The sequence below is a fragment of the Protopterus annectens genome, chromosome 2.part1 (assembly GCF_019279795.1).
Source record: "Protopterus annectens isolate FY-2018-M chromosome 2.part1, PAN1.0, whole genome shotgun sequence".
NCBI lineage: Eukaryota > Metazoa > Chordata > Ceratodontiformes > Protopteridae > Protopterus > Protopterus annectens.
Genome location: NC_056729.1, coordinates 768,275,974 through 768,564,331, shown reverse-complemented (window position 1 = coordinate 768,564,331; position 288,358 = coordinate 768,275,974).

The window sequence follows — 288,358 nt, the reverse complement described above, 5'->3', positions numbered from 1 at the left end:
TGGAGGATGGCATGCATTATGCTAACAGTGAATCGTTCTTAATACCAAGGAGGAATATTTCAAATTTCTGGTATTTTAATTGTCCAATAAATTGCAATCAATAGTTCTAAAACATAAATCGTACAGTGTTATTTCTGTTATCTTCCATGAATTATAATTGATATGGACAGAATCTGAAGTGAATTCACATTTTTTTCAGACTGACAGCAATACGTTCTTTGTTATTATATCATAAAGACACCTGTGCAGTATTTACTGTTAGGCAAGACTGTAGCACTTAATGTCTGCATGTGGTAACAAGGGTAGTTGTGAATTAAACAGAGAGGACATTCAAGGAGGTGGGCTGCAGCAAATGTTAGGCACTCGATCAGCAGCCCATGCATGTGGAAAAGTATCAGACTGGTTAGTGGCCATCCCACAGGTCCAACTTGCCAATACTGCAACTATATTATATTCAGTAGTAATAGGGTGAATCTCCTCTACCTAGCAAAGCTAAATGCTGAAGAAACTAGCTATGTGATGTTCCAGTACTACACCAATTAGTTCTGCTAGGAAAATAAGCTATATGAACTTTATGTACAGCATGTGTTTTTTCATAGTGTAGTGGATATCACATTTGCTTATAACAGCTGTGGCCATGTAGTTGCTTGATGACAGCTTGTCATACTGTTCTGAAAAGAGTTTGTCAGTTTACAAGTTGTCATTAAGTGATCTCAAGCTTACAGAGAGTTGGGTGTGTGTGTACCAAATGGGTGCAATGTCCAGGGTGTCAAATTCCCTTGAATGCCTTGTAAGTTATAGGCTCATATTAGACAATCAGTTTAACAGACCATTTGGAGCTTAGCCAGAGTAATCTCAACAATTAATCATCCCTGTCTGTAAGAGACTAGCTACATAGGCTGGGGTGAACATATGGATCCCCAACCACTCATCAAGACTGGTTTAATGAGCTATATTGCTTGATGGGTAGTAGAATGTTTTTCTGTAAGTGTGGAACTCATTTGGGACAGCTTTCTTTCTGACCAGCAGATTTGGTAGTACTGTCAGTTTTATTAAGGTGTAGGAGGGCAAGCACGACTGGGTCTTTCATTGTCTTTGAAGCTTAGTAATGGTCAAAATGTAGGATCTTGTAGAAGACAGTCTAGGATGACAGAGCCTTTAATCTCCCCCTGTATCTCAATGGGTTTGTGTTGGTGAGTTTCTTTTAGGAATATTTTGTGGCCTTTCCAGCTGGGCTAGATGTTTGGAAATGTACTTACCAAAGGGGTACTATATTCTATAATGACTTGACAAGGAAAGGAAAGGGGGGACAATAATCTCTTTGATCTGTAAGATATATCTTAAGTACTTAGTTGAGCAAGGCAGAAGGATACACGATTGATACATGATAGTCAAAATTCAGTTCATTGTCCATAATGTGTCAATGTCCCTAATAACAGTGTTGATCTTAAAGAGGGTATCAGATAGTCAGATGAGTGATGGTAGTCATATGGGCCATCTTGTGTACTTAAAAGTACTATGCTACATTTACATTGAGTTTAAGCCCATGGTTGCTACACCAGGTACACATATGGTTTAACCCTTTCTGTAAGATACAGGTATCAGCAGGAGAGTTTATAACAGAACCAAATTTGCAGTCACTAAACTGTTAGTTCATAGGTTCACAGGTGTATACTAGGCTAACGACCACTAGGGCCTTTATAAGCCTAGCTGTGCAACCAGATATGTCCCCAGGTTACATGTTTTAGAGTTTATATAGGGGTGATTGTTGGTTATGACATGATTTACTGACTGCCTCTGTCCATCACAGATGTCATAAACCACATATATCAAGTCTAACATCAGCAAAGTAAATATCAAAGACAAGAAGGCCCACTATGGAGCCACCACTAGTAATAACTCTTTAATGTACCACTGATTCTCAAAAAATGAGTTCTGTCCAGAATGAAATTTGCTATCCAGTGGGCAATATTTGGGTTAACATTCAGGCAAATTAGCTTATAATAATACAAGAGTGAGGAATAGTATCATAGGCTTTAGCCAGATCTAACTAAGCAATGTGGATATATTGACATCATCTAGGGCATTAGTAACCTTTTCAAAGATGTTTGGAAAGCTGACTTCTACCTTTTAGAAAGTCACATTGATTGGGGGTTGAGAGACTGCAAGTTACTGGTGGTGTTATTTTTGAGCTTGACTGTAATATGTTGATGTTATAAATAATACTGGTAAGAATGATGAAGCTATAGTTTCCAGGGTTTGTGGTGACACCACCCTAGATGAAGGATGCCTCAATGATTATTCTCAAGGACTCAAAAATGCATCAGAGAGGAGTCTGAGGCTTAATATGTTGAGGTAGGATTTGTGTAGTGCTGACTAGGACACAATCTGGTAAATTGTCATGAGCTTGCATTTTTTATTTTAGAAGGTACGGGTAAGACCTGTGTGCATGTAAGTACTGGAGAAGGTAGAGAATGTATAAAAGTAGAGGAAACATGGGGGAAGTTGGGAGAAATTGGAACTAAATTTGTCTGTGAGTATATTTGTAATATCCTCGCAGTCTTATTAAGTAGTGCCATAAGAGATCAGCTCTGTATAATACTGGCTTTTTCATTTGAGCTTTAACATGCTTAAATAAAGCCAGAGAAAGAAAGCCAAAAACAGACGCAAACTGTAAAAATCGAAACAAAATGCTAGTTGACGAAATTAAGGCTGACACTGCCTTGCCAGGTTCAAAACATTAAAATAATCTGTCCGTTTAAGCATGGCTTATTTTTGAACCTGGCAAGGCAGTGTCAGCCTTACTTTCAGGAACTAACATTTGTTATGCTTAAAGAAAGCATTACATTTAACCTTAGAGGGTGTGACAATATTTGCTTGATAGCTTGAGATCCTTTTATAATGGAATCATTTAAACTTATTATGGGATAGAGGCAGATGCTCCAGTGCAGGAATTTGATGGATTTGAACTTCTTATTTAGGGAAACATTTTTTTCTTTATTGTACAGCTTGTTTACTTTTCATTATCACATCATTCCAATCTATAGGATCCCCTTTATGCCCCCCCTTTGCCCATGCCTCCTACCTGACTAGTATGGAGTCCTTCTATACTAGGCCAAACACCAAGCACCATTCACCTAGGGGACTTTAACTACCCTTCCATCAAACAGGAGACTAATACATCCTCTAACATGTATGCCCAGAGATTTCTTTGCAAGATAGTCTGCATCCCAACTAGGGGAGTCAAAATCTAAGATGTAGTCCTCACCAATATGGAGCATCTCTGTTCCCCATAAATCAGTCGCATTCACCATAAGACTAAAGCCAGAAGCATCTTCAAATACTACAGTGGTCAGAGATTTCACGAATGCTAATCTACTAAAACTGAATGATGGCCTGGATAGATTCAACACCTCTCTCCAGTTTAATGTCTCCATTGCATATGTGGAATCCTTTACTTCCAAATTCTATGCATATGTGAATAGCTGCATGAATGCATCATTCCCCATCTGAAGTAAATACAATGCCAAATTTAAAAATCAACCCCTATGGTGGAACCCAAATATAAACAGGCACAACAACAACAGCAATAACAACAAAAAAAAAAAACTCATTGCATGCAATAATAAATGAAAATCTGAAGATGTCAAAATGCTCTTGGTAAACTTAAGAAGGAACTCCAGTCATTGATCAAATTAACCAAAGCTAGATACGAGGTAAAATAGTCTCCCAGACTAAAGGTAACCATAAAGTCTTCTTTAGCTATGTTAGACACCTCAGAAAAAAAATGCCCAGCACTCCACAGAGCTAATAGTAAATGATTTCACAGTATTAAACCCTGAGGACATAACCAATTTACTAGTGGATAAATTTAGCTGTAATTTCACCCCCTCTCCTCCCTGCATTCCCAGATCACATAACTGCATTTATACCCCCACAAATTTCCCAAGAATAAGTCCTCAAAGCACTTTGCTAGGATAAGAACATTACTTCTATTGAGTCAGATAACCTGCCAGCACTTTCCAAGGCCAAGAACATTGCTTCTATGGGGCCAGATACCATACCACATTAGCTACTGCCAAGTCTGAAAGAAGACTTGTCAAACCCTCTATACAAGATATTTAATATCATCCTCCAAATAAGCTTGAAGTATGGCAACAGTAACCCTGCACAAAGGTGGGGAGTCAATGGACCTGGGTAATTTTAGACCAGTAAATCTGGCCAGTCTCATCAGCAAGACTATGAAATGGATCATTATGGAATCAATAAAGGACATAGGTAACCTACAAACTCTTGAATGTAGCCAGTTTGGTTTTGTGAAGGGTAGATCCTGCCTGCTTAACCTAGTTAATGTTTTCAAAAAAGTTACTGAAGCAATGGATGCAGGAAATATCTACCTCCTCCAAAAGACCTGTCACCAGTGGTGTACCCTAGGATGTCAGGCTTGGGCCACTCCTCTTTCGTATTTATTTCTTAGAGGTCAAAGCTAATGTTGAGGGTTTATGGCTGATGAAGTTTGCAGATGAGTGTAAACTTGATGCCATCATGAACTCTCCAGAGTACACCAAAATTCTCAAAGAGGGCCTTTCCCAAACAAACAGCTGGTGTCATACCCATGAACTAAAATTAATTGCTAAAAATGTATAATTGATAAAAAACACTAAAAGAGAAAAGAGTATAGAAATGAAGAAATAACGTTGCAAAAATATTTTTGTGGAAAATAAAAATTGATGATATAGAACAAGAAAAGTATGGTATAAGAATGCAATGATAAAACATTACTATGTAAAACCATGAGTAAATCTACAGATGAAAAAGATTAAAGCTATAAAAGTAAGAAGCAAATGATGTAGTCAGAAAGTAGAATGTCATGATTTTTATTTTTGTAGAGACTGGTAATGGATAAATTACCAGTAAAAGGAGATATGCTATATACAAAGAAAAGTAGTTGTATTATGTTGACATTGCCAAGAAGAAGACACTAGGAACATGTGTTTTTGAAATCTAAAAGAGTAAAAAAGTTATGGGTAAAATTACATTATGTAAAGAACATTTTGAATATGTAAAAAAGTGGATAAAATAAACATGGATATGATTAACTATGGCTATTATAAGAACAGAAGTAAATAATATGCTAAAAGAATAGATAAAACATTATTTCATGTTATATGTGTTATATGGATTGAAAGAATAAATGAAATTGTCTTTAATAGTAAATGGATTTTAATAGCAATATAAAGTAACATCAGATGGTGGTTATGGAAAAAGGAGTGGGGCTCTAATTGGGATGAACATTTATCATGGTTATAAAGGAACTCATGAATATGTGTAAACAGATTTGCATATTTATATGTTTGTACATATATAAATATTTGTAAATCTGTAAATATTTTATAAATAAGAGTTATTTTTGTATATAAAGGACTCCTTTTCTTTTTCAAGAGGAGGAAGTGTGCTACAAATACAGCTCCTGCTCCTAGCATGGAGGCAGCTGGAAGGAGTGCCATAATGGCAGACAATGGATTAGAGTGTGTTGTGTTGGAGAATGAAGAGATTACATGCAGTGAGGGAAAAGAGTTAGACGTGGCATTAAAGATGCAGTTGCAGATTGAGGATGATTAGTTACATTCAAAAGATTTTGTGGAATTTATAAATGAACAGCATTTACCTATTCCTTGAGATGGACTGCTGCATCAGGGGCTTCTGATTACAAAGATTTCACAAGGGGGCCTGGAAGATGACCAGCTGGTGAATTTGTTCCAGCAAGATGAACCAAGGGAAGAAATAATGTTGTTGTGGGCAGAAGCAATGAATCATGTATTTAGAGAAGTGAAATGAAAGAGTCTTATGCAAAAGTGCTGGGCAGCATTCAGCTTAGAAATTAGACTTTCTGTGACATTAATTTTATAAATGATATGTTGATGAATAAATGTATTCAGTGATGTGAAACAGTGAAGGACATATATCAAGGGGACAAGTATATGATTTTAGGGTGACAACAATTTTTAAGAAAAAAGTGTTTTTGCTATTTAGATTTGTTGATGTAAATGAGATAGAAATAATGCAGTGTTTATTGACAGAATGTGATAAAAGCAAAAAAAAAAATAGAGGTTTATGGAATGGGGCAGCAAGTAGATAGTTTTTTGAAAGTCTAGAATGAAAGGATTGTCCATCTGCCTATTATTATGTATATTAATGGTGTAGGGAGAGGCATTGAGGTGTGAAGATCAACTTAAGACTTTTTTTTTGTGGTGAAACTTCTCACTTAATTAGTACTTGCATGAAAATAAGATGCATTAATGTGGGGGAAAGGACCATAAAGTGAAAAACTGTAAAATAAAATGTAGGTTATGTAAAAAGAGTGGACATTTTTGGTTAGATTACCATGAAAAAATAGAGAGTTTTGAGCAGGAAGAAAAAATGGTGGTTGATATAAACGGGTCATTGAAATATTAGAGGATAATGAAATATACATCAAATTAGGAAAAAGAAGGAAATTTATAGGAAGAAAGATGAACAGATTGCTGAAGAACAAAGAAAGGTTAACACTCATGGACATGTATTTGAAACTAGAAATTAATTTGAGATATTCAGAGAGAATTTAACAGAAAAGGGAGATGAGAAGGAAGAAACAAAGTAAAAAGTTTCCATAGGTCAACTGGTGAGAATATGAAAAAAAAAGTTTAAATATGTTTCATCCAAACTTAAAAAAGGAAAAAGAACAATGTAAGGTAACTGTCTGTGAATATAAATTGCATACGTAACAGAGTTAGAAGAATTACAGTATCAGAACAGTGCATAGATATCATAGCTATGTAAAATATAAGATTTTTATCTGAGCAAGATAGAATATGGTTTGGAAAAATATGGGAGTTGGATTGACTGGAACGTTAGCCATGAGGGATGTGGAGGGAATATGTTTCTGTGTAACTCTAAAGTGAAAATTTTGGATTTTTGCATAGTTAAAGCCACAGCAGTGAATGTGAGATAATAATGTTTATAGATAATTATGCATGAATGCTAGTGTTAAGAGAAGAGAAAGAGAAGACTTTTTGAATATATTAGGAAATGTGTAATTGTAAACATGAAAATAATAATAATACTAGGAAATATGAATAATTTAAGAAGTAGAAAGGGAACATTAGACAAGATAGAAAACAGCTAAAAGAAGCAGTAAAGTTTTTGAAGATGTAACTACAGAAAAATGCACAATGGACATATAACAGAGAAAGCTTGAGAACAAAGACAGTTTACTTCATTTAATTTGAGAAAATCAAATTATGTGATGGGGGGAATTGGAATGGGATTTACAGATAATATGGCAATATGGATAGAACTGAGTGAGAATAAAAAAGCTATTAAACAAGGAAAACAAATTAAAAAAATAGTAGAAGGATATATAAATGAAGAATTGTGGGGGAGGGAAAGTAGAACATTTTGTAGGGATTATCTGACAATGAGAGTTTTTTTAAGCTTGTTGAGATTCAAATTGTTTCTTTAAAGAACAATAAAAACAGATCTAAGTGAAATTGGGAATAGAAGAGCTCAAATGTAAATGAAAGGGGTATCAAAAAGTTTTAAAAGAAATTTTAAATGCAATACAAATTAATAACAATGGGATATTTTTCATAACAGCAGGAATTATATTAATATAATACACAGAAGGTAGAAACGCTGTGAAAATTCATGAATACCTACACTTCACTCTAATTTTGTGTGCACGAAAAGCAGCAAGGAGAGTGCTGTTTGGTATTCATTAAACAGTTCTGCCTGTTGAGCCCAGCTGCAAGTTAAGGGTGAGCAGCAGAATATGCCACCAAAGGAAAAATAGGTGAATTACATGCTGATGAAGCAAATCAACATGCCAGAGTGATTCAGGAATCTATAGAGCACACTTGTACATGCCACTCTCCATTTTGACCTCAGTTGCAGTACTCTCTTTGGAATAAGCCACAAAGGCTATTAGCAAAAATATTAGGGGTTGCAGCTGCTATCATTAATCTGTATGAGCAACAGGCTTTAATACAAAGTGCTGTTGCTGACAGACCTCATTCAAGATGTAGAAGAATATTTAGACCTCATCAGAGATATCATTGAGTTCATGATACTGACAAATTAAACCACTGCAAGATAGACAGGGATACCTTGGAGCAAATAGTCAACATCTGCATTCCTCACCTGAGACCCTGAGTAAATCATGGAGAATCCATCCCAGTGGAAACCAAGGAATGAACAGCATTAAGTATTCTAGCTACAGGCACTTTTGAGAGACCCACAGGGGACATATTAGGGGTGTCAGAGGCCTCAGCCTCAAGAATATTGCAACAATATCTCACTGCAATGCTGCAACATGTAAAGGAGTATATTTGGTTTCTATATATCCCAGAAGAGAGGGCTACCACCATGTAAAATCTCTATGCCATAGCATAGTTCCCTGAGGTTTATGGGGGGGGGGGGTCATAGACTCTACACACATTACAATAAAAGCCCCACCTGGTAAACAGGGAAGGAGGTACATTAAAAGAAAAGAATATCCCAGGTAGTTCGCAATGCTCAAAGGATCATCTATAATGTGTGTGCAGGTAGCCCTGGCAAGTTTCCATGACTCCCACATAAGACACGACTGTGAGCTATATCTAAGGTTTTCTAGAGGTGACTTTCCACTAGTGTATCTAGTGGGGGATACAGACTGTGCACTAGAACCTTGGCTCGTGAAATGTATGAGAATACACATAATCCCATTAAGCAAGGTTATAATGATGAACAGACTGAAGCTGGAAATATTATAGAGCATGTTTTGGCTTGCTCAAGTCATGTTTCTGATGTTTACATGCATCAGTAGGTGCCCTGCAGTATGACCTAGCCACTTCAGTCAAAATACTGTCAATCTATGCTATCATTGTTGGGAAACAGCCGCAAATGGGACTACAAGGGCAAGGACCACAGTTCCCAGCACCCCCAGTAGGGCAGGGCCTGTAGACACTGATGAGGAGTCTGCTGAAGAACCAGCAGCTGGGGATGATCCTAACAATCAGTGGCATGCTCAATATGCTATGGCTCTGGCTAAGAGGCAGAGAATTGCACACACACACACACACACACACACACACACACACACACACACACACACACACACACACACACACACACACACACACACTACCTAAGAGAAATCTTAAGTACATACAAACAGTAACAGTGATGTATGTAAATTTATTATACTTTACTTATTCTGTCAACATCAGGCAGAATCCACCCCACAAGAGACAACTTGTGTCAGCAGCATTAACCGAGGTAAGTGATGAACCTGTAAAGAAGAGATGAAAATGATTACCTTCATATGTCATGTCCTTCACTAAGATAAAACATTGCTCAGCTATACAGGAATATCAACAGTAACTCATGAGGGATATGTGCAATATAAATATATAAAAACAATTAAGTTATTAAAACGTATATAAAATGACTGTTCAAAACACATTTATGCAGCCTGTATGTCAATCCAAAGCAGGTCCATGTCAAAACAACCACCTAAGTTTTAATTCAAATTTCACAATCATCCACATAGGTACATCAGTAAGCATACTACGCATCCCTAAAAAAATAGAAAATAAAGCATATGTATGTAAAACACAAATTAGGAATATTCCATCAAGCAGAGTAATAAAACAAATGTATATTGACCAAACACATATGCTTGGCCTGCTCAGTTCTGTGTATTATACATAAAAAATGTTGTCCGACTTTGACAGCCCAACAGTGACCAGAGTAATCTGAGGTGGTATGGCCAAGATGGTGTGTAGCTTCTGTGGGTCTGCAGCAACACAGACAAAGCAGTTGTGCTAGCACAACATCCTAGCATCCTAGACAGGTGCGAGATGTGCATGGTAGTGAATTCAGTACAACACCACTGACCCTGACTATGTAAACTACATCTTAAATGACTTGCATTGCTAGTTCCATGACCCTGGTGAGAAGTCAGTCTGCTACCTGCAAGTAAACAATATCTGCTGGGTGAGCTCTCATCATGACTACATACATGACCATGAATACATGGTCTATCACTTCTGGATGTGGACATCTCAATCACTGATGAAACAGTGGAAGTAGTACCACTACAGGAGGGGGATCTGGCACAGCCATGTTCACTAACATGTGATGATGTAATGGCTCTTCAGCCACATGGATGCTGACCCACCACAGAAGATATTCTATTACACATGCTGCATGATCTGGTGTGTCATTCATCTGGTACAAGGACTCACCCACACAATTCAATTAGTTTGGCATGTCATAAAACATAAATTAAGTACTCTGACTATCTCTTCCAAGGCCCTGGGGGAACTTTCTTGTGCCTCAATGACTGCCCTACATATACATTGAGTGGTACCTACTGACACACCAACATCAGGTGTAGGTTGGAAAGCATGCCTCCTCTGAGCAGCTACATTGACATAACTGTGTGGTACTTCACCCTCATGATGGCTAGCAGTAGACTCTGCCAGCTCTGCAGCTAGAGTAACCACACTACCCTGATCAACAATGTTGCCCTCAACTTGTCCTGAGTTAGAGGGCTCCATGTGATGGGTATAGGTAGCATACTGACTGTGTCCAAGCTCTGGGGAGGGGATGTGGAAGCCACAACCTCAGTGTCAGACTGGCCCTCTGTAACCCCAAACAGTACCTTTTCATCACTGCCATCATCAGAGGCTAGTGATACTCTGCCATCAGGCAGCAGGAGCTCCACAGTGCTGATGGCAGATTCAACTGTGATTATAGCAATAAAACAAAAAGAGAAATACAAGAAAAAAAATGATCAGACTTATGCTATGTTACCCTGAATAAAGCAAAACTGGATGCTATGAATATGGATGTACAGTGCTTTGTGAATGGCATACAGTAGGCTTCAGTGTCATCTGGGTTCAAAGGGCCTTGGAAATTTAATTAACTGTCACTTAGTTTGAGGTATCTGGCCTTAGCAAAGTTCCTAATGGCTTTGGAGCTTAATGGAGTTTCTAGGTTAGTTTTAATACTAAAGAAGATAATTTTTGATCAGGTCTTACCAGGGAGGAGTTAATGCATGGGAGGAAGCAGCATCCCCCAATGTTCATGAGTATTGGGTTTAGAATATTTGTGCCTCTAGTTGGGGAGCTAACTAGTTGCTCCAGGGTGTTTCATTGACAAAGTCCAAAAAACCTCTGAGCAATTGAATTATGGGTCATATAAGTCTCCCAGTTTATGGAGGGGTAGCTGAAGTCACCCATAAGTATGGTTTTAGGCTGAATGTTAAGGGATTCCGGTAGGTTTAGCTAGGAGATGTGGTTTTCTAGACTCATGTTATGAGATCTGTAGCTAGCAAAGAAACAATAGAGTGTTGCACCTACGGTTAGTTGAGCATGGAGCAGCTCAAGCAAAGTCATGTTTTTGGACCAGTCTAGCAGTGTACTTGTCCTTTATGAACGCTGAGACACCTCCTCCCTTTGTTTTATCCTGAGCTGAGGTGGATCAAAATGTATGAAAGGCATTGTAGCCTTTGACAGCCAGGGTGCTGTCAATGGTTCTGAACTATGTTTCCATTACTGCACATATGTTTGAGTTCTCCAGGGCGAGTTGTGCTTCCAGTGAGTGCATTTTTTTATTTAAACTCCTACCATTGAGGAGTACCTTTAGGTGGCAGTGATTGACGTTTATTATGTTGCAGGGTTTCACTTCTTGGCATGGCCTAAAACAGACACTGTGGGGATATAGAAAGTTTTTGCCACTAACCAGAAGCCAAGTGGTGACAAGTGCAAACCATCTCTGGCAAACATCATGGTTTGTCAGTCATGTCTCCCCAGGCTGACAGACATTGGACTGCCTTATTGTGACACCAGAAACTAAGCCAATTGTTGAAGTCTATCATTTTTGCTGGTACTGCAGCATCATCATTAGTGAAGGTAGGATGTTACTTTCAGCTAGATTCTTACCTGCCTGGGACATATATTCAGAGAGCTCCAGAATATCTCTCTTCATATAATCCAGTGAAGTACATCTGAGATTGTTTGCACCCACATGGACTATGACCATGTCATACTAGTACCTGTGATTTAAAGACCTAAGTGCATGCATGATCTGGTGGATCCTGATTCCAGACAGACAGCTCACCATGATCTTCTCCTTGTTTAGCCTGGTAAGGGGGGCATCAGTATGTCTTACCACGGAATCCTCAATAACCAGAATGTTTGGCTGTGTGGTGTGTTATATTTTGTGTGAGACACTATCTGAGTGTGTACGGGGCCATTGAGAGGTGCTTTTAGGAGATCTTGGAAGTTTTGGTAGATTACTTGTGAGTACCACCATGTTTGTGGGTGTTTGTATTTTTTTATCTTAGTGCTAGTAGTGAGTAGTTTGGGTGTAATGCTGACAATCTGGTTTGCATACTTTATGTGTGCCTGTGAGATATTTGCCTCCAATGACATTGTGTATCTCCATCTCTCGCATACTGTGTTCTAAAATTAAGTCATTGCCAGTAAACATGAGGCAGTTACTACACTAACTCAGGATGCCCATATTCACCAGGGTAGAAACAGAGAAGCACCTATCCATTATACCAGATCCTTATTAGATTGGAACGAGTAGGGGAGAGTTACTTAAAGGTTTAAGTGAGAGTGTGTAGTAGTGTACTATAGGATTACCTGCAGTGGTGCTGCCATCTGTGCAAACTGGTAACTCTTCAAGCAGCTATGAATAGTGGGTGACTATGGATAGCATTTCCTATAGAGTATTTTAAACTGGAGAAGTTTGCATATATACAAGGCATGGGTAAATGTGTTTATGTGATGCATAAATGCAAGGCTTTTATACCAGCAGGATGAAAGACTTTTACATAGTTAAGCCCTCAGGCCAATCAGATAAACACAAAGTAAGCTTTCTACCATCAGTTCCCTACTCAGATGGGTTGAATCAGCCCTCTGCTCCCACCAGAGTGTAGAATAAAACCCTCTTAATCTAAAATAAACTGGTTTTGAGCTGAAGTACAGTAACCAAAGCTTTACAACAAAAAGCATAAGTCTAGCAGTATTAGGAATCCCTGGAAAATAGTTCACAAACCCTGAGAAATATTCCCAAATACAGAAAAATGTGTGCAAATGTAGGAAACCTTTTACAAACACAGAAAAACTTTGCAAAACTCAGAAATATTTTGGCAAACTCAGTAGAAAGTTGGTAAACTCAGAACCGTTTTTGCAGTATCAGAGGAGGTTAGAAAATATTGGCATACTGTTAAAAAGTTATAAGAGCAGGGCAGTAACAAAGAGATGGTGTTTGTTTAACAAGTGCAGTCAGAACTGTTAAATAGCACTGGGGATGGAGCAAGTGGAAAAAAACTTATATCAGATTTGTAACTCCACAGATGGCTTTAGATACAATCTTTGTAGTCACATGAGTCCAAGCCAGGCACAGGGAAGCTCAGAATAAATGAGCAGAGTCCCACACAAATGTAAGGCTTTTATACCAGTAGGATGAAAGACTTTTACACAGATAAGCCCTCAGACCAATCAGATGAACACACAATAAGCCTTTCACCAGCAGTTCCCAACTCAGATGGGTTGAATCAACACTCACCTCCCACCAGAGTGCAGAATAAACCCCCCTTAATGTAAAATGAACTGGTTTTGAGCTCAACTGCAGTAACAAATTGTTCACAACCAAAAATACTTAGATCAGCTTTGTGGGTCCACTGATGGCTATAGATACAATCCTTGTAGTCACAGAAGTCCAAGCTAGGTACAGAAAAGCTCTGAATAAATGCATGTAGTGACTTTAGTAGCCAATGATGTGATGGAAACAAATACAATTGCATAATAAACAGTAACGTTTGACTTAAACATGTGGACAATCAGCAGATATGAGGACAGTGTAAGTATGCACATTATCCATAAAATAAATATTTTACTACAATGATCCTGACACACTTAAATGATGACAAGGATAACATTAACATGACACAAGTATGTTCTGACATGGCTCAGAATCCATACTGTCTATATGTCTGTATTCCTTATTTGTGTGAAGCTTGCCATGGATCACTATAGACCACTGTTAATTCCTGTTTTAAGTTCCAAGCTCAAGAAATAATTACACATGCACTAAAATTTTGCCATCATTCACACAAATGAGCTTGTCAGTGGTGTGCTTAATGAAGTGATTTTGACATTTAGTTGTGTCCTTGAGTTGACAACATTATGTCTATAGTTATCAATAATTATATTTAATGATGAATCACTAATGTTTGTACAGTCATGTGTACAAACATTACTGATTTATAATTACTGATAGTGCTTCCTTACTGTAGTTAAGCTTATTTACTCCCTGACCTGGGATTTGCTGGTGGAAATCTTATTGTGTGCTTACGTGACTGGCCTGTGGCTATGACTACTTTAAAACTTTGTATATTAGCCCCGCTTTTGTGCGAGTCTTTGCTCAGTTATTCAGAGCTGCTCATTGCTTGGTAATGATGCCGGAGAGTTTGAAAGATTTTACTTACATTTGAAGCCATTCTTGGCAAGAAAAATGAAATTAAGTATTATTTTTGCACTTGTTTTCATTGTATTCTCAAAGATTTCTGCACTATTTACTGTTTTTTTCCTGCACTTAGAGTTTTGAGTTGCATTTTTCCACTGCTGTAAGGGCTGCTATTCTGAAATTGTAGTACTCTAAATACATTGTATATGTAGGTTTCAGTACTTTTAAGGCATCTATTTTTATGGTTCCCTATCACTTGGGCTCCAAGTCAGTCATTTTACATTCAAAGTACTACATGCAAAGTACCTTGCTAAGGAAACAGCTCCTATACTTTACAAAGAAAAAAAAAAAGCCCCACACCAGGCATGTCCAAGGGTCAGCTTCTGGTGATTTCTCCTGTCCACCTGGTGAATCTGGGCATACAGGGGCAATGCAGCAATTGCCTCATGTACACAGACAACCCTCTCCTCCTACCACCCAACACTACAACCTGTGAGAGATGCACTTACATAGCCAAAATGGAAGCAAAGCTCTCTCCACCCAAGATTGTGCTAAACAGTCAAGAGGAGAAGGTTAACACCCACACTACACCTCAAGCAACACATAGCCCTTCTAAACCCGCACCACCAACACCCACATATAGCAACACTAAATCCACATATGCAGAGGCCCTTAACTGTAACCTGCCCAAGCAACAAAGACCTCTGAAGCTGAAACGCAAACAAACACCAATCACAACCAATGTGTCACTTAGTTCACAACACCAGTGTGCCACCCAGCAACAGCCCCTAAGGCAAGACAATGTACCTAACACTTTAGTCATAGGTGACTATAGTCCAGCACACTGATGTCCCTCTCACCAGGTTGAATAAGGAGAAAATTACAGTCAGCTGCCTGTCGGGTGCCAGGATCCGCCACATAACGCATGCACTCAAGTCACTCCACAACAAGTACAAATATGACTCTGTCATTGTCCATGTTGGAGTGAATGACTTGAGATGTACCTCCCTGGACTACATGAAAAGAGACATGGAAGAGCTCTCAGATCATGTGGCCCAGGCAGGTATGACCCTAACCCTGAGTAGCATCCTGCCTTCGCCCAGAATGATACCACAATATAAGGCTAAAATGATTGACTTCAACAATTGGCTAAGCTTATGGTATCATTCAAAGGGGATCCAGTATCTGTCTGCCTGGGATGACATGATTGACAGACCACGATGCTTTGCCAGAGATGGTCTGCACCTGTTGCCCCTGGGATTCAGGTTACTGACTAAGGCTCTTGCCACCCCTATAGTGCCTTTTTTAGGCAAACTTCAAAGGACAAAACCACCACCATAACAGGTACAAGCATGCAAAATCTGAAGGTAATGCTACTCAATGCTAGAAGTCTAAACCTCAAAATGCATTCTCTCAAGGCACTCCTAAAAATGGAGAACATCGATATCTGTGCAGTAACTGAGACCTGGTTCAAGGCTCCAGAGAGCACCCCTGCAATACCAGGCTACAACTCTTACCACACTTTTCGGCCACCAAACCAGGACCGAAACACTAAAGGTGGAGGAGTGTCAATATTCACCAAGGATATTCACACCACCAGGCTAGTTGGCCAACACAATGTGTCTGAAATTCTCCGAGTGCAACTAACACTAGGTAAGACTGCAATCCAAATTGTAGCTTGCTATAGATCCCCCACCATACCCCAAGATTCTCACTACACCTTTCTAAACATACTGGAAAATATTAAGATAGAACCAAACACCCTAATACTGGGTGATTTTAACTACCCTGCCATTAACTGGGAAAACTACTCATGTCCCAACACCTTTGCGTAACGGTTCTTGGAATTCATAAATTCCAATGCCCTGGATCAACTAATCCATAGTCCCACCAGGGGCTCCAATATCCTAGACCTGGTCATTACCAACATGGGAAATCAATGTTCCATACCTATGGTCACCCCCTCGTTAGACAGGTCTGACCATAAGCTAATCACCCTTAACATCCACATCCCACCCCACCCCCAGTAAAGAAACCACCATAAAAAAACTTCTCCAAAGCCAACTTCATGCTACTCAAGTCAGAAGTGACAAACTTCATGACACCCATGCAGACGGGAACTGAAAGTTCAACTGCTGAATCCTACACTAAGGCACTGTACGAGCACATCCACTCATGCATGAATCGTGCCATCCCAAATAGAACCAAAATGCTCTCATCCAAAAAAAGGAAGCCAATCTGGTGGTCCCCTGCCATAAACAAACTTTACAACAAAAGGAAGAAACTTTTGCAGAAAAGAGGAAAATCCCAGGATGCAAAAAACTCCCTTACTAGCCTCAGTAAGAAACTGAGATGCCTCATAAAATCCTCCAAAGCTAGTTACGAAAATAAAATTGCCAAAGATTCCAAAGACAACCACAAAGCATTCTATAACTATGTCAAGAATCTAAATGGCAATGCTCAGATCTGCTCTGAGCTAAAACAGAATGGCATTAAATATACTGATCCAAAGGATATTGCCAATATCCTGGCAGATCGATTCAGTGCCAACTTCACCCCCTCTCACCCCCTAAATGGCCCATCTCAATACCGGAAGATTGCCAAATTCCAGTAATAATGGCCACACAGGTACAAAACACACTCTCTAAAGCCAAGAATACAGCATCCATGGGACCAGATGACATCCCGGGCTGTGTACTACATGAACTACAATATGAACTGGCACCTCACCTAAGTGTCATGTTTAATCATAGCCTCACCTCAGGTTTCGTGCCCACTGAGTGGCGCAGAGCTACAGTTATCCCAATCCACAAGGGGGGATCCACCTTGGATCCCAGAAACTACCGTCCCATCAGTCTGACAAGCCTTATCTGCAAGGCCATGGAGTGTATTATCATGGAACTTATAAACAAAGACATTGGCAACCTTCAAACACTGGACCCCACCCAGTTTGGGTCTGTGAAGGGCCGATCTTGTCTCCTGAACCTGATTGACTTCTTTGAATCAGTCTCCAGAGCCATGGACAAGGGTAAGGTGGTCCACACAGCCTATCTAGACCTTGCCAAGGCCTTTGACACCATCCCCCACTCTGGAATCATTGATAAACTTACTAAGTTGGGCATTAATCCCTATGTCACCCAATGGGTTGCTAAATGGCTTACTGATAGAACCCACACTGTAAAAGTAGCCGACTCCAAATCCAGCTCCAGACAAGTGACAAGTGGAGTACCTCAGGGTTCAGTCCTGGGGCCGCTCTTGTTTGGCATCTACTTCTCTGAAGTACAGGTCAACACTAAGGGACTCTGGCTACCAAAGTTTGCAGATGACTGCAAACTGGGAGCCATTATTGAATCCCCAAATGATGTGGATACTCTGCAAAAGGGCCTTACAGAAACAGATACTTGGTGCCAGAGCCATGGGCTCAAGCTCAATGCCAAGAAATGTATTGTTATCCCCTCTGGGAAAAACATGTATCCATGAATTACCATATAGGTGGTAGTACACTAAACACAGAAAGTGTGATAAGAGACTTAGGGACACAGGTGGACAGTGGTCTCACCTTCGATAACCACATCGCCACAACAGTCAGGAAATCCTTCTATGTTGCACACCTCATCACGAAGGGCTTTTCATCCAGAAAAAAGGAGGTCATTGTCCCACTGTACTCATCCCTCATTAGACCCATTATAGAATACAACGCCCCATTTGGTATGTACCTCTCAAGACATCTGCAACAACTGGAAAGGCCTCAGAAATACCTCACTAAAAGAATCACAGGCCTAAAGCAGATGCCCTACGCTGACCGCCTTAAAAAACTCCAGCTATACTCTGTTGCATATCGTCTACTCAGAGGTGATCTCTGCTTAACATACAAGGCCATGTCAAACCCAGAGCTGTTGGATATGCTACACTTAAAGAAATCCCAATCCCTCAGAGCTACACGCTCCAGGGATCTAAACCTTGTCATCACAATAAACAAAACATGCTGGAGGGATAGGTTCCTGACCCAGAGACTCCCCAGACTCTGGAATAGATTGGCCATACATGTCAAGCAGAGTGCCTCTTTGGACCTCTTCAAGAGGAACCTTGACGATTGGATAGGAGAAAGGAAATTCACCCCAGGGATCACGTCAGTCGCCCTGCTAGACAGGGGTCCAGGAAAGTAAATAATGTGGGAAGAAATAGCCAGGGAATTGTTATGGCTAGGCTTGTATAGGCACTAGGGCTGATAGCCTAGTACCAACCTATGAACCTATGAACCTATGAACCTATGAACCAAAGGGTCAGTGACACTCTTGTGGCAGGACAGGGCTGATTTCACTTATCTGAGTTAGGAATTGTTGGTGAAAAGCTTATTGTGTGTTTACCTGATTGTCCTGTGGGCATACACACTTAAAAACTTGCTTTTCTCTGCTTGTATATAATTCTTACATTTGCACAAGTCTTGGTTCAGTTATTCAGAACTGTTTATTGCTTGGTGATGATGCCAGAGAATTTGAGAGATCTTGATTGCATCTGAAACCATCATTGTAAGAAAAATGAAATTAAGTATTATTTTGCAAGGACATTACTTGCTTTCATTGCATTTTCAAATATTTTTGTGCTATTTATTGTTTTTTTTTCTACACTTGGTTAGTTTTAAGTTACATTTTTCCACTACTAGAAGGGCTGCTGTTCTGCAATTGTAATACTCTGCATGCACTGTATCTGCTGTTTTCAGTGCTTTTAGGCATCTAATTTTGTGATTCTCTAATACCTGTGATAGAGCCAGATTATAGTGAAATGGGGCCATAGTCAGGGCAATGGATCAAGGCCCCCCCACAGCAGCCACCACCCACATCCCACCCCAGCCATTCCAATGTCCCATTACTTAGTTATTTCTCCCCAGTTACCATAAATACTGTTCAAAGCAAGCTGTCGGTGTACATGCTATTTTCTTCTTCTTTAATTCTACAATAATTAGAGATGTTTAAAACTTTTATTTCAACTTTTATAGCACGAACACTGATAGTCATTTTTGAAACAAAAAACAATACAGTCTCACAATGAAAACAGATTTAGCATGAGCAGTAAGCTTCTTTGCCCTTGAAACTCACATTCATTGACACAGCATTGAAACCAACATTCAAAGAAAATGCATCTGGCCAGTAGCAGATTAAGTTTACCTTTGGACTGTTTCCAAATCATAGATCCCTTGCACACATTTTTGGACCATGCATACATACATGTGTTCTTTGATGCATTATCCTGACTGCATTAAATTATATTCCTTGTAAAATACAGCACCACTTATCAGTGTGCTTTAAATTTGTGTGCTTGAACATTTTTCAGTAAGCAATGAAGCAAAATATATGGACCAATAATGACAAAACTACCCATTACAGAACATTTCAACCACTAAAGACTTCTCAAACTTCTGTTATTACAGTCCAACAATATCAGTCAATATATGCAATCACTGCAGAAGTAAAAGTCATCTGAATCATTCCACATTAAAGAGTGCTAATGAAGAGGTTGCTACTGGCAAACAATGTTGCATTTCAGCGTTTCTTGCACAAATTCAAGGCCTGTTGCCCTTGAATAAACTGCCCATGTTACATTTAAAAAAGCAAATTGGTAATATTGAAGAAGGGAATGGCTGTTAAACTGGCTACAAGTTCATAGTTATTAAACATCTCATCCAAAGGAGTGCAACACCCCATCTCTCCTAAATGGGGTATCGCAATATCAGCACTCCATCTACATGGTGTGGGAGTAGAACCCATAGCCTTCTGCATCAAATGTAAGTATGCTACCTGTTGTGCTACAAATACTGCTTTTAAATTTTATAGCACAGACACTGATGATAGCCATTTGCTAAACAAAGCAGTTACATATTGAAAACAGACTTAGTTTGAGCAATGGTAAACTTTTCTTCCAATGAAATTCAACATTCATTGAAAATGCACAGAAACTGAACATTCTTTGAAAATGTACAGAACCCCAACAGTCTTTCAAAATTTATAGAAACTCAGTACTCTTTTAAAATGCACTGGAACTCAACATTCTTTGAAACTGCATAAAAACACAACATTCTTTGAAAATGCACTGAAACCTAGCAGTGCTTGAAATGCACTCACTGATTACAGTTTGTCAGTTAGTTTACAGAATTCAGGGTTTAAGCCTGAATAAATTAACAAACCTGCCACCCCTAACTGGAGGTTACACACACACACACACACACACACACACACACACACACACACACACACACACACACACACACACACAAAACCTGTTTCACATTCATCTGGAATGGCAACAGTAATACTCAATGGTCATCTACGTCGGGAACTGCAAAAGCTTGTGTCTTAAAAATTCACACTCCACTCCAGAGTTTAAATGTGAATGCATTGTACTAAAGATGCATGCACAGATGCTATTAAGGATGTACTCTATGTGTGTCCTTAAAGAAGAAATGTAATGCATGAAGAGTGCATTCTTAAAGAAGAAATGTAAGTTTTGTTGCAGCCCACCAACTAGTGTTCCCTAGATAACTGCATAGGTCACTTAGTGCTGGATTTGACTCTAAATTGGGCTTCAAACCAGTCATTTTACATTAAGAGGGTCAAAGTCTGAACTGTTGTGTCAGGAGATGGCTGATTTCAGCTATCTGGGATAGGAATTGCTGGTGGAAAGCTTATTGTATGCTTCCTTGATTGGCCTTTGGCATACATATTTTAAAAATTACTTTTTGCTTCTGTATATAAGCTTCACATTTGCCCAATGCTGCTGTTCACATAGTGGTGGTTAGTGGTGCCCTGTATATATGCAATTACTAGAAGTTGTACGTTTTCCCTATGAAAACTAGTTCTGATAGTTCCCACAGTCCGTCACTATTCAAGGAACAAGTAGCTTGCACATTGAGGAGCATTACTGCATTTAGTTACCTCTTGATTACATTATTACAGCATTCAGAACTATTGCTGCTCAAAGATTTGTACACTGGGCAGTGTCCCTGCATAGGATAGCTATAGATTACACTATGTAAGGGTTGAATCGGCGAACGCTTAGAAAAGCAAATGCTGATTCACTGACCCCAATTCACCGAAAGCTCACAATCCTGAACACTCCGAACAATGATTTTTTTCCCAGGGAAAAAAAAAAATCACTGTTCCACAAAAAAAACAATCACACGTTAAGCAATATTTAATGTGGGGGGGGGGGCTTTGCCCCCCACCCCCCCTACTTAAATATGCCAGCTCTGAGATCACACCACAGTGAAGAAATGGCAAACTCCCAAAACCGGCCCAGCGATTTTTTTTTCCCTGGGAAAAAAAATCGCTGTTCTGGGTGTTCGGGGTTGTCAGCGTTCGCTCAAATAGGGTTGATGAATCAGCGTTCGCTTTTTTAAGCGTTCGCTGATTCAATATAGATCCTATGTAAGCACCCATCCCTCATCTTTGTTGGAAACAAGCCCCATTCCATTCCCTTGTAAAGCACGTATTAAGAACCTGCAACCATGGATAGGCACTTCCTTCTATCTCTGCATCTAGCTCAGTGGACATGGGCATCCTGAGGCAATGCAGCAATTACCTCATGTTCCCTGACAACCAGTTAATTCTGAAACAAACAAATATGGTATGTGAGAGATGTAGTCACACAATGTCACTGGAGGCTAGACTGTCACATGCAGACACAAAAAATGCCAAACAGGTTGTCAGTGACACACACAACACTCCCAGTGCTTACTAAGGACCAGACACTTTGACCCACATATGTTAGTTACCAAAACCTCAACCATCTCCCAGATGTAGTTCTCAGACACTCATCATATACAAAAGCAAGACAACTCCCACCACAACACACAAAACTATATCTCATATTGTCTCATGCACCAAGGCTGTAAGACGTAACACCCATAACCCAATATTTTGGTCTTGTGAAACTCTATTGTGAGACACAGTGACATCTGTCTCAGCAGGTTGGATAAAATGAAGGTGGCAGTTAGCTGCCTCTCAGGGGCCAGGATTTTCCAGATCATGCAAGGACTCAAATCAATAAACCCCAAAGCGCAAATATGACTCTGTCATAGTCCATGTCGGTGTAAATGACACAAAATGTATCTCCCTTGACTATATGAAGAGAGACATGATTGAGCTCTCAGAATATGTGTCACAGGCGGGTATGAGCCAAGCATTTAGCAGCATTCTACTGTCTCCGTGGGTGATGCCACAATACCAATAGAAAATGTTTGACTTTAATAATTGGCTTAGCTACTGGTGTCATTCCCAAAGGGGTCCAATATTGGAGAACATGATTGACAGGCCATGCTAATAAGCCAGGGAAAGTCTTCACCTGTCACCACTAGGCTTTTGGTTATTGCTCAAAACATTATCCACCCATATAGTGCCTTTTTAGGCATTGCCAAGCAGACAAAACTGCCAACACAGCAAAGTCTGCTTAGACTAAGATAAAGGTATTACTGCTCAGTGCTAGGGGTCTCAACAAGAAACTACACTCCCTGGAAGCACTCATCACCCTGCAGAATCCTGACATTTGTGCAGTTACTGACACATGGTTCACAGCCACAGAAAGCACCACAGCAGTGCAAGGCTATAGTGCCTTTCAAACATTCCAAACACCCACTGCAAATGAAAGGGCAAAAGGTGGATAAGCACATTTCAAGACTGGTCAAACAATATGACATGCTTGAGCTACTCCATGTCCAACTGACCATAGGAAAATCCCTTAGCATATCCTTGCTAGCAACAGGTCCCCTGACATGAACCAGGAAAACCATACCTGATGTCTGAATTTACTAGAATCACTTACCATTCAGCTCAGTACCATACACATGGGATATTTGAATTACTCCATCAACTGGGAAGCGTACATGATCACTAACATAAAGGGTCAAAGATTTCCAGACTTTGCAATGCAAATGCTCTGGAGCAGGTAGTCTGCACTCTAACTAAGGATACAAATATCCCAGACCTGGTACTCACAAATATAGCAGAATGTTGCACCCCCCCCACTCAAGTGTAATGTCCTCACTGGTTAGATCAGATCACAAAGTGGAGTCTATTAAAATAAATATAAAAGTAGAACCCTCATGTAAACCCAAAACCTTTAAGAACTTTTCTGAGGCAAACTACCTCCAAATAAGCAATGACATAGCTAATTTTAAGCTCCCTCAAACCCAGAAAATACAGAAGCCTATGCAGAGGTGTATACAAATGCCCTGTATAATCACATAAACAACTGCATATAAATGGCAATGCCAGACCAAAATAGGACAAACCACAAAAACAAGCCACACTAATGGACTCTGGTATAAGTAGGTTGTACAACAAAAGAAAGAAAATCCTATATAGGAGTATGAGAGAATGTGCTCAACATAGCAAAAACTTCCTCATTATTCTAAACAAGCTAATCAGGGGACTAGTCAAATCTTCAAAAGCAAATTTTGAGACAAAATAGCCTCCCAAACTAATTATAACCATAAGGCATTTTTCAGTTATGTCCACAGTTTTAAGGGTAACACTCAACAAATGTGCAGAGTTAGTGGCAGAGAGCACCCCCATACCCAGCCAGAAGATATGGCAAACCTGGTGGCCAATAAATTTAGTTTAAATTTCACCTCCCTATCACTTCTGGTCACCCCCAAGAAATACCCTTCACCATTCCTCTACCGGTCATCACAAAAGAACAGATCACCACTGCACTCTATAATGCTAAAAACATGGCTTTGATGAGTCCCAACAATAGGCCAGAATGCCTCTTAAATAACTTGAAATAAGACCTATCAGGCCCACAAAGATCTCTATTTAACCACAGCCCCTAGACTGGCTTTGTCCCCGAAGACTGGAGGACAGCAACAATCATCCCTCTGCATAATGGGCGACCTTCAGGTCCATATGTTTGACTAGTCTTATATGCAAGGCCATGGAAAGAATAATCATGAACCTGATAAATAATGACATAGGAAACATCTAAACACTGGACCCAACCCAGTTTGGCTTTGTCAAAGGCAGGTCATGCCTGTTCAATTTGGTGGACTTCTTTAAGAATGTCACTAGGGCCATGGATGAGGGTAAAACAGTGCAAGCTGCCTAACTTGACCTGGTAAGGTATTTGACACAATTCCCCACTTGGATATTATAGATACACGTTGGGTATAAATCCCTATATCACCAAATGTATAGCCAAATAGCTCATTGGCAGGGCACATTGTTAGAGTGGGAAAATATAGAAACAGTAAGAGACCAGTTACTAGTGGTGTACCACAGTGCTCAGTGCTGGGACCTTTCCTGTTTAGAATATAATTCTGTGAAGTCAAGGCTAATGTAGAAGGATTTATCTGACTAAGTTTGTGAACAACTGAAGGTTGGGAGCAATCAATGAATTCCTGAATGATATAGATATCATTCAGAAGGGTCTGACTCAGACCAATGATTGGTGCCAGAGATGTGGACTAAAACTAAATGCAAAAAAAAATGCATAATCATACCCAGTGAGAAGTCAAATACCCTTGCAAATTACAACATTAACAGCACGCCCCTAAGAGTGGACTCAGAGGACAGAGAGAGAGAGAGAGAGAGAGAGAGATATCTAGGTGCACAGATACATAGTAGCCTGAATCTTGATCACCATGTTTCCACAGTGCTGAGGAAGACCTTCTGTGTAGCACAGCTTATAAGTAAAGGCATGACATCCTGATCTATGGAAGTTATAGTCCCACTGTTCTTGGCCCTCATCTGACCAATAATCAAGTACACTGCACCTTTTGGCATGTGCTTGACCAGGCACTTGCAACAGCTGAAGTGGCCTCTGAGGCTTCTTATAAAAAATACAGGGTGTAAACAACATGTCCTATGTGGATCAACTAAAAGCCCTATATCTTTACTCTGTCTCATACCAACTATTAAGGGGGTATCTATGCTTAACCTACAAGGCACTCATAAATCTAGCTCTGATGGAACTGTTATACATTCACAAGATAAACTGCATGAGGGCCACCTTATCTAAGGATGTAAACTTGGTTTATGCCATGAACAAAACATGCTAAAAAGATAGATATCTATCTCAGAGATTACCTCTTCCCTTGAACAGGTTTTCTATTCATGTAAAGCAGAGCTCTTCCCTGACCCTCTTTGAACACAGCTTGGATGAAATTCACTCTTGTGGTAGTGTCCATGTCCTTTAAGGATGGGATATTCTATAAAATACTCAGTGGCATAGACACAAACCTAAACCATCCTCTAGCCCTTAGGGATTGAAAACAGGGTACAATTCAGGTAGTAGTAGTTAGGCTTGTAAGAGCTCTTGAGCCATTAATGTCATAATCTCCTATGAACCTATGCTTCCAGGTTGGGGAAAATATTTTAAAAGCTCTTATCTGTAGTATTTATAATTCTGATTTTATTATGCTTCATGTGCCGGATATTAATGATGAGTAGTACAAATTGCTGTAGGTACTAAGGAATTAAAGAGAATTATGGAATATGTATGCACATAAATGCACAGAGTAAGTGCTACCATTAAAACACTCAAGCTAATAAGAGTGTTTATTGCTTAATGTTCATTTTCCCTGCACCTCATGTCTATGCTACTAAGTTACTTCCCAGTGCAAATCTGAAGATACAGTAATCAGATAGTTATCTGAAGTACCAGGACTCAAATCTCTTACACCCACTTTTTTCATGTATTAAAAGAAAGAATGAATTAAAGAGGGAACTAGTAACACATATGGACACACTAAAATATTACTGGCAAAACATTACTAATGTCAAAACAGATTTCTGTATTTCAGGATTATTCCTAGGTAAGCTAAACCAGAAACAGTTCTAAAGCTGCATGTTGCAAGTTTAGATAGGAGAAACAACTCTGCCTTCTTATTGACAAAGGAGTATTATAGAACATTGCTTGGTTAGCAGAAATAGTTAGAAACATGGATAGTATGCAATTGTATTTTGCCCTTGCTTTTATTGCAAGTTCTGTAATGAATTTAATGTTGTTTGTGAAAAGGAAGATACCAGATGTGATCACGAGAAATAGCTCAGGCTTTGACAACATGATGACATGTAACAGTCTTAGCAGTTTCTGAATGATGATGGTTGCTTTATTCATCTGTCACTTTAAGAATATGAATTATGATTTGAAAAAATATTCATGAATGTGGCATGAGACCTGGTCAGGGCTTTGTTTCATGTACTTAAGTTAATGTCTGTAGTCTGTTATGTTACATTTGCATTATGTGTAATATTAATAGCTGACAAAGTCTATTCAGAACAATAAAATAACTTGACAGGAAATGCTATTATGTCTTGGTAGATTTACTGATGACATATCATAATAAGAAAGTCTTTAACATAATGAAAGCAATAGATACTGAATTCCTGATGGTAATGAAAGAAACTGAATATAGAATGCAAGATAAAAATGATATTCTTATTTTTTTCCTTGGTGAATGACATTGTTGTAATAGCAAAGAATAAAGTGTAGATGAAGGAAGTGTTAGTAATGAGTGGATTAGGTTAGGTGGGTTATTACATAATGTCAGATAAAAGTAACAGTTTTAATGAAACTATCAGGATAGATGATACCTACTTTAATGAATAAGAAGAGTCTCTGTTAGGAATTAAGCTAAAGAAAAATAAAATGATATGTAAATAGTGAAGGGCCATAATATATCAGGTGAAAGAGATATTTGATTTTTGGAAGACATTTAGAATACATTTTAAAAAGAAAGCTTAGTTAGTTAACTCAATTAAAATCGGTAAGCTTGATTGTTTAACAAATGCATATGTATTACCAGGGGAAGTAGAGAAAGAAACTTTAAGTTTGATATTTAGTGTAATATGGGGTCAAGACTGAATCTTGTAAAAAGTAGCATTATATTTAAATGAGAAGGAAGGAGGAGTGATGGCTAATAAATCCTATAATGTATGTAACATCTTTACACCTATATTAGGTTTTGAATATTAGAAAGGAAAATGGCATTACTGCTCAGGTATTTAGGCTAAAATACGAAATGTTTTTGGGGAAAAATTAGCCACTATAAAAGGATGAGGAGATATTGTAAGTAAAGATAAAAGGAGATATGACAAAAATGTTTTGAGGAAATAAGTATGGTAGATGCAAATAAATAGAAGAGAATGGTATGAGGATATTTTAATATTTTTTCTGACATGACTCCTGGGGATATTTACATAAAAGGGTAATAGAACAGATAAAGGGAAAACAGTATAGATGTACAGATATGATAGTATGCAATGATTTTCTGTGGAGGCTGTCTATTAAAAAATACTGTTAAAAGACAATATGTTATATAAGGTTGTGAGCTTCCTCCACCCTTGCTTCTAATGTTGTGGACCACTGCATACTATAGAGCATGAGGTTTGTGAACAAGTAATCAGGAAATCAGACCACAAATTACAGAAAATGATCAGTGACCACAGTAGAAACACAAAACCACACTTAAAACCACTGTGTTCCACAATGAAAATGATCCTTTAATGTAATGAAATAAAAGTAAAAAAAACACCCCAGACTAAATGTTTTCACCTGCTGTTATCCAGGCATCAAGTGGGTACTTCACTACATACAATTAAATAGGAAATAAAGGCAAACGTCATCTCTTCCTTAAGACCTTCCTTAGTAGCACAATAAATGACTAAATAACGAAAACCATTAAATCCATTAAAGTGAGAATGATAAAATTGAGCACATACAAGAGAGATTTTTGGATGACATACTGATCATATGGACAGGTACACAGACTGAAGTTGTTGAATTTTTGGAATATCTTAATGGCACCACACATTTCCTAAAATGTATCTATAGGGTTCAACCAAATGAAATAGGCTACCTTGATATTTTATTAATAAAAGACATTGCTACAGGGGAATTGTCCTCCAGCATTTTTAGAAAAAAGACATATGCCAATATGTTATTATACTTTGAAAGTTGTCATCCTGAATACCAACATAAGAGTGTAGTAAAGGGGCAGATGGTCAGTTTATCAAGACTGGTCAGTGATGACCTGAAATTTGTGGAGGAATTTTTTTTACCCTTATAGGGATGTTCAAATATAGGGGTTACCCTATCAATCTTCTTGTATCAACAAGGAATGAGGTAGTCAAGAAATGTACAACTAGGTTTATCCCCATTTTGAAAGGTGGCCAGAGTAGTGTAGTTAACAACCAACAAGATTTTGTTAAAAATTATGTTATGATCATGCCATTCAATCAAGATGTCCCACAATTGAAGTTGAGTATGAGGAAAATCTGGCGAGGATTGTTCGATGATGACCTTAAAGATAAACTTGGGTTGGAGCTTAAAATTGTTTATAGTAGAGGAAGAAATATTAAAGAGATTGTGGAGAAGAGTACAGATATAACTAAGAGTAGTTATGTATCTAGAATGAATAAATATGGATTTTGCACGACCTGCAGATTCATTAATGATGGACCATATGTCCAGATTCATTCATATGGAATGAATTTGGAGTGTCCCGGTCTTTGCAACTGCAACACTAAATGTGTTGTTTATATTGCCACATGCGTCTCATGCCCCACATATTATGTAGGCAAGACTGTCAGAAAATTGCATGACAGGATTATTGAGCACAACAGGGATATTAGAAATGCTAATCTGACAAGCACTTTCTATATGCACAGTAGGGAATGTGTTAATTTAAAAAAATGTATATTCTTTGTTATTTATAGAATTATGGCCAGAGCAAGAAGAGGAGACCCAGACCTGGAACTGCAGGTCAAGGAAACGGAATGGCAGCTGAGACTCAATGCCAGGGTCAAACCAAGGATTAATGACACCATTTCTGTTTCCAGCATCTTGAGAAAAAAGAATGTTTATTTGAATAGTGGTTATAGGCTCCAAATGATGTAAAAATCAATTATGGAGCATTTTATATATATGTTTTAAGTAACCATGTATTTTATGCATATTTAAATGTGCACATTTAAGCTCTCTTGTATGTGCTCAATTTTATCATTCTCACTTTAATGGATTTAATGGTTTTAGTTATTTAGTAATTTATTGTGCTACTAAGGAAGGTCTTAAGAAACAGTAGATGATGTTTGCTTTTATTTCCTGTTTAATTGTATGTAGTGAAGTACCCGCTTGATTCTGATGATGCCTGGATAACAGCAGGCGAAAGCGCTTAGTCTGGGGTGCTTTTTAATTTTATTTCATTACATTAAAGGATTGTTTTCTTTGTGAAACACATTGGTTGTAAGTGACATTTTGTGTTTCTACAAATGAATGAAAAGTAGCCACTTCAGGAGTAAAAAGAAGTAACAGACACTTAGAATGCTGTTCTGTGTAATTATCCCTGTTTGTCTTTTAAGTAGTCATTGAAAAGCAAAAAGTGGTAATTAAATCTGACTGACTAAAAGAAAGCAGGGTATTCGTGAAAACACAAGTAAAGTCAATGGATTGACAGGCTCTTATGGGGCTATGATGTAATATTTTAAAGCGAAACACTGCAATGAAGGATACCAATAGGTAGCCTCAAAATCAGGATGCTGGACCCCCATGTAGGCAGACCCTGGAATTACATCAGAAAATATAAAAAAGGTATCTAGAGTCCAAAAGTGGTGTTAAAATGTAGGAAACATCAAGACATGATGAAATAGACATGCTTTTTCAATCTGTGGGTGCTTTTCTCCTTTAAGATTGCACTGTAAATGTGTAATGCTGTCTTGGGTAAAAGCCAAGTTTTGCCACACCTTGATAAACTACATACTGCCCAGTTACAGATAGAGTTATAACCTGTGGTTCCCCAGCATGTTAACCACCACATACTGAGCCCATTGCCCTTCAGTTCAGCCTTCTAACAGTAGCTGAATTGTGACCAGAATCACACGCTCACCTAGGTGTGCATGCGCATGCTTGCGCACACTTACACACACACACACACACACACACACACACACACACACACACACACACACACACACACACACACACACACACACACACACATTACACACTATTTTCAGATTGGGAATAAGTGAATGGCAATGTTCCAGTACCAACTTCCTCCTTCCCAAGGTATAAAATATGCTGCTTACATTTAGTCAAAGCTAACAAAGCAAGAACAGACCTTACTGTTTACCCTTAAAATAAGCAACACTATTCAAATGGCAGCAATTAGTTCAAAGAAGTCATCTTTCCAAGGGTGGATGCCTCATAGTTTGGTACATAGGTGCAATTCATAAACTCTTTAATCAATACGTAAACCATAAGTTTAAGAGGGACAGATTTTATCTCCCAGAGGTTAACACACCTTTGCAACTGACTTCCACTTCATATCAAACAGAGCACCTCAATGGCCCTCTTCAAACACAATCTGGATGATTGGATTAGTAACTATAAATTTACCATGGGGATTCCACCTGTGTCCCTCTTGGACCCAGGCATTAGGTGCAAATTGTGTAAATAAGGGTAGAACTTGGCTAGGCTTGTAAGGATCCTAGGCCCATTAGCCTAGTAACTTCCTATGATCCTATGATAAGTCAGATGCATTTAGACATGAATAATAAAGAGTAAAGTTTTTGAAATAAGTAAGTCAAAACATTCCTTTTCCAGGCAAATATGTAAATAAATAAATATGTAAATATGCTCGTAAGTATCATTTTGCAAAGTCTCTCCCCTTAAACTACTCACGAGACTGAAAGACATTTGATAAAATTGTTTAATATTGAATGCTCTAATACTGCTTGCATTGATTGTGGTATCAAATTAGTGAGATATCTTGCTGTAATTAGTTTACTGTTCTTGCTGGTGGCAGACAAAGGTTTCCAGACTAGTTGTTTTGTATTGAAATGTAAATACTCAGCAGCAAATCCACTCAAACATTCTAAAACTGAACTCCAAAAAGTTATAGTTACTCGGCCCCCGAGTCATTCTTCTTGGTATCATGGACCAGCACTTCCCCACAACTTCTCTTGCCAGCCTGATTGAGATAGGCATCTTCAGACAGTGCAAGAATTGTCTCATGCTGTCTGATGATGATCTATTACTCAAACAACATAACACATTGAGTAAGAGATGAACACATAATATCCTTGGAAGCAAAAATATCTCACATTGTAAAATCAGACACCAAAATCATCAGTAGTACATAACACATCACACCTCTCCAAGGTCATTACAATACACATAATCTATCATATGCTAAGGTTCTAAAGATTAACTTGCCTAAACCTCAAAGCCATCCAAAACACAACACAGGCACAGAGTATACTCAGCATATTAGGCCTACTTCCTCACATAGCACAGGTAGTCCCAAAGTCACAGATGCTGAGCCTGTAAGGCAGGTATTGATCAAACTAAACGTTCTTGTTATAGCTGACTCCACTGTAAGACATACAGATGTGCCTCTTACCAGGCTGAGCAAGGAAAGAGTGATGGCTAGTTGCTTGTCAGGTGCCAGGCTCTATCAGATTACACATGCACTCATATCTTTGAACAAGCACCCATATGACTCTGTCATAGCTCATGCTGGTGACAGTGACTTGAGGTGTACCTCCCTGGATCAAATGAAGAGAGACATGATGGAGTTCTCAGACTATGTGTCCAAAGTAGCTATGAGCCTAGCATTGACCAGCATTCTATCTTCTCCAAGGATGATGCTGCAATATGAGCAAAAAATAATTGACTTCAATAATTGGCTTAGTTTTTGGGTTCCAATATTTGTCAGCCTGGGAGGATATGATTGACAGACCATGCTGCGTCTCCAGAGATGGCCTGCATCTGTCCCCTCTAGGGTTTTGATTATTGGCAAAGACATTGTCCCTCATATAGTGCCTTTCTTATGCAATGGTAACCAGATAAACCTACCAACAAAAATGAAACAAGCAAAGAAAAATATGAAGGTGTTACTGATCAATGCTAGGAGCCTGTACAAGAAAATCCACTCCGTACAAGCCCTTTTCTCCCCGGAAGACGTTGACATCTGTGCACTGAGTGAGATGTGCCTTAAATTAGCAGAGGGCAATCAGACTGTGTAGGACTATAACAACTTTCCACACTTTTAGACCAGCTAATGTATATAGGAGGGGGGAAAAAGTGGAGGTGTATCAATCTACATCCAGAAGAAGCTCTCATTGAGGCTGGTAAAGCAGCATAATGCACTAGAGCATCATGTCCAAATAACCATCAGAAAGGTCCCATACCATATATTGCTATATAATGCCCTCTATAGCAAAAGAAAGCCACAATATCTATCTACAGGGACTAGAATCATCAGTATTAAACTCAATGCCATCTTCCTAGGTGATGTAAACTAACTACAAACTGGGAAACCTACACCACCACTGGTGCAGAAGCACAGAGAATAATGGACTTTGTCAATACAAATGCCCTGGGACAATTAGTCAGACTACCCACTAGGGGGAATAACATCTTGGATCTTGTCCTTACTAATACTGGAGCATTTTGCACAATACCTTGTGTATCTTCATTACTTATTAGGTCTGACCATAAAACAGTCTCCTTTGAAATAAAACTGAAACCAGTGATCCCATCCAGCCAAGATACCTTTACAAAATTCTTTAAGACAAACTATCTATTCCTAAGGGATACATTGGCAACATAGAATTCCCACCAAAGCCAGATAACTCCACTGAATATGTAGAAATGGGCACCACCACACTATACCAGCATGTAAACAGCTGCATAGACGCAACTGTACTCCACAGCAACAAATGCAGGGTAAACCCTGGAAACAAACAAAAGTAAGAAAGGTAATTCCCAGAATGTTAGAGCCCTTGACACTGAAATAAACAAACAACTCAGGAGATTAATAAAATTCACCAAAGCCAAGTTGCAGGATAAAATAGCTATCGAAGCCAGAGACAAGCACTGGACATTTTTTAGTAATGTTTCTAATCTCAAAAGCACAATGCATCAATGCACTGAGCTTATTGTGAATAATGTTACCTACACTGAGGCTGAAGATATAGCAAACCTACTGGCCAATAAATTTAGCTCTAACTTTTCCCATTCTTCCCCTCAGTCTGTCCATCAAGATTTATCTTAAACAAGCTCACCTCCAGCTAGCACACAAGACCAGGTCCTAAAAGTACTATCAAAAGCTAATAATACTGTGATTGGTCATGTCAACATCCCTGGATGCATGTTGAATAGCAAGAAGCATGACTTAATGACATCCCTAACAACACTGTTCAATCTCAGCATCCATACAGATTTTGTACCAAATGAATGGCGAACAGCTACAGTCATTCCTCTGCATAAGGGAGGACCTTCCACAGACCCAAGCAATTACAGACCCTTAAATCTGACCAGCCTAATATGTAATGTCATGGAAAGACTTATCATGGAATTAATCAAGGGTTAGCACTCTAGGTAATATGTAACTGCAGTCCCACTTCATTTGTGTTTGTGAGTTCAAATCCCACGTAATACATTTAATAACTGTAATGCCCAATTTGTTGTTTGTTAGACATTTAGGCATATTTTTATACTCACGTTTTATGTAAGGTAATGTATGTGCTGTACTGTCTTATCCAATTATGCCAGTGATGTAAATTTTCTTCATCCATGTCTGCAATTTCTAGGATAATAATGATTTAATGAAGTTGAATGAGGTCAACATCTGTCCAACAGAGGGTAGCAGAGACCACTGATTTTTGCATGTCATAAATGCACATATTCACACTCATCCCAATGTGTCTGTAATCCTTATATATATATATATATATATATGTCCAGAGATACAAAATATACATATAGGCCTGTCTCTCTCCTTCTGTATACAGTATATATATATATATATATATATATATATATATATATATATATATATGTATATATATATGTATATATATATATATATATATATATGTTTGTGTGTTTGTGTCTGTGTGTGTGTGGGCGCATACATGTATATATAAGAATCTCACCCACCCCAAGCATCCTCTAATTTATACTTTCACCTCATTGTCTGGTCACTCCCACAGCCCCCTCCCACCATCATAACTTGTGCTCTCTCCCTTTCACACCTTCCACCTTGTCTCCAATCTTCATCTTTTCCCTGTCCACCTTGGGCTGCCTGCTCTGTGGCTTGCCTCTCTCACGCTTAACTTTTTCACTCCCTAGCACACCTACTATCTCCTCATATACTCACTATTTCCATCCCTCAGTACTGTTCCTTCCCTCACATTGCTTATTTTTAGCCACCACCCTTCCCTAATGTATTTCTTTATATTTTTCCCTATAACTCTTCCCCTCCTTTTTCCATCACACAATGCTATCCTTAGTGCTATTTCTCCCACTTCTAATCTCACTAGCCCTAAGCACTTCCTAACACACTGAGCTCCATATTTTCCTATATTCCCAAACATTTCCCTTTCCCAGAACTCTTCCAACATATAACCAAGCTCCACTGACTATTGCTCCCTCTCTTTTCTGTCTCTCCCCCTTTCAATGTCCTAAATTTAAACTCATGGCCTATCCCTCTCTTACTCCTAAGCCTAAACTCAAGTACCCCAGTCCCCTTCCTGACCACCCTTACCTTTTCCATCTTGTCTTTGCTCTTCTGGTTTCTGGTGACATCCATCCTAATCCTGGTCCCTCCCCTCTCTCCACTACCCCTCCACCTTCATCTGCTGTTCCCCCAAAAACATCCTCAAATATCTCCAGCCACAAACATCTCTCGATCTCTGCAATGAACATCCAAAGCCTAAATAACAAAACTTCTGAACTTCACGCATGGTTGGTCCAACACAAACCCCACATCCTGGCCATATTGGAAACCTGGCTAAAACCGCATATCAATTCCTCTGAATTTTTGTATTGAGGTGGCAGAAATTGCCTTTACCTATATCCCCCCAGGTAAAAACATTCCTATCCTTGAACATATACTGTATTGGATAAACACTTCCATCCCCTATGAAACCATCATTCTTGGAGATGTTAATATAGATTGGAATTCCTTTATTGGTCACTCACCCCAACATATCATAAACCTGTATTGAGTCTCACAACTGATCACTACTCCTACCCACTACAGTAAAAATGCTACCAGTTCCACAATTGACTGGATCTTGACCAACTCTCCTAACAACTACTGTAACCCTTCTACCTTCCCTGACTCTATTAGTGACCATCTCTATCTTAAGGCACTCTCTTCATCGCTCTAAGCCCCATCTCTACAGAGATTGTAGGAAACTGACTAACTTTTCCCCTGAAACTTTTAACTATAGACTCTCTGCCATCAACTGGTCTTTCCTAAAAACTCTCCCACTCAATGATGCTGTTACTAAATTCAACCACATTTTCCTTGATGTCCTAAACTCTCTTGCCCCAACTCGCAAAATCAGAATCAAATCTAATTTTGCACCCTGGCTCTCCAAAGCTACTCATGCTTTATGCATGAAGGAGATGCTCTATGGAAAAAAATGGCAAACCACTAAAACTCCCACCTTTCTCCAAGGTTATAAGCAACTCAGAAATTATGTAACAAAATGTATTATTTTGGATAAATGACAATATTTCACTAAATTTCAAAGCTCTCACCCAAATGACCCACCCAAAATTCTGGATCACTATCAACTCCCTGCACCACACTGGTTCTCTCCTACCATCCCTAACCCTTTCCCCTATCACTCTCCATCTGAAACTGCAGAGTTACTCAACAAACACTTCATAGACAGCATCTCTAAACTCCTACCCTCTGGTAACTCTGCTCATCACAACTCTTCTGTGTCACCCTCACCTTCCCCTAAACCTCTATGCTCCTCTGTCTCTCAGCCTTTTACCTTGTGAACTGTTTCTACTAAATATATCAAATCCCTGCTTCTTGAACTACAACCATGCTCTCCCTCCACTGATAAACTACCCCCTCAGTTTCTGAAAATTGCTGCTGACTCTATTGCATATCCTGTATCTATCTTAATCAACCTCTCCATTCAGGAATCTACTGTACTGGAAATATGGAAATCCTTCTGTACCACTCCTTTGCACAAAGGTGGCAACTCTGTTGAACCCTCTAACTATAGACCAATTGCTGTTCTCTCACCACTCTCTAAGATCCTTGAAAAATGTATACATACTCAATTACTGTCCTATCTCATTCACGAAAATCTCCTCATCCCCTCACAACATGGTTTCCATCCTAAACAGAGTACCTCGACTGCTTTACTATCCTTAACTCAAAAGGTTGCAGACACTAGGGACAACAACCTCCTCATCTCCTGTCTATTCCTTGATCTCTCTAAAGCCTTCGACACTGTGTCTCATCCCATCCTTCTTAACAAACTCTCAGACCTAAACCTCTGTCCTTCTACTCTTGGCTGGTTCCACTCCTACCTTACTGGCAGTAAACAAGCTGTTAGATGGCAGCAGGCTTTTTCACCCTTCCTTGCTGTTCAAACAGGAGTACCCCAAGGCTCCATATCTGGACCGCTCCTTTTCAACTTTTCAACATTTTTACCAACAACCTACATTCATCCTGCAGTCTCTCATCTGTAATCCAATAGGTAGATGACTCTACTCTTTTAACTATCTCCAATACTATCTCTGAACTGCACTCACTAATACAGACTTCCTTTATCTCTGTTGAAAAACGGATCAGAAACAATCAACTAATCCTTAACCCTAAGAAAACTCAACTCCTTCTCTTCCTACCTCAGATACTCTCTCACCTTAAATCCAACTTTTCTCTTTCCTCCCTAGGTGGCACCACTGTCTCAAAAACCAAACTCCTTGCGGTAATAATTGATGACCAATTACAATTTGACTTGCACATACAACAGGCCATCAAAAAACCCACAAAAAACGTGGACTACTTTATAGGAACAAAAAATTCCTCACTACTGCCACTAAATGCACTCTTGTGCAGGAATTTATCTTACCCAGTCTTCTGTATGCTTCCCCCTTCCTTACCAATATCCAAACTACCTCAGTGCAGAAACTGGAACAAAAGTACTACAAAATTGCCAGATTTATTCTAAACCAACCACTCTCTTCACATCACTGCCTCTCACTAAACAGATTTCAGTGGCTAGAATTTCCACACCTTCTCCTACAATCGCAACTCCATACTACCTTTTCCATACTCAACAACCCCCCTGCCTGTCCTGCTCTCGCTTCCCATGTTACTCCTTACTCTCCACCCCAGCCTCTCCAGAGTGCTGATCAGCATCTTCTCTCAGTTTATAAACCCAAAATGAATATTGAAAAGCTACTTTGCAAACACTTTGTCTCATTAAATCGGAACAAACTCCCTCTCCATATTAGATCCATCCTTTCCTTTCCCTGTTTTAAAAAGGAGTTTAAATCCCACCTACTAAACTTGAATATGCCATTCCATTGACCACACGTGTTGCATCTTCTAACTTTCTTTCTTTGTTAGTAACTTCTGCTTAAACTAACCTCCTAAACCATCAGCTCTACTACTATAGCCCTACTATAGCCCCCTCCCATTCTCCACACTATCCCCCCACTTTCTATCAATGTCTATACATTGTCCTTTTGAACAAAGACTATCTTTTTGTTTTTACTCTCGTATGTAGTCAAGTTTAGTCCACTACTATCAGTGCAACCCTTAATGTTCATAATTTTTTTTCTTTAGTTTTTCTCCTTATAATTATTTTCATATTTGCAGTGCTGTTTTAATAGTTTTTGCCCTGCATGTTTATCTTTGCTTATGTTTGCTGGGGCTTTTCCCCTCGGGTCTCCACTGAAAATGGGTTTGTTTGCAAACTCAGTTGGACTAACCTGGTTAACAAATGTGAAATAAATAAAAATAAAAAATCTCTCTCTCTCTCTCTCTCTCTCTCTCTCTCTCTGTCTGTATATATATATATATATATATATATATATATATATATATATATATATATATATATATATATATATATATATATCTATATGGTTCCACTTGAAAACATTGAAATTCTAAACCATTGAAATTCATATGGTCGAGACCATATCATCGAGTGTTTAGAACATCGATGTTGTCAAGGGGAAGAAAAAGGGTAAGTAAAAAAGGGAAAAAGCTAGTGTTTCTGCAGGGCAGCAAGGTGCCTTGCACACTGTGTCTGCGAATGTGCCATCTCTGTGATGGCACTGCAGACAGGGTATGGGAAATCTTCCCTTTACCCCACTGTAGTGCGATCTTGGAGTTGGTATATTAAAAGTGTGTGGGGTGGGTGGGGGGCGCAGCCCAACACATGAGGGGTACACGGGGGTGAAGCCCCACTGCATAAAATAGTTTTTAGAGGTTTCTTTCTTTTTTTTACTTTCCCTTTGAATCTTCGATGGTTTGAAACTTCATGTTCTGGTCTCGATGATCAGAATTTCGATGATTCAAAGTGGAACTATATATATATATATATATATATATATATATATATATATATATATATATATATATATATATATATATATATATATATATATATATATATATATATATATATATATATGGGAGAAGTTTGTTCAGTCCTTACTACAAAGGAAATGTCACTTTTTTCTTTAAGATTAAGTAGATGAGATGATCTTTGTTTCTTGGTTGAAAGGAGAGTGAAGACTTTATTGATTTTGAGAAATAAATATAATCACTAGTTGTACTTTATTAACTATGAATTGATTATTCCAAGTTACATCTCTTATTTAGATGTTAATATTATAAAACTTGCCAATGGAATTGTAAATACATCTATTCATAGACATCTTTGAAACATCATTAAGGACAAAGATCATCTCCGCTAACTAATCCCTCCTACTATCAAGAAGAAGAAATAGCAGGGATGAAACAGAAGTTTGCGGATAGACTATATAGAGAGGAGGACATAGTTAAGACCATAAATGAAGTGATAAGTAAACATAAACATTGTTTTAGGTTAGAGAAAGGAATAGGCTTGCACTGGAATATATACATTTAGATTTATAGAAGATAACAAAATATAAAGAAAAGAACATCATCATAATTATAACACCCATACACACACCACACAGTAAATACAACCTGTAATAACAGTAAACAATGTTGTTTTATCAACACTGATACACACAGTTTAATCACGACCACTGGGAAAGAATATAATTGAAGGCTAAACACTATACTATATAATATATGATAATGTCATTCATTAAGTGTAAGAAAAAGACAAGACCGAGATTATAGATTACTTAGTCTTTTGATCAGAAGATTAATGTACTGAGAGAGTATTTATTCACTAACAGGTGAGTACGCTGAGGAACATAGGACTAAATTGTGATTGTTTGTTTCTACACAGTTCAGGATTAATTTTTTATAAGCCTTATGAATTTGTTTTATATTATTATTTTATATTTTTATTTATTTTTTAATTTAAAATGAAATATAAGAACTCTCCATTTGAAAAAATAAATTACTGATCTGACATTGTTATTTATTACTGAGTTTTTAAGTTTAATTTGGTATTAACAACAGAGACTTGGTGTTAAATATAATGATAGAGTAAAGTCAAAAAAACTCTTCATCTTACCATCTGATATATGTGTATTGCCTTATTATAATTAGCCATCTACTGGTATGAAAATTAATTACCAGTAGAATAACTGATATTACTAATTTAGGAAGAGATGTTTTTAAACCATGTAAAAAAAATGTGAATTAATTCTAGGCATACAAACTTTGCTGTATGTATATATATATATATATATATATATATATATATATATATATATATATATATATAAATATATACACACACACACACACACACACACACATATATATATATATATATATTTATCTATCTATATAGATATATGCATATATATATATATATATATATATATATATATATATATATACAGATATATATATCTATATCTATATATATATATATATATATATATATATATATATATATATACAAGAGTCTATGTCAGAAGATTGAAAGTTCAGAAGACTGAAAATCAAAGTATCTAAAACTCTAAATATGGAGAATATTTTTAATACAGGGGGCAAGCCCCCCTGCACCCCCTGCTAATTATATTTAGCAAATCCAAGATAACACAACACTGGAGAAAGGGCAAATTCCATTTTTGATATTTTGAGTTTTAGATATTTTGATTTTTGTCATATATATATATATATATATATATATATATATATATATATATATGCACACACACACACACACACACACACACACACACACACACACACACACACACACACACACACACACACACACACGTCTCTAAACTGAAACTGTTGCTCAATACTAGGAGTATAAACAAAAAAAAAAAAACAAACACCACAACCTTCAAGGCCTCCTCACTCTGGAGAATGTAGAAATTTGTGCCATGACCAAGACTTATTAAAGTCATAGAAAGTACTCTAGCAGTGCAGGGCTACAGTGTCTTTCACACATTTCAACCATCAACAGGGCAGACTGTTTGCTAAAGGTGGAGGTGTCACGATCTACATTAACAGCAAGCCTACCTCCAGGATGGTTAAACAGAATAATACCCTGGAACTCATCCACATGCAAGTTGCCTTAGACAAGGTCTCTAACCATATCATGGCTAGCTACAGGTCACCATCTATGCCCCTAGATTCTCGTGATTCTTACCTAAACCTAGTAGTGGTGCTTATCATCTAACCAAACATCCTATTCATGGGTGACTTTAACTACCCTCTATAGATTGAGAAATTTACACTGCTCAAACTGGAAGGCACAATGCTTCCTAGACTTCTTTAACACAAACATCCTGGAACAGATAGTGTATGCTCCAACCAGGGATTAGTCATACTGGATATGGTACTCACCAACATGGGAGAGTGTTGCAACCCTCTTCCTCTGTCATGTCCTTAGCAGTGAGGTTAGATCACAAATAAGCTTCCTTTGAAGTAAAAGTCAACCTAGAAAAACAGCTAAACCAGTAACAGTTAGGAACTATTGTACAGCAAACTACATCCTGTTAAGTGACAGTTTGTCAAAATTCAAGGTTCCTCCTAACCCTAAGACCACAACTACCTATGGAGAATTATTCACAGTCCCTTTACAAGCAAGTGAATGTCTTCATAGAGGCTTCCATACCTACCAGAAGCAAACCCAAAACAAACACTAAAAACTAACCCCACTGGTAGAATTCTCACTTAAACAGGGTATATAATAAAAGAAAAACTCATGGACAAAATCAGGAAGAGCATCTACCTTAAAGACAAATGATCTGTTATACAACTAAACAGGAAACTAAGAAGGCTAATTAAGTTTAACAAGGGCAACTAAGAGGTCAGGGTAGCCTGGCAGGCTAAGGACAAGCACAAAACCTTCTTCAGCTATGCCCCAACCCTAAAGCTAACATTCAGCAGTGTGCTGAACTGGTGGTGAATGGTACCATCTTTGTCGATCAATGTGACATAGCAAATCTACTGGCTGATAAATTCAGCTCAGACTTCACCCCTCACTCCCTGTCAGCTTCTCCTGGTGAAATCTCCTCCAACATACTTCCTCTAACTATTATTCATAAATTCATAGATTGTAACTAGGCTAATGACCGGGGGGGGGGTCCTTTCTAAGCCTAGCCAAATTTTCCCGAAAGAATAATGATGTCTTGTATCAAAATAGGACATTGAGAGCCAGGCATTTACACGCTATCTCTGTTCATAAGGGACACGGGTTCTAGGCCCGGTGTAAATTTCCTATTCCCAACCACTGGTCTAAGTTGTGCTTTAACTGGGTAATAGATAAACTCAGCTTCACATGGATGGGAAGCCTGTTCCATAGGAGTGTCTTCCTTGGGACACATATCTGTCTCTCCATCATGTTCTGTTTGAGTCACACACAAATTTCAGGTTCTTAGACCTTGTTATTTCTGTTACTGTTTGACTTACAAATATGTAGGAAATTCATAAGTGTGGAGTTTACAGATGCCTTGAAAGCCAGGCATAGATCATTCCTCAGCAATCTACAGGGGACTGAGTAGAGGGAAAGGGCTTTAAGGAACTCTGCATAAGGCAGGTTTGCTATGCCTTGTATTATTTTTGTAAGGAGCCTCTGAGGTTGCTATAGTTGCTGCATATGCCTGGTCAGCTACATACCAAAAGGAGCATTGTACTCTATGGTTGGTTGGATAAGAGTAGAGTACAGTAGGATAATGACCTCTTTGGACCTATATGCAATACCCTTACTTATAAGTTGCACAGTATAAAACTATTTCCTCACCACTGAGGCCACATGGTGGTTGAAGGTAAAGCTACTGTCTACATGCATACCCAGATACTTGACCACTGGGTTAACTCTTTTGGTGTATTTTCAACATTGTAATTAGCTGGGATGGATAACTTCTCAAAAGGTACAATTATGAATTTCTTAGCATTGAGTTTAAGACCGTGGCTTTGGCACCATTTGTTAGTCAGAGATAGATCTTCTTGAAGAATGCTAGTGCCTGCAGGGGAGTTGATGATAACCCCCAGCTTTCAATCATCTGCAGACTTAGCCAGCCATAAACCTTCATCATTTGCTTTCATTTCATGGAAATAGATGCCAAAAAGGAGCAGACAAGTACCAAGCCCTGAGGACTCTACTAGTGTCTGGCCTCTTGCTGGAGGTGGCCTCACCTGTTTTGACCTCCTGGATCCTATTAGTGAGACAGTTAGCTATTCATCAGGTGATAAAAGGGTTTATACCTAAATTAGTGAGCTTTTCTATAATGCCTGACTATGGTATTGTATCAAAAGCCTTGGCCAGGTCATGGTAAGCTGTGTGCACAGTCTTACCTTAATGCAATGCTCTGGTGACCCTATCATAAAAAGTCTACAAGATTTAATAGGCATGACCCTCCTTTAACAAAAACAAATTGAGATGGGTCCAGTGTTTGCAGATTACCTACGTACTCATTTATCATGTCCATTATGATTCTTTCCATGGCCTTACATATGATTCTGTAAGACTTATGGGCCTGTCATTACCCAGATCAGTGGTTGGACCGATTTTGTGCAGGGCAATGACTGTAGCCATCTTACATTCCTTGGGCAGAAAACCTGACTGAAGGCTCCAGTTGAAAAATGACTCAGGTAGACCAGGGAGGTCATATTCCATGCTATTTATTAACCATCACAGGATGTTATCAGGGCCCATTGATGCAGTGCTTTTGGCCTTGGCAAGTGAATTGATGATCTGGTCCCTAGCAATGGTTGGGGTGGAATGTGGTATGTGGTATTTTCTTTGGACTGTCAGGTGGAGTGGTGGAGAGAGACATTTGAGCTGAACCTCTCAACTAAAAGGTTAAGTGTGGATGATGCCATTTACAATAAATTGTTTGCATTGTTGTCTATTTCCCCTGAGGTTATGTACTTAGCTGTAGAATGCTTTGTGGTTGTCCTTTGCCAGAGAAGATATTTTGTCTTCAAATTTAGCCTTTTAAGTATTAATTAACAATCTTAGATGCCTGTTCAGATTAGTCAGGTGACTTTTAATATGTATGGCTTTGTTCCTCCTATGCTTGACCCAAATTTTTTGTTGTTGTTTAACTGGTTGATTTCATAATTCCACCAGGGCTTTGAGTTTATCTAATTATTAATATGAGTGGGCACAACTCTCTCTATACAGCTATCACTATGGCTGTACAGATATTTTGTAAATAGCTCAGCATATGCTATGGTGTTTACTGGGTTTTGCAGTACTTGGAATTTATCCAAGGTATCCCTAGGTAGAGAGAGATTAACCTTGGAATTGTTCCTAAAGGTTTTTGATTTTTGCTGGATCCACAGATTTAATCTTTATTTCAAGTAATACTGCTTTATGGTCAGATATGACGAGCAAAGACATTACATTGAATGAGGAACATCGGTCCCCCATGTTTATGAGTGCAAGGTCAAGGATGATTGTACCTGCTCATTTGGTCAATATCCCACCGAACTGCCACCAATATTTGACGTCCCCTAGTATCCTGGGTCAGTAACTAAGGAACTTCAATCCTCACTACTGACTCCAATGTGAGACTGTCACTTAAACAGGAGTAGTATTTCACAATTACCTCTTACAGCACAACAGGAATATGCTCTATAACCCAGGACTGGACTGTATACTTCTATCCAACCCTAATGTAACTCCTTATAGGGTTATAAACTCAAATGCTATGGAACAACTTGTTACCACTCCCACAAGAGGGGAAAACATACTGGACCTGATCATCACCAACATGGGGACTCTATGCTCCAGACCAGAAGTGTATCCCTCACTGGTAAGATCAGACCATAAACTAATCTCACTGGATATTCACATCCCGACCCCACCCCCTGCCCAGAAAACCACAGTGAAAAACTTCTCTAAAGCAAATTTCACACTCCTCAAAACCGAGGTGGAATCCTTCACAGCCCCTGGGCCTGTGGAAAATACGTCCCAGACCGCAGAATCCTTTATAAACGCATTCTATGAACACCTTCAGGAATGCATGGATCATGCAATCCCAAATAAAACCAAGACCCAATCCTCCAAAGGCAGACGTCCTGTCTGGTGGACCCCAGCCAAAAACAAACTATACAATAGAAGGAGGAAGCTACTAAACGATAGAGCAAAATCCCAAAAAGGGAAGGCATCACTGATCAGTATTAGCAAAAAACTACAGGCACTCATAAAATTGTCTAAGGCCAGCTTTGAGAGAAAAATTGCACAGGACACTAAGGATAATCACAAGGCTTTATTTAGTTATGTTAGGAACCTGGGTGGTAATTCCCAGATATGCTCAGAATTAGTCCAAAATGACAAAAAATACACTGAACCCACAGACATTGCCAACATCCTAGCTGACAGGTTCAGCACAAACTTCTCCCCCCCCCCACCAAAAGGGCAAATATCTATCCCAGCAGAGTGCTGCCCCCCTGACATCTCAGATGCTCAGGTAAGAGCCGCCTTCTCCAAAGCAAAAAACACAGCATCAATGGGACCAGACGGTGTCCCGGGCTGCGTAATGCATGAACTCCAAGAAGAGCTAAACCCAAACATAAAACTACTGTTCAATCTCAGCCTTACTACAGGATATGTGCCCAAAGAGTGGCGTACAGCGACAGTGGTCCCTCTCCATAAAGGTGGTGCCTCAATGGATCCTGGAAACTATCACCCCATAAGCCTGACTAGCTTGGTCTGTAAAGCTATGGAAAGGATCATCATGGACCTCATAAATAAAGATATTGGGGACCTACAGACACTGGATCCTACCCAGTTCGGCTTTGTTAAGGGCAGATCCTACCTCTTAAACCTGGTTGATTTCTTTGAAACAGTCACCAAGGCCATTGACGAGGGGAAGGTGATCCACACAGCCTACCTGGATCTCGCAAAAGCCTTCGATACAATACCCCACTCGGGCATTATAGATAAGCTCACCAGCTTAAATATAAACCCCTATGTCACTAGATGGATTGCAAACTGGCTCAAGGACAGAACCCACATGGTTAGAATTGCTGGAGCCATGTCAGACTCCAAACCAGTTACAAGTGGTGTCCCACAAGGCTCAGTCCTAGGACCTCTCTTGTTCGGTATATATTTCTCAGAGGTACAGGCCAACACGGAAGGACTGTGGTTGACCAAGTTTGCAGATGACTGCAAACTGGGCGCCATAATCGACTCTCCAGCCAACACAAGCATCCTCCAAAAGGGCCTCATAGAAACAGACAACTGGTGCCAGAGCCATGGCCTCAAGCTAAATGCCAAAAAGTGTATAGTCATCCCTTTGGCAAAAACAAAGTGCCCACAAATTACCACATAGGTGGTAATCCATTAAGTACAGAAGAAGTAATTAGGGACCTGGGGACCCAAGTTGATAGCAATCTCTCATTTGACAACCACATGGCCAAAGTGGTTAGAAAAACATTTTATATAGCCCACCTAATCATGAAGGGATTCACATCTAGATCAGGGGAGGTCATCGTGCCTCTTTACTCATCCCTCATCAGGCCCATAATTGAGTACAATACCCCTTTTGGGATGTACCTTACCAGACACCTGCAGCAACTGGAAAGACCCCAAAAGTACCTCACCAAGAGGATCATAGGGCTCAAACAGATGCCATATGCTGCCCGGTTAAAGAAACTCCAGCTCTACTCAGTGGCATACCGCCTGTTCAGAGGCGATCTGTGCCTGATGTATAAAGCCATGTCCAACCCGGAATTAATGGACATGCTGCACCTTAGAAAATCCAAATCCCATCGAGCTATGCGCTCGAGAGACTTGAACCTCAGCACCGAAATAAATAGGACATGCTGGAGGGACAGATTCATAACCCAGAGGCTCCCTTCACTCTGGAATAAAATCCCAGTCCAGGTTAGGCAGAGTCCCTCATTGACTCTATTCAAGAGGAATCTTGATGAGTGGATGGGAGATCGTAGGTTTACCCCGGGTATCACTTCTGTGTCACTGTTAGACAGAGGCACAGTATACTAACCTCGAAAAAGGGCATAGCAAAATAAATTTAAAATGGGTGGCGAAAGCCAAACACATTCTGGCTAGGCTTATAAATGCCCTAGGGCAGATAGCCTAGTATGAACTTATGAACCTATGAACCTATTACACACTCCAGAGCAATGTGTCCCAGTTTAAGATCTCTGAAACACTCACATTTAAATAAATTGAATCTCACACATTCAAATATTTCTGGGAAAGCCTGACACAGATTTCCAGCTGTGTTCCTTTCCCCAAATGATATGGTAAAATGCTGCCACCAATCAGAGCATCTACATGCCCTTTCAAAGGGGTGTCCAATTATTAAAATTAGATATTGAAACAAATGGTAGTACATGACCTAAAGCATCCAGGTTTTCGGAGTGGCCCAGGAATTATCAAAGCAGATATAAGCACTCTCAAATCATTAAAGAATACGCAGACTGACCAGCCACAATGGAAAATGATAAAAATATTTAATAATGAACAAAATGATTAAAAAATGTAAACCAGTAATTTAAATAAACAAACATAATTCAATCACCAGGAAAATGAAATTAATACTTAAGGATAGAAATCCAACATTTAGAAAACTCTGACTAATTAGCTATAATTTTCAATCTAACTGAAGAACACTGTCCGTGATTTAAATTAAATATTACAACAGAGCAAAGGCATGCTTGCAGTTCTTTGTGAGTCCTTTGAATATCAGCTACTCAGTACAACTGTGAACTCAACTGAAAACTCAACTCAACTGAACTCAACAACTGTTTAAACTGTCTTCAGAAAGCTGTTTTATAAGCTAGGCTAACTGTCTCAACTGTTCCAGTTCTTATTTTTATTTCAGTCTTTGAAAATCAACAACAGCTGTTCCTTTAAAGTTCTTTCATGTCTTTCAGTGTCTGACAGTAAACACAGAGCATCTGAACACATTCTGGTGACATATCTGTAGATCAGTTGGCTCTGAGACAGTCTGCATTTGGAATCTCCTGTACAAGCATGTACAGGTAGAAATGTAAAAGAACACTGTTCAACTCTAAACATACTGTACATACAATCACTGATTAATTTTAAATTATGTACAAAACTTCAGCCAGGCATGCTAGCACAGATGAGAGGTGTCTAATTTCTTCACAGTACCCATGGTAGGAGAATGGTCCAAGTGTTCCAGGATGTTGCCATTAACAAAGTTTAGGAATCGTGGGGCTCAGTATAACTGTGAATTCAACTGAGAACTCAACCTGGGTGAGGTGTGGGATTCCCAGTCTATAGAGGGGTAGTTGAGATCCCCAATGAATATTGTAATGGGTCAAATAGTGAGGAACTCTTGTAAATTGAGATTGGTAGTATGGGTTTCCTGGGACATGGAGGAGGACCTACAGGTTGCAAGGATATGGTATGGTATGAGACCATGTTTATGGTGAATTGCACATGTTTGAGTTCAATGGATCATACATTTTAACTAGTCTGAATATGAGGTTTCTTTTAATGTAGACTGAAACTCCTCCAACTTTATTTTCCTCCTGTGCAGTAGCTGATTTAAAGGTGTGAAAAGCCATTATAAGCTTGCATTGCTGGGGTACTCTCTACAAATTTAAACCATATCTCAGTTACTAAACATATGTCTACTCTCTCTGGGGAGAGGAAGGCTTGCAGGGAGTGGAGTTTCTTGTTAAGATTTCTAGCATTGAGCAGTACCACCTTCAGATATTCCTTTGTAACTTCAGTTAAGTCAGTAGGTTTATCAGTTTTTCATTGCCTAAAAAGGCACTATGGGGGTGGAGAAGGTCTTTGCCAATATCTGAAAGCCTAGAGGAGATAAGAGCAGACCATCCCCAGCAAAGCAATGTGGCTGTCAACCATGTCCTCCAGGCCATCAAATATTGTACCCCCTTGGACTGACACCAGAAGCTAAGCCAATTGTTAAAATCAATTTTCTGTTGGTAATATGGCATCATCTTTGGAGAAGGTAGTGTGTTGCTCAGTGCTAGGCTTATACCTGCCTGAGATACATAATCAGCGAGCTCATTCATGTCTTGCTCCATATAATCAAGGGAGGTATGCCTTAGGTCATTAACACCAACATGGAGTATGACAAAGTCATACTGGTACCTATGGTGCAATGACCCGGGTGCCTGTGTGACTAGACTGATCCTAGCCTTGGAAGGCAGCTAACCATGACTCTCTCATTTCTCAGTCTGGTGAGTGGAAGAATGGTATGCCTCACTATAGAATCACCAATGACCAGAAAATTTGGCTGTGCTCTGGTTTGCCTTAAGCGATTAGCAGTAGTGGCACTGGCTATGGTGTTATTATGTGTAGCAGTGGGTGATGTTTTAACAGAGTGTTTACATGATGGATAAGGACCCTTTCTTTGATTATACTGTGCAGGAAGTCTTAGTGTTTTAGGAAGGTTACCTGTAAGTGCCTCAGCATAAGTAGTTTTATGTGTGGGGTCATTACCCTGTGCAGTAGGCGTGGTGCAAGTGTCACTGACAACTTGTATAGGATTCGTTTTGATAATATAACAGTTTTGCTTCCAGAGTTAAAGTATATTTATACTTCTTGCATTCTTTATATGTTTTATTAAGAATAAGTGGGTTGTCGGTGTACATGAGGTAATTGCTACAATGGCTCAGAATCCCCATCTCAACCAGAGTGGCCACAGAGAGAGAGAGTCAGGAAATGTGTATCCTTGGCTACAGATCTACTAGGGAGGAGTGAGGGAAATTTAAAATATTGAATAAATCAAAAGATGAGAAACTTGATGAGCAATGGTCAGCTATGCACAAACTAGATGCTCTAGTAGTTAAAAAATGTGTATAGACAGTAATGCCACAAGAGTATAGACCACAAATCAGTGTAATATAAAATAACTGGTTTGGAGCCCAAATACTTAAATCAGAACAAAAACACTTAGAATAACAGGCACAATAAATCTTCACCAGCAATTCTCAGCTCAGAAGGTAGGCCATGAAGCGTCTAAGTGTAAAATAACTATTTTCGAGCCCAAGTACTTAAACTAGAACAAAGACACTTTTAGAAGAATGACACAATAAGCCTTCAACCAACAATTCTCAACTCAGAAGGGTGTAAGCTACCTCTCCTGCCACAAGCTTGTAAACCACAAACCTTCCTTATGTAAGATGACTAGTCTGAAGCTCAAGTGCTTAAATCAAAACTAAGAGACTTAGAATGACAGTTACAGTGTAATTAGGCTATTAATAAGCTGTAATAAAGTAGCACTCACTAAAGCCAAGAACACTGCTTTTATGGGTCCTGAAAAAATCCCTAGTTGCCTCATGAACAGTCTAAAACATGACCTGTCAGAACCACTTGAAGAACTATTCAACTACAGCCTTAAAACAGGCTACTTTCCAAGTGAATGGAGGACTGCAACAATCTCTTCCACAAAGGCTGACCAACAACTGGCCCAGGGAACTACAGAATCATCAGACTAACAAGTTTAATATGCAAAGCCATGGAGCAAATTATCATGGAAATTATAAAAAAGGACCTTGGCAACCTACAGACAGTGGACCATTCCTAATTTGGCTTTGTTACGGGATGGCTGTGCCTACTTAACCTGGTAGACTTCTTTGAGAGGGTCACCAAGGCAATGGATGAGAGTGGAACAGCACATACTGCTTATCTTCATCTGGCCAAGGCATTCAATAAACTATCCAACTCAGGCATTGTTGACAAGCTCTCTGAGCAAGGTGTAAACCCTTTTTTAACTTCTCCAAGTCTCTGGGGTTTTTAATACCATGACAGGAATGGACCCTATTCCTAAGTCAAAGTACGATTAAAGTTCATGAAATTAGTATTGTTTCAATCTTTGATGTTAGCCAGAAGTGCTCTTTCCAGCACCCACGACATGTCCAGTAATGACTCTTTCTGCAATTCATATGGAGTTACATGTATTGGTTACATATGTAAGTACAACTGTAAATTCTTTTTTATAAGAACCATTGCTCCTACTACTATAGGAAATGTCGGGTCTATATTACCAAATCAAAAAACCCTTTACGCGAATACCTAAATGTCGACACCTATAACATGAACTGCAAAAATCCCAAATGCACTAAACAGCGAAAAATAAAATAACAAACTGTCATAGTCGGCCAACCCCACCACCTGCTACATATTACCTACCCAAACAAAAAAAATAAACCACATACATACACTAATTAAATCCTACTTCTAACCTAAAGTAAACACCAAAACCCTCCTTCTAACCCTACACTAAACCCCACATACACAACTAACTATGCACTATCCTTAACCCCTCCCTAACCCTAAGGTCATTAACTACTTCACACGTCCCCTACAGACATACACCCAAAAAAATAAATAATACTCATACATATATTTAACAAAACTCTACTTCCAACAGTACACTAAACCCCACATACACACCTATCTTAGCACTATCCTTAACCCCACCCTAACCCTAAGGTCCGTAACTACTGCATACTTCCCCTACAGACATACACCCAGAAAAAATAAATAATACACATACATACATACAGTTAAATAAATCCCTACTTCTAACACTACACTATATCTTACATACATTACCTATCTATTCACTTACCTTAACCCACATCCTTACCTTAAAATCCTATCTATCGCACACTTACCTTACGGAGCTATACCACAGATGGGCCAACCATTACACTTCGACATTTCATTTTTCGCTATTTTGGTCGTTCGGCATTTCTGTCTTTCGTGCAATCCATGCCGCTCTTTTCGTATTCACAATTACAGTCTTTCAATCTGGTAATAGGAACCCGAAATGTCTGGGTATCCTCCTTCCCCATTGCACTCATTTCTGCCTGCAAATTCTGGTATTTTATGACTTTGTGTCTCTCTATACATAAGACACTGTAGGCACTGGGTGTAACAATTTCAATGATCAGTGCTACTTTTGTCTTATTTTTATGGACTACTATATCTGGTTTTCTCGCATCTATTTTTGAACTGTTGGTAATGGGTGATCCCATGTGATATAAACTTCATCACTGTGTATAATGCTTGGTGGCTCATGTTTCCAATGTTTTTCAGCTACTTCAATATTATAATGTTTGCGCAATCACCAATGCAACAGTCTTGCCACATTATTATGTCTTTCAGTATACAGTCTTTCTGCCATTAGTATATCACAACTAGCAACAAGATGTGCAACTATTTCCAGGTCTGTTTTACAGAACCTATATTTGTCTGTTTATCCCATGTGCTCAATGGACATTGCAAACCAATGTGTATGTAGCCCACTCTCTTGGGCCGCCAATATTAACCTTTCATCTTTTGGTTTAAATTCATCTCTCCCTAACCATTCCTGTGTTCAATCCTGATTGACATGAAGTTTTTCTAAGTTTTCTGTACTTGCAACTATATTTATGCATTTCCACATTTCTTGCCTTCTCATCTGATCTTTCAGCTTATATTATTTATTTTGTTTTTTGGCACATTTATTTGCTGCCTCATTTTTATCTACTTCTGGTTTGATTTCCATTCCTGCTTGACACCAATGTGCTTCTGTTAAACTTAGCAGAGAAGTCGTCTTAGGTTATTCTCCTCATGTTTTAAAACTTTCACTACATTTGGGTCTTGTGAGGTCAGCAGATATGTGTGCAGTCCTATGATTGCAGATCTATGCATGTAATTAATTTTGAGAAGGCACATACCTCCTTCGGAATGGGGAATGTATAGTCTTGGTATACACTGATTTTTATAAATCATTTGATAAGCATGAATCATATTTCTTGTTTTCTTGTCTAATCAATCAAAATTTTTTTGGGGCAAGTCAGTCACTCAAAACTGTACGTTAAGACAGGAAGAGCAAATTGGTTTATAGCTTGGACTTTGTTCCTAGATGCTTTTCATTAATCTTAGTCTTCTAAAATATTCCTTACTAAGTTTTACTTGCATTTGTTCATGTTTTATTGTTGATCCTTCATCAATTCCCAGATATTTATACACCCCCTCTTGCTCAAGTTATTTTATACCTCATTCCTGTCCCAGGCTAATGTTTTCTTGGTGCTGCAGTTTTCCTGCTTTAACGGTTGCATTTGCACATTTATCAAGACCAAATAATATTCTTATATCATCTGAAAAAGTTTTGACCACTTGCACTTGTGCTTTCATTTCCTGATCTGATGAATTGTACAATTTTAAATCATCCGCAAAAAGAAGATGAGAAGTCTTTACACTTTGTTGTTTTTTGGGATCCAAATTGTATCTATAACCTAATCTGTTAAGTAGACAGATTAATGGGTTAAGGGCAAGACAAAAGAGCATTGGTGACAAAGAGTCACCTTGGAATATCCCCCTTTGAATTTTTATCCGTGGAATAATAATTTGTCCTTTATCATGGCTAAGCTGCAAAGTGGTTTGCCACTGTTTCACGTTCGCAGTAATGTAATCAATCAGTGTAGGGTTATTTTATACGTTTTAAGTCCTCTTTTATTTATGACTATGGAATACTAACTTTCTTTTTTGTAGTCTGTCCATCCCATACTTAGATTCTTCCCCTTTTTATACTTCTCCATTATGACGTTATTTAACAATAAATGATCCTTTGTTCCATTATGGCTTTCTTTTGTTACCCTGTTGTTCTATTGCCATGACTGAGTTTTTTTTTCTAAATGACTATAAACCCTGTTGACATCAATTCCAGTGTATAGTTTATACATCTCAGAAGGCAAATTATTGGTACAAAGTTTTTAGGATAGCTTGCAGGTTCACTCTTAAGCAAGAGTATTGTTTTCCCTGTTATTAACCAGGTTAGTGTCTGTTTAGGGTATGCATATAAATAGTTCTTACTCATGGCTAAATCTTCATGAAAATAAGTTAATACTTTTAGCCAAAAGTTAGATATTTCAACTGGGCCTGGGGTTTTCCAATTAGGACCTTTTCTTAACTTTGTTTCAATCTCTCTGGCCATTACTTTATCTCATATCCTGTACATTTAAACTTCTTATTATTTCTTTTGCTTCCTCTATCCATTAAGCATCTTTTTATATTCCACGGGATCTTCATAGATATTTCTGAAAAATGCATCTATTTCTTTTTTGTGGCATTCCAATGCCTTTTGCTTTTGTGGGTCATCAATAAATTGCTTATTTTGTACTTTTCCTTTATATTTATTTGCAAATCTTCAAAATATTTTTCTGACTGTGCTGATATTTTTAATTTATTTGTGATATAACACAATAGATACTGATCTGTTCTGATACTGCACATTGCTTTTATCTCATCTATCTTTCTGAGTATTTTTGTTGATCTGTACATTCTTCTATACTTTTCTAACAGTGACACTTCTTGTCTTAATTGCATTATAGTTTTCACTATTTGATACTTCCATGATGGTATTCGATTTCTCCCCTTCCTTTCTCTTACAGCCCTGTGTTTTTGTGGTAAGACTTTGTCTGCTATTAATTTAGTTGCACAGTAACATATCCTACTTACTTATTGCATGAACCTCTATGAACAATCCAAATTACTGTTTATTTGTTTTATCAAACTTCTAACATTTTGGGTTTTATTGACTTTCTGTAGTTTATTTCTTTCATTGCTCTTAATATGTCTGTCCATCTCTAGTAAATGAAGCAGCTCTTGTCTTAGATCATTTTCTTCTCAACTGAGAGTGCATTCTTTGTTCTCCATTTCTTGCAGGCGGTCTACAGAAAGTTCCAGAGCATCTTCCTATGCCACATTCTCTTCAGTTTCATCCTGTGTCATCCGTTGGTCTTTCATGTGGAAACCCACTGGTCTATCACTCCACAACATTGTCTGCATTAGAGTTGCCACAGTTTTGTGTTTCTTCCTTTGCTGTGCAACTCCAAATTAGCTTTTGTACTGTTTCCTGTGGTAGGCTCCAAGGTATCTTCGTATGGCAACTGATCAGATGTTTCATGCTCCACCTGTTTCTCCTTAATTTGAGAATTCATTGCTCTATTCTTCTGTGATGTTATCAGAGTTAGATTTTCTACACTAAATCCTTCACTTTGCAGGTATTCCATAACCTCAGTTTCTGTTTCTTTAACTTCTCCATTACTAATCCCTTGTTCTACTTTTCCTCTTTATTTTCTTATTTTTGTATTGTAATATTTTTCATAACTGGATGGACTTGGCTGTATTTTTCTTCAAGTGTCTTTGGTGCTGCTCTTTTTGTATTGATTACTTTTGTTTTCTCCTTTGCATAAATATTGCACAATATTAAATCTCTTTTTCTTTCCCATGTCCATACTTCTTCAGATGTCTCCTGCTCCTCCTTTTTCTCCTTACTTGGGGGACTCATTTCATCATGCTGTGATATAACCTGTTTTAACTTTTCTTCATTACATCCTTCATTTTGCAGGTATTCCATAACTTCAGGTTATTTTTTTAAATTCTGCTTTACTAATTTTCTGTTCTATCTTCCCTCTTTGTGATCTTATTATTTGTATTGTAAAATTTTTTCCATATCTTGGTGTCTTTGCCTGTATTTCTCTTTGAATATCTTTAGAGATGCTTTTTGTTTTGATTAATTTGGCTTTCTGCTTTGCATAAATATTGCACCATATCAGATTTCTTTTTCTTTCCCATGTCCATATTTCTTTTTTATACTTTTCAAAAATCTCTAGATTTTGTTCTATTTTCACACTTTCTCGATCGCTTCTTTTTCTAAACAGCATAGGGTTTCTTGATCTATATAATGTATTTCAGATATCTGTTGTATTAATGAACACAAATTTTATTTGAAGCTTCTCACAGTTTTTCTTGTGCAAGTATTTTTCTTTCATCTAATTGTTCTCTTAATCTTTTTGTATATCTTCTGTCTGGAAATTCTGGGCTTCTTGCATAATAGTAAAAATATATAATTTCCTCACTAGTCCACTTCATCATCTTTATGGCTCTTTTCAGTTGTTGTGATTTTTTCTGGACTACTACTTCCTTTTACAACAGCGGGGCCATCCTCCCCCTGAGCATGGCCTAGCCCCATTGTCAAAATGGTTTTGTTTTGTGTTTTTGAGGATTCCACACTGCCATTTTTTCTAGTCCTGGCACCAGTACACCTGCCAGGATTGGGCACTTTTTTTATCCTGTGTCTTGTGTACCCAGCTGTCTTTTTTATTTTTAACCTACTTCTGGCCATGATATATGCTATATAAAGTACAGTCTATATATCAGTGCCATCTTGGTGAAATTTTATGAAAAACAGCGTCCCCTAATGAAGGTACTCACCAACACTTGAGGATGAATTCAATTCCAGCAATGCTACTCTCCTTAGCGTGCTGATTTATCATCTCTCCATTTGGACCCAGTAGTATAAATCCCTATATAACTTACAGGATCATTGGTTAGCTCATAGACAGTCACAGAACTCAAGAAGTTAGGATCAGTGAGCCTTTGCCTCACCAACTTCACAGTTGACCATAAATTGGGAGCTATTATAGAGTCCACCAAGACACCAGCATCTTGCAAGAGGGTTTAACATAGACAAATTACTGGTACCAAAGCCATGGGCTAAAACTCAATGGCAAAAATGCATTATAATGCCCTTTGGGAAACTGTCTACCCAGATTAATTACTCCATTGATAAAATACTCCTGAGAGTCAATCCAGTAATAAGGGATTTGAGAAGATGTGTGGTCAGCAATCTGGCCTTTGCCCAACACTTAGTTGAGATAGTAAGAAAATCATTCTGTTTTGCCCAAGTTATAGATAAGGGTATGCCATCCAGGTACGAGGAATTTTCCACTCTACTCATCCCTATCAATGAGTACAATGTCCCCTTTGGCATATACCTAACCAGAGACTTAAAACAACTGGAATGGCCATAAAGGTTTCTTACCAGGAGAATTCAGGGCATGAATGCCCTCTTCTACACTGATCACCTGAAGGTGCTGTCTCCTATAGGCTGCTGAGATGGGATCTATGCCTGGCTTACAGGGTTTCTTCAAACCCAGCCATGATTGATCTGTTGCACATGCCCAAAACAAACAGAACCAAAAACACTAAATCTAAAGTTCTGAATTTCACTTGTGACATAAAAGGAACATACTGAAGAGACAGATATGTATCCCACAGGATTCCTGTGCTGTCGATTAGGCTCTCTATCCATGTAAAACAGAGTTCATCCCTGAAACTATTCAAATAAAACCTTAACAATTGGATGGGAAATCGTAAATTTTCCCCAGTCTAATCCCTATGTCCCTTATGGACAGAAGCTGTCAAAAAGAAAATTATCTTAACTTGTACCCCCGCTAAAAATCTCATATTTATCTCCTTACTAACATACTCCAAATGGCTTTAGGGTGTACTGCTAGGCATGTAAGGGCCTGAGTGGTTGTTAGCCTATGAACAACTTATGAACCTATAAATATGTATTTATAACCATTATATCTATGTCTATCTGTCTGTCAATCTCTCTCTCTATATATATATATATATATATATATATATATATATATATATATATATATATATATATATATATATATATATATATATATATATGGATTCCTATTATGAAATCGAAGTGGCAGAAGATCGAACGGCTTTAATATCAGAAATGTCATTCATCTATGTGCTTTTTGTGAGATTGAGGTCAGTGAAGATGGAAAAATTTGCCCTTCCCTCACTGTAGTGTGATCTTGGAGTTAGTATATATAATTAGCTGGGGGGCTCTCCCCACAAAAGGGACTTCGAGTTATGGCATTTTTGATTTTTAAGCCGTTCAAATGCCAGTCTTTTCGATAGGTTCACTATCAAAATGTGGAAAATCAAAACAATTTTCTACATTTTGATCATATTCATTTTCCAGTTTTGTAATACAGAATTAACAAAATGTTGAAAATGGTAACCATGGAATCGACATTCAAACACCAAAAGTTCCAATGTCAAAAATCCATGTTACCGGTAATGTTTTGCAGGGGGAGCCCCCTTGCACCCCTTGCATATTATCTATTCCAACTCCAAGACTGCATAACAGTGAGGAAAAGGGTAAATTTCACAATGCCCACTGTAATGCAATCTGTTATCAGAACATTGATCATATATTAGCGAATGCACACTACAATTCACTAATGAGGATTTGAACATTTCCTGATCGGAATTACAGAAACAGGAAAACACGCATTCAACCATCCCAGTTTCACGTAAGTGTTGTTCCACATTTTGAGTGTATATGTATCTCTATGCATATGTAAATATATATGATGAGAGAAATACATACAGATTTTATTATACATAGTTTTGCATTAAAAAACTCCTTCAGCCTGGCCAACAAACTACACCCACCTCATCAGTCTCTAACAATAATTATAGCATTGCCTCACAATTTAATACTTTCTTTACAAACTCTATTCTCTCCCTGTCGAAAAACTACTGTTATACCCCTCCAGCTATCCCAGCCCCACCCAATGAGAGCAATAACTTCTTCTCCTTCAAGTCTATCCAAAATCAACACCATAAAGAAATTACTCAGTAAACTTAAAACAATGACCCTTGCTGCTGATAAATTACCTACCGAATTCCTTAAACTAGCTACTGATGCAACCTCCTTCCCTATATCCATTCTCATTAATCACTCAATATCTGAAAACTACATTCCAGCACTTTGGAAGATAGCTTACATCATTCCACTGTATAAATGAGGGAACTGTACTGTGTTCTTCAGTTATAGACCTATAGCGATCTTGTCCTCTCTATCCAAAGTCCTGGAAAAATGTATTCATACCCAGCTAATGAACTACCTTCTATCTAACAATCTTTTAATACCCAACATGGCTTTCACCCAAATCATAGTACCACAATGGGTCTTCTAACCTTTATTAACACTATCAATCAATTCAGGAATTAAGGCAAACCTGTATCCTCCATCTTCTTAGACCTGTCAAAAGCCTTTGATACAGTGTCCCATCACAATCTCCTCACAGAGCTATCCACATACAAACTCAGTAACTCATCAGTTGCCTGGTTTCACAGTTACCTAACCAGTCATCAGCAGGTTGTTATATGGCACCAAGATCTGTCACCCCTCCTACCAGTTACCATGGGAGTACCACAGGGTTCAATCCTTGGATCTCTGCTCTTCACTATATTTACAAATAAACTTCACACTGCTACACATCCTGCCTCCATTATTCAGTGTGCTGATGACTCCACACTAATCTGTGCAGCTCCCACACTACAAGAACTCAAAGTTACTACACAACAGGCTTTCACTGCTGTTGAACCTTGGTTAACATACTCTCAACTAACTCTTAACCCAAGTAAAACAAAAATTATGGTCTTTTCCCTCAGCAAACTCCTGGACTCCTCATCTTGGTTCCAAATGTGTTCCTCCAACAGCATCCAAATAGCTACAGTAACTCAAACAAAATTACTAGGTGTCATCATAGATAATAAAATGAAATTTGATATATATCTAGTTCAGACAATCAAAAAGACACATAAGAAGCTTGGCTTACTTTACAGAATCAACCCATTCCTAACTAGAAATCCAAGACAGGCAACTGCCAGAACTCATCTGCTTTCTACCTTGCTATATTCTTCCCCGATTCGCAGCAACTTAAAGAAGACAGATTTAGCAAAACTTAAAACATGCTACAATAAAATAGCAAAATTCGCAACAAACTCCCCACATAGGACCCACGGTCACCCACCACTGCCTATCCTTAAAACAACTTAACTGGCTAGAATTACCCCACTACCTAACTTATACTCAACTTATCTCTACCCACAGACTGGTACACAAACCAGAAAAATCTCCAGCTCTCCAACAGCTGATTTAACTGTGCATCAATTTGTATGTTCCCCGCTCCTCAAATAAATCTCTTCTACAGATCTCCAAGTCTAACAATAGGGCCGGCGACTCATTATATTCCAATTGCATCTCCAAAAGTTGGAACAATATTCCTCAGTCTATTATCTGTACTACTTATCTTGTTCACTTCAAAAACACTTCTAATGATCCATCTGATTAACAGCTGGCTCTGCCCTTGCCCTGGCCCTGGTGAAGCCTACTGTCCTCCTCACTAGCTACTCATTTTATACTGCTGCCACGTTATTGTTAGCTGATGAAGTTTTACTTATTTATATTATAATAAATTCTACCACTTATTAATAACTTTTTGCATTCCTCCTATATCAAAACCCTCCCCTTCCCCCACATTTCTATAGCCATAAACCTACTGTAGCCACTTTCCCCTTGTGTTAACCCCCATATTTCCTCTCCCTCTACCTCTCTTATTTCTTAGCTTACCTTACCTTTCTACTAACTGTATTTATTTCCTCTTTCCTCCTCCTCCTTCACTAATTTCTCTTCTTTAGATTGCCTCTTTACCTTTGATTAGGCTTATATACTGGATATCATTGGTATGCTATGTACTGTGACATTTCCCATGATCCACTGCATGTATACATTTCCTTCCCTATTGTTCAATGTGATTTGATGACTTGCACTGTGTATTGAGGTATTATGTAAAACTCATTGTACGCTTCAATTTAAAATGTTGGTTGCTTGCTAATATTTGTCATGGAGCTTTTCTCCCCTGGCCTCCATTGAAAATTGATTAAAAGCCAATCGGACTTTCCTGGTAAACAAATGTAAAATAAATAAATAAATAAGTAAATAAATGTCTAAACAAATGTATATATAGCTATGTAATAACAAACACACTCACACGCATACATTTTGTGTATGTTTATATTTGATTGCATTGGTTTGTATATCTATCAAGATATCTAAATTCTTCAACAGTATACTTCTATGACAGCATTAATATGTTTGTTAGAGTCTAAAAGTATCTGCATATGCAGTGTTTGTTCTTTATGTGCTGTATCTTATGTGACAGTACTTACACATCTCATATATTAATGAGGAGAATAAGCTAACATTGTAAAGGTCATCATCCAATACTTCATGGGTCACTAACTGGCTAACTGATAGAAGCCATATAGTCAAAATAGGGGAATCCACCTCCAACAGTAGACGTGTTCCACAGGGATCAGTCCTGGGACTTCTACTGTTTGGAATCTATTTCTCCAAAATATAAGTTAAAACTAAAGGTCTGTGGCTAACAAAGTTTGCTGATGACTGCAAACTGGGAGCGGTCATTGAATCTCCAAAATATGTCAACATCCTACAAGAGGGTCTTACACAAACAAATGATTGCTGCCAAAGTCATTGCCTTAAACTCAGTGCAAAAAAAGTATTATCATCCCTTTTATCAAGGGCAATGTTCCTTCTAACTACCACATCAACAGCAACATCCTAAGTCAGTGGTGAGAGACCTGTGCGCACAGGTTGTCAGTAACCTTACCTTTGATCACTATGTCTCCACAGTGGTAAGAAGAGCATTCTATAGTGCTCACCTCAAACATAAGGGCATTTCCTCCAGAAAAAAAAGAAATTATAACCTCCCTGTACTCTTCCCTCCTCAAGCCAATAATTGATACAATGCCTCTTTGGTATGTACCTTTCTAAGCACCTGCAGCAATTGGAGAGACCACAAAGGTTCCTCACAAGGAAAATTCAAGGTCTTCAGCATCTGTCCCATGAGGATCATCTGAAATCACTGTCAGTTTATTCTGTTTCATAAAGACTACTCAAAGGTGATGTCTGCCTTGTCTATAAGGCAATCTTTGACCCTGCTTTATTGGAAATGCTGCATAGCCATAACCCAAATGGTACATGGGTTACTTGCTCTAAAGGCCTTAACCTGGTATGTGACATTAATAGAACCTGCTGAAGGGACAGATTTGTCACCCAGAGGTTACCATACCTTTGGAACAGACTCCCGTTTCATGTCAAGCAGAGTACCTCATTGGCCCTCTTCAAACACAATCTGGACAATCGGATGGGTAACCATAAATTCACCACAGTTGTTCCACCTGTGACTCTCTTGGACTTGGGTGATGGGTGCTGATCATGGAAATAAGGGTAAAACTTGGCTAGGCTTGTAAGGGCCCTAGGCTAATTAGCCTAGTAACCTCCTATGAGCCTATATGACATTAACATTGTTTAATATCACTGTAAAAGATGGACAATGCTGATCACATCATTCTTCTGTTGTTATAGTGGGCCTAAATCACATCGTATCCAAAGTCAACTTGTATATCAATACTCATGGGTAGACATGGACACAGGATAGTGTATGTCATGTGTTTACTGAATAGCGACAGATCAAACATGTTTGAATTCCATTAACTTATTCTTTCATAGTATTGAACAAGTATCTAGGCAGGTAGGGCTCTGGAGTTTGGTGTTTACATAGGCAAATGTTGTAGGTTTGAATCCAGTTTCCCCTATTTTGTAGTTAGCTTTCTTACTGTTTGTGATGCAGTTGTGCTCTCAAATAAATGTCTGTCTGTGCAAACTGTTACAGAGATTTGTATGGCACTACTTGACTATGTAACTTGTTTATTCTGACTACAGTTTGAACAGAGTTATTGAAACATTAACTGCAGTCTAACATCCAAAGACAGAATATTTTTGTCAGTTAATATTTCTTATGTTTATTCTTGAAAATTTTGAAGAATTAGCAAGAAACCACACCTCGTGCGAGAATGCACAGACTTTAGGAGTAGAAAACGTCGAGTGGTATGTGTTACTATCTTCAGACATATTTTCCCCTGTAAGATGTGTAATGTCTCTATCTCCAGTTTGAGATTTTTTATTCAGATGGCATCCATGCATGCAACTTTGATGGCAAGCTTCCCATAATGCATCCACAAGGTATATATTCTAAGTGTTAATTCAATGTATATAACTTGCTGTGCAAATTATTTTGTGTAAAATGTATTTGTACATATTAATTGGTTATGTTAGTTAGATGATGTTTTCTAACACAACCGAAACGATAGTCATTTGTTTTGTAGTTGTACAGTGATTTAGATGTAAATGTTTTACATGTACTTTTGTTGTATTGATATTTTTCATTGCTAGCACACAGTACTGGTTTTTATTGCATCTGTTATCTTAATAGCTTACATTGAGCATTTTTTATATGTGGTAGTGATTCTCAGTTCTTAGTTCATGGTGTGCATATCTTTCGTATTTGTTTATTAAATGGGTGTCTGCTGTCTCACACGGCCAGTGGTGCTGGTGGAGTTGTACTGCTGTATATTGCTTAAATTCCAGTCTTCTTCCACTGATGGTTAGGTGCAAAATATGGTTGTTAGAACACTGCATTACATACATATTTGCACCTTACTGATTCACGAGCCACTTTTTGTTGTGTTATTAGATCTGTACAACTTATGTCCACAATAAGCATATCCTTTTTCAGCATAGCAACTACACTGGTCAGTGCAACATTTCTTAGTTCAGTGACACTTATATGATTTGAGAACAGAGTTTATGTAAATCTGTTGCATACATACAACATAACAAAGCCATGCTGTCATTTGAATTGGCAATGTGTAAAGATGTAGCACATACTTTCAATTCTCATTCTGCCGTTAAGTATGTAGTGATGTTATCTGTTACCCATGAAGCAATGTTTAACTCATTTGAGTACATATTTCAGTACAATATTATACTTGCATGTGTATATAAGGTGATTTTCATAACATCACACATGTGATGCTGGTTATGTCCACATATATTAAAAGTTGCACATACTACTGTTTTATCATTTCATGTTACTGTTGTATTGATACATTAACATTTGTGACAGTAATGTTAGGTAGACAATCATTATACACATCCTTTAAAGGAACTGATGATGTAGTTAACTGCATATCATATATTTGTTTTTCTCTTTATTTGTGTGCACATGCCAACTAATTATAGGTTCATAGGTAGGTACTAGGCTATCGGCCCTAGGGCTTATACAAGCCCAGCCAAAAAGGTACCCTGGCTTTTACCACCCAAGAAAATTATTTTCCTGTGCCTCTGTCGAGCAGAGCCACAGAAGTGATCCCGGGGAGAATTTCCTATTTCCCATCCAATCATCAAGATTTTTCTTGAAGAGTGCTAATGAGGAGCTTTGTTTGATATAGATAGGTAGTTTATTCCAGAGTATGGGAAGTCTCTGGGACAGGAATCTATCCCTCTGGCATGTTCTGTTTATTGTGGTGACAAGGTTTAGGTCCCTAGAGCGTGTAGCTAGGAGGAATTGGGATTTCTTTAAGTGGAACATGTCCAACAGCTCTGGGTTTGACATAGCTTTGTATGTTAGGCAGAGATCACCTCTGAATAGGTGATATTTGATGGAGTAAAGCTGGATTTATTTGAGACGGTCTGCATAAGGCATCTGTTTGAGGTCAATAATCCTCTTTGTGAGGTATTTATGTGGCCTTTCCAGTTGTTGTAGATGTCTTGTGAGGTACATATAGGTTGTACTCTATAATGGGTCTAATGAGTGATTTGTAGAGGGGAGCAATGATCTCTTTTTTTCTGGATGAGAAACCTTTTGTGATGAGGTGTGCCATGTAGAATGATTTCCTGACTACTGTGGCAATGTGATTATCAAAGGAGAGACTACTGTCCACCTGTGTCCCAAGGTCTCTTATCACACTTTCGGTGTTACCTATGTTGTAGTTCATGGGTACAGAGTTTTTACCAAAGGGGATGACAATGCACTTTTTGGCATTGAGCTTGAGGCCATGGCTTTTACACTAGGCATCTGTCTCAGTGAGGCCCTTTTGTAGGATGTTCACATCTTCAGGTGTTTCGATTATGGCTCCAAGTTTACAGTCATCTGCAGACTTTGTTAGCCAAAGACCTTCTGTGTTAGCCTGTACTTCAGAGAAGTAGATACCAAACAGGAGAGGACCTAGGACTGAACCCTGTTGTACTCCACTTATCACTGGTTTGAAGTCAGATTTGGAGTCTGCTACTTTCACAGTGTGATTTCTGTCAGTGAGCTAGTTGGCAACCCATCTTGTGACACAGGGATTTATACCTAGTTTAGTAAGTTTATCTATAATTCCAGAGTGGGGGTTAGTGTTGAAAGCCTTGGCAAGATCTAGATAGACTGTGTGAACCACCTTACCCTCCTCTACGGCTTTGGCGACTGCTTCAAAGAAGTCTATCAGGTTTAGGAGACACGATCTGCATTTTACAAACCCGAACTGGGTGGGTTCCAGAGTTTGGAGATTACCAATGTCTTTGTTTATAAGTTCCATGATGATATATTCCATGGCCTTGCAGACTAGGCTTGTCAGGCTAATGAGGTGGTAGTTCTCGGGGTCCATGGTGGCTCCCCCCTTGTGGAGTGGGATAACTATCACTGTGTGCCATTCAGCGGGCACAAAGCCTGAGGTGAGGCTATGATTGAACACGGTACTTAGGTGGGGTACCAGTTCATTCTGTAGTTCGTGTAGAACACAGCCTGGGATGTTGTCTGGTCCCATGGATGCTGTGTTCTTGGCTTTGGAGAGTATGTTTTTCACCTGTGCAGCCGTGATAACAGGAACTTTGCATTCTTCCAGTATAGAGATGGGTCCTTTAGGGGGTGATAGGGGGGTAAAGTTAGCACTGAACCGATCTGCCAGGATGTTGGCAATATCAGTTGGGTCTGTATATTTAGTGCCATTGTGCTGTAATTCAGAGCAGATCTGAGTGTTGCCATTGAGATTCTTGACATAGCTATAGAATGCTTTGTGGTTGTCTTTAGAATCAGTGGCGATTTTGTTTTCATAACTAGCTTTGAAGGATTTTATCAGGGATCGCAGCTTCTTACTGAGGCTGACCAGGGAGCTCATCCACTCATGTGATTTTACTCTCCTTTGTAACGGTTTCTTCCTTCTGTTGTACAGTTTGTTTTTGGCTTCCTTTTTTTGGAGGATAGCATCTTGTTTCTGTTTGGGATAGCACGATCCATGCACTCGTGTAAGTGCTTATAAAGTGCAGTTGTGTAGGATTCAGTAGTCGTAACTGTATTGTCCATCTGCATGGGTGTCATGAAGTTCACCACTTCTGTCTTAAGACGCATGAAGTTGGCTTTGGAGAAATTTTTTACCATGGTTTCCTTAATGGGGGGTGGGGGCAGGATGTGGATATCTTGGGTGATTAGCTTATAGTTGGATTGGACCAATAAGGCATTGACTTCAGGTGTGGAACACTGGTCACTCATGCTGGTAATGACTAGATCTAGGATATTGTTGCCCCTGGTGGGGGTGTGGATAAGTTGATCTAGGGCATTGGAGTTTATGAATTCCAGAAAGCGTTGAGCAAAGGAGTACATGAGTAGTTTTCCCAGCTAATGGTGGGATAGTTGAAATCACCCATTATTAGGGTGTTTGGTTGAACCCTAATATTTTCCAATACATTAAGAAAAGAGGAGTGGGGATCCTAGGGCATGGTGGGGGATCTGTAGCAAGCTACAATTTGCATTGCAGTTTTGCCCAGAGTTAGTTGCACTGGGATAACCTCGGATGCATTATGCTAAGCAACTAGCCTGGAGGTGTGGATATCCTTAATGAATATGGACACACCTCCAACTTTGGTGTTCCGAACCAGGTTACATGGCCGAAAAGTGTGGTATGAGTTATAGCCTGGTTGTGCAGGGGTGTTCTCTGGAGCCTTGAACCAGGTCTCAGTCACTGCACAGATATCGATGTTCTTCATTTTAAGGAGTGCCTTGAGTGAGTGCATTTTGAGATTTAGACTTCTAGCATTGAGTAGCATCACCCTCAGTATTTGCTTGCCTGTTCCTGTTATGGTGGTGAATTTGTCATTTGAACCTTGCCTAAAAAAGGCACTATAGGGGCAGCAAGAACCTTAGCCAGTATCCAGAATCCTAGGGGTGACAGGTGCAGGCCATCTCTGTCAAAGCATCGTGGTCTGTCGACCATGTCATCCCAGGCAGACAGATACTGGATCCCTTTAGAATGACACCAGAAGCTTATCCAATTGTTGAAATCAATCAATTTGTCCTTGTACTGCGGTATCATACTGGGTGATGACAGAATGCTACTCAGGGCTAGGGTCATACCGGCCTGGGCTACAAGATCGGAGAGCTCTTCCATGTCTCTTTTCATGTAGTCCAGGGAGGTATGTCTCAGGTCATTCACACCAACATGGACAATGACAGAGTCATATTTGTACTTGTTGTGGAGTGACCTGAGTGCGTGGGTTATGTGGTGGATCCTGGCACCTTCTCCTTGTTTAGCCTGGTGAGTGGGACATCAGTGTGCCTGACTATAGAGTCACCCATGACTAGTGTGTTGGGTACGTTGTTTTGCCTTATTGGCTGTGGTTGTATATGCATATATGTATTAGATGGTGCCTCTTTCATTCTTCAGTGATGTTTGCATACTGTGATACATGAAAGTACTGATCTTAATGTAGTAGTTATGCCTTGGACTATAATAATCCTTGCCATTGAATTACATACAGTTAGATTACAATTTTGATGAGTGTGTCCTCCTTTACATGCCATTTTATATACTGCTGTAGCATGTACTCTGATGTCTCATAGCTCCATTCTGTTACACATCCAATATGCATATTATTACTGGCAGGCTTTCTTAAACAACTTCAGTAGTAGTAAACACCACACTGTCACATTACATGTGTTTCTATATAAGAGTATTATATTATTGGACAGATTTATTCAATTGTGTGAATGCATTACATATAACATGGATGTATTGCAAGTGTGTTTTCCATAACAATCTGACTAACACAACAGGGGAATTTGTAATATACTAGAGTTGGATACATTGCACATTTTGACAAAAGCAGTAAAGATGGATTAATTCTCAACTTAGTAACTCATCACATACATAATACTTAGGTACTTTACATAGTGGATGCATCATTTATATTGTTATACATATTGCTGCTTTTTTAAACAATGCTCCTTTCAAAGATTTAAGAATGTACAGTTATTGTCAAATTACAGAGTGCAGGACCCATGACAGTCCACCAATCCACCAATTTAGATGACAGCGCACTCAGTTGATTCTGACAGTGTTCTGACTGAGGACTAGGGTAGATACCACTACCAGGAGGAGGATGATGATGATGATGACTATGATGAGGGACCAGTACCAGTATACACCATCATTCCTAAGGACTGTCAGTGACAGTGACTTCCAGCATGCCAGCCAGAAGGCCTGAGGGAGCAGATCATTGATGTTGTCACTGATGTATTCCAGATGTAGATAAAAGACATGATGTGTATGTTCTACCAGGACATGGCAAGGGTCATGCACAACTCCTTCCAGGGGATCACACTGGAGATCATTCAAGGCATTCATTCCCATCGTGGAGGGCCCTCTGCAATGTAACTATTGTCTGTGTGATCTAATCATGTAATGCTGTCACCATGGTGTATTCCTACTTGACTTCTTTCAGTATTAAGCACAGATTTGTGCATTCATTCCTTACTGCAGTCATGCTTTTAAGATGTAGCTCATGTTATACACTTTGCAAGTCAGGTCATATGAAGCTGTATATATTATCACTGCATTATGACACATGTATAATATGTCACAAGCATTATCATCTTTGTGTCACATGATCAGATGCTGTTATTCCTACAGACAGTGCTGTGGCCAAGCATGAAAAGTATTCATGCGCTCTATATGTTCCTTGCCTCATCTGCATGCAGTGGACCATAACACTTTTATTTCATATCTAATCTGACCTTGCATGTGACAGATATGTTCGATGTATTTAGCAGTCTGCCACTGTCACACATTTGTCCTGCTGGCAGTGATCACGTGAATACATAGAAAGGTGATGACAAAAGTGAGTGTGCTACATTACACATGCTAAGTTTAAGAACATTTCACACACATACCATTGTAGGACCATTCTCCTGTGACTAAATGCACATGGGTGATATATAAGCATATTTTGCATACATTGGTATGTCAGTGTTTGTTTTTGTTATGCCTGTTTACATACATGATGTGTCAGCCCTGGTGTGTGATGTTTAATGCTAATCTGTGTACCATGTAGTACATAGTTTTCTTCTAATGTCTTAATTTATGCTTCTGGCATTAACATCTGCATGGCTGCCTCCTTGATTTATGGTGTTAATGAAAAGAACTGATGTTCCACATTTCCTTTTGGAAATTCATGCTGTATCATATGAATGGGACAAGTAATGACTACTTGTATTGTGCAGCCTTATTATTATTATTATGGCAAGCACGAATTATGCCTGTAGCTGATCTTCTTCTGACATTTGTACAGCATCGCTGTGTATTACATATGTTAACATACATGTCAGGTTTTCATTATTTATTTATTTTATTTTATTTTTATTTTACATTTGTTGACCGGGCTGGTCCAACTGGATATATGTCCATTTTCAGCAGAGGCCCGGGGAGAAAAGCTCCAAGTCAAAAACATTAATAAATATTAAAAAACATTAAAAAAACAGAGATACAAATTTAGGTCAGAGAAAAATAATAATAGCATTAGCATATTTTTACAGTAGCAACAATAAGTAATTAATTACAAATAGAGGGTGTTCAAATTGGGGATGAATGCAGAAAAGTAAGTTTAAGAAAGATTTTTATGCAGGATAAATGAAAGTACTAGGAGCAAGTAGCAGTTAGGGTTAGTACATGGGCAGAGCCAGGGAGTTATGAGGTGAGTTTTGAGTTGGGATTTGAAACAGGGAAAAGAGGAGATAGCAGTGAGGTTGGCAGGACGGGAGTTCCAGGCTTTTCCTATTGTGCTAGAGAACAAGGAATCACCTGCCAAGTTGTTGGATTTACAGGTTGATATAAAAAGTCTGTTAGAAGAATGTAGGCTTTTGAGGTTGCAATAAGGAGTAAGGGTAGAAAGTATGGGGGTATTGGTAGGTTTGTAGAGGATTTTATGGGCTAAGAAGAGCCGGTGAAATAAGATCAGATTTTGCAGCTCAAGCCATCCCAATTGTTTTAAGTTTAAGCAGTGGTGAGTTCTAAAGGTAGAGCCAGAGGCAAATCTGGCAATACTGTTGTAGGTGACAGCCAGTTTGGTGAGGTTAGTTTTGGACAAATATGTGTAAATAGGGGAGACGTAAAGGAGGCTAGAAATCAGATGGGAATGGGCAATGGTAGTTCTGGCAAGAGGTGTAAGACATGGTTTAATTCTAAACAGGGAGCCTAGTTTTCTGTTAACTAATTTTAGAGTGTTGTTAATGTGAGAATCAAAGCATAGGTTGTTGTCTATCTCTACTCTGAGAAGCCCGGTGGTAGGGTCAGGTGATATGTTGGTGCCATTACTAGACAAGACAGAGAAGTAGAGTGGTGGGGATTTATGGGTGGGGGAGAAAAGTAACAGTTTGGTTTTCTTTACGTTTAAGATTAAGCATCATGTTAGGAACCATGTTTCAATGTTTTGGAAAGTCTGTTGGGTGATAGAGTGCAGTTTGGAGGGGGATGAGGCAGAACAAATTAAAGTAGAATCATCCACATATTGTATGCAGGTTGCAGAGGAAATACTGGTATGAAGATCATTAATAAAAATAGAAAACAGAAGGGGGCCAAGATATTGAGCCTTAGGGGACTCCAAGGATAATGGGAAGGAGGTTGGATAAGTTTTTTTGCCAGCGCACTGCCTGTTGTCTGTTATGAAGATATGACTTGAACCACTTTATAGCACTAGGGTAGAGTGCGAAAGTTTTAAGTAAGTGTATCAGTATATGGTGATTGACCATATCAAATGCTTTGGATAGGTCAATAAAGAGAGCAGAGGTAAGTATGTTATTGTTCCAGTTTTTGTTGATGCAGTCAGTAAAGGAAAGGAGGGCTGAAGTGGTGCTATGGAAAGGCCTGAAGCCATGTTGACATTCGGCTAGTAGGTTGTAATTTAGCAGGTGTTTAAGAAGTTGTTTTTGGATGCATTTTTCCATGATTTTAGCTGTGAGGGAGAGTACGGCTAGGGACGGTAGTTAGAGAGTTCTGTTGAGATCCCACCTTTATACAGGGGAATGATATGTGAGATTTTCCAGACTGAAGGAATGTAGCTTTCAACAAAGATTTTGTTAATCAGAATGGAAATGGGATAGGCTAATGGTTTGGTTGCAATTTTTAGATACTGAGCAGGAAGAAGGTCAGCAGAAGGAGAGGAGGTTTTAAGCTTGTAAAGTGAACAGGTAAGTGCTGTGGGTACTTGTTGAAGTTGAAAAGTGGGAATAGAAGTGTAAGAGGAGGAGGACTGAGAGGAGATATTGGGGGCTAGCTGATTAGCTAGAGACTGGACAGTTTCAGAAAAGAAGGTATTGAAGGCATCAGCAGTTTGTTTTGGGTTGTTTTGGGAAGTGCCTAAGGGGCATGGGGTGTCAGAGTGGCCAGGCTTTAAGAGAGTATTTATACCTGCCCAGAATTTTTGAGGATTGTGTTAGTTAGCTTGTTGTAAATGGTAGAAGTATTTTATTTTATCTAGAAGTACAGCTTTTTTAGTGGAGTTTCTTATTTGACGGAAGTTAGGTTGGTCGGAAGGATCTTTAGTGATACGAAATTTGCTCCAGAGTTTATTTTTCAGGATCATTTTATGCCTTGTATCTTTTGATAGCCAGGGGGCAGGTTTTGAGTAAATTCTGATAGATCTTAAGGGAGCATGAGAGTCTAGAATAGAAAGGAACTTTGAGTTGAAGTATGCCACAGCATCATCCAGTGGCAGTTGTTTGAGAGGAGACCAATTGCAAGCTTTGAGTTCTGTTAGGAAGCTTTCAGGGTTAAAGCTTTTATTTGTTCTGACCATTTTGTATTTAGTTAGGTTGGGGGTTGCACTTTTATGTCTGATTAAGTAAGTAAGAGCATGGTCACTTAAGTCATCAGGTAGTGTCCCTACTGTATAAGAATGGTGCTGATTATTTATCAGAATCCAGTCCAATATGCTTTCTTTGTTGCTAGTTTTGCTAGTTCTGGTAGGGGCTTGAATGGTTTGTAAAAAAACATGAAGATTTAAGAGGGTGGGAGGATTTACTGAGGTACAGGTTTTCCAGTCGATATTGACATTGCCCAGTACTATGGTTTCTTGTGGGAATTGAATAGAAAGCCAGCTAAGGATCTCTTCAAAGAAACTGATATTATTTCCATGGGGAAGATAGGTGCAGATTAAATAGATGGATGCGTGTGTATTAAGCTGAAGTTTGGAAATAAGGATTTTGGCATTACTTATTGAGGGAGGTTTTTCATGTATGACAGTAATTTGCATACCTGTTTTGTAAGGAATTGCTATCCCTTCACTCTTTTTGGCTATACAGTCTAGTCTTTAGATGTTGTAGCCAGGGGGAGTAATCTCACTGTCTAGGGTTGCTGGTATGTATATTATGGATAGTACGCCTACATTGCTTTGTGTGGTTGTACATTTGTATCCCACTAAACTCAACAACACACAAATCATCCCTTGTAATACAATATTATCAATGAGCAATTCCCCTACAAGTGGTGTGCTATAGTAATGTATACACAACTGTCCTTTGATCAGTCATATACAGTTACATTTACTACTGTTATCACTTTTGGTGAGTGTGCTTTTTGTTGTTTTATGCTGCTGCTGGCATATATCTTTTTGTGATATTCAACCATACTTTCATTACATACCTATGCTAATTGTTATTTACCTGTTGCACATTACTATGTTGTTTGTGTCATCTGTACACAGACATGTTAATAGCCATCACCTATGTGCAATGCACATGTCAGATATTGTTCCTTTTCTCCATGTACCTTGCAGGGGATGTGCAGTCCATCTTGTGTTGGAAACACATGCGTGTGCAATGTTTTTACTTGGATATGCTTGTTCTATGCTTTTCTGTGCCTGCTTTTTCATGCATGCATTTCCTTACTACTGTAGACACATGCTGTCCATTCCCCCTCTTTCTCATAGCTGAGAAAGTGATGTAACTCTTATCCTCTGTTCCTACATTCTAATTACTTTTATTATTTACCATTCTCTCTCTCTTTTTTCACAGTGTATTATTATTGCAACTCCTAATGAGTACTACTTACCTGTGGCTGTAAAACAGGAAACACACAATGCTCACTGAGACTGTTCTTGACTTTCAACGCATCTCCAGCCAAAAAAAACCCTCACCCAAACCACTTTATTATTTTATTGAACTAATATAGGCAAGTTCAGTAATTTTGCATTTTGTAAGAACCTACTTCTCAGATTTATAAATGGCTTGCAGTCTGACTCGGTTGCTGTAGTCTCAGGCACCCCCCCCCACAACCCACTCTCTGAAATACCTTTGTCATCTAACCTGTTAGTTCTCAATAATATTCCTATTTTATTTCTGATAAGGTTACACAGCAAACTATTCCAGAGTACAGAGTTAACACCCTAATGTCATTCTCTTGGCTAGCTTAACAGTAAATGTCTAGGTCTCTGTACTTTTTGATTGCTTGTTTCTCTAAAAAAATTGCACTATCTACTCATGATTTAACCCACTCTGTGTGCCCTTGCTATGCTCGGGCTTACTTTGCTTCCCTACCCTACCCCCATTCCCCCCCTCTTTCATTACATTAATACTCTTCTTTCCACTCCCCCTCCACATTCAGCCAATAACCTCAACCCATACTCACCCCCTTCCTTCCAACTCTCTGATATCACTTCCTCTGTTTACTCCATAGTAGCACAAATATCTCACATTATGTATCACACTTTACTTCTTTTCCCTTTTACCCTACTCCTTATATCTCTTACAAATACCACAGCTCTAAATCCATATGTTCTACCTCCTAAACCAAATTCTTTAACCTGCTACACTTATATTCCACTCAATGCTTACTCTGACATTAGCCCTAGCCTTTACCACACTAATCATTTGCTCTGTGCTAAAACACACTTTCTTCTTTCTAACTGCTCCTTGCAGGACATACCTAACTCCCTTTTCAACTTCCTCCACTATATCATCTCTAAATTTCACTATATGATATCTAAACTTTCTTACCTCATTCCCCATTATTGTCATATCCTTTCCATTCTCATGTGCCCAGGTGACATCCACCCCAACCCAGGGCCCTCTAACTCTAACAACCCCACAAACACTAATTTCTCCAAATGCTGTAAATCACTACACATAACTACTCTTAATTTCCAAAGTACAGCCCCCACATAGTTTAGGTAAATATTGTTTTCTTCAAAGAGTTATTCATTACAGTTATAAATATCCATGTGTATGGTTTAAAATGTATAAAGTATGTGGGAGGCTATGCTCCCTGTCCCCCTATATATACTAACTCCAGGATTGCACTACAGTGGGGAAAACGGCCTATACCTTTTACTTTAAAGTGTCAGCGTCATGAGTTTCAGTCAAATGAGTTTTCAATCTTTTGAACTGTCAGTGTTTTGGTCTCAGTCAAAGGAATTTCAGTCAAATGAAATTTAGGTCATATAACGTAGACCAATATATAAATATCTATAGCTATGTATTTATATCTCTCTCTCTATCTTTCTCTCTCTCTCTCTCTCTATATATATATATATATATATATATATATATATAGACACATCTATGTTTTGTGGTTTTATGGGGCTATTGCTGATGCACATTTGTCTTCAGTGAGTGTTTTCCACATATTACTGTCATGTTCCATTGAGTTTGTCTACCTGCCACACACAAATACGTTTTAATGCTAATGTATCACTTTACAGACAATTTCTGTTTGGAAGATGATTTTGCAACACCTGACTGTAGTTGTGCTGACATTGCTGCTTACTTCTTTTGTCTGCATTGCTCTAAGATATGTTCATTAGACCAGGACAGATTTGCATATTACTTGTCATACCACAGGTCTTTTGTGGAACTCAGAGCAATCCGCCAAATTCTGCAGACTTTTTGGAATTCAGCCCAATATGTCTGCAGGATGTAAGATTTACTACAAAAGTAGATAGTTTCTAAATGGGAACATTATGGGGAAACAAGGTGGTGTAGAAACTAAAGCATGAAGTCTGTTCAGGCTTGATTTTATTTTCTTATTTAATAGTAAAATTAAAGTTTGGGGAATTTCTATTATAAAAGTAAGTAGAGGAATGGCAGCAGATGCTTGATGGGAAATGGAAGTATATAGACTGATAGGAATTTAAGCTTTTATTATTACTAAAGAAAAGGAAAAAAAACTTTTGGAAGGAATTAATAAATATGTAACCATTTACATGAAAAGTATATTAATGGGAGATTTTAGTTGTGATTTAAGGAATTAAAGAAAAAGAGAAACAGGATGTGAAACAATGAAAAAGGTGACAAAAATATGGAAATATAAAATTATGAAGTCAACAACACTGAACATATTGAAGAGGACAAATAAGGACAACATTTGATTATTTTATTTTGTGGGAATAAGTAAAAAGTGGGTGGAGAAATAATTATTAAAGAACATTCAAATCATGCAGCAGCTCGGATTGAATTAGAAGAAAGTAACAGTATTATTAAGGAGGGAAACGGAATTAAAAGATTAACTAGTAAGAATATTGAAAACATTCTTTTGGAACAGCTAATTAGACAACTGTGGTTAGAGCATGTAAAGGCTGATTTTTTAATCATAGTTAGAATGTTGGGGAATTATTATGGCAAAGAATATGGGGATATATTTGCAAACAGAGATAGAAACTAGAAGAAAAGAAAAAAAAAAAACAGGCGTATGAGAAACTATATAAAGTGATGTTAAATGACTTAAAAGTTAATACTATGATTTCAGAAAGTCTAACATAGTATACAGCAGTGAAACAGCCACACAGTAAATGGACCATAAAATAGTTTATTATGTTATAAAATGGTAAGCGCTTTCGCTATTAGCTTCTTCAGACCAAAAATAAACATGCAAATAAAACCAGGAGACAATTAAATACATTTAGTTAACCAAACAGGTTCAGAAAATGAATTTGAAAATGGAAGCCACTGTGTTTAAAGACATACACCATTAATGTCTCAGCATAAATATGAACACATAGATATATTCAGCATATTTTATAAACACAGAGAAAGCTCTATGTTTAAAAATAAACCATGCATTTCTCAACAATAAAAAATATCTACACTTAAATATTTCACTCTAAAACATATCTACTATGCATTCAATAAAAAAAAAAAAATATATATATATATATATATATATATATATATATATAGAGAGAGAGAGAGAGAGAGCAACCTAAAGGGATGTATATATTAAACTAACAATCACCTCACTTCATTTGCCAATAGCTATGCCAACATGTTTTTGGCCCTATGGGAAGAAGATAATTATTTCAGATGGAACCTTATAAAAGATATGTTCCATTTTATCGTTGTTTTGTAGAAGACTTCTTCCTTATATGGAAAACGGACATAAGAGGGTTGAATATATTTGTTCAACAACTCAGTGGAGCGACAGAGTACTTGAAGTTTACTATGGCCTCATCAAGAACTAGGATTGAGTACATGGATGTTTATATTGAAAGGTTGGATAATGGATTGGTCAACATAGGGTTCCATAGAAAAAGCTGTTACAGGAACAATTTACTTCATAGGCATAGCATGCACCCCCAGTATGTATTCAGAAATGTGAAAAAAAGGGCAAGGGATGAGAGTATCCAGACTGAATGTCTTGGATGATGGCTTTCAATCTGATTTACTGGACTTAAAGAAGAAATTTATTGACAGAGGATACTATTCTCTTGAGGTTGAAAAAGGGCTTCATAATTTACATAAGCTTAGAAAAGGAAGAGCACACCCATATTATTCACTTAGAGCTGACAATGATAGCTCCACTAAAGTCAATAGTGAAAAATGGGTGACAAAGGCACCTATGTTTTATACGAGTGATAGTAGTTCCATAATGGAGGTCATAAAGAAACACTGGGGATTTTTGACAGTGGATCCAGCAGTGAGAGAGATTGTGAGGGATGACCCTAAGATTAGATTTAAGTATAAACTAAACTTGAAGAGATTATTGTGACATCCTAAAAATAGACTGGGCCACCTATTGAATGGAAATCCATATACGTATCCATGTGGCTAATGTAACTTCTGTGGCTATTTAGACAGTAGTGGACATTTTGTTCACCCAAACACTGGTCAGATTTTTGAGTTTAACATCTCTACTATTTGGGATTTGGAAATTATAAAAAGTTCGAAGCATTGCAAAAAGACTTGTAAAGGTTTTAAAAGAATTGTTAGAAATGGACATGTGAAAAGAGAAATATGTCAAGGGAAAAATAAAATGTATCTGGAAAGAAAGGAAAAAACGTCTGAAATTAAAATATGGTGGCCAATCACACTGAATAATATGGATTAAATTTTTTAATGAAAAATTTGCAGTTACATTTTGAAAAGAAATGACAGGAAATACTGATATCAGAAATCTATGGTATTAAAAGACATAGTAGTGGGAACTGTTAGTGATAGTAAAATAGGTAGTGACAATATAATTAATAGAGGTGAGGAAGCACAGATTATAACTGGTGAAGTTAATAAAGCATTTGATAGTGTAGGGTACTGGAGCTTGTGGTGTGCTCTTGTGTAAAAGGTAAAGTTTTAGAAGCTAAGCCTGCATATAAAAATAATCATGTAACTTTGATAAATCAGTGGGCGGGGGGGGGGGTAAGTAAGGAAATCATATTGGGATGTGGGTGAGACAAAGATGTCCCATGAGTAGTGTGTTGTTTGCTCTAATTATGAATACTTTTGGGTGTGAGCAGCAAGGTTTAATGAAACATGCAAATTAGAAGGTGCAGAGGTACATTACTTTTCCAAGTGTTTCATCTTATGCAGATCATTTTGTGATGATTGCCAAAAAAAGATTATGGATGAGAGAAACCTTGGAGCTTTTAAATAAATTGTTAAAGAAAGTTCATAGGTTCATAGGTGTTTACTAGGCTAATGACCACACGAGCCTTTTTAAGCCTAGACATGCATCCCAAATCTTTGACAAGTTCTGATACCCTTGATAAGTGTAAGCATGAGCCTGGGAGATGAACCATTTACAGGTTACTTCTTTGCATCAGACATAGGTCCCAAGCCAGGGATTAATTTCCAGTTTCCCATCCAATTGTCCAATTGGATTAAGGAGGAACTCTGCTTCACATGGATGGGGAGCCTGTTCCATAGATGAAGTAGTATCTGGGATACATTCCTATCTCTCCAGTAGGTCCTATTTAGATCACAGGCAAGGTTAGTCTGGGATTAAGTAAAAAAAGGTAAAGCTTTGGGTGTCACTAAGAAAGAAAAGGTGTTTTTTTTAATGAGGTTAATTAATTTGTTAGGGGTAAGATTTGGGAGACAAGAAGTAATCAGAAAACAATGGCTTTGGGGTATGGGCAAGATGTCTAACTGAGAGCAGCAGCTGGTGAAAGCTTTGTGACAGAAAAGTTTTCTCTGACAGAAAATATAATCAAAAAATTAAACTTGTAAGATACTTGTTAATTCATTTTATTCATTTTTAGTCAGAGAAATGATTTATTATCTTCAAGTTTTTCAAAAGTTGTAATTTTCCTGTAGAATTTTGACTGCTTGGTTAAGAGAGAAGAGACTTCAACATGAACCACTCAAGAAATGGCACTTAGGGTTCTTGTGTTAAAAAATACTTTCAGACACTAATATATATAGTATGCAGGATGTATTACTTAAAATGGACAATGTGGATACCAAAATAGAAAGCTTCAAAGAAGAGACCAGAAAGAAAATGGAACATTTATAAATTCTTATGAAACGATAAAATGCACTAATCAGCAGTATGGAAGAAGCTTCGAATGACCATGAAGGGAGAATAAATGAAGGTGAGTCTCAGACTGAATTTCTTTTAACACAAAATAACTGGCTCATAGGTAAAGTGGATATCTAGAAAATAGACTGAGATGAAATAACAATACAATTTATGGTATACCTAAAAATTACGAGGCAGCCATTGTGATAAACTTAACAACCTGGCTACAGAATCCATTAAATCTACCTGAAACATCTTTTGAAATTGAAAGGGTGCATAGATCCCTGAGATCACCTTGAAAGAAGGAAAACTCACTACCATTTTCAATCATAGTTAAGTTTATATTTAGCTTAGAAAAAAGATCAAGTATTAAAAACAGCAACCCTGCCCACCTATTGAAATATGTAACATGTAGTCAGATTTGACAATGATTATTCCAGGAAAGTAATGAGCAAAAGACAATCCTAATTATCACTGTTCAAGGAACTTAAAAATAACAATATCGAAACCATATGCTGTTGCCTGCAAATATGAAATTATTTCTGAAGAAATGAAAATATTTGACACACTGGAGGAGGCATCCACTTTTGTTGACAAAAATAAAATCCTTAATAATACTGAAAAATGGATTGGAACAGTATATTCCTCAAGATACAGAGCTAGCTGAATTTCTAGAAAACTTCTTCTAAGATGAAAAAAGCTGCAAAACAAGTGACTTTTATTCTCTGATTGCAGGACTTTTATTTTCTGAAACAATAGATTTACCCTTTAAATAAGCAGTTTGTATTGGATGTTAAGCTTCAAAACATATGTTAAGCTAAAACTTTTCATGATAAGAATATAAATAGTTTTACTGTATTTACAGTGAAAGATAATATATTTCATTTAACAAAATGTCTAAATGTATTTATCAATGTTAAATATTTCCTGTAAGATAATCTCATTAAATTATAAGCAATAGATTTACTAATGTTAAGACTATATAAGTTAAGAATTTTATTTTTTTATCTTTGCTTAGTATGTGCATTGCTGATTAACTGAATATCAGATCTAAGTAATATGCTAATTAGAAGTGTTAATGTGCTGGTGATTTTATTTTTGTTGTTCATGTGTTACAGATTCCTTTCACATGTCATATTTGAACCAAGTAACACTTAAAAAGCTTGAGAACAAAAGCAATTTCTAGTTGTGTGAATGCTGAATTCTTGCTTGCCTTGCTTCCCACCTGCTTTTTGAGATGTTTTGAAGAAAAACTGGTCAAGGTTCATCACTGATGTCTGTGAAAACAGAAGGGAGCTTTCTTTTTCTTTCTATTTTTCAAGTATTTATATGAGATCTACTCAAAATAACACCTATTTTTCTTTTCTTAGATGTAAAGAATTGGTAAAACAAAAGATATAGTAATGTTTCATATTGAGCTATTGCTGACATATAATTTCCTTACATTTTGCTATTGTGTTATTACCTATAACTGTACATATTAATGGAAAGAAATAAAGTTAGATATTTGTTACTGATTAGAACAGTTTAAAAGAATTAAGAATGAAAAACTTATAGAGGAAATTAAAGGCTACTGTGTGCTGTGAATTGTCATTTTCACATGCAATCAAATTTTAATGTCAGGATGTGAATCTTAGATCTGGACAGTAGTTCACAAGGGCTAAAAATGCACAATCAAATTAATCAAGCAGGAATTATTTTATATATAGTCAAGATTGCTTATAATACTAGAATTAATAAGAAGAGTAAATATCTTATGAATAACATGCATCTGCACAACAAATGAAATATCTACTGTGTAAAATTAATAAAAGAGCAGTAGCAGAAAGTTAAGAAATATATACACATACTGTAATTTCTAATAGAGAGCTGATGATTAAATAGCGTTTGATGAGAGATTTTAGAAATACAAGTTATATAGAGTAAGGTAGAATTTTAGTGAGCAAATAAGACAGAAAACATATATTTAAATAACACATTGCTTATATGAAAGATATGTATTACATATGCCTGCATATAGCAGAAATGTGAACGTACAAGATCTCATATAATTTATATAGAAACTCATATAAAATAGCTGAAAATATCTTGAAAGCTAAAATTTGAACCTTGGTCATGTGAACTTTGAAGCTTTCTGCATAGTGTATGCTATTAGATTCATTAATACTTGCTAAAATAATATGTTTGAGCCTGGGAAGGGAGAATCAGATTTGAATTAAGCATATTATAACTTCTGAATACAAAAATTAGTAATATTTGCAAAAATACTAACTGTTCAAATGAAACAAAATAATTAAAATAAACAAACAGAAACAGCACATGACAAACAAGATAAAATTTAATAGATAAAATTCAAACATTTACAGTCTATATTGTATTCAAAAGTTAATTAAAATAATCAAACAGAAATAGCACTTGACAGAATAAAATGTAATAGATAAAGCACAAGCTTTTGTATAAGAATGCTTTCTCAGGTATGCGATATAAACATTAGTACTTTTAAATATTAATATTTAATATTAATTCAGAGCTTTTGTTAAATTTATAAAATATGTGTATATATTTTAACATGATACATATGTATGTGCATTGATTTTCCTTTTGTATAATAGTTCAGTATGAAAAGATTACCTGTCACATGTAAGTTTACATATATCTTTATCAGGTCCCAGTTTGTTCTACTTATTTATTTAGGGATTTACTTATAATAATGTTGAATGCATGAATAATGTGGGAATATTATACTACACTATTTGTTAAATTATTTAATGTTGGTGATTAATAAAAGAGGATTATTAAACCTTTGTGTAGTAATGGGGGGATAGTTTTAAATGGTAAAATATATAACTAAATTAATAGTTTCTTACTATTTTTAACTTATGTATGAGGTATGGGAACAAACTGATTTGTCCAGGGACATCTTTGGTTTAAGGGTTAGAGTGAGTTAAATGGGAGTGGGGTAGAGAGTTTGTTGGGGAAAGGGGTTAAGATAATAAAGCTAGGTTTGATTAGATTCTGTGAAGGGAAGGGTTAATTTATTAAGGGGATTTTAGGGGAAATGAAGTAGATGTAGGGTTGGACTCAGGTGTTTTATATGAGTGTAATTGGGAAGAGGAATACAATTTTGGTGTGATCTTGCTACTGCAGGGATTACATTTGTGATGACCAGTAGGTACCTTTGGACCAGTTAGGCCTTGGGTTAATTTTGGTAGGTATGATGGAAAGGAGTTAATGTTTTTTTTTTCCTCCTCTCTACCCTCTTTCCCCTTTTGTAACTACTTCAGTTTGTGGTTAGTTTACTAAGTGGGATTGGCTGGTGAGTTTGGTAAAGGTGGCAAAGGTAATTTATGATTGTATTTTTATGGCTGGCAGCTTGTCTTTTGGTGAGGAGTTGTGCTTAACCTTGTTGGTTGGATGGGAGATTGGGGCTAGTGTTGTTCGAGGATTCTTTTAATGTCTCAGGTGGTTTTATGTAAGGTCAGACTTTTTTTGGGTACCAGTTTGGTTTGGAGTTGTGTCAGCCCTCCTGGCCAGGACAGATCAATCAATCCTGTCCTGGTCATGGGTCCATTTCTTTTTTAGCTTGATGGTGGTAGTGGGTAAGTTTTAGAACTTTTTGTTCTCTCCAGACTGGGAGAGATGTTTCCAGTTGTAAGGTGCAGAGGATTAACAGTTGTTTGCCATGCGTGCACCGTGAATTCTTAACTGTTATGGTGGAGGGCATGGAGGTGGGCTGTTGCTAGGCAGATGATCAGTCCATTATAGGGCTGGTTCCTTAGCAGTTCTTCTGCTGCTGAGGTATACTCTGTCTCGATTGGTTGAGGCATTTACTTGCTGAGCTGCTTAGTTCAACCGTATGGTAAATGTGGGATTATTTGTAGGAAGGCGCACAAAGGGGTGAGGGATTGAGAATCAGTGCATCACTCTCAGCTGTCCAGATGTTTTCTGAATGATAAGAATTTGACTCCTGTTGGTCTGTTCTATTAACATTGCAGTTTGTTTGGCAAATCACTGTGAACATCATTTAGAAAATAATGGCAGACATTTGATTTATAGGCTTATTATCCTTCAGAAAAATTATGCTCGTGCAAAACCTCTTATTCTATCAACTTTCTAAGTTTGTAAGAGTGATTTTAAAGAAGTGTCCCTATTTTTGGCCTTCATTCTCCAATTGTGTCTTGTGCAGGTTTCTTGCTGTGAGAGGTTGATAGGTGTGATTCAGTACTATTTCCCAGGGATCAGTCAAGAAAAAAAAAATCCTAACACTAAATGGGTGTCAGACCCTTTCAGTGGGGAGCTTTGAAGGAATAAGGGCTTTTACAGACCCAAATGCGGAATGTTCCTTGTAATGTTGTATGCTTGAGAGTATGATGGGTTAACAGGTTAGATATACAAATGTTATTAATAAAAGGTAGGCAGCAAATGGGGGGGTGTCTAGTTTAGGAATGTGGGCATATTCTGGTCGGACTTTTTACCCTTCAGAGCTGTCATGTAATGTGTAATCGTCTATGCTTAAAGTGGGAGGGGGGTTGAGTCTGAGGTGGGGAGAGTAGAGTCCTGTGCATTCATTATGTTGCTAATGTGTGTGTGTGTGTGTGTGTGTGTTTTTCGCTTGAAGTCGCAATTTGTTTCTTTCTTTGTTGCAGATGGCAAATATACGGAGTCTGTGACTGAGTTGAAATGCTATTGTATCACAGGAGGAGGACCTGTCCCAAGAGGTTCCTCAGGCTGAGTTGGGGATAGCAAATGACCCAGGGGAATCCAGTGGAAAGAGGCAACATCTGGCAGGCAAAGACCAGGTTGGTGGCTCAAGGGAAGAGCAAAGCAGTATAGGGATGTTGTTGCAGTGGATTTTCCAGCTGCTGGAGTGATGCAGGGTGGAGCAGCAGCTAATGACATGTTGTTGAGAGGCCCGTTTGGCAGGGCAGTTTGGAGTGTATTGAGAATGGTTGCAGGATAGCAGGTGACCAGGTGTATTAGGGGTCGGGTGAAGTTATAGGAAACTGAGGGAAGCACAGAGGCCTAATGATCAAAGGCAGGGTAACAGTCAGTGGAGAGGATAGTGTATAATTGGGTCAGATTTTGGCATGCAGCCACGTGATTGATTATCTACACAGACTTTGGGGTGAGGGGTAGAGACAATTTTCTGACCCCCCCCCCCACATACCATTCTCAGTTAAAGAGAAGATTTAGAGGGGGAGTATGTGGCTGTCTTTGAATTGATTGATATGGCAGGAGTTCAGTGATTGGTGGAATTGGACACGACTAATGACAAAGAACTTTGGGCAACCTTACCAGCTTTGGGGAGGAGGAGATTAGGTAGCTTGCGGCCCAGGGTGTGAGATAATTGGGAGGTAGGCTTCATGTATTACATGGCAGTTTGGCTGGAGAAGTATACTGTGTTGGAATTACCACTCTTGGCCTACTTTCTTATGATTCGGGAGTCCAGAGGTTGCAGGCAGGGACTGCTTGGTTGTGCTATGATCAGAGGTTCCAGAAGCTGAAGGCAGTTGATCACTATCTCCATTATGAGGTTTGTCACCCAGACATATAGGATCATAGGAGACTACTAGGCTATTGACCCAGAGGTCATTTTAAGCCTAGCATTTTCATTCCAATGTAATACCATTGGAATGCTAGTCAGTACCCAAGATTGCACTTAGTGATGACTGCCCATGTCCAGTAGGGTTGTGAGTTCTATACCTGGTAAGAATTTATGGTGCCCCATCCACTTATCCAGGTTCCTCTTGAATGGTATCATAGAGGTATTCTATTTTACATGAAATGGTAGCCTGTTCCAAAGATGCAGCAATTGCTGGGAGATAAATATGTTCCTCCAGCATGTCCTATTTAAGTTGGAGGCCATATTTAGGTCCCTGGAATGGGTAGCCCTAGTCCCATTTCATTTATGGATATGCAGGAAGTTCATTAGGTTTGGGTCTTGGATTGCTCTGTAGGCCAGGCATAAGTGTCCCCAAGATGTCTATATGATACGGACTATAGTGACAGGGACTTTAGTCAGTCTGTGTAAGGCACATGCTGGTGCCCTTTGATCTTCTTTGTTAGAAACCTCTGCAGTCTTTCTAATTGTTGCAGGTGGTTACTATGGTTCATGCCAAATGGGGCATTATACTTAATTATGGGTTGGATAAGTGCTGAGTACAGGGGAAGTTATAACTTATTTGGCTCTTGAGGCAATGCCTTTACTAATCAAGTGTGCTATGTTGAAAACTTTTCTTATTACAGTAGGCACATGGTGGTCAAAGTTAAGGTCACAGTCAACTTGTGATCCCAGATCCCTTACCACTTCATGGGCACTTAGGCTATTGTTGTTGATTTGATATTGTGAGGGGACATTGTTTGTGTGAAGGGAATGATGATACATTAATTTGCATTCACTTTAAGACTGTGACTAATACACCAGTCTTTGGTCTGTGTGAGACCCTCCTGGAGTATACTGACATCATTTGGGTATTCAATGATTGCACCTAGTTTGCAGTCATCTGCAAATTTGGTTCATAGGTGTGTACTAGGCTAATGGCCCTGGAGCCTTTATAAGCCTTGCCCATAGGATTACCCTGGCATTATGTCACCCAACCTTAGTTCCCAATGCCTCTGTCAAGAAGAGCCACTGGAGTGATCCCCAGGCTGAATTTTCTATTTCCCATTCACTCATCAAGATTTCTCTTGAAGAGCGTCAGTGAGGTGCTCTGTTTGACATGTATGGGAATTCTATTCCATAGGTGAGTTATGAACCTGTCCCTCCAGCACATTCTGTTGATTATGGTAATGAGGCTGTGGTCTCTGGAGCATGTGGTGCAGAGAGATTGGGATTTCTTTAGATGTAGCATTTGTAACAGAGCTGGGTCAGACATGGCTTTGTAAGTCAAGCAGAAATCATCTCTAAGTAGGCGATATGAGACAGAGAATAGTTGGAATTTTTTGAGTCTGTCCATATAGGACAAGTGTTTAAGGCCTAGGATCTTCTTTGTGAGGTACTTTTGTGGCCTCTCCAGTTGTTGCAGGTGTCTAGTGAGGTATATGCCAAATGGGGCATTGAACTCAAAAATAATCAGCCTTGCCAAGTCTCAAACCCAGGGCCCTGTACACCATAGTCAAAGCAATGTACCACTACACCATTTGGGTTGTGTACCTTGTGGTCAGCCCCAACCCCTTAGTTTTGACCTGAGCTTTTGAGAAGTATATACTAAACAGTAGGGGGTCCAGCACCGACCTCTGCAGCACCTCACTAGTAACAGGTCTGACGGTTAATGTGGAGTCACCCACTTTGATAGTGTGTGTCCAGACTGTGAGCCAGGTGGCAACCCATCTTACAACAAAGGGGTTTACATACTGTTTGCTAAGTTTATCAGTAATGCCTGAATGTGGGATTTGCCCAGTTGAGGTATGCTGTGTGTACATATTTGCCCTTTTCAATGGCCTTGGTCACATTTTCAAAGAAATCCACCAGCTTTAACAGGCAGGATTTCTTCTTCACGAGCCAAATTTGGTAGGATCCAGGGTTTGGAGGTCACCTATGTCTTTATTTATGAGGTCCATAATGATACATTGCATGGCTTTACAGATGATTCTCATCAGGCTTATAGGTCTGCAGTTCCATGGGTCTGTTGCTAGGCCATCCTTATGGAGGGGAATAACTGTTGCTGTTTTCCATTCTGCAGGAACAAAGCCTGTGGTCAGGCCATGATTGAAAAGGGTACTCAGTGGTGATGATAGTTTGTTTTAGCCTGTTTAGAAGACAGCCTGGGATGTCATTTGATCCCCTAGAGGATGTGTTTTTTGCCTTGGACAAGGCTTTGAGGACCTGATCTTCAGATATGTAGAGTGGGAAGGGGGGGTTGGCGGGGGGTTGTTGTAAGTTAGGAGGGGATACGGGAGTGAAATTTTCACCAAACCGATCCGCTATCAGTTTTGCTATCTCTGTGGGGTCAGTGTTTGTGATACCATTGACCACTGATTCTGCACATGCTTGGGTCCTACCCTTTAGGTTATGCATGTAGCTATAAAAGGCCTTATGGTTATTCTTGGTTGTACTTACTAAGTGTCTCTCAAAGGAGCCCTTGGAGGATTTGACAAGTTGTCTTATTTGCTGGTTGAGGTTAAGGAGGGTACTCTTCCATTGTTGGGGCCTTGCCTTTGTTTTCTTCGACAGCAACATTTTATGCTTATTGTAAAGTTTATTGATGCTGGTATGGCTAAATTTATACACTTATGAAAGTGATTGTACAGGGCTTCAGTGTAAGCTTTGGCATAGTTACCACTTGCAGCTTGAAGTGGGGCTTGGAATGTATTTATATTTTCACCTAGGAGGGTATAGTTTGGCTAGGTGATGTTTTTAGTCTGATTTCACCCTTTGTGAGTTCTAGTGTTAGTGCCAGCTCAAAGGTGACTGATTTGTGATCAGTTTTAACTAATGAGGGTCTGACAGTTGGGGCAATGCATTTGTTTGACATGTTGATGAGGACCAGATCCAGAGTGTTTGTTCCCCTTTTCAGGGTATGGACAATTTGTTCCAGGGCATTTGAAATAACAAAGTCAAGAACTTTTGCACTAACAAGTTAGGGCTAGCATTGGTTTCCCAAGTTGATGATGGTATAATTGAAATCCCCCATAACCGGTGTGTTCGGTAAAATTTGGATTGTCTTGAGTTTGGGCAAATACGCTTCATGAGCATTGTCACCCATTGAGGGGGATCTATAACTGCCTTTGAATTGAATGGGGGTCTTACCCACCATAACCTGAACCTCGAGTAAGTCCATAAAGTTGTTCAGTCTAACTAGATGGGAGGTGAATCTACCTGTAATAGAGATTGAAACACTGCCTCCTTTGTTTTTCACATGTTCATTTTGTGGTCTAAAGGTGTGGAAGGCATTGTAACCTTGCAAGACTGGTGGTACTCTCTGAGGCCTTGAACCAGGTTTCTGCGACTGCACAGACATCTACCTCTTCTAGTGATAAGAAGTGCTTCCAGGGAATGCAGATTTTGGTTTAAGCTGATAGCATTTAGCAGCGTGATCCTTATTTTGTTCTGATTGGTTAATTTCACATCGGTAATGTTGTTTTCAAGACCTTTTCTAAAAAAGACACTATGGGGGAGGCAAGAGCCTTTGCCAATAGCCAAAAGCCAAAAGTGTAGAGGTGCCAGGTGCAAACTGTCTTTGGTAAAGCAACAAGGTTTGTTGACCATGGTTTGTCAGGCTGACAGGAACTGGATCCCCTTTGAATGACACCAAAAACTGAGCCAATTATTGAAATCAATCATTTTCTGTTTATACTGTGGCGTCATTCTAGGTGAGGGTAGTATGCTACTCAAGGCTATGGATATACTTGCCTGGGATGCAAACTCTGAGATCTCAACCATGTCTCTTTCCATATAGTCCAGTGAGATACATTTCAGGTCATTTCCACCAACATGAACTATGACAAAGTCATAATGGTACTTGTTGCTGAGAGACCTGAGACCATGTGTGATCTGAGGGTCTTGCCCAACTTGGCGAGTCAGACATCTGTGTGTTTCACTACTGAGTCTCTAATAACAAGAACATTTGTTTTTTGAATGTTATGCCTTACTAGCTTGGTGGGTGAGACACTGGTATTGCTATGTGTCATAGGTGCTGTGGGGACTGTGTTAGTTGTAGCAGGTTTGTGTTTTGGAGGTTTCTGGTGTTTTGATAAGTTTTTCAAAAGAACCTCCACTTATGTGGATTTACATGTTTGATGCATACTATGTGTGTGAGTAGTATCAGCAAAGAAAATCAACTGGAAACATGAACAATCTTAAACGCTGCTTTATTGAAGGTCACTGTGCTAGTGCATAGAAAAATTACACTTTAACCATCCAGGTGTCTTTAGGCTTAGAGTAGATTTCTAATATAAGGTTAGGCCTTATATACTTTAGCCAATCAGCTGACTTCAAATTCTGTCCCATGATCTGTTACATGATCTTATGCCTTCAAAATAACAGCTGATTTCAAATGTTGCCATATGACACATTGGGTGAAGCTATTTCATGGTAGGCAAAGTGATTAAGTAATACACAACATGCTTAAATCAAAAGTAATAAATACATAAACTATATAAAAATATATACAGAAAAATATGTGTGTGTGTGTGTGTGTGTGTGTGTGTGTGTGTGTGTGTGTGTATATATATATATATATATATATATATATATATATATATATATATATATATGATAAAACATTTTAAAAATAGTTACCTTATGTTTAAAACTTAAAGGTAAGTAAAAATACTTTATATATATATATATATATATATATATATATATATATATATATATATATATATATATATAAATTATATTGAGTGTAGACAGTGTATTTGTGCAAATAATTTAAGTGAGGTGTTAGTGTTACTATATAATTTAGTCCAGGATATATGTGAGATAGCCATTTGAGCTCTTCTTGCTCTGTTAGTAAAGTGATATTGCCACCTCTTAATGGTTTCTGTATTATAGTTAAAATTAAAAACTTTATGTTTTTCATTAGTGGATTGTATATGTTTATATAGGGCATTGGTTGGAATTTGTCTTTTAATTTCTGAAAGATGTTGCCTGTTCTTTCCTTCAGCTTTCTGTTCATTTTCCGTATATAAGATGCTGCACATTCTGTGCATGTAGCTAGATAAACTAGATTTTCAGAATTACAATTTCCATAAGTTTGTAATATAAATTTTTCACCTGTCACTGGATGTATGAAACTTTTTTCAGTATTGATTGAAATACAATGAACACAGTTACCACATTTGAAAGTACCTTTTTTTTACTTTTAAAAGTGACATGATATTTGGGTTGCTTGTTGTGGCATAACGCATTTTTCAGATTCTTTTACAACTATAAATAAGGGGAGAAGGGTGGGGGTATGTTTGACTTTTAATATGGCATGTTTGTTCAAAGTGTGTGGGGATGTACCCGGCAGTGCAACAGGGTAATTTTGTGACTTCAGGATCACTGACCACTGAGGTGAGTGGCTTATCTTCTTCTTTTCAGTGGGGGGATTTATAATCTACACGGTGGGGGAATTTCCAGGGTTTGCAGGGAGGGCTATCCCTTTGGGGGGCAAAGGGACATTTGGGGAATGCATTTTCCTGTAAAGGTACAAGTATTGCAGTGGATGCTCCAGCAATTTCCTCATTTACCTTTTAAAGAAGAAATAATTGATGGGTTTTCCTGAGGGTTTTCTATTAAATGAAGGGTGTTGGGGGATGGAGTAGTTTGTAAGGTTCTGCAGTCTGTATGGGGGAAGGAGGGTATCTTGAGTAGTTTGGCAGAGAAGAAACAGCAGTAGGTAGGTTGTTCAGGCCTTTTGATACCCCCTTTGATAGTTTTAATGTTTCACCTCTGGGTCTGTTTCCTAAGAAGGTGGTTGGGGATTTCCGGGTGATTCACCATTTGTTTTACCTGGAAGAGAATTACAGTAATGACTTTATCTCAGTGGAGGATGCTAAGGTCAGTTATGCATCTTTGGATGATGCTGTTAAGATTATTAGGGGGTTTAAGGATCCATGGACATCGAATCAGCATTTTGTCAGTATGGGAGGATGAGTGGCCATTGTTGGGTATGGTAGTTAGGAACAAGTTTTACTTTGACAAGGCTATGCCAATGAGATGTTCAGTAGCCTGCACTACTTTTGAGAAATTTAGTACTGTACTTCACTGGGTGTGTCTGCAGTGTGTGGGCATGCAGAGGTCGGTGCATTACCTGGATGATTTCTTGATATGAGGCAAGGGGTTTGGGGATGTGTGAAGAGTTGGGTATCCCATTGCTAGGCAGAAGATGGAAGGCCCAGCTAAGGCACTGGATTTTTTGGGGTTAGTAGTAGATTCAGAATGTGGGTTGGTGATTTGTTGGATTATGTTTTGTGGGTAACTTTGTGTTTATGGATGTATTTTGGAGCATTTCAGGTGTCAGAACTGTTGGGCTCATTAGTTTGGAGAGATGTCATGGTTTTTCTGGTGACAGTGTGCATTTGGTTATGTCAGTCTAAAATGGATCAGTTCAGGAAGGATGCTCAGACAGTTCCTGGGAAAAATAGGAGTGAGAGACAGTGTCTGGTGGTTTGGGCTGAGAGATTGATGCAGACTTATGTGTGTAGCCCTCTGGATTTGTTTTTTTGGTTGAGGGGTGGTAATGGGTAATCAATTTGTATATGTAATAAGAAGGGCTCTGCATTGTATGGATTTTTTATGCAAGAGATTTTCCACTCATTCTTTTCACTATTGGTAGGGCTTCACATTTGGCAAGGTTAGGCAGATCTGTTGATGTCATCCAGAGAGTGGAGAGGTGGTCTTTAAAAATCTTTTTATCTTATAATAGGCAATGGATTCAAATGATAATTAATATTTTTTTTGTCTTTCAGATAAGGAGATTATCATATTGGGCCATTTGTATCTTTATTGGGAAGTGAAGTGTGCTGCAGTTAGGATGCATGGAAAGGAATTGGGTTTGCATCGATTCAGGTGGACAGTTAGTTGGCATGGGATTAGAGGTCTTAGGTGGAATCAGCTTATGGATGAAGCTGCATTGATATGGTCATGGATGGGGCTTCCTCAAATATTGGTGATACATTTGACTGGTAGTGAGTTGGGAAAAATTCCTAAGAAGCAGTTGGTGAATAGGATAAGGGAGGATCTGGTTATGTTGCAGACATTATATCTAGGCATGTGCATTGTATGGTCTGAGACAGTACAGCATCTGTGCTGGAAGAATGCAATACGTTTATGGGATTGAAGAATGCACAGAGGTTTATTAATTGTAGACTGGTGTGACAGTTGGGTGATTTTGGTATGTATATGATAGACCATATGGATTTTGATGACAGGGACCCAGTTTGGTTTAGATATGATGGGGTACAATTGAATGAGTTTGGTCCAGATTTGTTTAATGTACATTTAAGTTTACTTTTGAAGGTTTGGTGAAAATGATTTTTTTGTAGGAGGGCAGACAGCCTGTGATTAGGCTGGTGGGTGGAGAAGAAGGGCAGGCTTGTTCCTCTTCTGTTCCCCCTCTTGGAGTCGGGTATTGATGTAAGGAGTTTGGGGGATGAAAGTGAGTGGTAGGATGATGCTTTGATTAATAAGAATAAGTGAGTGGAGGTATGGACACTGCTTATTCGGGCAGGGTGAGCAGGGTACACTACCCTGATGTATGCTACAAGGATTTTACATGTTGTGGTTATAAGGTTATGCATGTTATAATTAACATTTGAAATGATGCAATAATGTTATATTGGAAATTAATAAAGGTCATCAAATTTTATTTTGGTGTCAAGTGTTTTATTAAAGGCAACTGGGACAAGTGATATTATATTAATTATTTGTAGGTCACCATAGCTTTTGGCTAGTTTTTTCATGAGATTTTAGGTATTGCTAGGGAGAGAGCTAGTATAGTTGTTTGTCTATTTGACAAGTAAACTATGAACTTTGGTATCCATGGTAGGTTGTGTTTTATTAGTAATCTATACAATTACAGTTGTAGATTTGCTTCTGCTTTTATTTACAAGTTTTAGTAGTTTAGTTTGTAGAAAGGAAGAATTAAAAAATGTGGAATGTTAAGATAGTGTTGGAGGAATGCATTAGAGTCTTATATACAATCAAATTAATATTGTGAATAAATATGTCATGTTATCTTTTAAAAAATTCTTTTTAAATACACAGTATGGATATTTTAATCTACTGATGTTGTGTCTTTCACCTTTTCCGGGTTAGGGGTCGCCACAGAAGATCACCGGTCTGCTTATGATTGGCAGTGGATTTTTACAGTGTTGAGTTGCCAGCCCAGTGCTCAGCCTCCAAGAAAGGCACACCTACTCACTCACGCACCTACCTACATATCTGTAAAGTTCAGTCTACCATGGGAGGACATGCAGACTCCACACAGAAGGCGGTCCAGCTGAGAATTGAACTGGAGAACCTCTTACTGTGAGGCAACAGTGCTAACCACTGCACCACTGTAAATGGATTAAATAAAGCAACACAAGGAAATCATTAATGAAATATTTAAAGTTAAATAGAGGAGACATTATATTCTTGCAAGAGACTCACTTGATAGATAAATATATACAATATTTAAATATCTTCAGTTACAGAATGTTGTCATCCGCTTCTTTTTACAAAAAGAGGAGAGAAACTGCTACACTTTGGAGAAAATCTACTGTAATGCCTAAGGACATGGAATCCATTAATGATCCCAAAGGAATATATACATTTGTAATAATTAAATGTAATGGAAAACTTTATATACTAGCTAATTTTTACAGGATCCCTGGAATATATACAAGGGTGGCTAAAGATCACTTAAACTTACAAAGTCATTGAAAGGGTAGTTTAATTTTAGCAGGGGATTTTAACTGCATATATACTGTAGAAGATGCAAATAAACAGAATAAAGCACTAAAGAGATGGATTAGTAATAATCATTTAATTGATTTAATAGTAAAAGCAGAAGATAAGCTATTTTTCTTCAGTCATTATTTTTACATGCATGGGATGCAAACTAGAATTGATAGGATTTATCTCTCTAAAGATTTACTTAATAAAGTGAATTATTTTAAAACTATTCCTTATCCTTTATCTGATCATAATGCACTGAGTATTAATATATTAATGGATATAAGGAAATTTCAGATTATAGATAGAGTCCCATTATATATGATTCAATTAAAAGAATTTAAGTGTTATCTTAAGGATCAAATTGAGAATTTTTTTTATCTTTGAATGATAAGGGTCAGGTTAGTAAACTCATTCTATGGGACCCCTTAAAAATGCATATTAAAGATAGAATGGCAAGATGGGCTAGTAATAAAATGAAAGAATGGGATAAAGATGTGTTAAAAATACAAGATAAAATACACAAAGTGAGGTTTGAACAACAAAGAAATGAGATAATACTCAAGTCATTAAAAATTAATGACAAAATATCAAACAGTTTTAATGTATAAAGTGGAGCAAGCTTTAGAAAAAATAAAATTCCACAGTTATGTGATGACTTCAAAAAAACTACATAGATTAGTTAATAGAAGTAAGATGCTAAGCAAAAAGGCACAAATCAATAATTTCCAAAATCCTAACACTAATAAGCTTACTTCAGACTTAGAAGAAATGTTTCACATTTTAAAAAAAAATCCACGAGGATCATAATAAAGATAAAAATAATAATCCTGATGATTACAAAATTGACAAGTATTTCAAGATAAATGCTACTATAAAAACTCAACGACCAACAGATATCTCTGTTGAATAAACCCAATACCCTAATAGAAGTTAAAGACGCTTTAAAAAGTGAATACTGGTAAAGCTCCATGGTTAGATGGTTAAAGTATGGCATTATATAGTCTGTTTCTGTTTAGTATTTTAGAATTACTGAGTGACATTTTCATGATAATTCAGAGTGGCAAAATAATTCCTCCCTCGTGGAATTTTTTTTGTAATCTTACCTATACTTAAATAAGGAAGAAAATAATACATTCGTTTCCTTGCACAGGCCTATTTCATCATTAAGTATATACTATAAAATGTTTACTTCCATCTTCACTACAAGATTGAGAGGTATAGTAGATAAATTAATTAATAAAGATCAAACAAGATTTATAGTTAATAGTCTAACATATGATAATATAGAAAGGGTAGTAACTATTTTAGATTTAGCAAAAGGAATGAACAGGAAAGTGGTCCTAATTAGCTTAGCTATTGAGAGAGCTTTTTGATTCTGTTTATTAAAACTACTTGTTTAAAACTTTAGAAAAGGTTGCACTTCCAGAACAATTTATTGAAATATTAAAAACCTGTATAGAGACTCTAAAGCAGACCTTTAAATTTAATCTTACATTTCTCAAGGATTCATTTCAGACAATGCACAAATAAAAGATGTCCCTTGTTCCCCTCCACTGTTTGCATTAGTTATTGAACCCTTATGTAATAGTATAAGAAGCAATGAAAAAATGAATGGATTCTCAGTTAACAAGGACTATCAATCTAAAATATAGCTTTTTGCAGATAATATTTTACTAACTATATGAGAATTTAAATTATTCATTTGAAAAAATAGATGAGGAAATTGAAAAGTTTCAAGAACTGTCTCTGCTGAAATTTAATAATAATAACATTGAAACTTTAGTGTTAAGTCAACTACTAGATAGAAGTTTAAAGATAAATATAAATATAATTGGGAAGGAAAAGAGCCAAAATATTTAGGAGTAAAAATCTATCAAGATGTCAGTAAGATTATTAATAATACATATGAACAAATAATTGAAGAAGCGCTACTTCTTATTAAAAAATAGAATGAAGATTTGTTTACGTTTGAGGATTGGTTAGTACTTATTAAAATAATGATGTTACCCAAGATTATATAGATATTGCATTCAATAGCTTTAATACCTGACAAAAAAATTTAAAAAAAAAAGGAAAAATGTTAACTTCATTCTTATAGTATCCTAAAAAGCCAATAATTGCTTACAGAAGTCAAATAACATTCTAGAAGTATGGTAGTATTAGTTTCCCAGATGTAGAATCTTATTTTGTTGCTGCAAATTTTAATTCTATTATACCTCTGGATGGATTCAACTTACACTAGACAACAGAAAGCCATTCAGGAGCAGATTTTACTAAATTATTATAAGTTATCATATTTGATAAATTAGAAATATGTAAAAATCCTTCCATCTGGTTAATAAAATTTACCTTAGAAGGACATTTGTTTCAGTCTTTAGACTCTGCAGATATTAAATCAGTTCTTAAAACAGTTACAAAATATGTTTTTAAAGCTCTGTTAATATCAAAATGGAAATGTTTGTGCTTTCCCATTGCACACACCCCTAGATTTAAGGAAACTCAGAACAATGCTAAAATGAATTTACTAAAAAGGAATGAATTAGTATTATGCTCTGATTGTTTGAAAAATGAAAATCTGTATCACGAGAATATTTAATGAAGGATTATAAGTTGGATGAGTCTATTAACCAGTTAACACTATTCATCAGTAAGAAATTAAATGAATTTGTAGATAATATGAGTAAAGAGGAACATAGCACAATTCCCCCATTATATGAATATATGAATGCTATCATCAAAGGAAAATTGACATACAAAAGAAGCTTGTCCAAGTTATAGAAGGTAATCGATAAAAACCAAGTGACTTGAAACCAAAAGATGTCACCAACACGGCAAGTTCCCAACAGGAAATTTATTTAGCGCTTTCATCTTGTTTATATCAAAAGACTTCATCAGAATAAAAATACTAGTAAAATCATGCAATATAAAGCACCACAAGTAAATCACATGATAATAATCCACCTATTACATCAAAAATCTAATTAAACAATTAGTTGACTGCCTAGCAGCTAAATACAAGCATTAAATGCAGTAAGACCGCAATCTCAGGAAGCTACCTATACTAAAAGTATCATTTAATCCAGGAAAAACATGAGCATTTAACCTAATTTGCCAAAGAAGCTCTTTAAATTCCACCATGTCAGCCGATGGCCCTCCCTGGGGATCTTTCTTTACCCCTTCAACAACAAAAAAAAAATCAAAATAATGATTGGGGTAGCGTTCAATATGTCTGTACAAGGCATTATTAATATTCAAATTGCCCATATCCCTAACATGTTCATAAATTCTTTCCCTGAACTTGCGAACAGTTTTTCCAACGTAAAAACTTTTGCATTGGGAGTAGCTGGCCACAAAAATAATCCCTCCAGAATTACAATTAAAAGCTCCATTTAGCTTAATAAGTAAATGGTTAATCCTAACTTTTTTGGACTCCAAAATATATGTGTATTGTGTACAAAAAACACATTTCTGTCCCTACTTTCCCTTTACTTATGTTTACAAATTCCTTTCGTTCCAACATATTTTTATGGTGGACCCTCTCCTATAGACAATTGTGGGTTTTCCACCAAACTTCTCTAACAGCCCTTCATGTCCTGAAAATCATTGCCAATTCCTCATTAGGATGTCAGAAATACATTTATGATCCACTGTGAATCTATGAATCAAAGGAAAACTGATATTCTTTCCTTAGTATACTGTTATTACCACATGAAAATTCTACTCCATTGTGTTCTCTAGGTTTTAGCAATGGTAAAAACACACCATTCTTTCTTTTAATAATTACTTCACTCATAACCCTTTCAACTAATGACCAAGGGTATCTTCTAGAACACAACATATTACATAGTGTAAAAAGTGATGAAAATGAAGTGAAACAGGATAAGAATCTCAATAAAAATGTAGTTTATTCACAGGTGTCCAGACATGGATAAGCGCTTTTGTTTGAAAAGCATCATCAGATCATTAATAAATTTACCTTAAAAACCAAATGACTATATATATAACTTCTATGTGCATGTGACCCAATCAAAACTCACTGCCAATTAATACATTTAAAGAAATACTAAAAACAGAATAAAAAAATGCAAACTGTATATTGCAATGACCACAGATTTTATATATATATATATATATACACATATATATATATATATATATATATATATATATATATATATATATATATATATATATATATATGTAGAAATTAGAGCTATCATATCTAGACATTAGTCTATTTTACAAACAGATGATAATTTGAAAAAGATAGTTGGAGAGAAACCACACTTCCTGTATAGGAATAAGAAGAATTTAAGAAGGCTATTGTGTTATTCCAAAAATAAAGACTCGTCTGAAGTTGGACATACTGAAATCTGTGGTCGTTGCAATTTTTGCAGTTATATAGACACAAATAGTGAATTTTTTCACCCGGATTTACTTAAGATTTTTAAGACAACCGCTACAGCTAACTGTTTGACATCTCACTTGGTTTATTTAGCTGTATGCCAGACTTGTTCTTCGTTTTATCTTGGGAAAACCAAAAGGATTTTTAGAGACAGGATACATGAGCATATTTATCATATTAGAAAGGGCTCAGCACACAATTCATTGGCTAAACATATTACACAATATGGTGTGACACATAGATTTTTATTTAGAGCCTTGGAAGTTATTATTCCTAGTAACCGAGAAGGAGATATTAGGAATTACACAGAGTGTAGAGAGGGTACTTGGATTACAAAATTAAGTGCAGATAAAGGCAGGGGGCTCAATGAAAGGGCATCTATTAAACCAATTTTAAGAAGACGTAGGAATATTAGATGAGCACCATGTATTCCGATATTAGCAATGAGGCTGTGACAGTTTTGTTTAGGATAAATTTCACAGCTAATTTTTGTTTATTATTCGGTTATGTTTATGTTTCTTTATTTATTATTTTTTGAACAGACATATGTTTGTGTATAAATACAGTTATATACAATATATGGACATGTTTATATGTATGTATTTTTAAATCTTTGTATATTTTCATAATAATGCTATATGTGGAAGGGGTTTGATTTTAATATACAGTTTTCATTTTTTTATTGTTTTTAGTATTTCTTTAAATGTATTAATTGGCAGTGAGTTTTGATTGGGTCACATGCACATAGAAGTTATATATATAGTCATTTGGTTTTTAAGGTGAATTTATTAATGATCTGATGATGCTTTTCAAGCAAAAGCGCTTATCCATGTCTGGACATATGTGAATAAACTACATTTTTATTGAGATTCTTATCCTGTTTCACTTCGTTTTCATCACTTTTTTCATTTTGGTTTAATTTGTACTTGGCAACGGAGTGTTTATCAGGTTACTTGGCAGTTACCTTTTGAACAGTTTCATATTACATAGTGTGTCACATTGCTTAACAAAATCCATGCCACTAGTGGTCATCCGTGCTATCCTAACAAATTGTCCTTTAACTACACTTTTCTTAACGTGTTCCAGATGGCAACTATCATAGTGAAGCAAACTATTGTTATAAGTAGGTTTTCTATACACATCATTTGTATATTGCTCATGCTCCAAGTCATTTTGAATCTCAACATCCAAGTAATTAATCTTCCTGGAATCATAAGTGTTTGTAAACTTTAAAAAAAACTGGTTGTACTGTTGACGTAGGTAATAAAATCAAGGAAGCTGGATTCATTACCCTTCCACACAAAAAAAACATCCAAATATAAATATAGACCCCAATGGTCTTTAAATACAGATGGGAACAGGAACTTCCTTTCCCACATCAACATAATAATATTGGCAAAAATGGGGGCACAAACTTCCCCCATAGCTACCCCAGTTTTTTTGCAAAAGATATTGACCCTCAAAAGACACAAAATTATTGCAAAGAACAATGCCCATGAAATTCACCATAATGTAAACTTGATCGTTAGGGAATAATTTAGAATCAAATAAAAACTCTTCGAACTATTCTAGACCAAGGGAGTATGGTATGACATTAAACAAATTAACAACATCAACCTTCAAGGAAATAACATCTTCATTAAAAACAAAGTCATTCAATTTCATAAGAAAATGCCAATAATTAATGTAGATGTGTCCTTCATCCTTCAAAGCAGTTTTTAACTGCTGATCCAAATATTTGCATAAAGAGTGAACCTTGGAACCCTTAGCACTAACAATAGGTTTCATGGGGGGGTCCTGTATATTTTTATGAATTTTAGGGATGTCAAAAATACTAGGTACAGTAAGGTACCTTGTACTTAAGAAATCAGCATCATCAGGTTCAAGTTGCCCCTGGTCAACCATATCTTTTAAAAGCAAATCAATTTTATAATATGAAATGTAGACCAAATTAAGGCCGACTTCTTCATACATGTCATCATCAAGTAAAAATATATTCATTCGGTTCATGTAATCTTCCTTAAACAATAAAAGTACCCCATCATCCTTGTCGGGTTTTGTAACTCTTATCAATTTATCATTACAAAAATCAAATAACAATGCTCTTTCTTCATTTATAAGATTGTCAATAAAATCACCATAACTGACACTAGACATTGTTCTAAGATTGTATTCGCAAATTTTATCAAAGATAAGTAACTAGCTACTGGAGGGTCATAAGTACTTTCTTTCTTAAGTGCATTTCTATGCACATCATGTGGCCCATCCTCAAAAAGCAACTTGAAATTCAAATTTCTAATAAATAGCTTTAAGTTAATCACAAGTTCAGTTATTTTCGAATGACTATCAGGCACATAGTTAAAGCCTTTGCTAAAATGTTCAACTACGTTAGTACTCACTTTCCGGGGTAAAAATTTGTAAACACAAAAGTCACCTTTAGAATTATAAACACAGTTGGGATATAAAATGTCCATGTCCACTGCCTCAAAAGAAGCCTCATTTAAAGTCAATATCTCCCGCTCCGTGGCCTCCTTGATTTTTGGTTGGAATTGTAGTAATTCGTCCGAGAACGGGAGTTCTGCTGCTGCCTGTAGTTGACCATATGGCCCTGCTTCCGGATCCTCTCTGACCTCCTCGGCTGCTCGTGCCCTAAAGGGGCGTGGTTGCCAGAGATGTTTGAAAATTTGTCATCATGTGTAACAAGCCTATTATTGGCTTCTGCACCCACTGGGAGTGTCAAAGAAGAGGAGGGAGGTTTTGGATAGGCAGAACCTTCACTATAGGCTTTTCTATCTCTCTCGTATTTATTTTCTTTCCGTTTTTTGATGTTATTAACAATATTATCCACCTTAGTGAAAATCTCATTACATTTAAGCATAGACCTCTCAAAAAGAAGGTCTTTATGGATTTTTTTATCCATATCAGTAAGTTCACGCTATAATCCCTCAATAAATGTCTGATTGTGTTTAACTAAAACTTTCATAAGCTCACAGCGCTGTTATTAAACAGGATGATTAATTCACAATGTAGAACAGAGTCCAGTATTAAACCATTTGGGTATTTCCATGACCTTAGTCCCTTTGGGACCATCTGGGATTTAATACACAAGATAAAATACATTTAAGCAGTTTTTTGTTCAAATAACTGCAAGCTCTCATTGAGGGCATGTACCTCCCTTGAAACACTAATATTAAAGTTAAAGTCTCTGTTCAGCCAAGCTTGGAAGTTAAATGAATGTTCTTCATTGTCATTTATATTAGGTGCACTTACTGAAATATTGTTGGTTAAAGGTGCACCCCTCACCACAACATTACATTGTCCTAAATTGGAAGTTGAACCACCTGTAGACACATTTCTTTGGCTATTTAAATCAATAGCTTCCTGAGAAAGTTGTTGAATAAGTTGAGTAAGGAGACTGATATTCTCCACTGGATGCTCTCCAAGGGTAACAGTCTGCGCTGGGGCATTCATCAAGTCTCAAGGCACAAAAAACAAACCAGAAACCACAAAAAATCGATGAATGGATAAAAACCAAGTGACTTGAAACCAAAATATGTCACCAACATGGCAAGTTCCCAGCAGGAAATTTATTTAGTGCTTTTGTCTTGTTTATATCAAAAGACTTCATCAGAATAAAAATACTAGTAAAATCATGCAATATAAAACACCACAAATAAATCACATGATAATAATCCACCTATTACATCAAAAAGCTAATTAAACAATTAGTTGACTGCCTAGCAACTAAAAACAAGCATTAAATGCAGTGAGACCGCAACCTCAGGAAGCTAGCTATACTAAAAGTATAATTTAATCCAGGAAAAACATGAACATTTAACCTAATTTGCCAAAGAAGTTCTTTAAATTTCACCATGTCAACCCAAGGCCCTCCCTGGAGATCTTTTGTGATATTCATTTTTTATTAATATTAATAACACCTTGTACAGACATATTGAACACTACCCCAATCATTATTTTTGTTTTTTTGTTGTTGAAGGGGTCAAGAAAGATCCTCGGGGAGGGCCTTCGGCTGACATGGTGGAATTTAAAGAGCTTCTTTTGCAAATTAGGTTAAATGCTCATGTTTTTCCTGGATTAAATGATACTTTTAGTATAGCTAGCTTCCTGAGTTTGCGGTCTTGCTGCATTTAATGCTTGTGTTTAGTTGCTAGGCAGTTAACTAATTGTTTAATTAGATTTTTGATGTAATAGGTGGATTATTATCATGTGATTTATTTGTGGTGTTTTATATTTCATGATTTTACTAGTATTTGTATTCTGATGAAGTCTTTTGATATAAACAAGACAAAAGCACTAAATACATTTCCTGTTGGGACCTTGCCTTGTTGATGACATCTTTTGGTTTCATGTCACTTGGTTTTTATCAGTTTATCAAGTTTTTGAGGTTCTTGTTTTTTTTTTTTTTTTTTTGTGCCTTGGGACTTGATGGATGCCCCAGCATGGACTGTTACCCTTGGAGAGAATCTGGTGGAAAATATCGGTCTCCTTACTGAACTTATTCAACAACTTTCTCAGGAAGCTATTGATGTAAATAGTCAGAGAAACGTGTCTACAGGTGGTTCGACTTCCAATTTAGGACAATGTAATGTTGTGGCAAGGGGTGCCCCTTTAACCAACAATATTTCAGTAAGTGCACCTAATATAAATGACAATGAAGGACATTCCTTTAACTTCCAAGCTTGGCTGAAAAGATACTTTAATTTTAATACTAGTGCTTCAAGGGAGGTACATACCCTCAATGACAGCTTGCAGTTATTTGAACAAAAACTGCTTAAATGTATTAAACTTCAACTTGAGAACATGTATTTTATCTTGTGTATTAAATCCCAGATGGTCCAAAAGGGACTAAGGTTGTGGAAATACCCAAATGGTTTAATACTGGACTCTGTTCTACATCATGAATTAATTGCCCTGTTTAATAAACAGGGCTGTGAGCTTATGGAAGTTTTAGTTAAACTCAATGAGACATCTATTGAGGGATTACACAGTGAGCTGAGTGGAGGAGGGGCATTGACTACAACTCTGATCTGAGATATATAACAATAAGTATCCTGTTTTTTGTTGCTTATTTTTACTAGTTATTGCTTCTAGCAATTTATATATAGCATGTTTTATTGCCTGCTGCATACCTTTTACTGTATTTTATTGCTATTAACTAATCTGCATGGTTAAACTAAAATTGTCTGTCTTACAGGGCCTGATAAATAAGGTTTTTGCTGTCACACTGTTTGTAAAGCTTTTTAGCTATTTTCACCATGTGAAAGGTATTAACAGAAGTTTTTCTCTACTTGTTAAGCACCTGTTTGTTTGTTCTGATTTCCTACCAAGGAGTGTATCATATAACTGATTTGTTTGCATTTAAAAGCATTCTAAAGAGTCTCCTTGCTCCTTTATCTGTTTAAAAAATGTTCATTTTGTGGCTTACTGCTGTTCTTCTGCTGTGATAAACATTTCTGTAGTGTTTACTTTCTAAAAGAATGTAGGCTAGTAGCTGTAGTATTGTCCCAGTTCAGATTTGCTGTCTCTAGGCCTGTTTATTTTTGCAGTGGTTGTTCTGAGCACATGACCAGGCCATCTTGAATTAGCAGAAGCCCTTCTTTACCTTTGTGGCAGGATTGTGTTGATTGGCTGTTGGCTGGTGGAAGTTAGATGGTCTAGGGCTTGGAGTAAGCACTCATTGGTCTTTTGTGCTTTTTTTAAAAAAAGTTGTTTAAGGTTGTATCTTCTGGTATTTAAGCCCTAACTTTGAGAGGATTGCTGTCTATATACATTAAGCCGAGTGGAGGAGGAGCATTGACTACAACTCTGATCTGAGATATATAACAATAAGTATCCTATTTTTTGCTTATTTTTACTAGTTATTGCTTCTAACAATTTATATATAGCACTTTTTATTGCTTGCTGCATACTTTTTACTGTATTTTATTGCTAACTAATCTGCATGATTAAACTAAAATTGTCTGCCTTACATAGTCTGATAAATAAGGTTTTTACTGTCATACTGTTTGTAAAGCTTTTTAGCTAGTTTCACTGTGTGAAAGGTGTTGATGGGAAATTTTCTCTACTTGTTATGCACCTGTTTGTTTGTTCTGATTTTCTGCCAAGGAATTTTATCAAATAACTGATTTGTTTGCATTTAAAAACATTCTGTAGAGTCTCCTTGCTCCTTTATCTATTTACAAACTTTCATTTTGTGGCTCACTGCTGTTCTTCTGGTGTGATAAACATTTCTGTATTGTTTACTGTCTAAAAGAGTGTAGTCTAGTAGCTGTAGTATTGTTCCCCACCCTCCCTCCTTGTTGGTGTCTTTCTGTAATACTTGGTGACTTTGCAGTTGCCCACCCCTACTGTAAGTTTCATCTGGGACACTCCTCCCAGTCTAGTGTCATTAACTCATTCTACCAAACACAGAAAGAACATTTGAGAAGGCCAACCCTCTTAGTTTCCTAACCTTGAATTATCTTCTGCTTCTCCTCTCTCCCTTTCCTTTACAAAAAAAAAAAAAAAACAACTTTGCTGGAATCTCCCTGTGTTCTGCTTAACTGTAACAAAAAAAATGTATGCTTGTTTCCTGCCTTTCCTGTAACTAGTCTAGTCCAGATACAGATTTGCTACATCCAGGACTTTTGTAAGCTTCTGAGCCCCCCAAGCCTGTCTGTGTTGGATGGAAGCCTGCTAGCTTATAAGTGGGAGTGGTAAGCACTAGGTAACCTATCTACCACACAAGGAGTGGTTTCTGCCCCAGAAATTGTAGTTATTGGCCATTTGGGCAGTTTTCCCATCTCTCTCAACTTCCTGATCCAAAAGCCCGCATTTGCGCTTGTTTTTCCCCCTTCCTGTAACTAGTTTAGTCCAGATACAGATTTGCTGTATCCAGGACTATTTGTAAGCTCCTGAGCCCCCCCAAGCCTTCTGTGTTGGAGGGAAGCCTTCTAGCTTATCAGTGGGAGTGGTAAGCACTAGGTAACCTATCTACCACATAAGGAGTGGTTTCTGGCCCAGAAATTGTAGTTATTGGCCGTTTGGGCAATATTTCCATCTCTCTCAACTTTCTGATTTAAAAGCCCACATTTGCACTTGTTTCTTTTCTGTAACTAGTCTAGTTCAGATACAGATTCTTAGTTTTAGCACATGAATTTGCTTATTCGTGCTCAGCACTTGTTCAGAACTTTTGTAAGCAGTAAATAAGCTACAAATTACTACAGCACTTAACATTCCTCATTACCTAGAGGAAAACAATTTTTGTACTTACTTTCCTTGCTTAGAGAAAAATAGCTCTTGTACTCACTTTCCTCACTTGTCTAGAGGAAAATATGTTTTTATTCAGGCATGTCCAAGGGTCAGCTCCCAGTGTTCTTTCCTGTCTATTTGATAAATCTGGGCATCTTGGGGAAATGTAGCAATTGCCTCATGTACACAGGCAACCCTCTCCTCCTACCACCCAACACTACAACCTGTGAGAGATGCAGTTATCTAGCCAAACTGGAGGTAAAGTCTCTCCAACCAAGAGTGAACTTGACAGTCAAGAGGAGAAGGCAAACACTTTCACCACACCACACTCATCACATAGTCCCACTAAACCTACACCACCAAAATCCACACATAGAAACACAAAAACATTTGCGGAGGCTCTCGATAACAATCTGTTCAAGCAACAGAGACCTCCAAAGCAGAAACCCAAGCAACCTCCACCCCCAACACAACCCAAATGACACATAACCCACAGACTCAGTGTGCCACTCAACCACAGCCCATAAGGCAAAACAACTTACCCAACACTCTAGTCATAGGTGACTCTATAGTCAGGCACAGTGATGTCCCACTCAGCAGGTCAAACAAGGAGAAGGTCATTGTCAGCTGCTTGTCGGGTTCCAGGATCTGCCACATAACCCACGCACTCAGGTCACTCCACAACAAGTACAAATATGACTCTGTCATTGTCCATGTTGGTGTGAATGACCTGAGATGTACCTCCCTGGACTACATGAAAAGAGACATGGAAGAGATCTCTGATCTTGTAGCCAAGGCAGGTATGACCCTAGCCCTGAGTAGCATCCTGCCATCACCCAGAATGATACTGCAGTACAAGGACAAAATGATTGACTTCAACAATTGGCTAAGCTTTTGGTGTCATTCTAATGGGATCTAGTATCTGTCTGCTTGGGACAACATAGTCAACAGACCACGATGCTTTGCCAGAGATGGCCTGCACCTGTCACCCCTGGGATTCCAGATACTGGCTAAGGCTCTTGCCACCCTTATAGTGCCTTTTTTAGGCAAAGTTAAAGTGACAAATTCATCACCGTAACAGGAACAGGCAAGCAAAAACTGAGGGTAATGCTACTCAATGCTAGAAGTCTAAATCTCAAAATGCACTCCCTCAAGGGACTCCTTAAAATGGAGAACATCGATATCTGTGCAGTGGCTGAGACCTAGTTCAAGGCTCCAGAGAAAACCCCTGCATTAAACACCACAAAAGGATAAAATGGTGCTAAAATAAACTTATAACCAAGTAGAAAGCACCACAGTCGAGCTGGATATAGGCAACAGTTTATTCAGTTCCAAACTCCGAACACAAAGTGAAAAGACCCACACTTAACGCTGTAAAAGTACAAGTAACGTTTTCGTCATCAACTTCATCAGATACATTTCACAATCCCATAATTCCCTTTATATAGACACACTAATTACAATTAAACCAAATAAATCAATTAATCAATTGATGTAAACAACAGGATGTCATTAAAAACTGTCCTTATATGGTCATGTCAGTGTTATTTTAAAATCCATTTTACTTTAAGTTGATAAAAATCACTTTAATATATTAAAGAACACATCATATTCTTAAAATTGATTTTAAAAACATTTTTTTAAATTGTCATAAATAACTTACATTTAAATAAAATTTATTTAAACTATAAAATTCATTTAAAAATACAAAAGGTATATACAGAATAAATTTATGTTGTTGTCTTTGGCTGCATTACCAGGCTATAACTCATACCACTCCTTTTGGCCATCTAACCTGGACCAGAACAAGAAAGGTGGAGGTGTGTCCATATTCATTAAGGATATCCACACCTCCAGGCTAGTTGCTCAGCATAATGCTTCCGAGGTTATCCAAGTGCAAATGACTCTGGGCAAAACTGCAATCCAAACTGTAGCTTGCTACAGATCCCCCACCATGCCCCAGAATTCACACTCCTCTTTTCTTGATATACTGGAAAATATTAGGGTTCAACCAAACACACTAATAATGGGTGATTTCAACTACCCTACCATTAACTGGGAAAGCTACTCATGTACCAACTCCTCTCAATGCTTTCTGGAATTCAAAAATTCCAATGCCCCTGGATCAGCTTATCCACACCCCCACCAGGAGCAACAATATCCTAGACCTAGTCAATACCAACATGAGTCACCAGTGTTCCACAACTGAAGTCAACTCCTCGTTGGTCAGATCTGACCATAAGCTAATCACCCTAGATATCCACATCCCACCCCACCCCCTCCCCCATTAAGGAAACCACAGAAAAAAAATCTCCAAAGCCAACTTCATGCTTCTTAAGACAGAAGTGGTGAACTTCATGACACCCATGCAGATGGACAATACAGTTATGACTGCTGAATACTACACAAATGCACTCTATAAGCACTTACATGAGTGCATGTATTGTGCTATCCCAAACAGAACCCAGACGCTAGCCTCCAAAAATGGAAGCCAATCTGGTGGTCTCCTGCCATAAACAAACTCTACAACAGAAAGAATAAACTGTTGCAAAAGAGAGTAAAATCCCATGAGTGGAGGAGCTCCCCTGTCAGCTTCAGTAAGAATCTGAGATCCCTTATAAGATCCTACAAAGCTAGCTACGAAAACAAAATTGTCACTGATTCTAGGGACAACCACAAAGCATTCTATAGCTATGCCAAGAATCTCAATGGCAACACACAGATCTGCTCTGAGTTAGAGCACAATGGCATGAAAATTACAGAACCAACTGATATTGCCAACATCCTGGCAGATAGGTTCAGTGCTAACTTTACTTCCCTCTCACCCCTAAAGGGCCCATATCTATACAGGAAGAATGCAGAGTCCCTGTAATCACAACTATGCAGGTTAAAAGCTGCACTCTCTAAAGCCAAAAACACAGCATCCATGGGACAGGAAAACATCCCAGGCTGCATTTTACATGAACTTCAGAATGAACTGGCTCCCCACATAAGCACCATCTTTAATCATAGCCTCACATCAGGCTTTGTGCCCACTGAATGGTACACAGCAACAATTATCCCCCTTCACAAAGTGGGAGCCAACACTGATCCTGGGAACTATTGCCCTATTAGCCTGATGTGCCTGGTCTGTAAGGCCATGGAATGTATCATTATGGAACTCATAAACAAAGACATTAGTAACCTCCAAACACTGGACCCCACCCAGTTCAGGTTTCTGAAAGGCAGATCATGCCTCCTGAATTTGATCAACTTCTTTGAGGCAGTCACCAAAGCTGTAGACAAAGGTAAGGTGGTTCACACAGCCAATCCTGATCTCTCCAAGGCCTTCACCACCATCCCCCAATCCGGAATTATAGCTAAACTCACTAAACTCTGTATAAATCCCTATGTGACAAGATGGGTTGCCAGCTGGCTCACTGACAGAACCCACACTGTAAAAGTTGCAGACTCCAAATCTGACTTCAAACCAGTGACAAGTGAAGTACCACAGAGTTCACTCCTGGGACCTCTCCTGTTTAGTATCTACTTCTCTGAAGTACAGGCTAACACAGAAGGCCTTGGCTAACAAAGTTCACAGATGACTGCAAACTAGGAGCTATAGTCGAGTCCCCAAATTATGTGGACATCCTACAGAAGTGCTTCACTGAGACAGATGCTTGGTGTTAGAGCCATGGCCTCAAGCTCAATGCCAAAAAGTGCATTGTCATCCCCTTTGATAAAAACTCTGCACCCATGAACTACCACATAGATGGCAGTCTACTTAATGCCAAATGTGTGATAAGAGACCTTGGGACCCAGGTGGACAGTAGTCTCTCCTTTGATAATCACATCACCACAGTAGTCAGGAAATCCTTGTACATGGCACACCTCATCACAAAAGGGTTCTCATCCAGGAAAAAAGAGGTCATTGTCCCCTCTACTCGACACTCTTTAGACCCATTATAGAGTAAAACACCCCTTTTGGAATGTATGTCACAAGACATCTGCAGCAGCTGGTAAGGCCACATAAGTACCTCACAAAGAGGATTACTGGCTTCAAACAGATGCCCTACACTGACCGTCTCAAAAAACTCCAGCTTTACTCCGTTGCATATCGCCTACTCTGTCTTGATGAGTGGGTGGGAAATAGGAAATACACCCCGGGGATCATGTCTGTGGCTCTGCTCGACAGGGGCACAGGAAAATAACTTTCTTGGGTGGCATAAGCCAGGGAACCTTGTTGGCTAGGCTTACTTAGGCTCTTGGGCCAATAGCCTAGTTCCTACCTATGAACCTATGAACCTATTACAATGTGAGCATACTGATATGGATAAAAAAAGCCATGAAGACTTTCTTTTTGAGAAGTCTATGCTTAAATATAATGAGATTTTCACTAAGGTGGACAATATTGTTAATGACATCAAAAAATGGAAAGAAAAATATGAGAGAGATAGAAAAGCCTGTAGTGAAGGTTCTGCCTATCCAAAACCTCCCTCCTCTTCTTTGACACTCCCAGCAGGTGCAGAAGCCAATAATAGGCTTGTTACACATGATGACGAATTTTCAAACACCTCTGGCAACCACGTCCCTTTAGAGCACGACCAGCCAAGGAGGTCGGAGAGTATCCGGAATCAGAGCCGTATGATAAACTACAGGCAGCAGCAGAACGTCCATTCTCAGATGAATTACTACAGTTCCAACCAACAATCGAGGAGGCCATGGAGCGGGAGATATTGACTTTAAATAAGGCTTCTTTTGAGGCAGAGGATATGGACATTGTATATCCTAACTGCATTTATAATTCTAAAAGTGACTTTTGTGTTTACAATTTATTACCCTGGAAAGTGAGTACTAATGTAGCTGAACTTTTTAGCAAAGGCTTTAACTGTGTGCCTAATAGTCATTTGAAAATGACTGAACTTGTGATTGACTTAAAACTATTAGAAATTTGAATTTCAAATTGCTTTTTGAGGATGGGCCACATGATGTGCATAGAAACAAGCTTAAGAAAAAAAGTACGTATAACCCTCCAGTAACTAGTTGTTTATCTTTGTTTGATAAAATGTGCGAATACAATCTTAGAACAATGTGTAGTGAAAGTTATGGTGATTTTATTGACAATCTTACAAATGAAGAAAGAATATTATTTGATTTTTGTAATGGTAAACCGATAAGAGTTATGAAACCTGACAAGGGTGGGGGGGTACTTTTAATGTCTAAGGAAGATTACATTAACCAAATGAATATATTTTACTTGATCGTGACATGTATGAAGAAGTTGGCCTTAATTTGGTCAACATTTCATATTATAAAATTGATTTGCTTTTAAAAGATATGGTTGACCAGGTGCAACTTGAACCTGATGATGCTGATTTCTTAAGTACATGGTACCCTACTGTACCTAGTATTTTTGGCATCCCTAAAATTCATAAAAATATACAGGACCCCCTATGAGACTTATTGTTAGTGCTAGGGGTTCCAAGGTTCACTCTTTATGCAAATATTTGGATCAGCAGTTAAAATTTTTTTTGAAGGGCGAAGGACACATCTGCATTGATTCTTGGCATTTTCTTATGAAATTGAATGACTTAGTTTTTAATGAAGATGTTATTTTCTTGACGGTTGATGTTGTTAATTTATTTAATGTCATACCCCACTCCCTTGGTCTAGAATGGTTCAAAGAGTTTTTATTTGATTCTAAATTGTTCTCTAACGATCAAGTTTACATTATGATGAATTTCATGGACATTGTTCTTCGCAATAATTTTGTGCCTTTTTAGGCCCAATATTTTTTGCAAAAAACTGGGGTAGCTATGGTGGCAGTTTTTGGCCCCATTTTTGCCAATATTATTATGTTGATGTGGGAAAGGAAGTTCCTGTTCCCATCTGCATTTAAAGATCATTGGGGTCTATATTTACAATATTTGGATGATGTGTTTCTTTTTGTGGGAGGGTAATGAATCCATCCTCCTTGATTTTATTACCTACATCAGCAGTACAACCTGTTTTTTAAAGTTTACACACACTTACCTGGATGTTGAGATTCAAAAGGATTTGGAGCATAAGCAATATACAAGTGATGTGTGTAGAAAACCTGCTTATAGCAATAGTTTGCTTCACTGTGATAGTTGCCATTTGGAAGATGTTAAGAAAGGTGTAGTTAAAGGACAATTTGTTAGGATGGCAGGGATGACCACTAGTGACACGGATTTTGTTAAGCAATGTGACACACTATGCAATATGTTTTGTTCTAGAGGATACCCTTGGTCATTAGTTAAAAGGGTTATGAGTGAAGTAATTATTAAATAAAGAATGGTGTGTTTTTACCATTACTAAATCCTAGAGAGCACAATGGAGTACAATTTTCATGTGGTAATAACAGTATACTAAGCACTGGTATTGTTCCTTTGTGATTAGATTCACAGTGGATCATATATTTATTTCTGACATGCTAATTAGGAATTATTTTTGGACACTAAGGGCTGTTAGAGAAGTTTGGTGGAAAACCCATGATTGTCTATAGGAGAGGGTCCACCATAAAAATATGTTGGCATGAAAGGAATTTGGAAACATAAGTAAATGGAAAGTAGGAACAAAAAAAATGTGTTTTTGTACACAATGCACATATATTTTGGAGTCCGAAAAAGTTAAGATTAACCATTTACTTATTAAGCTGAATGGTGCTTTTAATTGTAATTCTGGAGGGATTATTTATGTGGCCATCTACTCCCAATGCAAAGGTTTTTCCATTGGGAGAACTGTTCGCAAGTTCAGGGAAAGAATTTATGAACATTTTAGGGACATGTGCAATTTGAATATTAATAATGCCTTGTACAGACATATTGAATGCTACCCCAATCATCATTTTTGCTTTTTTGTTGTTGGAGGGGTCAAGAAAGATCCCCAGGGAGGGCCTTGGGCTGACATGGTGGATTTTAAAGAGCTTCTTTGGCAAATTAGGTTAAATGCTCATGTTTTTCCTGGAAGAAATGATACTTTTAGTATTGCTAGCTTCCTAAAGTTGCGGTCTTACTGTATTTAATGCTTATTTTTAGTTGCTAGGCAGTAATTGTTTAATTAGATTTTTGATGTAATAGGTGGATTATTATCATGTGATTTGTTTGTGGTGTTTTATATTGCATGATTTTACTAGTATTTTTATTCTGATGAAGTCTTTTGATATAAACAAGATGAAAGAGCTAAATAAATTTCCTGTTGGGAACTTACCATGTTGGTGACATCTTTTCTTTTCAAGTCACTTGTTTTTTATCAGTTTTATGACTTTTTGTGATTCCAAGTAATAGAAATTAATTATAAATAATTTTGATGGAAAACTTGGGAACTTTCTAGACTGTAGTGAATTGAGTGATTCAATAGATGGTGAGAATAAAACTTTGTTACTTAAATCAGTCAAACTTCTTCAAGTTTATACTGGAAAGTTTTTATGTGGAAATATATGCATATAATGTTTCTTACTCCCTATAAAATCTCTAAGTTTAGTAAATGACTTATTCATTCTGTTGGAGATGTAATAAAAATGTAAAAGCTGACTGGATACACGTTGATGGATTTTCAAAATATTTAATGCATATTGGGAAGAGATAAGTATGTTTTTTAAGGGATTATAGCCTGATAATTGTTCTTTAATTAGATCAATAGCACTAATGAATGCTCCACTTTCTTTGCTTGTAAAAGCATAACAACAAAAATGTTCTGCAGTCTCCTGGCCATAGCTAGACAATTTATTATAAAAAATGTTGAAATTTTATTCAGTTCCTACATTCAAGAAATTGTTAAATCAAATGTCAGTACTATGTAAAACTAAAAAAAATAAGTGATTATAGTAATATTTATAAATCATACTAAGATGTTTAGTTTTTGGGATAGCCTTGAAATGTTGCTATTGAAATACCAAGACTCTTAATGTACTAATTGTATAAGATTACCTTGATAATTCAGTATATTCCTGACATTGTATAACAGTATGTGATGTTGCATTTCTTCCTTTCTATGTATATATTGAAAATATGTTAAACTAATAAAACATTTCTTAAAACAAAAAAAGGAAAACAGTGCCTGGATTTAATGCATTAATTGAGCGCGTTTTTTATTTTTCATTTTTTTGTTTATTTATTTATTTGTTTAGGGAACATTGGATGTCTTTTAGAAGTAATTTACTGATGTAACAAATATTTATATGATTCCTTTGGGGAAAGAAAACAAAAGTTTACAAATAATATTTGGAGTAATTTGTGGATCAAGACTGAAGCCGATTAAAAGGAAAGGTCTTTATTTAAGTTTTAATGAAGTATTTTTAGTTTGATTTAACCTATTATACATGGAGCATCATTGCACTTATTTTGCAAACAAAACAAAAACAGGGAAGCTGAAGAAAAATAAATTGTTGCAAATATTTTTAATTTTAAGTGCAATTTTATTTTGTGTGTCTGTGTGTGTGGGTTACAGAAAGAAAAGTCTAAAAATGAAATGAGACTATTGTTAATAGTTATTCTGTCTCAAATCCATGGCAAGATTTAAAAGAAGATATTGTGCAAACTATAACAAGAATGAAAACTAGATTTAAGAATGAGTTAATACGTTAGGAGTTTTTTTTTTTTTTGTAGAGAATAACCAAAAAGAAGTTGCCTGTGAAAGGAAGTATGCTGTATAACTCAGTAGATAGTGCTATTTTTGTACACAAATTGAAAGAGTGAGTCATCTATTTATGGAATGAAAAAATATGGAAGAAGTATGCAATGAAAAGACTTCGTAGAATTTTAAGAAGGTTGAAGATACAAACACAGATATAACTGTTTGGCGTCTTTAACAGACTATGACAGTGACAATGATTACCCTCAGTTGACCAAAGGGGGTAATCCTGGATATTTAAATAAAAGTTTTTTTGGGAGAAAGGTCCTTCCAAACTGAAAACTGAAAACAGCCAAGAAACAACCAGGAAAATGGACAAGAACATTATAGGTAACCAAACCATGGCTCCCGTTCGTACAAATGAGGCAAGTGGTATTAATATAATTTAACATTCAAGATTGTGTGGACAGACTGATTATTTAATAAACTTGTCAGGATGTTATTTAACAGAAGATGAGACACAAGTTCTAAATAGAGGCTTAAAATGGATTACCACTGTCTTACCTAGGGTGCATGAAGTGAAATGTGAAATTTTTTAATTAATTAGAAAATGACATCTAAGGGATTAATTTAAAGATGGTGTAGAGAATAATAAAAATGTGGTATTAACTGAAAGTGAAAATGATGAAAATGATATTAGTGAAGATAGTTTCTATTCTTGTGGGTCAGACTGTGAAGTCAGTGCTTATTGTTAAATTCATACTGAAGATATCTCATATAAAAGTGATTTTATACCACCTTTTAGGAATGAAACAATAAAACAGTTCTCGACTATGGTACATTAGAGCATGGAAAAGGAATTAAAATTGTTTTTTAAGAATAAGGCAAATATTGTGTATAATTTGAACAAAGATGAATGGCTTAGTTTACAAAAACTGTAATATAATATAGTTTTAGTATATGGCATTAAATCAATATGAGTTTATTAGAAAAAGGATATAGGTTGACATATTTTCAAATGATGATATACAGCATAAATTCAATGTAGACAAGTGCACTATGGCATACTTTTTTGTGTGCCCAAAATTCAGATGTACGGTAAATCCACCAGGGCGTCCCATAGTGTCTGCATGTGGGTATTTTACACACAATTTATCTTGCTTTTTGCATACATATTTATTAGAAGAAGTTAAAAAAACTACCCTCATTCATTAAAGACGTTTTTTGAATTTATAGACAAAATCAAGAACATAAAATGGGAAAGAGGCATGTACTTCGTGGTAATAGATGTAATTAGCTTATACACAAGTATCCAACATTCTTTTGGTATGGAGGCTATACTACATTTTTTGAAGGATTCTCCGGAAACAAGTTATATTATGGAGTTAATTAATTTTTGTTTAAATCATAATATTTTTGAATTTAATGGAGTCTTGTACAGACAACTGCAAGGTACAGCCATGGGGGCAGCATGTATGCAAACATGTTTATGGGATTGTATGAAGATCAATATATATATATATATATAACAAAAGTTTTTTTAGGAAGTATGTACTAAGCTACCATCGATACATAGATGATTTGATTTTTATATGTAAAGAGGGAGAAAATCAGATAGATGAGTTTATTTCTAGTTTACATCAGAATAGATTTAACATCCAATTTGATGGTTTGCAAGTAGTGGAAAAAGTAAATTATCTGATGTAACTTTACATGGTAAGGAGAGTAGTTACATACACACAAAGATGCATAGAAAATGTGAATATTTTCATCATGTTTTGCTTGGTGAAAGTTGGAGAATTTCTGAGAATAAAGAGACTATGTAACAATAAGGCAGAGTGTGAACAGGAGCTAGGAAAGGCTAAACAAATGTTCCTGTATAGAGGGTATGAAAATACATTAGTGGAGATGGGTATAAATAGGATAAAAAGAGAAATTAGAGGTTTTGAAAGAGAAGAAAGAGAAAAGAAGAGAAAAGTGAAATACAGGAACCAAAAACAATTTGCTATTAAATACACAATGTTCTCAAAAAAATTGAATAGTATAATAAGATATTATTGGGGGAACATGGAAAAAATGTATAAATTTGGGCTTCAATAAAGATATACAGCTATCATCCTCTTATACAAGGGGAAGAAGCATCTGTGATTTTGTAGTACATGGGAGATTTAGTTTAGCTGACATGGAGAGAAACAAAGAATTAATGTTTCAGGGGACTATTCCGTGTGGGAGATGTAAAAGTTACAAGTATGTGGGTGAATAGTTCTGAAAAAATAAATGGAAGGAAGTTTCAAGTAAAAGGCAGTTATGGTTGCCACAGTAAAAGGGTAATATATGGAATAAAATCTCCTGTAATAAGTACTATATAGGGGTGAGCAAAAGAAGTTTTGCTACCAGATTCAGGGAACATGTCAGGGACATTAAGAAAGGGAGCGTGGAAAATCCAGTAGCTCAACATTTCTTACACACACATAATAGTGACCCAAATGAAATAGAAGCTACAATTTTGGAACAGGTAAAAATGAGGGCATTAACATGAATAATATTAAGTGAAGGCTTTGTCAAAAAGAATCAATCTTTATTTTAAAATATGGGACTTTATACCCTAGTGGACTAAACAGGGAACTTAACTGGAAATGCTTGTTGCAAGTAATTAATCAAACAAATGTAATTGAATAATTGAATGTAGTATATATAAGGAATAAATGAGGAATGATAGGTATACTCTGTAAAGGCGTAATAGCCAAGGCGCTAGAGAGATTTTTTTGCTGTTCTGTGGTGTACTCAATTCTGAGCTGTTCTGACAAGTTCTTTTATATTTGGAGTTTTATTAAAAAAAGTTTTCATTGTGTGGATCTTGTGCTATTTTTAATATATATTTTTTTCATATGTTAGTGATGGCATAATATAACTGTATATGGTTATTGTGTGAATATGACTAGAGATAATGAAGACAGGAAGATGTTTTTGATAACATGCACTCTATATAATGCAAGAATAAATAAAATATTACTTAATAAGACATAGTTATTGCCAGAAATTCTTAAGAAGATTAGGTTTTGTTATAGCAAAAGGAATGGTGGTCAATTTCATTGTATAATTTTGAGAAATGTTAATAAGTCTGTAAATATGTAAAAATATGTTTTATTAATTTATATATCTGTAAATGTGCAAATATGTGAATCATGAAAGGTGTAAGTATAGGACCCCTGTGCTTTTCAATAAGTGCTGTAGGATCTTTTACATCCACCTAAGCTACCACTAGCTCAGGTTGATGGAGCCTTATTTTAATGTCTCATCTAAAGAGCTTAATACTCAGGAGTGTAACACCCCACTTGTGCATGCTACTCTACAGTGTCAGTAATTGAATATTAATCTAACTACCCAGTGTGAGAACAGAACCCATTATACTCAGTGTGTGTAAACTGTAAAAAGATGTAGGTGTAGGAGCTATACAATTTTCAGTAATTGCTGGTGGACCTTTAACATCTAGCTGAGGTACCCCTAAATTAGGCAGGTATCGCCTTGATTTAATGTCTCATCAGAAGGATTGCATACTCAGGAGTACAGCACCCCTTTGTGCTGCTCTGCTGTGTAAGTATATGAAAAATAATCCAAATACCTATTGTGAGAATAGAACTCATAGCCTTCTGATCTTGTCTGAGTAAATTTCTACATCGCTTCAGTGATCTCGTGAGGAAAACTGCATTAAACAAGATGAGAAAAGACATGACTCTGTCACATTTGATCTCTATGACAAAAGAAAGCCACAACACCTATTTACAGGAACTGGAATCTCTCAGTATAAAACCCAATATCATTTTCTAGGTGCTCTAAATTAAACAATATAGACTGGGAAACCTACACCACCACTACTACACAAGCACAGAGATTTCTTATCTTTGTTAATTCAAATGCCATGCAACAATTAGAGTACCCACTGGGGGAATAACAACTTAGATCTTGTCCTTACTAATATGGGAGCATCTTGCACCATCCCTCATGTATTTTCATCACATTATTAACTCTGACCATAAAGCAGTCTCATCTCCTTTTAATTAAAACTAAAACCAGAGATCTGTTCCACCCAAAGTACCTTTAGACAAACTACTTACTACTACTATGTGATACATTGGCAAGTTTTAAATCCCTACCAAATGAACTCCATTGAAGATGCAAAAATGTACACTACCACACTATACCAGCATGTAAACAGCTGTATAGATTCAGCTGTACAACATAGGATCAAGTGTAGCGCAAACCTCAGAAATAAACACACATGGTGGAACCATAATATCAACAAGCATTATAATGAAAGGGAAAGAATTTTGATCAAATATAAGAAGAGCAATTGTGGGAACAGTAAAACCCTTGTCACTGAAATAAACAAATAACTCAGGAGTTTAATAAAATCCACTGAAACCAAGTATGAGGCTAAAATAGCTACCCAAGCCAAAGACAAGCATTTTTTAGTTATGTTCGTAATCTGAAAAGCACAAAGTTGTAATGCATTGAGCTGATTGTGAATGATGGTACCTACATGGAGGTTGAAGATATAGCTAACCTACTGGCTGATAAATTTAGTTCTAACTTTTCCCATCTCTCCCTCCATCTGTCACTCAAGATATACCTGAAACTGGTTCACCTCCAGGTAACCCTTCAGCTATACCACAATCAAGGGACTACATATCCACATGTTCTATAAATGAAACGTGATTACAGTTCATACTCAAATGGAATGCATGATGCCTTGCAATATTGTCATATTTATCTAACCATACCAAAGGTAATGTATATGAATGGCTATTAATTAACATTTACGGGTGTACATACAAGATATATGATGAAGGAGGAAGGTCTGAGGAAGATTCAGAGGGGCATGGGTATATTTTTTGGTGGGAACTGGCCCCATTTTGTTTTTAGAAATAGAAGGAATATGAAAGACAGGGAAAGAGGAGAAGGTGGGCAAAGCATCAGGTGTAAACATATAAAAACTATCACAATAAGTTTGACAAAGGTTGGAAATAAACATAAATGAGAGGTAAAGTACATAGATGGCACACATTCAGACTATGCTACACTGGTGAAGGAAAATGGATAAACAGGGTAGGGATGCATACCAGCCATGGTGCAATGCATAAATACATATGTACCTATGCACAACTCACTGCTGAGATGTTGCAAAATGTGTGAGAGTCATACCAGAATGTGCATGGATGATGGTAGGTGTGTGTTGAAGAAAAATAAATGGCGGGTGCAGTCATTGCAGTATACAGTAGATATTGAATTCAATCATCAACTAGCCTGGCAGCAGTGGAAGTGTAAGCCAAGCAACAGCATGGATAAGGAAATCCAGACAAGGAAATGCAGCAGAGCACAACCAGAGGATAAACTATAACCTTCAACTCTGCCTGTGAAAAGCAAACAACCAAGCACAGTGCCAAACAGTATTACTACAACAAAGCAAAAAAGCAAAAATGTGGCTAATACTCAAATAAATGTACACATCCCAAGCATAGGCAAAATGTGTTTGTTGTGTCTGATAAAACACAGATGGGTTGTCAGGTATACAATGTACATGTGTGACATGCACTGGAATAACATGCTCTTTTTAGAAAGAACTGTCATCACACATACACATAGCAATGCTATGGAATATTATGCAGTGGCTGAGACATGGATAAGTAATAACAGTAAAGAAATGCCAGATTGTGCAGAGGAGGAAGAAAACGCCTTGCATGTGTATGATACCCAACACATTGGCACAAGGTACAATTGCAAGCATACAACTACATGACAGCGATGATGATGTTATGGAAGGTAAACATACAGGTAACATATACCATGTATATGTGCAATGTATAGGCCAAAGCTAAAAGTGGAAGGGAGATGGACAACACAGGCCCACATCAGGGAGGAAATGCCAGCAAAAGAAAGTAGGTACCCAAGAAAGCAGGGGAACTATATCTAAGGAGACACATTGCACATGCATGTGTTTACTACAGGGGTGTTGTGGAAGTTCTCCAAAGCAACATTGAAGCAAATGGCAAACATATGTCACAAATATGCATTGTGGATTATTGATGGCTATAAACATGTCTGTGTACAAATGAGAGGAACACAGTAATGTGCAACTATTAAGTAACATGATGCATAGGTACACAACAGAAGTACTTTTGATTATCACATACACATATATACTGTCATCCAAATGTAATACAACATGTGCCACAACCACCATTATTAATATAACTAGCACTATCCATGTGTAGGAATGATCAAAGGACAGTCCTGTGAGCAACAGTACAGAACAGGAAAATGGAAAAACTGTATGTCCACAGTCACATATTATAAGGGTGTTTATGTGTCAATCATCATATGTGCATACACATGTACATCTATGTAAATCATTGCATATGTATTACAAAAGCATACACATGGACATGTATGCAGATCTGTTTATGTATGTGCTAAATTAAGGTATTATCAAATAGACTGGCTATTGACATAAGAAATATAAGGACAAACAAGGCATTCAGGAATGATGCCAAATAAAGGATTACCTCCTCTGTATATTCACTAATGGACCAGTAAATATCTATGCAATATGTGAAGTATACCTGCTCATATTTACCAGTTACAGTAATTTGATATAACATGGCACAATATTCGCTACTACATGTCATACACAAACCCAGCAATGACACAACAATGGTATACAAATCACATAAACAAGGACCTGTCATGTTGTTGAACAGCAAAGAATAATCCACGACCTTGAAGAAAGGAACCAGAACTCTGTTAAAGTCCACAAGGCTGTATTTTATTTCTGAAGTGTTCCAAAAGTCACAGATAAAATCACACTGAAGTATTCCAAAAATCACAGATAAAATCACACAAAGCGCTAGCTCAGGCAGTCCTGAGCTTTATCAAGTGAAAACAAAATGCAGTATGCAGTAACCTCCATTAAATAGCCTAGCAATTATACAATTAATTAATTAGTAAGTCTAGTACTAAGGTGTGGTGCTTTGGAGTTGGATGTTAAAAAAGTTAGTCATTATACCAACTCAAAATGAAATGTTTGCAACAACATCTGCACTTAAAAATGACTAATCATAAAAAACATTTTAAAATACCAGTTTCCTAGGTTTCAGAACATAAAAGTCTGAAGTCTGGTTGGGGTTGTAGATTGTTAAGAAATATGCTTAAAGATGTGTTTGGATTGTCAGTGAATTGTTAAAACTTTTTCTTTTTATTATTACTTTGCACTGATAAAGACATGCAATAAAATGTGCGTGAGATATTTTTGATGCCCATCCATATACCATTTCATATAGAATTTGATTTATTAGTCAGAATCCTAAAACCGTGGATGTTCAGTAATTTAATATGCTGTGTGGGGATGCTGTAGTATGAAGGGGTCGAGTATGAGAGTTATAACCTAGCCCTCCTAAGCTTGAGGACCGGTTTAATGCTGATCATCCCATTCAGACCTGGTGGCTTCCCTGCATTCAGTCTCAACTGCCATAATAGTTCACGGTAGCCCAAGGTGGATTCCCAGTCACCACCTCTTGCATCTGGCTCAACCTGTTCCAGAACTAGAAACTGAATTTTGGGATCTGGGCAGGAGAGTGAGTGTTTATAGAAGGCATTGGTTTCCTTCTTCCTGGTCATGTCATAAAGATGTTCAGATACGCTTCCATAATTCCCTCTCAGTTTTGCCCACATAGAAACTTTGTCAGTTGGTGCACATCCCTAAGTATACGACCCTCTAGAGGCACAGGTGTAAAATCCAGTGGGGTGTATCTTGTAGTTCCTAGACGGGAGGTATGGTGCTGTTTCTTTAGATATGGCATGACATTGGGCACAGGCACCACATCTGAAAGTGCCCAGCCTTGGTTGTTTTACCTTCATCTTTTTCTTTGATTTCTTTCAAATAATTCCTTTAGATTGGCCCTCTTTACGAACAAAACTGGGTTTAGGTGGTATATAGTCTTTAGTTCTTCAAAGAGGGTTAAAACCGCCAGTGATGTAAGATTGTTTCTTCCAATTCATAGGAATTTGATGAGTATGTGTGTGCAAAACTGTTAGTGTGAACAGTATCCTTGTTTTGTGTATTGTTGGTCACTGGTACAAACCCCCCCCCTAGTATTGGTTTGTAGAGGGAATGTCGTGCAGATTTTACCTCTGCTGCTAGAGTTAGAAATAGTTCCAGAGGGTAACCTCTCTCCAAAAAAAGCTTTTTCAAAAATTCCACCTCAGAATCAAAATCTTTCTCCGTACTGCATATTCTACTTGCTCTGATGAGCTGCCCCTTAATGATCCCCCTCTTTTGATATGGTGGGTGGGCACTTTCAAAGTGTAGCAAGGAGTTGGAAAATGTTGCCTTGCGATGTAGTTTGGAATGGAAAGTTTTCTGATTGTAGTCCTTGTAAAGAGTAATGTCCAGATAATGAAGTTCGTGCTGATCCACTGTGTGTGTGAATTGTAGGAAATTCGTTGTTGAATTGATGTGTATAAGGAATTCAGATAGGTTCCCTTCAGAGCCAGACCATAAAATACAGATGTCATCCAAATAGCGCCCGTAGAACAGAATGTGATCTTTCCATGGGGTATTAGAACGAATGTATGCTCCCACATGTGCAATATTACATTTATGAGAAGGATGCACAAGATGCCCCATGGCAACCTTATGCTGCGGTATAATTCACCATTAAAAAGATGAAGTTGTTGGACAAAACCATCTCCATCATTTCGTGAGCAAGTTGGACATTTTGTTACTAAGGGTTGTCTTCTGGCCTAGAAATTGGGCAAACCATTCCAAACCTATTTGATGAGGGATGCTGGAAAACAGATCTTTGATGTCCACTGTGACCATTAAGGTGTCTGGGGAGTAGCAAGAGGTGGGAATGTCCCGGAGGAAGTGCCAAGAATCCTTGCAAACGTGGGACAATAGAGATGTGTATTCTTTAGTCATGTAATCAATAAATTTTCCCAGGGGCTCAGTCACTCCACCTGCTCCTGATACAATCGGCCGGAATTGTAGTGGATTTATTCCTTTATGGGTTTTAGGTATCCCAAAGATGACTGGTATTCTGGGCTTTTCCACATGTAAGTAGTTATAGACCTTTTCATTGATGGCCTGTTGTAATAGAAGGTCAGTAAGATAGTACTTAATCTCAGCAAAGGCTATATTGATCTCGTTTCGTGAAACCGTCTCGTATTGTTCGTCATTCTGCAACATAATGTGCATGTAGGCTTCGTAGAGACTTGTACGCGTTGGGCCTGCTGCATTAAGTGTTTGCCCTTTAAAAATCAAATTTAAATTTAAAGCTCTGGTAAACATTTTTAAATCTATCAGAGCTTGTGTTAAATTCATGGGTTTAGTTGGGACAAAATGTAACCCTCGGGTGAAAATATCAAAAGCATTTGTAGGAAGGTTCATGTCCGTGTAATTGTATATGGCAAAGTTGTTTCTCCTTAAAATAGTGCAGTTACCCTCAATATTAGTAGGGTTTTGGTTGTGTAAACCCAGATTTGGGGCTTGGTCAGTTGTAGGGTCATCCAGGGATGTTAGGGTAGTGGGTGTGTGGTGGTTTGTTAGTGAACAAAATTCCAAGACCTCTGTGCCTGTCTTTGTCTCTGTCCCCAAACCCCGGTCTGGCCGGGTTCTGCTGAAAATCCTGGTTGTTAGTACCCTTCTGTTCTTCTCTGCTAGCCTTTCACTTCTTCTAAGGGGTTCCTCTTGTCTGTCATATGTGTCACTAGCCCTATCTGTGTTTGTGGTGTTGTTTTTGGAAGAAGTTTTATTGTAACCATTGGGGCTAGGGTAGGCAAGGCCATCCCTGTATTCGATGAGATCACGTTCTAATTTTCTTAGTTTTCTGTTAAGAATCTTATCACAAAAAACATCAACATTATCAAAAACCTTGTCATAGTTTGATTTAAAAGCACTAAAATTAGTACTAGATGTTAACTCATTGTTTAAAGTGTCTAGCTCAGTCATTAATGCTTGTGCTTTCAGTTCATATTCCCCTACCATTAAATGCAACATCTCCAATCCAGCTTTATCAAAAATCTCACACAAGTTAAAATAATAATCAGTACCATACTGAACATTGTTTGGAAATTTAAAAAAGCGCAGCACTCTCCTGCCCAGATCCCAAAATTCAGTTTCTAGTTCTGGAACAGGTTGAGCCAGATGCAAGAGGTGGTGACTGGGAATCCACCTTGGGCTACCGTGAACTATTATGGCAGTTGAGACTGAATGCAGGGAAGCCACCAGGTCTGAATGGGATGATCAGCATTAAACCGGTCCTCAAGCTTAGGAGGGCTAGGTTATAACTCTCATACTTGACCCCCTTCATACTACAGCATCCCCACACAGCATATTAAATTACTGAACATCCACGGTTTTAGGATTCTGACTAATAAATCAAATTCTATATGAAATGGTATATGGATGGGCATCAAAAATATCTCACGACATTTTATTGCATGTCTTTATCAGTGCAAAGTAATAATAAAAAGAAAAAAGTTTTTAACAATTCACTGACAATCCAAACACATCTTTAAGCATATTTCTTAACAATCTACAACCCCAACCAGACTTCAGACTTTTATGTTCTGAAACCTAGGAAACTGGTATTTTAAAATTTTTTTTATGATTAGTCATTTTATTTAAGTGCAGATGTTGTTGCAAACATTTCATTTTTGAGTTGGTATAATGACTAACTTTTTTAACATCCAACTCCAAAGCACCACACCTTAGTACTAGACTTACTAATTAATTAATTGTATAATTGCTAGGCTATTTAATGGAGGTTACTGCATACTGCATTTTGTTTTCACTTGATAAAGCTCAGGACTGCCTGAGCGAAAGCGCTTGTGTGATTTTATCTGTGATTTTTGGAATACTTCAGTGTGATTTTATCTGTGACTTTTGGAACACTTCAGAAATAAAATACAGCCTTGTGGACTTTAACAGAGTTCTGGTTCCTTTCTTCAAGGTCGTGGATTATTCTTTGCTTGTCTTTGTTTTTTTGTGCATTACTTCACTTGATGTTGTTGAACAGACATAAGACAGCAACAACCAATAGAGAAATGGCTGCAATGCATACACATAGAGAACATATGCAAATAATCATAATGGACCCATATCATTGTGTTATTTGAGAACTATGGGAGTAATGTAGTATGTGAGTTGCTGTCAATCCACCTAAGTATACACTGGAAAGGCACAAGCACAATAATTGTCTCACTTGCATCACTTTAACTGCAACAGTCATATCTGTCACATACAGGGTCAGAGTGTATTGGACATAATATTATGCTGCACTGAATGTATAAAAGTACACATAAACACACACACACACACACACACACACACACACACACACACACACACACATACACACACACACACACACACACACACACACACACACACACACACACACACACACACACACACACACAGCAATGTATGCAGTAATTATAGCATATCCTGTGCATCAAATTGATTACTGAATGTGTAATTTGGTAATGTGGGTCATACTGCAGCAGAAATATAACTCTACATATGATATTTATTTTATTTTATTTTACATTTGTTGACCGGGCTAGTCTGGCTGGATACATGTCCATTTTCAGCAGAGGCCCGAGGAGAAAAGCTCCACTAAATACTAAGTACATCACATAAAAAACTATTACTCTAAGATATAGGAAAAAAATTGGAATTAATAAAAACACAAAGAAAGAAAGATAATTTCAAAAGAGGAACAAGTTTACAAAATGCAGTTAATGTCATGTTAGCAATTGTATATAAAATGTACATACTTAAATCAGAACAGTAAGAGGATGAGAAATGAAAAGGTGGAGATGACAAGAGGAGGAGAAACAGAGTAAGAGAAAATGGTTAGTCAGGTGTACTGCAGGAACAAAGCCAATGATTTTGGAAGTACAGTTTAATTTTTTGTTTGAATTGAGGCAGGGATGTAGTCAGAGTTAAGTCACTAGGTAAGAGATTCCAACTTCTGCCTATTGTGTTAGTGAATAGAGAACCACCTGCTGTGTTGTTTACCTTTATAGATTGTGTCATGAGTTTAGTAGAGGAGCGAAGTGAGTTAAGATTGTTGTAAGGGATTAGAAGTTGAGAGAGTATTGGGGTGTTGTCAGGTTGGTGTAATATGTTGTGGGCTATAGTGAGTTGAGTAATTAGTAGGTAGTTTTGAAATTCAAGCCAGCCAAGTTGTTTTAAGTTAATACAATGGTGGGTCCTGAAGGGGTTAGTAGTGGCGAAGCGAGCTATGTTGTTATAGCAATTAACAAGTTTGTTAAGATTGATTTTCTTAAGGTTTGTATAAATGGGGGAAGCATATAGGAGAGAAGATAGGAGATGAGATTGTGCAATTTTGGTTCTAGTTGCTGGGGTTAGAAAAGGTTTGATACGATATAGGGATCCAATTTTTCTATTAACAATCTTGATGGTGTTGTTAATGTACTGATCGAAGGAGAGATTATTGTCAATGGTTATTCCTAAGAGTTTTGTAGTTGGATCAGGTGAGATGATAGTGCCATTGTTTGAGGAAATGGTAAAGTTTAAAGGGGGGGATATATGTGGAGTGCACATTATGATATATGTAAGAAAATCAGGACAGCAATATGCAATACTTGCACAATTGTGCCTATACAGTTGGATATAGGAAACATCATGGGGGCAGCATTACATATGTGGATCGCACTGGCAACTGTTATATTCCTGAGGGGTTATCCTGATGGGGTTGAACATCATGAAAGATCTCTCTAGTGATCTGCCAGAAGGAGTCCTGCATGACCTGCACCACATCCTGTAAGAAGTTGCCCATCAGGTCCCTCCTCTATGTCTGGAAGATGTCTGCCATCTTCTCCTGGAGCTGGTCCAAAAAATCATCTCACTGACATGGTGGTGGGTGCCATCTATGATGAGCAGCAGGAATGATAACACGTGCAGGTCCCAATCTGTCATTGTCATCATTGACCCCATCATGGTCATCGTCCTGGTTCTTGGAATCTGAGCTGCATGGCACTGGTTTGGAACATTGCTGCCTTCTGCATATGATAGGAGAACCTCCACAGATCCCATGCCCTGTCAAGGTTCAACAAGTAAAAAAATCATACATACATAATACTTATTCCCTAAAAGATATGAGTACATAACATATCAGACAAATTGACAGAATCTACCTGTGGTAACTTTTTTTCTCTCAAAAATGTTTATTTTTCAAATACAGTTGAATAAATTCCATAGTATTTGTATATAACATCTTAAATAACTATGTACACTATTTACAGCAGCCTGACACTATAACAGAGCTCAATATATACGATTACTTTATAGGTATAACAATCTAGTTATCAGAGTGTATCTGTTCAGTGATTGTAAAGTGTCAATCAATGATAAGACTTTTTTCCATGGATTGTTAAATGTCTTAGGATGAATCCTTAATTCTTTAATTTTAATTTCCAACAATGCTGTGATCTTCGGTAGGCTATAGAAGTCTTCCATAAGCGGTATTATGTTTGTATTCCATCTTCTTGTTATACATTTCCTTGAGATTGCAAGTATTGCCCATACTAGATACATATTTGACACATTCAAATGAGGACCTTCGTACACATTTAATAATACTAGAGCTTTGGATAAGTCAAACAATTCATTAAATAAAGCTTGTAAAAAGTTTTTAATACCATTCCAAAATGGCTTAATTTTAACACTCGAAAAAAATGTGATTCCAATCTGCATTGTGTATTTGCACACACCTCCAAAATATTCCCTTTGTAGAAGAATTAATTTTAGTAATTCTATCTGGAGTTAAGAATGCTCTGTGCAAGCATTTCCAATTAAAAACTTTCCAGTATTGTGTAAAGGATGTATGTTTTATTGATAATAAAATATTTTATTTAATTTCTTCAGTTAGCTGTAATGAATGTCATTTTGTTATATAATTCCAATATGAGGATTTTGGTGTTGTTTTATAATTTATCAATATCTTGTAAAATTTCAAAATACTATTTCCCATGTCATAATCATGATATATGATTTCATATAGGTATTTCGTAAGTAGGTATTTCTTTAAATGAAGAAATACTAATTATTCTGCATAAATCTTGCTAATATGTCAGAATGCTTTGCATAGTTAGCCAATCTTATTGTGGAATTTTGTATGTTGTTTCTATTGTTTGCATATCCAGAACTTTTAGTTCTTTGATACATTGAAACCAACAAACAAATCCTTTCTGTTCCCAGGAATTAGTTATTTCTCTGTATATTTTATGTGGATAGCTCTTTGTAACTATGAATGGTGCTAAAAGATCAAACCAGATTTTTAAATCTATATTTGCATTAATAATTTTCCTAAATGAGTCAATGTAATGAATAATCATACGAGTTTTGGTGGGCTTAGTTATGTTATATTGCATACTAATACATAATATGTGTCACGGCAAATTGTTTTTATCTGTTATTTGAAATTTTTTTGTAAATCAAATTCATTTATTGATATTACAGTTAGTAATTCTATCCAATTTGCATAATAATTTGAATTTATCCAATCTGAGATTGTTTTAGATACTTATGCTTTTATATATGGTTCAATATCAGGAAATTTTAATCCTCCCTGTTTTCATGGTCTGATATGATGTATTAAACCTATTCTCTTTCATTCGGGAAACCATAAAAATTTTATTAGGCATGAGTTTATTTCTTTGAGTATATTCCTTTCTGGTAACAGTTGTATTGCCAAAGCTATATATAGAATATTGGGTAGTAAACCATTTTATTAACTGTAGTCTATCTTCAAATGTTAATATTATTGTGTTCCATCCACTTTTCTACAGAGATTTTAATTGTACTGATGATATTATTGCAGTTTTTTAAAACTAATTCATTATTATCCTTGCATAACTCAATTTCTAGATATTTTAAGGTAGATTCTTGTTTCCCTATAATGTGATTCCCCTTCATCTGCAGTTCTTTTTTATTTAAAAATAATAATTTTGATTTTGATTTATTGAAATAGAGCCCTGAAATCCTGTAAAATGTGTCAATTAAAATATCTAATTCTTCTAATGTCTCTTTTGTATTGGATAATGTTAATAATATGTCATCAGCAAAGAGCATTACTTTAGAATTGTTTTGTTCATAAACATTTAGTCCTTTGATTTTTGTATTGTTACGTATTGAATCTGCCAATATTTAAATAGCCAAAGCAAATAGAATCGGTGACATGAGACATCCTTGTTTAGTACTCTTTGTTATATGTATAGATTCAGAGGTGAAAGGACCTAGCTTAACATACACTAAAATATTTGTATATGTATTCTTTAGTAGATGAACAAAGGAAGGAGGAAATTCAATTAACACCAGAATTTTGAATAAATAGTCCCAATTTAGGGAATCAAAACTTTCTCTATACCTAAGCCAATTCTGAGTGTTTATTTTCTTTATTAACATAATCTATAAGAGAAATTATCCTTTTAATATTGCCATGTGTGTTTCTATGATATATAAATACAGTTTGATCATTATTTATTGTTTTGGATAGTGGTATTTTCATTCTGTTAGTTAATATTGTCATAAATATCTTATAGCCATTATTTAATAATGATATAGGTCTATATGAGGTACAGAGGTTTGAGGATTTGTTTTCTTTTAGGATTGGTGTGATTAAGGAATATCTCCAATAAGGTGGTATTAAAGCTTGTGACTTAATTTCTAACAGAATTTTATGGAAGAGGGATAGTTTATTTGAAGGAAAACGTTTATATATTTCCATAATTATGCCATCTATAACTGACGCTTTATTATTTTTACCCTCTTTAATTGTATCTGTAATTTCTTTGTAGGATATGGGTGCTTGCAGATCGAGTTTTAATTTGTCTGGTCTTTTTTTATATTAGAAATGTTTTCATCTTGATTTAATTAATAAATATGTATTATTTTCTTTCTGGAAATGTTTCATATAGTGATTTCTATAGGCATTGAGAATGTCACCTATATCCGAGACATGTTTCCCTTTCTTTTCATGGAAGATAATTTTAATGTTATTAGCTTTTGATTGTATTTTGATTCTTGTGGATAAATTATGTAGCTTTTTGGGAGAAGTGGCCAAGGTATTCATTTTTAGTTTTTCTAAAGCTAAACTAGTTTATGTGTTAGAATTACATTGTATTTATTGTTTAATACGTCTACTTTCTTTTTCATCTCCAAATGATTTTGATTTTTTTCAGCTTTTACTGACAAAAGTTTGGATCACAGATCTAATAATTCTGAATCCCATTCTCTGATTATTTTTATACCAAGTTAGGTTTTTACTATATATGTAAGCTTTTAATGAGTCCCATATCATTATTTTATCTGTGGTATAATTAATATCTAAGAAGAACTGTAATTCATATAATAACCAGGGTTTGAACTCTTTATTTTTAGCTATATATGCTGGAATTCTGGAGTTAAAGATTGATGGTTTGTACCTATTTTGAAGTTTTAGTGTCAATGAATTGTGGTCTGAAAAGGGGCAAGGAGTAATTGAGAAATTAATGATTTTAGAGTATAAATCATGGGCAGTAAATATTTTATCTATTCTAGTTTGGGTACCAAATCTGTGATCTTGATGGGAAAACAACAAAGATTTATCTTCTTTAAATTTGAAAGTATCTACAAGATGAAATGATTCTACCCACTTGTTTAAAGCCTTTGATACAGCAGATGTATGCAGTAGTCTTTTATTTGTAGTTTCAGAAATATCAAATATACAGTTAAAATCTCCTCCTAATGTTAAGTTGTCTTTATAATTATTGAAAATCCAAGTGTTTTTTTAACAGTTCCTGTTCCAATGCCTGAGAACCAGTATAGATTGGCTAGGGTACATATTCTGTTATTATATTTAACTATTACTAATGCCATAAGGCCTTCTTTACCTTTATACTTATAAATGATTTCTGGGTTAATCACATTTGTTTTCCATAAAATTGTTACCCCCTTTTGTCTTTGTCTTATAAGTGGATTGCACCAATATCATATATTCCTTAGGATTTCATTTGTAATTGCCATTTGTTTTGAAATTAGTTTCTTGAAGGAAGACAGTTTGTGCTTTGTTCAGTTTCAAATATTTCAGTAGATTTAATCTCTTGCTTGGATTGTTTAAGCCATTGGTATTTAAAGATAATCAAGAAACGACTAAGCCAGCAACAAGTGAGCCATGAAAAAATGTAGTTTATTGAAACTACTTAAGACTTCATGAAAAGCTTAATTTAACAGACCGGTTTCGGCCTGGATTTAACCTGGCCTTCTTCAGTGTATAACAGAAAAAAGCTTACCAAGTGAAAAAAGTCTTATATGGTAAAGCAAAACATTTGATTGGCTGACAAAACACATCCTAGTCATTAAACTCATGAATATTCATGTTACACTAAGTAATATTTATACATCACAAAAATTTGACTCATAAATATTCATTAAGCCCTGGATTGAATAGGGCACCAAGTTTGGTAATCCATTTCTTTTCATTTGCATCGAGTTTGTGATGCCAACCAGATTTATGGGTTCGATCACCAATGAGTTTGTCAATAATAATAAAATGAAACTGAGCTGTTTGATGTTTAAGTGTGTGTTTATATAAAGCATTGGAAGTCCTTTTACATTTAATGTTACTCAAGTGCTCTGACATACGTAACCTAAAAGGCCGAGAGGTCAGACCTATATAGAAAGAGTGGCAACTACAACAAGCCATATATATAGCCCAGTCAGTGTTACAGTTGGCAAAAAATCGAATGTCAAATACTGTGCTACTGTTTCTGCTACTGAATTCTTTAGATTTCAGAATATGTTTACAGTTAATGCAATGACCACAAGGGAAACAGCCAATAATTTTGTCACCCATAATAGTGGTCTGATATAACTGAGGTAGTACAGAATCAGAATGATGTTTGTAATGATTAAAATGTGCTGCTAAGTTTTTTCCTTTACGAAAAGAAAAAGAACATACATTGGGAATTATCGTGTTGATATTACCATCCGCCTTCAATATGTTCCAACTGTCCTTGATTATATCCATAAATCTGTTAGTGTTTCTACCAAATGTAGTAGTGAAACATAATATATTTTTTGACAAAGATTTCTTCTTATATGTCAATAGATCATGTCTATGTAGACCCGAAGCATGGTTTTGGGCCATGGTAACATACCCTGAACTGTAACCCCTATTCATGAATCTATGGTATAGATCCTGAGAATGATGTTTGAAACTGACATCATCCGAGCAATTACGTCTAATTCTGATAAACTGTGATTTTGGAATGTTTCTGGCTATATGTTTTGGATGATAGCTGGAGGCATGGAGTAAGGTGTTATATTGGGAAAACTTCCTATATACTTCAGTATTCAAGGTATTATCCTGATTTCTTGTGACCAAAACATCCAAAAACATTATGGAGTTCTGGTCATGAGTAATAGTAAATTGTATTCCCCATTTATTATCATTTAAATATTCCATAAATTCACGAAGATACTCAATGTCTGATCTCCACACCATCCAGCAATCATCCAAATACCTCCGCCAGATATCAATCTCAGGCAAAAACAGATTATGAGTATCATCATATATCATAATTTCCTCAATGTATGCCATAAATAGATCAGCATATATGGGGGCAAAAGATGCCCCCATCGCTGTACCTTTGATCTGTAAATAACATTCCTTATCATAAAAAAAGAAATTTTTCGTAAGTACGTGCTCGGTGAGATTAATCAAAAATGTGTTGAAACCAGGTTGATAAATATTTGTCTTATAAAGCCAATATTCAATGGCATCAAGACCAGCCCAATGAGGGATGTTGGTGTATAGTGAGCTTACATCTAGTGTACATAACCACCGATTCTCCTCTAACTGCATGTCATTAACAATGCTTAAAAATTGGGTGGTATCCTGTATCCTGGATCTAACCCATGAAAGTAATGGTTTTAAGTACCTGGTCAAAAATTCAGAAAGGGGCTCAGTAAGTGATCCTATACCTGATACAATGGGTCTACCTGGTGGATGTAACGGATCCTTATGTATCTTTGGCAAAAAATAAATATATTGTCTAGCAGGATCAGTGATAGTTAAATGTTTTAAAGTTTTGGTTGTTATAATCCCATTGTCAACCGCAGAATGCAAAAAATTATCAATTTGATGTTTAAACACAGAGGTGGGGTCAAGTGGCATTTTGGTATAATATCGAACATCACCCAATTGCTTGTGAGCCTCAATATCATAATCACTCCAATTCATCACCACCACCGCTCCACCTTTGTCTGCACGAAGAATAACAAGGTCTTTATTTTGTGCTAGTTCATTTAAACAAGATAACTCATTGTCAGTCATGTTATTCGGCATAGGTAGACAAGTATTAGACTCAAAATGTAAATCACTGAGTACACTGCGTAAAAAAAGATTTACAGAAGGATGCATAGGAGGTATAAATGAGGAGGCATGATATTTAAAGATATCCATTTGTTGCTGTTGTTCTTCCCCCTTATCCTGAAAAAAAAAACAATTTATTGTCGTTGGACATCAGACCTTGAACAGGGAATGTGACTACTGTGCTTGAACTCTATTAATATGTTTTTTCTGTAACCTTACTATATTCTTCATGAATATTATATGTCCATAATTTATGAGTAGGGATACTACTTTCTTTTTTTACTTTTGGATATTATTGGACATTACTTTAGTCTTCTATTTCAGTCTATATGTACATTTGTGGGGAATTATGATCGTTTCTGGTCAAGTGTTTTTGAATTACATTCATGGTTAACATCAGTTGGCTATATATTGTTTGCTTAGGATAGCACAAAATTGTCAGAACTTTATGTGATGTATACATAATTACACTCATATAATTGTCCTATGTGTACCATAAGAATGTTTCAACATTAGCTGGACAGTACTTTTGTCAACGGAACTAATTAGGGGATAAAAGAGAGTACTTGTATGATATTTGAAGCATGCTTTATATGTACATATTCGTATGACCTATTTAGGATTATGTGTACATGTCTTTTGATTTATAAATGCTGTATATCAGTTTGAATTAATCTCTAAATATTGTATATGTTGAAATAACAACAATATCTAAGCTTATGTGAATTTTTATTCATGTCTGGATATTAGTATTTTTTGAACTAGTATACTAGCTATATATTATTTATATATTTTTGCCAAACGTCTTTTCTGGCTATTTGTCACATATCCTAATATTATTTAGCAGTCTATACATAAATATCTTAGTCATATTATAAAGACCACAGCAGCAATCCAGTAACTCCAAAGAAGGAATTTATTTACAAAACAGCAGTTGTAAAAATCTCTATGGCCTCGGACAAAAGCCTTTAACAGAGTACATCCAATAAGGAAAAACTCCAAGTTTATATATACCAGCACTCAATTGAATAATTGATTAATGACTTATATCACACACTTTTAACCAAATCTTATTAAAACTACACATAATTATACAAAACTTTTCCAGAAGCATTCTTGATTCAAACCCACAGGGAACATAGTATTAAATTTTAAAATTAAAAATGCTTCTTTCCTCAGCAATTGTTTAACTTGTTCATCTGTCATAAACTTATTACATTTCACATTATCTAAAATTGTAGCCTGAAAACCCTCCAAACTTCCCTTATGTACTTCGTTAAAATGTACAGCTATAGGACTAGATAATTTATAATTTTTCACATCCCTTATATGTTCTTTTATTCTACAGGAGAAACTTCTTTTAGTCTCACCTATATAGAATTTATTGCAAGTACAGTTAATTGAATATATGACTCTCAGGCTATTACAAGTAAAATTTTCATTTGTTTCAAAATTCTTGTTATTAATCTTATCAAATCTTTGAGTAACAAAACTACAAATACTACATCTCCCACATACTACCGTACCTTTTTCTTTTTTTCCTTCTATTATTTCCAATTTTGGTCTATGAAACCTACTATGTACAATAAAATCTTTAATATTTCTTCCCCTGTTAAAAGAGAATAATAGTTTCTTTTGCTGTAAACAACCCACTTCTTTACTTATAATATTCCAACTGGATTTGATTGTATCTATAATTTCTTCTGATATTACTGAATAAGTAGTGGTAAAATATATATTTTTATCTTGTTTCCTTTTTTTATTATTTTTGTACCATGTCAAACTACATTTAACAGATTTACTATTAAGTACTTTATTCATGCATTCTTTCAAATTCATTTCATCATATCCCCTCTCTTTAAATCTCAAAAAACTATCTTCTAATTCAACATTTCTATCTCTATTCTCACTACATAATCATTTTATTCTATTAAATTCTGTATACGGAATAGATTTCATAGTATGACCTGGGTGAAAACTTTCCCCATGTAATATATTGTTACTACTAGGGAATTTCCTATATATTTTAGAAATTACCTTATGCTGGTAACTATCCCCTATTAATTCAACATCCAAAAAATGTACCTTTTGACATTTTGTAGTCCATCAAATTTTATTCCTCTATTATTAGCATTAATTTGATTTATAAATTGATCCACTAACTCATAACCCCCTTTACAAACAAAAATAAGATCATCAATATATCTATAATACTGAATTACATGTGTCCGGAAAAATTGATTAGTATAGATATACTGTTGCTCAAACAGGCCCATAAATATATTGGCATAACAAGGGGCAAATGGAGCCCCCATAGCTGTTCCCTGTTTTTGCCTATATAAATGACCATCAAATTCAAATATATTATTTTGCAGGCACATCATCATTAATTCCGTAATATATTCGCCATGGACTTTCCCCTAAAAAATGTTTCATAGCCCTAATACCATCAAGATGTTTGATATTTGTATAAAGACTTACTACGTCTATAACTATAAAAAGCATTTCTTCATCCCATATAACTTGATATATTTTTGTTAAAAATTCAAAAACATCTTTAACATAAGATGGCAATTTTGTAACTAATGGTACTAATACTTCATGTAATAAACACGAGATATTATTCAAAAAGCTCCCACTAGCAGAAACAATCGGATTTAACAAATCCTTATGAATTTTCGGCAAACAATAGAAACATGGCATTCTGGGATTTTTTATAGCAAATTTATCTGTAACATCTTTAACAGAAAAATAATATAATCTTTTGCCTTTTTCTAATAACTCAAGATACAATCTTTGAGCTCTATCATAATCAGTTATATCTATACATTGATAGACAGTATTATCTTTCAAATGTTTGTAACACATAGATAAATATTGTGTATAATTCATCACAACTAACTTCCCGCCTTTATCCGCAGGTTTAAATACCATTTGTTCATTCCTACTTAAATCAATTAATGCTTGCCATTCTATTTTATTTAAATTATATTCAACACTTTTTTTCTTTTGACTTATAAATTTATCATAAATTATTTGTACATTATGATTTAATGATTTATCTAAGCATTGTATGCTCTCATTATTACAAAATGGAGCAAAAACACTTTTAACTTTGATATTGTCAGTGTTTAACTTGCAGTAGGCATTATTACTATCATCTTCTTCCCCAGAACAACAAGAATAAAAGCTATCATTAGAGCTACTGCTACATTCATCAACTTTAGCAACTTCCTGATTAGTTACAGTTTCCAAAGCAAAAAATTGCGTTAACTTTAACTTTCGTATAAAACGAAATACATCACTTTTTAATACATGCAATCGGGGAAGGACAGTCGGTATGTATTTCAAACCTTTAATTAATACTGATATGTGAGCTTCAGACAGCTCCAAACCAGATAAATTAACCACATACTCACATGTAGAACACAAATTTACACTACTAGTCCCATTTTCCCCGTTTGTTAGTCCTTTGATAGGTGCGTTGTTCTTGATAGTAACCCTGTGCTGCACCATTCCAACTTCATTTCCTCCCCTTGTTTGCTTCACGAAACGAATTTAGATATGTATTATTTCCAGCTGGCGGCAAATAAGGAAAATCCTCATCCGTATCAAATTCAGTAGCCGAAACCATACTTTCACCTGATGTAGGGGCCCTTTTGGACATGTTGTATACCGGTTCCTTTTGCTGATCCAACTGTACGTGTGGTTTTCTCCCTTTAGGGTTCGTCGCCACCAGGAACGCTCTTTTATTGTCGTAATCGCGTATATCGCGAACCAATTTGCCCTTCTTCCTGTCAATCAGTTCTTTCTCATAATTCACTAACTGCTCATTGGTTTTGATTAGAAAACTCTGCAGTTCGTCTTGTGATATGACGTTAGTGATATTCTGGCACAACCCTTTGATCTCTTCCTTAAGCTTCTGTTTTTAAAGACATCGCGCTCTACCAATATGTGAACCCACTCTAAGCTGCAATTATGTGCCGCAGCTATCCACCTTTCATAAAAAACACGTTCTTCCGGAACAGCCAGATCAAATGGAGTGGATGGATTTTTTATAGCTCTTAACCCACGAGGAGTGATTTCCAACTCCTCATATCTCTGCATACTTTGAAAATTTAGAAAGGTAGTAGTTTCTTTAAATAGTAGTTTCTCTATACGCAACAGCATCTCCGACACTTCTGGGTTATTAAATGTGTCTGCTTTCTTACCGACTCTTGAAAAGGGGTTCTGGTTCCATAACTTCCTATCTTTAGTCCAGTTATTCAACACCCCATTTTCTGTATCGTTGATACTGCCACCATCCTGGCGAACAAAAGCAATACCTGTAGAATTAGAACTAGCTGCAACTTCTCCACTTTTCAGTGCACTGTCCATAGATTTAGGTAAAATCTCCAAAGGAGTATCTAGGAAAATCCTAGGTAGACCAACTAAGGAATCACTGGTCATTATAGATAAACCACAGCAACCAAATGTAACGAATAGTATTATAAAGACCACAGCAATCCAGTAACTCCAAAGAAGGAATTTATTTACAAAACAGCAGTTGTAAAAATCTCTAGCGCCTCGGCCAATTAACAGAGTACATCCAATAAGGAAAAACTCCAAGTTTATATATACCAGCACTCAATTGAATAATTGATTAATGACTTATATCACACACTTTTAACCAAATCTTATTAAAACTACACATAATTATACAAAACTTTTCCAGAAGAATTCTTGATTCAAACCCACAGGGAACATAGTATTAAATTTTAAAATTAAAAATGCTTCTTTTTTCCTCAGCAATTGTTTAACTTGTTCATCTGTCATAAACTTATTACATTTCACATTATCTAAAATTGTAGCCTGAAAACCCTCCAAACTTCCCTTATGTACTTTGTTAAAATGTACAGCTATAGGACTAGATAATTTATAATTTTTCACATCCCTTATATGTTCTTTTATTCTACAGGAGAAACTTCTCACTTTCAGGCTACAATTTTAGATAATGTGAAATGTAATAAGTTTATGACAGATGAACAAGTTAAACAATTGCTGAGGAAAAAAGAAGCATTTTTAATTTTAAAATTTAATACTATGTTCCCTGTGGGTTTGAATCAAGAATGCTTCTGGAAAAGTTTTGTATAATTATGTGTAGTTTTAATAAGATTTGGTTAAAAGTGTGTGATATAAGTCATTAATCAATTATTCAATTGAGTGCTGGTATATATAAACTTGGAGTTTTTCCTTATTGGATGTACTCTGTTAAAGGCTTTTGGCCGAGGGCTTAGAGATTTTACAACTGCTGTTTTGTAAATAAATTCCTTCTTTGGAGTTACTGGATTGCTGCTGTGGTCTTTATAATACTATTCGTTACATTTGGTTGCTGTGGTTTATCTTAGTCATATTGTCTATTGGAAATTCATGACCATATCTGTTCTAAGTACTATAAATGCACTTTTTTTGTATGATACAACATATATAATCTGTCCTTATTACATGGGCTGTTTATATCATTCAGGGTCTGATTACTAGTTTTTCTCGGTTTTGTCTCTCGGACCTTTAAAACTATATATTATTGCCCTGATTACACTAGCATAAAAATCTTTCCACATTTAAGGTGCTCAACATTTGACCTGTTAAAGTGGTTTGATACTGTGCATTGGATTGTCACAGTATTCATTCACTCTAATTTGATTTTTTATACCATTATTGTCCTGTATTGGACGTGGCTATTGTTTGTACAATATTGCACAAACTGAAATATTGCCATTATTGTCCGATTGTTGTTTGTCTTTTTCTTTAATACAGGGCGTGGTTGCTTTCATATCTATATATTATTGATTTTACACCAATAATGGATTTAAATAAAATATTTCTGGATTTATCATCCGATAGAGATGACCTTGCACCCTTTGGTATTGGTCAGGTTTCTGAAGGTTCAGCAAATACTAGTTCCATGAAGCCGGAACAACGATGTGAAAAACTATTTAATGATTTAAACAAAAATATGAAAACATTAAGATCTTTTGTTTGGCACCTTAAATTACTCAAAGCTTATTTGGTTAAAGGCATTAGTCCTAGGGGTTTGAGAGTCAAAATTCAACCTCTAGTAGCTGACCCTGATGATATTTTAACTACGGAATGGTTATCCATTCAACAAGAATGCTCAATGAAGTTTGTTGAATCTCTGTCAAAGTACTACACTAGGATTATTGATAAAGAAACTTCTAAGGTGTTACAATTAATAGATGATTGTAATCAGTATCAGAATGACACATTTTTTTCTGCATCATTATCTAAACTTAGTTCAGATTTGTTAAATTTTGATACTCATCTCAAGGAAAGAAAACTTAAAAAATTTTCTCGTGATAAGTCCGATTATGAGAGGGGGCAACCCTTTAAATATACTAGACATGTTAGATTTCAAGAGATGCACAACAGAAATACATCCAATTCCAAAAGGAAACATCCACGCTCCATTTTAAAAGGATGTGGTAATCACACTGACACCACTGATTATGATACATCATCAGGTACTGACACAGAAACACAGCACACCATGGAGTCCCCCACTCCAAAACGTAAAAATTACACATCCCCTTTAGGCAACATCGAGGGAGGAGAGGAGGCAGGAAACACAAGAAGGGTTACAAGTCTACAGAATCTTATGGAAGTATTAACGAACAAGTAAATTATGTTGTTACCAACAATGTCTGTAACATCTCTAGCACTGTAATAACACCTGAACAAACATCTTTATTGAATAAAGGCTTATCTTTTATACCTGGCTTTTTTGTGCCTGAAGACACTTTTGCACAGGATTTATTTACATTTTGTAGACTCATTAACGTTAAATTGGTTTTTCAGGATAAGGGGGAAGAACAACAGCAACAAATGGATATCTTTAAATATCATGCCTCCTCATTTATACCTCCTATGCATCCTTCTGTAAATCTTTTTACGCAGTGTACTCAGTGATTTACATTTTGAGTCTAATACTTGTCTACCTATGCCGAATAACATGACTGACAATGAGTTATCTTGTTTAAATGAACTAGCACAAAATAAAGACCTTGTTATTCTTCGTGCAGACAAAGGTGGAGCGGTGGTGGTGATGAATTGGAGTGATTATGATATTGAGGCTCACAAGCAATTGGGTGATGTTCGATATTATACCAAAATGCCACTTGACCCCACCTCTGTGTTTAAACATCAAATTGATAATTTTTTGCATTCTGAGGTTGACAATGGGATTATAACAACCAAAACTTTAAAACATTTAACGATCACTGATCCTGCTAGACAATATATTTATTTTTTGCCAAAGATACATAAGGATCCTTTACATCCACCAGGTAGACCCATTGTATCGGGTATAGGATCACTTACTGAGCCCCTTTCTGAATTTTTGACCAGGTACTTAAAACCATTACTTTCATGGGTTAGATCCAGGATACAGGATACCACCCAATTTTTAAGCATTGTTAATGACATGCAGTTAGAGGAGAATTGGTGGTTATGTACACTAGATGTAAGCTCACTATACACCAACATCCCTCATTGGGCTGGTCTTGATGCCATTGAATATTGGCTTTATAAGTCAAATATTTATCAACCTGGTTTCAACACATTTTTGATTAATCTCACCGAGCACGCATTTCATTTAAAAATGTCTTTTTATGATAAGGAATGTTATTTACAGATCAAAGGGGCATCTTTTGCCCCCATATATGCTGATCTATTTATGGCATACATTGAGGAGATTATGATATATGATGATACTCATAATCTGTTTTTGCCTGAGATTGATATCTGGCGGCGGTATTTGGATGATTGCTGGATGGTGTGGAGATCAGACATTGTGTATCTTCGTGAATTTATGGAATATTTAAATGATAATAAATGGGGAATACAATTTACTATTACTCATGACCAGAACTCCATAACGTTTTTGGATGTTTTGGTCACAAGAAATCAGGATAATACCTTGAATACTGAAGTATATAGGAAGTTTCCCCAGTATAACACCTTACTCCATGCCTCCAGCTATCATCCAAAACATATAGCCAGAAACATTCCAAAATCACAGTTTATCAGAATTAGACGTAATTGCTCGGATGATGTCAGTTTCAAACATCATTCTCAGGATCTATACCATAGATTCATGAATACGGGTTACAGTTCAGGGTATGTTACCATGGCCCAAAACCATGCTTCGGTCTACATAGACATGATCTATTGACATATAAGAAGAAATCTTTGTCAAAAAATATATTACGTTTCACTACTACATTTGGTAGAAACACTAACAGATTTATGGATATAATCAAGGACAATTGGAACATATTGAAGGGATGGTAATATCAACACGATAATTCCCAATGTATGTTCTTTTTTTTTCGTAAAGGAAAAACTTAGCAGCACATTTTAATCATTACAAACATCATTCTGATTCTGTACTACCTCAGTTATATCAGACCACTATTATGGGTGACAAACTTATTGGCTGTTTCCCTTGTGGTCATTGCATTAACTGTAAACATATTCTGAAATCTAAAGAATTCAGTAGCAGAAACAGTAGCACAGTATTTGCCATTCGATTTTTTGCCAACTGTAACACTGACTGGGCTATATATATGGCTTGTTGTAGTTGCCACTCTTTTTATATAGGTCAGACCTCTCGGCCTTTTAGGTTACGTATGTCAGAGCACTTGAGTGACATTAAATGTAAAAGGACTTCCAATGCTTCATATAAATACACACTTAAACATCAAACAGCTCAGTTTCATTTTATTATTATTGACAAACTCATTGGTGATCGAACCCATAAATCTGGTTGGCATCACAAACTTGATGCAAAAGAAAATAAATGGATTACCAAACTTGGTGCCCTATTCAATCCAGGGCTTAATGAATATTTATGAGTCAAATTTTTGTGATGTATAAATATTACTTAGTGTAACATGAATATTCATGAGTTTAATGACTAGGATGTGTTTTGTCAGCCAATCAAATGTTTTTCTTTACCATATAAGACTTTTTTCACTTGGTAAGCTTTTTTCTGTTATACACTGAAGAAGGCCAGGTTAAATCCAGGCAGAAACCGGTCTGTTAAATTAAGCTTTTCATGAAGTCTTAAGTAGTTTCAATAAACTACATTTTTTCATGGCTCACTTGTTGCTGGCTTAGTCTTTTCTTGATGGTCTTGTTTTTTGCCGTGCAACTCCCTACGTGCAGGGAAACTTTGCTTTTATTTAAAGATAATACAATTAAATCCATCTTAGGTTATTTAGACTATGTATTTTTTGTTTTATTGTGACTATTAAACATTTTCATCTGATAACTATAAAGTATATGTTTAAGCTTTGAAAGGAAATTATCAGTTTTATACTTTGAGTGTTTACCAATAAAGTAAGGTTTTGGTCAGGCATACTAAAAATATTTATGTGAAATAACAAATTTAAATTAATAAATGTTAACAAAACTAAGATCTGCACTAGCCATTGAATGAAAATCATTCCTAATCTGATGGATAAACCTTAGTCCATCAGATTATAACTCATATCTTGATAATCCATGAACGTTTGAACTCCATAAATTTAATTATCATATGGAGAATATTTGTAATATGAATAAGCAATATTTATATTATTTTGAACAGATATAGTACTATTGTAGATTAGAAAGAATTCTAATACAATATAAATGTCTACTTATTGTATAAGCAATTAATATTTACATGAAAGATAGATGAGAAGCAATTCAATCATAGTAAAGTAGGATGTATCATAGATAAAACCTCAGTAAAAGACTGTAGCACACAGTTATTTAACATATTCATCCTTATTGATGAAGTCTTTCAAAACTTATTACCTAGTATAAATAGATGGTAATAATATTTATACCTAATGTTTATAATACAATGTATTTTACTGGATATATCAGAAGTTATATTTCATTGTTTGCAAGCATTTAAGTAATCACTTTGTTTGTTGCTAACTTACTTAAAGCATCACGTTTGTTTTATGTAAACATTGATGAAAGTTAGTGCATTTTAATTATCAGTGCATCCCTCTTCCCCCCATGTCCTACACATAAGGATTTTCATATCTGTCATTTCTTATTATAAAATGAGTGAAATTATAGTTTAAAAACAACAAATTTACTTATTGTGATTAATCATTACAAGTTCCCTTTCTATATTTACAAATTGCCATTTTATGGCATATACTGAAATTTTTTAGATTTAAATGGCAACGTTCTATTAATAATACTGTTTGTTCAGAATGATTATTACATTCTGTGACGTTCCTAGTTCAGGCTTCTATTGTTTCCCTTGAAAAACTTTGTCAGTTTGATGTCATGTATAAAGCATTAGTTACCTTGGTAACAGCTTAAGTATTATGTATGGTCAAGATGGGTTACAAAACCACAATTCAAATTAAAGTAGTTATATGACTTGTTATGCATATTGACTTATATGAGAAAATCACCATGCTTCCCTTTGATGTTCAGTAAAGTGTATGTCATTTGTGACAAGTTAAAACAGTAGTGTTATTATACTCAAGCCCATGTTATTAAACTGAGAGTCTATTGTCAATTTAATACTATTTGTTCAGAATATGATTGTTACATTCTGTGACATTTCAAGTTCAGGCTTCTATTGTTCCTCTTGAACAACTATGTCAGTTTGATGTCATGTATAAAACAGTTACCTTGGTAACTGCTTAAGTATTATATATGGTCAAGATGGGTTACAAAAACTACAGTTCAAGTTAAAGCCATTATATGACTTGTTATGCATGTTACTTATATAAGAAAATCATCATGCTTCCCCTTGATGTTCAAGGTAGTGTATGTCATTTATGACAAGTTAAGACAGTAGTGTTATTATACACAAGCCCATGTTATTAAATCCTGTATTTAATATCTAAATTCAGCAGATTGCTTCATCTTATATGACGATTATATATTTTATGTCTAGATTTACTAATATCATACATTATTTAACTATTGTGTTTTTTTTTTTTTTGCTGTTGCTTAGTTATTTGAGAGACCACAATCTGTAATGTTTATTCTTATTATTAGCTCCTTCCAAGAATGTTTATACAGTCCATATACTTTAAATTATGAGATGTTCTTAGTTTCTTATTTGTTATAAGTATATTTCCATCCTTACGTACACACGTATCAGTACTTCAAGCATGGGCAAGAATGCCCATCCAGTTTTGCCAGAATACCATTCACTAGTTCATGTGGTGTGTTTCCAGGCTGTTCTTAAAATATCAAAACCAATATTTGTCCTGTTCTATTTTACCAGCCTGTTCCATGCAGTGGCCACTCTGCCAGTGAACCACTCAACACACCGTCCATTCCCACAGATATTTCCTGGAAGGAAATCTGATGAATCTCTAGCACTTCCCGGCAACCCCAAACACTCCTAGAATCAGCTATCCCCATATGCACAACAGTTCTGAGCAAGCTCACCTCCCAGACCACTGCAAAGGGTACTGCACAAAGCCAAGTGCTCTTAGTCTTTCACAATAACTCAGACTTCCACTCTTATGTAAGTCCTTAATGTGCTTGGACCAAAATACATTTTAAATATAAAATTGCACTTATTATTATTATTTTTATTAAGAATCAAGTTAATGAGCTAAATGAAGTGTTGGGAGATGATCAATATGTGTACATGTGGTTTAAAACAGCCCTTTTATTATATATATATATATATATATATATATATATATATATATATATATATATATTTTTTTTTAAAACAAAAACGTCATGGTGAGAATCATCTCGGAGGCTCCTCAGAGCCATAAAGCATTATCGTCATTCTGTCTCTGTTACCATAGCAACCTGGGAGCATCTGTTTCTGTTAGTGTGTCTGTGTACTGCATACCAGAGGCTCACAATGCACCTGAAGCAAAGTTTCACTTGACTGCAACGTCAAGCCTAAATTCCCTCCCTTTCAGTGAGGCAGCAGCCAGGAAAAGGACAGAGAACAAACAGATAAAAAAAAAAAAAAACCTCCCAACAAGCCATCAGAACAAGAGACAACACATTCCACCAGCCCTCCCACCTCTCACTCAGCAGATGTACAAACAAACCATTTTCTGCCAAAATATCCCAAATCACAGTTCTATCCACTCACTTCCCCTGGAAGCAGGCTAAAACTCCAAATCTCTCTTCCTAATACACAAGCATCATTTAACCTTGATCACAAACTGCAACCCACAGCTTCCCGGAGACGAAAATTTCAACATATAACAGCTGCCAGACACAGCTGCATCCACATACACCATGCCAGGCTTAATCAAACAGCACTCAACGCTATGGTACCTGCCATAATTGATATTAATTATGTTTAGACAGAATAATAATGACATCTGTACTAGCTGCCAGACATGGCTGCATCCACGCACACCATATCAGGATTGATCAAACAGCACTCGAAGCTATGATATCTGCCATAATTGATATTAACTATGTTTAGACAGAATAATAATGACATTTGTAGTAGCTGCCAGACACGGCTGCATCCATGCACAGCATATCAGGATTGATTAAACAACATGCGTAGCTGTGATACCTGTCATAATTGATATTAACTATATTTAGATAGAATAATGATGGCATTTGTACTAAGAGTTTGCTACTATTATTTAACCAGGATATACATGCCATTTCTAAATCATATTTTAACTGAAGAAGGTATTAGTTTTCATGACAGCATTTTTTTTTCAAAACACTCTACTGTTACTACAATAATATATTATGTTAATTTGTTACATTTGAGTCTGAACTCTGATGAATGGTACCTTGTTGAATTAGTTAATTAATTACTTACATTATTATAAGTAAAATCAATGAAAAATGAACAAGAAAAGTATTCATTGAGTTCTAGTAGGGGAAGAGAAATGTCTATGTTTGTATTATATGTTGCTTTGTTTGTTTTTTATATATATATATATATATATATATATATATATATATATTTATATATATAAATATATATATATATATATATATATATATATATATATATATATATATATATATATATATGTAAAATGTAAATAGTAACCCATCTTGATCTACCTTTGTTTGTGATGAATTATTGGACTCTTTGAACGTTCTGAATAAATCATTACTGATTTTCAGTTGTTTAAGAATCCCTCCTTTTTTAAAAATAAAAACCAGTCTAGTGTCATTACCTCATTCTACCCAGTACAGGGAGAGCATTTGAGAAGGCCAATCAGCTTAGTTTCTGCTACTCCTTTCTCTCTTTCCTTTCTCTCTTTCCAAAAAAAAAAAAAAAATTATCTGCTTTTACTGTATTTGTGTTTTTTCCTACTTTATTTTGCTTTTGCGTCATCTTAAAAGTACTCAATTGTATTTATTACTGCTTGGTGTAACTCATTCTAAGCCTTTAGTTTAAGCACCTGGGCTTCAGACCAGTTTTACATTCGGAAGGTTTGTGGTCTGCACTGTAGTGGCAGAACAGGTAGCTTACATCCTTCTAAGTTGGGAACTGCTGATTGAGGGCTCAGTGTCTGTTATTCTAAAAGTGTATTAGTTCTGGTTTAAGCACTTGGGCTTGAGGCCAGTTATTTTGCATTAAGAGGATTCGTGTTCTGCACTCTTGTGGGAGGAGAGGCTGGACTCTGTCCTTCTGAGCTGGGAATTTCTGGTTAAAGCTTATAGTGCCTGCATATTTGAACTGCTTCTTACTGAAATTGGTACACCTCGTTTGTTGTAGCATAGACTAGATCCAGGCCTGCTGAATCTAGCTTTGTTTGTATAACTTGAGCACTAATCCAGGCATTCTTTAAAGTATTCAGTTGTATTTATTACTGCTGGTAGTAACTTGATTAAAGTGTAGCTATCATTTCTAAGTCTTTGGATTGCTTGGGCTTCAGACCAGTTGTTTTACATTAGGAAGGTTTGTGGCCTGCACTGTGGTGGCAGGACAGGTAGCTTACATCCTTCTAAGTTGGGAACTGCTGATTGAGAGCTCTTGTCTGTTATTCTAAAAGTGTATTAGTTCTGGTTTAAGCACTTGGGCTTCAGACCAGTTATTTTACGTTAGGAAGGATTGCGGTCTGCACTCTTGTGAGAGGAGAGGCTGGACTCTGCCCTTCTGAGCAGGGAATTTCTGGTTAGAGGCTTATAGTGCCTGCATATTCTAACTGTTTCTTACTGAAATTGGTACACCTTGTTTGCTGTAGCATAGACTAGATCCAGGCCTGCTGAATCTAGCTTTATTTGTATGCTTGTTGTTTGTTTATTTCCCTGAAATGCTAATTCCACCTAAAACGCGGCCTTTTAGCACTTCTGTGGATCCCTAGTGATATCTGCATTGCTTACTGTACTTATTTCCTTGTTTCACTTGAAAGAAAGTTACTGTTTGTCGTTTTTGCATTTAAGTTACCTGTAACGCATTGCATTTAAGTTACCTGGTACTTGCTCACTAAAGCAATTATATAAGTCAGCTCTAAAAAATTAAAAGCACTACACCCTCACAAACACCCCTTGAGTACCTTGTTCCCATTGGCCCTTTTTTCAATTATAAAGGAATTCCCAATACTATTCTAGCATGTCCATAGGTCAGTTGTCAATCTCCTCTCCGGTCCAGCTGGTGAATCTGGGAATCTTGAGGCAATGTTACAACTGCCTCATGTACTCAGACAACCCTCTCCTCCTCCCAACAAATTCCAACACATGTGAGAGATGCAACCATATAGCCAAACTGGAGGCTAAGCTCGCTCAACGCAGTACTGGTAACCAGTCAGGAGGAGAAGGAAACCACACTCACTACAATTCCAGTCTCACATAGACGCACTACGACAACAAACCAAACACATAAACACACAAAACATACTGGAGGCTCTAAATAAAAATCTGCCTAAGCAGCAGAGACCTCCAAAGCAGACACCCAAGCAACCGCTACCCCAAAACAAAACACGTGCAACACATAGCTCACAAAGCCAGTGTGCCAAACAGTCACAGCCCTTAAGGCTAAACAACACACCTGATACACTTGTAATAGGTGACTCTATCGTCAGGCACATTGACGTCCCGCTCACCAGGCTGTACAAGGAGAAGGTCACGGTGAGCTGCCTGTCGGGCGCTAGGATCCGCCACATAACACAAGCACTCAGGTCACTCCAAGGCAAGTACAAATATGACTCAGTCATTGTCCATGTTGGTGTGAATGACCTGAGACGCACTCCCTGGACTACATGAAAAGAGACATAGAGGAGCTCTCTGAGCATGCAGCCCAGGCCGGTATGACCCTGACCTTGAGTAGCATCTTACCCTCACCAAGAATGATGCCACAATATGAAGACAAGATGATCAATTTCAACAATTGGCTTAAGTGTTGGTGTCATTCAAAGGGGATCCAATGCCTGTCAGCCTGGAATGACATGCTCGACAAGCCACGATGCTTCGCTAGGGACGGCTTGCACCTGTCACCCCTGGGCTTTCGGATATTGGCAAAGGCTCTTGCTACCCCATAGTGCCTTTTTTAGGCAAGGCTCAAAAGACAAACCCACCTCCATAGGTATCACAAGGGATAAGAAACTAAGAGTAATGCTACTCAACGCCAGAAGTCTAAACCTCAAGATGCATGCACTGAAAACTCTCCTTAGCATGGAGAACATCGATATCTGTGCAGTAACAGAAACCTGGTTCAAGGCTCCCGTGAGCACCCCAGCACTACTAGGTTATACCTCATACTATGCTTTTCGGCCCCAAAACTTGGACCGAACCACAAAAGGAGGGGGAGTATCAATATTCATCAAAGATACCCACACCTCCAGGTTGGTGGCACAGCACGAAGCATCAGAGACTATCCATGTGCAACTAACTGTGGGTAAAACTGCCTTCCAGTTTATAGCCTGCTACAGACCACCCTCCCAAACACAGGAACCCCACTTGGCCTTCCTGAGAATACTGGAAAATATGAAGGTCTCTCCAAACACCATTATATTGGGCGACTTCAACTACCCAAACATAGACTGGGAGCATTACTCTAGCTCCAACACCCTAGCCCAAAGTTTCCTAGAATTTATAAACTCAAATGCTATGGAACAACTTGTTACCACTCCCACAAGAGGGGAAAACATACTGGACCTGATCATCACCAACATGGGGACACTATGCTCCAGACCAGAAGTGTATCCCTCACTGGTAAGATCAGACCATGAACTAATCTCAATGGATATTCACATCCCGACCCCACCCCCTGCCCAGAAAACCACAGTGAAAAACTTCTCTAAAGAAAATTTCACACGCCTCAAAACCGAGGCAAAATCCTTCAAAGCCCCCGGGCCTGTGGAAAATACGGCCCAGACCGCAGAATCATAAACGCATTCTATGAACACCTTCAGGAATGCCTGGATCATGCAATCCCAAATAAAACCAAGACCCAATCCTCCAAAGGCAGACGTCCTGTCTGGTGGACCCCAGCCATAAACAAACTACACAATAGAAGGAGGAAGCTACTACATGATAGAGCAAAATCCCAAAAAGGGAAGGCATCTCTGATCAGTTTTAGCAAAAAACTACGGGCACTCATAAAATCGTCTAAGGCCAGCTTCGAGAAAAATTGCACAGGACACTAAGTATAATCACAAGGCTTTCATTAGTTATGTTAGGAACCTGGGTGGGAATTCCCAGATATGCTCAGAATTAGTCCAAAATGACAAAAATACACCGAGCCCACAGACATTGCCAACATCCTAGCTGACAGGTTCAGTGCAAACTTCTCCCTCTCCCCACCAAAAGGGCAAATATCTATCCCAACAGAGTGCTGCCCCTGACATCTCAGATGCTTAGGTAAGAGCCGCCTCTCCAAAGCAAAAACACAGCATCAATGGGACCAGATGGTGTCCCGGCTGCCCCTACATGAACTCCAAGAAGAGCTAAACCCAAACATAAAACTACTGTTCAATCTAGCCATACTACAGGATATGTACCCAAAGAGTGGCGCACAGCAACAGTGGTCCCTCTCCACAAAGGTGGTGCCTCAACGGATCCTGGAAATTATCGCCCCATAAGCCTGACTAGCTTGGTCTGCAAAGCTATGGAAAGGATCATCATGGACCTCATAAATAAAGATATTGGGGACCTACAGACACTGGATCCTACCCAGTTTGGCTTTGTTAAGGGCAGATCCTGCCTCTTAAACCTGGTCGATTTCTTTGAAACAGTCACCAAGGCCATTGACTAGGGAAGGTGGTCCACACAGCCTACCTGGACCTCGCAAAAGCTTTCGATACAATACCCCACTCGGCATTATAGATAAGCTCACCAGCTTAAATATAAACCCCTATGTCACTAGATGGGTTGCAAACTGGCTCAAGGACAGAACCCACATGGTTAGAATTGCTGGAGCCATGTCAGACTCCAAACCAGTTACAAGTGGCGTCCCACAAGGCTCAGTCCTGGGACCTCTCTTGTTCAGTATATATTTCAGGTACAGGCCAACACGGAAGGACTGTGGCTGACCAAGTTCGCAGATGACTGCAAACTGGGCAGCATAATCAACTCTCCAGCCAACACAAGCATCCTCCAAAAGGGCCTCATAGAAACAGACAACTGGTGCCAGAGCCATGGCCTCAAGCTAAATGCCAAAAGTGTATAGTCATCCCTTTGGCAAAAACAAAGTGCTCCACAAATTACCACATAGGTGGTAATCCATTAAGTACAGAAGAAGTCATTAGGGACCTGGGGACCCAAGTTGATAGCAATCTCTCATTTGACAACCACGTGACCAAAGTGGTTTTAGAAAAACATTTTATATAGCCCACCTAATCATGAAGGGATTCACATCTAGATCAGGGAGGTCATCGGCCTCTTTACTCATCCCTCATCAGGCCCATAATTGAGTAAAATGCCCCTTTTGGGATGTACCTTACCAGACACCTGCAGCAACTGGAAAGACCCCAAAAGTACTTCACCAAGAGGATCAAAGGGCTCAAACAGATGCCATATGCTGCTCGGTTAAAGAAACTCCAGCTCTACTCAGTGGCATACCGCCTGCTCAGAGGCGATCTGTGCCTGACGTATAAAGCCATGTCCAACCCGGAATTAATGGACATGCTGCACCTCAGAAAATCCAAATCCCATCGAGCTACGCTCGAGACTTGAACCTCAGCACTTAAATAAATAGGACATGCTGGAGGGACAGATTCATAACCCAGAGGCTCCCTTCACTCTGGAATAAAATCCCAGTCCAGGTTAGGCAGAGTCCCACATTGACTCTCTTCAAGAGGAATCTTGATGAGTGGATGGGAGATCGTAGGTTTACCCCGGCTATCACTTCTGTGTCACTGTTAGACAGAGGCACAGTATACTAACCTCAAAAAAGGCATAGCAAAATTAATTTAAAATGGGTGGTGAAAGCCAAACACACTCTGGCTAGGCTTATAAATGCCCTAGGGCAGATAGCCTAGTATGAACCTATGAACCTATGAACCTATGACAAGTGATGTAGCATATCAGTTGATACTCTGAGAGATGTAATTATAAGAGTTATTTTTTTGGGACAGCTATCTTGGAATCAGTTTTTTTTTTGTTTATTCTTTCTAGCATCAGTCCAAGGATTTGTTTCTTTTATTCTTTTAAGAGTAGGGCCTCCATTCCATTTCTTCTGTGATATACACTATCTTGTTTTTGATGAATATAGTAGCTTCTTCTAAGTCATTAAAGGTTCTCATCTCATTGGCAAACAGTATTTTTGTCTTGGCTGGAAAGGCCAGCTGTGCTTTAATGTTTTGTTTCAACAGTTTTATTATTGGCCAGACTTTTTTCCTTTGTTCTAGTATTCTGGAAGAATAATCATTGTCAAACCTTATCAGACTTTGATTGTATATTAAGGGTGATTTTCTCCAAGCAGATTTTAATATTAGTTCATTGTCCAAAAATGAAAGAAATTTTAAATTATGGATCTAGATGGAGTATTTGTTGAGTTAGAAGGAAGTTTCTTCAGTGCTCTATGTGCCCCTTCAATTCCAAATGAAAGTCCATCTTTCAAGTCTAAAAATTTAGGAATTCAGGTTAAGAATGAAATAATGTCTTCTGCTTCAGTGTTTTCAGGCAGACCAAAGATCCTTATGTTGTTTCTCCTTTCCCTGTTTTCTAAGTCATCTATTTTGTTGAGCAGCTATGTATTCTGTTTGAGTAGAAATTCTTTTTGGAATTCTTCCTCTTTGAGTCTCCCATCAATGTAATTTAGAGAAGTCTCTATATTTGTTATTTTTGTATGGTGTTGCTGTAATAGTTCCTTAAGAGTATCACTCTGTTTTTGAGAATTTAATTTGAGGTTTGAGAATTTAATTTGAGGTTTTCTAAGTCATTTTTAAAGCCATCCATCTTCAAAGACAGTTCCTGTAAGGTTGATGTCATCAATTACAATTCTTTTTTCAAAGCAGCATCTGGATGAGAATTCCTTGAGTTGCTCATATTCAGTGACTGAATATATTTCCAAGTTACTTGACCGGAACATTTTTGTATATATCCGCCATAATTAATATTTATATAGTTTAGTAGTTTATCTACAGCTTTCTGATGTTTTAAACTTGAAAATAATAACAATTTCCTATATTATTATACTAGTTTATGGAGCTCTCAAAATTCACTGCTCTCAGTCGGCCATCTAGGCTTCATCCCCCCATATGGTAACTTTTCTGTATGTGATATTATAGCACTGTATGACCATAGGCAAGTGTAACACCATATGTGATGGAATACATGAATTCAATCCATAACAATGTACAGAATGTATGTAACATACATCACAGTCATGTGCAAAACAGGTATATCATAAAACACAATCCGATGTGAACCTATATAATTTTAAAGAGAGTATATGCTATGCCATTAACATAAGCAAGACATATGAGACAGGGCACGTGACATGTTTGCTCAAGGTATATCTCACTACAGTGCAGTTGTCATTAAAACTTAATTGTTAGATGATATGGCTTATAAGGTGTTTTTATACTTTGTATAACAACAAAATTGTGATGATACCAGGTGTACAGTCATGATCATATGACATTCTCAGTGTCCTATTATTCATATGTATATTGATTATATGAAGAGAAGGACATGCTTAGGCCAGTGTGCCCATTGTATAACATTAGTAAGCTACTATACTATATTATATGGCATAAAATACCCAGTTTACAAGAGAAAATGCTGTTGTTATTTACTAAGTTAGAAACATATCTGACATCAGTATGCATGTAACACACAAATGTGCACAGCCAGCAGGCATACATATCATGACATCTCAAGACAAGAATGCCATGACATTATGGCATGCAACACCAATGTAAGCTCACAGTCACACTGACAGCATCATTTTTAGAATATGGCCCCTGGTGTAACACATTTGACATAGTGGCCTTACAACAATGTCAGGTAGAAGCTCTATAACAAAAAAAAAAATCTTTACTTACGTGTCACTCTTCGTATGTAGGCTACACACATTTATGTTGAGGTGTCAATATGCCAATTATTTCCACTATAACTTACTTTTATGTGCAAGTAAAGTGTCATGTTCGCATCCCATGAATAAAATATGGTTATTCTAAAAATATATATATTAAGAAAAACAAGCAATGGTAAACATAAAAGGCTGACAATATAACAGCATACAATTTGATTAAAATAGAAAACCTTAGAACAACTGGACAATCAGATCCACAGTGACATCATGTGACTTCTAAAATTTAGGGTATTACACACACACACACACACACACACACACACACACACACACACACACACACACACACACACACACACACACACACACAAACACATACACATTTCTGATCATCAACAAATGTATCACTGCCACTACCTATGTTTGTATTATGCTTACATGTGTACCTGTACAATTAAAGCATTGAAATGATGATTATGATTATAATATATAATAAGTCAGGCATACCAGATAAACATGAGTGGCTTTGGACATGACAGTGATATAATGGTATGTAATATTGTGTATGTGTCAGCATACTGAGTTAAACTGTCATAGTTTGGAAAAAATAAACATCAGAACATACTTTTTAAAATGAGCTAGCTTGTAATGGCATTAATGCACAACCGTGTGATTAAATAACACACGTCTGTACATACAGTGGTAAACCTACAGTCATAAGACAGAGTCAGGTTTATAGATCCACAATTCTTGTAATTGCATTTGGTATTACAAATTTCATCCATGATCACCTGCATACCTTTACATTCATGAAAGTGATTACAATAAACATGGATATTACAGTATTGGTGTATTTTCTATAATGTACAGCTTACTAAACTATGTATTACTCAGCATTCACACATACAGAAGTACTGTGGGATGTTTCTAGAAACTTTGCAGATAACTGAGATATTCTTAAGTATCCGAGAACTAAGTGCTATAGGTGTTAATTCATCATGTACATACTAGATATGTAAAAAGCTGTAATGCAATACTTACCAAACAAGTACAGATCCCCCATATCTGTTATGAAACATGAAATATTAATCTGTCAAAATATCATGCAAAATTGAATTTGAACCCACAGATATGCATGACAGATTCACATTGGCCAAGTGCTTAACATTTTGAGCTAGTGGACATAACACTTCCTTTAACGTTGTAAAAACTGTATGGAATAACAATGGACTATTTATTTATCCACTTTATGGCATTACTATGAGTCAGCATACTGTGTTTAACTGTCTTATACTTTCATTTTGTTTTACAAATTCCAACATATTTCAGCTACACTGACCTGCAGTGATCTTACGTTCATGAAAGTGATTAGAACAAACATGGATATTGCAATAGTGTATTTTCTATAATGTTCAGTTTACTAACATATGCATTACTCAGCAATACTGTGTGATGCTTCTAGAAGCTTTATGGATAACAGACAAATGCACACTCATCTGCAGCCTAATTGCTGTAGGTATCAGTGAGCTACAACCATGCTAGATGTGTAAAAAGATGTAATGTATAAGTTGATAAACAACCATAGGTCTTCCGTATGTGATGTTCAATGTTGTCTACATAACTGCCACTATTTACAAAAATATCCTGCAATGGGATGTAAATCCACATGTAGAAGATCAATAATGAGTCAGGAAGTCCTTCTATGTGGCACACCTCATTATAAAACGGTTCTCATCCAGGAAAAAAGAGGTCATTGTTCCCCTCTACTCGACACACATTAGACCCATTATAGAGTACAACGCCCCTTTTGGAATGTACTTCACAAGACATCTGCAGCAGCTGGAAAGGCCACAGAAGTACCTCACAAAGAGGATTACTGGCCTCAAACAAATGCCCTACACTGACCGCCTCAAAAAACTCCAGCTTTCCTCCATAGCATATCGCCTACTCCGAGGTGATCTCTGCCTAACATATAAAGCTATGTCAAACCCAGAGCTGTTGGACATGCTACACCTAAAGAAATCCCAATCCCTCCGAGCTACATGCCCTAGGGACCTAAACCTTGTCACCACAATAAACAGGACATGCTGGAGGGATAGATTCCTGTCCCAGAGACTTCCCATACTCTGGAACAGGCTACCCATCTATGTCAAGCAAAGTTCTTCATTAGCACTCTTCAAGAAAAATCTTGATGAGTGGATGGGAAATAGGAAATACACCGCGGGAATCACTTCTGTGTCTCAGCTTGACAGTGGCACAGGAAAATAACTTTCTTGGGTGGCGTAAGCCAGGGAACCTTGTTGGCTAGGCTTACGTAGGCCCTTGGGCCAATAGCCTAGTACCTACCTATGAACCTATGAGTTTATAATCTCAGAATACATTTGCATTACTATTATCACTACAGATACCTATAAAATACAATTGAAGCAGTCCCAGAAACAAATATGCTTACCAAATACATGTATTATAATGCAGATGTTAAGGTGTGGATTAAGCAACTTACTGTCAGTATCTGCTGGCTGGTATCAGACCTCTGTGACCCTCCAGCGAAGATTCTCTGGGTCCATCTGATGCAGGTCATTACTGCGGTGACAGACCTGTATGCCAGTCCAATAGATTCAAGTCCACCTGCAGTGCTCCCTCACAATCTGGTTCCAGATGTCAATCATCTCAAAGTTCCTAGGATATGTTCTCATCCTCTGCTCATGTCCATCATAGACAACGAACATCTGGATGGTTTCCTCCTCGGTCCAGTTTGGTGCCCAGACACGCTAAAGCCTCCTCTCTATAAAAATATTCTCATTGACAGTGGTACAAAAATGGCTTGAAAAAAATGCTAACTGAAGTCCCACTCAGTTTGCAGGTAGCAATACTATGAGTAATGTCACATTTTAAAGTTGGAGCATATAGGATGGTACCAGACCATTGGAGGGCATCTGGCATGTATTATAGATGTTCCTGTTACTGATGCCTGTTGGGTAGTTGTGCTGAGCTCCTTCCAGTTATGCCAAGCTATTAGTTAATCTGCTGAATTTTGAGAACTTGAGTGGATATTCACAAATGGGATTCCAAAACATTGGATGTTTATTTATTTATTTATTGTCTTTTGTTTACCAAGAAAGTCCGACTGGGCACAAGTCCCATTTTTAATGGAGGCCTTGGGAGAAAATAACCACATAAAATATTTACAATGAACAACAATAAAAATTAAACATTTTAAGCATTCCTTTATAGGGATTCAGACACCTAGGCAGCGAGCCTTCTAAAGTCTATGATAAACATCTATTTGTCTCAATACTACCTACAAAGGGGTTCAATAACCGAGGCAGTGAGACATTTCCCTCTGGTACATTTGGTTGGGGACAGGTGGCTGCAGTGACATTCAGCTGCAGAGAAGTATGGCTGTCTGCAAATTTCCTGTGGGCAAAGAGAAGAACACACCACCATACCCACAGCTTTAATAACCAAGTGCATGGGGCAGAAGAAGTAATGTGTGTTGCGCTCAGTGTGCAGTACATGATTATGTAACTACAGCATGTACAAGTGTGCTACAGTAGGAAGGAAATCCTGCATGCTACTGTAGTCATATTTATGCTCCAGTATGCATTTTAGCTAATGTTCCCTAGACACTGTGAAGGGGGTAGTGGTCCACACACACCAACTACAAAGGCACTGCCCATTGTGTATGTTTTCTACTGCCACTGACATGTCCACTGGCCAGCTTGCTGTTCATGCGTGCCATTCTGCCAGCTGTCTCATGTTGCCTTGGGGTTCATGGACATTATTTTCTCCCTGTGCATTTGGTTATTGAAGTTGTGGGCATGGCACCACATTCTTCTCTTTGCCCACAGGGAATTTGCAAACAGCGATATTTCTCTGCAGGTGAATGTCACTTCAGCCATGTGTCCCCAACCAAATGTCCCACAGGGAAAAGTCTCACTGCCTAGGTGCCTAAATCCATTGTTTTCATATCCATTCTGCTTATCTATTCATAACAGTACTACACGTGAAATAGATTGTTTTGCATAGCTTTGCATTATAAATGAGAGGTAAGCAAGTCAATTGACAAATGCATTTTATATATTTTTATTTATTTGTTTATTTAACATTTGTTAACCGGGGAAGTCCAACTTGGAATGAAGCAAATTTTCATTGGAGACCCGGGGAGAAATGCTCCAGACGCATGTCTTTGTAATGTGGGAGGAAACCGGAGCAAACCCACACGAATGCAGGGAGGACATGCAGACTCCACACAGAAGGCACCCCATGCAAGAATCGATCTGTAGCACCTTTTGCTGTGAGGTGACAATGCTACAGCTGCACCGTTGCGCTGTCCTAAACATATAAAATCATCATGTCAATATGTGAGCCCTCATATAAAGTATAACGTGCATATCACACTGTCTTCCAAACATCAATCAGAAGAAGGGGAGACAATTATTTGCATAGAAATAATGAAATTATAATTGAGGATCTGTGACAGCATGGCTGCAGCCTTTTTGGATGGGGGGGGAATATTATCTGGCAGAAGGAAGTGTGGACAGATGTGACAAACATGATTAATGCTGTGGGTGGCTACAATAGATCCAGAGAGACTTTTCTGTGACATTGCTTTGACATGATCCTTCATGCAGCTAACAGTCTCTGCCTCTGTAAGAAGCAAGGAATGTTACTCAAGGTGGGCCACCTTTGCCTCTCCAAATGAGATAACGGTGTTCCTGGCATCACATCATACCACCAGTTATGATCGTCAGATACCCAGTGGAGGTATTGAAGCAAGTGTTCCAGGATATACAGGTATGTCTTAAATTCCAAAACAATGCAGCATACACACTACTTCATAAAGCAACTTTATTTTCCAAGTATTAATGTATCATTATATTTATTTCTCAGTTGCAGAATCAAACCATGAATGTGGAAACACACATGATATGGATGCACAATGTAAGTGTTGCAGCCTGCTATCTTATCAATACAGTATATACATAACACTCCCTTCAACATATGAGATGTTTTTGTTCTTCAGTTGCAGAGGTCCATCAACATCTGCACAGCAGCAACATGTAAGTGTTTCCATGTTCTCTTAATGTGATCACTAGCTTTCTGTGCCTCTACCTTGTCTCATGACAGCAGTGTATACTCACATGTTGGTGTTTTCCTGATATTTTTACCAACAGTTACATCATCACAAAACATGGACCTTGCAGCTGCACATACAGACAGACCAGGTGGGTTCCTATTACGTGATTGAACTTCAACAAGTTCGAACCCTATATGGTCGAAACCATATAGTCGAACTTGCTGAAGTTCGAACACATAAACAACAAAAAACAAAAAAAAAACCAGATGCAACAGTAAACTAACTGTGGCAATCAGGGGGGCAAGCCCACCTGCACCCCCCACAGCCCCTGCTTTTTAAATATACCAACTCCGAGAACATACTATAGTGCGGAAAGGGAATATTTCCCTTTACTGCACTGTAGTGTGATCTTGGAGTTGGTATATTTAAAGAGCGGGGGGTGTGATGGTGCAGGGGGGCTTGCCCCCTGCTTGCAACAGTTAGTTTACTGTTGCATCTTTTTTTTTCCCGTATTCGAAGTTTTGAAACTTCAAACAGACAAGTTTGATATTGTCGTGTTCAAAGTTTCAAAACTTTGATCACGTAATAGGAACCCGACCAGGTATGGTTGCCATCTTGTTTATATGATGCAGCACTTTGTAGCACACCTGTGTTGCATGATATTCATGTTGCCTTGTTCCATACACAGGTACATCTGGGTGACATGTGCACCATTTGTCATGTGTCTCCATATCCTGTTACTGTAAGACATAGTTATTCTGTGCCTTTGCCTGCAGTCATGATTGTGTAGCATACCTGCATGCTGATGTTTGTGTGCCTTGTTCTTCTTCTTTTGGCTTTTCCTGGTTAGGGGTCACCACAGTGGATCACCTGTCCGCTCATGATTGGCAGTGGAGTTTTATGGTGTCGAGTTGCCAGCCCGGCGCCCAACCTTCCATGGAAGGCACACACACACATGCACTCACGCCTAAGGGAAATTTAGAGTATCCAATCCACCTACAGCATGTCTTTGGGATGTGGGAGGAAATTGGAGCACCCGGAGGAAACCCACGCAACCCCAGGGAGGACATGCAGACTCTGCACAGACGGTACACCAGCTGAGGATAAAACTGGAGATTCTCTTGCTGTGAGGTGGCAATGCTAACTGCTGCACCACTGCAGCCACCCATTTGTGTGCCTTGTTATACTTCAGAATCCACATTATGACAGATGATACACTCCCCAAACAGGGAGGACATAACTGGGAAGACATTGCATTTGTTTACTACATGTTACTATTAATAATCCCATCTGTGCCCTTCATGACTACTGTGTTCTTCTTCAACTGCCCAGGACACCTGCAATCAGCACATCAGCCTCGCACATCCAGTATGTGTCTATAATATCTCCTGTGTGCTATCCTCTGTTGGAATACCATATGATGCTGTTATGTGCTTAATGATGATGTTTTTATCTTTCCATATGACAGTTGCATTTCAACCATCACCTCTGGTGGTGTAGCCACAAGAGCCCATGTTAGGTATGTTTCAGTGTTTTTATTAATCTCATCTGTCATATTTGTTTGATATGTAACATACATGTCATCTCTCTGTTATATAGGGTCTCTGAACCACCCACAGCCATGACATCCTGGCAAGTCCATATCCACATTGCCACTATAGTTATATAGTTGTCCTGTATTTCATTACTAAGCTGCATCGTTTGATTTGTGTAAAGGTATGTGACTTGTGTTATTTGTCTCTTCTTATAACATGTCCATTGCCTGCCTCCACCAGTAGCCTGTCTACTGATCCTGAGGTGGGATATGGTATGCCTCACTGTGATAACATGGCTAATGGGGTACAGGTCACTGAATTAGTTTTGCTGTCTGGTCTGGAAGGGGACAGCCGTGTGGATCATGATGTAGCCTCAGAAAAGGATGATAATGTGGCCGGCCATTCTGATAATGTGAGGACACCAGATGATGGACATGATGATGACCATGATCCACTATCCCCTATAGAGTCTGATAATGATGGTAATTCCTCCCTATGATGGAACAATACTGCCCATCAGACTACAATGTGGGAGCATAGCTGGTGTGCATGGACACGTGCCAGAGAGTGTCTGCATACTATTATAGGTGAATGGACAGTCACAGTGACATAATGGACCTGACCAATGTGCACTTGCCAGTGCCACCAATCAAGTATCACTCCAGCTGTGTGTGCTATATGAAGGTCAGGAGCACAGACATGGGGAGGTCATGGCAGCATTGTCTACACAGCATGATAGTGTGTTATCTGCTGCACTCTCTTTTGAAAGCCTTGTTATTGCAGTGCTATAGTACTAATGGGGTATTATGTGCCAAAACTGTACTAAGCTGATTACCTCCAGTGTGGAGAGGCAGACCTTCTCTCATTAGATCCACACATGTGCTGCAATGTGCATGTGCATCTGCTGTTGGCCATTCCACTATGTTCCCAGCAGTCACATCAAAATGGTCACATTGCAGTCATGTTCCTACTCACAGTGTGTCCTCACATTCTACTGTCACCTCATCCATTTCCTTGGTAGAGCATCATTGTCTGAGGGTTTCCAGACATGGCAGGTCCTGCCAGGACCATGGTGTGACCCATCAGTGTGGGTGTGGGTGCATTAAAGTAACACTAACAGCTGATCCAAAGTGTGTCCTATTGTGTCATTCTGACCTTGTGGCAATGATGACTATTGTGCTGACCACTGGCAAATTAATCTGTAGGTGGTTGTTCAAATGTCTGAAGCCACTAGATTTTCAGACTGAGCTGGTGATTTATTTGACCTTGGTGACTAACTTCAATTTGTGATATGTATTACCTCTTTGCCATTGGCATATGTTAATATAGATATTGATGACAGTTATGCAATATGTGACATCATGCTTTCATATTTGCATCAGCTGCTAGTGGACGAATATGACTGATTTTTACAGTACACTTTTCCTTGTTGTCTGCTATTCCTGCATGCACAACTATGCCTCTGTATGCATACCTGTAACATTTAAGGCATTTTTAATATGGTACTGCACGTGACTCACTGTTAGCACTCACTGCATTTTCTGTGTACCTGTTCCCATTTTCAATTATCACAATGACTTGTATTTCCCATGTGTGCCTTACCATCTGCACACATACATATATCTATTATTCAGCATTGATGCATGTTCCATGTATGGTGTGTAGTCATTGTCCTTGGTGCTCTGTGTGCTTGCACATGTATTACCTGGAACTGAGCCATGTTGCAGTGATAACCTGTGCATCATAGCTTTGCCTTTTGTGTGATACTCCATATCAGCCATAGAATGTGTACTTGTTTGTGTTTATATTTTTTTTTGGGAAGATCATTGGGATGTATGTAGTTACCCCTGAAACAATAAGACTTTTACTGTGTAGTAACACACTGTTGCAAATCACACAATGCTATGTATGATGCAGTACTGATAGTGTATGGCCCATGTTTTTGGGTATGTATTTGCTGATACTTTCTTATATATATCATGGACCTAGATGTCTTGTGATAGTGGCTGTTTGATGGGTAATGTTCCATGCTATTTATCTGTATGATATCCTAATGACAAATTCTGTTGTGTGCACCTCCTGCATCCCATGCATTTGCTTTTGTGGTCCCCTTTGGTGCTGTACCTTGCAGACAGTCTTTCTACACTGATGTTTCTCTGAGTGTTTTTGGTATACGTTCTTACTGGTATACCTTAAGCTTATGTTTTATGTAATGTTCATTGTGGATAACTAATGACTTCTTCCATTAGTTGTGACCTGTGCTGCTGTTGTGGGTCAGTGCATGAACATCACTGTTTATTTTGTGTACTTGTGTACATGTGCTTTGTCATGATTCAAAGGTGTGTATGTCAGATGCTGCTGTGTTGCTTGAGCTAGGACATATAGCCACATCCTCCATCACACAAGCCTATTTCTTCACATCCCTGCATCTTCCAGATCATCCTATGACAGCTGTGACATGTCATCTTCAGATATCTAAGGTTCTTGGGGACAGTCACCCACATTTGCAGCTTGCAAGCCACCATTTTTTGCTGTTGGAAAGAAATCGATGATTTGGAATTTTGATGAAGTGCAGCTTTGACATTTAGGTGTCGATCAAAGGTAAGTATACATTTTGGTTGTTTGAATTTATAATATAGACCCCATTTAGACACTTCTGCTTAACAAGCATCCATCTGGGACACTTGGTGGAAAATACTTGGATCTTGTCCATAATTCTGAAAGCAAATGCACTACGTGCAAGCTCCTCAAGTTTAACCTGTTAAAAGGAGCCTCCTGTGGAAAAGCCAATAAGTCAAAAAATACATCTTGCGATATTAACTACTTATTGACCGACAGCAAACTTATAAAAATAAGCATTTTTGCAGGAAAACAAGGCCTCTGTATTCCCAACTCAGGCACCTTGTGATGCATATACATATGAATGTGGACAAAGTAGGAGCAGTTCTCTATATAGAGACTGGAGTTTTCTCTGGAAAGAACCCCAGGACTTATATGGGAACTGCTCCTCCTTTGTCCAAGACAGTACATGATTAAACATGGTCAGATGATGAAGAAAGCAAGTTGGATAAGTTGATGAGGTGACATCACAGAGGGAAACTGAATTAAAATGCTCTTGCAAGTGTTTAATAACAAAATAGACAATTCCCAAATTCTTTCTCCTATCCTGAATCTGTCATAGAAATTGCAGCCTTGTCTGTCGAGGTCTGAGCCACTGGTAGAACAATTCAAGAGGTCCCTTAAGATATATCTACTTTGTAAGTGATATTTTCCATCTGACCCATTTTAATGTGCAGTTTTACTTTTAGTTTTTATGTACAATTTATTTCTGTGGTTTTAGTTTATTTATTGATGCTACACCGAGTCAACTTGATACCGTAAATTTGTACATAAAGTACTTATTATATAAATGATTTATTAGCTTAGGCAGAGCTATGATAATACATTTCATTTGATTTGGTTTCACTTGAGGAGTCATTTAGTCAAAACTAAATATTTGGGAAGAATAGTAGAGGTCTTAAACGAAAAGCCAGCAAAAATGGGTCAGGATGTTTACCTTATAAATAAAAATGAAAAACAAATATTGTCATCCTTAAATAAAGTAAGGAAAGTATGTGTCAATATAGAGATGTAGGAGAGCACCAGGCTAGTATATTTAGTGAATGAAATTATTAGCTATTTTGGAGTCCAAAGATACAGTTGTCAAAAAAAAAAACAACAAAGAAATGAAAACAAGCCACAGTTCTTCTTGGCTCTCCAACAGCAATGAAAAGATCATATAACTTGTAAGATAAACATGAGAGAAGGTAACTGTATGGATTAAAATCAGACAGGTACATCGACTAACCTACTCAGCTTTTTTGGAGAAAATGGATCTGAATGGAACGCAGCTACAAAAGAGACCTATGTGAGAAGTAATATCAGGCAGTTAGCAAAAAAACTAACGTGATAGAAAACACTGCAGGAGACTTAAGCAGATTTGCAGAGGTACTGACATGAGCAAGGGCATCCCTGTCCAGCAAGTCAGTAGATATTAATGTAACTTCATTTAGCTGAAGCACAGCTGATGCAATCCACTTTAAGAAATAAGGGAGATGAGCTAAGACTATTAACTACAAAAATAGTTTGATAAGGCATCACCACCTTAACGAACTGAATGCATTGCTTTCAATGGGTAAGTGCTGTCAGTTGTGCAACAGTTAACACACTCACCTTTGGTGCAGAAGATTGTGGGTTTTATTCCCACACCAGGAAGGTATATTACTGACATTACAGTGCAGCACAATGAGGACACCCACTTCTGAGTGTGTCATCCTTCAGATGAGGTATTAATCCAAGGCCCCATCTGCCTGAGTGGGTGGTAGCTCAGGTGGATGTAGAAGTTCCAACTTCACCTATCAAAAAGAGTTGGGGAAATTCCTTGATGCTCTGGTCAAATTTCACCTAGTGGTATAAATACCACCTTGGGGCTTCCCTGAAAGGAGGCTACTAGCCTATTGGGACTAACCTGGTCAACAAAGGATAAATAAAATAATTATGATCAGAGGGAGTGGAGGTATGATCAGCTTGCAGTCCATGAAATAGACTTTTTTAGAATCTTGGAAGATTGTTAACGATTTTTCTATGGGACTGTGTTGCATGGTAGCAAAATAACTTTGGCTTTAGATGGAATGCTGTAGGAAGACCTAGCTCTGAAGGAGGAAGGAAGGGAGGGATGGAAGGTGATTAAGAAGTAGTTGTAATTTGCAATGTATAAATCGTTATTGCTCAGAATGTAAAGGAACTGGAGGGGGAGTATATATCCTTGCAAATAAAAGTAATTTCTACACCAGAGCATATGCTCTTGGAAGTAGTCAGATCTGAAAAACAGCTTCTGCTGAGTTCTAGAAGATGTGATTTATGTTCTGTGAAAGAGTGCAAAGTCATTAATTGGGTACACCATAAGGCTATGTGATGAGGGTACTAGTGGTACTTCTTGATACCTAGCATATATTAATCTGTAGCTGATCCATGAAAAGATGTATTATTGTAATAGGGCTGTAACTGAGAGGTTGGTGCGAATGTGCAGAAGTACAATTAACAGAAATGGTGTTGATCTAGAGAAAAATAATTGGTGAAACATGGTAGTTCTCTGCTTGTATTTGCAGCTAGCATGTCTAAATGGAAGCAGAACTGAATTTTTTTAAGAATATATAATTGATACATGGTTGCATCATAACCTATAGAGGGTCTATATTATAACATTGAATTTTATAAAGTTCGAATGTTATAATATAGAACCAGTTTTGTCAAACACTGAAAACAGCGAAGGTGCAGGACACGGAATTCTTTCCCAGGGCAAGAATTCGGTGGACCGTTGCTGTGGCTTTGCTGTTTTCAGCATTCAATATGTTGGAGCGTTATGGGTAGGATTCAGGTAAGTGTGCGATTGTGTGTAGGTTAGGGGGCGGGTTAGGTGAGTTAGGGTTAGGGAGCGGGTCAGGTAAGTGTGCGGTTGTGTGGACATTAGTGTTAGGGTGCGGGTGAGGTAAGTGTGCGATTGTGTGTAGGTTAGGGTTAGGGGGCGGGTTAGGTAAGTTAGGGTTAGGGTGCAGGTCAGGTAAGTGTGCGGCTGTGTGTAGGTTAGGGTTAAGGGGTGGGTTAGGTGAGTTAGGGTTAGGGCGCGGGTGAGGTGAGTGTGCGATAGTGACAGACCTTAGGGTTAGGGTCGGGTTAAGGTAAGTGGATAGCTAGTAGTGTATGTAAAGTTTAGTTTAAGTTTAGGTGTAGGATTTTAAGTGTATGTGTGTGGATTGCTGTTTTTTGTGTGTGTTTGTGTTGTGTGTATATTTCTCGGAATAGCGATTTTTTTTCCCTGGGAAAAAAAATCGCTATTCTGACTGTTTAATGTTTGCGGATTTCGGTGTTTAGGTTTGATATTATAACATTCGATCTTTGTAGATTTCGATGTTATAATATAGACCTCCTATAGAAGGGTCACTTACAGATGTGTATGCACCTAGGAAGCAAGATAGGAGAGAGGAGCATAACAAAAAGTATGAGGCATGTGAAACAGTGAAATAGCATATACTAAAAGAGGAGTTAATTTATATTAGAGGGCATGGCATAAGGCAGGAAGACACAAGTAAAACGTGCATGTAGGGAAACAATTGTTTTCATCAGAATGGCCATGGATACATGACATAATCTGTCAGCACAGTACCAGGATCTAATTCAAAAGTACTTGAGATATATGTAGACTGAATCTAGTGCTTCTAAACTGCAGACTAGCCTGTTGCTCTATCTTCTGTTTGAAACATGAAAATATAGACACTCATACACACACTCACACACACACACACACACACACACACACACACACACACACACACACACACACACACACACACACACACACACACACACACACACACACACACATACACCTACACACATACACAGAGATGCCTATAAATTTGTGTCTATGCTAATTCAAATAAATTTAATCGATTCTCAGTTTAGAGCGTCTTCTGTGTGGTGACATGCGTGAATGGGCGTTCCTTTGTTGAAGGCTGTGCATCAGGCCTGGCAAGTCGGCACGTAAAAATCTACTGCCAATCCTTAGCGGACCGGAGTTCCACTGTGGCGACCCCTAACCGGGAAAAGCCGAAAGACACAACGACAACTAATTCAAATAAATTATATACATGCATATATATATATATATATATATATATATATATATATATATATATGTATATATATATATATATATATATATATATAGAGAGAGAGAGAGAGAGAGAGAGAGAGGAGAGGGTGAGACATGCTGAGTGTTTTCCTTTGAGTTTTAGGTAATTGGCACCTCTTGTGTCTGCCAGCCATCATGCTTCTTCCCCAGTGAGACTCTGTTCATTCCTGTACACTAGGCAACCCCTGTAAGGAGGCATGAACTGTCTAGATGGACCATCGTATTGAGTTGTTTGTGTTTTCACTGACATCCCATCATGAGAGCATATCAGCTAGGCTGTACCCCTCCCCTGTGTGGGTGGGGTGCACATAAAATACATCAGCATGGGCATCACAGTGTTCTCCCTGATGGAAATGTATTTCCCTATGTACTCACAGTGAGAGTTACTCCCAATGTACATTGGTGGCCAACTGCCTGCCCCAGGAGCATCCTTGCAGCACTGCCCCTCTTATGAAGGACAGTAGCTCATTACCGTCCTGGTCCATCCTCTTTTTCCCAGGATAGCCATGCTCATGCATCAGCTCCAGCAGGTACCTGTGGCACTAATTAAACTCAGACAGTCTAGACTATAGTCAGGGCTTTATCCATATACACCAACAAAGTTGGCTGCTGAAGCTACAGGACTGAACTTGTCCACAAGCATTGTTTTGCTATGGTCATTCAGTTCATACCTAGTTGTAGAAATGAAGTTGTATTTTCTCATATGGTCGGCACTGTAAAATATTCAATTTTTTTAAAGACATCTGATTCAAAATAGTTCATATTACATTAGTCTATGGCATCCTCTGTGGCATCCATACTACAGACAGCAGACTATCACTGAGATTCTAAGTGACTTATTGTCACTGAAAATCAATTACTCCAATGTAGTTTCTTATGTGCAAGGCAGCATTACAATGTAGTAACTCATTCAGTGAGAGCAAGTGGTTGTATTCTTAGCTCCTGGTTTTGACTGAGAGTAGCAGTAATCTGCCAAGAATGGTGCTGTGTCGATATGCAAATAAGATCAGTGGATGTCATTCACCCTGACTATGGAAACACAAAGGCATTTTGTGAAACACACCTACTGATGACGAATGTGTAAAGTAGTTGAGGATAAGTGTTAAGTAGAAACTTATTATATGGATAAGGCACAGTAGACATTGGCATATTAATGCAAGCCATAGAAATAAACATAAAAGGGCTTCATTTTCATACAAAATTTAAGCATTTATTTGCTTATGCTTATTCACATCCATTGTGCACTGATATAAATAACCTCTTTGAATCATGGCTTACATATCCTCATTCGCAGACAGTGTGGATACCCATAATGTGTTCACTCAATGACTATGAATATTAGTCTAATATGTTTTTAGAATCCATCTTGGCTTCTAGCCTACTCACTGCTATATAATTCACGAAATAAGGCTATACTAACCCTGTGTTATGTCTTCTGAGCAGCTGTAAAGCTGTTTAAGAAGCAGGTAGAGTTGTGTACCTCCACTGAGTACATCTTGTCTGTTGATAGTGTTCAGTACTTTCAGCCTTTCAGGCAGTTATCGCTTTACTTCTCTGAAAAGACTTGATGCCTATCCATCGCTCCTCATTCAAACTGCTCCTTTAATTAGAACATTTCTGATACCAGCTGCTTTAAATGAAGGTTTAACAGCTCTGTTTAATGTTATCTGTTGTCTTCTAATTCTCTCCACACTGTTTCCACTCCATCTCCTACATTCTGTTCAAGTGATTACCTTTCTCACACTAATGGACACAACCTGATTCATTTTCCCCATCTAATCCTTTTGTTTTATAAGTCATTTCACCTTTTTCACTGTTTCCCAGTCTTATCCCTGTTTTCTTTGATAGACAACTCCAACAGTCCTACTATGCTTTTTGTTCCCCAAATGCTACAATTTTAAAGATGCAGCTGATGAGAATTACAGATGCATTTCTTATCCTGTACTTTTTTTCTTTGTCCATACACCTGAGATTCTTATATATGCTATGCAATTGCTATATTTTACCTAGTGTTCATCTGCCCATGTAAACCACCTGAGGTTGCCATGCAAGTGGCAATACTTTGTTGACATACGTATAAGAGCATGTAAACAAACAGACATAAGTATTTGTTCAAGCCACACTCACACATACACAGACTGACATATAGACATATAATTTACAAGATTATCAGTTTCTCACAAAATATCACATTTCAAATGCAGCACTTTAAAATAAACACATGCTATTCAGTCCTCTGAAATCACAAAAGTATTTAGAAATAAATTCTCAGTTTGTAGAAGCATACTTCTGAGGAGTTTCTGACCTCCTAAGGTAGAACTAATTAGTTTTGAAGGTATGAACAGAGCAGAAGCACGCACACAGACTAAGCAGGTAGCTAGACACATACCAAATATACACGCATGCACGTGCGCGCGCACACACACACACACACACACACACACACACACACACACACACACACACACACACACACACACACACAGCATAAGCATATGCACATATAGCCATATAAGCACACTGCTCCCACATGTACACACACATAAAGCAGTTAAGAAATAGAGATAAGGAAAAGAATGCTTAATTATTTCTGCATGTGTAACCTATTAGTTACACTAACAATGGGTAAACAGATAGTATTACTGAGGAAAATCCGATACCCTTGTTAAATTTGTGTTGCAGTGACCTGTATGAGCAAATAACTCCTTGCTAATTTGTTATTTTAGCCTCTTTTTCTCCAGTGTTACAGAAAAAAGTATGCCATTATAACAGAATTCATAATTTCACTGTGACCTGTTGTACTTTATTGCACAACCCATAATATTAATGCTGGCTTTTCCAGGACTGAGTTTTTCAAAGTGTTGTCTATGTTTTTAAGGGATATCATTAGCAATGCATTGTAATTAGTGTTTACATTTGAAGACGTTAACAAACCAAGTATGTTATTTCCTGCTTTAACTGTTGTTGCTGAATTTCTTTTTATTTCAGTTTCCTCTCAGCTCGGCATGACTGTCGGATAATGTGGGAGAGATCAGGTAAAGAACAAGTCAAAACCATTACATCACAGCTACTGTACAGGACAGTGAGATAATTGACATTTCCTTTGGGGAAAAGGCAAAAAACAACATCTCAATAATATTAACTGGTAGAAGAACTGTTGTGACTGCCACATTTTATTGTTTAATTTGTTTCTGCATGTGGAACCACACTTACCTTCCTGCATTTGAAATCATACATACCCTGTTACTGTGCTGTCATGCTTTAGGTTCCATCTAGGTTTGTTGCATTCTGTGATGTACTATCATTTTAACCGTCACAGATATAGAGCTCAATTGTCCCAGTTATGAGGGACATTCCTTAATTTATTGTATAGCATTTCTTTGTTATTCAGTCCAAATAGCTCTCAACGTCTTAGCACAAAAAATCTGGACAAAGCATCTAGCACAAAAAAATAATGGGGGACAAATCCCCAAAACTAGGGACAATTTTTAAATATTACTTTTATAAACTTAGAAAGTAGTTGGAAGAAAAGGTCTTGTGTTACCATATATTTTCTGAAGGATGTGAACTCTGAAACTCAAATGCCTGTCATTATTTAGTGAATTCAGTCCTGAATGATTTGCCACAGAAATCCAGAAAAACACAGATTTTATGAGGAACAGACCAAAAATATGAAGGAAAAATCTGGACATTCTGCGAAAATCTAAACAGTGAGAGGTATGGACTATGACTGTAGATTGTGCTGTAAGGATATGTATTTAAAAGGGAACTTAGTATTCAGAAATGCAAAATCATTGGTAAAATTTATACAAACACTTAAGATGCTGATCTGAACTTGTCTTTTTTGTTGAGGATATGCCTACCATTCCAAGTATTTTTACCTCATATCATTCCCTAATTTCAGATGCACTAGAATATGTAATTACTCCTTGCAAGGCACCCTTATTATTGTTCCTATCAATGCTTTTTAAAGCTTGAGCATTGTAGAGGTAGAACATAGCCATTCTCACTACCTATAGAATCCAGAATCAGTGGTGCAGATAGCCTGATAATCAAGCATTTATTTCACTTAGAAGAATGAGTTTCATGCTAGGAAGAGGTAACTAATCAACTATCAGTGCCTTGGCATTACAGATGTATAACAGCAGCAGATTTTGTCACTTGAATGATTTTTATATAAGTTCACCGATTAATGATATTTAGAGGGTAGGTAAAATATGTTCAATTTGTTCATTTCTGCTGAGGCACACAGTGTTTGGCTTATCCCATATCTTAATTATGCATTGAACTACAGGTTACATTCAACAATATTTAAAGGCATGGATTCTTGCAGCTGTGTATGCTTATGCAAAATGCAACATGCAAGACTTATAGTACAGAAATTTCCCCCGTCGTACCTCTCAAGCTGCAGAAAATGACAATGGCAACAGAATCTCTTGAAAACTAGGTGCATCCTGTCAAAAATCAGGGCATAATAATGAGCGTAAAATTTCAATACCAAATAGCATGTAACTAGTTTCTAGTAGGAATGTGAGATACTACTCGGTAACACATTTGTAAAACAGTAACACATTTGTAAAACAGAGAGTGACAAAAGTTATGGAACAACATAAGCATATTCTTACAGAGATCCTTATACTATATAACCCTAACAAATCTGCTGTTAAAAGCCTGTATTCCTACTCATTTGTTAAAGCTTGGAACAACATTACAGCCCATATCAGATCAAACTCTTAACCGTCCTGTATTCAAACATGTTTTAAAATAATTCCTTAGTAAAACATGGACCCATTCCTGCTCTAGATCTAATTAGGAAAATAGGACTCTTTTTCTTATTTTTCTTACTTTTCCTTCCACCTTATTCTTCCACTTTTCTTACTTTTCCTTCCACCTTACTCTTCCACTTTTTCATTGATATGTCAACTACCACACTGTCCTTCTTCTAAACAACAATATTGAGCGAACTCAGCTTTGTAACTTAACATTCTCTTCTCTACATAATATGTTTTTATTTGCCATCCAAGGTCTTTCTTTCTCTTCTATTATAGCATATATCCATTTTTTCTCTATTTCTTTTCTTTTGTATATTCTTTGATTTTTTTTGCCTGAAAGTCATGCTGATTTCAAAAATGTTGATGCAGTGGGTGACAACTCATAAAATGCAAGTAAGAATTAGAAAACTTGTTCTTACACTGTTAGAGTTAGTTTTAACTAACAATTTTGTTTTCTTTGAAGATGAATACTTTCATCAAATCTCAGGGGTACCATTGGGAGCAGCTTGTGCCCCTTGCTATGCTAATCCAGTACTTGCAATGTGAGAGGAGACATACGTATTTGCATCGGAGTTTACCCCATTGATATATACCTATCAAAGATTTATAGATGACATACTGATTTTGTGGAAGGGATCAATATATCAGTGAGAGGTGTTTTTAGTAAAATTGGAAGAATCCACTAGTTTTTTTACTTATAGTGTAGATTCTTTCAGGACAAACTATTTGAATGCAACTATTTCTAAGGATTTTGTATCTACACGCTACACTTCTGCTATTTACTGTAATAACATATTTTCTAATTCTTACTTGCATTTTACGAGTTGTCACCCCCTGCATCAAAAGAGGGGACTAATTAAAGGTCAAATGGTTCGCCTATCCAGACTTACCTCCAAGGATAATGTTTTTGAAGGTGATTTAGGCTATTTGTGTTCCCTGTTTTTAGACAGAGACTATCCAACATCACTTTTAGATGATGTTAAAAATGAGATTTTAAGAGGGTGACATGATAGATTTGCACCCATTCTTAAATGTAGGGATGAACAGAGTGCTAACAGCATCCAGGTTTGGGTTTCAATAATACCGAGTCTGTTTTGACATCTGAGGATTTTTATTTTATAATTCCATACAATTGTGATGTGCACAAATATGTGGGTTCAATTAAGAAAAACTGGAATTTAGTGTTCAACACAGATGTGAAACAGGTTGTGGAGGCTATTCCTACAATTATGTTTAGTAAAAGTAAACTATCAAGAATTTGCTGGAAATTAACTCTAATGGTCATCCTACTAGGGGTAGATTTAGTTGCATGAATACCTGTAGAGATTGTAGATATTGCAGGTTCATTCATCAGGGACCTTATGTTGTTGTTGAAGGATTTGATAAGACCATTGCATATCCTAGTACATGTAATTGTGAAAGTTTTTGTTGTTTATCTTGCTATCTGTTGAACATGCAATGCATTTATGTAGGTAAAACTAACAGGAAGCTGAAAGATAGAATCAGAGAACATTTGCATGATATTAAAAAGACAAATCCATTAATGCACTTAATAAGTATTATGCACATTGTACTGAATTCAAGAAGTTTACATTTTTGCCATCGATAAGGTGGTGAGATCAAACAGATGTGGTGACTTTGGCACTCTATTTGAATATAAGGAATTGATTTGACAGTTGAGGCTTAATGTCTCAGTTTACCCTGGTCTCAGTGATAATATTTCTATATTTTTATTTCTAATCCTCCAAAGCTAGTTACAAAAATAAAATTGCCAAAGATTCCAAAGACAACCACAAGGCATTCTATAACTATGTCAAGAATCTAAATGGCAATGCTCAGATCTGCTCTGAGCTAAAACAGAATGGCATTAAATATACTGATCCCAAGGATATTGCCAATATCCTGGCAGATCGATTCAGTGCCAACTTCACCCCCCTCTCACCCCCTAAATGGCCCATCTCAATACTGGAAGATTGCCAAATTCCGGTAATAATGGCCACACAGGTAAAAAACGCACTCTCCAAAGCTAAGAATACAGCATCCATGGGACCAGATGACATCCCGGGCTGTGTACTACATGAACTACAATATGAACTGGCACCTCACCTAAATGTCATATTTAATCATAGCCTCACCTCAGGTTTTGTGCCCACTGAGTGGCGTAGAGCTACAGTTATCCTACTCCACAAGGGGGGATCCACCTTGGATCCCAGAAACTACCGTCCCATCAGTCTGATGAGCCTCATCTGCAAGGCCATGGAGTGTATTATCATGGAACTTATAAACAAAGACATTGGCAACCTTCAAACACTGGACCCCACCCAGTTTGGGTTCGTGAAGGGCCAATCTTGTCTCCTGAACCTGATTGACTTCTTTGAATCAGTCTCCAGAGCGATGGACAAGGGTAAGGTGGTCCACACAGCCTATCTAGACCTTGCCAAGGCCTTTGACACCATCCCCCACTCTGGAATCATAGATAAACTTACTAAGTTGGGCATTAATCCCTACATCACCCAATGGGTTGCTAACTGGCTTACTGATAGAACCCACACTGTACAAGTATCCGACTCCAAATCCAGCTCCAGACAAGTGACAAGTGGAGTACCTCAGGGTTCAGTCCTGGGACCTCTCTTGTTTGGCATCTACTTCTCTGAAATACAGGCCAACACTAAGCTACTCTGGCTAGCAAAGTTCACAGATGACTGCAAACTGGGAGCCATTACTGAATCCCCAAATGATGTGGATAATCTACAAAAGAGCCTTACAGAAACAGATGCTTGGTGCCAGAGCCATGGGCTCAAGCTCAATGCCAAGAAATGTATAGTTATCCCCTTTAGGAAAAAACATGTACCCATGAATTACCATATAGGTGGCAGTACACTAAATGCTGAAAGTGTGATAAGAGACTTAGGGACACAGGTAGACAGTGTTCTCACCTTCAATAACCACATTGCCACAACAGTCAGGAAATCCTTCTATGTGGCACACCTCATCACTAAGGGCTTTTCATCCAGAAAAAAGGAGGTCATTGTCCCACTGTACTCATCCCTCATTAGACCCATTATAGAATACAACGCCCTGTTTGGTATGTACCTCTCAAGACATCTGCAACAACTGTAAAGGCCACAGAAATACTTCACTAAAAGAATCACAGGCCTAAAGCAGATGCCCCACTCTGACCGCCTTAAAAAACTCCAGCTATACTCTGTCGCATATCGTCTACTCAGAGGCGATCTCTGCTTAACATACAAGGCCATGTCAAACCCAGAGCTGTTGGACATGCTACACTTAAAGAAATCCCAATCCCTCAGAACCACACACTCCAGGGATCTAAACCTTGTCATCACAATAAACAAAACATAATGGAGGGATAGGTTCCTGACCCAGAGACTCCCCAGACTCTGGAATAGATTGCCCATACATGTCAAGCAGAGTGCCTCTTTGGCCCTCTTCAAAAGGAACCTTGACGATTGGATGGGAGAAAGGAAATTTACCCTGGGATCATGTCAGTCGCCCTGCTAGATAGGGGTCCAGGGAAGTAAATAGTGTGGGAAGAAATAGCCAGGGAATTGTTATGGCTAGGCTTGTATAGGCCCTAGGGCTGATAGCCTAGTACCAACCTATGAACCTATGAACCTAGTATTTTCAAGATGAGACCTATTACACTCTGATTATTTATATATTCATTCATTCATTCATTCATTCATTCATTCATTCATTCATTCATTCATTCATTCATTCATTCATTCATCCATTCAGTCATTCATCCATGCAGTGTTTTATTTAAGGTGCATATTATTTTTGCAACGTTTTAAAATATTTGTCAAGGTTTTTAATATGTTTTTAATGTTTTAATGCTGTTTACATGATTTGTATTACACTATAAAGTTTGTGCAATTGTAATAACATTTACTTATTTTTTTTATTAAAAGTCATGTCTTTTTAACAATGTATTATTATGTAAGCATACACTATATGTGATATGATTGGCTGTTCCTTGTTATTTAAAGTTATTTAATTACTTTATTTAACAACTCTGATAAAGTCCAGTGAGTGTAGATGAAAGCGCTTAGTTGTTAATCTTGGTGTATATTAAAGTGTCTGATCATCTGTCCAGGCTTCCTTTTTGTTTTTTTAGCATTTATTTGGAGGTGTTGATGACTACACTATAGGCTGTGGTAGTGCAGCAGTTAGCGTTGTCACCTCACAGCAAGAGGTTTTCTGGTTCGATTCTCGGCTGGAGTGCTGTCTGTGTGGAGTCTGCATGTCTGCCCCATGGTTGAATGAATCAATGGGAGCACTTTGTGCCCCTTGCTATGCTAATGCAGTACTTGCAATGTGAGAGGAGACATACGTATTTGCATCGGAGTTTACCCCATTGATATATACCTATCAAAGATTGTTAGATGGCATACTGATTTTGTGGAAGGGATCAATATATCAGTGGGAGGTGTTTTTAGTAAAATTGGAAGAATCCACTAGTTTTTTTACTTATAGTGTAGATACTTTCAGGACAAACTATTTGAATGTAACTATTTCCAAGGATTTCGTATCTACATGCTACACTTCTGCTATTTACTGTAAGAACATATTTCTAATTCTTACTTGCATTTTACGAGTTGTCACTCCCTGCATCAAAAGAGGGGACTAATTAAAGGTCAAATGGTTCGCCTATCCAGACTTACCTCCAAGGATAATGTTTTTGAAGGTGATTTAGGCTATTTGTGTTCCCTGTTTTTAGACAGAGTCTATCCAACATCACTTTTAGATGATGTTAAAAATGAGATTTTAAAAGGGCGACATGATAGATTTGCACCTATTCTTATGTGTAAGGATGAAAAGAGTGCTAACAGCATCCAGGTTTGGGTTTCAATATTACAGAGTCTGTTTTGACATCTGAGGATGTTTCTTTTATAATTTCTTACAATTGCAATGTGCACAAATATGTGGGTTTGATTAAGAAAGACTGGACGTTAGTGTTCAACACAGATGTGAAACAGGTTGTGGGAGCTATTCCTACAATTATGTTTAGTAAAAGTAGACTATCAAGAATTTGCTGGAAATTAACTCTAGTGGTCATCCTACTAGGGGTAGATCTAGTTACATGAATACCTGCAGAGATTGTAAATATTGTAGGTTCATTCATCAGGGACCTTATGTTGTTGTTGAAGGATTTGATAAGACCATTGCATATCCTAGTAGATGTAATTGTGAAAGTTTTTGTGGTTTATCTTGCTACCTGTTGAACATGCAGTGCATTGTATATAGGTAAAACTAACAGGAAGCTGAAAGATAGAATCAGAGAACATTTGCATGATATTAAAAATGACAAATCCACTAATGCCCTTAATAAGTATCATGTACATTGTACTGAATACAAGATGTTTACATTTTTGTCATTGATAAAGTGGTGAGATCAAACAGAGGATGTGACTTTGACACTCTATTTGAATATAAGGAATTGATTTGGAAGTTGAGGCTTATTGCCTCCGTTTACCCTGGTCTCAGTGCTAATATTTCTATAGGTAGTATTTTCAAGAGTAGACCTATTACACTCTGATTATTTATATATTTATTCATTCATTCATTCATCCATGCAGTGTTTCATTTAAAGTGCTTATTATTTTTGCAAGGTTTTAAAATATTTGCCAAGATTTTTAAGGTGTTTTTAATGTTTTAATGCTGTTTACATGATTTGTGTTACACTATAAAGTTTGCGCAATAGTAATAGAATTTATTTTTTATTAAAAGTCATGTCTTTTTAAGGATGTATTATTATGTAAGCATACACTATATGTGATGTGGTTGGCTGTTCCTTCTTATTTAAAGTTATTTAATTACTTTATTTAACAACTCTGACGAAGTCCAGTGAGTGTAGATGAAAGCGCTTAGTTGTTAATCTTGGTGTGTATTAAAGTGTCTGATCATCTGTCCAGGCTTCCTTTTTGTTTTTTAGCATTTATTTGGAGGTGTTGATGACTACACTATAGGCTACGATGATGAAGTGGTTAGCATTGTTAACTCACAGCAAGAAGTTCTCCGGTTTGATTCTTGGCTGAAGTGCTATCTGTGTGGAGACTGCATGTCCACCCCATGGTTGAGTGAATTTAAAGACATGCAGGGAGGTGTGTGCATGTGTAGGTGTGCCTTCTTTGAAAGTTGGGCACCGAGCTGGCAACTCAACTCTGTAAATATTCACTGCCAATCATTAGCAGACTTGAGTTCTGCTGTGGCGACCCCTAACCGGGAAAAGCCGTAAGATGACTACACTATACCTTTCATTCCTAGATGGACTACATTCACTGACATGCTAGTCATTGTACTTGATCAATCTCTGCATTATTTAGTCTGGTGAAGTTTGCCCACCAAATTTGATGCTGCCCACGATGTTACTCCATTCTTTTGGAATCTGACCCATAGACACATTTCTTCACTATTAAAGTGAGGGAAATCCTAAACACAACCTCTCCTGCAATAGCAGTATATCTCTGCAGTAATATAAATATTAAACTAACTTCCTTTTTACATTCCTTCCAGAGGCAGTCTCCACACTATAATAAGATGCATTTGTACAAGGGCGACGTACTCTTTTTTAATGTTTTATAATGTACGACATAGTATCACTTGTATAATTTCTGCTATATCAAAAACTCTGCATCTGGAAAATTAATATTAGTGTTTATCTTAAACTACTGTGTCCTTCCACATGTGTCTAGCAATGTCTCTTGTGTGATCTGGAGCAACAGTTTACTAAAATTTATAAGTTAGTTATTCTGGTGACCTTACCACTAATGTACTCGTTTCCTTAAAACTTGACTTTTTCATTCACACTGATCTAGGGCTCCCATGAGTGGGAAGAGTCTACTAGCCCTAAATTGCAAATAGGATATATCTCTCTTTTATATTAACATTACTGCAAACCTCCTCAAAACTACACACTACTACAGTGTATCCTTCCCCCAAACTGACTATTCACTTGGAAGTTTTTTTTTCTGGTCATGTGAAAGATTAAATCCTATGACCATTATAACATCAAGCTGAGGTTATCCTCCTTTACCTTCCTCCTCCCCATCTCTTATGAATATGTTTCTAAACTAGTATCCATCAAACAAATAACTTGCAAAACAAACAGTTTTCACTAATTATTGGAAATGTATATGCTCAAATAACTACTGAGTGACCTAGGAAGTAATTTGCCTGCCCAGCTGAGAAATGAATGATGTGCAGGCTGACAAATGCATCTTAACATTTACTTCAGAAAGTACTGTGCATTCACACATGCTGAAGGTAATACATAAAAGGCACACAATCCAAAACTACAGGGAAAGCAAACAGCATACCATAGTAACCTAAAAGCATTCTTGAAAGATCTACCCCAGCATTTAATAAAATCCATATAGGCACCATGTAGAGCCTACACAGAATGTTACTGTGTCCATGCACATTCTTCCCCCTCAGCAGCAAGCCATGCATATTAGTGATGGTGCATTGCCGAGGAAAGCCAAGGAACATGGTCATTGAATCAGTGTAGGTAGAGGTCTAGTGCTACCCATGTCTGCAGATGAGTAAGAGACTCCCTGGACTGTCCTTTTGTCTCATTTTAACTTTATATATTTTTTTAAAGAAAAGCATGTTTGCCCCCCCCCCCCCCCCCCCCGTGGAGCACATCAATGCTAAGCAGTGCCCACAGATATGATAGCAGACTTGTGCCAGACATCTAAAATTAGAAATTGGATGTATTTAAATTTGTGTTTAAGAGTATTTGAACGTGTTTGCATAGCGCAGTGCAGTGCTCAGCACTGCTTATAGGTAGCTCTATGTTATATGTAAAGGTATACCAGGCATCTTAATATCCACATAGCTTAATGGGTAGAGTTATGGCTCCATGTGCAGTGCATCCAGGGTTTGAATACATGGAAGGGAAAATATGTATTTAATTTTGATAGACATATCATGTAGACTATTATAAAATATAGCTCCACTGCACTCTGCTAAGCTCTGCTCAGCTGTGCTTAGACCTGCTAAGCACTGCATAAACATGGTAATGGCTGTCAATGTTCATGCTCTGCTTGGCTGGTTTGCACACCACTAAGCTCCGCTAAGACTATGGTTCTTTGAGTTTTTGCACTTCTCTGCAAAGCTGAATTGGTTTGCCTGGTTCTAAGTGATGTGGTGCTTTTTTATGTTGCCCAATGACATGTAAGGGTGGGAAAACAGTCTATATTAAGCCCACTAGGCAAGAATACAGCAGAAACTAGTGGAGTTCTTTCTCTGATGGTTACTAGGGCTGGTGTTGGTGAAGGTACATGCTTTCAGGTGCAGCACTGGGACATTCTGGAGTCCAGGGTCATGGTTGGTCTTCTATCTAAAAACCATGATGACTGGCTGCTGCAGGGAGGTTTCCAGGGCAAGGAGTGTAAGGCGGAGGTCTGGGACCAGCTGGCCAGAGAACTCACCAGTGTTACTGGTATTCCCCACACAGATGAGCAGTGTTGTTACCATCATGATGACCTGAAACGATGAAAGAGGGGACTCTTGGATACCTGGGTCCAAGAACCTCGGGCAGGGAATGCTCCACAAGTATGTGAGTAATTTTACCTGTGTTTTAACAATATGTAATCTGAATGTCTGCAAAGCTGGTATGCATAATGGTGTGCTTCCAACAGCTGCAGCTGAGAGGGCTCGCAATGTCGAGTCGCACACTGGGCGCTTGGCCAGTTTGCAGTGTGAGTGTGGTGAGTACAGATGTATTATACTAACTGTAGTGAAATAAGCAAGAAATAATAAAGTATTAACTGCATTAAATTATATACAATAACGTTTTTAGTGGTATATATGTGGAATTACAGCTGTATTGCAAGAAATGAATAATGCCAACTGTAGTGCAATAAAAACATGAAAGAATACCAGTAAATACATTAATGTATATACAATAAACTCTGTAGTGCAATAAATGTGGAATTAAAGCTGTATTACAATAAATAAATAATGCCAACTGTTGTGCAATTAAACATAAAACAATACCAATAACACAAAGGAAAATGGTGTACATCAGGATTGTCTTGTTGTAACTATTACAGAAGAGCTATATGCATTCAGGCTGTAAGGTAAGGTGCTGCAGTCACATAGCTGTAGAATGCAAATCCAATGGATGCAAATTGTATTGGTTAACTCGTATGTTTAAGGCTGTCATTAAGTCAATAATGTTCACATAATGCTCTGAAATCCACAGGCATCAGGTAATAAAGGTATATGGGTGAGGTAGCCCACTCCATGAGCTGATATTGTTTGTTGACTTCACAGATATTTCAAACCACTAACAATAAATTGTGTACACCAGCATTGTTTATACTGATATATAGCTTATCTACTATCTGCGTTATGCTTGTATTTCATGCACATGTGGTGTACTGTCACTGCAGTCTAGTACAACACTGTAGTAGTACTACTACCAGGTCATATTTTGGTTCTAGATGAGCTCTAGGCAAATATTAGTCAGTCAGTAATCAGTAGTGACTTCGTAGCTCAGTTTGTTAAATGCTTTGTGTATAGTACATTTTGCCATACACAGACTGGGGTTCGAATCCAGAGCTATGTAGCATTAAATATTACAGTAGCAGTCACATAATCCTTACAAATTCTCTCTTCTCAGGAACTACAGGTAAATGAGTGAGATAGCCCATATTATGAGTAGATAACCATGTGTTTAGATGTCACAGATTGTTAAAATCATTAGTAAGAATGTGTTCATTAGTAATGTTCAGTCAGATATAAAATGTATAATCCCAGTATGACTGCATGCCTGAAGTGCCTGTTAAAAAGTTGCTGCAGTCAATTATACACCCTATGCAGATGTCTCCTGCAGTCACTGCTATTGAGTTCTATTCCCATGTCTGGCAACCAAGGCATGACAGTTGTTTAGTGTCTGTACTGTACACATACATGTCTCTCAAGTGTCACAATTTCACTTTATGTAATTAATAGTGAGTAATCCATCTGTCACAGGATTACCATGGAAGTGATTACCTATATTGCAAAGTATCACCAAGATCACCTTGGTAATTATATAAGTCCACTTGATGTGCAAGTGTTCTGTGTAGTTGTGTACCTGCACTTGTTACTGCTGGACCCATAGTGCCCCATGCAAATAACTTAAGGGGTATGTACATGCTACATCAGCTATAGGAGACTTGTAGTCACTGTACACATAAACACAATACAGACCCGTAGAGTAGACAGAAGTACTGTTGTCAAAGAAATAACTGGAAATGTTACTAATGGACTGTTTTTCTTTCTATCCCCACCCCTAATCTTCATTTATTTCTTATTGTTATTCATTGTTTATGGTTTATTGTTAATATATGTTGTTACAATAACTGTGTTTTGGGAAATGTTTTATTATTGTTTTGTTTTATACTGGTTGCATATAAACATATCTTGTTACATTACCTACTTTGTTGGCCTTATGCTGTAACTGTTACTGGCATGCTGTTAACATAGTGACTCTTCTGTTTTTTATTGTTCTGTTTCACATAATATGCATTTATGTGTAATTGGGTTATTTCCAAAGTTCTGCCATGCTGCTATTACTAACAACAATTTGTTGACAACTAACCTATACTTATTGCTATACCTCCATTACTACAACATGTCAGGGTAGGCCAGTTCCAGGTGATACATCTACCTTGCCTCAACCAGCAGTGGCACCAGGTCCTAGCACATCTGGGAGCCAGACCGATGGTGCACTCTCCATTGCCTCTGCACCACCTGCGGTGTGGGATGAGACCACTTCAGGGGATGGGGCCCAGCCTCCTGCTGAGAGCAATGGTGGTTGGGACATTGTCACCCAGGCTGAACTACCAGACATGGTGTGCAGGATTGTTCATAGGAGCTATGAATGCCACCTGTGCCAGATTGAAGGCATGGTAGTCAACCTGGTGGGGCAGCCTCACTCTGGCACCAGCCTCCAGCACAGCCACCCCCAGGGCAGGGAAAGAGTAGCATCGACAGTCCTATGGGTGGAGATGTGAGTCATGCTGCTGCCATCTGGAGGCACGTGTGACTTCGATCCACAATACCCTCCCCATCCAAGGTGTTCACCCACTTCATGCGCCACACACTGCCCCTGTCTACTGTCTTGTCTATCTGCAAATGCATCCTCTCCTACACAACTTACCTCCCCACACTTAGCTAAGTCCCTTCCGCAACATTCCACTCTCACCTTAATTTTAAAAAATGGGCATCTGTCCGCCAAAAAAATATCACCCCATAGATAGCTCTCCATTTCACAAATGTATCCACAAGTAATTTGGTCCAATTGGCATGACAAAGCAGTTATGTTGTCCTCACCTCTCTCTCTCAGGTTTGTTCAAATTCATCTACAAAATCTGTCAAAGTACACAGCTGTTGTTGTACAAGAAATGGATAGCTATGGTTCTTTCTTATACCCTTCCTGCATATCCCTACTTACCTTTCACTATAATTTCCCCTGCTTGCCCCATTATACCACTTTCTTATCTCCCCTTTTTTCTTTTCTTTATATTTTTTAGTGTGGAGCTACATGGCATGCTGCATTGCACAGGTTCTCTTAGCTCAGCTAAATAGAGCTGTAATGAGTATATGTGTTTATAACATTGTAAGTCATATGTACAAAATAAAAACCTCTGCTATGTTTCGAACCCAAGCCTATCACACCTGAAGCACACTGCATAAACCCACCACATCATGCATATCTGAATTAGCACACTTGTTTTCATCAAAACATATTGATTGCCACTTACAGTCATTAGGTGATCTCAGAGCAGCTGTGCGCCGTGCCCCACTGCTCAAACTGGAATTAAAAATTAATGGGAAAAATGGAAGATTACCTTGGACATTGGTGCAATAATACACCACTAGACAGCCAAATGCATAAAAATGGATGCACGTGAGGCCTGTGATAGCAGCTAAATGTGCCCTTGTATCAGTAACATGTAGAAAGACACCTGCTAAAGCATTCATGGCAAAATACATATTCATCTGAGACTCTGATGCAGACATATATCCATATAAAGCCATGCACATACTGATGGATATAGAAAATGCTGGTCACAGTCTGTATGTATGCACATATATGTTACAAATACACCTGCTATAACATTAACTCAGTAGCTCAGTCTGTTAAATGCTTTGTCTGCAGTACATTTTGCTATACACAGTCCTGGTTTTAAATCCAGTCTTGTGTTGCAGTTCAATTACATTATTGTAAAGACAGCAATAAATGACTGAGTCATGCAATCGTTATCTGCACAGGTTACTGCTAATTAATGAACTACTATACAGTTTTGCAAGTCAAAGGCCTGCAGGTGGGAACACACTGCACATATCCATATAGCATAACTATATGTTGCCTACTACTTTGTTATTGGCACTGTTGCATAAAAGATGTACCTTAATCACATGCTTTAATTGGACCCTTATCCTGGCTCTGCCATCATGACAGGGCTGCCACAGTTACATGTACAGCTTGTTGTCCTCCAAAGTGTTCACACTCCCCCTATGTTTCTAGGCTGCAGCAGCAGCTGTGGCCTGTAGCACACACACCTGTATGTAAAGGTAGCTATTACAGACCTACCATACCTCCCAAACCCCTAGCACGTGGAATCTGGACACAGCCATAGTTAATGGGGGGGGGGGGGGCAATGGTCCAGAGATTGGGACATGTTTTACAGTTTACTCCTACATTGATAGTAAGTTGATACAAAAACATCTATTGCATTAACATGCATATTTAGAAGGGGTATGAAGTCTAATACTCAGATGTGTGCCTTCCATTACTGATCTCAACCCATAATGTTTGTCAGTGAATTGGCAGATGACCACAATGTTATGGGACACTGACCACACATATGAGGTGAAACTGTGGACATACTGCATACATCTTTACAGTTGACAGTTATGATACCTATCCTCTGCGATGCTGTAGTCTCCACACCTCAGTAATATCCACCTTAACAGCTAAGAAAGGGGCCCAGGTCTACATGAAGGCCTTATATACTGCACTGTGGTGGCATGTCATTGGCTGATGATAGTACAATTCAGCTGTTTTGGTTGTAATTACCATATCAGAGCCACAGATTGATGCAGAGGCAATTACCTACTAATGTGCAGTACCTTAAAAAGGCAAGCAGCTGGTTATGAGGACCAATTCTGTATGAGACTTACCTTACATAAAGAGTATATTTTCAAAAGATTACTGGACCAAAGTTCAACAAAGAAGTACTGCACTCAACCAGGTATGTAATCGATTTCTCTATATAACAGGATGCAGATGGGAGGATGAAGGTATGGGGAATAGGGAGTACAGCAGTAAGCCTGTCTTAGATCTATGGTGATGATATGTCATTGATACTCTGCTGTCTTACACCTGCAGGCATGCCTCTCAAATGCACCTGATTTCCACTCACATCTTAGCTTTGTCCCTCTTATTCCCACTTACAACAGTTTGCTGTTGTAGGAAAGCTTGTGAATGATATGTAAAACATAGTGTCAAAAGGTAAGTGTGTATAATACTGTAACGTCAGACAATGTACACTAATTTACCTTCTCTCAGCCTGTCAATGTCTCACATAAATACTTCTAACATTTTTAAAGTGCCCCTGATGTTCCCTGATGTACTCTAGCTGTCCATGGCCCTGTTTACATTGTTCCCTGTCTGGTTGAGAGCTATGGCTTACGTAGATGTCATCCTGTTACAGCAATATATCTGAACAAAGCCATAATGAATGGACAAAGGTCCAAAATTAGGGACACTGTAACTATTGCTCGTACAAAGTAAGAAAGTGAATAGAATAATATATATTACAATAACTTAACTGTGTTCTGAAGGGTATGACATCTTGAACACAGATGTCTGTCTTTATTTTCTGACATCAACCATCAATGATTGGCCAGTCTTTTGTCAGAAATTTACAATGTTGTGTGAAAATAACCAAAACTATGAGGCAAACATCTTGACATTCTGTAAACATCTGTATGGTGGAACGGTATGATGCCTGCAGGGAACATATACAATGCAGGTTTGCCTTGTTTTCTGTCATTGTGGCACACTGGTGTTGCTGGACTATCTCCATATAGTGGTCATAATAGCACACTGTTATTTGACTGGAAGTGGCTGTATGATTTAGTAGTGGGAGTTTGCCCGTAGAGGACACACTACTTTAGACTGCATTGGGGGTGTAGGAACATACAGCAGAATCTGTCAAAGCACACACGGACATACCCCAGTATTGCTACTATCTTGGTAGTATCCACACATGTAGTGTGTTGCCAGACTGTGAGGTATGATGTGTGAGGGAGCAGTGGATAGTGCAGTCCATTATGGGTATGCTGGATCTGTACTTAGTGGGCATCCACATATCTGGTCCTGTAATATGTTCCCCCTTTGTTTTCTTTCAGGAACCATGCACCGCAAAAGACATGCCTTCTTCTCAGATGCAGGAAATGACATAATAGTAGATGAACTGAGACAGCACCATCAGATCTTGTTGTCCAGGGGAGGCATAATTGGGAACAGCAGGCAGCATTGTGGGCAGACCTTGAGTGGGATGTCAATCAAATTGGCCAACAGGACAGAACCTAAAATCAGGTCTGATACCAGGACACAGACATGCTGAATGCTACATGATGAAGTGCAGCTGATATTGCTAGGGATCATGCCACCACTGGTGGAGGGCCTGTAACAGAACATCCACTCACAACCACAGAGGAATTCCTGGCAAACCTAGGAACACATGACAGCTCTCAGACATCCATCACACCATTCATCGTGTATGTCAGTGCCACAGTGTCCACAGCAGAGGAGCATCCAGGTAAGCGTACTGTGTTGACCATTGTAATACTGTATCAGGCATTGAGGCAGGCTGTACATACCTGTACAATGGTGTCAGGTCTATCTGCCTTGGGGGAGGAGTTGGGGTTTATGATCATTTGTGCACACATACTCAGAATGTCAGCAATACAGCCAGTATCACAGTAGCTACTGTACATGTGAATATATGCACATATTACCTTGTAGTGCTGCAACATTTTATGGTGCTGACAATAACTCTCCCTCACCTTTTCATAGGTCTGTCTGGTGTGGTCCAAGTCTGTGGTCCTGTACTTGGTAAGTGTGATATTGTTTTTTACAGATCATATATACCCTATGAAGTTTAAGGGCTGCCATATTGCCTATGTACTAATGTGGTGTTTAGCCATAGTAGAATATTTGCATGTTCTATTCTGGAACAGATACCTATGATTCATAGACTGGGTAATCACAGGTGTGTATTTTAGCAACCATTGACACGTTTGCACTTAGAGTTATAAGCGGGTACACACAGCCTAGTATACATGAGTCAATTACTCTCGGATGCCTGTTAAATCACAAAAGGGAGATGGTACATACCTGAGGCAGTGACACTAGTACTGGCATATCATTCTCAAGATAGGTGTACTGGGTTTTATGTGTAGTTCTATCATGTATAGTGTGATATTGCATACTTTACAGGCAGATTGTACTGGCAAATTTAACTGGATGTGGCTGAAGTGTGAGTTATAAAGTGCTTGACTTGCCTGTGTATGTTGGTGTGAGGTTGTCTGTTGTGCATGGATGTGGAGATGAGAAGATGTGAGACTGGTAATGCAGTTGTGAATCCTCATTTGTATGAGCCTGTGTGGTTTACCATACATAAAAATGTAGATAGTAATGTACTGCTTTTGTCTTGGTTTTCACAGGTGACCGGGGGGAGTTGGAGTCTGTCTCCCTCACAACCTGATGTCAGTGTCTCATTGGACACTGATGATGATGTTGGCCATAGTGAGGCACATGTGGGGTTGTTGGGGGATGAATCTGTCCCAGTGGTTGACATTCCTCTTCAGCCCCCATTGTCATCACACAGAGTCAGTATGCCCACACATACCCTGTCCCCAGAGGCCACAGATATTGGACAGTCAGAGGGTGGTGACATTGAACAGGGCAGTGTGACAACTATAGAGTCAGTGAGTGTAGGCACTGTCCATAGTCAGAGAGCTGGCAAGGTCCCACACAGGTGGATTGACAGGGAAGCTCGTAGGAGGACTGCTGTCCATCCACCACCTGTTGCAGGTTTCACATCACAGGTCAGTCAGAGCATGTTTTGGACCATCATGGAAGCACAAGCATGTTCTGAATGCAACACCAGATGGATGCTTAGGGTTTTGGACACAGCACAGTCTGACACCCATGACTACCTCCACCACATTGTGGACACACTGGATCAGTTTAATGATGCAGTGGACAGACAGTGGGCTGAGACAGAGTCTGTTTTGGACTGCACATTGTCTGTGCTTGAACATGTGGTTGGAGTTGGGTGTCAGACATGTAGATATAGATCAATAACACCATCTGGTGCGTGTCCACGAGGCTGTGCACAGTCACACTCCTGTAGTGGCAGTACCTCCAGCACTACAGAGGGAAGTGTGCTGTCCACACCAATATGTGGCAGGCCATGGGCACATAGTCCTGGGCAATCCCATGGGGAATACAGCCCTAGAAGACAGCAGTCACTATCAGGTACTAGCACTGCATCTGACATTGGACATGGTGGTGCCAGTGCTACTCCTGGCAGAGATAGTTCTTGTGTTCTGGCCAGAGATGGTGAACTGTCCACTCTACCATGTATGGTCCACAGCTGTCTAACATGCACACATATAGGGATAGCACTGGGCTTGACTAAGTACATGCACACACTCAAACACCACTATCAAATGCAGATAACTGACAGACACACATGGCACCTCTCCATGGCCCATCTAACCCGCAACCCTTCCTGACTCACATACATGCTGTCAACTGTTTAACACAGCCTAGGCCTCCAGCACCCCCATACTACACCCTGTGCATATGATGATACCTATGCCACATCCCAGCCATCTGTGCCATTGATACAGAGAAATGCTACTATGTGTCTGATGCACATGGTGTATATATTACTGGACATGTACTTGTGTAGTGCAGTATTGTTTTGCCATGCCACTTGTTGTGGACCACAACAGGTACTGTATGCTGGCATTTGTCATGACTACATATCCCACTTTGTGTATCTTTGTTGCATGATGTTGGACTAGTGGTAGTATTACAAAATGATAGGTGTGTCATGGACCTGTGTCGGTTTCTGTTCCAGGAGTCTGAGAGGATAAACTATGGACACATGGTGGCAATACAGTGGCACAGGATGGCATGGCAGCACAGCAGAATATGATGTCAGCAAGGTACGTCAGTATATGTACATGGCTCCCAAAATGCATATATGTAGAACAGTATATCAGGGACAATGGGGGCAGTCAGCATAATCATGCATTCTTACTTTGAGAAAAGGTCTGCTACCCTTGCTGTGTGTCAGCTGAATTTTCTAAACTCACAAATCTAGAAACTGTGGTGATGGAGTTGACACATTTACAAATATCATGTGTCCAGGTCAGACAGGCTGTGGACATCAGTTATAAAGGAGGGCAATTTAAGGCCTACAGCTAGTCACAGGGCTATAAAATGCATAATCATTGCACAGAGATAGCCCATGTAGACATGTCTGGAGTGCTGCAAGGTGATATATTTACACACACACAGTTTGTTCTTGTGAGATCAGACCCCCTATCTATCTGCTATTATATACTATAGCTCGCAGTACTTACCACATGCACCATGGAGTTTATGCTATATTAGTTGGCTGATGTGAGATTAGAACCCCTACCTACTATTGTACACTATAGCTTGCAGTACTTATCGCATGCACAGCAGGTTACATCTGTTGTATATGGGATTGCAGGCACAGTTGTTGTGGAGTAAGCAAACTAGCCTTGTGTTATACACCATGTGTGGCCTGCAGAGTGATATTGCTTGGTACTGTTATTGTATCTAGTGTCCTAGGAGTGGGATACCTGTTTGGGATACCTGTTAATATCCCTGCTATGTGTGTACAGTTACCACTATGGCCATATGTGGCTGGTTGCAGTTAGATAGGCAACCATGTGGCCAGAGACAATATGGCCTGTCCAAGGCATGTGTTGATACCATTGTACATTACAACACCTGCTCACCTGTGCCTGTCTACAAGGAGACATTCTGTAGGCACAGGGGTCTGTCGGTGAGTGGATTTTGTACTGTTGAGGTCTTGGTCTGGTTCCTTCAGTCAACTGTTGTGATGTATAAGTGCGGGCAACCTCAGCATTCTGAGGTTATGTGGGGACATTCTTACATCCCCCCCCACACACACACACACACACACACACACATATATATATATATATATATATATATATATATATATATATATATATATATATATATATATTTATTTATTTATATACCATTATTACCCACAGAGCACAATCATAAAGTTTCCCTTATAATCAAACACATTCAAAAACTGAGAAAACTAATAATCTCATGCTTATCAAAACTAGCCCTAAGTGGAGACATCCACCCCAACCCTGGCCCTACCATCTCCAACCCCAATCTTCATAATCCGACTAGAAACCACAACTTCTCCCATATTACAGCCAATAGAAAGCCAAGTGACTTCCTTCTACTATGCCTAAATATTAGAAGTATATCCAACAAAGTCCATGAACTCCACGCCACCTTAGACTTGTACTCCCCAGATATACTCATCCTGACAGAAACCTGGCTAAAACCTCACATTACCAGTTAGCAAATACTCCCTACAGGTTACGGCATACTAAGAGTAGACTGGCTAAACAAAAAAGGAGGTGGTGTAGCTATAATATTTAAACAGCATCTAAACATCCAGATCTTAAAATCATCAGCTCCACAAATAGGCAATGAAGAAATAATATATACCAACCTCAAAATTTAATTGGATGCTACTTTCCACCTGGCCAAAACATCCCTCCCCTAGAAAACCTCCTCAGCTGGTCTACCCACCATCTCCCCCAAGAAACTATCATCTTAGGTGATTTCAATATTGACTGGCAATCCTGTTCTGGCAACAATCCAACCCATCATGTACACCTTCATGGCTTCACTCAACTAGTCCAGTCACCAACCAGGATAAATAAAAACTCCACCAAGCACACTACCCTGGATTGGATACTAGTCAGTAAGAGCCCCCAGTCATATATAACAGGCTGCTTACCAGATAGTCTCAGTGATCACTCCCCAACATTCTTGCTCAAAAAATACCTATACCAAGCTAAACCTGTCATCTACCGTCAAATACGTAAAAAACTAAACTTTAGCCCACTCACATTTATCTCATCCCTCAAAGAATGTAACTGGCATCCTCTAAAGTACCTCAGTCTAGATGATGCAGTTGAATTTTTTAATACTACCTTCCTGAACATCCTTAATTACCATGCCCCCATAAGATTCTCCAGAACCAAAGCACAACCCTCCCCATGGCTACAGAAAACCACTAAGGCAGAAATGAAAAACAGGGATAAAGCCTGGGAGCACTGGCGCAAAACCAAAACCCCCTCAGCTAGACAGAAATTCCTAGAACTACGCAATAGAGTCAAAAAGCTGATAAAACAGGACAAATCCCAATACTCTCAGTCTGCCCTAGACTCCTCACAACACAGCCCCAAACAATTCTGGTCCTCCATAAACTCCATCCTCCACCCAGGTAAAGTCAGTACCCCCCTCCTAACATCCCTCACTCCTCAGAAAATATTGCTTCCTCATTCAGCACACACTTCACCCAAACCATACTATCACTAGCTAAACAACACAACACAACCCCCCTCCCCTCCAACCCACACCTTCAACTAGTAATCTCCCCACTGCCTTCTCTTTTTCTCCTGTACCTGCTTCCAACATAAAAAATCTCTTAACTAAACTTAAACCCACCAAATTAGCAGCAGACAGCCTCCCAAGTGAATACCTACAAATCGCAGCTGATGCTCTGGCCTACCCAGTATCCATCTTGATTAACCAATCTCTGTCAGAAAGTTACGTTCCCACACTGTGGAAAGTATCACATATAATTCCCCTCCACAAAGGCAGATCCTCCACAGAACTAACCAATTACCGCCCCATAGCCATTCTCTCTCCACTCTCCAAAATACTAGAGAGATGCATACACTCTCAGGTCTCAGACTACCTCCTTACTAACAACCTCCTTTCCAGTACTCAGCATGGTTTCCGACCAAACCATAGCACCACCACTGCCTTTCTCTCCTTTACTAACACTATCCTTCAGCATAAAAACAATGGCTATCTCTCCTCTGCTACTTTCCTAGACCTATCTAAAGCATTTGACATGGTCCCACACAAAAAACTTATCTCTGTCCTCAATAACCTATCCTTCTCACAATCGGTCACCAACTGGTTTCAGAGTTACCTGTCTGACCGCCAACAATCCGTTGTATAGCAGAATGACATATCTCCCCAACTACCTGTCTCCATAGGGGTTCCCCAAGGATCCATCCTTGGACCCCTAATCTTCTCGGTTTACACCAATAATCTAGCCTCTGCCACCAAACATGGCACACTCATACAATATGCAGATGACTCGACCATCATCTGCTCAGCCCAGTCCCTACCAAAACTGCAAAAAGTCACACAGGAAGCCTTTTCCTCTGTTGAAACATGGTTATCCGATGCCTGATTAATACTCAACCCAAACAAAACTAAACTACTCATCTTCCAACCCACCAAATATACTCAAAACAACTCTCACTTTAACATCACGGCAAAAGACAACACCACTATATACCCGACTGAACATACCAAATTACTAGGAGTGGAAATAGACAATAAACTAAAATTTGACATTCACATATCCATGACTATAAAAAAAGTCCACAAAAAACTAGGAGCGTTATACAGAAATAAGCAATTTCTCACCAAAGCAGCAAAGATTTCAATAGCAAATTCCCACCTTATCTCCATCCTACTTTATGTCTCTCCAATATATACCAACCTAAGGCAATGTGATCTAAACAAGCTAGAGACCTGCTACAACAAAATCGCCAAATTCACCACAGGGGCATCCTACCGTAGTCACCACTGTCTCTCACTTGCTGAACTGGGCTGGCTTGAACTCCCTCACCTCCTTCAATGGTATCAACTCTCACTCGCCCACAAACTAGTAAACCATCCACTAAATGTCCCATCCCTCCAGAATCTACTCCAACCCTATCGCACCACCAGACCACTAAGATCCAGCAGCAAAAATCACTTACAGATCACTAAAGCCAATAACTCTGCTGGTGAAGCACTATTCTCTTGCGCCATAGCCAAATTATGGAACTCACTCCCACCCACAATTACCTCCATACCATCATGCACCTACTTCAAAACTTTACTAAAAGCACAACTAAAAACATGCTGGCTATGCCCTTGCAACTCCCACTCTAATATCATCCACCCCATCCAAACACTACCTTTCTTTCCACTCCACTAACTACCTTGATTATAGCAAGCTCAGATGCTCATAAGCCAGTACTTATTATACAGCACAAACTTCTTCTTCTTGTAACATTTGTTAATGTCTGGTATGCACTTCACAGATAAAGATTCTAGTTGTCTACTGATGTACTATGTTCTTCATCTGTAAATATGTGGTAAGTAATTGCTATGTAAATTGTTAATCACTATGTAATCCAATGTAAATACTGTCTGCTTATTTTAACTGTGGCGCTTTTCTCCCCGGGCCTCCACTGAAAATGGACCTACGTCCAGTCGGACACTCCCGGTCAACAAATTTAAATAAATAAATAAATAGATAAATAAATATACATACACACACACACACACACACACACATATATATATATATATATATATATATATATATATATATATATATATATGTATCTAAATATATATAATATATAGATATATATATGGTCCATATGACTTGACTGTTCATTTGGTTGACTGTTTATTTGGTCGACAGTTCATTTGATCGACAAGCATTTTCCCTACCCCAATGTTGTGCGACCCTGGAGTTGATATATATAGTTAGGGGTGTGTGGGCGAAGCCCCACCTAAAATGCTTGTCGATCAAATGAACTGTCGACAAATAAACAGTCGACCAAATGAACAGTCGACCAAGTCATTTGGACCCATATATATATATATATATATATATATATATATATATATATATATATATATATAAATATGTATAACAGGGATGTCTCTGTAAATGTTGCTGTGTGTGTACATTACGTACATGTGTTAGGTAGATATATGAGGAGACTCTATGTATCATTGTAATTTATATAGCTATATATATATATATATATATATATATATATATATATATATATATATATATATATATATATATATAGATATAGATATATCGGTATCATATGTGATGCATACCGATAGATACACTAATCATGTGTAAGGGAGATAGGAACAGACAGATATCTGTACATATCTGTCTGTATGTACAGATGTATTTCCACTTGGAAGGTTTTTGTAAGGAAGAGGTAACAGACATGCACAAAAGCTAGCTAAGAGTAGGAGCATGCCCAGTGGTACTGTCAGTACTTAATAAGGTGACTTCAGGCCAGAGCTACCTGTACTCCAGTTCAGGATTTTGGATGCTGCAGACATTGACTGCTGCACCTGTTCTGCAGTACACTTCCCTGAAATTGTCCAAGGCATTCCCCGACTGTACTGTACTTAACATGTGACTGGGATACATAATTTAACACCACACACAAGATGGCCATCTGCATATCTCTCACTGTACATGTTTTGCAGAATGTCCAGCATTTCACCCCATATATCTAGTCTGTTCCTCATACATTTGTGGTGTTCGGGTATAATATTGTATAATGTAGTAACTGAATTGTACTAACTACTGACACATTTAAGTGATGGCCTTTACATCACGCAGCTATTCTGTTCTGTAACCTGCTTTTATACTAGTTACCTTCTAGGTTCATCAGACCATGTGTAATGTCTGTCTGTGGTTTTGGCCCTTTGTCCCCCAATTCACTCTGACTTTGTCCAGCTTTCTTGCTGTAACAGATTGAGGGGTATGACAGTCTGTGGGAATGCCACCATTCGCGTACCTCACATCGAAAATATGTGGATGCTGCCAGATTCAAACCATCAACACCATCACCCATTCTAATCCAGTGAGCCACACCAGTTGCCAGACAGAGAGGTGTCATTCCACACACAATCAACAGCTTACAGACATACATAGTCACCCCTGTGTTACGTGAGACATACAACGTGTGACCAGGTTCTGTCACAGCCCTGGAATAGGCTGGTCTGCTGATATATCATTGCAGATGTACTGTTACAGGAGTTGTATGGGTACACTGATGTGCTGGGGGTGGGATAAGAACAGCACATGATCTGCTAGAATAGACAGTAGTGCAAATATCATGTGACCCCACTTTAACATATCCCTTGACTGCTGCAGTGAATATTCCAACTACGAGGCCTAGTGAATATTACAGAGCACATACTATTTGACTGGGTATCTGTGGTCCCATGTAGATGTTATATCTCTCTAAATAGCCCACTATATTCCCTTGTATACATGCACCAGGTCCATACATATAATAGCATATTATAGTACTCCTTACAAGTGGTGTGTAGTTGAGTAACCTACCTTGCAAATGCATCAGTTGACAGAACTGTACTTAAGGGATGACTCTGTTTAATGCACGCAGCACACAGGCAATATATGGTTAGGTACAGGTTGTGTGGGTTGCCTTGCATCATTTGTACTATATGTATGTGAGTCAGAGTAAGGTGTCAGTCCCTAAGGCCCTAGGTTGTCAGTGCATGTGCTATGTGTTGTCTCTTGTCCAAGGCCAGGGCATACTGCACACACCTATGTCTGCCTACATGGACAAAATAGCCAAATTTGCCACAGGGGCATCCTACCATAGTCACCACTGTCTCTCACTTGCTGAACTGGGCTGGCATGAACTCCCTCACCTCCTTCAATGGTATCAACTCACACTCGCCCACAAACTAGTAAACCATCCAATAAATTTCCCATCCCTCCAGAATCTACTCCAATCCTATCGCACCACCAGACCACTAAGATCCAGCAACAAAAATCACTTGCAGATCACTAAAGCCAATAACTCTGCTGGTGAAGCACTATTCTCTTGCACCATAGCCAAATTGTGGAACTCCCTCCCACCCACAATTACCTCTGTACCATCATGCAACCACTTCAAACCTTTACTAAAAGCGCACCTAAAAACATGCTGGCTATGCCCTTGCAACTCCAACTCTAATATCACCCACACCATCCAACCACTACCTTTCTTTCCACCCACCTACCTACCTTGATTATAGCAAGCGGATGCTCATAAGCCTACTACTTATTATACAGCAGGGACTTCTTATTGTAACAATTGTTAATGTCTGTTATGTACTTCACAGATAAAGATTCTAGTTGTCTACTGATGTACTATGTTCTTCATCTGTAACTATGTTTGTAATTAATTGCTATGTTAATCAAATTGTTAATTGCTATGTAAATCCAATGTAACTACTGTCTGTATATTTTAACTGTGGAGCTTTTCTCCCCAGGCCTCCGCTGAAAATGGATCTACGTCCAGTTGGACACTCCCGGTCAACAAATGTAAATAAATAAATAAATAAATAAATATTTGGGAGTTGATGAAACATGAACAAATGTGAATATAACTTTGTAAGGAATATTTTAGAAGACTTAAATTAATCCTGAAAACAGCATTGCCATTTAGGAACAACATTCAAGCTATAAATCAATTTGCTCTTCCTGTCCTAACTTACAGTTTTGGAGGGATTGACTGGCCCCAAAATGTGTTGAATAGATTAGATAGGAAAGCAAAAAGGATGCTTCATGCTCACCAAATGATTTACAAAAATCATTGCATACCAAGATTATATATTCCCAGTTCCGAAGGAGGTATGGGCCTCCTTGAAATTGATTATGTGTATAGTTCTGCAATTGTGGGACTGCACGCATATTTGCTGACCTCACAGGACCCAGACATAGTAAAAGTTTTGAAAAATGAGGAGAATAAATATAAAATGACTTCCCTGCTTAGTCTAGCAGAAGCATTTCTACATCAGGCAGGAATGGAAATCACACCAGAAGTAGATAAAAATCAGGTGGCAACTGAATGCGCCAAAAAACAAAATAAAGAATATAAGGTGAAGGATCAGATGAGAAGGCAAGAAATATGGAAAATGCATAAAAGTAGTTGCAAGTATAGAAAACTTCTGGAAGAATCTCATGTTGATCAGGACTGAATGCAGGAATGGTTAAGGAGAAGCAAATTCAAACCAAAAGATGAAAGGTTAATATCCCAGGCGCAAGACAGTGGGCGACTGACACAGTTTACAAAGTCCATTGAACACATGGGAGAAGCACACAAATGTAAGTTTTGTAAAACAGAATTGGAAACAGTTGCACACCTCATTGCTCGGTGTGACATACTAATGGCAGAAGGACTGTATACTGAAAGGCATCGTAATGTAGCAAGACTGTTGCACTGGGATTGTGTAAACATTATGGTATTGAACTAGCTGAAAAACATTGGAAAAAAAGAGCCACACAGCATCATAGTAAATGATGAAGTCTACATCACATGGGATCACCCATTATCAACAGTTCAAAAGACAGATGCAAGAAAACCAGATATAGTGATCCATGAAAAGAAGACGAAAGTAGCATTGATCATTGAAATCACTACACCTAGTGACTACAGTGTCTTGTGTACAGAGAGAGACAAAAAGTCATAAAATATCAGGATCAGCAGGCAGAAATGAGAACAATGCGGAAGAAAGATAGTTCCAATAGTAGCAGGAGCAATAGGTCTTATAAAAAAGAATCTACATTTATATTTAGATATGTTGCCAATACATGTAACTCCATATGAATTGCAGAAGGAGTCATTACTGGGCACATTCCGGGTGCTGCGAAGAGCACTTTTGGCTGACATCAAAGATTGAAACAATACTAATTTCATGAACTTTAATCATACTTTGATTTAGGAATGGGGTCCACTCGTGTCATGGTAATAGAAACTGTTGCTGGCTAACTTTTATTTTTATGGTAATAGAAACCCCAAAGACTTGGAGTAATTAAAAAGAGTGATATCTTCATTTCAAAGGCTGTCAAAGTAGTTGTCGAAATGTAGCATTTGAATGGTTGCCAAACTGTCAGTTTGGTCAGTAGTTTACTGACACAGTTTAGGAGCTGGTGGTAGCTGGAAGCTTTTCACTGCTTGATTTCATTCTGTAAGAGTTTGCATTGTCTATTTTTTAACCAGTATTTGTGCAGAATTTGTGGCACAATGTTTCTTAAGCACTTAAACATTTGGGATGCTGTTTGCTAAGTTCTTTATCATATCGTTCCTATCTTGGTTGCATCCTTGAAAGTAAGCAATACATTAGTCCCTTAAGGTCATCTGATGCCAATTCCCTCATGCTGCATATTCCACACTATTTTATGAAATGCTTTAATAGAACACTTTGTAAGTGAGGGCCAACATTATGGAACTTAGGCGTTCTGAATGGCAGGTCTTTACCTGCTTTGTAATAAGTCATATTTACCTTGAGCAAACATTTTAAGGAGAATACTCTCTGTCAAAATAATTAAACACAGTCTACAGTATTTGAGAATTGTGGTTCTCTGACATTTGAAGTTATATCTCTTGATGTTGTGCTGATTCTGCAATTTATTTTTATTCTGATGTATTATACCTTTTTTAAATTATTTTGCTATATTGTTATTTTATTTTACTTATGTAAGAAAGTTGTAATTGAAAATGGGCAGTTGAGTGTAGTCTATTTGCTTTAAATAAAAAAGTAATGTGTATGAGTGTCTATGGCAGCATATCACATGTGCATCTAATAGGGAGGTGTGGCATGCTGCCATTAGCTATAGCTGTTCGCTGCAGTGGCAACAACAGAAAACTCAGTAATGAAAGTATTCATCACCACTCACCGACAGACTCATATCATCACAGAGTATGTGTTTGGTCACTTAAAGGTGGTTTCACTATCTGGGACCTCTTGTTGAGCACTGCAGTATTCACTCCACAAAGCCTTCAGCACAGTGCCATTGCACTCGCTGATGAAAAATATGATTATAGGCACAATGACAGTGACAGCACCATGACAATGGTGAACCAGCTGCTAGATGATCATGTTTACTAGAGCTTTAATGTGGAAGATGTCTGGCAAGGCAAGAGGGTGCTGGCAAAGGACGACTAAGGAAGCACAACGATTACATATTTCTGTGTATATTATTTTCAAAGCCTTCAGCAGAGAGTTAATAATTATACAATGACCCCTATTAATATTCCAAAACATGCATGCTGATTGGCCAGCATGCCCATTGTAAATCTCACACTATACCAACGGAAAAAGGTCTGGTCGCCTGAACCTTTTCTGTTGGTATAAGGTGTCCAAAAAAACAACAAAAAATGGAGTGACGGAGACTTTCTTTTCTCAGGTGCTTCTGTTTCAAAGCATTGATGTACTGGGTATGCATGGGAACGCAAGTCCCATCGCATGCGCAGTACATCAACACAAGGAAGCAGTATACCACCACTGGCAGAAGAACAGTAATGCACCGTTATACAAGGACATTATTTAAGAAAAGTAGCATTTTTTTTCTTAAAAAATGTCATTGTATAATAGCAATAACCAACTCCATGGTTGTGGTATATTGAAGATTTACTCACATTTGGCTTTATTTAATCACTCTGGCTTCGCCCTCGTGATCAAACCACACCAGCTGTGGGTAAATCTTCAATATACCACACCACATCATTGGTTATTGCTTAAATAGTTTTTTCCAGTGGTAGGCCCTGTATTTAGACTTTTAAAAGTGATAACCATAATTAATTAATTGTATTCACTCCTGCATCTGTCTGTCTTAGGAAAACAATTTGGTTGCCATTGCAGAGAAGTTAGTCATATTATTTCTACCCTCATATGAATGTTTTGAGATAGAACACTCTATTCAGATTTTCTGTTTACATCCTGTTTATTTCAGAGTATTGTTGTGCATTGAATGGCAAGAACAGAACTCTGGGAATGCTCATACTTGATATTCATTACTCCAAAAAACCTCAACGTTCTTTAATAGAATGTTGGAGTAAGGATTACAGTCTAACTGACTCTGTCTTTTTACTTACTTAAAAAAAAGTTTATATTTCATGTAACCCATAATTTAAGTAAAAGATATACAATTACATTGAGTTTAGATTTAAGAAATTAGTACCATCTCATAAAAGACAGACCCCGGGATTCATGAAGCTTGCGCCAGGTGCAGGCGTAGCATAGGCGGTATAATGCCAAATATGGCCGTCGAGCGATTCAGGTACAATCCAATTCCACGTGCACTACCGGCGTACGCCAGAACTGCACAGCCCTCGGCGTAGGTATGCTAATCACCCCATGTGCAGTGCCGCACCATGCAAATGAAGGTATATAGCGATTCATGAAGTGGTGCAGGCGTAGCGTAAGCCCACGGAAATGTAAACCAAAAAACACGGTTTACATTTTCCCAGACAGAACATCGGAGCTATGGGAGCAGACCAGGCTCATGTATTACAAAGCTAACATATGCCAATGGCTAAATACACAGCCAATGGCATAAGAAAAGATGCACAACACCTAAAAAAAATAGCATTTAATGTCATGTCCACAGTAACGCAAAGTACAACCACAGGGCATGTGTGCGCAAACTGGAACACAAAGAAAATATATACAAGTGTCAGAAAATTGCAATGTAATACAAATCAGGATTTCACCATAATATGCAATGGTATGCATGGTACACCATAACCAAGTTGCAAGAGTTGCTAAGGGTCTGTGACAGTGTTCAGCGCAGTAACTATGAATTAGTAGTCAATGCCATGCCAATGAGGCAGGAAATACTGAATCGCAAACGTCCCACCGGATTAAGGATGTACCATACAGCGCAGCGCTATAACACCGAGGAGTGGCTCAGAGGTATACATGACATCAGCAGTGGGGTTTGACACCGTAGCTGTAAGCACATTGGAGCAATGCAAATCTGGCCTGGCCATTGCTAAGCAAAGCTGCAGGACAGGGGTGGGGAGGTAGGTATAGAATCATTTAGCTGAGAGCACACATGGTGCTCGAAAGCGCATGTGTATGGGGATGAAAACATGCCTGAAACCGTTAAGTGGATGCACGCGGCGCGAACCATAGCACAAACAGGAAGGTCAGGGGAAGAAAAGAAGGAAATGCCACAGTAGGGTAATTGGAGTACAACTGAGCAATTAACACCTATTAACTCACAGCGGGCAATCGACGGTAGCTGACAAGTCTGCTCACAGAAACCTGCAAAACAGGATAGGGGAGGCATCGGATTGCAAAGAAAGGAGAACTGTCATAGCAGAGCAAAGCAAACCTGCAGTAGACCGGCAATAGCACACATTACGCAAGATAAGCCTGGTCTAGAAAAGTACAAACGAAAGCAGGCTGCTGGATGCATGCCAGAAAATTGCAGGTGAAACATGAAGAAATGTAAAGGGAAGGGCAAGAGGTAATCTACGGCACCCAAATGCAATTCAACACCAAAGGCACCACAATAGTAGTCCCTGTAGTAAAACACATAAGATACCCTGTAGCTACGATCATACATACACACTCTATGACATCATCGGTGTTCACAGCACAATAGTATAAAGTGTGAAAGCACCCTACACACACCTGTGTATTCCCAAACACTGCACCATAGGTGTAAACACATGGGGAACTTTTAAAATGTACATGTTGGGAGCTGCCATATCTGTGATTCATCACCATGTGTTAAAGACTGACGGTGTTGTGGAGGATGATGCTGACAACCACCGCAGGCCCCGGAGGAGGAGAAGAGTGTTCAGACCAAGGGTAACCTACCAAGGGCTACATGATCTGGAGATAGTAGAGCATTACAGGGTGGACAGGGACATCTTACCACATGCCAATGAGCATGTATACTTCCCCCGAACCCAGGAGGAGTTGGCCAGCAATATGCGTCACATCCACCATGTGGCACACTACCCAGAGGTACTGGGTGCGATAGACTGCACGCACATACATATCAAGTCACCACCCAGTGAGCATGGTAGGCACTACATAAACCACAAAGGATTCCACTCCATCAACTGCCAGGTCATGTGCAATGCCCAGGGCATTATCACGGATGTGTGTGCTGGCAGCCCTGGAAGCTATCATGACTCCCATATCTGGCATGCCTCACAGCTGTATCAGGTATTCGTCAGGGGGGACATCCCACATGGCCACCTTGTGGGGGATGCTGGTTATGCACTGGAGCCATGGATGATGACTCCCATCAGAAATGCACACACACCCATGCAAGTACACCATAATGAGGCACACGCACAAACCAGAATCATCATAGAGCGTGTGTTTGGGATGCTAAAGTCACAGTTCCATTGCTTGGACACATCTGGTGGAGCCTTGCAGTACTCTCCAGGCACGTGTGCCCACATCTTCATAGTATGTGCCATTGCCATGCTACATAACATGATCCTGTGGAAACAGCTGCAGCAGGGACAAAATGGTGAAGGCCCTCATAGCCCACCACAATTGCCAAGGCTATCACAGGCACAGAGGGATTCAGACCACGAACACCCTGTGCCAGCCCCAGTAGGTAGACGGAGGCATGCCCAATATGCCTACACCTTGGCAAAGAGGGAACGTATAGCACATACTCTGACAGGGTAGGCCCCTACAGACTGACACACCTCTCCACCTGCACACACAGTAAAATGGATGGCACACATACACGACCACCTGTAAATTGTAATGTATAGGTGGCCCACTGTGTGAATCCAACATAGGCAGCCCTCAAACATTGTACACACAACAGCTATTGGAACAAGGAATGCCAACACCTGAACAGTACATGCGCCTATCAGCAGATGTTGGTGCTGTGTGTATAGGTTCCTAGGTACATCGGTAGGTACAACTAGTAACCAGGAAAAATTTAATTCACCAAAAAGTAAAACGTTCCGGCACAATTAAGGCTGTCCCATATGTATTACATCAATTCTGCTTCACCTTGCTCCTAAACGCCAGCATATACCATAAAGAAGTGGAGAGTATTTTAAGTTAATAATATTAAACTTTAATATAAAAAAAACACAACAACGAATGATCAGATTAAGCGCTTTCATCTCCTTTACGGAGACTTCATCAGAATCTGTTCTAAATTAAAACAATAGCTTTTTATATAGTTCACAATAGTAATTAAGTTAATTAGTTAATTGATATAGGCAGGTACATCACAGTTTTAAAAGGACATTCACTTCCATGTTAAACCCACTCCAACTGTATTCAAATGCCACATATTAAAATGTTCAAATATACTATTCTACTGATAAATATTTTCCAAAAATAAATGTGTATAAAACTGTGTGTAAAAAAATGGTAAAAAATCTGTAAAAAATGTGTAGAAGTGACTTGGTCAAATGTAAAAGTATATAAGAATGTATATAAAAATACAGCTATGTAATGTAATATATAGAGTAAATAAGATATATAAAGCAAATGAAAGCAGTGCAAATTTATAATGTATTACTTGTGTTGTGAAATATTCAAGGCTCAAAGACAATAACTACAACATATTAAAAACTATGAATATAAATATAAATATAAATGTAAGTGTAGTGTAAATAAATTATTATTATAAAATCTCTAAAAAACTTTTATATATATTATATATATCTTAGAGATAATGAATATAAATATATAAATATTTTGTTAAAAATGTTTATATAAATTAATTAATTAATTGAATAAATATGTATTTATTAAATATATTAAAATTCTGTATAAGTATTATATATCAATGTATATTTGTTATTAAATATTACTATATTAACACAAATGAACTGAGTACACGATAAGAAAGTGTAATATAACTAATATTAGTCATATTATTAGAAAAATGTTTCTATATACTTGATGTATAAATGTATTATGATTACTAGTTAGTAAATTAATTGGTTAATAAGTCCATTTGTTGGACTCAGAATTTCCAGTGGTAGACATCATAATATAGGCATTTGTCCACTAAGCAGTCTTCCATAGCATTTTAAAAACATTTTGTATCATTTTAAATCATTTTAAAACATTTTAAAACATTTTCACTTTTGGGTCATTTGCTAGTATTTTCAATGCAGGGGTGATTGATATGTGGTTATTCAGACCCCAGTTACTACAGGCATCCAACCTAAGTTGCCAAATCATCTCCCTGTATTCAACTTTGGTTTCCCAATCACCCCCACGTTCCATGTGTTCCACCACTTCAAGTACTCAAAACTTGTAGTCTGCTTTTTTGCACTCTATTGCATGTCTGTATAAGGCATTGTTCTCATTATGCCTATTTATATCTCTTATGTGCTCATATATTCTATTTCTGAGATGTCTCTCAGTTTTGCCAATATAATATCTTTGGCAAGCTCTGCACGTAACTAAATAAATTACCCCTTTTGAATAACAAGTACTATACTTCTTTGCCCTTAAGGTTAGGGATAAATTAGGTATTGTCAGTTCTTTTGTTTCTGCAATATATGGACATTGCGCACATCTACCACATTTGAAAGTTCCGTGCTTTTTATTAGTCCCACTTCTCTCTATTTTCTTTCTCTCCAGAATGTTTTTAATATTCATATTTCTCCTGAAGCTGAGTTTCAACTCACTCTTAAATACATCTGTTTTGACAGCCATATTTTTAAACATATTCCATATCTCATAGATACTTTTCCTCAACCACCCAATATCTTTGTAGTATGTAACAGTGAGGTATGGTGTGAAGTTAGTTTTAGTTGTATTATGTGTATTTATTTCACCATTCACCTCATTATTATAGTTGTTAATGTTGATATTATTGTCATTTAACCCATTATTGACCATTAAGTTATCCACCTTAAATAATAATGGTTTATATCTAGTTCGTCTACCCTGTGTTACATATTCTTTTATTGGTGTAATGAGTTCCTTAGGATACCCTCTTTCAATAAACATTGTTTCAACATGTTCAAGTTCCTTCAAAAAATCCACCTCTTCTGATATCATTCTCGCCAACCTAATCATTTGTCCTTTCACAACATTTTTCTTTAATTGGTGTGGATGGTCACTGTCAAAATGGAGATAGGCATTTGAAAAATGTTCCTTCCTAAAAACATTAGATTTATAACATTTTTTCTGTTTGTCTTTACTCAACTTGACATCAAGGAAGTGTATTTCATCCTTTTCGATCTGGTGTACAAAACTCAAGAATGAGGTGGTGTGATTAATATATTGTAAAAATTCAGTAATACAATCTTTGGTTCCATTCCATAAAACAAAAATGTCATCCAGGAACCTGAAATACTTAACAATATATTGATTATACAAGGACTTAAAAACATGTTGTTTCTCCCAGTGTAACATAATTATATTAGCATACACTGGGGCACAGGCGGAACCCATTGCCACCCCTTCTTTTTGGTGATAATAATCACCTTCAAAATACACAAAATTATATTTCAACACTAACTCCATACATTCTAAAACAATCCTGTATTGAATAGGTGTAAGAAAATTCATTTCTGTTAAAACTTCCTCAAACCATTCCATACCAATAGTTTGTGGGATGACTGAAAATAAATCTTTTACATCAATTGTTATGAAATACATTTCTTCACTGTAAGTACTATCATTTATTTTAGTCAAAAAATCCCATGAATCCTTAAGTATGTGATCATACTTCACATAAAATTCCTTAATCATGGTATCCACATATATGGCCATAGCCTGGGTTTTAGACCCCTGTGAAGCCACTATGGGTCTCATGGGGGGGTCCACCACGGGTTTATGTGTTTTCGGTATACCAAATATAGCAGGTACAACTGGCTTGGGTACTGTTAAAAACTTGTATAAATCTAAATCAATCATACCACAAAACAAGTTGTCCTCTAAAATTAGGTCTATCTTCCTATATAATATGTTAATCTCATTTTTGGTAACCAAACAGTATTGTTTATCCTTGTCTAAAATGTCTTTCATTTTCTTAATATAATCCCACTTATCCATGAGGACTATTCCCCCACCCTTGTCTGGCTTCATAACACGTATTTTATCATTATTACTCAGTTCGTACAATAAATTCTTTTCATCCTTATTCAAGTTGTTTTTCATTTTATCCCTGGTCTTATATCCATCCCTGATTTTGTTGATTATACACCTTTCAAAATTTAAAATTTCACTTTGTATGGGTGGATAATATATACTACGCCTAGTTAATGGGTTTATCTTATTTTGTCCAGCTTCATCATTAAATAAATGTTTAAAATTGAATTTATGTGTAAATAATTTAATATCCAAAATAAAATTCTCAATATTGGGTTTATCTACTGGCACAAAAGTGAAACCCTTTATAAATAATTCAAAAAAACTTTTATTAATATTAATATCAGTGTAGTTAAAAATATTAAAATTGTTGTAGGTATTTAAAATGCCACTAATATTGTCGTCAGCCTCTATATTGTAACCAGTAGTTTGAATTTGTAGTAATTCAGGGTCGGGGGTTAGTGAAAACTCTGCTCTCGATACCCCCTCCCCCGACCTACATTGTTCCCAGATATAGCCTGTGCATAAGAAGCCTGTTGATTCCTATTTCTCAACCTCTCCGATCTCCTCACCTCTTCTGTTTCTAAAGGGACATTTGTGTCAACCATATTACCAGCCCCTTCAAGGTTAGGATATTGGTCATAGAAAGATTGATTATGCTCATCTACCTCACCATGTTCCCAATGTCTTTCCATAAAAGCCCCTCTTTGTTGAAAATAATTATTGTTCTTATTCTGATAATAGGGTTTAAAATGATTAGTAAACTTCTGGTTGGTAGTGGGTTTCCCAAAATTGTATGCATTGCCTTTCTCATACACAGCGATATCCCTATCTAGTTTCTTTAGTTTACGATTAATATTAATATTTGTAGCCATATCAGCATCATGTAAAGTTCTATAGCAAACATTCTTATATTCATCTAAAGAATGCAATAAATCACTGTTAATATCAACATGAATCTTGTCTATGTCACTTTTCAAACTCTCCATAACTTCAATATTATACTGCATCATTGCTTTTAAAATAGAAAGTCCACAGTCATTGAGAATATCACACACATTTTTAAAAAATGTCTTATCATTGTAACTACTATTGGGAAACTTGTTAATTCTAAGTCCTTTTGGTACTATCTTTTCTTTAATGCACTTCTCAAAGTACCAATTCTCCACAGTCAAAGATTTGTATTTAAGTAATAGTTTCTTAAAATTCTTACATTTATCTTTGTAGGTTACTGTATTAGCTTGTTCCTTTGTGTTCAGCTTTTCTTTGTCTTTCCCACTCCGCGTGAAGGATTTGTTGAGCCATTGGTTAAAGTCCAAGTCTCTATAGTTATCGAAAGTGATGTGGTCACCCCTATCTTTGTCCCTGTTGTAATTGGAATTGTTATTTCCAGTGTTAGCGTTTCTCCGACTGGCGTTCGCTTCCTTAGCCCCTCCACCTCGTGTCTGTTGGTCGCCGGCTTCCAACGTCACTCGATTAGCCCTACGGTCCTTCGGGTTACTCTGCGCACAAGGAATCTCATTAGAGGTTCCTACTGGTGAAGTTTCAGTTTGCGAGTATGCCTGAATAACTCGCAAAAGCTCATTTAGCATTCCGCTGCTTTCCATCCTGTATTGTTAGGACTCCTCGTGTCCAGACCCAAAGCACAACCCACGAAACAACTAGTAACCAGGAAAAATTGAATTCACCAAAAAGTAAAACGTTCCGGCACAATTAAGGCTGTCCCATATGTATTACATCAATTCTGCTTCACCTTGCTCCTAAACACCAGCATACACCATAAAGAGGCGGAGAGTATTTTAAGTTAATAATATTAAACTTTAATATAAAAAAAACACAACAACGAATGATCAGATTAAGCGCTTTCGTCTCCTTTATGGAGACTTCATCAGAATCTGTTCTAAATTAAAACAATAGCTTTTTATATAGTTCCCAATAGTAATTAAGTTAATTAGTTAATTGATATAGGCAGGTACATCACAGTTTTAAAAGGACATTCACTTCCATGTTAAACCCACTCCAACTGTATTCAAATGCCACATATTAAAATATTCAAATATACTATTCTACTGATGAATATTTCCAAAAATAAATGTGTATAAAACTGTGTGTAAAAAAATGGTAAAAAATGTGTAAAAAATGTGTAGAAGTGACTTGGTCAAATGTAAAAGTATATAAGAATGTATATAAAAATACAGCTATGTAATGTAATATAGAGAGTAAATAAGATATATAAAGCAAATGAAAGCAGTGCAAATTTATAATGTATTACTTGTGTTGTGAAATATTCAAGGCTCAAAGACAATAACTACAACATATTAAAAACTATGAATATAAATATAAATGTAAGTGTAGTGTAAATAAATTATTATTATAAAATCTCTACACGCCCGATTGTCAGAGGTCATACACCAAATGAGGTAAACAGTGTCTGCTGTCACCATAACATCGAGTAACCAACTGTCGCTCAGTGGAGCAGAGGCAATCGTGGGATCACATGTGTGTAAGCACTGTTCTGCACACACTCTGCATGGATTCCCTGCTGCTTTAATGAGGGGCTCCACATAATGTAATCATGGATGTTGTGTCAAGGCATGGGGTGTACCCATGACAGGTATTCATCACCCCAGCATGCTCCACCTACGTTCGTTCGAAGGTGTAGCACATTATCATGTGTGGCTCACTGTGATATACATACCCAATGCTGGAGCACATCCAGTAAACATCACATGGACATACCATTAATTGGACTCATCCATATGTAAACTAACTGAGCTACCCATGTGAGCGCAGTATGGAGTAACAGCCATAGTATACTCCACATACAAAATGCCATAACACGTGTACAAATCCCAGATGGCCAAGTGGTAAATGCAGTGACCGTCGTGCATGTTCCCGGTCCCACATCCTGCAAGGGATGTAACGTAATCCCGAAGGCACGAATAATGCATGTCGGATGCAGGTCATCAGATCATGTTTAGCACACGTCAGCGGGAATAAGCGTTGCCCAGTGCTGGTAAGTGTCATTTAAATATGAGTATATGGATATGCATGAAACAGGGCCAAACATCTCTGAATATCGTGCAGATCACGGTCAATGATGTCCAGAACAGGTGAAACCAGCATTATTCACCCCTGTACTAATAGCGCCTGCTCTGAGGGGTAAAATGGCCACTGCCAGGAGTAGAACACGCAATCATGTATACAATCACCTAACACTATGGTAGCCAAGATGTACCTACGGCAGGTGTGTTATGTGACAGGTTCAGACACAAACGTGCGGAGTCCAGGAAACAGTATACACCGACAAGTACACAATGAAAGGTGTAGTTTGCCTGTCACTTTCCCTGTCAGATATATATATATATATATATATATATATATATATATATATATATATATATATATATACATACATACATATATACCTAGATATAATACAGATAGAAAGGGTGATAGATAGATATATGTTGATATATACGGATTCACCGATATCTGCAAATATATAGATAGGTCAACGACATTCATAAAACTTTGGAGGTACAGATAAATAGGACACCACCAACTATTGAATGTGTCACATACCGACACGTGTAACCACGAGGCTGAAAGACTGAAAGAACACAGTACCGGAACACTAGAACCGCGAGTAATATTATCACAATAAGAAGGGACATTTAGTTACCGCTGCCGGTGTTGTGGTCCACATAGGTACTGTGTTCAACTGTGTTTGTGATTGCCGTAGTCTGTGTATGTGTGTGTTGAGGGTGCCGTGTGCATTTCCGTGTGACTGTAATGTGTGTGTGTGTGTGTGTGTGTGTGTGTGTGTGTGTCTGCATCGTGTGTCTGTTAGTGCCAACTCGGAGGTAGATCATTACGGTAAGTGTGGTTATAGCTAGCCGTAGGCATACAGTTGCCACCTGCCCACATTAGAAGGGACAGCCCCTCCCTGGGCAGTTGTGTCCTGACATAAAACATTACGAAGGGCAACTGTCCAAGATTGTAGGACATTATTATGTCCCATATATTATGTAATAGTTGCATTAAATAGTTATGCCTGTATGTAAGAAACGTAAATGTTACATGCAATATGATAAGTAGCCAAAGTCCTACAACAATAATTATGTATTGAGGATAAAAGTATGTGCTATCCTGTGTACTGACCGTGGGTATGTGTCGGCCTGTAAACAGCGATGTGTGTCCCGCATGTGTCCCACAATGTCCATTTGAAAAGGTGGCAACCCATGCCAAAGAGGTTCAGTTACCAACACAACTGCAATGACTGTAAATATCTTGGACAGAAATACACGGGACAGCTGTCAGGTAGTAACATCCCTTTACATATTGCTGTAATTCCAGAGGTATGGAAGTATCAATCTCACCCGCATACTATATAGAAACCAATTAACAACGGCCCAATGTATAATCCCGTAACAAATGTCTACTAACTGATAACTCTTTAATTTGGGAAGGAGCCCAGACACATATATGGAATATGTAGAAATGCAAGCCCCACAAACCTGTATATGCTACGTACACCCACCTACATCCCCCACACATGAAACTATAGCAATACAGACTGTAATTACAGCACAAACATTCAGTCAGTCAATTACATCTGCAGAAGCGTTAACATACCTTGTGAGAGACACATTTAAAGGCACCATGTGAAATCGTAGTTGTTGTATAATGCAACAAACGGCGATGTTACAGGTTTTGTTTGAAATAGTCCCTTATCAGACGGTTGGTATGACAGGTACACTCACATGTAGAACCACATACTCTAGCTGTCACACACAATCCACGGGGGACATGAATCCAAACTATACGTGTCTCTACACATAGCAGTTGCAATTACACAGAACAAAACACAATACAGGCCATCTCCCCGAAGGTAGGGCAAATGGGCAATTCCCAAGTGGAGAATTCAATTATACTTCACTGTTGCCACGTAATTGGCAAATGGAGTAGCTGCACACCTGATGTACAAGTAATAAGTCACTCAGGAAAAGCAATTGGCGGCAGGAAACCACATGTTACAGGTATCGACGTATATAAGGATGACTTGCCAGACAATTAAACCGTATGCTCATACCATAGAACTGTTTAAACAGTGTAAGAGAGATAGTTACGAAAGTCTGGAACGATAACAAGGTATGTAGAACACTTGGTATGTAAGTGTATGTATAGCCTGTTATGTATTAATTATTTAGTGTATGTATAGCCTGTTTTGTATTAATTAAAAGTGTCTGCAATGCATAAAGTGGGAAAAGGTATTATGTAGTGATGTCTTGCTGAGCATAGTAATGCTTGTAGAAATTGTGTGTCCTGCAGTGGGCCACAAGGTAAACATCACAGACACCACAAGGGATGCTACATGATGGCTTTAAACAGAACAATTCCATACCACCTGCCGTCAGTGGTAGGGTATGTCCAACAAGTACGTGCCATAGCAGGGGATAGTATATGTTGATATACCATCACAGTAGGCATGTGTATGGGCATATAACGACAATGACATGTTAAAGGTGGTCCCGCTGTGCAAGTATGCTTTGCATTATGGGATACTATGTAAAATATGTGTAATGTACAGTATTGTAGGTAGATATGTCAGATATTCTAGACAGCATAACAGGCATATCATGCATACCAAAGGTATCGTCTATTGGTATGTACAATATACAATAAGAGGATACATATGGCTTGTAGTCATGGGACACTGTAATAGCATGATAGCTAAGCTAAATGGAAGGGCTACTCAATTAACCATGCACAAAGGACGTGTAATAGCTTCACAGGTTCATAGTGGGGTACTATGCAGTCTGGCAGGTCTGTGTAAGCACTACAGTGTTCACACCAGTGGCACCTCTCTAGGGTAGTGTCCTGTCTGTGAACAGCAGAGCCATGTGTTACCTGCACCTCTGCACAGTACAGCCACTGCAGTGATCCCTGGCGTACATGTGTCTCCCATCCACCAAGTGAGGTATCACATGAACAGTGCTACTGAGTGTCCCTGTGTGATGTACATAGGAATCATGTTCCAAAACATGGTGAGTGTCTGGTTTGGGAATGTAACCCTCAAGCACATCCCACTCATCATTGCGTGTGTGCACATATCCATGAGCATGTTGCTCACAGTGGCTTTTGCTTATGTTGCATATGTGGGGTATATCCATGAATATTGTTGTGGACATGGACCCTGTCTGTTCAGCAAAGGTCACCCCTGAGTATGTAGTATGCAAATGTGTACAGACGTGGTGTCCGTAGTTCTGCCGCATACTTCAACCATTGGAGCTCAATAAACGTCATGGCGTGTTAATGTTGTGGTATGGAAAGCCGTAGCTGTTGTGTAGGGTACACCCTAAACGGGGTGTTGTACCCTTGAGTGAGTGTATACGTCTGGAGTTTAGAGGTACAATGGGTGCCTATGTTCCAGCTACAAACCCAGTACAGATAAGTGTGGCCACGTAGAAGGATATCCACGCTACAGTGGCAATATGGTTGTCAAAGGAGTGGGTGCGACATACATGTGTACTATGAGCACGTACAATGAGACATGTATGTAGGGGACTACCACCTATGTGATAGTCAGTGGGTGAATGGTGTAATGCAAAGTGGATGTCCATGCACCTTGTGTCATGCAGCTTGAGGCCATGATATTGATATCAGGTATACGTCACAGAGACACTCTCATGGAGGGGGTCAGTATCAGCTGGTGGATCAATCATGGCACTTTGTATGCTGTCATCTGTAAAGCTAGGCAGGGGAAGTCCCCCTGTGTTAGCCTGTACCTCAGGGAAGCATATACCGAACATGAGGGGCCCTATGAATGAGGACTGTGGTAGGCCAAGTGTAACTGAAATACAGTAGGTACTATGGTATGCTACCCTCATTGTGTGTGTCCTGTCCGTGAGCCACTTTGCATAGCATCCTGAGACATAGGGGTCGATGTGCAGGTGGATGTGTATGTTGTCAATACCAGAATGGAGAACGGTGCTGCAAAGCAATGAAAGGACAATGTAGGCTGTGTGGACCCTCTTACCATCATCAACTACCCTGGTAACTGTATGAAAGGAGTCCACCAGGTGTAGGAGCCATGCCCTGGCCCTAACAAGCCCAACCTGGGCAGCATCAAAGGACCGGAGCCCACCAATGTCTCTGTGAATGACTTCCATGATGATGTGCCCCATAGCCTTGCAGAACAGTCCAGTCAGGTGTGTAGGGCAATAGTCCCCCTCATGCATTGTGGCGCCACATGTGTGGAGTGTGATAACTGTTGCTGTGTGCCATTCAGGGGCCACAATGTCTGATACAAGGCTATTACTGAATATGGTGGCCAAGTGGGGAGACATGTCGTTCAGAGGTTTGTGTAAATCACAGCCTGGGATGTTGGACGGTCACATGGGGCCAGTGTTCCAGGCCATATAGAGTGCAGGTTAGTACTGTGTAGGTGTGACCACAGGGACACAGCAATGTTCCTGCATGGATTGTGGCCCTGTAGGGAGTGAGAGGGTGTAATGTTAGCATTGAACCCATCCGCCAGCATGTTGCCAACATCACCTGGTTCTGTAATGTTCCTGAGTAACTGTTGTATGTCAGAGAAGATGTGGGTATTGCCATTGACTACTGACATACCTCCATAATGCCTTGTAGTACACCCTGGAATGTGTCGCGTAATGTTTACATAGCTAGTTTCAGAGTATGTGATGAGGGATCCTGTAGCCCTACTGAGGCTGACCAGTGAGCTACCCCACCCATGGGATTGTACTCCACATTGCAACAGCTTCCACCTGTTATAAACTATGTCCATGGAACTGGACCCCCAGAGTGGCATCCGTTATCTGGTGGGTACCATCATGGCTCTGTGTGGAATAGCATGATCCATGCAGTCGTGTAAGTGCTAATGAAGTGCACTGGGGTATGTTTCAGCATTTGTATGTGCATTGTCCATCTGCACGGGTGTCATGACATTAACTACTGCTGTCATAAGACATCTGTAGTAGGCGTTGTAGTACTCTTGTACTGTGTATGCCGTGAAGGGTGTGGTGCCAGGATGTGGATAACAAGGGTGATTAGCATATGTTCGGAATCCACGAATGAGGGGATAACCCCAGGTGTGGAACACCAGTCACATGATGGTAGTGTCCATGTCAAGGATATTGTTGGTCTTGGAGGTGGTGTGTATGGGTTGATCCAGCCGAGTGGAGGTTATGAATCCCGGACAGCTTTGGCCTAATGTGTCAGTACATGAGTGGCTATCCAGGTTAAGTGTGGGGTAGTGTCAGTCTTACATCAGAAGTACCTGTCTGAGCCCTACTGTCCAGTACACCAAGAAATGAGGTCTGGTAACCGTGGGGTATGTTGTTGAATCCATAGCTTGTTACAATGTGTATAGCAGTTCTGGCCACAGTTAGTTGCACGTGGAGCACCTCTGATGCATTGTGCTAAGTAACTAGCCAGGATGTGTGTACAACATAGTGGAATATGGGAATACCTCAGCCGTGGGTGTGCTGGCCCAGGTTACATGACTGAAAGGTATGGTCTGTGTATAACCTGTCATTGCAGGTGTTCTTTGCAGAGCCTAGAGGCAGGTCCCAGTCACTGCAGAGATATTGAAATGGTCCATTATAAGGATTGCCTTGCTTGTGTGCATCAGAGATGAAGATGTCAAGCATTGCATCACATGACCCCATGTTCTGTTTGCCTGTTCCCGTTCTGGTGGTGAATGTTATTGGAAACTGTGCAAGACAGGCAGTATTGAAGCAGCAAGAGCCTTACATGTTATTTGTATTCCCAGGGCTGACAGGTGCAGGTCAGCTGTGCCAAAGCATCGTGTTTTGTTGACCATGTCAGTCAAAGCAAACAGATGCCTGTGGAATGACAGAAAAAGCATAGGCAACTGTTGAAGTGACACATTCAGTTGTTGTACAGTGGTATTAGGTCCGGATGAATGCATAATGCTCCCCAGGGCTTGGCCCATACCTTTAGGGCTACAAGACGGGTGAGCTATTGCATGTCCCTGCACATGCAGTCTGTGAAGTTGCATCTCAGGGCAGTCACACTAACATGGAGAATGACAGTCAAATTGCACCTGGTGAGGTGTGGCATGGATGCATAGGTTATGTTGCAGAACCAGTTACCCAACAGCAAGATGTAAGCGGCTATCGCCTTGTGTAGCCTGCTGAGTGGAACATCAGTGTGACCGTCTACAGAGTCACCTATGACAGGTGTGTTGTGTATGTTATAACACCCTATTGGTTGTATGTGATGGGCACACATGAGTCTGTGGGCTATAAGTTATTGTTGTTGTGTTTGGTGATGGGGGCTGCCTTTGGTGCCTACACAGAGTATGGAGAGGTACTGCACAAGTTGTACCCATATGTGTGGCCTGTGGTGGTGGAGATCTTGTGAGACTATGTGATGAGTGGGGTGTGTTGGGAATGTTACACATCCCTATGTGATTGTCTGGTGCAGTCAGGGTTGGTGACAGCATTACCCCCAGCAGGGCTGCATATGTGCATCTCCCACAGGCTGTAGTGTCGTATGTTGGGAGGTGAGCATTGACTGTGTACATGAGACAATTGCTCTATTGCCACATGTACGACATATTCATCATATAGACAGGCAATAGCACTGGTACGTGACAGTTGGACATGCCTGTATATACAACCATGTCTCACAAGATATGTGAATTACGTGTGTACAACAGATGTCATACTGTAAGCAAGCTGGACATGTCAGGACAGACAGTGTACATGTGAGAAATGGTGTGGAATGGGTGCTATATTAATCAGTAGCTCATGAAGTGCTCACAAGTTCTGCACAAGTGCTGAGCATGGAAATACAATACAGATAGGGTGTTGGATAATATCAACCCACAAGTGGTGACGACAGTCATAATTGGTGGCACCGCACTATAACCCTGCTGAGTATGGTCTGCAAGTCCATGCACCATTATCAATGTAGATGTTAGCAGTACAGATGTACATGACAGTACGGATGTGTGACTACATATACCTTCGTATGTCACAGGAGTGTTCTACCAGTGGCCTGTTGACAGAATCAACACTACAAAAGGTGCCAGAGTGACATGTGCATATCACACCAGTGCCAGCTACAATAAAACAGGGTTAATGTGTTGTACTCCACCCTCATTGTAGCCCATACCACACAGACAAATATGAGGCATCTGTGTATGTAAGGATGTGAATGGCCATGACCTATGAGCAATAGCTGTCTCAGTATTGTGAACAACATACAGAATGGACTTTGTGGGTGAGGTGTGTGACATATGTGCACATTCTGATCGATGATATCAGCATTGTCACCGCTAGGTGAATATTCCTGTACCCATTAACTACCACCTAGGCTGCGGTCAACATTATGGACACTGTGTAAGGGATGGTGCTGTGCAGTTCACCTCCCTGAGTTGGTGATGTCTCTAGGCCCCTTAGGTAGTCATACGAGGTACCCATGTCATGAAAGGGTGCCATCCATGAGCATGGAGAGCATTGGAGAGGCATACACTGCACTTGGGTGACCAATATTGCATCACATATCACCTTTAAGGGGTATTGGCCATGCGTGGATGGGCGATACCAGCCTTCACAATCCTCACCTCCACTATGCAGCATGCTGCCTACCTTGCATAAAGACATGTGCTACACTATGATGTTGGACATGCTACATGTCCATATCCTGATCTGAAAGACATATGTCATGGACAGCCACCATCCTACTACTAGGATCGCCACATGCTGGACAGATCCCTGTGCCATACATGTGACATACTCCCGCCATACCATGCAACCCTGTCCATCAAAGCTGCACATGTCATCTCTGTCATACATGGTGTGATGGCGGCTCGGTAGATGTAGTATCAACTGTCTGGGTCAGTAATGTGGCAGTGATGCACCTCGCGTTGGCAAAATGGCTGTCAGATACAGCTAGGAAACCTTGCCCGCACATGCTATAATTGATAACCATCCCTGCGAGTGACGTCCGACTAGCCATTGTCCCATGTCTATCACATGCGCAACACAGGTGAGCTGTGGCAGGATGCTGACTGTACAGTGCCGTGTAGATGTATATGGCAAAACACATGTATGCAAAGGTTTCCATGCGTATGTGTGCATTGTCACTGCTGAAGTCCATTAAGGCAGTGTATGTGTTGATATGTGACATATACACAGCATCAAGGTCAATAGCATTACCGTGAACACATCCAGGCATGTGCTGATAGGTAAGAACACCAGTGCAGGCGAACACACATGCCCACATCAAGACAGCATTCACATGGAGTATGAACAATGTAATGAGGTGACACACATCTATGGTGATGATATCCAATGCATAACGGGTGTTACATGTGTGTGACACAAACATGTCAGTCATGTCAGTGTCATGATGATTTGCAAAGATAACTTTGCAGATGTACTAGATTTACTATAAATGTATGTGCAGCAGTATCTCTGTACATTTCTGATAGTGTGACCTGTCACCATCATTATGTCTTACAGATAATGCCTCATACATGCCTGTCAGTGTACATCCGCCAGGAGGATGATGTCCTCATCCCGTACCTCCATGAGAACTATGAGGTGTTGTTCAGCCATGTGCCACAGCATGCCCAGCAGCGTGACAACCTGTGGCAGGATCTTCACAGGAGAGTGAATGATGTGGGTGGCCATAACTGCACCTAACAGCAGGTGCACAGACACTGCACGAACTTGATATGACATGCAAAACAGCATGCCACTGCAATCACCAGGGAACAAGGTGGAACAGGTGATGGGCCACCAACCCAGCCCCCACTCATGCACACTGAGGAGCTACTGGCCAGTCTGGGGACACCCTCAGAACAGCATCCTCAAACACTAGCTGCCATCGTGGAGGTGGGTGTCTCCCAACCAATGAGCCTGGAGTTGCCTGGTAAGTCATTACTGCACATATGGCTATTATATCCCATTTAGTTGAATGTGTCACTGTACATTATGTAATGTAACATCATATGCAAGGTATGTTTACACACATGCTGCATACTACAGTATGCTACCCTGTGTATGCACACATGTGCATACTATATGCTATTGTACAGGCGAATGTATTAACATGCACAGTGCACCCTGTGACTGTCATACAGTCATGGATAATGTTCAAACTGCTGTGTCACCCCTATACAGGTACCTCTGGCATGCCGCACAGACATCAGTCCATTGCAGGTGAGACTGTCATCAGTATCAGGCATGTTAAAGCATAGATCTATTTGCCATGTGGCCAGTTAACACCTGTACACATGATGTTTGGTCCAGTCACGATATACAGGTCGCATCACCCATCATTCACACTGGCCACCCATGTGCAATATATACAAACGAAATGATACACCAACATGACACCACAGTATTTGTCATTGCTACATGTGTGGACAGCTGTGCATACAACGGTGGAGGTGTTGTACAATGTAGGCATATGTACTATACATTGGAACAACACGTGTGGTACGCAAACAGTACCACACAGTGAGCTGTGATATGGGCAGCCCACAGGCGTCACCATTGTGTTATATGCCCCTGCAATAGGTGCACACATTGTGATGTGCCATCTGACATGTCCCAGACACGTAGTGTTCTGGCTGCAATATTGTCACACTATCCCATAACCCATACCCCACATACCAAACATACAACCCATTGTCTGCATAGCCCTGTGGATGGTGACATATCCGACATCTATGGGTGTATGTCATATGGGACAACACAGACATGTGAGATTGATGGCCATCACACACATTTGGCCAACACATGTGCACACATGGCCATGGGGGATGGCCTGAGACATGTAGCCACACAGTAGATGTGATGTGTATACACCCTGCTGCACATTGTCCATACATGGTCCAATTATAGCCTTAGTTGACTGATTATGCAGTTGATGTGGTACACTGGACATCCTAAAAGCCTGTGCACAGCTAGTGGAGGTGTCACTGAAGTCTACCATATAAGATGTGTCGAACATCACAACTGTGTCATAGCATGACAGTAGTCACCTCTACAGCTTCCACAGAAATTGACACCACATCAGGCCACAGATGCTGTACATTTCCCTTGCTGCTGTAGGACATCACTGTTAGCTGTGAACCTCGTGTGTGTGGTACATCAATGTCACGTGGGACATGGTGAATTGACAAGTCTGCTATGTGTGGATATGATTGCCAGGCAGCTAAGACTCTGTAGGTCCTCCAGTGACCTGTCACATGACACACCATGGTTTGTTGTGTATACACCACAGCATCATGGGTCGCCATCCACAGTTATGTCATGGGTATGCATGCAGTTATGGCTATGCAATGTGTACATATTATGCACTGTATAGCAATATAGACACCTCATGATGCCATGCAATGGCACAGTGTCTGTACCTCACACTGTATAGCAATGTAGATGGCTCACACTACCCTTCCATGCTCATGGACATTTGTTAAACATGCATTCTATCTGTAGGGCATACAGACAACACTGCAATGTGATGCCCATTACGATGTTGTACATGTGTCAGGACACCATTGTGTCAGACATGTATGCATGTTAATGCACACGTCAGCAGATGACATGACAAGGTCACGTCAGCCATGTGTACGGTTATCCTGTTCTGGTCCACATGGTGTATCACAGGGATGCATGCATACTGCCATGATTGTGTGAACTGCATGGCTACTGACATGACACCTGCTTGCTGTAGTGTGCACCCCAGGGAGGTATGCCAACTAACACTATTAATGTCTGAGCTGCATGCCATCTTCTGTATCACAGGCATGCTGCATGCCATCTGTCAAATCACATGCATTGTGTGTGTGTGTCTGTGTGTGTGTGTCTGTGTGTGTGTCTATTGTAATTTAGAGTCTTTCTTTGCATTCACAGGTGATGTAGGTGCGTTACCCTCCTGCGGTCCATCTGATGTTAGTGTCCCCACAGATACTAGCAATGATGAACATATTCATGAGGTACAGGCAGGGCTGTCAGGGGCAGAATCTGTGCCAATGGTTGCCATCCCAGCTTTGCCCCCCCTCTTCCCCGTACACAGTTCTGCTGCCAACACATACCGCATCACCAGTGGCCATAGAGGAAGGACAGTCAGCGTCTGTTAGCGTGGAACAGGAACGTGTGGTGGCTACAGAAGGTGTGTCTACACACCATGGTGTCAGTGTAATGACTGCAGATGTGCCACACAGGGATGTGGCCAGTGCTGCTTGTAGGAGGACCTCTGGCAGACATGCACCTGCAGGACAGAGCGCAGCAGCTGGTATCACCAGACGCATGTTCCAGACTGTAATGGCAGCACAGGCATGTGCTGAATGGCAGAACAGAGAAGGGCAGAGGCTGCAGAAGGCTGCTATCTGTACCCTAAATGACAACATCCAGGCATTGACAAATGCTCAACAGCAGATTGCTGATGTTCTGGACAGGCAATTGGGTGACATGGTCAGAATCCTTGACCATGGCATAGCAATCCATGAGCATGAGCTGTCTGTGCTGGAACATCTGGTAGGAGTGAGGTGTAGGCCACATGGACGTAGGCCAGCTACACCACCCAGTGCAGGTCAACGTGAGCGTGCCACCTCACATGCCCCCTCCCATAGTGCCGGTAGCAGTAGCAGTGCAGCTTGTGCAGTGCTATCCACACCTGGACACAGCAGGCCACGTGGACATGGCCTTGGATGTTCCCAGTGGGGACACGGTTCCAGTGGACATGTGTCGTCAGACAGTAGCCAATCTGTACCTTTGCCTGGTAGTGCCCGTGCAACCCCTGGCAGGCACAGGTCACGTGGCCATGGCTGGACACAGTGAGCTGTACAACCTGGTCTGTACAATCTGGAGCTGTCAATAATACCCCTGTGTAGGCCTCACAAAAGGCAGAACTGTGTTCACACATACACGCACAAAGCAAACACATCTGTAGGGCACCACAACACCCACATGCATACTGAGCTGACATGTCCAATCATATCACCGGCCCTTACCCACACACATGATGTCATCCATTGGTGCAGCCTATGCCCCTGGCAAACATTATCACCCTGTGCATATGATGAAGCCTGTGCCCCATCCCTGTCATCCACACCATCGGTGCAGGGACATGCTCAAATGGTCTGATGCACAGGGTGAACAGAATAGTGAGAGAAGTGTATATTACATTAGTTGTGTTCTGTTAACATGCACCAGACATGCCATGTTGTACAGGTTTAGCAAGCATCGTTATATGTTCACAGTATGTGTCTCGGTAACAACAGTAACAGCATGTTGGTAATGATGCCCTGGTTCCCTCCTTATAGTCTACTTGCATGTGCCTACAGGTAGCAGTGTTTGCAGTCTCCTGTGTGTAACTGTGGAGTACTCACAGGCACGTATGGTAATATCAGCATGCTATACGTACCCTCAACATGACTGTTGGAAAGGCTAACATACCACAGATGACCACACATATACTGATCCAGAAGTATGTGGGCAGTTTAATAGGCTACAGTGGCTAGAAAGATGACATCCATACCAAGTCACATCACAGGTATGTTGACATGGTGCAGGGGTTGTACACAGTGGTCTGGCCGATGATAACATTAGAGACCACTTGATAGCATGAGGCCTCACTGTGTAGCAGTATTACCCTGTCACATTACAGGAACATGCCCGCACTCATGGGGTCAACAACACTATAACGCACACCCCATAGTGTTGAGGTGAGGACCCCTGCCTATGTGGTCATCACCCTCACAGTACTGTCCACCCACACGATGCGACACAGAGTAAGAACATGTACAGATAACCAGTACGGCTGAGACCAATGGCATCAACAGGGTAGCAGACTACATCACCATGAGGGGTTAGGGATCCTGTGTGTTCTGTATGGTAGCATACACCCTCACTTCATGCACCAGACAGCCATATATACATACACACACACACACACACACACACACACACACACACACACACACACACACACACACACACACACACACTGTGGAGACCACAAATGTCATACACATACAGATAGCTTATGTGTGTGATACACACACCACCCCTGCCTACGTCATACTTTCCACACTGCAGTATGTACAGATCTATACAACAGTGTACAGGGGTGTGTAACAACTGGGATGTATTCCCCACCATATGTGGCATATATGGTCACACAAGCAAACACACATGGGAGTACTGTGAATGATACACCTGCTATATGATGATATGTCTGACAGACATGCAGCAGTATTGGCCATATTATGTGTACCAACACTATGTCCTGCAATTGTGCAGTAATACCTGACCACTGTGTAGGTTTTATGTCTTCACCATCAAGTAACAGTTACATAGCATACTGTTTGCACATGTAATAATAGGATGGCGTGTGACACACCTGTGAGCTATCCCCAGCAAACATCCATCTGCACAGGTGGATCACTACTGTATGTACACATCCATCCATACCCGATGTACATCCTACCATACTGTCAGTATGTCACCATATACAAGTGTCAATGACGGGGCTGCATTGCAACTGCATGTTGTAGTTAGGCACAGATGAGTTACATACATCAGCTACTGCACATGCATGGTAGCTGCATACGCACTACAAGTTGTACATGTGTGTTGGTCCTACATGCCTGTCATGTAGCCATGTTTGTATGCATTGCAGTTGGTGGATGTGTCATGACATACATAACACATGGACTGTTGTATGATATGATGGGTGTCATGGGTAACTAGTACATAGGGAATTTGTCCTTGGTCAACATTGCTACCTCATGTACTGTTAGCATTCAACAGCCATGGACCCACCTTCCATTTGTGTGTGTGTGATTGCTGTAGCCACTTGTCTGCACAGAGGACAGCAAAAGCTATGCTATGTACATATGTGTTGTGTGTGTGGTCCATGCACATATCCACTGCGATTACATGTATGTCATATCCAAACATGTGTGTTCTTGGGTGTACAGTGACAGTCATCTGTCACAGCTGTGTAAGACCTAGGGCCCCTGGTATGTGTAGAGCCGACCTGGTTATTACAGTGGTATCATTGCAATGCATAACACATGATGGAACCCTGCCCACATGATGGAACCCTGCTGGTACATGTGTAGTCTGCACAGTTGCTGTAGACCTATGTACAGTCCACTGGTCATGAGTCACACAGTGTTGTGGTAATGTATGGCTGTGTATTGCTGGTCCAACGACATGGTGATGTCTGATGGCTACATTGTAAACTGCGGTGTGCACCTCTGTGATCTGCACCTGAGACATCTGTGATGGCTCCTAAGTGTGTACTGGTCAGTACACGTGAATGGTCTTCATGTACGTGGGGACAGTAACACCATACTGTGCCCTTCTGTGTTTAGAATCCGTGTGCACGCAAGATGGCCCTCTGCAGCTGCTAAGTGTGTGAGCATTCCCAGTACATCGTTGTGTAGATGGACACACAGTACATTCCAAACTTTGCCCTCCTATGTTTAGAATCCATGTGCATGCAAGACGCCAAACCGCGCCCTTCTGTGTTTAGAATCCGTGTACATGCAAGACGGCCTTTGCAACTGCTAAGTGTGTGAGCATGCCCAGTACGCCGTTGTGTAGATGGACACACAGTACATTCCAAACTGTGCCCTTCTGTGTTTAGAATCCGCGTGCATGCAAGATGGCCCTTTGCAACCGCTAAGTGTGTGAGCATGCCCAGTACGCCGTTGTGTAGATGGGCACACAGTACATTCCAAACGGACATGTGATACTAAGCGTGTGAGCATGCCCAGTGACACCTTATGTCGGTGATGTGCCTCTGTGTACGGGCATGTATAGCGATGGTGGTCATCCAGGCAACAGATGTCCATTTACAATGTCACGATCGATGCCTACATTGAACACACTGGTTGACTGTCTTGAAGGGTGTACTGTCCGTGGCGCGTCCGTATCCATGTAGTGTTGTTGTAGTGCTCCGTAGATATTCAGTTGACCCGATCACACCACTGCCGTGTGTGTGTCTACATCTACCTTGGGACAGTAATATGCTTGCAGACTGCTCACTCTCTATACATTCCCTATCAGCGTCTTTGCCTTTGCGGATAATGTCACCCACCTAGAAGTATGCCTCTGGGAGTGCTGTGTTCAGTAATCTCGGTAGCGCGTTCTTTAACTGCGTATTGCTGTAGTGTGATAAGGTAGTTAGGTGTATGTTCGACTCCCAACTCTGCCAGGTGTGTGCCTGCATGTGCGTGTGTGTGTGTTTCCAGTTGCCTGGGGACAGAGTAATGCATTTAGATGGCTCACACCACATACATTCCCTATCGGCGTCTATGCCTTTGCAGATGATGTCACCCACCTAGAAGTATGCCTCTGGGAGTGCCGTGCTCAGTAATCTTGGTAGCGCATTCTGTAACTGCATATTGCTGTAGTGTGATAAGGTAGTTAGGTGTATGTTCGACCCCCAGCCCTGCCAGGTGTGTGCCTGTGTGTGTGTGTTTCCAGCTTCCTAGGGACAGAGTAATGCTTTTAGATGGCTCACACCACATACATTCCCTATTGGCGTCTTTGGCTTTGCGGATGATGTTATCCACCTAGAAGTATGCCTGTGGGAGTGTGGTGATGCCTGAACTCGGTAGCACATTCTGTTACTGCATAATGCTATAGTGTGGTAGACTAGAGAGGTAGATGCTCAGTTTTAGGGCATGGCAGGTGTGTGTTTGGCAGTTATACCGTATGTGTTGGTATCTGTGGGTGGCTAGCTGCAGGATGTGTCCATTTTTTTTGTTGCTGACCTATTTAATGTCCACAGCCTGCATATTCTGCCTAGACACTGGGTTGTCAACACATACAGTTGCCAATAGATCTGGTGAGTAACTGTCAGCAGCCTTACTCTTACCCTTGCTATGGTCTGACCCGTGTGACGCAACATAACACACATGCCTTGATATTGACAACACTACATGATGCAGGTGGCACATGTGGTTTCCTTCCCATTCCTGTCTAATGCATTGCTGTCATGTGGTTCGCTGTTGTGACATAAATGCCATATCTACATATGTGTACATGTATATGTGTGTATGTATATATACATATATATATGTCCATGTATATATGTCTACAAATAATATATGTGATATATGTAGATGTAGAGGTGGACATATATGTGAACATATGTCTGGGGACTTCAGCACTATTGACTATTTGTGCCGGATGATCTGTACATGATAACCTCGGATCTATGTATATCTGCCATGGTGTGGTGTTAATGCACATCATCTGTAGTGTGCAGGGCCACGGGTTGTTGCCGTGTCGACACCGGTTATTTTGTTGCTGGGAAGACCATGGGACATCGAATATGGTGATGGTAAGGCACCTGTTGCCAGTTGTGTGTGGATCTGAGTGACACTGAGCAGTGGTTAATATGTTGGAGGTTCGGTATGGGTCATATAACTATTCATTAGAAGACTATACTATACAGATGAGGTTGACTATGGTGTATCACATTTATCACTAGGGTGTGCTGCTGGTCCCTGGAGTGTATATGTGTAGTCAGCCAGGTGCAGGTCTCGCATATAGTTGATAGCATGGGAGGGGTGGGTCAGGCATACTGTATGTACTTTGCCTTGGGAGTGCTCCTGCCTTTGCAAACCTAAGCTAGGGTTGTGTCTATACCTGCCTGGTGATGTTGGGAGGGATGACAGCAGTGGTGGGGTAGTCAGGGTGTCCAGGCTGCACAAACAGGTGTTGATCAGCACAATCAGCTGATGACATGGCCAGCCCACACATGAACAGTACACTAATGTGAGCAAGCAGCATACACACATGTTTCATCCACACTCTGCACCACCGGTGTATACCTGCAGGGACATTTCACGACACAGTCCAACCAAATGACATGGGCTGCAGCAGGCAACATATACCAACACGTGCAGGGGGCTGGGGCAGTGCAGATGTGCATGCTGCCGAACAACCCTTACTGGGGTGACATAAGACTTTATTGACCGAGGGTGACTTAACAGGGTCTACATGGGCTGTTGGAGCACTATGGGGTGGACAGAGACCTCCTACAGCAGCTTGTTGGCCTGTGCCTAACACATCACACAGGGCAAGGGGGACGCATCACAGTGGATACCATGGGATGTGTTGTCCTAGGTGTACTAGCCACAGGTACCTCACACAGCACAACTGGGGATATCATGGGTATCTCACAGGCATCTGCATCCAGAGTATTGCACCACTTCACAGATGCCATGTCAACACATGCTAGTGAGCATGTACAGGTCCTCCACATACGTGATTAGTGGACCAGCAATATGAATCTGTTCCACCACATGGATGAGTACCCTGGGGTACTGAGTGCTATAGCCTGCACACGTAGAAGCACCTGGGGAGCAGGGTAGGGCCTACAGTCAGTGCAGGTGCATACCCTCCAACAGCTAGGCCCTATGCGATGGCCAGGCCATGAGATTGAATGTGTGTGCTGTCTGCCCTGGAAGCTGTGATGTGTCCAATATATGGCGTCTGACACTACTGTTGCACACCAATGCCTATGTGGACATCCCCTACAGTCTCCCAGTGGGGGATGCTAGGTAAACACTGGTGTAGTGGCTTATAACACCCATCAATAATGTACACACACCTGAACACTCACACCATACTGAGGCGGATGCACAGGCAAGACATATACATGTGCATGTGTTTGGGATGCTCGGTTCACAGTTCTGGTATCCGGACACATCTGTAGGGGCTCTGCAGTATTCACAAGCTACATGCATACATGTTGTTATGTTATTTGCTATGCTACACAATGTTACCCTGCAGTAACAGTTGGAGCAGAAACAGAATGAGGCAGGGCCACACAGCCCAACACCACTGCCAAGGCCTGTACAGGCACAGTGTGACTTGGTGAAGGAACTACCTGTGTAGGGCACAGTCGGCGACAGCCCGTGCACAGTATGACCTGCCCTTGGCAAAGAAGCAACACACGGCATATGCACTGACACAGTAGGTACCCACGGATTTCCCCTCACTGACTTGCACACAGTACAATGGATGCCAAACATGACAGTACCTGTGCTCGGCCATGTATGGGAGGTGCCCTGTGTGCATCCGACATAGGCAGCACTCCAGCACCGTCCTCAAGTCCGTAACACAACCAGGGTATGTCTATTGACCTAACAAGTGGCGGTTGTATTAGAATGTGTACTTATCCATTGCTCTGGTATGTATGTGAGGATACAAGTGACTGTGGTGGCCAAATGTTAGGGCAGCAGACAGTACACATCCATAGTGGCACCATGACCACTGTAGCACTTACGGGGGTCACAATGGTAGCCTGTAGTACACAGGGTGTCCTACCCACTGCAGATTATGGGCTGACCATCATGTGTGTCCATACAGCCCACACATGTTCCATGCAGCTGGACAGATGTGGACCAATACAGACAAATGATATACGATGGCCTATGGATATGCCCAATGACCGACCCCAACCCCGTATGACACACACAGACAACAGCAGGGCAGGCTGTTTGATGTAGGATGTGTAATAGGATGTCCAACACCACTGTGCTGGTAATTAATACTGGGAACTGACGTACCCTGGTATCCCTCCAACCAGCAATTTAGGTGGGTCCACGCACTGACATGGAGTACCCGGCAGACCAGTACAGTAGTGGCAGATGTGTACAACTGTTGGCTGTGCCCCCCCATCACACCTACACATGTGAGAGTCATGTGCACCACCCACGGTGCTGTGTAGGACTGTGGTTGCATGTCCCCCCATGCTATACAGACATGTAGCAACTGTCAATGCCACCTGACCATTAGCTACCCTGCAGACACAGCATGTCACTTGTCTGTGTAGAATGGAGGGGTCAGCAACACAGTACTAACTATCTGGACATGTGACACATGCAATAGAGTTGACCATACTTTGCATGCTCACACACATGACGGTATTGTCAGTCTACAACATGTGCAAAAGTCATACTGGGCATGCTCTCACACTTAAAAACAGGACGGCCAGGCATGCACACACCAGTGGTCCGGACATATCTGCCAGTACATTGCTATACTGTTGGATGTCTGCGTTCATAGGTTCATAGGTTCATAGGTTCGTACTAGGCTATCTGCCCTAGGGCATTTATAAGCCTAGCCAGAGCGTGTGTGGCTTTCACCACCCCTTAGGATGAGAATACTATGCCCTTTTAGGGTTTAGGTTACTGTGCCTCTGTCTAGTAGTGACACAGAGATGACCCCCGGGATAAACCTACGATCTCCCATCCACTCGTCGAGATTTCTCTTGAATAGAGTCAGTGAGGGGCTCTGCCTAACATGGACTGGAATTCTGTTCCAGAGTGTAGGGAGCCTCTGGGTTATGAATCTGTCCCTCCAGCACGTCCTATTTATTTCTGTGTTGAGGTTTAAGTCTCTTGTTCTCGTGGCTCTGATGGATTTGGATTTTCTGAGATGGAGCATGTCCATTAATTCCGGATTGGACATGGCCTTGTACGTCAGGCACAGATCACCTCTGAGTAGGCGGTATGCGACTGAACAGAGCTGGAGTTTTTTCAGTCGGGCAGCATATGACATATGTTTAAGACCCTTTATCCTCTTGGTGAGGAACTTTTTGGGTCTTTCCAACTGCTGCAGGTGTCGGGTGAGATACATCCCAAATGGGGCATTGTACTCAATCATTGGCCTGATAAGGGAAGAGTACAGGGGCACAATGACCTCTCTTGATCTAGATGTGAAACCCTTCATGATAAGGTGGGCAATATAGAAGGTCTTCCTAACCACTTTGGCAATGTGAGTGTCAAATGAGAGGTTACTGTCAACCTGGGTCCCTAGGTCCCTGATTACCTCTTCCATACTTAATGGATTACCACCTATGTGGTAATTTGTCGGTACCTTGTTTTTCCCAAAGGGTATGACTATACATTTTTTGGCGTTCAGCTTAAGGCCATGGCTCTGGCACCAATTATCCGTTTCTATGAGGCCTCTCTGAAGGATGTTTGTGTTCGCTGGAGTATCAATTATGGCGCCTAGTTTGCAGTCATCTGTGAACTTTGTCCGCCACAATCCTCCTATGTTTGCCTGTACCTCGGAAAAATAAATGCCGAACAAGAGGGGTCCCAGGACTGAGCCCTGTGGGACACCACTTGTGACTGGCTTAGAGTCTGACATAGCTCCAGCAACTCTGACCCTGTGGGTTCTATCCTTGAGCCAGTTTGCAATCCATCTTGTGACATATGGGTTTACATTTAAGCTGGTGAGTTTGTCTATGATGCCCGAGTGGGGTATTGTGTCAAAGGCTTTTGCAAGGTCAAGGTAGGCTGTGTGAACTGCCTTACCCTCATCAATGGCCTTAGTGACTGTTTCAAAAAAGTCGACCAAGTTCAAAAGGCAGAATCTGCCCTTGACAAAGCCAAATTGGGTAGGATCCAATGTCTGTAGGTCCCCACTCTCTTTGTTTATGAGTTCCATAATGATCCTCTCCATAGCTTTGCAGACCAGGCTCGTCAAGCTTATGGGGCGGTAATTTCCAGGGTCCGTAGAGCACCGCCTTTGTGAAGTGGGACCACTGTTGCCGTATGCCACTCTTTGGGTACGTATCCTGTAGTAAGGCTAAGATTAAACAGCAGCCTTATGTGTGGGTTTAGTTCCTCTTGGAGTTCATGTAGCACACAGCCCGGGACATCATCCGGTCTCATTGATGCTGTGTTTTTAGCTTTAGAGAGGGCAGCTCTCACCTGGGCATCTGAGATGTTAGGGAGGCTACACTCTGCTGGGATAGTTATTTCTCCTTTTGGGGGGGGGGGAGAAATTTGCACTGAACCTGTCTGCCAGAATGTTGGCAATGTCAGTGGGTTCAGTGTATTTTGTGTCATTTTGGACTAACTCTGAGCATATCTGGGAGTTTCCACCCAGGTTTCTAACATAGCTAAAGAAGGCCTTGTGATTGTCTTTTGTGTCTTTTGCGATTTTTCTCTCAAAGTTGGCCTTGGATGATTTTATGAGTGATCGTAGTTTTTTGCTAGTACTGATCAGAGATGCCTTCCCTTTTAGGGATTTTGCTCTGTCATGTAGTAGCTTCCTCCTCCTGTTGTAAAGTTTGTTTATGGCTGGGGTCCACCAGACCAGGCATCTGCCTTTGGGGGAATGGGTCTTGGTTTTATTTGGGATTGCATGATCCATGCATTCTTGAAGGTGCCCATAGAAGGCATTTGCAAAGGATTCAGCAGTATGGGTTGTGGTTTCCACTGGCCCAGGGGCCTTGAAGGATACCACTTCAGTCTTAAGAAGTGTGAAGTTTGCTTTTGAGAAGTTCTTCACTGTGGTCTTTTGTGCAAGGGATGGGGGCAGGATGTGGATTTCCAGTGAGATTAATTTATGGTCTGATCTTACCAAAGAGGGATATACTTCCAGTGTGGAGCATTTTGTCCCCATGTTTGTGATGATCAGGTCTAGTATATTGCCTCCTCTTGTGGGAATGGTGACTAGCTGTTCCATTGCATTTGAGTTCATGAATTCTAGGAACCTTTGGGCTAGGGTGTTGGGGCTTGAGTAATGTTCCCAGTCTATGTTTGGGTAGTTGAAGTCTCCCAAAAAGATGGTATTTGGAGAGACATTCATACTCTCCAGTGTCTTCAGGAAGGCTGTGTGGGGTTCCTGAGTTTGAGAGGGTGGTCTGTAGCATGCTACAAACTGTAAGGCAGTTTTGCCTATGGTTAGTTGCACCTGGATAGTCTCCGATGCTTCGTGCGATGCCACTGACCTGGAGGTGTGGGTATCTTTGATGAAAATGGATACTCCCCCTCCTTTTGTGGTTCGGTCCAAGTTTTGGGGCCAGAAAGCATGATATGAGGTAAAACCTGATAGTGCTGGGGTGCTCTCAGGAGCCTTGAACCAGGTTTTAGTCACTGCACAGATATCAATGTTCTCCATACTGAGGAGGGCTTTGAGGGCGTGCATCTTGAGGTTTAGACTTCTGGCATTGAGCAGCATTACCCTTAGTTTTTTTCCACTTGTGTTTTCTAGGGAGGTAGGTTTGTCATTTGATCCTTGCCTAAAAAAGGCACTATGGGGGTGGCAAGAGCCTTGGCCAATATCCGGAAGCCCAGGGGTGACAGGTGCAAGTCATCCCTTGCAAAGCAGCGTGGCTTGTAAAGCATGTCATCCCAAGCAGACAGACATTGGATCCCCTTAGAATGACACCAGTAATTAAGCCAATTGTTAAAACTGATCATTTTGTCTTTGTACTGTGGCATCATTCTTGGTGAGGGTAAGATGCTGCTCAGGGTCAGGGTCACACCAGCCTGGGCTACATAATCAGAGAGCTCCTCTATGTCTCTTTTCATGTAGTCCAGGGATGCCTCAGGTCATTCACACTGGCATGTACAATGACTGAGTCATATTTGTACTTGCTGTGGAGTGACCTGAGTGCTTGTGTTATGTGGCAGATTCTAGCTCCCGACAGGCAGCTTACTGTGACCTTTTCCTTGTTCAGTCTGGTGAGCGGACGCCAGTGTGTCTGACTATGGAGTCACCTATTACAAGTGTGTCTGGCATGTTGTTTGGCCTTAAGGGCTGTGACTGTTTAGCACACTGACTTTGTGAACTATGTGTTGCATGTGATATGTCTTGAGGTGGTGGTTGCTTGGGTGTCTGCTTTGGAGGCCTCTGTTGTTTTGGTAGATTTTTAATCAGCACCTCCGAGTATGTTTTTGTGTGTTTATGTTTTTGGTTTGCAGTTGTGATAGTTCTATGTGAGACTGGGTTTGTGGTGTGCGTGGTTACCTTCTCCTCCTGACTGGTCTTGCCAGTACTGAATTGAGAGAGCTCAGCCTCCAGTTTGGCTATATAGTTGCATCTCTCGCATATATTTGTATTTGTTGGGAGGAGGAGAGGGTTGTCTGTGTACATGAGGCAATTGTAACATTGCCTCAAGATTCCCAGATTAACCAGCTGAACAGGAGAGGACGCCAGCAACTGACCCTTCGACATGCTAGAGATAGTGAAAAAGATTGCTGTGTAACTGAGTCAGAAAGGACCTATAGGGAAATGGGTACTCAACAGAATTTAGGTGAATGAAGTACTTTCTTTTGTTTAAGAGTGCTTTACCTGTGTAAAAAATGCTTTAGGAGCAAGTGCTGAGCTTTTCAGATAGAGTATAGGCTGTTTAGATTGCAAGTAGAACAGTTCTAAGGGAAAAATTGAAGAGCAGACTTGGCGGAGCCAGAAAAAGTTTAACCTTGTTTAACCGACCGCGCAAAGCCGTGCAAACGCGGATTTTAAGCAGTGAACTACAAAAGAGCTAGGAATGGTCCCAAACAACCAATTACTACAGCTTCTTGTGCTGAGGTCATTTCCCCCAAGGACAGGTAGGCTGCTCAAGGCTCCCCACTCCCACTGGTGAGCAAAGAAACATCCCTCTATCCAAGTAAGGTAATGGACAACACAGGAACTACACCACAGCCCAGAATACAGCAATGCCTGTATACTGGTCTAAACTAGTCGAGGAAGGCGGGAAAACAACGATTATTTTTTTGTTTTTTTTGGGTTTTTTTGTAGAAACACACAGAAAATGCAGAGACAGTGATAAATTAGTTACACAGGCTAGCACACCGGTGTTTGCGGTCTATTGTCTGTACATATGCCATGGTCTATTGTTCATTCACATGAGCTATGTGCGCAGGGTACGTCTACCATCACGTGTATAGGGCGGTTCTTTGTTTGCGGACAGGCCGATGCCTTTGGATGCAATCCGGGTAAGGCACAGTCCAGCAGGTGGGAGCTGTTATGCGTGGGTTTGCACAGTGTTAAGCACTGCTGACCTCTGGTCACAGCACCTTATACACATTTACACTCCACATTTCTTTGACAGGACACTACTGGCATACTGGTAGACAAACACGCTTACAGCCGCTCGCTCTCCGACATTTCCGCTTATATTTGTCACTCATGCTGGGTGTGTGCGATCCCTTGTGATGCGTATTACATCGGACTACATGACTACAGTATCAGGTATGTGTAACCATTTTGCGACGGCAGCCGTTCGACTGTACGGACTCGGCGGCCTGTCCAGTGACGTAATCATATTATATGCGTGTTCCTCATACGATCTGCTCCCATCTGCCTGATACATGGGAACTGATACTCTGCAATGCTGACATGTGACTTGAGTTTGTTAACGCAGCTGTCTGCCGAGTCATGCTACCGCATACCAACTGCACATTGACCACCTTTCAGATTGCACGAAGGGAGACTGTAGGAGTGACACCTTTCCCACTTTGCATGGGACAGTCCCTCATCACACATCACATGTGACAATACCAGAACTCTCCACCAATCGGGGACACATTTCTGCAGAATCAGGGACAGGTCATGAAAAACAGGGACACATTTACAAAAGTAGCACTATTAACTTGACACATTGACAGAATCAGAGCATATGATATAATACACATATTCTGACCTAACAGTTATATATAACTTTTACTTATTGTCATTAGTCAAGTATAATTCACCACCTTTCCTTCAACAGCCACTAAATTTAGGAGGGATTAAGAAGGACACAGTTAGACTTTCAGTCAAACTCGGGGACATACCTGACATTCAGGGACAGCTGAGTGGAATGGACAATACTCTAGCCATTGCAACTGTCCTGATTAGGGGACCTTCCCATGTTGTAGGTGTCTGTACTGGTAAAAACAGGCACAGCAGGAAACCATAAAAGCCGGCAAAATAATAATAATAATAATAATAATAATAATATCACACCAATGTGAAATAAAATAAAGAAAAAAAACCTTTAATGTGAGCACTTTTGGCAAGCACATTAGCTTGCCTTCTTCAGACAAACAGTTATAATACAGTTTTGGTTCTCTTTATATACTATTCAGCTGAATAAGTTAATGAATCAGCCTACTTAACAAGCAGGAAAATTTTAAAGTAGCCTCGCCACACAAGATAGAATAAACCATAAGCTGCTATATAAATCTTATTCTCATACAGAGATATATATCAAACACCAATAGATGTTATAAACACGTACCAATGTTTGGACAAAATTACCAAATTAATACCTAAAAACTATAAACTTAAACTGTATATATATATATATATATATGTAAAAAATATATAATAAAAAAACCCATGAATAAAATTAATAATTAAACATTGAAATAAGATAAGCAGTAGATCCAAAAAATTTTTTTTATCTAAATGAATCAGAAATGTATATGTGTATGTAAACCCTCTAATATCATCTTTCAAGGGCCAAATATCTCAACATACATTTAATAGAAAGGCTCTAATTCAAACCCGGAAAGACTTGTGCTCTAGTCTTAACCTGCCATATAAGCTCATCGATTTCCAAAAGGACTTGCCATGGTCCTCCCCTAATATCAATGCTCCTGTGTTGTAAAACTGCAAATTTGAAAGCATGATCAGGATAGTCTAAAATGTGTTTGGCCAGTGCATTGTTAGAGTCATTCCTACTTATAGCATAACAATGTTCATAAATACGTTGTTTTAACTTCCTTTCCGTTTTGCCAATGTAGAATGCATCGCATGAAGTGCACAAGGACACATATATAACACCTTTAGACTCACAATTGTATCTATAATTAATTTTATACAACTTATTATTGATGAAAATTTGCTTGGTCACAAAAATATGTTTACAGTATGAACATGAGCCACATTTAAACATTCCTTTAGTTCTATGTGTACTGTCTCTTTTCCTCTCTAGGAGCGATTTTAAATTCTGGCCTCGCCTATAGGTTATTTTAGGCCTAACCCCTAATGCTTTAGATAACTTTTCATCACCTTTAATTAAATTCCAGTTCTTATTAAGAACTTCTCTAATAGCTGAGGGGTCAAGAGAGTATGCACAAAGAAAGCTAACGTGATGGACTATAAAATCGTCAGTCATGTTAGTTGACTGCTCACCAAGAAAGCCTTCATGATTGCTCAAATTATTGATAGAGGTACCAGCTAGACCAGATAGCAAAGGTGTAAAATGCCCCATACTCCTTTTATTTATTATTTCATTTTTAATATTTGAAACTAGGGTAGAGGGATACCCTCTGTTCAAAAACATTTTTTCTAGCAAGTCACATTCATGGTTGAAGTCGGTTTCATCAGACACCATATGGGCAGCTCTAACCATCTGCCCCTTGACTACTGCCTTCTTCTGATGGTATGGGTGACTGCTAGAAAAGTGTAAAAAGGTATCTGAGTAGGCTGGTTTACGATATATCAAACTCTTATACCTATGGTTGTAATCATCCCTAGTGAGCTGTTTGTCGAGGTAATTGATTGTTTTTTCCCCAATAGTGTAAGTAAATTCCAAAAAGTTGGTAGTCTGAGTAATGCTATTAATGAAAGAAGGGATAAGAGAAAGATCACCTTTCCAAATACAAAACATGTCATCCTGGTATCTGGTATACCAGGATACATGATTCTGAAAGAATGAATCTTTAAACAAAAAATTGTGTTCCCAGAATGCCATAATGGCATTCGCAAAACTACTGCCACAGGGGGAACCCATAGCTACCCCCGACTTCTGTAAGAAAAATTGGCCTTCAAAAACCATAAAGTTGTTACTCAGGACAATTTCTAAAAGTGTCTCAACTAAATTAATGGTATCACCATTTACTTTTTTCATAATTAAGAATTCCCTAGTCCATTCAAGACCTAACTGCTGGGGAATGACCGTATATAAATCTTTAATATCAATTGTTAAAAAATGAGCATTAGGCTGAAACTCAAGGTTGTTAATATGGCTAAGAAACCCCCACGAATCCTTACAGATTTGTGTTTTGCTGCCATTTAAGACACTAGTGTTGTATTTGGCACACCCGTACATAATTGATCCCCGACCATCAACTATTGGTCTAAATGGGGGGTCAATTAAAGTTTTATGAATTTTGGGGGTGCCAAATAATGCTGGTGTTTTAGGGGCTAACATTATGAGGTAATGGTATAGGTCAATGTCAATCAGGCCCTCCAAAAATAGATCCTCCAGGACCCCTTTAACCTTTCTATGTGCCCCATTAACCTCATTTAGAGTTACTTGTGTATATGTGACAGTATTAAGATGTTTGACTATACTATCAACATACATATCATATTGCATAAACACAAGACCACCACCTTTGTTGGGCTTCATGACTCTGATGTTACAATCGTGCAGCAAATTTAAGTAATCAAGTTCACAATTACTAATGTTGTTGCTCATATTTTTAAAATGCTGACAATTTTTAATAGCCCAAAAATCTATCTCACACATTTTTTCAAAAACACTCAAGTCTGGATGAATAAGTGGGTTAAATACACTAGAAACACTTAAAGAACTGACCATACTAGTGTTGCTACCCATAAGCAGATTGAGGTTAAGTTTACGGACAAATAACTTAAGGTCTATAATAATTTTAGCAATGTCCATGTGTCTCCGGGGAACAAAGGTTAGGCCCCTAGATAGAAAATCGACAATTACTTGGTCCACATCCAAGGAGGTATAATAATATATGTTGAAGTTGCCATCTGAGCTTGTGTGAACACGAGGTCCACAAGCTAGTTCTTAAATGTTGACTATTGTCTCCGCATTCTCCTTTTGTTCCTCCCTTGTGGTCGGTTCCGATTAGACTGACGATTGTTGGTTCGGTTGTTGTTGGTAGATTGAAAATCCTGGTAGTTAGAACTATTACCCCTATGATTGTCCCCCTGTTGTCTATCAGGGTTGTTGTTGTTACTACCACCATTGTTGTCTCTATTACCGTACCCATTATTATTTTTAGAAAGCCTCTCACTACGTCTGATTCAGTTGATTGTTTCCACAAAATAAATTAATGTTATTTACAAATACTGCCATCGAAGGAATGTTACTTACACGATTCGGTGAGCTGTTGTCATTCAGTGGTGGGGCTGGAATGCCTTGTATTCCTCCCTGGTTAATGCCAGTTCGGCTTGTATTGTTTTGTGATGGTATGCGGCCTTCAGTATTATCACTTACGCCCCTTGCAACCTCATTAGTGGCGCTGCTATTGCCTGCTCCAACCAAACCCTGGTTAGAACCATGATTGTTTATTTCTCCTGGCTGTCTAGTGGCAATATTACATTCATTCAACCTGCCACTACAAGATATTTCCACTTTTTGAGACAAAGTTTCGACCCGCCCTAGGAGAACCTGCACTGGGGCTGTCAAATTTCCAATTGCGTTCTCCTGGGTGTTAACGCTGCCTTCATCCTGGTCAATGTTTCCAGTTAATAGCTCTAATATTTTAAATGTGTCCCTGATTGTCCTTGTGTTTTCTTGACTTATCTGTGATTCTGTTGAAATTTGTCCCCAATTGATTGAGAGGTCTGAGCCACAGCCAGTAGTACACAGACGACCTCCACGGTTTGCATACATTAAGGTTATTCATGTAGCATTATAATTGATAATACTGTTTCCTATTACATGTAGCTGTTACTGATACAACAAATTGATGTCTGACACCACTACACACACTATATAGCCTCCATTCCCGAATTCACAGGCCCAGACCTCTCAACCAATTGGGGACAAATTTCAACAGAATCAGGGACAGGTCAGGAACAAACAGGGACAATCAGCGACACTTTTAAAATATTAGTGCTATTAACTTGATACATTGACAGAATCAGAGCACATGAATTAATACACATTTTCTGAAGTAAAAGAAGTTTATAACTCTTAAGTATTGTCATTATTCATTAAGTGTAATTCACCACCTTTCCACCAAAAGTCACGAGTTTTAAGAGGGATTAAGAGGGACAGAGTGGGTCGAAATCAGGGACGTCTGTGGAAATCAGGGACAGTTGAGAGATATGCACAGGCCATGTGCCATAACTGTCGTTTTGCAAGACACAACTGCCCAGACAGGTGTGTCCCTCGCAGGCGTACGGGTGTTTAACCTCTTCTATTATGCTATCATCTACCTTAGGTGGTCAGCAACTTATGCACTTTCCGTCAGTAGCAGAACTCACATACCAATGGGTGTGACTGAACACCGTATCAGGAACAATGCATAACACCTTGCGGGACACATTTAGATGATTGGTTCTATTAACCAGACACATTCACAGTCACAGAACATATGTATTCATTCACGTTTGTCGAGGTACATGCTGCTTATGACTCATACATGTTGTCATCTGTCAGTACCTGTATTCCACCACCTGTTCACCTAATATCAGTAGTTCTGGCAGTGTTTCTTTGGACTTTGTTACATTCTGATACATAACTATGGACATCCATGCTACTCGGGTACACGGCACTGTGTAGGTCTCTATGTATTCCCCGATGGTTTACAAACTATCCGGTAGATGTGCTCTTCAGGTTAGGGAGGTGTAGGCATATGCTATGCCCACATAGGAATATTAATGACTTCCACTGGGCGGGCCTACTACATCTCTACCAACCAGCACCTGCAAACTTAAGCCCATTAATGCATACCCATGGTCCACCTACCTGGCACCCCTCTACAGCAGTCGTGACAAATACTTACTGCGAGTGCAGCTGGGGTATGAGCACACCCCTACACATTGCCCACTCTCCCCATCTCGGGACACATGTTGTATGTTTTGTCAACCCATGTATTATCACACTGGCACAACCTACTGTTCCGTGTACACCTACATCCTGCTCGTATTAGTGTTGGCAGATTCTTTCATACCTGACCTTTTGGGGTCCCGCAAGGGACACCGTTATCCATGTTTAAAGTGTAAACCTTGCAGAACTCTCACACTGGTCCTTTCCTACCGGTGTTTTGGACAGCGGCAGTGTCTTGATCTGTATTGCCTGTCTTTATGTCTGTCCAGCCTAGCTGGGTGATGTGGGAGGTACAACGTGTCTTTATTGGACCTCCCATTCACAAATGCCCAGGCTGTAAATATGTTACCTCTAATTGCTGTGAAATAACCTATCTGTGCGAATGTGTATATCTACACTGACATATAGTTTGTTTTGTGTGTATGTGTATATATCACTACCTGTTGTTTGTGTATATATATCTATCTATATATATATATATATCCGTAGTATATCCTTGTGTGTGTGTATACATATATATATATATATATATATATATATATATATATATATATATATATATATATATATGTATATATATATATATATATATGTCCGCATGGATATATATGTGTATGTAAATTATTATAGCTATGTGTATATATATGTTTTTATCTATATATACATCTGTGTGTCCATTAACCTATACATTTCCTGGACATGGACACTTACACATGCGTATTGGTTTTATCCCTGCTTCAACAGCATACTATTACCTTAGTCATTCTGACACCGACACTTCACTCTGGTGAACTTGTGCTCAGTATATTGCATGTTATGCAGCAGACAGATGTCGCAGGTTTTTCATGTCTAGGGTGCCACTGCTAGCTGGGTTGTGATAGTGTCATTCGACCTATTCCTCGTATGCGCAGCCTATTATTCCTGCTGCTGTGTTTGTTTCTGTACACATTCATATTATTACTGTTGATAGGATGTGTGTTTGTGTTACTGTGACTGTCCATCGACAAATTGTTGTCTTCATGTAGTTGTGTCTTTCTGCTTTTCCCGGTTTGGGGTTGTCACAGCAGAACTCCGTTCTGCTCATTGGTGGCATATAGGTTTTACGTGTGGTGCTGCCAGACCTGATGCACAACGTCCGACAATGATACACCCATTCACGCATGTCTCCACGCAAACAACACTCTATCTGGGAATCGCAACTACGTACTAGCTAGGGTTACCACCTGTCCCACGTTGTGAGGGACAGTCCCTCTTTGGGCAGTTGTGTCCTGCGAAAAAACTGAAAAAATGGCAGATGTCCTGAGATTATTGTACGAAAATATTTCCTAAGTTTTCTTTCATAGTTTCATAAGACAGTTATTTTTTCTCTGAAACACCTAAATGTTATATGAAATAGCATACGTAACTGAAATGCTACACGAATAAGCTTTTATTTTGGCAGAAAGGTGAAGTTCTATCATTTGTACTGGTCATGGGTATGTTTTGTCCTGATAATCTGACATTTCTACAGTAAATGTCCCACTTTGAGCATTTGAAAAGGTGGTAACCCTAGTACTAGCTGACCGCCACGGGCTGCTCCATTGCACCCGGCGCAACATACCCTATCACTCCTGTGTCCATACTCGCATATCCATGGTTTCTCCTGCACACCCGTGTTGAGTTTCCCTGCATAACAGACATTATACACCTGATATCACAGCCATGACACACCTTTACACATTGCCCTCTCATGAGCGTTGGGACCCTACACACATTTTGTACCACCTCGTGTATTCACAGGTTCACCATCCATTCATATTTGCACATACGTGCCTTTCCTGGTGTTATGGTTTACGAACAATTCGCGGGTTACAAGTGTAGGTGGTCGCAACATGTTCTACATTCCGTCTGTTTACAATGTTGACGTAGCACTTCAACGATGTTATGGCCACTGGTATAGCCCTGCCTCTGGTGTGGAGAGCGGTGCTCTACCCACACTTGTGCAGCTTTATGTGACATATGCTGCAAGCACTTCATAATTCCTACCTTGCTCTGTTTTCCCTTCACAACCCTTAGGTTTTCTTTCATATTTCAGTGTTCCTAACATATATATATATATATATATATATATATATATATATATATATATATATATATGTATATATAGATAGATATGTAGCTATATAATTGCATATTTCGGTTATGTCTGTGGATATTTCTCTGTACACACATCTATCTAACTATATATATATATATATATATATATATATATATATATATGAAAGTTACAGCTGTAGAAGACAACATACATTTGCTATGCTAATAGCTCCGTACACCCGCGCAGGCCCACTTGCATCTACTTATTCTGAGTTACATATGTTTACAGGCTCGTCTTTAGGAGTACATGTGCCTTATTCCTTATGACAGTACCACTTTGATGGAATCCGGTTAACGGACACATGCGAATGCGGTTACCTTTACATGTATAACTGTTGGCTTTATGGCACAGAGGCATTCATTACACAATTAATATGTGCTATAGTCATACTTGCACAGGGAATGCCTTTGCGTTGGGCGGATGCTGGAACCAGTACACTATTGGTGTTTTGGCACATTTATATGTATACCCATAGTTCATAGCTACTCTGACATATGCCTCACCGCTTCCCTTACACAGCAGGCATCCATTCTCCTGCCTGGAAAACCACAGTACTACAATTAGGGCATTCCCTGTTTCCTACTGCTCTGGACCCGTGCTGCGAGTCTACTCACTCCAAGGATAATCATAATGCCTACGATTATAGTCCTCACACATACGTGTGTTTGATTGTCAGGGTTTTCATGTGCTGGTCCGGGTTTAGGCTCGGCTGACTGGTGACTTGCACTGCCCTGGTGGTGTTCAAAGATCAGATATAGCACATGGACAGTTAGTCCAGAGTTTCACATTCTACCTGTGTTCACAGATGCAGGTGTTTGGGCACCTCTGACCACATTATTGTGTCGGCACTACATAATTTAGGGTGGGGAGTGGTTCCACTACATAATACAGGTGTGGGGGGGGGGTCCCCTTCCCCTTCCCCTTCCCATTTGAATATTTCATTCATTTATACATACAATGAATATTATTCTGGACATCTGTTATGAAATCATTACAGGTATGCAATAGTCTACTCGATAGCTGGGACATGGATCTCTCTGATACGCGGGGACTCGTGTCTACAGTGACAGGGACAAGGCTATGACAACTCAGGGACAATCACAGACACTTCTACCATATTAGTACTATTAACTTGGAACATGTTGACAGATTCGTAATACTACTAATTGTCTGCAGTTAAATGCATCTAGTACTCTTCATTGTTGTGAGTAGTCATTCTCATTCAACACCTTTCCCCCAAAGGGCACTGACTTTGTGAGTTTTTAAGGGTCTGGCCAGTTATTGTGCGAATGCTCTGACCATTGGTATCATTGACATTGTCATATGTACGGGTTGTGCTGTATTCCGGTGACTAGGGTTGGCACCTTTTCACATGGCCAAGATGGGACATTTTCGGAACACACCAGGTTTTACAAGCCGACACATACCCACGGTCAGTACAACGGATAGAACTTTACTTATTTGCCTACATAAAAGCCTATTGTTGTAGCGGTTTATTTGCCTATTCTGCTTTTTTTAACATTTAGGTATTGTAGATACTGCAATAACTATTTTCTGCTATTATTACATAACATATGGGACGTACTTATGTCCTACAATCCCAGGACATTTGCCATTTGAAAAGTCTTTTGTCAGGACACAACTGTCTAACGATGGACTATCCCTCGCAAAGCAGGACAGATGACAACCCTACTGTGGACACCAGATTGTTTGGGCCAACACATAGCCACGGTCAATGCGGGTTTAGAACAGTCATTTGTTTCCTATCTGTAAGCCTTATACCTTTGGCATTTTTGTTGTTTGCCTATTTCTTGTACGAATTATGTTTATTCTATCCTGACGTGACCGCTTTAGGCAACTGTTACATGCAGTATGGTGCATAGTTATTCCCTAAGGTCACAAGACATTTGGTATTGTACCATTGTTGGTCAGGTCACACCTACACACACATTAATTGTCCCTCACACAGTGGATCAGGGGTATCCTGTTTACATCAGTGCCTTCATCACCCTTATACCATGTGCCACTATGCGAATGTGTGCAATATATTCTCCCGCTTATTTGTTTCGGGACACGTGCATCACGGGCAGGTGTTTGATCCTGGGTAGTAGGGTATGCATGACCACGTAGGGCTGGACTGTGTTGTGCACCTCTAATGCACATTCCAAATTGTGTCCAGATATCTACTGGACTGGACTTTGTGTCTTCCATTCTAATGTGTACACAGGTTACGTATCCCATGAGGGATATCTAAAAGTTAGACCGATCCACAACAAGAGAAATAGCGAACATCTTTTTGGTGTTACGAAAATGTGCTGGGGGTTTTACATACATATGCGTACTGGTCACTATGTGTAGCTGTGTCTGCACCAAACCAGTAGGCCAAGTATGGCTGGATTTGGTGGACGTTCAGGTACGGGAGCGGGTTGTGTGATGTGGAGGGGATGCTGGGTAGTCCATTATGCATCCAGGTGTGTTGCATTTGTAATGGCCAGTTCTATCAGGACCAATCTGTGGGTATGTGCCAGTGACATGTCTATACATTTGTCTTGCACATTTCAATATTCATATGTTTGTGGGATTGTGTTCTACAGTATGGCCTGTCTGCTTGTATTGTAGCTGTTTATACATGTGTTTGTGTTTCTTACAGCTTTACCCGCTGCTCCCTCATACATCTCCAGTTCACCTATTCTGCATACGACACCGTATCACCTTGGAGGATTGTACCATTACCCATCCCCCCACACACACAGATTCCTCACACCCCATACATCACTGCTTTGGTTGTTGGCCCATGACACGGCCAGAGTAACACATTGAATACCCTACATGTGTCAGGTACCTGTATGGTTGTGTGGACTACCCTGCCATGTTTGCTTTCCACATGCTATACCTCACGCACATAGGTACACGCCCATTCTTAACTTTCATTACATGGTTGGTATACCCGGGTACTACCTGTTCAACTGTGACACATCCTGACAAGTTTGGCTTGTACCACTGATTTCCGGAATTTGGCAGCCTGCTCTACTCATTGGTAGGATGCCACCTTTTCCTATGTCCAGGATGGGATATATTCCGTACACATATCTGACTGTACTGGACAACACGTCCCCACAGTCGACGGTACGGATTATGCTGTTCCTTTCAGCCTACGTGTTTCCTTATTGTTGCAGCTGTTTATATTCTCATTCTGTTTCATTTACATGCTTAATCTATTTCATATCACATTTGGTATGTGAAATACAGACATACCTTTTGTATGTGACTATTACATGCCTTGCGGGATATGATTCGGACATACGGTTGCTAGATATCTACATTTATCATGTATTTTGTTATGGACACTTCTGCCCAGCTGTGCACCTTCCCTCACATTATGGGTCAGCTGGTGACCCTCACCATTGGGCTGGACGTACCTACTGGCAGCTCGCTAACATATGATTCATTTCACTTCCACTTGGTATAGCTATCTATACTGCGTTGGACTATGGCCACACGGTCTTCCATGTCATTTGTTCGCGGGATAGGGACCCGTTATTCCCTACCATGCATTTGTGTTTGTTTCTTCACTTTGTGTTCGTAGGAACTTTCTTGCATGCTTTGCATACGTTTCAGTATCCACGGACACTGACAGATGTGATTACTATCTTGCAACTTGTTATATGCAAGCATTTTAGGTTGCACGTCGACAGCTGCCATTTCTATGCCTCCGTGCGGCACTTCGAAATGCCCTATGCACTTGCGCTCCTTTCCTGTGCACATGGTTGTGACGGCAGCACGCCTTCATTAATATGCATTTGGCACTACTGCGCCATCTTCACGCTGCACTGTCGGCGCAAGCCTACCGCCGTCCTTGCGCCGGGCTTCATGAATCCCTGGGAGAGAGTTCATCCGTCTGTTTTATTTCACCCTGTTACACTTTAATACTGAAAAGTATGATATTCAATATGTATATAAATGGAATGGCAGAAAGAAGATACTGATCCCTGGAAAAACTGCACTTCTCTTTGTTTTTCAGTTATTTGTTGTCTATCTGAATGTGGCAAAACTCATCTGTTATAGGTGACAATGCTACTGTGGGCAAACGCTTTGTGTAAAAGGCTTCAATGGAAATAGTTTTAAGAAAGCTGATGTTTTGACGGATTTTAGTTTTTTGGAGACAATAGGTGTAACATGTTCAGGCTCTTTTTTCATCTTGGGTCACATGAACTTGTTTAACACAAGATATGGCAAAAAGCTGAGTTTATGTTGGAAAAAAAAGTTGTGTTCATGTTTTATACTACAAAACAGGCAGGCAAAAGTTTTTGAAATGGTGGGAAATAAATTTCACTTTCTGTCATTGTCTCTTGGAGCCCTGAATCTATTTCCTTTACACTTATAGCAAAATGAAATTACATAGCATGGACCTTCCATGCTAGGTGGCTTGTTTTTAGATTGGGATGATCATAGATATTTGAATGCTTTGGACATTGAATCTCAGGACTCTCTAGGGCCGAAATTTCCAAGTAAATATGTAAAGGTCAGAGATTTCACCTTTACAGTAAAACTGTTTTGTAAGGCTGTTGTCTTGTAATAAATGATTCGTCTCATGCAGGCATGACTCCTGGAGACTGTGACACTCTTTAGCTTTTTTTTTTGGGGGGGGGGCAACATCCTAGTCTTCCTTCATGGTCAAAAAATATACTCAAAATTGTTACTCACATGTCAGAGAGTATGACATTAGTAGACAATGAAGGGCTACATATTAAGAATTTATGAGATTAGCAATGAATTCCGTGGATATAAGTATTTCTAGAGTTCTATGATCCTATTAATGAAATTAATCTCATTCTGTGTCGTCAGAAAAACAAGGTTGATAACTGCTTTCTACTGTAATTTTCCCTAAATTGTCATTTACTGCTTTCATTTATTAATATTGACTGTTGCTGTGCAATATATCTGTTAATTTGTTTTTTAATCATGTGGATGTATTTATTTGGATCATTATTACCTTTCTTACACATGCCACATTAGATTGGTATAAAAACTAATAAAGTGTGGCTGACACAGTGAAATGCTTGAGTTGAATAAACTGAATATAAGTTAATGCTTTCACTCACCAGAAATTCAGATTGTAAATAACCTGCTAAGAAACCTCAACATCAAACACATCCACTGGAGATAAAGGAGTTAAACATCTTATAAATATTGAACAAGTAAAGCTTCACAAAAATGAAATGAATAAATCCAGAATGAGCAACTGATAACTAAATAACACATTATAACAACTAAGTATAATTAATTAATAGAGTTAAATTTATAACACTTTTAATACTTATTACTCCATGTAGACTGGAGTGAGGCTAGCATTTAACTTGATTTGACAATCATTTTCCCAGCTCTGCAGCAGGGAATCAACATTTTGCTTGCTGGGGCATCTGTAAATATCATTAAAATTGTGAAATAATTGAAGCTAACTGTTAGAAAAATGTGTATTTGAATACATGAGAAATGCTAGTTTAAAAAGCAAAGTAGTATATAATGCATTTTATTCTATTAATCATATAATAGTAAGAGTTAATTCATGTATAAATGTAAGTAGTTTTGAAACTGCAGTGTGGCTTGAAGCAAAGCTGATCTTTGACCCTGGCAGAGTGCTAGCTTAGCAAGTTTTAATGTTTATGCTTTTCACAAGTGATTATCTGCTGGGTCAGGAAATTAAATGTGTGAAATAATGAAATCTTCTGCTCTTTCCTGTTGGAATGATTTGGCCTTGTATATGTGTTATTGAGATAGCACGCAGCTGTGTGAGAAAGTGTAATAGAGAACAAAGACGTGTATTAAAAGACTGAAGCTGCTATTGTATTCGAACTGATATGAAAACCTTGAAGAAGTAACTTTACAGGAAGACATTATGTCTGACCAGCTGGATAGCAAGGCCGTATTGTATCTAGAGGAAAAGTTTTTTAAATATACAGCATCAACAGCTTTATGAATAACAGATTGTAAGCTAAAAGTGATGTAGATGCCCTGTGACATATCACGTCAGTAAGGTGGGCATAGATTAAATGTTAAACCTATATAAAATTGTGTGCTTCCTGTTTCATGTCAGACAAAATTCTGTACTTGTACGTTTTTTGCCTCCTGGTGTACACTAGTAAACTTTTTATCCTGAACCTCCTGTGTATTGAAATCTTATTTTATTTAACAGTTTGGTCCTTTGAGCCGGATTTCCCTTGGTAAGCCGCAGATCAGAGCGTATCGGTGGTTGTATACTGCGCAGGAGAAGTTACTGAAATGGTTCTTCTTGAGTGAAAAGACCTCCGACTAAATTGTCGTGTAAAGAGGCTGGCCACTTTCTGATCTGTGGCTGAGAAGCGGAACTTGGACTTTCTCAATACCGGAAGCTCAGGTAGGAAGAATTTGCCTTTTTTCTGTTTTAGATCAGGGACTAGGTTACAGTATATTGTTGTCAAGATTTGTTTTGCAGATCAGGGACAAAAGGAAGTACTGTGTATTTGGTCATAGATCAGGGTAGCAGAATAAGGTAGGCAGTTATTCTAGATAAACTGTGAACAGGAACTGAGAACTTGATATCATGTGATAAAAAAGGGTTACGTAACATTTTCTTTGACATGGGTAATCAGTACACTAAAACATCGTGAGATCCGTCCCTAACTGAAGACGCAAAATACATGCAATTACAACATTCTGATAACGTTAGGTATTATACAAAATGGGTTAATAAATATGAATTTGATGGTAAACTAGATAAAACTTCACTAGTTAAACTCCTTAAACAGCTTAAATCTGATGCGGGAGGTCAGGCAAAAAAGCAACGCCAATTAGGCATTCCTTAGGCACACAGGTGGATTGAGGAAGCAAATCGTAGCGAGCAAAAGCTGAAAAATTCAAGAACATTATTTTTAGACAAAGAGGATAATAACTTGGTAATAGCAACAGCTCCTCCTCCTCCTCCCTTGCCCCCTCCCTTACCCTTTTCAGGATATGAAGCGAGTGGACAGGCTGGTCCGCCTCCGCGTTATCCTGAAGTTTCAGCAAGACCACAACCATTTGTTAGAGATCCTATTGAAACTAGGTCCCAAACATGAAAAACACATAGGGACACAGAATCATATCAAATAGAGAGAAATCTACAGGATGAGAGTGAGGAAGAAATATGCCCACTTATAGAAGTTCCAAATCCTCAGGCGGGACAGGAAGGGCAGGACCCAACACTCTTAGTATATAGACCATGGACACCGGAAGATATCCGGAAGGCTACAGAGGGAATCCCTCATCCGAAAGTTAATTTTACGAAATTTTTAGAAGATTTACAAGGCATGAGGTTGAGTTACCACTTGAATGGGGAAGAAGTAGAAAAAGTAGTAAGACAAATTATAGGTCCAGATTGGCACATGATTTGTGGCACCTGGAATCCTCGTAATGCAGAGCTTAGACCACTCCCACATAGTGAAGCAGAGTTAGACAACAGAGTAAAAGGTCTGACAGACCGAATCTCTGAGAAATGGAAACCTAGAGCAGACTGGACTTGCATTAATCAATGCATACAACAGGAAAATGAGACAGTAGATGGGTATTATGCTAGATTATTAGAATGTTTTAATAATCATAGCGGTATGTTGGTTCCTGAGAACCAAACAAATGATTCCCCGTATGAACAACAATTAAAAAATGCATTTTTGAAAGGTTGCATTGCACCTATTAGTAGCTTCATTACGAAGCATATGATAGACCATCGAACAGGGAGGCTACAAGCCTTACTCGAATACGCTAGACATGCTGAAAGACATTTTAATAGTAAAAAGAAAAAGAAGGCGCAAGTCTTCACTGCTGAAGACGGAGCTGAAGTATTTGTGTTACAATCAGGTAAAAAGGGCAAGAAGAATGCCCAGGGAAACAAACAGTCTGACAAATGATCAGAAGATTTTGAAGAGAGAAAAAAGAGAGGTGAATGCTTCAAGTGCGGGAAAAAGGGACATCTAGCAAGGGATTGTAGGCAAAACAAAAAGGTAATTACAAAACATAAGGGAGATGAGGACTGACTATATGATAGTGAAGATACATCATGTGAAAGTCAGAAATCATCAGGAAAAGTTAATAAACAGAAAATGAATGTAAATGTGATAGAAGGAGTAGAGGAAGTGCAAGCAGATATGGAGGATGAAGAAAGTGAAATTTTGGACTTAGCATTATTGAGCCTAGAGCTCTACTTAACAGATACGGAACCGGAAGTTACACTTCTGGTGGAGGGAAGGGAAGTCAAATTCCTATGTGACTCAGGAGCGTCACGGACTTTGATACACCCCTCCAAGTTACCAGAACATTCAGAATCACCTGATTATATACTAGTAAAAGCCGCAAATGGACAGCTATACAGGGAACCACTTTCCCATGATATAGCAATAACTGACCCTGTTTCAGGTATGACCCAGAGAAGTAAAATTGTTGTTTCTGCAAAGTGTTCAGTAAACCTATTGGGCAGGGACCTTATGCAGATATTTGGCATAGCAGTAGTTCCAACTGTACAAGGTATGGAGGCACAGAGACAAATGGATACCTTTGTAGTGCGATCGGAGGGTGAAACCTTTTACTGATACAGCCAGGACCTAGTCACGACTGGTTCAGGGGCAGTAACCGAGGAACTGATGAACGCAGCCATCAGTAAAGCCCCCTCCCTCGACACTGATCGACAGCATTTGTTACACTGTACTCTATACTACTGTACTACACCAGGACCTGATAGAGAGTACGAGCAAGAATTGTTTAAAAATCATGCAACTAGATTGGTTTTGCGTACTTTGTACTGGGACACTGAGGGGAGCAGTGTAGTTAGCTGTTCGTTACCTCAAGAATTCCTTGCATTGTATAGATCAAATCGGTTACTACATGTCAGCTTGACAAAGAACAAAAGTGTCAAATGGGCAGACTTAGGATAAAAAGTAACAAGATGGGAAAAACAGACTGATTTGGAACTATCAGAACAAGGGACACAAAAACAAAAACTGAATTGGTTAACACAGACACATCCAGCTGTACACTTGCAATCTAGTGAGGACAGTTGATTAGCGTTCTTATTAGAAGAAGAAGAAAAGGCCTTATGTGAAATTCCAACAACTCTTTGGTCAGCAGGCAAGTCAGATGTAGGACTTATTCGAACAGCAGGACCAGTTACAATAACCCCAAAGTCAGGTTTTAGACCACAGAAAAGACAATACCCTTTGAGAAAGGATGCAGAAATAGGAATTAAACCTATAATAGCAGCATTACTCAAAGAAGGAGTACTGGTAGAATCTCCTGGTTCACCATGTAATATACCCCTATTTCCTGTTAAAAAAGCAAACAGGGAATGGCGGATGGTACAAGATTTACAAGCTGTCAATAATGCAGTAATACCTAGAGCACCTACGGTGCCGGACCCAAATACCTTGTCAAACGATTTAGAACCGCAACAGAAATATTTCTCTGTGGTAGATATTAGCAATGCTTTCTTTTCAATACCTATACATCCTGATAGTCAATATTGGTTTGCATTTACATTTCAGGGTAAAAGGTATACATATACTCCACTACCACAGGGATATTGTGAGAGTCCAACAATATTTGCACAAGAAATGGCTGGCAACCTGGCAGGGTTTACCCCACCGGGAGGTAGTCAAATTCTGCTTTACGTAGATGACATCTTGCTAGCAGCCCCACCCAGCAACAGTGCAGGGAGGATACTGTAGCATTATTGAAATTTTTAGCAACACAAGGACACAAAGTGAACAAAAGTAAGTTACAACTTTGGAGAAAACAAGTTAGATACTTGGGATATATAATATCCAATGAAGGTAGAATACTAGATGAGGAAAGAAAAACAGCAATTTTGCAAGCACCTAAACCAGCAACCAAGAAGGAAATTATGTCTTTCTTGGGTGCAGCTAATTTTTGTCGGAGCTGGATACCAAATTATGCTTTGGAATCTGCTCCACTGACTGACTTGATATATAAGACACCAATGGCAGCACAAGATATCTTACAATGGACACCCAAAGCAGAAACGACTTTCTGCAGGTTGAAGCAGTTGATAGCTTCTTCATTAGCTTTAGGACTTCCGAATTATCATAAACGTTTTTTTCAGACTGTAGATTGTAAGCAAGGATATATGACGTCAGTATTGACACAACAACATGGGGATAAGCAACGCCCCATAGCCTATTATTCATCACAGTTAGACCCAGTGGCTCGATCTTTGCCTCACTGTGTACAAGCAGTGGTTGCAGCTGCAATGGTAGTACAGGCTTCGGCCTCAGTGGTGTTATTCCACCCTCTCACACTGAGAGTGCCTCATGCAGTTGCAATAATTTTACTGCAAGAAAAAGTGGCACACCTTTCCCCTGCTAGACATCTTTCGTGTATGACTATACTGCTGAGCCAACCTCATATGACAATTGAACGATGTACGACATTAAATCCATCAACACTACTCCCAACTCCTGTGGATGGCACACCACACAGCTGCCTGCAGGAAATTGAACAGTTAGCTTTACCTAGACAAGATCTCACAGATATGCCCTTGGATAATGCCGAGGTGACATATTACGTGGACGGCTCATGCAGAAGGTGTCCTACAGGGAAGAATCTGGTAGGATATGCAGTAGTTACAGACACTGAAATTTTAGAAGCTCAATCCTTACCACACAACTTATCTGCACAAGCAGCAGAATTGATAGCTTTGATGAGGGCATGTACTTTAGCAAAAAACAAGTGTATGAACATATATACTGACAGTCAGTATGCTTTTTCTACAGTACATGTATTTGCACAACAATGGAAAAATAGAGGAATGATAACATCCAGTGGAAAACCTATTAATCATGCGCAATTTATTTTGGAGTTATTAGAATCTATTCAGTTACCTACCAAAGTAGCTATTTGTAAACGTGTAGCTCATACAAAACAGCAGGATAAGATTTCAAAAGGCAATGCACAAGCTGATGCAGCTGCAAAGCAAGCAGCCTCAGACTCAGAAACTTTACTTTTAAATGAGGAATTACAACCCTCTGAGATTTTAGATTTAGACATGTTAAAAACAATGCAGATGCTTACTACAAAAGCAGAGAAACAAAAATGGGTGAAACGAGGTGCAATCTTTGAGAATGGACTGTACATTTCCAAAGAAAGAAAACTGATATTGCCGTCTAATTTATTTAGATATGCAGCTTTGTTGAGCCATGGGCAGTGCCATGTCTCAACAGGGGGGATGGTACAGTTAGTAAATCGAATATTCCAAACATATGGATACACAAACTACACAAAAAAATTTTGTGCAGCTTGTCATACTTGTAACAAGCACCATGCACAAGGAGCATTTAAAACCAAGCAAGGAAGTTTTCCTATACCACCATACCCGTTCCATACTATTTGTATGGATTTCATAGAATTGAATAAATGTGAAGGGAAAAAGTTTTGTTTAGTTATTGTAGACATGTTTTCTAAATGGGTAGAAGCTTTTCCAACCAAAAACCCAGATGCAGCAACAGTGGCGAAAGCCCTGATAAAAGAAGTAATCCCTAGATTTGGCATTCCAGAAAGGATTTATAGTGACAATGGCACACATTTTGTAAACCAGACAATCCACCAACTTGGTAGATTTTTTGGTATCGCCTTAAAGAACCATTGTGCCTACCACCCACAGTCATCAGGACTGGTGGAAAGGTACAATGGTACCCTAAAATGTAAGCTTAGGAAGCTAGTAGAGGAAACCCAAAAGAATTGAATATACTGTCTGCTTTTAGCACTGCTGAGTATGAGAATGGTTCCAAATGTAAAGGGTGTGACTCCCTTTGAAATGTTTTTGGGAGAGCATATTATGTGCCTCAGTGGAAAGCTCTCATGCCTGCAGAGCAAGAGGCTGACAGTTCATTGGCTAGTTATATGAGGAAGCTGTTAACAAATAAATATGTTTTGCAGTTTAACTCTTTTTCAGATAAGGAACAGACCAGATCGGTGGAAGCAGTCTTGGCTCCTGGGACATACGTTTGGGTGAAAGTAACGAAAAGGAAGAATTGGGCGAGTCCAAAGTGGGAGGGACCATACCAGGTTCTGTTGGCAATGCCTACTGCAGTTAGAGTGGCCGAGAGGACGCCCTGGGTTCATTTGACGCATTGTAAACTGGTAAAGAACTTTCAACTTGATAAAAACTTTGTGACTGATACACAACCAGACCGAGATGGCCAAAAACAAAGCGAATAGAAATTTAGATCAACCCCAGAGATGTTGCATAATCATTTTGTTGAGTGTACATTTATTGACTGTAATTGTGACAATTTTCCTCTTGTTGTGGTTTATCCTACACACAACCACACAAGTGAAAGTGGGAAGGCGTGATGAAACGTCTATAGACTGGCATCCAAATTTTAACACATACCTAGCCATGAAACGTGTATATGCAGAGACTATGAACATTTCAAATTGCTGGGTTTGTACAGCCATACCAACAGCATATGGAGGACTGATAATGTCCTCTGTCCCTTTGGGGATAAATGAGACTTGGGAGAATTTACTTTTCGATACAGGAACTGTGAGATCACAGGACAAAATAGCTTTACTTTTGCCTGTCACACAAAAAGGAGTTGTATGTTTCTATAAAAATGAAACCCTCCAGGTGGGCTGGAGCAATTGTAATATAACCATATCTTACCGATGTTATATTAAGAATGGTAATGGCAATACTTTTTGCAATACTAATTATGAATCGTATTTAAACTCATTGAAAACAACTATGAATGACATTTGCAAAAATCCAGTTTTGTTTAAACAATTGTCAGTTAGAGATCAGAAAATGATTCATGCAGGGCTGATGCGTATTAGTACTAAAGTAGAAAACTGTTATTTTATTTGTGGGACAGAGGCATATAAATGGTTACGTGAGAATTGGTCCGGCAGTTGTTTTTTGGGTTATTTGGTTTGGACAATAAGACATACTGCAGAATTACCTTTGGGTAAGATACGAAATGTGAGAGAAGCAGCCCGAAAACCCGAAGGTCCAGTTGAAAAACCTGTGAATCCAGTTGGAAAGATCGAAGCTGGCTGGAAAGACCACAATCCAGTAAAAGACAAAAGCGAATTGGCTCATATGGACTTAAGTGACAGTGTTATATCTTGGGCAGGAATATTCCCAGCCTATGGAGCAGTCAAATCGATCTGGGAGCTGAGGAAGTTGTCGAAACTTCTCGAAGTAATGTGTAATGCAACTTTTTCCGCCCTAGAACTGGTGACTGATGAACTGAATGCAATGAGAACTGTTGTGCTACAAAATCGAATGGCTCTTGACTTCACCCTAGCGGCGAGAGGTGGTACGTGCGTGCTTATCAAAGAAGAATGCTGTGTTTATATTCCTGACAATCGTCATGAGATCAATAGCCACCTAGAGGTAATTCAGCAAGTATCAGCCATGACTGAACCAGACCCAAACCCACTGACGGACTTTTTCCAGAATCTGTTTGGGGGGTGGGGTTCCATCCTAATGAATATTCTGATTGCCATTTGTGTGGGTATACTCCTAATAAGAGCATGTGTTTGCTGTGGAATTCCCTGCATGAAAAGATTAGTCAAAGATTTTATTGATGTATCTGTTACTGAAACTTTGTACCAAGATATTGAGATTGAAAGATTGATCTCAGATGACATTTTTTGTGAAGTATAGATTGAATGACTCACCTAGCTGAAAATCCGAAGTGGAAAAGGCTAGTAGATGAAATGACACTATGCATACTTCAAAATAGAATAAAAAGTATTAATAGGGGGGAAAATGTTAGAAAAATGAGTATTTGAATACATGAGAAATGCTAGTTTAAAAAGCAAAGTAGTATATAATGCATTTTATTCTATTTATCATATAATAGTAAGAGTTAATTCATCTATAAATGTAAGTAGTTTTGAAACTGCAGTGTGGCTTGAAGCAAAGCTGATCTTTGACCCTGGCAGAGTGCTAGCTTAGCAAGTTTTAATGTTTATGCTTTTCACAAGTGATTATCTGCTGGGTCAGGAAATTAAATGTGTGAAATAATGAAATCTTCTGCTCTTTCCTATTGGAATGATTTGGCCTTGTATATGTGTTATTGAGATAGCACACAGCTGTGTGAGAAAGTGTATACTGTCAATAAAATGTCTTAAATTAGCTCTCTTTCTCAAAGTAGCTCTAGCATGTATTCTGCAGAGGAAGACTCCTGCTGGAAGTCTCTTTAGCATGCGGAGTACTGTATGACAAGTTATTTACTGGAACCATGCTCAGAGTTCGCCTAGTCATAATACAACCCTGCCCATTAAGTTGCTTCCTGTAGCCTTTCCTTGATTTGAATTAACAGCTGTGCCTGCTCATTTGTAAGAAATGATTGGGGGACATAAATGAGGGCAGTCATCTGCTGTTATGTTGAGTATCTTCCACAACTCAAGTGTCAGAATGAACTACTGAGGTCATTTCTAGTGGTCCAAAGTCAGTACTGATTAGAACTGTGCCTCTAATAGCATTGTGATGTGTCTGTGCTTTTAGTACACATTATTGGTATTTACTGAAGAAGCTATACAATGGTGCCATATTATCAGTATTTTCCTATACTTCTGGACTACTTAATATGCTGCTGGCAGCATTACAACTATGATATAACTCATGCTGTCAGAAATACAGTATTATACACAGTCACAGTTTTGATAAATATTGCCAGACAATGAAATATTTTTTAAATGATGATTGTAATCTACACATTCAAAGCAAACACTTAACATTGATAACACATACATAAATTCAAGACTACTATCATTTAGTGGCACAATTCCCACTATGCAAGACCAGTGCTTAATCCTACCAGTGAACAACTTACCCATTATTCAAAATGTATAGGGAATGATAACCTTATAAAACTATCACTATACTGTCCTCAGTCATATGGATGTATACAGCAGCATATGCATATATATGTCTGACAACTGATATATATATATATATATATATATATATATATATATATATATATATATATATAGGTTCATAGGTTCATACTAGGCTATCTGCCCAAGGGCATTTACAAGCCTAGCCCATCGTTTTGTGGCTTACGCCACCCCTTTAGTATGGGGAACTATACCCATTATTTTGCTGTGCCTCTGTCGAGCAGTGACACTGAGGTAATCCCTGGGGTATATCTGCGATCTCCCATCCATTGGTCAAGATTTCTCTTGAACAAGGCCAGCGAGGTGCTCTGCCTCACATGTACCGGGATTTTGTTCCACAGCATAGGGAGTCTTTGGGTGATGAATCTATCCCTGCAGCACGTCCTATTAATAGCCGTGTCGAGGTTTAAGTCTCCCGCCCTTGTGGCTCTGATGGATCTAGATTTTTTGAGGTGAAGCATATTCATCAAATCTGGGTTTGACATGGCCTTGTATGTTAGGCAAAGGTCACCTCTGAGCTAGCCGTATGCGACTGAATAGAGCTGGAGTTCTTTCAGTCGGGCAGCATAGGACAGATTTTTGAGACCCTTTATCCTTTTGGTGAGGAACTTTTGTGGCCTCTCCAGCTGCTGCAAGTGTCGGGTCAGATATATTCTGAATGGGGCATTGTACTCAATCATTGGTCTGATGAGTGATGAGTAAAGGGAGACTATGACCTCTCTTGATCTAGATGAGAATCCCTTCATGATAAGGTGGGCAATGTAGAAGGTCTTCCTAACTACTTTAGCTACATGGGTGTCGAATGACAGACTACTATCAACCTGGGTCCCCAGGTCCCTGATAACTTCTTCTGTGCTCAGTGGATTGCCACCTATTTGGTAGCTAGGGGTAACCTTGTTTTTCCCGAAGGGTATGACTATGCATTTTTTGGCATTTAACTTTAGGCCGTGGCTCTGGCACCAGTTATCCGTTTCTGTGAGACCCTTCTGAAGGATATCTGTGTCAGATGTGTTTTCTACTATGGCCCAGTTTGCAGTCATCTGCAAACTTTGTCAGCCATAACCCTCCTGTGTTTGCTTGTACTTCGGAAAAGTAGATGCCAAACAAGAGTGGGCCCAGGACTGAGCCCTGTGGGACACCACTTGTGACAGGCTTTGAGTCTGACATGGCGCCAGCAACTCTGACCCTGTGGGTTCTGTCACTCAGCCAGTTTGCAACCCATCTTGTGATGTATGGGTTAACATTTAAGCTGATGAGTTTTTCAATGATACCCGAGTGGGGTATTGTATCGAAGGCCTTAGCCAGATCGAGGTAGGCTGTATGGACTGCCTGTCCCTCATCAATGGCTTTGGTGACTGTTTCAAAAAGTCAACCAAGTTTAAAAGGCATGATCTGCCTTTGACAAAGCCAAACTGGGTTGGATCCAAAGTCTGCAAATTCCTATGTCTTTATTTATGAGGTCCATTATGATCCTCTCCATGGCTTTGCAGATAAGGCTTGTCAAGCTAATGGGCGGTAATTTCCAGGGTCGGTGGAGGCACCGCCTTTGTGAAGTGGGACCACAGTTGCAGTGCCACTCCTGGGTGCGATCCAGAGGTAAGACTTTGATTAAACAGCTGTCCTAGCTGTGGGTTTAATTCCTCATTGAGTTCGTGGAGCACACAGCCGGGGACACCATCAGGTCCCATGGATGCTGTGTTTTTGCTTTGGAGAGAGCAGTTCTCACTTGGGCGCTGGAGATGTTTGGGGGCTGCAATCGTTTGGTATAGATATCTCTCCTTTGGGGAGGGGAGAAGTTTGCACTGAACCTGTCAGCCAGTATGTTGGCAATGTCTGTAGGATCAGTAATCTTCACATCATTTTGAACTAGTTCTGAGCATATCTGGGAGTTTCCTCCCAGGTTTCTAACATAGCTAAAGAAGGCCTTATGATTGTCTTTTGAGTCTTTAGCTATTTTTCTCTCAAATTTGCTTTGGATGATTTTATGAGAGCTCTTAGTTTTTACTTATAGTGATCAAGGGTGTCTTACCTTTTAAGGATTTTGCTCTATCTTGTAGTAGCTTCCTCCTTTTGTTGTAGAGTTTGTTTATGGCTGGGGTCCACCAGACTGGACGCTTGCCTTTGGTACAAAGAGTCTTTGTTTTGCTTGGGATTGCCTTATCCATGCAGTCCTGCAGGTGCTGGTAGAAGGCATTTGTAAGTGATTCAGCGGCTTGAGTACTGTTTTCCGCGGCTCGGGGCCTTAAAGGAGACCACACTAGTCTTTAGAAGTGTGAAGTCGGCTTGAGAAGTTCTTTACTGTGGTCTTTTTATTTCAGGTGGGGTGGGATGAGGACCTCCAGCGAGATTAGTTTGTGATCTGATCTCACCAGTGAGGGGTATACTTCGGTGTTGAACATTGTGCTCCCATGTTCGTGATGATGAGATCAAGTATGTTATCTCCTCTTGTGGGATGGTGACTAGTTGTTCCATGGCATTTGAGTTTATGAATTCCAGGAACTTTTGGGCTAGGGTGTTTGGGCTTGAGTAGTGTTCCCAGTCTATATTAGGGTAATTGAAGTCACCTAGTATGATGGTGTTTGGTGATACATTTATCCCCTCTAGTGTTTTCAGGAAGGCCATGTGAGGTTCCTGAGTTTGTGAGGGTGGCCTGTAACATGCTACAATTTGCAGAGCAGTCTTGCCTATGGTTAATTGCACCTGGATGGTCTCCGATGCATCATGCGTTGCCACCAGTCTTGAGGTGTGGGTGTCCTTGATGAATATGGATACCCCCCCTCCTTTCTTGGTATTGTCCGGATTTTGGGGCCAGAACGCATGATATGAGATAAAACCTGATAGCGCTGGGGTGCTCTCAGGAGCCTTGAACCAGGTTTCTGTCACAGCACAGACATCGATGTTCTCCATACTGAGAAGGGCCTCAAGTGCGTGCATTTTGAGATTTAGACTTCTGGCATTGAGCAGCATTACCCTTAGTTTTTTTCCTTTTTTGTTCTAGGGTGGTAGGTTTAGAATTTGAGCCTTGCCTAAAAAGGCACTATGGGGTGGCAAGAACCTTTGCCAATATCCGAATCCCAGGGTGACAGGTGCAAGCCATCCCTTATGGCAGCGTGGCTTGTCCAGCATGTCATCCCAGGCAGACAGACACTGGATCCCCTTTGAATGACACCAGTGTTTAAGCCAATTGTTAAAGCTGATCATCTTATCTCTGTATTGTGGCATCATTCTTGGTGAAGGTAGGATACTGCTCAAGGTCAGGGTCATACCTGCCTGGGCTACATAATCAGAGATCTCCTCAATGTCTCTTTTCATGTAGTCCAAGGAGGTACGTCTCAGGTCGTTCACACCAGCGTGGACAATGACTGAGTCATATTTGTACCTGCTGTTGAGAGACCTGAGTGCTTGCGTTATGTGGCGGATTCTAGCACCCGACAGGCAGCTTACTGTGACCTTCTCCTTACTCAGTCTGGTGAGCGGAACATCAGTGTGTCTGACTATGGAGTCACCAATGACTAGTGTGTCTGGCATTGTGTTTGGCCTTAAGGGCTGTGACTGTTTGACACTCTGACTGTGAGGTCTATGTGTTGCAGTTGTTGTGTTCTGAGGTGGTGGTTGTTTGGGTGTCTGCTTTGGTGGCCTCTGCTGTTTTGGTAGATTTTTGATCAGAGCCTCGAGTATGTCTTTGTGTGTTTATGTGTATGATTTGAGGTTGTAATGGTACTATGTGAGACTGGGTCTATAGTGTGTGTCGTAACCTTCTCCTCCTGACTGGTCTTGCCAGTCCTATGTTGAGAGAGCTCAGCCTCCAGTTTGGCCGTAGTTGCATCTCTCGCATGTATTTGTGTTTTGTGGGAGGAGGAGAGGGTTGTCTGTGTACATGAGGCAATTGTAACATTGCCTCAATATTCCCAGGTTCACCAGCTGAGCAGGAGAGGACACTAGCAACTGACTCTCGACATGCTAGAAGGATAGACAAAAAAACTTTAAAAAGATTCCGGGGACGTGGGTGACCGAGAAATGGGGTTGCCTTTTGGGGTACTATCTATGACAAGAGTGCCGTATCAAGGTAATAAGTACTGTAGGAGCAAGTGCTAGGTTTAACAGATAGAGAATAGTCTACTTGGAGTCAAGTAGAGAGGATCTTTTTAGTTATAGGATACGCTGATTAGATCAGTAGTATAGTTCGAGGGAGGTAGTTTTAAGGGAAAATTTGAAGAGTGGACTTTAGGTAGCCTGAATAGTTTAAACCTACTTAACCGGCGCTGCCCTAGTTTGCAACAGTGGCAACTCCGCGCTAAATCGCGCTAATGCGTGCTTTATAGCAGGGGGCTGGAAAAGACAGGAAATGACCCAAAATGGCCAATAAACTACAAGTTACTGCCTTAAACCACTCCTCTGAGGACAAACAGGCAGCTCAGTACTCCCTACTCCCACTAGTGAGTAAAGAAACTACCCCTTGACCAAACAAGGAAAATGGAGAAAACAGGAACCAAGACAAAGCCCAGGGATCAGCAAAATCTGATCACTGGAACAAACTATTAGAAAAGTATGGAAAACAAGAGTATTTTTTTTTTTTTCAAGTTTTTTTTCAGATAGGCAGAAAATACAATAAATGCTGTGTTTTTCGACTAAATGCTATCAAAAGCTAGTACACTTGAGTGTATTAGCCTGTTGTTTAACTTTTAAGCAAAACTTAAACAAGCAAGTGCAATAAACAATTCAAGCTATTAAAAACAGTAAAAACAGGTAATAGCAGAATAAAACAGGCAGAAATATATACATTCATATATGCATATATGTCAGGTGCCAGGATCCATCACATAACCCATGCACTCAGGTCACTCCACAACAAGTACAAATATGACTCTGACATTGTCCATGTTGGTGTAAACAACCTGAGACATACATCCCTGGACTACATGAAAAGAGACATGGAAGAGCTCTCCGATCTTGTAGCCCAGACAGGTATGACTCTAGCCCTGAGTAGCATCCTGCCATCACCCAGAATGATACAGCAGTACAAGGACAAAATGATTGACTTCAACAATTGACTAAGCTTCTGGTGTCATTCTAAGGGGATCCGGTATCTGTCTTCCTGGGATGACATGATCGACAGACGACAATGTTTTGCCAGAGATGGCCTGCACCTGTTGCCCTTGGGATTCCGGATATTGGCTAAGGCTCTTGCCACCCCTATAGTGTCTTTTTTAGGCAAGGTTCATATGCCAAACTCACCACCGTAACAGGTACAAGCAAGCAAAATCTGAGGATAATGCTACTTAATGCTAGAAGTCTAAATCTCAAAATGCACTCACGCAAGGCACTCCTTAAAATGGAGAACATCGACATCTGTGCAGTGTCAGAGACCTGGTTCAAGGGTCCAAAGAGCACCCCTGCATTACCAGGCTATAATTCATACCACACCTTTCGGCCACCTAACCTGGACTGAAAGACTAAAAGTGGAGGCGTGTCCATATTCATTAAGGATGTCAACACCTCCAGGCTAGTTGCTCAGCATAATGCTTCCGAGATTATCCAAGTGCAACTAACTCTGGGCAAGACCGCAATCCAAACTGTAGCTTGCTACAGATCCCCCACCATGCCCCAGGATTCCCACTCCTCATTTCTTGATAAACTGGAAAATATTAGGGTACAACCCGTCACCCTAATAATGGGCGATTTCAACTACTCCACCATTAACTAGGAAAACTACTCATGTACCAACTCTTTTGCTCAACATTTTCTGGAATTCATAAATTCCAGCACCTTGGATCAATTTACCCACACCTCCACCAGGGGCAGCAATATCCTTGACCTGGTCATTACCAACATGGGTGACTGGTGTTCCACATCAAAGGTCAATTCCTCGTTGGTTAAATCCTACCACAAGCTAATCACCCTAGACATCCACATCCTGCCCCCACCCCTCATTAGGGAAACTACCATAAAAAATGTCTCCAAAGTCAAATTCATGCTTCTTAAGACAGAAGTGGCAAACTTCACGACACCCATGCAGACAGACAATAGAGGTAGGACTGCTGAATCCTACACAATTGCACTTTATAAGCACTTACACGAGTGTATGGATCGTGCTATCCCTAACAGAACCAAAATGCTATCCTCCAAAAAATGAAGCCAATCTGGTGGTCCCTTGCCATAAACAAACTCTACAACAGAAGAAAGAAACTGTTGCAAAAAAGAGTAAAATCCCATAATTGGAGGAACCCCCTGGTCAGCCTCAGTAAGAAACTGAGATCCCTCATAAAATCCTCCAAAGCTAGTTATGAAAACAAAATCTCCACTGATTCTAAAGACAACCACAAAGCATTCTATAGCTATGTCAAGAATCTCAATGGCAACACTCAGATCTGCTATGAGTTAGAGCACAATGCACTAAATATACAGAACCAACTGATATTGCCAACATCCTGGCAGATAGATTCAGTGCTAACTTTACCCCCCTCTCACCCTCTAAAAGGCCCATCTCTATACCGGAAGAATGCAAAGTTCCTGTAATTACAGCTGCACAGGTAAAAAACACACTCTCCAAAGCCCAGAACACAGCATCCATGGGACCAGACAACATCCCAGGCTGCATTCTACACAGACTACAGAACAATCTGGCACCCCACCTAAGTACCATGTTCAATCATAGCCTCACCTCAGGCTTTGTGCCGACTGAATGGCGCACAGTGACAGTTATCCCACTCCACAAAGGGGATTAACCACAAACCCTGTGATCTACCACCCCATTAGCCTGATGAGCCTGGTCTGCAAGGCCATGGAACATCATGGAACTTATAAACAAAGACATTGGTAATCTCCAAACTCTGAACCCCCCCAGTTTGGGTTGTAAAAGGCAGATCATGTCTCCTAAACCTGATAGACTTCTTTGAAGCAGTCACCAAAGCCCTAGACAAGGGTAAGGTGGTTCACACAGCCTATCTAGATCTCGCCAAGGCTTTCGACACCATCCCCCACTCTGGAATTATAGATAAACTCACTAAACTAGGTATAAATCCCTATGTCACAAGATGGGCTGCCAAGTGACTCACTGACAGAACCCACACTGTGAAAGTAGCAGACTCCAAATCTGACTTCAGACCAGTGACAATTGGAGTAGCACAAGGTTCAGTCCTGGGTCCTCTCCTGTTTGGTATCTACTTCTCTGAAGTACAAGCTAACATAGAATGTCTTTGGCTAATGGAGTTCACAGATGACTGCAAACTAGGAGCCATAATTGAAACTCCTAACGATGTGGACATACTACAAAAGGGCCTCACTGAGACAGATGCCTGGTGTCAAAGCCATGGCCTCAAGCTCAATGCCAAAAAGTGCATTATCCCCTTTGGTAAAAACTCTGTACCCATGAAATACCACACAGGCGGTAGTAAACTTAACACCGAAAATGTGATAAGAGACCTTGGGACACAGGTGGACAGTAGTCTCTCCTTTGATAATCACATCGCCACAGTAATCAGGAAATCCTTCTACATGGCACACCTCATCACAAAAAGTGTCTCATCCAGGAAAAAAGAGGTTATTGTTCCCCTCTACTCATCATTCATTAGACCCATTATAGAGTACAACGCCCCTTTTGGTATGTACCTCACAAGACATCTACAACAACTGGAAAGGCCAAAGAAATACTTCACAAAGAAGATTACCAGCCTCAAACAGATGCCCTATGCAGACCATCTCAAAAATCTCCAGCTTTACTCCGTCGCATATCGCCTACTCAGAGGCAATCTCTGTCTAACATACAAAGCTATGTCAAACCCAGGGCTGTTGGACATGCTGTACTTAAAGAAATCCCAATCCCTCTGAGCTAGGGACCTAAACCTTGTCACCACAATAAATAGAACATGCTGGAGGGATAGATTCCTGTCCTAGAGACTTCCCATACTCTGGAACAAACTACCTAGCTATATCAAACAAAGCTCCTCATTAGCACTCTTCAAGAAAAATTTTGATGACTGGATGGGAAATAGGAAATTCTCCCCAGGGATCACTTCTGTGGCTCTACTTGACGGGGGCACAGAAAAATAATTTTTCTGGGTGGCGAAAGCCAGGGTACTTTTTGGCTAGGCTTATATAGTCCTTAGGGCTAATAGCCTACTACCTACCTACGAACCTTTGAACCTATGTGCCATTTATACTAATAGCACAGGTTAGTGTTGTTGGTCCTTCATTTCTTGACTTCCCTTCATAAAGCTTCCTATGGCAGTGACAACATAGACAACCTGTCCCTGTTGATGTGAAAAGGAGTGTGCTGGTCTCCTGTCTATTGTGGTACCATGGTTCATCATTCCAGCCAGGGCCATCTGAAGAATAAAAAAAAAAAACAAGGGGAGTCAAATGCATAATGGATAGTCTTAAAAAAACACTTGTAGTGCAATGCACTTTTACACAGCCAAGTGTTTTCTTTGCTTGCCCAAATTAAACACCCTTCAGTCACTATGACAGGTTTGCTAGTGAGTGCACTGATGGAAAACCATGAGTTCCAGTGCATTTTATTCAGTTATAAATAAACATGCAAGCCTGTACTTAGCTCACCCAACCCAGTATTGCATCAGTTGCCATGACATTTTTATTATAAAGCTTATTAAGAAAATGTGATAAAGGTGCTACAGAAATTACCATGAATGTCAGTATGGCACAGTTGCTTGCTGAACAGCTACACTGCCAAGCATGTCCAGTACTTTGATAGTGCCAGTTTCTGTTTGGAAATCATAGACTTTATTCATGTCCAGTTACAGTTATACTTTACTGCAAACTGTTGCAGGTGTGCACTTCTGCAAGTTAACAAATTGGGAAAAACATTGCAAGCTACTCCCACTGCCATATTTAAATAACTTGTGGTAAAATGTGGTTCAGTAGCTAGTTTACCTCTTATTTTATTGGAAAATGTTTTTCTGGATGGTGAGTTTTTTGCCTCAAGTATAAAGCCATGGTAGTAAAACTACATCACTTGGACTGGTGATATCCTGCAGAACAGTTATTTGGGATTTTCTTTCTTCTGAGGCTGACCCTACATTGGTATGTGCTGCTTATTCACTGATAAAATGAAATTATTAACTACAAGACTCAAGGTATGAGGAAAACTTTAGCTTCAAATGATAAACTTGATTTCCTTTTTCAATTATTACCTTATGTTTGGAATAATAGAAGCATACAGCTGCAAGAAATTTCCACACCCTACTTAACTGTATGGCAATTTCAAAGTAGATTTTTCATTACAACAAAATTTCAGTTGCCCATAATGATGGAACTAAGCTTATAAGTCCATAGCCTCGTACTAAGCAATTGATTGTCTTGACCATTATAAACCTACCCCGGGATTCATGAAGCTTGCGCCAGGCGCCGGAGTAGCGTCGGCAATCTAGCGCAAAATATGGCCGCCGAGCGATTCAGGTACAAGCTGTTTCCACGTGCACTACCAGCGTACGCCAGAGCTGCACAGCTCCTGGCACATGTATGCTAATTACCCCAAGCACAGCAGTGTAGCATGCAAATGAAGGTATATAGCGATTCATGAAGTGGTGCAGGTGTAGCGTAAGCTAGAAGAAATGTAAACCAAAAAAAAAAAAAACGGTTTACATTTTGTCAAACATAAAATCGGAGCTATGAAAGCGGACCAAACTTATGTATTATAATGTTAATATATGCCAATGGCTGAATATATAGCCAATGGCATAAAAAAACATGCACAACATATAAAAAATAACATTTAATGTCATGGCCACACTAACGCAAAGTAAAACCGCAGTGCATCTGTGCACAAATGGGATCACAAGGAAAATATATTTAGATGTCATAAAACTGCAATGAAACACAATTCATGATATCCCCATAATAGTCAATGGCATGCATGCTACACCACAACCATAGCTCAAGGGTTGCTAAGGGTCTGTGACAGTTTTCTGTGCGGTAACTAGGAATTAGTAGTCAATGCCATGCAAATGAGTTAAGTAATACTGAATCGCAAATGCCCCACCGGTGTAAGGATGTACCACATGGCGTAGCGGTACAACACCGAGGAGTGGCCTGGAGGTAAACATGACATCAAGAGAGGGGTGAGCCACCATAGCTGTAAGCACATTGGATCATTGCTAATCCGGGTTGCCTGTTGCTAAGCAAAGCCACAGGGTAGGGGTGTGGAAGTAGCCATAGCTTTACTTATCTGAGAGCACACAAGGTAACCGAAAGTTCATGTGAACGTGGATGAAAACACGCATGAAACCCGGTAAACGGCTGTGAGCGGCGCGCACCACAGCTGAAACAGGAAGGATACGGGAAGACAATAAGGAAATGCTGCAGCATGGTAATTGGAGTACAAATGAGTAATTAACACCTAGGAACTCACAGTGGGCCATAGACAACAGCTAACAAGGCTGCTAGCAGCTAACTGCAGAACAGGAAAGGGGAGGTGCCGTACAGCAAAGAAAAGAGAACTGTCACAGCAGAACAAAGCAAACTTGCAGTAGATCAGCTACATAACACATTTCCCAACACAATCCTAGGTTGTGAAAGTACAAAACAAGAAAGCCGGCAGCTGGATGCATGCTTGACAATTGGCAGAGAATCGGGTTGAAAATTGAAGTAAAGGGCAATAGATGAATCATGGCAGCCAAGTGTAAGTCAACACCAAAGGCCCCACAATAGCAGTACCTGCTGTAAAACCAATAATTAAGATACCCTGCAGCTGGAATAGCACAAACACACCCAATTACACCAGCATCATCCATTGCACAGTAGTATGAGGTGTGAAAGCCCTACACACACTTGTGTATTCCCAGACACTCTGCACCATTGGTGTATACAGATGGGGAACTTTTAATATGTACATGTTAGGGGCTGCCATAGCTTTGATTCCCAGCATGTGTTGGAGACTGATGGTGGTGTGGAGGATGATGCTGACAACCATCCCAGGCACCGGAGGAGGAGAAGAGTGTTCAGATCCAGGGTAACCTACCAAGGGCTACATGATCTGGAGATAATAGAGCATTACAGAGTGGACAGGGACATCATACAGCAATTTATTGGGCTGTGCCGGCCATGTCTCAGAGCCAGAAGTAACAGAGGGGAACCCATCCCAGTGGACACAAAGGTATGTGTAAGCTTGAGAATACTAGCCTCAGGTACCTTCCAAAGGCCATCTGGGGATATCATGGGGATCTCACAGGCATCAGCATCCAGGATACTCCACCAGTTCCTGGATGCCATGTTACCACATGCCAATGAGCACATATACTTCCCCCGAATGCAGGAGGAGTTGCCCAGCAATATGTGTCTCTTCCACCATGTGGCAGACTACCCTGAGGTACTGGGTGCAATAGACTGCATGCACATACACATCAAGTCACCACCCGGTGAGCAGGGTAGGCACTACATAAACCACAAGGGATAACCCTCCATCAACTGCCAGGTCATGTGCAATGCCCAGGGCATTATCATGGATGTGTGGGCTGGCAGCCCTGGAAGCTATCACGACTCCCACATCTGGCATGCCTCACAGCTGTATCAGGTATTTGCCAGGGTGACATTCCATATGGCCACCTGGTGGGGGATGCTGGCTATGTACTGGAACCGTGGATGATGACTCCCATCAGAAATGCACACACAGTCACGCAAGAATGCCATAATGAGGCACACGCAGAAACCAGAATCATCATAGAGCATGGGTTTGGGATGCTGAAATCATGGTTCCATTGCTTGGACATATCTGGTGGAGCCTTGCAGTGCTCTCCAGGCACATGTGTCCACATCTTCATAGTATGTGACATGCTACACTATATGATCCTGCGGAAACAGCTGCAGCAGGGACAGAATGGTAAAGGCCCTCACAGCCCACCACCATTGCCAAGGGACCCACAGGCACAGAGGGACTCAGACTATGATCACCCTGTGCTTACCCCAGTAGGCAGATGGAGGCGCGCCCAGTATGACCATGCCTTGGCAAGGAGGGAACGTATAGCACACACACTGACAGTGCAGGCACTCATGGACTGACACCCTTCTCCACTTGCACACACAGCAAACATGGATGGCACACACACACACACACACGACCACCTTTAAATTGTCATGTATAGGTGGTCTACTGTGTACATCCTACATAGGTAGCCCTCAACTATTGTACACACAACTGCCATTGGCATAAGATAAGTCAATACCTGAACAGTAAATTAAGCTATCAACATGGGTCCATACTATATGTAGAGGTTCATAGATACATAGGTAGGTACATGCCCAACTGCCGAAGCCATTCATAAGCATAGGCAAAAAGTGTCTGCTGTCGCCACCCCATCGATTAACTAACTGTCCCTCTGTGGACCAGAGCCAATTGCGGGATCCCTAGGGTGTATCCACTGTTCCCCACCCACTCTGCAAGGATTCCCTGGAGTGCTAGTGAGGGGTTTTGTATAATGTAATCAGGGATGTAGTTCCAAATAATGGGGAGTATCCCTGACAGGAATCTTCTCAGATGTTTACATGTTACACAGTATACCTTAAACACAGCTTGCATATATAGGTAGTTCTCCACAGAATAATAAACATGTGGAACACACAACCGCTGAAATGTGTGTTAATCACCCTTGCACTACCAGTGCCTGCTCTGAGAGGTAAGATATAACTGCCAGGATTAGAACACGCAACCATGTGCACAATCTTCACAATAATGTACCACTAAGCTACCTGAGATGTACAAATGGCAGTCGTGTATACTGACAGGATAAAACACAAAAGGTAGGAATGTGTTGAAATAGGATAAACCGGCATGTACCCATTGAAAGGTGTATGTTTTATATATATATATATATATATATATATATATATATATATATATATATATATATATATATATATACATCATTATATATATATATATATATATATATATATATATAGAGAGAGAGAGAGACAGAGAGAGAAAGAGATATATGTCGATGTATGGGGATATACTTATATGTGTAGATATATAGATAGATTAACAACATCTACATAACCATGGAGGTACATATAAATGGGATACCTACCATATACCGACTGCTTTACATACCGACGCACGTAATCCCGAGGCTTAAGGTCCGAAAGAACACAGTACCGAAACACCAGATGCGTGAGGTATAAAATCACAATGTTAAGGGACAGTTAGTCAGTGCTTCTGGTATTGCGGTTCAGGTAGGTTACTGTGTGTAAGTGTGTTTCTTAGGGCTGCAGTGTGTGTAAGTGTGTGTTCTGGGTGTGGTGTGTGTTCTTGGGGGACTGTAATGCGGGTTAGCTTTGTGCATCTGTTTGCACAATCTAGGAGGTAGAATATTAAGGTAGGGGGGTGTAGAGGGCACAGACACCTACATGGGGGGTGTAGGGGGGCTTGGCCACCTGCTCATACGTAGTGTAGGTGGTGGGTAGCAGTGTGTCTGTGTGTGCGTGTGTGTGTTCCATGTTCTTGTTACTTTCGCAAGTTACTATTGCTGTTGGTAATGTGGGGTATGGGAGTCTGAGCCCGGAACTGTGTGCATCAGAACTGTGTGGTTTCAGGATTCTGTAGGTATCTTGTATACAGCGGTTGAAGTATTCATATATGTGTATAACATGAGCCATAGCAATCAAACATTCCACCACTACCAACCTTTATGAACAAAGGATATGGAGAGTATATGCCTATACACTATTACAAATATGTGCTATGGACATGAACCAATGATAGTGTTACCATCTGTTCCACTTTGCGAGGGACAGTCCCTCTCTGGTCAGTTGTGTCCTGACCAAATATACTAAATGTGGCAAATGTCCTGGGATTGTAGGACAGAATTATGTCCCATATGTACTGTAATAGTTGCATACAATATTTCTCTCTGTATCTAAAATACCTGCATGTTACAATAAACAGGATAAGCAGCTAAACTGCTACAAGAATAAGCTTATATTTAGGCAAGAAAGGAAAATTCTATCCCTTGCACTGACCATGGGTTTGTGTTGGCCTGTAAATTCTAATGTGTGTCCTGAAAATGTCCCACTATGGCCATATGAAAAGGTGGCAACCCTAGCTAAAGAGGGTCAGTCACCAACACAACTATGATGACTGCAAATACCTATGACAGAAATGCACAGCTTTCATGTAGCAACACTTTATTACATTCTGATGTATTTCTGAAGGGATTCAAGGACTAACATCACCTGCATGCTATACAAGAACCACATAACAGTGCCTTAATGAATCAGCCTGCAATTACCATAGTATTAGTCCATTAAAGGATAGGTGTTCAAATAGGGAAGGAACCCTCACGCACATATCGATTATGTATAAAAGCAGTTCCTACACACCTGCATCTGCTAGGCACACCCACCAACATCACCCCCACACCCAGACAAATTACAATACAAACTGTAATAACATCACAAATCATTCACTCACTGTACATCTGCAGAAGCCTTAACATACCTTGTCAGAGACACACTAACATGACTCTATGAAAAATAGCTGCTGTTATTCAATGGAACAGCTGCTGATGTTACAGGGTTTGTTTGCACTAATCCCATTTCAGAGGGTTGTGTGTACACTGGGATGTGTTAGCAATTACTATGAAGCAGCACAGTATGTTACACTTGTACACCAAATCAAGGATGTCTGGTGAGCACACTGTAAACCACATAACAGTTCATGCATAGCCATACAGCCTTGAGCTGCCCAAACATCCTTGCCAGACTTAAACATCTGCAGAAGTATCAGGTACAAACAAACCCTGCATAAGTAGGAATGTTCTGAAATATAACAGCTGTACTCACATATAGAACAAAATTGTCTAGCCATTACACACAATCCACGGGAGTCATGAAGCTAATATATCTCTGTCTGTCTCCATATAGCTGTTGAAATATATCACAAACAACACATCCAGGCTGTTTTCCTCAAAAGTAAGGCAAACGGACAATGCCCAGAAGGAGTACTCAGTTATACATCACTGTTGCCATGGTATCAGCTAATGGAGTAGCTGCACAGATGATGTGCATCTAATTAACTACTTTGGAACACCAATTGGTGGTCAGGATACCACATATTACCGATATTTAACTAGAAAAGGATGGGTTATCACACATTAAAACCATCCGTATATACCAGCAGAGCATTACAAAGAAGATTGAAACACAAACTGAAAAGGATTGAATCAACAGTTAACAACACCTCAGGTTACTAATAAGGTATGTAGAACAGTCAGTATGTCTGTGTATTTAGTACCTTTTCTGTAGTATTTAAAGTGCACGCAATCCATATACTGGAAACAGTTATCTTGTAGTGATGTATTGTTGGGCATAGTAATGCTTGTAGTATTTGTGTGTACTGCTGTAGGTCACAAGGCAAACACCGCATACACCACAAGGGATGCTATATAAGGGCTTTGAACAGAAATATTCCTCACCAGCCACTGTCAGTGGCAGAGTTGGTCCAACAAGTATGTGCTATAACAGGGGATAGTATATGTTGATATATTGTAATGGTAGCCATATGTATGGGTGTATTACTGAGAATAACATGTCGAAGGTTGGGCCACTGTACAATTATGATTTGCATTGTGGGATATTGTGCCAAATAACTGCGTAATGTACAGTATTGTAGGCAGATATGTATTACAAGCTACATAGCATTATTGTTATGTTAGGCAAACATTAGTTATGTCTATTGGCATTTACAATACACAATAACAGGATACATATGTCTTTTAGTCACCCGACAGTTTATCAGCATGATAGTAAAGTAAAATGGAAGAACTAGTTAACTATCCATGCACATAAGACATGTAATATGTGCAAAGGTAGGCACTAGGCTGTCTTACCGAGGGTATTTATAAGCCAAGCTAGAGTGTGTTGGCTTTCGCCACCCCCATAGGTTGGTTCGCTGTGCCTCTGAATGGCAGAGCCATTAGTTCCCTGTGCCTCTGTCCAGCAGAGCCACTGCATTGATCCCCGGGGTATATGTCTGTTTCCCATCCACATGTCAAGGTTTCACTTGAAGAGTGCTAGTGAGAGGCCCTGACTGATGTACATTGGAATCATGTTTCAAAGCATGGGGAGTGTCCGGGTCAGGAATCTATCCATCCAGCAAGTCCTAGTCATCATTGTGGTTAGGTGTATATCCCTAGAGCATGTGGCTCTCAGGGGCCTCTGTTTAGGTTGCGCATATCCAGCAATACTAGGTTGGACATGGGCCTTGTATGTCAAGCAGAGATCACCTGTGGGTATTCGGTATGCAATGGAGTACAGCTGGAGTTTCTTAGGTTGGGCTGCATAGGACATCTGTCTGAGGTCAGTAATCCTCTAGGTGTGGTACTGTTGTGGTCTTCCAAGCTGTTGCAGTTGTCTTGTAAGGTATATCCCAAATGAGGCGTTGTATTCTTTAATGGGTCTAATAAGTCATGAGTAGAGAGTCACAATGGCCTCCTTTGATCTGGATGCAAACCCATTAGAGATTAGGGGGGCCATGTAGAAGGATATTCTAACCACCTTGTCATTATGGGTATCGAAGGAGAGATTGCTATCTACTGTGGTTCCCCGATCCCTTATTACCTTTTCTGTATGTAGGGGACTAGCACCTATGTGGTAGTCTGTGGGTAATAAGTTATATCCAAAGGGGATGACTATGCACTTTTAGGCATTCAGCTTGACACCATGATATTGACACCAGGTATCCATCTCATTGCGACCCTTCCAGAGGGTGTTTGTAACAGCTGGGGAAATAATTATGTCCCCTATTTTGCAGTCATCTACAAACCTTTTCAGCAAAGCACTCCTGTGCTTGTCTGTACATCAGAGAATTATATATTGAACATGAGGGGTCCTAGGACTGAGCCCTGGGGGACGCCACTTATAACTGGTATACAGTCGGACCTAAGGTATGCAACTCCCATTGTGTGGATTCTGTCCATGAGCCACTTTGCAAACCATCACATGATGTAGGGGTTAATGTTCAGGCAGATGGGTATGTTGATAATACCAGAAGTAGGAATGGTGTTGAAAGCCTATGAGAGATCTAGGTAGGCTGTGTGGACCTCCTTACCCTCATCTAATGCCTTGGTAACTGTCTCTAAGAAGTCCACCAGGTTTTGGAGGCATGGTCCGGCCTTAACAATGCCAAACTGGGAAGGGTTAAAGGTTTGGAGGTACCCAATGTCTCTGTGATTGAGATCCATGATGTGCTCCATAGCCTTGCAGACCAGGCTCATCAGGCCTATAGGGCAATAGGTCCCATGGTCCATTTTGGCACCACCTTTGTGGAGTGGGATAACTGTTACTGTGTGCCATTCAGGGGGCACTAAGCCCAATGTGAGGCTATTATTGAACATGGTGCATAGGTGGGGAGCCAGTACATTTTGAAGTTTGTGTAAAATGCAGCCTGGGATGTTGTCCAGTCCCATGGATGCTGTGAAATTGGTTTTAGAGTGTACAGCTTTGAGAGGGAGGGGGAAAGGTAGCACTGAATTTATCTGCCAGGACGTTGCCAATATCAGTTGGTTCTGTAATGTTCATGCCTTTGTGCTGCAACTCAGAGCAGATCTGGTTGTTGACATCAAGATATGTGACATAGCTATAGAATGCTTTGTGGCTGTTGTTGGAATTAGTGGCAGTTTTGTTTTCATAGCTAGCTTTGGAGGATCTTATAAGGATCTCACCTTCTTCCTGAGGCTGACCAGGGATCTCCTCCATGCATGAGATTGTACTTTCATTTGCAACAGTGTCTTCCTCCTGTAGTACAGTTTGTTTATGTCAGAGGACCGCCAGATTGGTTTCCTTAATTAGGAGTATAGCATCTTGGTTCTGTTTGGGATAGCACAATCCATGCACTCGTGTAAGTGCTTATAGAGTACATTTGTGTAGGATTCAGCAGTTGTAACAGCATTGTCCATCTGCATGGGTGTTATGACGTTCACCACATCTGCCTTAAGAAGCATGAAGTAGGCTTTTTAGACATATTATACTGTGGTTCCCTTAATGGGTAGTGGCGGCGGGATGTGGATATCAACGGTGTTCAGCTCATGGTTGGATCAGACCAACAAAGAGTTGACTTCACATGTGGAGCTCTGGTCACTCATGTTGGTAATGCCTAGGTCTAGGATATTGTTTCCCCTGGTGGGTGTGTGGCTATGTTGATTCAGGGCATTGGTGTTTATGAATTCTAGAAAGCATTGAGCTAATGAGTTGGTACACGAGTAGTTTTCCCAGTTAATGGTGGGGTAGATTCAGTGAGACTATGTGATGAGTGTGGTGTGGTGCGAATGTTTACCTTCTCCACATGATTGTCAGGGTCAGGCTTGGTTGGAAAGAGCTTTACCTCCAGTTTGGCTAGATGAGTGCATCTCTCACAGGTTGTAGTGTTGGGTGGTAGGTGGAGAGACTTGTCTGTGTACATGAGGCAATGTGTACATTGCCTCAAGATGTCCAGATTCATCAGATAGACAGGTGAGAACAATGGCAGTTGACTCATGGACATGCCTGAATATAGAACTACTTTCCCCTACATAAGTGAGGAAAGTGAGTACAAGTGCTATTTTACTCTAAACAAGTGAGAAAAGTATGCACAAAACCTGTTTACCTCTAGGTATTGAGGAAGATTGAGTGCTATAGTAATTATTAGCTTATGTAGTGCTTACAAGTTCTGAACAAGTGCTGAGCATGAATAAGCAATACATAAGCTAATAATTACTATAGCACTCAATATTTGTCAATACCTAGAGTGCTATAGTAATTATTAGCTTATGTAGTGCTTACAAGTTCTGAACAAGTGCTGAGCATGAATAAGCAATCCAGATAGGGTCTTGGATAACATAAACACACGGCCCTCCCCTACAGGTACACAAGCATATATCCATGTACTCCACAGGGCCCCTATACCCACAACTATGCAGGTACAAGCTGCACTCAGGCTGCATGGGACCTGCCCACATCACAGGTTGTATCATACACATATGGCAAAACAAGATGCTCTCCACGTACACATCATGTAAAACATAGCTCCAGGCACTAGGCTGTCTTACCGAGGGTATTTATAAGCCTAGCTAGAGTGTGTTGGCTTTCGCCACCCCCATATGTTGGTTCACTGTACCTCTGAATGGCAGAGCCATTAGTTCCCTGTGCCTCTGTCCATCAGAACCACAGCATTGATCCCCGGGGTACATGTCTGTCTCCCATCCACATGTCAAGGTTTCACTTGAAGAGTGCTAGTGAGAGGCCCTGACTGATGTACATTGGAATCATGTTCCAAAGCATGGGGAGTGTCTGGGTCAGGAATATATCCATCCAGCACGTCCTAGTCATCGTTGTGGTTAGGTGTATATCCCTAGAGCATGTGGCTCTCAGGGGCCTCTGTTTAGGTTGTGCATATCCAGCAATACTGGGTTGGACATGGGCCTTGTATGTCAAGCAGAGATCACCTGTGGGTATTCGGTATGCAACCGAGTACAGCTGGAGTTTCTTAGGTTGGGCTGCATAGGTCATCTGTTTGAGGTCAGTAATCCTCTTGGTGTGGTACTGTTGTGGCCTTCCAAGCTGTTGCAGTTGTCTTGTAAGGTATATCCCAAATGAGGCGTTGTATTCTTTAATGGGTCTAATAAGTCATGAGTAGAGAGTCACAATGGCCTCCTTTGATCTGGATGCAAACCCATTAGAGATTAGGGGGGCCATGTAGAAGGATATTCTAACCACCTTGTCATTATGGGTATCGAAGGAGAGATTGCTATCTACTGTGGTTCCCCGATCCCTTATTACCTTTTCTGTATGTAGGGGACTAGCACCTATGTGGTAGTCTGTGGGTAATAAGTTATATTCAAAGGGGATGACTATGCACTTTTAGGCATTCAGCTTGACACCATGATATTGACACCAGGTATCCATCTCAATGCGACCCTTCCAGAGGGTGTCTGTAACAGCTGGGGAAATAATTATGTCCCCTAGTTTGCAGTCATCTGCAAACCTTTTCAGTCAAAGCCCTCCTGTGCTTGTCTGTACATCAGAGAATTATATACTGAACATGAGGGGTCCTAGGACTGAGCCCTGGGGGACGCCACTTATAACTGGTATACAGTCGGACCTAATTTATGCAACTCCCATTGTGTGGGTTCTGTCCGTGAGCCACTTTGCAAACCATCACATGATGTAGGGGTTAATGTTCAGGCAGATGGGTATGTTGATAATACCAGAAGTAGGAATGGTGTTGAAAGCCTATGAGAGATCTTGGTAGGCTGTGTGGACCTCCTTACCCTCATCTAATGCCTTGGTAACTGTCTCTAAGAAGTCCACCAGGTTTAGGAGGCATGGTCCGGCCTTAACAATGCCAAACTGGGAAGGGTTAAAGGTTTGGAAGTACCCAATGTCTCTGTGACTGAGATCCATGATGTGCTCCATAGCCTTGCAGACCAGGCTCATCAGGCCTATAGGGCAATAGGTCCCATGGTCCATTTTGGCACCACCTTTGTGGAGTGGGATAACTGTTACTGTGTGCCATTCAGGGGGCACTAAGCCCAATGTGAGGCTATTATTGAACATGGTGCGTAGGTGGGGAGCCAGTACATTCTGAAGTTCATGTAAAATGCAGCCTGGGATGTTGTCCAGTCCCATGGATGCTGTGATATTGGCTTTAGAGTGTACAGCTTTGAGAGGGAGGGGGAAAAGTAGCACTGAACCTATCTGCCAGGATGTTGCCAATATCAGTTGGTTCTGTAATGTTCATGCCTTTGTGCTGCAACTCAGAGCAGATCTGGTTGTTGACATCAAGATATGTGACATAGCTATAGAATGCTTTGTGGCTGTTGTTGGAATTAGTGGCAGTTTTGTTTTCATAGCTAGCTTTGGAGGATCTTATAAGGGATCTCACCTTCTTACTGAGGCTGACCAGGGATCTCCTCCACGCATGAGATTGTACTTTCATTTGCAACAGTGTCTTCCTCCTGTAGTACAGTTTGTTTATGGCAGAGGACTGCCAGATTGGTTTCCTTAATTAGGAGTATAGCATCTTGGTTCTGTTTGGGATAGCACAATCCATGCACTCGTGTAAGTGCTTATAGAGTACATTTGTGTAGGATTCAGCAGCTGTAACAGCATTGTCCATCTGCAGGGGTGTCATGACGTTCACCACATCTGTCTTAAGAAGCATGAAGTAGGCTTTTTAGACATATTATACTGTGGTTCCCTTAATGGGTAGTGGCGGCGGGATGTGGATATCAATGGTGTTCAGCTCATGGTTGGATCAGACCAACAAAGAGTTGACTTCACGTGTGGAGCACTGGTCACTCATGTTGGTAATGCCTAGGTCTAGGATATTGTTTCCCCTGGTGGGTGTGTGGATATGTTGATTCAGGGCATTGGTGTTTATGAATTCCAGAAAGCATTGAGCTAATGAGTTGGTACACAAGTAGTTTTCCCAGTTAATGGTGGGGTAGATTCAGTGAGACTATGTGATGAGTGTGGTGTGGTGCGAATGTTTACCTTCTCCACATGACTGTCAGGGTCAGGCTTGGTTGGAGAGAACTTTACCTCCAGTTTGGCTTGATGAGTGCATCTCTCACAGGTTGTAGTGTTGGGTGGTAGGCGGAGAGGCTTGTCTGTGTACATGAGGCAATGTGTACATTGCCTCAAGATGTCCAGATCCATCAGATAGACAGGTGAGAACACTGGCAGTTGACTCTTGGACATGCCTGAATATAGAACTACTTTCCCCTAGATAAGTGAGGAAAGTGAGTACAAGTGCTATTTTACTCTAAGCAAGTGAGAAAAGTATGTACAAAACCTGTTTACCTCTAGGTAATGAGGAAGATTGAGTGCTATAGTAATTATTAGCTTATATAGTGCTTACAAGTTCTGAACAAGTGCTGAGCATGAATAAGCAATGCAGATAGGGTCTTGGATAACATAAACACACGGCTCTCCCCTACAGGTACACAAGCATATATCCATGTACTCCACAGGGCCCCTGTACCCACAACTATGCAGGTACAAGCTGCACTCAGGCTGCATGGGACCTGCCCACATCACAGGTTGTATCATACACATATTGCAAAACAAGATGCTCTCCATGTACACATCATGTAAAACATAGCTCCATGTCAGGCTGTGTACACACTGACTGGTGCATACCAACAGGTATCACAACCCACAAAGGGGGAGACACTACTGATAATGGGAAGTACCAGACTACTACCCTGCTGAGCCTGGTCTGCAAGGCCATGAACCTTGATCAAATAATTGATGTCAGCAGTACAGATGTAGATGATAGTAAGGTTGATGTTATACTGCATGTCATAACCTTGCCAGGTCATAGGACATCATCACCCATCCTGTGTACCACCTACACTCGGTATACTAGATGTACATTCCTATGTCACAGGAGTGTTTTGCAACGGGACTGCTGGCAGAACCAACACTACAGAAGTTGTCTGAATAATACAATAATACATGCTCATCTCACCAGTGGCAGCTACATTATGTCAGGGTTAATGAATTTTATTCCCCCTCATTGTAGTCCATACCTCACAGACAAACAGAAGGCATCTGCCTTTTGAAGTATGCAAATGACTATGACCTAGGAGCAATAGCTGACCAGGAGTGTTGTGGCCAGCATACAGAAGGGGCTTTGTGAGTGAGGTTTGTATAACATATGGCCACAATCTGACAGCTACATATTGCATTGTCACTATGTTAATAACCCTGTAGCCATGAACTACCACCTAGGCAGCGGTCAACATAATGGACACTTGCGTGTAAGGGATGCAGCTGGGCAGCTGTCCTTCCTGTGATAGCTACGTCACCACACCTGTCAGGTAGTAATATGTGGCAACCCTAATAAATACAGGGTGCCATCCATGAATTTAGAGATCATTATCCAGCCATACACAACACTCAGGTGACCCATATCAGATCACATATTTCCTTTAAGGGGTATTGGCCATGTTCAGATGGCCTACACCAGCCTTCCCATTCCCCATCTCCACTATGTAGCATGATGCATACCCTGAATAAATCCATGTCCAACCCAGTGATGTTGGACATGCTACATGTACACATCCTGATCTCGAACACATACTTCATGGACATCCACCTTCCACATGCTGGACAGATCCTTGTCCCATACACTTTACATAGTCCTGCCATACTATGCATTCCTCTCCATCAAAGCTGCACATCGCTCCCCTCTCAGACATTGTGTGATGACTGCATGGTAAATGTATCATTAACCCTGTGTATCAGTAATGTGGCACTGCTCCACCTGGCCCCACAGACCCATCTGTTGGCTACTGCCAGATAACGTTTCATCCTAGATTCATACATGGCCCATGGCATATAGCCCACTAGTTGACTTTGACTGTACTTGCTATAGTTGATATCCATCCCTGCAAATACCATCTGGCTAGCCAGTGTCCCATGTGTATCACATGTGCAGCACAGGTGATAAATGGCAGGATGATGAATTGCTGTACAGTGCCGTGTAGATGTATATGGCAGAACACATACATGTAAAACCTTATGTGAGCAAGTCTGCAGGGTCACAGGTCATGTCTGTTAAAGCAGTGTAAGTCCTTATATGTGACATGTACACAGCATCAAGGTCAACTGCATTAATGTGGACACATCCAGCCATGTGCTGATAGGTAGGAAACCCAGTACAGGCAAACAAACATGCCCACATCAAGACAGCATCCACATGGAGTATGAGCAATGTAATCAGGTGACACACACACACACACACACACATATATGGTGATAATATCCACTCACCATTGAGTGTCACATGTGTGTGACACAAACACATCAGTGTCATGTAGGTTTGCAAATACAACTATTTAAACGTAATAAATGTAATACACATGTATGTTCAGCTGTAGATCTGTATGTCTCTCTGAGTTACTGTGACCTGTCTCCATCATTATGTCTTCAAGGTATGCCACGTGCAAGGCTACCCCCTTTTACCTGCTTGGAGGATGAGGCCCTCATCCCATACCTACACGACAATCATGATAGCCTGTTCAGCCATGTGCCACAGGATGCACAGCAGCGGGATGCCCTGTGGATGGAACTTCACAGGAGGGTTAATGATGTGGGTGGCCACAACCGCACATACCAGCAGGTGCGCAGACACTGTACAGACCTCATTAGATGGGCAAAACAGCATGAAAATGCAATTGCCAGGGAACAAGGTGCAACAGGTGGTGGAACACCAACCCAGCCCCCACTCACACGTACCGAGGAACTACTGGCCAACCGCCAACCTAGGGACACCTGCAGAACCACATCTGCAAGCCTTAGCCTATATTGTGGAGGTGGGTGTCTCTCAACCACTGAGCCTGGAGTTGACTGGTAAATCAGTACTGCATCTGTAACAACTATATTCCATATATTTGCATGTGTCATTGTACAATATGTAATGTAACATCATATGCAAGGCGTGTATACACACATGCCGCATACTATAGTATGCTACTCTGTGTATGCACACATGTGCATACACCATAGTATAGTCTAATGTACTGATGTATGTGTTAAGCACATTGCACCCTGTAGCCATTATACAGGTATGGATAATGCTCATACTGCTGTGTTACTCCTATTTAGGTACCTCTGGTGTTCTGCTGTGACAGCATCCCATTGCAGGTGAGACTGTTATTATTTATCAGGAATCGTAATGCACAAATCTATCTGCCATGTGGCCATTTACAACATGTACACATAATGTATGGTCCTATCACAATATACAGGTCGGACCAGCAATGCATCCCAATGCCTACCCATGTGCAACACTTGCAAATTATGTGAATCATCTCACCGACATGAATCCTCACAAACTGTCATTGCCAGATGTGTGGTCAGCTGTGCATACAATGGTGGAGGTGCTGTTCAGTGTAGGGACATGTATTACAGATCAGAACTACACATGTGGGGAATGCAAACAGTACTACACAGTGGGCTGGAGTATGGCCAGCCCACAGGATTCACTGGTGTGGATCATAGCCCGGCTAGGAATGTCACACAATGTGATGTGCTATCTTGACATGTCCATGACATCTAGTGGCCTGGTTGCAATACTGCCTACCTAACCTGATAAAATATCCCACATACCACCCTTTATCTGCATAACCCTGTCGTCAGTGGAGCATATGACATCTATGGGTGTATGTCATATGGGACACCACAGACATGTGAAATAGATGCCCATCACAATAATTTGGCCAACACATGTACACATATGGCCATGGAGGATGGCCAGAGACATGGAGCAATGCACACAGTAGACGTGATGTGCTTGTGTGTACACCCTGTCGTACAATGGCTACACATGGTCCAACTATGGCCTTTGTGTAATGGTCATATTGTAGATGTGGAACACTAGACATCCTACAGGCCTGTGCACATCTTGTGTAGGCGTAACATCAATCCACCACATAAGATGTGTTGAACATCTTGAGGGTGTCACGACATGACAGCAGTCATCTGTACAGTATCCACATCAGCCCACAGATACAGTACATTCCCCTTGCAGGTGTCAGACATCAATGTCATACTTGCACCTTGTGTGTGTGTGTGTGTGTGTGTGTGTGTGTGTGTGTGTGTGTGTGTGTGTGTGTGTGTGTGTGTGGTACACAGATGTCATGTGGGACATGGTGTACCAACGTGTTTGCCATGTCTGGCCATAGTTGCCAGGCAGCAGCAATATGGTTGTAGATGTGCAGGGGTGTCATCCGTATACCCATCAGTGACCTATGTCACAACTTCCACATCATGGTTTAGTGTGTATACACCTCAGTGACATGGGTCACATTCCACAGTATATATGTATCGTATCTGAACACAGTCATGGCTATGAACTGTGTCTGTAACTGACATTGTATAGCAATAGAGATGCCTCATACTTCCCTGCAATGGCCATGCACATAAGCTAAATGTGCAGTATATCTGTAGGGCGGACAGACAACACTGCATTAGGACACCATTGCCCCACTGTATATTTGACAGGACACCATTGTGCTAAACATGTATGCATGTCATTGCACACGTCAGCAGATCACATGTCATACTACATGTGATTGTCAAGGTCATATGCCACACATCAGGCAGGTGTACTGTTAACCTGTGCTGGTCTACATGGTGTAACATGGGGATGCATGCTAACTACTACTATGATTGTGTAATTTGCATGCCGTCTGCTATGACACATGCATGCTGTAGTGTGCAACCCAGGGATGTATGATAACTACCACTATTATTGTCTGCGCTTCATGCCATCTGCCGTATCACATGCATGTTGCATGCCTTCTGTCATATCACATGCGTTTGTGTCTGTGTGTGTGTGTCTATTGTATAGATTGTAATGTACAGTTCTTGTCTGCCCTCACAGGTGATGTAGGTGCATTGCCCTCCTGCGGTACATCTGATGTTAGTGTCCCCACAGATTCTAGCAGTGATGATGAATGTATGATTGAGTCACAGGCAGAGTTATCAGGGGCTGAAACTGTGACATTGGTTGCCATTCCAGCTATATCCCACTCATCCCTGCACACAGATCCCATGCCTGCACATACCCCATCACCAGTTGCCATAGAGGAGGGACAGTTGGCGCATGGTAGCTTGGAACAGGAAAGTCTGGGGGCTATGGAAGGTGTGCCTGCACACCATGGTATCAGCCAACTGACTGGTGGTGCCCCACACAGGCACGTGGCCAGTGCTGCTCATAGCAGGACCTCTGGCCAACATGCTCCTGCAAGACAGAGCGCAGCAGCTGGTGTCACCAGATGCATGTTTCAGGCTGTAATGGAGGCACAGTACATGCTAAACAGCACAACAGAGAAGATCAGAGGCTACAGAGGGCTGCTGTCTGTTTTTTAAACAACAACTTCCAGGCAATGGTAAATGCTCAAGAGCAGATTGCTGAAGCTTTGGATAGACAGTTGGGTGACATGGTTGGAGTCCTTGACCATGGCATGACAATCCGCGAGTGTGAGCTGTCTGTGTTGGAACATCTGGTAGGAGTGAGGCATCAGGCAAGTGGACGTAGGCCTTCTACATCACCTGTTTCAGGTTTACGTGTACGAGCTACCTCACATGTCCGCTCCCATAGTGGCGGTAGCAGCAGCAGTGCATCTGGTGCTGTGCTGTCCACATCAAGACACAGCAGGCCATGTGCACATGGAGGGACCAAACAGGGACAGGGTTCTAGTGGACAAGTGGCATCAGACAGTACCCAGTCTGCACCTCTGCCTGGTAGTGCCCGTGCAACCCCTGGCAGGCACAGGTCACATGTCCATGGCCGGACACCGTGAACTGTAAAACCTCCCCTTTACAGTCTGCAGCTGTCAATAATACTCCTGTGTAGGCCAGACACATGGCAGAACTGTGTGCATACATACATACATACATGCACACACTGGAAACATACGTAGCGCACCGCAACACACACATGCATAACATCCACACACGCCCAGTTAGATCAAAGGCCCTAACCCACACACATGATGTCATCCAATGGTGCAGCCTAGGCCTCTGCCAAACATTATCACCCTGTGCATATGATGATGCCTGTGCCGCATCCTTGACATCCACACCATCGGTGCAGGGACATGATCATATGGTCTGATGCATAGGGTGAACAGACTAGGAAGATAAGTGTAGTTTACAATTGTTGAGTACTGTTGTCAGGCAGCAGAAATACCATGTACTACAGGTGTACAATGCATTTCATACTGTTAACAGTATGTGCCTTGTGTAACAACAGTAACTGCATGTTGGTCATGATGTTCTGCTGTCCTCCTTCAGGTCTAATTGCTCGTGCCAGTGGATGTCAGTGTTTGCAGTTAATGTCCCCCATGTCAATGTGGACTACTCACAGGTATGTATGAATATACCAGCATGCACCATGTAGCTGCCACATACCAGTGAGAATGTCCCACGTTACAAACACGTCTACTTATCCAAGAGCATGATAGCTGTGTATTAAGCTACTATGGCTACAGACGTGACATCCATAAAGGATGACATCACAGGTACAGTTACATGGAGTGGTGAGGTAAGAGAGTGGTCTAGCTGATTACAAGGGTGGAGGCCAGTGGGAAGTGTGATGCCTCATTGGGAATCAGTAATACACGTTCCCATGACAGGATGCCAACACACAACTGCACCCACACACTCAGGTATTGACACACATGTATTCAGTGACACAGTAACATGCCCACATACTCAAGGATTCGCCGACACAGTAACACACACTTGCACCCAGTTGCTACTGGTGAGATGAGGACCCCTGCCTATGTGCAAATCATCATTACAGTACTGTGCACCAACATGATGCACCACAGAGAATACACATGTACAGGTAGTCAGTATGGCCTAAGATCAGGGACATCAACATAGATAGTAGAATGCATCACCTGGATGGGGAGAGGGGTTTTATCAGTTCAGTATGGTAACATACATCCTCACCCCAGGGACCAGACAGCCCTACATACACACACTGTGGAATTCAGTATTGAATACACCTATGTCACGCACATACAGATACCTCACATGTGTGAGATACACTCCCTTGCCTATGTCCTGCTTTCTACATTGCAGTCTGTACAGATGTGTACAGGAGAGTGAGTAACAATTGAGATGTATTCCCCACCATACGTGACATATATGGACACACACGCAACCACACATGCCAGTACTGCAAATCTCAGACCTGCCTACCTCATGATATGTATGACAGAGCAGTATTGCACGCGTTACAAACTGTACTGATGATTCCTGTGGCAACAGTGCTGATATATGCACACGGGATGGCTTAACTATTAACAGGTGTCATGTGATTTACCTTTGCTGATGCTTCCTGTGGCAACAGTGCTGATATATGCACACGGGACGTCTTAACTATTAACAGGAGTCAAGTGATTTACTTTCACTGTCACCCTGACCGCTTTCTAAGTTGTGTGTTATGTCCTTCAATTAATGAAACCATTGCTTACCAGTTACACAGGTTATTGTAGGACCGCTTGTGACACACCTGTGAGCTGTCCACAGCAAACATCCATCTGCAAAGATGCCCCACCACTTAGTTATTTCCACACATCTGCCATACCTGAGGTACATCTTTCTGTAAATTCAGCATATCACCATATACAGCTGGCAATGTTGAGGCTGCATTGCAACTGCATGATGTACTAGGATACACGTCACCTACATACATCAGCAACTGCACACACGTTATCTGAATGCACAACACTACATGTACAGGTGTGTAGGTCATACAATCCTGACATTTGGGCATTTTTGTAGGCATTGTAATTGGTGGACATGTGTAATGACATATATGACACATGGACTGTTGTATGATATGATGGGTGTAATGGGTGACCAGTACAGAGGGAATGTTACCTCTGTCAACAGTGATGTCACACCTTATGTACTGTTAGCATTCAGCAGCCATGAACCTACATTCCATGTGCATGTGTGTAATGGCTGTAGTCACCTGTGTGCACATAGGACAACAACAGCTATGCTATTTACATGTATGTTTTGTGTGTGTGTGTGTGTGTGTGTGTGTGTGTGTGTGTGTGTGTGTGTGTGTGTGGCATGTACATACCCAGGGCAGGTACATGTATGTCATATCCATACATGATGGCGTGTAATGGTGTACAGCAACAGTCATCTGTAATGTGGACAGTACAGAGGGCCCCTGGCATGTGTACAGCTAACCTGGTTACAGGCAGAGGTATCATTGCATTGCATAACACATGATGCAACTGTGTCAGTGCATGTGTACTCTCTACAGTTGATGTAGAGCTTGGTACAGTACACAGGTCAAGGGTCACATGGTGGTGTACTCTTATATGTCCTACAACATGTATGGATGCGTGTTGGTGGTCCAAAGGCATGGTGGTGTCTGAGGTTTACATCCTAGAATGCAGCATGTGACACTGTGCCCTGCACATGACTCATCTGTGATGACTTTCATGGGGGGACCAGTCAGTACATGTGAGTGGCCTTTATGTATGTGAGGACACCACCTGGAGTGGTCATACCTGTGTTATGGCCCACATGTCTGGTTCTGAGGTATATTGTGGTAGTGCTAGGTTCTGAGGTATATGGTGGTAGTGCTATTATGCACTACATTGCCATCAGCCAGGTGTTCCTCCCTGCACAGATGTCAGTACTCCCCATTGTTGGATCTACAGTGACCAGCTGTGAATATGGATGCTACACATCTAGCACTGGTTAGCATAAGAAAACAATGCAGTTGTCCTGTAGGTGTATGGGAGTTAACCTGTGTTTAGGACATTTGCCTTGGAATGGCACTGTGTGGGTAGATGCGACTTGGGTATTATCCCCACTCCCTTGAATTATGGATGCATGTGATATGTGTCAAAGGCCTGTCTACTGTTAGCCATGCTATCCCAGAATGACAGCAGATGTTGTGTAAAAAAACGGTGTCAAATATATGTAGAGCAGCGTTCCTGCTAACAATGACAACTACTAACACCAGAGCCCATTACAATGTGTTCTTTACATCTACCTGTAATAGCATGGCCACTGTGGCCTTCCGTGTTTAGCATCAGAGTGCATCCCAGTCAGCCTTGTGCTACTAAGAGTATGATCATGCCCAGTATATCCTTGTGTAGATGGACACATAGTAGTGCATTCCGACCAGCCCTGTGCTACTAAGTGTGCGAGCATGCCCCTGTGCTACTAAGTGTATGAGCATGCCCAGTATATCCTTGTGTAGATGGACACATAGTGCATTCCGAACAGCCCTGTGCTACTAAGTGTGTGAGCATGCCCAGTGACACCTTGTGTCAGTTATGTGCTTCTGTGTATGGGCATGACCATTGTAACCCTGTACAGTGGTAGTAGTCATCCATTCCACAGATGGGCATATGCCAGGTCAGGATGGATTCCTACTTTAAACACACAGGTTCACAGGTATGCACATCTTAACTGCCAGGATCCCTGTTGATGTCTGTATTCCCAGAAGGTCATAATGACAGCCTTGAAATGTGTAGTCTGTGTGGCGCAATTTGTAAGTATGTAGTATTGTAATAGTAATCTGTATATAGGCAGGTGTTCCGTTCCCACCACTGGCGTGTGTGTATATCTGTCCCTGTTTGCTTGAGGACTCTAAATTGCTTTTAGACTGCTCACACTCCATACAATTTGTATACCCACCTTTGGCAGGGCAGATGATGACACCCACCTACAAATATACCTCTGGGAGTGCTGTGTCCCAGTAATCTCGGAAGTGCGTTCTGTAACTGCATAATGCTGTAGTGTAATAAAGTAGTTAGGTCGGTGTTCTAGTCCCACACTTGCCATGTGTGTGTCCCCGTTTGCCTGAAGACTGAGTAATGCTTTTAGACTGCTCACACTCTATACATTTCTTATACCCACCTTTAGCAAGACTGATGATGTCACCCATCTACAAATACACCTCTGGGAATGCTGTGTCCCAGTAATCTTGGTAGTGCATTCTGTAACTGCGTAATGCTGTAGCGTAATAAAGTAGTTAGGTCGGTGTTCTAGTCCCACACTTGCCGTGTGTGTGTCCCTGTTTGCCTGAAGACTGAGTAATGCTTTTAGACTTCTCACACTCCATACATTTCTTATACCCACCTTTGGCAAGGCTGATGATGTCACCCATCTACAAATACACCTCTGGGAGTACTGTGTCCCAATAATCTCGGTAGCACATTCTGTAACTGTGTAATGCTGTAGTGTAATAAAGTAGTTAGGTCAGTGTTCTAATCCCAGACATGCCAAGTGTGTGTGTGTGTGTGTGTGTGTGTGTGTGTGTGTGTGTGTGTGTGTGTGTGTGTGTGTGTGTGTGTGTGTGTGTCTGTGTGTGTGTGTGTGTGTGTGTGTGTGTGTGTGTGTGTATGTGTGTGTATCTGCCTGCATGAGACAAGTGCAGTGCTTTGTAGTATTTGCCATAGCATGTGCCCTAAATGTGTGATACAGTAGGGGTTTGTATACAGCACATGGCAAGTGTGTGTTTGTCAGAGCTTGTGTAGAGGTGGCCGTGACTGTCTTACCATTGGACATATTTGGGAGCGGGTTTTGTAGTTTTCCTATATAGTATCTGTCATATGACACATTGGCCACCTCACAAGGAGTACAGCTGTCAGTCAGCCATGGCACTGTGTTGGCAAGCCATACCCATACATCTGGCAGAAGGCCTGGTGAACTAAGTATGCAGCCCTACTAGTACCCGGTATATGTCCTGCATAAACAAACTTGCCTAGGATATCCCACTATGTTGCTAGTAACATGCGCATTGAGGACAGATAGTAGGCATGGTGTGAATGCAGTGGCCTGCAGAGGACATGGCACCCTGTACAGTGGTACAATAGGCACATATATGCGGACATTGTGCCTTTACTATGTTCCACACTGAATGCCTGCAACATACGTGGTGCCATCAAATGTGATCCACAAAGGCCCGACAATGCTGTACACATGTGCCCTGTATGGACCCATGCCACTGACACCACAGAAAACCAATATCATACTATCCATGCAGGTGCAGGGCTGACCTGCTCACTATAAGCGGGTTTCGCCACACCAGGCTGGTATTGGCATATCGCGGTATAAAAGGTTGTGTACACAGCATGTGTCTGCAAAACCAGGTACACCTGTACATGTCACTGTACAGTATTGTGGGACATGCACATCCCAGGCAATGTCCATGTGAAGGACTATCAAACACAGACATGGCATGCATTGCAAAGCTATGGCCCTACACATTGGTAACCAGGATGTCAGGCCAGATAATGCAGTACCCATCTGTGTGGGACATTGCAGACACTACACCCCTGCACTGCACACCATTGTCAGGTGATGCAATGGCAAGGATTACCCCTCACCCAGCCTTGTACAGCCATCTTGCACAGCCAAACACTACACACCCATGGAGCAATGCATACCTGCATGCCAGTACTGGCACCCTGTGTCTGCATGTGGGTTGTGATGCTCCCAACCACAGTCAATCCCAGTATAAACCTCATTGGCATACTAACAGTTGTCAAGCACTTTCACATGCCCTAGCCCATAGAACCTCCAGATATCCCCTGTGGTGCATGTGGTCCTGTGCATTACTGCAGTGTGGCAAACTATGTAAGTTACATTGTGTATTTGTGGCCCTTGAAAAGGTGTCAATGCATGTCCATTAGAGAGTGTGATTGTGGTGACAATGGCGTCTGTTCATGTGGATTGAAATGTGTGCCACAACTAATGTATGTCTACTATATCTGTTGCAGATGTCACTCACTCACCTACACACATATGTTCTTACAGCACAGCAACATGTCGCCTTTGTGGCACATGTAGTAACGTCATGCACATGTAGTAGTAATGAGTAGTCAGGGGTTTGACCCCTGTACTATTCGGCATGTGGCAGATGAGGTTTATGGTTAAGTCTCCAAGCCCTTTCCTGGTAACAATTGCCTGTCCCACTCACACACTCTCTGGTGGATGT